Genomic DNA, 261,316 nt, shown 5'->3' on the forward strand with positions numbered 1-261,316 from the left:
TGAGGTTAGAATAGTGTGGGATATCTAACAAGATATGAGCTTAGTAGTGATATGGTGGCCAATAGCTTGCATGACCTTCTCATAAGCAAACTAGGGAAATACATCCTAGATGGAGCTACTATAAGGTGGGTGCATAATTGGTTGAAAAACAATTCTCAGACAGTAGTTATCAGTGGTTCATAATCAAGCTGGAAGGGCATATTGAGTGGAATCCTGCAGGGATCCGTTCTAGGACTGGTTCTGTGCAATATGTTCATCAATGATTTACATAATGGCATAAAGAGTATACTTATAAAGTTTGCTGACGATACCAAGCTGGGAGGGGTTGCAAGAGCTCTGGAGGATAGGATTAAAATTCAAAATGATCTGGACAAACTGGAAAAATAGTTTGAAGTAAATAGGATCAAATTCAATAAGGACAAATGCAAAGTACTCCACTTAGGAAGGAACAATCAGTTGCACACATACAAAATGGGAAATGACCGCCTAGGAAGGAGTACCGCAGAAAGGATCTGGGGGTCATAGTGGATCACAAGTTACATACGAGTCAACAGTGTAACACTGTTGCAAAAAAAAAACCCACATAATTCTGGGATGTATTAGCAGGAGTGTTATAAGCAAGACACAAGAAGTAATTCTTCCACTTTATTCCGTGCTGATTAGGCCTCAACTGGAGTATTGTGTCCACATTTCAAGAAAGATGTGAACAAACTGGAGAAAGTCCAGAGAAGAGAAACAAAAATGATTAAAGATCTAGAAAACATGACCTATGAGGGAAAATTGAAAAAACTGGGGTTGTTTAGTGTGGAGAAGAAAAGACAGAGGGGACATGATAAGAGTTTTCAAGTACATAAAAGGTTGTTACAAGGAGGAGGGAGAAAATTTGTTCTCTTTAACCTCTGAGGATAGGACAAGAAGCAATGGACTTACATTGCAGCAAGGGAGGTTTAGGTTGGACATTAGGAAAAACTTCCTAACTGTCAGGGTAGTTAAGCACTGGAATAAATTGCCTAGGGAGGTTGTGGAATCTCTATCACTGGACATTTTTAAGAACAGGTTAGAAAACACCTGTCAGGGATGGTCTAGATAATACTTAGTCCTAACATGAGTGCAGGGGACTCTCAAGGTCCCTGCCAGTCTTATGATTCTATCCCCAGACCCTCAATTACTAATGTCTACAGCTCTGTCCTGGGCTAGCTTTCAATTGTTTCTAGACCCCGGTATGGCACCATGCTCCCATGGCTTCCTCCCTGAAGACTCTTTGCCTTTGGTGGCCAGTCTCTGACTCCAGCTCTCCAGCTGAGTCACTCTTCACATTGGTCTCCTTCTGGGGGTGTATCAGAGTTCACAAATACTGACCCTCGTCAGAGGCTTCAGCCCCTTTCTCTGGGCCTGCTACACTCCCTTCTCTGACGTTAGGCCACTCTGCCTGTAGCCGGTGGTAGTGGGAGCCCAGAACCCCCCCACTACTCTGAGCCCCAACCCAGGGACCCTATGAATAGCCACTGCTACTGTTTCCTGGGCCACTTCCCAAGCAGCCCCTTCACCTTTGACCTTACCTCAGAGTTCTTCCAGCTTAAGTCCCAGCAACCAGCCAGGATCTCCTTCTTGCTGCATCTTCTTCGGCCAGCCAGGAGCACCACCCTTACTTCTCTAGCTCCAGGCAGCAACTAAAGTTTTCTAGTCCTGCAGACCCTTTTATATGAGCCTGCTAGGCCCAGATTGTATGCTTCCCTGAAGCCTCTGGATGCTCCCTTGCAGCTTCTTTCTATGCCGCCCAGAATACACACCTCTACTGCTCCCTTTTTGGGGCAGGGTGTGGTAGGCTCTAGCAGGGGACCTCGGGGCCTGGTACACCCTTGTCACACACACCATTCATGATTTTATAGACCTCTATCATATCCCCTCTTAGTTGTCTTTTTTCTAAGTTGAACAGCCCTAATCTTTTTAGTCTCTTCTTGTATGGAAGCCATTCCATACCCTGGATCATTTTTTGTTGCCCTTCTCTGAATCTTTTCCAGTTCCACTATATATTTTTTCAGATGGGGCCACCAGAAATGAACACAGTATTCAAGGTATAGGCACACCGTGGATTTATATAGTGGCATTATAATTTCTGTCTTATTTTCTATCCCTTTCCTAATAGTTCCTACCATTCTGTTAGCCTTTTTTTACCATTGCAGTGCCCTGAGCTGAAGTTTTCACTCCAGTGACTCTTTTTTCCAAACTCTAATTCCAATTAAGAGAGTTGAAAAGATTTTAAAAATATAGCAAATAATCATTTTTGTCAAGAGACAATGTTGATAAACAAAAAGTTGGTCCAATAAGTGTCCAAGATACCAGCCTGGGACTGTCTTCCCCAAAACTGCAGGGGGCCTTAATGTTTTGTTTTTACAAATAATCCCCACATTCTGAGTTTAGGACTAATCTGTTCTTCCTGGGAAAAGCTCATCCACACATAAAATAGTAAATTAACTTCCAAATTGCAATTCTTTCTAAACTGCACATTTACTGCCCAAGGAGTCACTGCATATGTGTCAATTAACTGAATGTTTGATACTCAGTGGGCTGTCACTATGCATTACAAATCTTAACAGTAATACTCAGTGCTGGACAACCCTTGGATCTTGGATGTAGGCCAGGGTTGTGAAACCCTGCAACACACCAAGCAGCAGTGTATTTGTAATTCTCAATAGCCAGTGTTTGTTTAATCAGATTAATAAGAAAAAAATTATAGCAATAGAGGATCAACCCAAACCAGATGAGGAAGAGAAATTACCTCTCTGTTATCTGCTCAATTTTAAACACTTTGCAATTGTCAGTTCAGGTCTTAGATCAACTTCAAGTTCCCATGAAAAATCAGACACATCACAAAAAAAATCAGTGTTGAATATAAAGAAAGGAAAAACTGAGAGGTAGCATCTCACTAACATGTCTGTTAAGACAACTGGCTTCTTCCCCAGTGCCTACAATATGTGTATATTTATTCATGAAAAAAAGTTACTCCCACCTCTGGATTTTCCTGTATGTCCATCTTCTCTGTCTCTGTGTTTTCGACTGTAAGCTTTTTGAGGTCAGAGACTGTCTATTTTTGTGTAGAATATAGTGTAGATCACACTTCTGGCACTAAATACTCTATTGAAGTTACAGTGTTGTCTGGTAAATTATTTCAACCAGTAACAATGTGTAATGGCAGTATTTCAGTTCCTAGTCAAGGAGATACTTTCCTTAATGTATCAATCCCTTACCCTCTCTTCTAGAATAGAAAATCTAGGCAAAGACACTAACAAATAAGGTTCCAAACAGCAGCTTTCCTCAAAATAAGTGGAGCTCAGCCCTGCACCGAGTGCCAACACAAGGACAAGGCACCACTTCAGTCCCACATAAGTCCCCAAAATATGACTTAAGTAGAACTGAAGCAGTGCCTAGGCCTTGGTGGGTGGCCCACAGCACAGGGTGAATTTCACTTATTATCAGCTTTGCCTGCTATGTTTATGAATAACTGCAGAATAAGAAACCAGTGTTACCTGTGGAGTAGTCTGCATGGCTTGCAGGATCCTGCTCTGCACAGATTAACTATGTTGGTCTCTCTGTAACCCAACAGGTGCCTGAGGGGTCCTTCTCTCTGATGGGAGGGGCTGTTGCTGCTTGTACAGGTCAGTTTCTGACCCCCTGGATTTCCTTTAGAAAATGAAAATAAAAAATCTGAAGTTAATTTGAGCTCAATATGAAAACAAGGCAGATTTGTCTGAGCTGCCTTAGCCTCATCTGCTGTGTCCGTCCCCCCCCCCCCCCCCCCAGTGAAATCCTACCCACACTGAATGCAGTGACAAAACTCCCATTGACTGTAACCGGCTCCGCATTTTACCCGGGTTTGTAAGAGCCCTGTAGCAGAGTCAGAGCTTCTCTCACAGCGACTGACACTTACCTGGTGGAAAGCAGCAGCAGCTGCCCCATTATTGATACAATGGGTGTCAGGCCGCCCCTGGCTCTAAAACCCAGGCAGCGATTGCGCTTCCCTGTCCTGCCCAACGTGTGAACGCACTGACTCCAGCCCTTGGACCCTCGCACCCTGCAGAGGGTGAAAGCAAGACCGGGGTCTCCCACTAGGACTGAGCCCGGTGCGGACGGAGTTTTCCACCGGGGACCCTTTGACTTGCCATCCACGGCGGGGTGACCAGGCCCGCGGGACTAGAAGCGACTAGTGCCGCCTCCCTCCGAGCTCTCTGGCGGTTCTCAGGACAGCGCCCACCTGGGCGTCACTGCGGGGAGGAGTCGGAGAGGAGTCACAGAGCGGAGCCGGCACAACCCGAGTTTGGACGCAGCTACAGCACCATGGACAGCCCCAGGTGGCTGCTGCTCGCCGCCGGCTGCTGGCTGCTGCTGCTGCCGCCCGGGGACTGGGGGCTGGAGACCAGGGCACTCCGCAGCTTTTACCCCCAGGAGCGCCCTCCATCCAGCGAGAAGGAGCTGGTGAGTGCCAGCACGAGGGGGCGGGCAGGGCTGACCGACATACCAAGACCAGCTTGGTAGGAGGCAGGAGGGGCTGGGGCCGGCAGCACCCGGTGGGGAGGGGTCGATGGGGTCCTGCCTGCTCCGAACCCACCAGAACCCTCTTGTGTTTTGCAGCTCGGGGCTTTGCAGGAGGCTCTGGAGAAGCTGCAGAAAAAGCGGATTCCACCCTGGGGCAAGAAACTGGGACAAGTGCCAGCGGTAAGGCTCCTTCAGACAATGTATTCTGTAGCCCCGAGCAGGTCAGCCTGTGCTCCCTTGAGCGCTTCTCCCTTGGCACCCTCCTTCTAGACTCAGGGAAGCCGGCACTCCGAGGGCGGTTCCTATCCTGAGTGCAGCTCTGCTGCTCTCTCCGCTTTCTTACAGCGAATTAGCTCACTTCCTATTACTGAAAGCAGACTTTGGGGCATGGCCACTGAACGCTCTTCTCATCCCCACAGCAGGGTCCTTCAGCACAAGAGTCAAACCATGGGGAAGAAAGGTTCTGGCGTCCACATATGATGAGTTCTAAATATCTAGATGACAAAGACAGATATTGGGGAGGGTGAATTGTGCTGAGGCCAAAGAGCGGAAAGGGGCATTTTCACCAACACTAAACTTGAGTCACTAAAGAAACTTTCTTGCCTTTCTACTCTGCTGCAGTGCGACGTGGGGGAGCTATGCGCCGTCAGAAAAGCCTCCCGAATTGGAAAGCTGTGCAACTGCCCCAGAGGCGCCACCTGCAACTTTTTCCTGCTGAAATGCTTGTAAACCTCAATACCTCCAGGAGCTAAGATAACAAAAGAAACCAAATCCTGTTGAACTGTGCTTGACACGCACTGCTTTGTCTTTGTTGTTGTGTTTTTTTCTATTTAGTCAATAATCTACCCATGTAAAATACTTATCTCCTTTGTAAAATATTTCTTCTCCCTCTGTATTTGTCCTCAGATTAGGAATGAAGACCACAGAGGTAAGGCTTCACAACACTTATTAAAGATCAAAACATAATAATTTAACTGAAAATTAAGATTTTTTTCATAGATCTTCATAGATTAATCCAAATATTTAACAGAATTAACTCAATGTAATCATGTAACGTAATAGGATGGCAACATACACTTACATACCAGTTATAATAGGGGGGCAGTAACAAATCCTATATTTACATTGCTTAGCACTTTCTATTATAATTTTTTCTTACAATTTTTGGAAGAGCTGTAGTGCCTCCATTATTTTCAGCAAGAACTTGAAACTTGGCAGGGGTGCTGTTAAAATGCATTAGGCTTATATACAACCATGCAGAGTTAGGGTTCCACAGGTAACTTTAATTCTGGTACACCTCTACCCCGATATAACGCAACCCAATATAACACGAATTCGGATATAACGTGGTAAAGCAGTGCTCCGGGGGGGCGGGGCTGTGCACTCCGGTGGATTAAAGCAAGTTCAATATAACACGGTTTCACCTATAATGCGGTAAGATTTGTTGACTCCCGAGGACAGCGTTATATCGAGGTAGAGGTGTATTTCCTAACTTTGGAGTGCTTGACTTTGCAACTTCAATACCATTCTTTTAATATAGGGTTGGTTTGTTAGTTTGGGTAAATTGTGTGTACTGAAATAGAAAAAAGATTTCAAACAAGAAAATTTGCAACTGGAAGCATATGAAGTGAAAATGAATATAAATTCACAGATTTTAAAGCTAGAAGAGAACATTATGACAATCTAGCCTGACCTCTTGCATAACACGGAGAATAGAATTTCACCAAGTCCTTCCCACATCAAGCCCATAACTTCTGGTAGAACTAAAGCATATGTTTTAGAGGAGCATCCAATTTGCCATAAATGCTTCAAGTGATTGAGAATCCATCCTGTTCCTAGGTAAATTGTTCCAATGGTTAATTATCCTCACTGTTAAAAGTTTGTGACTTATTTCTATTCTGAATTTCTCTAGTTTCAGTTTTCAACCATTTGATCTTGTTATGCCTTTGTCTGCCAAACTAAAGATCTGTCTAGGAAGGAGAGACTGTCTAGGAAGGAGTATGGCAGAAAGGGATTTAGGGGTTATAGTGGACCACAAGCTAAATATGAGTCATCAATGTGATGCTGTTGCAAAAAAAGCAAACATGATTCTGGGATGTATTAACAGGTGTGTTGTGAGCAAGACACGAGAAGTCATTCTTCCGCTCTACTCGGACATGCACTGCATCTGGGATCAGCAAGGACTGAGAATGCCATATGTGTTTTACTGAAGAATGCTATTGTGTGTTTGTTTCTGCTTGTGGGTAACTCTCATTTATATTTGAGATTTCTAGAGCAAAGATGTATCTTTTCACTAGACAAGATGGCCTTAGATCAACCATTAATCCACCAGCCTCTTTAGGGCTGAAGCTATCTTGATTTACAGTACAATCGTTATAATTTAATGTAGATGATATTTAAATTCAGGTTATAATTAAATCCCACCTTTGGGTGCACAAGTTATGGTGCAAGATAAAGCTCTTTATTCATAAACTACGTGAACACACATATGAACTTGGTAGGGGCATAAAACTCCACATAGTACAGTTTTATTGATCCAACATTGTAATATGACATCTATGTCAGTGATGAACAGCAAGTGCCAAGGCCCAATTCCCCAATCCTTACTTAGGCAAAATTACAACTTCAGTGGAAGTTTTGTCAGCATAAAGACATATGTTTTGCTTCCCTGATGTATGTAGCCTGATGGAATACTAGTGATGACTCCAGAATTATGTCTAAAATTGATTGTGTATGAGAGTTAGAGTGCTTTTATGTAACAATGATGTGCCATCCTAGGGCCCTATTCATCAGACTGGAATTAAGGCATACATTTTTAATGGTGAGAATAATTAAGCATTGGAACAATTTACCAAGGGTCATGGTGGATTCTCTATCTCTGACAATTGTTAAATCAGGATTGGATTTTTTTTTAAAAGCTGTGCTCTAGGAATTATTTTGGAGAAGTTATGTGATCACAATGGTCCCTTCTGGCCTTTGAACCAATGAATCTATGAACTTGTGTGTGTGTGTGTGTTTCTAATGGAGTCCTCTGGGGAATGGTTCTTGGCCCTAAGCTATTTAACATTTTTATCAGTGACCTGGAAGAAAACAGAAAATCATTAAATGATAAAATTTGCTGGTGACAGATATTGGGAGTGGTAAATAATTAAGAGGACTGGGCACTGATACAGAGTGATCTTGATGTCTTGGTAAGCTGGGCACAAGCAAACAATATGTGTTTTAATATGGCCAAAAGTAAAGCCATACATCAGAACATAAACTATTCTTACAGGATGGGGGACTCTAATCTGGCAAGATGTGACTTAAAAGAACTTTGGGGATTGTGATGCATAATCAGTTGAACATGAGCTCGCAATGTGATGCTGTAGCCAAAAGGGCTAATGTGATCCTTGGATATATAAATGGGAATATCAAGTAGGAGAAAAGAAGTTATATTACCTTTGTATTTGGCACTGGTGTAACTGCTACAGGAATAGTGTGTCCAGTTCTGGTGTACACAACATAAGAAGGAGGTTGATAACTTGGAAAGGATTCAGAGAAAGGCCACAAGAATGATTAAAGGACTGGAAAATACCCCTATAGTGAAAGAGTCAAGGAAATCAATCTATTTAGTTTAACAAAGAACAGGTTAATGGGTAACTTGAGCACAGTCTGTAAAATAACTACATGAGGAACAGAAATTTGATAATAAAGTGCTATTCAGTCTAGCAGAGAAAGGTGTAACAAGACCCAGTGGCTGGAGGTTGAACCTAGAAAAATAAAGACTAGAAATAAGGCAGAGTCAAGGTGGATGAGGTAATATATTTTATTGGACCAACTTCTGTTGGTGAAAGAGACTACTTTCAAGCTACAGAGCTCTTCCTTAGGTCAACAACACTAGAATTAAGGCACACATTTTTAACAGTGAGGGTGATTAACTATGAGAACAATTTACCAAGAATTGTGATGGCTTTTTCATCACAGTACATTTTAAAATCAAAATTGGATGCTTTTCTAGAAGATATCCTGTAGTTCAAACAGGAATTAATTCAGGGAACTCCTATGGCCTGTGTTATACAGGAGGTCAGATTAGATGATCACAGTGGTCCCTATGGATCAGTGTAGTCGCTAACAAAACCCAGGAGAGGCACTAGTGGTGGTCTGTTACAGATCACTAAGGCTAAGATTATGTCACGGAGGTTGCGGAAGTCATGGAATGTGTGACTTCCAGCGACTTCCATGACAATGGGGGCCCGCAGCTGACCAGCTGCTGCTGACAAAGGGAGACTCCGCAGCAGCCCAGCCCAGCCTCCGTGGGCAGCAGGGGATCCTCCTGTGGGGACCTCCCGCAAGTGACCAGCTACTGCTGTTGGCAGTGACCCCGAAGCTGCCCTAATGCCACCACTGGCAGGGGTCCCCACTGCAGGCAGGGCCCCCCAGCAGCTTTCAGATGCCGCTGCCAGAGGGACCCAGAGCTGGTCAGTGGCTGTGGGCAGGGGAGAGCCCCCTGAAGCTCCCAGCTGGCAGCGGCAGAGGGACCCCAGAGCTGCTCAGTGCTGGCAGGGGGCCCCCTGCAGCTCCCTGATCCCCCCCACAGGGCAGTGGGGGGACCCCTCCCAGCTACTGGTCAATGGAGTCCCTGCAGCTCCCAGCCACTGCAGAAGGGTGCAAGATGCTGGACCCTCCTCCCTCCACATTTTGTCAGGGATGTTTTTAGTAAAAGTCAGAGACAGGTCACGGCTTCCATGACTTTTTGTTTATTGCCCGTGACCTGTCCCTGATTTTTACTAAAAATATCCATGACAAAATCGTAGCCTTACAGATCACCAAATCAAATCAGAGAATTGGAGGAGTTATTCTTTATGCACCTGTATGTAATGTGTGGAAAGAAAAACTGTATTATGATGGGAAACTTTAATCTGGGAGACATATTCTGGAAGTCTCATGCAGCCAGTGGTAAAACAACATTGAAGTTTCTAAAAATTATAGATTATAATTTTCTATCACAATAGGCATTGCATCCAATATGGGGTAACTGTATTTTAGACCTCACTATGATGGATACAGATGAATTAATCACTGGACTGGAAGTTGGTGGTTGCCTAGGGACCAGTGATCATGAGCCGATTATATTCATTATGGGCAAGGAGAGGACAGTTCCAGCCAGTAATGAATACACATGATGCTTCAAAAGGACTAACTGCCCCCCAAACTGAGGAAAATTATACACAAAATTGATTGGGAGGAAAAATTTAGACAGAAAAATTTAAAGGAAAACTGGGGGTTTAAGAAGAGCTTACTGGATGGCCAAAGAGCTACAATTCCACAATCACAACAGAGGACAATTTGGCTAAAAGCTCATCCTGATTAAGAGGGGAAGTGAAGGCATCAATTAGAAATTTAAAAAAACCCTTCTATATAACAAATGGAAAACAGGTTAAGCAGATAGTAATCAGTATAAATTATAAGTAATGAAATGCAGAAAATAGAAGGAAGGTAAAGACAACAGGGAAAAATCCACGGCTGGCAGGGCTAAGGACAACCAAAAGATTTTTTTGAAGTATGACAGGAATAAAGAAAATCTTAATGGCATAAGGTCCGTTGTTAGATGAAAATGGTAAACTTGTCAATAATGATGCAGAAAAGGCGGAAGTGTTCCATAATTATTTCTGTTCTGTATTTGGAAAGAAGCAGGATGATGTACTCATATCACATGAGTATGATGAAGTACTTTTCATTTGTAACTAAGGAGGATGTTAAATAGCATCTAGTAGATAAATATTTTTAAATCCACAGGCCTGGATAATCTTCATCCAGATGTCCTAAAAGAGTTGGTTGAGGAGATATCTGATCTATTTGTGTTAATTTTTAATACACTTTGGAATAAGAATGCAAGAGTACAAATTATTGTGCCAATATTCAAAAGGAGAAACAGGATGAAAAGGGCAATTATAGGCTGGTTAGCTCATCATCAATCCCAGCCAAAATAATGGATAAGGTGATATAGGATTCAAAGTATAGGAAAATGATTAATGCCAATCAACATGGTTTTATGAAAAATAGGTCTTGTCCAACAAACTTGATTTCATTTTTTTAATGAGAGTACAAGTTTGGTTGATAGAGGTAACCCTATTGGTATATACTTAGACTTTTGTAAAGCACTTTTCTTAGCACCAAATGACATTACTTATTCCTACCCCCAACTGCGATGGAGCATGTTGTATACCGGGGTGGCCAACCTGAGCCTGAGAAGGAGCCAGAATTTACCAATGTACATTGCCAAAGAGCCACAGTAATACATCAGCAACCCCCCATCAGCTCCCCCACCCTGCTCCCAGGACCTCCCACCCACCGCCAGCTCTGCCAATCAGCGCCTCCCCCTCCCTTCCCGCACCTCCCGATCAGCTGTTTCGTGGTGTGCAGGAGGCTCGAGGGGGGCGGAGAGGAGCGAGGGCACTGCAGGCTCAGGGGAGGGAGCAGGAAGGGGTGGAGTGGGGGCAGGGCCTGTGGCAGAACCAGGGGTTGAGCAGTGAACACTCCTCAGCACATTGGAAAGATGGCACCTGTAGCTCCAGCCCCGGAGTCAGTGCCTATACAAGGAGCCACATATTAACTTCTGAAGAGGTGCATGTGGCTCCAGAGCCACAGGTTGGCCACCCCTGTTGTATACTGTTGCATCTAAAGGTTGCTAGATCTATGGTATACATTGATTAAGAAGTGATTTCAGACTAATCAGGATGAAATGGTGCTGTAAAATCCAAATTATTTTTACTAAGGAAGTACACTTTACCCTTCTGCTCAAGTACCAGCAGAAAGAACACAACAACAGCTGCCTGACACACAAGGTGAATCCTACTGCCTGTAATGCCTGGTAGGAACCACTTTCTGATACACTCAGTGTAAATCCCCATTGACTCACGTGTGTGCGTGGAAATTCTCATTGCATGATACACCATAGGGAGTACTGATTTGGGGTGTAGGATCCCCGACACTCCTGGCCAGTGTGGAATTTCACCAGCCCAGTGCTTACAGGAAATGAGGAATCTCCAAGGTCTGATACTCACAGATGGCGCACCACGAGGAAGCACAAGCAGGAGAGCACAAGAGGGGAGGACTCCGGTCTCAGACTGAGAAAGCGGGACAATCAGCGAGTTATCTTAAGTGTCTATACACAAATGCAAGAAGCCTGGGAAACAAGCAGGGAGAACTAGAAGTCCTGGCACAGTCAAGGAACTATAATGTGATTGGAATAACAGAGACTTGGTGGGATAATTCACATGACAGGAGTACTGTCATGGATGGATAGAAACTGTTCAGGAAGGACAGGCAGGGCAGAAAAGGTGGGGGAGTTGCATTCTATGTAAGAGAGGAGTATGACTGCTCAGATCTCCAGTATGAAACTGCAGAAAAAACTGAGAGTCTCTGGATTAAGTTTAGAAGTGTGAGCAACAAGGGTGATGTTGCGGTGGGAGTCTGCTATAGACCACCAGACCAGGGGGATGAAGTGGACGAGGCTTTCTTCTGGCAACTAACAGAAGTTACTAGATCGCAGGCCCTGGTTCTCATGGGAGACCATAATCACCCTGACATTTGCTGGGAGAGCAATACGGCGGTGCACAGACAATCCAAGAAGTTTTTGGAAAGTGTAGGGGACAATTTCCTGGTGCAAGTGTTGTAGGAACCAATTAGGGGCAGAGCTCTTCTTGACCTGCTGCTCACAAACTGGGAAGAATTATTAGGGGGAGCAAAAGTGGATGGGAACCTGAGAGGCAGTGACCATGAGATGGTTGAGTTCAGGATCCTGACACAAGGAAGAAAGGAGAGCAGCAGTATATGGACCCTGGACTTCAGAAAAGCAGACTTTGATTCCCTCAGGGAACTGATGGGCAGGATCCCCTGGGAGAATAACATGAGGGGCAATGGAGTCCAGGAGAGCTGGCTGTATTTTAAAGAATCCTTATTGAGGTTGCAGGAACAAACCATCCCAATGTGTAGAAAGAATAGTAAATATGGCAGGTGACCAGCTTGGCTTAACAGTGAAATCCTTGCTGACCTTAAACGCAAAAAAGAAGCTTACAAGAAGTGGAAGATTGGACAAATGACCAGGGAGGAGCATAAAAATATTGCTCAGGCATGCAGGAGTGAAATCAGGAAGGCCAAATCACACTTGGAGTTGCAGCTAGCAAGAGATGTTAAGAGTAACAAGAAGGGTTTCTTCAGGTATGGTAGCAACAAGAAGAAAGTCAAGGAAAGTGTGGGCCTCTTACTGAATGAGGGAGGCAACCTAGTGACAGAGGATGTGGAAAAAGCTAATTTACTCAATGCTTTTTTTGCCCCTGTCTTCAAGAACAAGGTCAACTCCCAGACTGCTACACTGGGCAGCACAGCATGGCGAGGAGGTGACCAGTCCTCTGTGGAGAAAGAAGTGGTTCGGGACTATTTAGAAAAGCTGGATGAGCACAAATCCATGGGGCTGGATGCGCTGTATCCGAGGGTGCTAAAGGAGTTGGTGGATGTGATTGCAGAGCCATTGGCCGTTATCTTTGAAAAATCATGGAGATCGGAGGAGGTCCCGGATGACTGGAAAAAGGCTAATGTAGTGCCCATCTTTAAAAAAGGGAAGAAGGAAGATCCAGGGAACTACAGGCCAGTCAGCCTCACCTCAGTCCCTGGAAAAATCATGGAATCAATTCTGAAGCACTTAGAGGAGAGGAAAGTGATCAGGAACAGGATTCACAAGGGCAAGTCATGCCTGACTAACCTAATTGCCTTCTATGATGAGATAACTGGGTCTGTGGATGAGGGGAAAGCAGTGGATGTGTTATTCCTTGACTTTAGCAAAGCTTTTTTGCCGGCAAGTTAAAGAAGTGTGGACTGGATGAATGGACTATAAGGTGGATAGAAAGCTGGCTAGATCATCAGGCTCAAAGGGTAGTGATCAATGGCTCCATGTCTAGTTGGCAGCCGGTTTCAAGCGGAGTGCCCCAAGGGTCGGTCCTGGGGCCGGTTTTGTTCAATATCTTCATTAATGATCTGGAGGATGGCGTGGACTGCACTCTCAGCAAGATGACACTAAACTGGAGGAGTGGTAGATACGCTGGAGGGTAGGGATAGGATACAGAGGGACCTAGACAAATTAGAGGATTGGGTCAAAAGAAACCTGATGAGGTTCAACAAGGACAAGTGCAGAGTCCTGCACTTAGGACGGAAGAATCCCATACACTGCTACAGACTAGGGACCGAGTGGCTAGGCAGCAGTTCTGCAGAAAAGGACCTAGGGGTTACAGTGGACGAGAAGCTGGATATGAGTCGACAGTGTGCCCTTGTTGCCAAGAAGGTTAAAGGCATTTTGGGCTGTATAAGTAGGGGCACTGCCAGCAGATCGAGGGACGTGATCATTCCCCTCTATTCGACAATGGTGAGGCCTCATCTGGAGTACTGTGTTGTTTTGGGCTCCACACTGCAAGAAGGATGTGGAAAAATTGGAAAGAGCAACAAAAATGATTAATTTCAGAGTAGCACCCGTGTTAGTCTGTATCTGCAAAAAGAACAGGAGTACTTGTGGCACCTTAGAGACTAACAAATTTATTTGAGCATAAGCTTTCGTGGGCTACAGCCCACTTCTTCGGATGCACAGTTCTTGGGAGACAGACCTGTCCTTGCTTACAGACAACCCCACAACTTGAAGCAAATATCACCAGCCACCACACACCACTGAACAAAAACACTGACCCAGGAACCTATCCTTGCAACAAAGCGCGATGCCAACTCTGTCCACATATCTATTCAAGTGACATCATCATAGGACCTAATCACATCAGCCATGCCATCAGGGGCTCGTTCACCTGCACATCTACCAATGTGATATATGCCATCATGTGCCAGCAATGCCCCTCTGCCATGTACATTGGCCAAACTGGACAGTCTCTACGCAAAAGAATACATGGACACAAATCTGACATCTGGAATCATAACATTCAAAAACCAGTAGGAGAACACTTTAACCTGTCTGGTCACTCAATAACAGACCTGAGGGTGGCAATTTTGCAACAGAAAACTTCAAAAACACTCCAACGAGAAACTGCTGAACTTGAATTGATATGCAAACTAGATACAATCAATTTAGGCTTGAATAGAGATTGGGAATGGCTGAGCCATTAAAAAAATAGAATCAATCACCCCATGTAAGTATTCTCACACTTCTTATCAAACTGTCTGTACTGAGCTATCTTGATTATCACTTCAAAAGTTTTTTTTTCTCTTACTTAATTGGCCTCTCAGACTTGGTAAGACAGCTCCCACCTTTTCATGCTCTCTGTATGTGTATATATAATTCCTCAATATATGTTCCCTTCTATGCATCCGAAGTAGTTGGCGGTAGCCCACGAAAGCTTATGCTCAAATAAATTTGTTAGTCTCTAAGGTGCCAAAAATGATTAGGGGGCTGGAGCACATGACTTATGAGGAGAGGCTGAGGGAACTGGGATTGTTTAGTCTGCAGAAGAGAAGAATGAGGGGGGATTTGATAGCTGCTTTCAACTACCTGAAAGGGGGTTCCAAAGAGGATGGATCTAGACTGTTCTCAGTGGTACCAGATGACAGAACAAGGAGTAATGGTCTCAAGTTGCAGTGTGGGAGGTTTAGGTTGGATATTAGGACAAACTTTTTCACTAGGAGGGTGGTGAAGCACTGGAATGGGTTACTGAGGGAAGTGGTGGAATCTCCTTCCTTAGAGGTTTTTAAGGTCAGGCTTGACAAAGCCCTGGTTGGGATGATTTAGTTGGGGTTGGTCCTGCTTTGAGCTGGGGGTTGGACTAGATGACCTCCTGAGGTCCCTCAGAACCCTGTTGGGAAGGGGTTCCTTCCCCCAAAGCCTTTTTTTGGCTGTTACAGCCTTCTCAGGAGTTTCCCAGTATCATCAAACCCAGCCATTCAAAGCTCTTGAGTCAACCCCCCCAAAATGATGAGATTTTAAAAACTACGATTTTTTAAAAATAAATTTGGTGTGTGTTTTATTTGCCTTCTGGTTTCTGTGCTGTTGGGGGCACCTGCTTCACATTTTGAAGCTTTTCCTGCAACCAGGAGGGCTAGAATGTTTTTTTTAAATGAAAGCTGAGATACTCACACAATCTTCAATGCCAGCAGCTGGAGCTTTAAGAACAGCCCCAAATATGACAAGACTTGTGACAAAATCTCAGGAGTTGGCCACACTGGTTCCCCTCTGGAGCTGCAGCTTCCTGGCTGCAGGAAGGGCAGATTTCTCTGGATTTCCAACAAATCGGTTCCATGCTAAGTAAAAAGAAAAGTCCTTTTCCCCCAGAGGATCCTCTCACCGGCAGGGTGGCCACGGAGGCGGTCAGGACAGTCCCCACACAGGCTCTGTCACTGTGGAGATCGCCCACAGGCCGGGGTCCTTCGAAGGGCGAGCGGGAGCCGAACGGCTGTTTCGCACGAGCCTCGGTCTGGAACTACACTTCCCAGTGGCCTTTGCGGGAGCAGCCTTTCCCTTCGGTCTGTGTGAGGCGTGAGACTACACTTCCCAGTGGCCTTTGTGGGAGCAGACCTTCCCCTTCGGTCTGTGTGAGGCGTGAGACTACACTTCCCAGTGGCCTTTGCGGGAGCAGCCTTTCCCTTCGGTCTGTGTGAGGCGTGAGACTACACTTCCCAGTGGCCTTTGTGGGAGCAGACCTTCCCCTTCGGTCTGTGTGAGGCGTGAGACTACACTTCCCAGTGGCCTTTGCGGGAGCAGCCTTTTCCTTCGGTATGTGTGAGGCGTGAGACTACACTTCCCAGTGGCCTTTGCGGGAGCAGCCTTTCCCTTCGGTCTGTGTGAGGCGTGAGACTACACTTCCCAGTGGCCTTTGTGGGAGCAGACCTTCCCCTTCGGTCTGTATGAGGCGTGAGACTACACTTCCCAGTGGCCTTTGTGGGAGCAGACTTCCCCTTCGGTCTGTGTGAGGCGTGAGACTACACTTCCCAGTGGCCTTTGCGGGAGCAGCCTTTTCCTTCGGTATGTGTGAGGCGTGAGACTACACTTCCCAGTGGCCTTTGTGGGAGCAGCCTTTTCCTTCGGTATGTGTGAGGCGTGAGACTACACTTCCCAGTGGCCTTTGCGGGAGCAGCCTTTCCCTTCGGTCTGTGTGAGGCGTGAGACTACACTTCCCAGTGGCCTTTGTGGGAGCAGACCTTTCCCTTCGGTCGGTGAGAGGAGTGGGACTACACTTCCCAGTGGCCTTTGTGGGAGCAGACTTCCCCTTCGGTCGGTGAGAGGAGCGGAACTACACTTCCCAGGGGGGTTGCGGAGCTCGCTGGGCGCGTGGAACCAGTCGGCGGCTGGTTTCAAGTCCCAGGATGATTCACGAGCTGCTCTTGGCGCTGAGCGGGTATCCCGGGGCCGCGTTCACCTGGAGCAAGAGGAGCGGCCTCCAGGTACCACCCGGACCGGGCCTCCGTCCCCCCATTACCCCGTGCTCAGGCCTTGCGCTCACCCGGCTTCTCTTCTCCGCAGGTGTCCCAGGAGCTGCCGTTCCTGCACCCCAGCGAGAGCAGCGTCCTCAATCGGCTCTGCCGCCTCGGCACCGACTACATTCGCTTCACCGAGTTCATCGAGCAGTACACGGGCCACGTGCAACAGCAGGTGCGGGCGGGCCGAGGGGCTGAGTTCTCCCTTCCCCTCCGGGCGCATGGAGAGCCCCCGGGGGAAGGCCGCGCTCCTTCTCCATCCCCTGAGCCCTCAGTGGCGTCAGGACTCAGCGCCCTGCGGGGTGTGTGTGTGTGGGGGGGGAGTGGCCCCTACCTCTCGCACCGGTCTGGATGTGCCTGTAATTAAACTCCATAATGCATTGATTATTGCGTATAAAATGTGAGGCCTACTCCAGAGGCTTATTAACTTGTTACCCTACTAGAAAATAGTCCTTCAGTTTGCTAATGTGCAATAAACAAACATATCACATTGTGTCTCCAGAAAGATCTGCCCAATGAGAAAGACAAAGCCCACTTCAGCACTTCCCTGAGCATCTGACCTCTCATTTGAAGTCAGTGGGTGGTGCTTGTACCAGGGCTGAATTAGGTCTTAAGCCTCCAAACTGAAAGGATAGAGAAACACTTATGGCTAAACTAATTTTTCAAAGCAAAATCTATTAACTAAACTGCCTCAGGATGGGACAATATTGCTATGAAAAAATAGACTTCAGAAAGGACAAAACTGCTTTCTCTCCACAAGACTTTCAAATTATCCATGGAAAAAGCTTTCCCAACTTTACTTACTCAGTAACTCATTATTGTACTATAGAACTACTTTCTGTAAGAAGCAATAGCTCCCACTCTGAAATTTATGCCACTATGTTTTTATTCTTTCCAGGCTAGGTTCACACTAAAAATAGCATTGTGAAACCCTTTCTAGTTGTATGTTAGACTTGTACATTCAGAGTAATGAAATTTCAGTAAACAATTAAAACACTTTTAGATAGTAATCTTAAAAATGTGTTCCTTCCTGCTATGGTTTAAATACCTCACTGCTCCGTTTAAGGAACAGAGTCCTGTGGCACCTTTAAGACTAACAGATGTATTGGAGCATAAGCTTTCGTGGGTGAATGCCCACTTCATCTACATGCATCCGACGAAGTGGGCATTCACCCACGAAAGCTTAAACTCCAATATATCTGTTAGTCTTAAAGGTGCCACAGGACTCTGTTGCTTTTTACAGATCCAGACTAACACAGCTACCCCTCTGATACCTGCTCCGTTTAAATAACTTATTTGGAAGTGTATAGAATGCGGAGGTAGAAAGAGCAAAGATGTGAAACCACAGGATGAGTGTGTTGGAGATGTGAGGTGAGGGGATGTGTAGCTCTCTGTCTTATGCAGTGGGTGACTCTTCCATAACCAGTTGAACTGTGAAGTCTGTAAGGTCCCTCTGAGGCACACTTGCTCTTCCCTTCAGTCAAGGTCACTCAGCATGCTTCTCTCTGCATTTGTGCATCAACCTAGCCAGCTCCCGAAGGCTGATTGTCTCCATGGAGCAGCTCAGTCTCGTTTAATGAAATGGATTAAAAGGCTTGCAAGCATAAATTTGGATAGAGCTGCAGAAATCTAATTAGAGGCCCTCTGTGCTCATTGAAGCCTTCGCTGCAATGGAACAAACGACCAGGGTGTAGAAATGAGAATGTCAGAACAAAGGGAATGAAAAAGGATATTAGAGGGGTAGGATTACTTTGCCTTGATAAAGCTTATTAACTTGCATCTTCATTCTAAACACCAGGGTCCCATTTCAGCCTTTGAGGTCCTAAAAAAAATTACTGGAGAAAGCTGACAGACAGTCTTGGAGGCTGCAGTCCTTTAGCCACACAATAGGTACAGCCCAGAAAATATGGTACAAACTTTCCTCCATATTTTCCTTTACCAGTGTATCTCAGTCTTGAACTGGATTAACTACCTACAGTGCTAAGAAAAGATTTCGGTCTTCATGGTCCATGCGGTCTTAATGTCAATAGACAGGTCATCAAGATACTCCTTTTCAACTAATTGATATGTGTAAAAGCCAGAAAAGACCATTGTGTCTCTAATCTGATTATTTACGTAACATGGATTATAGAATTTCACCCAGTGATTTCTGCATTGAGCTAGAGCAGATCTTTTTAGAAGTCCATGATGAAGAATTCACCATGTCCCTTGGTAATCTGTTTCAGTGGTGAATTACCCTTTCATTAAAACATTGCATTTCTTTTCCATTTTGAACTTTGACTTCGGCTTCTAGCCACTGGATCATGTATGCCTTGGTCCACTAGTTTAAAGAGCCCTCTAATATTAGTTGCCTTCTCCCTGTGTAGGTAACTATAGACTGATAGAGTTGTCTCTTAAGTATCTCTTTGATAAGCTACATATATCAAGTTTCTCTCTAGCCTTTAATAGTAAACCAGGGTTTCTAGACCACATCCTTTTTTTAAAGTGGATACCATAACAGGACACTCTACTGCAGTAGTGGGCTCACCCATGCCATGTATAGAGGCAATATTACCTCCTACTTCTGAACCTCATTCCTGTGTTAATACATCCCAGTATTGTTAGCCCTTTTTGCGACAGCATTGCATAGGGAGGTCGTGTGCAGTTGGTTATCTACAATGACCCTCCACATATTTTTCAGAGACACTGCTTTCCAGAATACAATCTCACATCTTTCCCACTTTAGCCAAATTAATTGGGAGGGGGGAGAGAGGGAAGAGGAGACTTATGGGGGAGAAACATACATATGCATGCCAAGTAGCCTTTTCTAGCAGGGAAGAGAGAAGAGCAAATGACTCATGAATCCACTACTGGCTTTACAATGCAAACCTAAATTTATCTGATAGGTGCTTAAATATTACCATGATGATTGTATAGAAAACCCTTAAATAGATCGAGGCAGGAGGCTATGTATGATGGCATTATATGGATACTTACGTATTCAAAACTGGACTCAAATCTCTTATTCTGGTTAAAAAAAGAAGCCTTAAAATAGATAACAATTTCTTGTTACCAACAGACTGTCTGGATTTGTAAAATAAGGATAATGCTCACTTATCCCACAGGGATGGCAAGGCTGTGTTACAGTTTGCAAAGTAGTTTGAGATTCACTTGTGAACAGTTCATGTCAGCACAAAGTAACAGTGAAATGTACCAATGGCCACTGTATTATGCAATCTTCTGTCTCAAGAGTTCCTTACTTGTATATCCAAATGGACTGAATACAATTCTGCTCCATCTTGGCCAGCTGACCCACCTCCAGATTAACAGCTGATTTTATTGGTACTTTCAGTGGTTGTTTAAGATGGACTTCACTATTTTTGTTATTTGGATTGGTGATCTAGTGGTGAACACCTCTATCCACTGTCACTTAGGCCTAGCTCCTGAAAGATATTTAGGAGCTGAAGGTTGAAATCAATGGGAGCTATGTGCCTAAATATCTCAGGGATCTGGGCCTTAGTTCCCAGTCCACTCATCAATGTACTGGGGCTAATTCAAAACTTACTGTTTGATTTTTAGGATCATCACCCTTCCCAGCAGAACCAATGTGGGTTACATGGGATTTACTTGCGGGCCTTCTGTACAGGGCTCGATTCAGTGCTGCAGCCCTACCGACAGGCGTTGCTTGACCTGGAGCAGGAGGTAAGGGAGAGAAAACTGGAAGAAGCTGTGCTCTATTCAATGTTATGAGCTGAAATACTGTGCGGTGGGAACTTGTCTCTTCAGTAACAAATAAGCTAACAAGAAGCAGCCAAAGATGAGATGGAATCTTTCATTTCCAGTGCGGGGGTGTCTTCCAAATTGCTGCTGTGAGGTTCCACTGTAACCCACTGGTCAGTATGTTACATGTCCCCCTCTATGACTGATCCACTATGTCAGATCCACAGAGAATGCAAGTGTTTGAGTCCTCAGATTCAGATCCTTATTCTCTAGGTCAAGCTGTAGAGAGTCATGCTTATAGCTCTGAAGGTCCTCGGTTAAATCTGTGTTGTGTCAGCCAAGTTGGTAGGCGTCACACCATCTCTTGGGTAGATTCACTTTGAGTCAATGCCCAGTGATTGCATGGGCTGCTCACTCTCATCATAAGTAACAGCCTGAAGGGGGATATGATTCAAAAGTTTTAGTTGAAAAAATCTATGAGAGTTAAAGTTATCAGGACTTCTGAGGGTACAGTTTTGCTATTTACCTTTTTCCACCAAGGTTTAGTGCTACCGATTAGAGGCTTATTTTGGTTTGTACTAACTTTTCTGTTGTGGTTGCAGTTCCTGGCTGACCCTCACCTCTCCATCTCCCACATTAACTACTCCCTGGATCAGGTATGTTGCATTTGTTGTCATCTTACTACTGGTATATACAGCATGTGCAAGGTTGCAGAGCTACCATTGTTACTAAAACTTCAATTTCTGATGTTTGTACGCTTAAATTCCAAGCCTTAAAGTTGTATTAATGTCATCTTTAGCTTTTAATATGGTGTAGTTATACTTGTAAGAAATAGATTTTCCTTTCCAATGTCCACCTTCATGCAAAATTGAAATAGCTGGTAGCATGTATCACACTTCAGAAATGTTAGGAAAGCTACAGTCTGCACTTGACTTTAAGCAGCTCTAGCTTTCAGATTACAAACCAATTTGTTTTCTTTAATGACCTTTTCACCACAGAGTGCAGCTGTTGGGCTCATGTGCCTACCTATGTGGCTATGGAACCTTTTTGACTAGATGTCAGCTGGGGAGGCACACATCATTGCCTTGTCAGGGATATAATAGCTCCCCCTTTAACCATCCAACAGTTTCTCTCTGCCTTCAAAAGTCCCATTTAGAGTTTAGCTGCATCATACAGGGAAGCCAGTGCAGCTCTTCCTATCCTCAAATTAGAGTCTCCTAAATTTATCATCTTGAGAGACTTCAGTACCCACTTAAACAGCACTTCTAGCACATTGGCACAACTCATGTCATCCATGACAACCTTACTAAGTGACCAGAGAATCTCGGGATAAGCGTCACCTCCACTGTTCAGTCTAGTTGTTGACGTTAAGGTAGAGTAACATCACCAGTATCCTGGTATAATCATCATCTCATCTCTGCAGAAGCCTTGGTCTCTCTTCCAGGGACATCCAGAACACTAAGTGGGGCCAGTGAGGTGATAGAGTGATAAACCACCACAACCAGCTGCTGTCCATACTAGCCCCTAAATGCCCCATCCCTACATATCGCTACTTAGAAGCCTATTTTTACATGTTGGTCCTTGCTTTGCAGTTCCAACTCCTCTTCCCCTCGGTGATGGTTGTGGTGGAGCAGATCAAGACCCAGAAGGTATAGTAAATGGGAGCTGGTTTCTCTATAGCAAAATCTGTTGTTCCCATCCATTCCCTTTAGTTAAAATTGCATGATGGTGTAAATGACACTAGATGTTTGACAGAGCTTGTAGGAGATAAGTAGATGGGGCTTCTCAGGAAACATTTGCTTTCCTTTTCAGAGTTTATATCTTCCTCCTGAAGACTGCATGGTTCAGGCCAGGGAAGGTTTTTGAGGATCAGCAAGAACGAGGCACTGGAGTGGTCAGAACCATCCATATGTGCTCCCTGTGTATGGGGCAGATTATCTATTTACTGGCGATGGATTGGTTTTTCACTATGTCAGTGAGGCACCTTGGACATTGCTCATTTGGTGTCACTTACATAAATAGATGGAGAGACTAAGGCAGAAAAATTGTATGGTGGAGGTAGCTCAGCAGCATGAAGCTCGTGCACTGATATCAAATTCCCTTATTTTCCCCTTTGTAATTTACAGAAGATGGGGGCGGAGGTGAGCTGGCAAGGCTGTAATTGCAGCTGGTGGGAATGGAAGGTTGTGCATTTCTGTGGTTGGGGAAAGAGATTCTGAGACAGGTTTGAATGGAGAAACAAAGGGAAAGGTTTGGAGCAAGGATGGAAGCAGATGAGTTTGGGGAGTGGGACTGCAGAGAGCCTTTGTCTTTGATCACATTTAATTCACAGTAGAAAAGTATGGAGCACATTTGCCACCTTTATTGTGTGTTGGTGACTGGGATTTCTTTTTCTTGAGTCTTATAAATCCCAAAGACAAGGCAGGAGAAGCAGGATTTCTGACTTCACAATCCATTAAATGTCCTCTAGCCAGTAACGGGGTTATGGGAGAACTTGTGTGTTGAAGTCCACAAGTCTGCTGGACCCTTATGTGGGGTGTGGGAGGAAGGTATATAAGAACATGTGAATGGCCATCCTGGGCCAGACCAAAGGTCCATCTAGCCCAGTATCCTGTCTTTCGACAATAGCCAATGCCAGGTGTCCCAGAGGCAATGAACAGAACAGGTAATCATCAAGTGATCCATCCCCTGTTGCCCATTCCCAGCTCCTGGCAAACAGAGGCTAGGGACACCATCCCTGCCCATCCTGGCTAATAGCCATTGATCGACCTATCCTCCATGAAATTATCTAGCTCTTTTTTGAACCCTGTTATAGTCTTGGCCTTCACAACATCCTCTGTCAAGGAGTTCCACAGGTTGATTGTGCAAAGCGTGAAAAAATACTTCCTTTTGTTTCTTTTAAACCTGCTGCCTATTAATTTCATTTGGTGACCCCTAGTTCTTGTGTTATGAGAAGGAGTAAATAACACTTCCTTATTTACTTTCTCCACACCAGTCATGATTTTATAGACCTCTCTCATATCCCCCCCGAGTCATCTCTTTTCCAAGCCGAAAAGTCCCAATCTTATTACTCTCTCCTCATATGGGAGCTGTTCCATTCCCCTAATCATTTTTTTGTCCTTTTCTGAACCTTTTCCAATTCCAATATATCTTTTTTTGAGATGGGGCAACCACATCTGCACGCAGTATTCAAGATGTGGGTGTACCATGGATTTATATAGAGACAATATGATATTTTCTGTCTTCATATCTATCTCTTTCTTAATGATTCCCAGTATTGTTTGCTTTTTTGACTGCTGCTGCACATTGAGTGGATGTTTTCAGAGAACTATCCACAATGACTCAAAGATCTCTTTCTTGAGTGGTAACAGCTAATTTAGTCCCCATCATTTTACATGTATAGTTGGGATTATGTTTTCCAATGTGCATTACTTTGCATTTATCAACATTGAATTTCATCTGCCATTTTGTTGCTCAGTCACCCAGTTTTGAGAGTCTTTTGTGTAACTTTTTACAGTCTGCCTGGGACTTAACTATCTTGAGTAGTTTTGTATCATCTGCAAATTTTACTACCTCACTGTTTACCTCTTATTCCAGATAATTTATGACGATGTTGAATAGGACTGGGCCCAGTACAGATCTCTGGGGGACACCACTATTTACCACTCTCCATTTTGAAAACTTGACCATTTATTCCTACCCTTTGTTTCCTATTTTTTAACCAATTACCAATCCATGAGAGGACCTTCCCTCTTATCCCATGACAGCTTACTTTGCTTAAGAGCCTTTGGTGAGGGACCTTGTAAAAGGCTTTCTGAAAATCTAAATACACTATATCCATTGGATCCCCTTTGTCTACATGCTTGTCGACCCCCTCAAAGAATTCTAGTAGATTGGTGAGGCATGATTTTCCTTTATAAAAACCATGTTGACTCTTCCCCAACAAATTACGTTCATCTATGTGTCTGACAATTTTGTTCTTTACTATAGTTTCAACCAGTGTGCCTGGTACTGAAGTCAGACTCACCCCCTATAATTGCCGGGGTTACCGCTGGAGCCCTTTTAAAAAATTGGCGTCATATTAGCTATCCTCCAGTCATTTGCTACAGAAGCTGATTTAAATGATAGGTTACAGCAATGGTTCTCAAACTTTTGTACTGGTGACCCCTTTCACATAGCAAGCCTCTGTGTGACCCCCCTTTTAACTTAAGAACACTTCTTTACATATTTAACCCCATTATAAATGCTGGAGGCAAAGTGAGGTTTGGGGTGGAGGCTGACAGCTCGTGACCCACCATGTAATAACCTTGTGACCCCCCTAAGGGGTCCCGACCCCCAGTTTGAGAACCCCTGGGTTACAGACTACAGTTAGTAGTCCTGCAATTTCACATTTGAGTTCCTTCAGAACTTTTGGGTGAATACCATCTGGTCCTGGTGACTTATTATTGTTTAGTTTATCAATTTGTTACAAAACCTCCTCTGACACCTCAGTCTGAGACAGTTCCTCAGATTTGTCATCTAAAGATAATGGCACAGGTTTGGGAATCACCCTTCTCATCCTCAACCGTGACGATCAATGCAAAGAATTCATTTAGTTTCTCCGCAATGGGCTTATCGTACTTGAGTGCTCCTTTAGCATCTCGATCATCCAGTGGCCCCACTGTTTGTTTAGCAGGCTTCCTGCTTCTGATGTAGTTAAACAAAATTTGCTATGACTTTTTGAGTCTTTGGCTAGCTATTCTTCAAATTCTTTTTTGGCCTTCCTAATTATATTTTTACACTTCATTTGCCAGAATTTATGCTCCTTTCTATTTTCCTCACTAAGATTTAACTTCCACTTTTTAAAGGATGCCTTTTTGCCTCTCACTGCTTCTCTTACTTTGTTGTTTAGCCACAGTGGCTCTTTTTTGGTTCTCTTCCTATGTTGTTTAATTTGGGGTATACATTTAAGTTGAGCCTCTATTATGGTGTCTTTAAAAAGTTTCCATGCAGATTGCAGGGATTTTACTTTTGGTGCTGTACCTTTTAGTTTCTGTTTAGTTAACCGCCTCATTTTTATGTAGTTTCCCTTTCTGAAATTAAATGCTACAGTGTTGAGTCACCGTGGTGTTTTCCCTGCTACGGGGATGTTAAATTTAATTATATTATGGTCACTATTACCAAGAGCTATATTCACCTCTTGGACCTGATCCTGTGCTCCACTTAGGACTAAATCAAGAATTGCCTCTCCTCTGGTGGGTTCCAGGACTAGCTGCTCCAAGAGGCAGTCATTTAAGGTGTCAAGAAACTTTGTTTCTGCATCCCGTCCTGAGGTGACCTGTACCCAGTCAATATGGGGATAGTTGAAATCCCTCATTATTATTGAGTTTTTTATGTTAATAGCCTCTTCATCTCCCTGAGCATTTCACAGTCACTAACACCATCCTGGTCAGGTGGTCGGTAATATATTCCTACTGCTATATCCTTATTATTCAAGCATGGAATTACTATCCATATTTCCCCTTCCTTCCAGTTCTCACTGGGACCCATTTCCCTTGCACCGTGCACCATTTCCCATATCATTGCAAAGCCTTCTTTGTACATTCAGCTGTAAATGTAGCATTTGAACATCTGAAACTTCGGTATAGAATCAAGTGAAGATTTCTCACTGCAAATCCAGTTTGACCACTTTGTTTCTTCTGCAGATTCATGGCTGTCAACTCCTGGAGACTGTCCATAAACACAGCTGTGGGGGGCTGCCCCCTGTGCGTAGTGCACTGGAAAAGTAAGGAGATTTACTAATACTACTAGGTTTCAGAGTAGCAGCCGTGTTAGTCTGTATCCGCAAAAAGAAGAACAGGAGTACTTGTGGCACCTTAGAGACTAACAAATTTATTAGAGCATAAGCTTTCGTGGACTACAGCCCACTTCTTCGGATGCATATAGAATGGAACATATATTGAGGAGATATATATACACACAGTTGACCTCTGGTCATTCAATGACAGACCTGCGGGTGGCTATATTACAACAAAAACTTCAAAAACAGACTCCAACGAGAGACTGCTGAGCTAGAATTGATATGCAAACTAGACACAATCAACTCCGGTTTGAATAAGGACTGGGAATGGCTGAGCCATTACAAACATTGATTCTATCTCCCCTTGTAAGTATGCTCACACTTCTTATCAAACTGTCTGTACTGGGCTATCTTGATTATCACTTCAAAAGTTTTTTTTCTCTTAATTAATTGGCCTCTCAGAGTTGGTAAGACAACTCCCACCTGTTTATGCTCTCTGTATGTGTGTGTATATATATCTCCTCAATATATGTTCCATTCTATATGCATCCGAAGAAGTGGGCTGTAGTCCACGAAAGCTTATGCTCTAATAAATTTGTTAGTCTCTAAGGTGCCACAAGTACTCCTGTTCTTCTTTTTACTAATACTACTGCTTGGCTATTATGCTCTTGTAACAGCTGGAGTTAGTGCCAAAATATCTTCTCTCTCTAGCTATAGCAATTAGAGATATGTCTAACAAGAGCCCTGTGCAGTCTGAAAGGCAGGAGTGAAATGCTGGGCTGACCGCCCTGAAGGCTCAAATCCTCTGTTTATGTACAGGATAAGTACAACATAGACAGCTGCAGTACAAGCTTCCTTCACACACTGAACTGCCAGTTATCTAGGGTGACCAGATGTCCCAATTTTATAGGGACAGTCCTGATTTTTAGGTCTTTTTCTTATATAGACTCCTATTACCCCCCCAACCCCATCCCGCTTTTTCACATTTGTTGTCTGGTCACCCTACACATTGTGAAAAGGCATGGCTGCACATAGAGAAGGAAGGCCAGGATAAGAGACGAATGGAAGACATGTTGTGATCAGCGCAATCTCACTGCTGAGCTTGAGGCATTTCCTACGGAAGATGGGAGTTTACTCTCCCTGGCCTCTCTGCTGAGACTGCCAACGAGGGACCAGTTGTGACTGGCTTAGGGATGGCTTTGTAAGTCTTTCTGTCTCCCACCCCCGCACTTTTCCCCTTACCTAATGCAATTTGTATGGAAGTTGCAATGGAAGAAGTTCCATTGTATCAGTTGACCCCCTGGAACATAGATTGAAGATTCAGACGTAGGGTGATTTGATTGGTTGAATATTACTAGAAATGGGCTCCCTTGGAGGAGGAAATTAGAGCACTGACTTTCAAGGTGCAGATCGTGGAGCTGCTAAGATGGCAGCTAAGTGAGTAGGAGCAGTGATAAACTAACATATTGGATACTGTAGTTTGATCCTACTTCCTGTGAGGGAGGTAAACAAACAGTACTTTAATGGCACACTCAAGGCCATTCACCTTCCTCCATGAACAAACTTCACTTGTTAGCACTTCAGCTCTCACCATGCGTATTTTGTTCTGATTGTTATATACACTGCCCTCTTTCACTTTCCATTATGCTTGGTCCCCAGGATCCTGGCTGTATGTCATGGAGTCATGTATAAGCAGCTCTCTGCCTGGATGCTGCATGGACTGCTCCTGGACCAACATGAAGAGTTCTTTGTTAAACAAGGCCCATCTTCTGGGAATGTCCCTGCCCAGCCTGAAGAAGAGGATGATGACCTGGGAATTGGGGGACTAACAGGAAAACAGTTGCGAGAGCTGCAGGACCTGGTGAGATTGCAGGTCAAAGCATGGCATTCTCAGAGCATTAGAGAATGTAGTCAGAAATCTGTCTTTTTCTGCTTCAGTGAAAGAGCCATGACTTAACGGGCATTAATGAGCCATGGTAGGATGACAAATCAATGAGATACTGTAATATGCAGCTACAAACTAGGCAAAAAGGACTGGTGAGGTCATAGAGGTGGGGGATATGGAATATTTTAAGCATTATGCCACACGTGTCAAACAAGAAAAGAAGCAGGAAAGTAAGAAAAGGAGAAAAGTTTAGCATGGATAAATGACTAAGTCCATGAGGTTCAGACTAAGCAGATATCCTTCAGAAAAGGGAGATTCAATTCTAGTGAAGCCATTAGAAAGGATCAAATTACAGCAAGTAAAGTGAGGAGGTGGGTGAGGTAATATCTTTTATTGGACCAACTTCAAGCTATACAGAGTTCTTCAGGTCTGGGAAAGGTACTTAGTTGTGACACTTTAGCACCTTCCTGAAGAAGGGCTCTGTATAAGCTCAAAAGCTTCTCACCAACAGAAGTTGGTCCAGTAAAAGTTATAACTTCACCCACCTTGTGTCTCTAATATCCTGGGACCAACACTGCATCACCTTGATAGATTGGTCCGTCAGCCCTCATATAGATTGCGCTGATCACAACACGTCTTCCATTCTTCTCTTATCCTGGCCTTCCTTCTCTGTGTGCGGCCATGCCTTTTCATAATAAAATCTTCCCATCTCTTTGGAGGTCGTTTGAGTGGTTGTTTCAGTTCCCGTGGGTGCCACTTGGCGACAGCTGCAGTCCATCAGTTGCCAGTGAGCCTCGCTATATACCCGGCCCATCACATTTTACTGTACCTGCTTTCAACAACAACGTCCTGCACTCCAGTCTGCTGTCTGATCACTTCATTGGGGACTTGGTCGCAGGTTGAAATCCCCAAAATTCTTTCCATCACCCTCTCCACGATAGACAGTTGTTGCTCCTCTATCTTTGTCAGTACCCAGGTTTCGTTGCTGTACAACATTGCCAGCAGTACTGTTGAGTTGAAGAGGTCAGAACATGTTGCCTTATTGATTTTTCCTTGGAGGACATCCTTGATAGAATTGAATGTGTGCCAACCAGTTTTCTTTCTTTGCGAGAGTTTGCCTTCCTGATTATGGCGCATGTTAATTTCTTGGCCCACATAAACATATAGCTCATCTTCTATTTGTTCTCCCTTGACGACTATTTGGGCTTTTGGCAAGGGATCAGACTGCATACATTTCATTTTAGAGTGGTCCTTTTGTGTTGAGTTCTCGCAGCATTTTCTGTAGTATGATGGTGTTTTCAGCAATTAACATGATATTGTCCGCGAATTTGAGGTGGTTTAACTGCTCTCCATTGATGCTAATTTCACCCTTCCAATTCATCTGCTTCATTACCATTTTGAGGTAGGCTGTGACGAATTTCGGTGAAATCGTGTCTCCTTGCTTCACACCTCTTTTGACTGGGATGCGAACAGGAGTGTTGAACAGCATTATATCCACGGTGCAGTAAGAGTTTGCTTCCTTTAGTAGTTTGAGTCGATGCCCTGCTCTAAAAGAGTTTTCAGCACTGCATTGATCTCTATGCTGTTGAACGCTTTTTCATAATTGTTGAAGGCAATGCATAAAGGGAATTTATATTCCCTTGAGCACTCCAATAGCTGGTTTATAGTGAAGATATGGTCTATTGTGCTCAAATTCCTTTGAAAACCTGCTGCTCTGTTGGCTGCTGTTCATCCAGATTCTGTGAGAGTTGGTTTGTTGTTATTTTGGTGAGCAGCTTGTAGACATGTGAGAGCAGACATATTAGAATCATAGAAGATTAGGGTTGGAAGAGACCTCAGGAGGTCATCTAGTCCAACCCCCTGCTCAAAGCAGGACCAATGCCAACTAAATCATCCCAGCCAGGGCTTTGTCAAGCCGGGCCTTAAAAACCTCTAAGAAAGGAGATTCCACCACCTCCCTAGGTAACCTATTCCAGTGCTTCACGACCCTTCTAGTGAAATAGTGTTTCCTATTATCCAACCTAGACCTCCCCCACTGCAACTTGAGACCGTTGCTCCTTGTTCTGTTATCTGCCATCACTGAGACAGCCTAGCTCCATCCTCTTTGGAACCCCCCTTCAAGTAGTTGGGCTGCTAACAAATCCGCCCTCACTCTTCTCTTCTGCAGACTAAACAAGCCCAGTTTCTCAACCTCTCCTCATAAGTCATGTGCCCCAGCCCCCTGATCATTTTTGTTGCTCTCTGCTGGACTGTCTCCAATTTATCCACATCCTTTCTGTAGTGTGGGGCCCCAAACTGGACGCAATACTCCAGATGTGGCCTCACCAGTGCCGAATAGAGGGGAATAGTCAAGAGGGGAATAATCACTTCCCTCGATCTGCTGGCAATGCTCCTACTAATGCAGCCCAATATGCCGTTAGCCTTCTTGGTAACAAGGGCACACTGCTGACTCATATCCAGCTTCTCATCCACTGTAATCTCCAGGTCCTTTTCTGCAGAACTGCTGCTTAGCCAGTCGGTCCCCAGCCTGTAGTGGTGCACGAGATTCTTCCGTCCTAAGTGCAGGACTCTGCACTTGTCCTTGTTGAATCTCATCAGATTTTTTTTGGCCCAATCCTCCAATTTGTTTAGGTCACTCTGGACCCACCCTCCAGTGTATCTACCTCTTCCCCCCAGCTTAGTGTCATCTGCGAACTTGCTGAGGGTGCAATCCATCCCATCATCCAGATCATTAATAAAGATATTGAACAAAACTGGCCCCAGGACCAATCCCAGGGGCACTCCGCTTGATACCAGCTGCCAACTAGACATCGAGTTGTTGATCACTACCCATTGAGCCTGACAATCTAGCCAGCATTCTATCCACCTTATAGTCCATTCATCCAATCCATACTTTAACTTGCTGTCAAGAATACTGTCGGAGACCATATCAAAAGCTTTGCTAAAGTCAAGATATATCACGTTCAATGCTTTTCCTGTATCCACAGAGCCAGTTATCGTATCATAGAAGGCAATCAGGTTGGTCAGGCATGACTTGCCCTTGGTGAATCCACGTTGACTGTTCCTGATCACCTTCCTCTCCTCCAAGTGCTTCAAAATGGTTTCCTTGAGGACCTGCTCCATGATTTTTCCGGGGACTGAGGTGAGGCTGACCGGTCTGTAGTTCCCCAGGTTCTCCTTCTTCCCTTTTTTAAAGATGGACGCTATATTTGCCTTTTTCCAATCGTCCGGGACCTCCCCTGATCACCATACGTTTTCAAAGATAATGGCCAATGGCTCTGCAATCACATCAGCCAATTCCCTCAGCACCCTCGGATGCATATTGGATGATAGTTCTTCAGATCTTCGTGATCACCTTTCTTGTACAGCAAAATGATGTTGGACTTTTTCCAGCAAGAGGTTATTTTTGCATTTCCAAGCAAGGCTAAACCTTTGAGCAAGGGTTTACCAGAGGTCTTGGCCTCTAGCTCTTATTTTGGTTTTAAGTCGGTCTTTTCCTGAAGCTTTTCCTTCCTTCGTTTGATAAACTGTATGCCAAACTTTGCTGATGAGGACTGGGAGTCTGCGCTCATTGGTCTCTTGAAGTGTTGGTAGCGTGACATTTATATGAGATTCGAACAGTTCGGTGTAGAAATCTTTGCAGACCGTTTCCATCCCTGTCTGTCAATTACTGCTTTTCTGTCCTTGTTCTTCAGCACCATTATTGTCAACCTGTTCAGCATCAGTTCCTTATCAGCAAAGTTCTTGTAGTCCTCATTGCAGTTATCTATGAGGCTCCAGTCTTCTTTGGAAATATTTACTTTCGAGATTGCTTCGTCGAATATTTTTGACTGCAGTTTCTGATTTGCCATCTGTAGCGCTTTCTTCTCCACCTTTTTTGTTGGCGTTGAGCCTCGCTCTGAGCAAGTGACGGTCACTACTGGTGTTGAATGATGGTACTACTGAAATGTCTTGTACGATGCGCCGCTGATCAATCAGAATATAGTCAATCTCGTTCTTATTCTTCGCATTGGGTGCGATCCATGTCCACCTCTTCTTAGCCTTCTTAAACCAGGTGTTATCAATGAACATTTCTTTAGTCTCCGCCAGAGTTGCCAGGCGCTCTCCTCATGGATTCCATTCACTGATGTCATACCTTCCAATGAATTTTTCGCCTTCTTTCCTCCTTCCGACCGTGGCGTTGAAGTCTCCCTTCACAATCGTATATATGGATTTTTGAGCGAGGGTTTCCTCAAGCTCCTGATAGAATTTTTCCACATCATCTTCACTTGTGCACAACACTGAATACAGTAAAGTGTACTATTATGCAGCCTCGCACAGTATGGCTGTTTGTCCTTCTGTAGCAGTTAGACCAGCAAGGTTTGAGTGTGGTACTGAATTCAAAGTAATGAACTTGGTCCTTTAGCTCAAACAGTAGAGGCCTCTGTTTTAAGATCCAGCATTCCCAGACTCCATTCAGATGGCCTGACTGGGGCATTGTTACCAAAGTATGGAGATTGCTTAGAGGCAGTAGCAGATTTAAAGTTCTAGTTGATCCAGCCACTAGTGGGAGACCAAACCACACTTAAGTCCATCTGTCTGTGTGAAAGCTACGCTAAGAGGGATTTTTAAGGGCAGATAGTCAAAGACAAAAATTATTTCAGTATATTCTACAGGAAGTCTGAGAGAATTGGTAAATCTGCACAATCTCGAGGCGGTGAAAGGGCTGTTAAGGAGAATAAAGACACTGCAGAGGAGCCTAATGATATCTTTTCCTCAGTCTTCACCATAGAGGACATTGGAGATTCCTGCCTGAGGGCTACTTTTTTCCAGTTAATAAAGATGAGGCACCCTCAGATTGAGGTATCAGCAGAGGAGGGAGGTACTAGAATGAACTGATAGATGAAGACTGCTCAGTCCTGCTGACTTGTTCTTAATTTAAGAGTGCTGGAGGGACTTGAGAACAGAGTGGCTGAACTGTTAACAAAAATATGCAAATACTTCCTGAAATCAGCTATTAAATTGGAGAACCAGAGACTAACAATTCAGCTCTTTAAAAATGGTACTGAGGTGATCCTTGGATTATGAACCAATGAACCTTACTCATCAGTACCAAGACAACTGATTGAAATACTGATTAGAGAGTTATGAAATATCTAGATTAACAGAAGGACAAAGTAGCACTGCTGTTAAGGAAAATCATGCATTTCTACTTTACAGAATTTCTGAATATGTTAACAGAATACTGGATAAAATAGAACCAGTTAATATAGCACTATATTTTCAAAAAGCCTTTCATATGCAGCTATCAAGAAAAGAAATTACTCAAGGGGTGAGAGGCTGCTGGCATAGATTAGAAACAGGCAAAAACACCAGTGGGATCAGTTAGACTTACCTGTATCTGAATAATATAGGGTGGGTTTGTCTTTTTTCCACTATATTTACATTGGTTTTCCTCTCTCTTGTTTTTTCGTCCCATGCACCTTTCTTTCTGTCTGTTCCCCCAATCCCTCTTTCTGCCTGGCCTTGTGTTTTCTACTGCTTCCACATTCATCTCCTTGGGGGTTGTGATAGCGCCTGATTGAGGAGGAGAACATGTTAGCACCATCTCTGAAACAGTTTTCTCTGCGAGTGGAAATGTTACCATCGTACATCCCTGTCCGGGTTGCTGAGAAAATCCTCTTTGTGGGAGAATCAGTACAGATGTTTGAGAATCAAAATGTGAACCTGACCAGAAAAGGTAGGAAACACCTGCCCTGTTGGCTTGTTTACTTGGCTTCTTGCCAGAACTTGGCTGCCCCATGATCTTTGTTCATTTTGATTAACTGCAGAGTACTTTCCAAAGAGTTGTATCATACATCTCTCAATACTATGATCTTTGGTTTGTCTGGATTCAGCTGAGAAGAGTTTTAAATAGTTGGTCCAACTCCAGTGCAAGAACCAGCACTTTCTTTGGACTTACAAGCCATGCTTTGAAGCCATGGAGGGTTGTACTCCCTCCCATTTAGCTCTTAAAGTTGTGGTTATCACAGCAGCCAAGAGTGTGTATTCAGGTATTTCTGGCTGACCCACCCTTCAGTGTTTCATAGAGAAAAGCTTGTCTATATCCACACCAAAGATCCTGCCAAAAGGATGCCCAAATTCCATCTCATCCAGTTCTCTAGTCTTCTCCTCTTCCCATCCCCAAATCTCACAACTTTCCAGCAGAAGGGACATGGCACAAGTTGGATATAAAGAGGCTTAGAGTAACTATCCATATCCAATCTTGTTAGTTATATAAATTCTGTTCTAATGCCTTATGGTGTAGAAACCTGTTCTATCAGACGAGGCAAGCTCTCAGAGCTGATGCAATGAATGCTTTCCTCTCTGAGACCTGCCACAGAGCTCCATTCACATTTTCACTCAGCCCTGCTCTCTCAGCTTTGGAGTCACGCACAGATACCAGTACAGGGACAGCAGTGGTCATGTGTCCATCCCCCACCCCGGACAAACGACTTCATAGCTATTAGGACTACATGCAAAAGTTTGTCAGACAATTGTTGGGGAGGCAATAGTTAGTGCAACTTAGCCCTTAAACTTTGTAGCACAGTTGAATTTGTGGATGCAGTAAAATCTGTGCACTATCAAAATCAACAGCTCCTTTGCTGGCAAACTTCCTGAATTCCTCCTTCCCGCCCCCCCCCCCCCCCACCTCACTTCAGTCTCCCTTAATATTTCCTCTTCACCGGAAATGGACCCCCACCAAGCATCCTTCTTGAGAGCCTCCCACCTTGGGTTCAGAGGTCTTTACGTGGCAATCCCACTGGGAGTGTACACTGTCACACCCCTTCACGGTATCTCCCTCGCTTATGCCCCTCTGTTCCAGCTGAACTATTCCTCAGCCAGTGAGTCAGCTGACACACACACTGGTTTGCCAGCACAAGAGTGTTTGCCACTAGCAGGGACAGTAATAGGTGGTGTGGAGCTGGTAGCTGAGGGGTGGTGAGGAGTGCAGCTACCACCTCTCCCTCAACTCCATCCAGCAGTCCATCCATGGATCACCAGCTGGTATTCCTGCTCTGATTATCCACCTGCTGTTCGTCAGAGTGAATACTAGCTGGTGAACCATCAGTGTCTCGCCAGCTGAGGTGTGGCGCAGCTGAAGCAGGGGGGGTTATTATTGGTGGGGCAGGGCACGTGAGAGAGCATGGGTGGGGGAGAAGGGGTGGTAGGATCAGAGTCCATTCCTGAGTAAGGAAGATTCTGTGGGGGGCCATTCCCAAAGAGGGCATGGTGTGGAGGGAGGAACAGAATGGGACTTGCAGCCAGCAAACTAAGGAGGTTTGCCAGCTGAGGCAGTTGTCCCTGCTGAGCCGGCCAAGATGAGCCTGCATCTGGGTTTTTTTTTTTTTTTTGGGGGGGGGGGGGGGGGCGGCAATGTAGACACAAAGGCAAACCTTAGACCAGGTGAGGGTGACTAGTGAGGATGCACTTGATAGTTGGTGCTTTATTCAGTGTTCTTGTGTAGACAAGGCCAAAGACCGTAAGAGAGAGGGGTTTGGTTTTTAGTTTAGTTGGTCAAAAAATCTGATCTGAGTCCTGGATTGGGATGGAACTAGCAGGAAACGTCATTGCTTGCAGAGTGACAGATGCTGTGCTATTGTGACAAGCAGCTCTGTAGGCTGTCTGGAAATGTTCCATTTACCAGATGGCCTAGAGCTGTAGGTAAGTAGTATTTGTTGTCCAATGAGTAAGCGACTTTGGGCATGAAGGGCTGGCACAATGTTCCTAGGCAATCCACACATACAACTTTCCTGGGCAAAGGTTGCTGAACAGTCTGTTAATAGCATACCTGGAAAGTGTCTTGCTTTTTCGTGCTGTTTTACTTGAGTCCAGATGCTCTTCTCTTTTCTGGGTAGGCTCCATCTTGAAAAACCAGGAAGACACTTTTGCTGCAGAGCTACACCGCCTCAAGCAGCAGCCACTCTTTAGTCTGGTGGACTTTGAGGCTGTGGTTGACTGGATTCGGAGCACGGTTGCTGAGGTAATCCCAACATGGGGGGTCCTGGGTCCACAACTCCTACCAGAGGCTTAAACACCTTGGAACCCTATGCCTCTCCCTTTGCAGCTTAGAAACACCACATGGACCAAGTCTTTGGAGAGCTCCTTGGTTCTAGAAGACAGGGTGTGTCAGAACCTGCAGAGCGAGTGAGCTTCTGGGGAAGGTGGGACACGGTAGAGCTCATGAGGTGAACAGGTGTGGAAGGAGCAGGCAGTGGAGCTGGAGACTTCACAGGGCTCCTGAGCTCCATGTTGTGTCAATGTTTAGTGAGACAAGGAAATTAATGGACAACTATTGCTTATTTGCTGTGGGAGGAAAAAAAGGAGTTAATGTGTCCACAGACTTCTAAAACTGTACTGAGAGGATAATGCTGGAGGATACGTTTGTTTATTGAATGTACATTATGATAGTGTACTCGTACATTTATTTACAAGATTATATGAAAAGTGAGTATTTGAACATTTACCTACCCTCCTTTATTTTTTCATTTCCATAGTTTTAAATACTTAGTTAAAATATACATATTAAGGAGAGTTACAGTCCAAAACACCCTAAGAAGCAACTTTAATGAAGTTTTGTCTGTTAATTATAAAACTTGTCAATAGAGCCCATATCAATGACCTCAAAGGAATAATGCTCGTCCTGCCCATTTACCCAAGCCATCCCCTGAGGGAAGTGAATTGGAATCAAGCAGTTCCTAGAAGGAGGGATGGAGTTGGTTTGGTAACAGAGTTTGATTTCATTACAATTTGTTATAACTACCTGTATTTGACTGATATTTAAGAAATCCTGGTTGCAGTTTGCTGCCAGAAGTAATCATGCTGGTGTGAGTTAGAGGGTTCATTAATTAGTAACATGGGCTGCCAGCAAACGGATGCTCCCTCTTCCTATTCTGCCCTAGTATTGGATGGATTCAGTTATATGTAGACTTTTTTTTTTTTTTTAAACTATGCTCATTATCGTGGTATTCTGAGTGTGGTAGCTAACGGGTTCAGTTAAGAACACTGAGTTTGGAGTGCTGGGTTCTGCTGAGCATGTTCTGGTTTCTCCTTAGCACCTATGGAAACTGATGGTAGAAGAATCAGATTTACTAGGACAACTAAAGGTAACCTAACTTTCTCTGAAAAAGCTGAAATTGAGAGATTTTTAAATGAGTTCTTTCCCATCCAATGTCAGCACTCATTTTCTGTGTTTGCCTCCATTGGACAAAGCTGTTTTTGCCTCCTATATTCTAAAAATGGGAGCACATGGCATGATCTTTCAGGGTCTATGATAGAATCAGAGAAACGTAGGGCTGGGAGGGAGCTCAAAGTCATCAAGCCCAGTCCCCTGCACTGAGGCAGGACCGAGTAAACCTAGATCATTCCTGACAGATATTTGTCTAACCCAGGAGTTCTCAAACTTCATTGCACCGTGATCCCCTTCTGACAACAAAAATTACTACATGACCCCGGGAGTGGGGGACTGAAGTCTGAGCCTCCCATCCAAGCCCCATGGCCCTTGCTGGGGGTCCAAAGCTGTAACTCAAGAGCTTCAGATTGGGGGGAGGGGGGGCTGTAACCTGAGCCCACCACCCAGAGCTGAAGCCCTTGGGCTTCAGCTTTGGCCACGAGCGGTGGGGCTCAGGCTTTGGCTTTAATCCTGGGCCACAGAAGTCTAATGCCAGCCCTGATGACCCCATTAAAACAGGGTCACGACCCACTCTGTAGTCCCAACCCACAGTTTGAGAATTGCTGATAACCTGTTCTTAAAAACCTCCAATGATGGGAATTCCACAACTTCCTTTTGAAGCCTGTTCCAGAATTTAACTACCGTTATGGTTAGAAGGATTTTCCTAATATTTAACCTAAATCTTCCTTGCTTCAGATTAAGGCCATTACTTCTTGTCCTACCTGCAATGGACATGAAGAACAATTGATCACCATCCTCTTTATAAACAGCCCCTCATGTATTTGAAGACTACACCTCCCACCACACCAAATCTTCTTTTCTCAAGACTAAACTTGCCCAGTTTTTTAATTTTTTTTAACCTTTCCTCACATCATGGACCGTGAAATCTGGTCTTTTGTGTGCTTTTACCCTATACTATACAGATTTCATGGGGGAAACCAGCATTTCTCAAATTGGGGGTCGTCCTGACCCAAAAGGGAGTTGTAGGAGAGTCACAAGATTTTAGGGGGGGTTGCGGTATTGCCATCCTTACTTCTGCACTGCCTTCAGAGCTGGGCGGCCAGAGAGTGGCGGCTGTTGGCTGGGTGCCCAGCTCTGAATGCAGTGCCTCTGCCAGCAGGCAATACCATACCATGGCATCCTTACTTCTATGCTGCTGCTGGCGACGGCTCCGCTTTCAGAGCTGGGCAGATGAACAGTGGCGGCTGCTGACTGATGGCCCAGCTCTGCAGGCAGCAGCACAGAAGTAAGGGTGGCAATCCCATACCATGCCACCCTCCTGTGGTGCTGCTGCTGGCAGTGGCTCTGCCTTCAGAACTGGGCTCCTGGCCAGCAGCAGAACAGAAGTAAGGGTAGCAGTACTGCAAACCTCTTTCCCCCCCCCCCCCCCCCTCTTTCTGGGGTAAGGAACCCTACAATTAGAATACTGTGAAATTTCAGATTTAAATAGCTGAAATAATGAAATTTATGATTTTTTTAATCCTATGACTGTGAAGTTGACCAAAATGGACTGTGAATTTGGTAGGGCTCTACTCATAGATCAGGTTTTCTAAACCTTTGATCATTTTTGTTGCTGTATTCTGGCCTCTCTCCAATTTTTCCACATTTTTCCTAAAGTGTGGCTCCCAGAACTGGACACTGTGCTCCAGGTGAGGCCTCACCAGGGCTGAGAAGAGCAGGACAATTATCTCCCATGTTTCACATACAACACACCCATTAATACACCCCAGAATATCAGCCTTTTTCACAACTGCATCACGTTGTTGATTCATATTCAGTTTGTGATCCACTATAACCCCAGATTCTTTTTAGCAATACTACCACCTAGCCAGTTATTCTCCATTTCATAGTTGTGCATTTGATTTTTCCTTCCTAAGTGCAGTACTACGCACTTGTCTTTATTGAATTTCATTTTGTTAATTTTAGACTAATTCTCTAATTTGTCATTGTTTTGGATTCTAATCCTGTCCTCCAAAGTGTCTGCACTCCCTCCCAGGTTGGTGTCATCAGCAACTTCTATAACCATACTCTCCACTCCATTATCCAAGTCATTAATGAAAATTGGAAGAGTTCCAGAACCAGGATTGAACCCTGTGGAACCCCAGTAAATATGTCCTTCCAGTTTGACAGCAAACCATTGATAACTACTTTGAGTATGATCTTTCAACCAGTTGTGCACTCACCTTATAGTAATTTTATCTAGACCACATTTCCGTACGAGTCATTCTCTAGGATTCACCAAGTGTGTGTGTGTGTTGCAATCTGCATCTTGGAGAGACACCACAGACCTTTGGGACATAAGACTGATTCTTCCCAAAACCAGAAATCCTGCTCTGGAGATTCAGGTTGTACAGCTGCTCTTTAAAATGGTACAAACTGCAGTCCAGTAATGAAAGCAGATACTATAAATCAGGAAAGGTAGGTAAGTGGGGGTTTTATAATTTCTGTTCAGTTCTTTAGAGTTTTGAATTTAAATATTTTTCTTCACAGATTATTAAGGATTTTTATCTATTGGGGAGAGGAGAATTGTTCCAGGCCTTCATAGACACTGCACAGCACATGTTAAAAACCCCACCCACAGCTGTAACGGAACATGGTGAGTAATCATTATTCAGTTGCCAAGACCTGCTCACTCTGCCCACTGTGGTAAGAGGACACCAGCCTGTGTGAGACTCATTCAGTTGTGTCCTGGTGCTTGTGCTCAAGTGTGAGACTCGAGCAATCACCAAGGATGAACCTGTATTTTCCCACTGCAGCATGCAGCTGTCTTAACATTGCTCTGGATAGTCTCCATGACATCAGAGCTAAGTAGATGTAGGTGGCAGTGTGCTGTAGAGAACAATCCTGCATTGTCCAAGGAGTAAGATCAACTAAATGGGATCTAAAAGGGCTTTTCCTTCTTCTCTTTTATATTGGTCATTTACCAAACAATTGCCTAGTAATTTGGTAAATTACTTTGCAAACACAGGCAGGTCATATCTTTGGATGAGTGCACTGGGAGAGAGAAGCTGCCATCTTGGCATATAGAAGCACCCCCTTTACTTCTTAGAGATGAGGACATGCAGGTTGCTGAACTAGAATGTAGAATGTCATACAGACTGGCCATCCCTTCATGACTCTGTCAAGTATCCCATGTGGTAGGGCAGGTCAGTGTTCCAAAGCTGAGGCAGGAAATCATTGAGAGGGATGGGAACTAGTTGCAATTTAGAACATTGCCTTTGAGTCCCAGCATGAGCTACTAAGGACTGAGTAGAATTCTCAGCCTCTGGCCCCCTAGCAACTCTGTGGTTGGTGTCAATTGTACCTTGATGCTCTCTTTGACATTCATGCTCTTTCCCTATCAGATGTCAATGTTGCGTTCCAGCAGTCTGCTCACAAGGTGTTGCTAGATGATGATAACCTCCTTCCTTTGCTCCACCTTACCATTGAGTATCATGGAAAGGAGCATAAAGGTATTGACTTGGGCCTGCTTGCTAAGGGTGGGGATAGTGGTGCTGGCCTGCTTCAGTCTCTCTCTTCATACTGCAGACTTTTAGGATTAAGAAATATTAACTCTGTGTGCTCCCTCTCCTCTTTTGCCTTCATGACTCAGAAGTTTCTCCCCCCTCTCCCACACCGCATTGTACCTTTGGATGCCCTGCCGCTGCTGCCTCTCATTCAGTCCTTCCCTCCTTTGTTTCTTACCAGGTATGTCTCCCCCCACTAAGAATCTATACATGGGTTATAGTTCAGCAACTCTATTCTTTTCCAGATGCTTCTCAGGCTCGTGAAGGGCCTTCCCGGGAGTTATCTCCCCGTGAAGCCCCCACATCTGGTTGGGCAGCTCTGGGGCTCTCTTATAAAGTGCAGTGGCCATTGCACATCCTCTTCACTCCTGCTGTCTTGGAGAAGTGAGTACCCGATTCTTGTCTGTTCATGTAGGCAGCCCACCTTGTAGGCATCAGCCATGCAGTGATTCTCTATCCTTCACACTGAATGAAGGAAAAAAGCTTCATTGCCTTTGTCTGCTTTCCAAATTATTCGGCATAACTTACTTACATTATGGCCACTTGTTGCTGATGTCATGGCGAGTGCGGTAAGGTACTGCTAGATTTACTTCTCCCTCAACAATCTGTCCATCTACAGCTCTACTCCTTCCTCCTCATGGTGAAACTCCTGCAGAGCACTAACAGAAAACCCCTGTAGCCTGATAGGTGTATCAATTGGTTGATAAGGGTTCGGTCTCCTGAGTGGCTACAGCATCAGGAAGGTTATTCCCACTATCATTAGAATGTGAGACCTGAGGAGCACATGAGAAACTATTGCAATTTATCACAAGTCTCTTTATTACAAATCCACTAAGCAGCTAAATAGTCTCACAAACACAGAAATACAACAGCAGATTGAGTGAAGTGTTTAACCCTGTAACTGGCATCAGATCTCCTGCTGGGGAACCCTGGAGTGTCAGTCATGATCTCCTCCTCCTCATCATCACCAGTGGGTTTCGTTGTGGCATCTCCCAAGGCACACAGGCTGAGATACAGCTTTTATAATGTGTAACGCTGATGCCCACTTGGGTTCAGACATATTTATGAAGGTTTCATCTATATTTTATCTGTTTCCATACCCCACTAAATTTGGGGTGCCCCATTTTCCATAGGTTAACTTTTTAGTTCCTTTTATACCTATTAACATTTACATTACTCGATCACTATCACAACTTGTGGTTGGCACTTTACTGACACCCTATGTCTGCAAACATCCCCCAAATACTCTAACCGGCTTTAACTGGTACATGGATATATATATATATATATATTTCCTAAATATCAGCAGTTAACACTGCTGTTCCTGTGACGGTTTCATCTTGTGACAGGGTGACTCAGGGGTAAGGCTGCATTTTAGTCACTGGTATTTTTAGTAAAAGTCACGGACAGTAAACAAAAATTCACATCCCTTGACCTGTCCATGACTTTTTTACTAAAAATACCAGTGAATAAAACTTGAGGTGGGGGGGAGCCTTCCCAGGGGCCCCATTGGTGCTGGGGGGAGGGTGTGGGGCAGTGGCACGTGGCCTGGGACTCCCGCTGGTGCTGGAGGGGAGTGGTTGGCGGGGATGGCAGGCTCCCTACCTAGCTCCATGCCTCTCCCCAGCAGCAGAGTTTGGGTGTAGGAGGGGACAGGGGACGGGTTGAGGTGGGCTCTGGGTGGCGCTTACCTGGGGGTTTCCCCAGAGGCAGCGACATCCCCCTCACTCAGCTGCTAGGCGGAGGCACTGCCCTTGCAGCTCCCATTGGCTGCGGTTCCCAGACAATGCGAGCTGTGAAGCCAGCGCCAAGCCTCTGCCTAGCAGCTGAGTGAGGGGGATGTTGCTGCTTCCAGGGAGCCCCCTCAAGTAAGCCCTGCCCAGAGCCCACTTCACCTTGTCCTGTGCCCCAACCCCCTGCCCCCTCCCACACCCAAACTCTGCTGCAGGGGGGTGGGGGGAGCAGTGGCCTGAGACTGCTCCAGCAGGGACCGATGCATCTAGTGCAGGGGCTGCCCCTGAGCCAGGCGCATTGGCCCCTGCAGAGGTCACGGAGGTCATGGAAAGTCACAGATTCCATGACTAATGTGACAAACCTGCAGCCTTACTCATCAGTTAGCTACTCATGTCAGTCTATTTCTAAGCCTGAGGCCTTGTTTGACTAAGCTAAATATCTTGCAGGCTTGAGGCCAGTAGGCTCTGGGTTACAACATTAAAAAATACTTACATTTCACCTCTGTATCCTCAATATACCTGATATTTTTTTATTCTTGGTTACACCCTGAGTTCAATGCCATTAAGGACAAAAAAACATTTCTATTTACAGGGCTGGGCCATGCCCCCACCTGTTCTGCATGTTGCTGTTCTGCTCTCCTCCTCCTTTATGTCTCGTGTCCATGTTCCAACCGTTGTCTGGTGTGGGACTTGGGCTCCAAGGAAGCCTTTCTTTTTTCTTGAGAGGTTGATATTTGTCTTGGCTGCAGATACAACGTTGTATTCAAATACTTGCTGAGTGTGCGGCGGGTCCAGGCTGAGCTGCAGCACTGCTGGGCTCTCCAGATGCAGCGCAAGCACCTGAAGTCCAACAGAACTGATGCAATCAAGTGGCGTCTGAGGGATCACATGGCCTTCCTTGTGGATAATCTTCAGTACTATCTGCAGGTGGGGGTGCAGAAGAGGATGTGGTGTGCCATTTAGGCAGATAAACAGGAAGAGGGAAATGGAGGGGAGGCACTGAGCAGGCGTCTAAATCCTCTACAGCAAGACTCCGATTATGCCACACAGTATCTTTTCCTGGGGAGTTTGCCTGCAGGTTGTAGGGGAGAAGGGTGGATAGGGTGGGGAGAACAAGGACTGAAAAGCACAAAGCAAGAGCTATTAATTGCTGGACTAGTGCCAGAGCAGAACTGCTGAGCTGAGGGACCAGGGACTATCTTAAAGCTTGTGCTCTCGTGAGCCAGCAGAGCAATAAGAGAATGCTATGCAGGAATTCCAGCTTTCCAGGGATACCTCGTGTTCATAGGTAGCCCAGGTGGTGTTTGATACTATCCTGCCTTTCCTTCAAATTCAGCTGCATCCTGAGTTTAGTGGTTGCTGTTTTGAGCATTGTTAGAAACAATGCTGTAAACCAGTAGTTTTCAACCTGTGGTCCATGAACCTCTGGGGGGTCTGCAGAAGATTCTTTACCACAAAATAGTGATTTTCAACCTGTCTGTGGAACTGTTGGTCCACAGACTGTTTAAGATTTCCCAAAGGGTCTGCACCTCCATTTGAAATTTTTAAGGGGTCTGCAAAGGATAAAAGTTTGAAAACCACTGCTCTAAACATCTGAGCTTGAAACTGCAGTTTTTAAAGGGTAAAAATTTAACTTCTGGTTGCCAGGATTTTGTGAGGCTATTGGCTGTTAAAATCACACTGGCACTGTGAAATGAAAGCGGAAGCATGAGGGGTGAACAAGACAGTGATAGAAGAAAACTGATTCAGAGGTGCAAAAAGCTCAGTTTTTTGTTGAATATTAACTATATAAAAAGTGTCACAAACCTTAAAAGAAAATGACTATTAAACTCTCCCCTCAAGTGATAGTTAAACTGAAAAAATATTTAACTTCCCCAACCTTGTAGCTGATATTTTCTCCAATTAGCTTAATTGGGCAGTCTTGGTGCCTCTTGCATGTGGACCCAGGGACTGCTAATGACAACAGTATGGGACTCAGGTTGGCTTCCAGAATTTGGGTGAGCGCTACAAAGGGGCAAATTAACTTTGTTTTGTGAAACTCTTGAAATGTTACATAATTAACTAAAAGATTGAAAAAATAAATTGCTAACCCTGCTTTAGAATCCAATATTTCATGGTTTGCCAGTAGGAAAAAAGTGGGTGAGAATTTAATTAAATATTTAACAGAATTTGAAAGGTGAGAGAACTTTAAACTAGTTTTTAGACATTTTGGGGCAGGGGGGGATGAGGGGGAGGGCAGAAAATGGCCCATTTTTGAGAAGCTCTACCAGTAAATAACAGATCCTAGATTAAGGTTCAGACAAAAGTGTTCAGACTTGTCTGGGGTAGGGCACTCCTGAGATTTTTCTAGCTCTTGCTTCAGGCAGGTTGAGGAGGCTAGGTGGAGATGGAATTGCTCCCAGCAGGTAAGGAAGAGTGGTACTAATGAGATTTCTGTACCTGCCTATCAGGTGGATGTGCTGGAGTCTCAGTTCTCACAGCTTCTGCTGCAGATAAACTCCACTCGGGATTTTGAGAGCATCCGGTTGGCTCATGATCACTTCTTAAGTAACCTGTTGGCTCAATCCTTCATCCTGCTCAAACCTGTAAGTAGATTTTGCTCTCTGGTTCTTTTCCACAAGATACCCTAGGGGTTTTATATTCCATTGTGAATAGATATGATATACCAATAACATTTCCCATATTCTTATAGATAAGGTCAGAAGGGACCACTGTGATCATCTGTGACTTCCTGTATAACTAATTCCTGTTTGAACTGAAGCATCTTTTAGAAAAACATCCAATTTTGATTTAAAAATTTCCAATGATGGAGAATCCACCACAATCCTTGATATGTTGTTCTAGTGGTCAATGATCCTCACTGTTAAGTTACCTTATTTCTAGTCTGAATTATCTAGCTTCAGCTTCCTGCAACTGGATCTTGTTATACCTTTGTCTGCTAGATTGAAGAGGCCATTATCAAAGTTTTTTTTGTCCTGTATACACCTCTACCCCGATATAACGCTGTCCTCGAGAGCCAAAAAAAATCTTACTACGTTATAGGTGAAACCACGTTATATCGAACTTGCTTTGATCCGCCAGAGTGTGCCCCCCCCCCCCCCCCCGGAGCACTGCTTTACCGCATTATATCCGAATTCGTGTTATATCGGGCCGCATTATATCAGGGTAGAGGTGTACTTATAGACTAATCAAGTCTCCCCATAACCGTCTGTTTGAGGAGCTAAATAGATTGAGCTCCTTCAGTCTTTCACTATAAGGCATATTTTTCAATCCTTTAACCTTTTTTAACGGCTCATCTCTGCACCCTCTCCACTTGGTCGATCTCCTTGAATTGTAGACACCAGAACTGGGCACAGTATTCCAGCAGCAGCTGCACCAGTGCCAAACACAGGGGTAACAACCTCTCTATGCCTACTCAATATTCCCTTGTTGAGTCATTCAATGATTGTATTAGCTGTTTTGGCCCCAGTGTAGCACAGAGAGCTCATGTTCAGCTGCTTATCCAACATGCTCCCCAAATCTTTTTCAGAATCACAGCTTCCCAGGGTAGTCTCTCCCATGGTGTAAGTAGGGCCTATGTTCTTTGTTCCTAGATGTCTACATTTGCATTTCACCATATTGAAATACTTATTTGCTTGCATCCAGCTTACCAAGATGTTCAGATCACTCTATCAGTGATCTGTCCTCTTCCTTATTTACCACTCCCCTAGTCTTTATCACCTACAAACTTTCAGTTTTTCTTTTAGGATGGTCACTTATAAAAATTGTTAAACAAGGTAGAGCTAAGAAATGATTCCTGCAGAGCTCCACTGGAAACACATCTGCTCGGTTATTATTCCCTGTTCAGTTACATTCTGAGACCTTGCAGTTAGCTAGTTTTTAATCCAAATGTTGTGTAGTACCAAGTCAGATGCCTTACAGAAGTAAAAGGTAACAGTGTTGATATAATATACTTAAATCAACCAAACCTGTTATCTCAAAAAACATACCAAATTAGTTTGACAGGATCTGTTTCCCATGAACCCATGTTTATTGGCACTAATTATATTACTCTCCTTTAATTATTTTTATTAAAGGAGTTCCATAACAATCATTCCATTATTTTGACCAGGATCAATATCAAGTCATCCCATTTACACTCTATAAATATTGGCACATTTACTTTCTTCCTGTCCTCTGGAACCTCACCAGTGTTCCAAGACTTACTGAAAATCAAAATTAATGGTCCAGAGAGCTCCTCAGCCCTCTTAACTTGCAATTATGTGTTTTTTAATCTGGACCTATTTATTTAAAAATGACTTAAAGCAGATACTAATATACTCCTGAGTTATTGTTAGAATGGAAAATATTTCATCACCATATGATATGATTACATCTGGCTTTTTCTCAAATATGGAATAGAAATATCCATATTGAACACTTCTGCTTTTTCTTCAGTGACAATTCTACCATTTCCATCTAGTAATGGAGCAAAAGACCATTTAGGATTTTTTGTCCTTCCTAATATACTTTTAGGTTCCTTTATTGTTCTAAGTGATGTCTACATTTGCATTTAGTGATTTAACTAAGTGATTGGGCAAGAAAATGGCAAATGAAATTTAATGTGGATAAATGTAAAGTAATGCACAGTGGTGAAAAAATAACCCCAACTATACATACAATATGATGGGGGCTAATTTAGCTACAACAAGTCAGAAAAAAGATCTTGGAGTCATCGTGGATAGTTCTCTGAAGATGTCCACGCAGTGTGCAGAGGCGGTCAAAAAAGCAAACAGGGATGTTAGGGATCATTAAAAAGGGGATAGATAATAAGACTGAGAATATATTATTGCCCTTATATAAATCAATGGTACGCCCACATCTTGAATACTGCATACAGATGTACTGGCACTAGAAAAGGTTCAGAAAAGGGTAATTAAAATGATTAGGGGTTTGGAACGGGTCCCATATGAGGAGAGATTAAAGAGGCTAGGACTCTTCAGCTTGGAAAAGAGGAGACTAAGGGGGGTTATGATAGAGGTATATAAAATCATGAGTGATGTGGAGAAAGTGGATAAGGAAAAGTTACTTATTTATTCCCATAATACAAGAACTAGGGGTCACCAAATGAAATTAATAGGCAGCAGGTTTAAAACTTATACAAGGAAGTTCTTCTTCACGCAGCGCAGAGTCAACTTGTGGAACTCCTTACCTGAGGAGGTTGTGAAGGCTAGGACTATAACAGCATTTAAAAGAGAACTGGATAAATTCATGGAGGTTAAGTCCATTAATGGCTATTAGCCAGAATGGGTAAGGAATGGTGTCCCTAGCCTCTGTTTGTCAGAGGATGGAGATGGATGGCAGGAGAGAGATCACTTGATCATTGCCTGTTGGTCCACTCCCTCTGGGGCACCTGGCATTGGCCACTGTCAGTAGACAGGATACTGGGCTAGATGGACTTTGGTCTGACCCGGTACGGCCGTTCTTATGTCCTTAACTCTGCTGGCCATATATTTCTTCTTGTGTTCTTTTGCTTCCCTTACCAATTTTCTACAACTCCTAGCTTCTACTTTATATTCATTTCTATCAACTTCCCTTTTTCCATTTGTAATTTTTTTATCACTGCTTTCACTTCCCCTCCAAGCCATGCTTTTTGGTGGTCGTTGTTTTTGGTTTTTTTAATCACTGGAGTCTTTTTTCCTCAATGGTGGGTTTTGGGGCATCTGGTAAAATGTTCTTATAGTTCAACTTATTCCCCCTTTTTTGTGCAAATTCTCTCAGCTGATGTCTCATAATTGTATCCAGGTTTGGGAAACTAGCTCTCTTAAACTGCCAAGTTATATATTACTGGTTTGGACTTCACATTTATTATGTGCAAATAGTATGAGCAAGTCGTCGTCATTTGCACTTATGCAACCACTAAATTTGATCAATTCCTCTATCTGTCAACATGAGGTCTAATATAGAATTCTCCTGTGTTGGATGCATCATTGCATGAGAGAGAAAATTGTCATCTATAATTTTTAGGAATTTCAAGGATATTTTAATACTGGTAGCATGAAACTTCCATCATGCTGCTAAGATTGAAGTCCTCCAGGGTAATGCAGCTAGGGTCATCCTGCTCCTTAATCTAATGTGGTGGTCTGCATCATATACCGACTAATACCACATCTTACGTTTTATCTGTAAGCATTCAATATCATTTGCTTCAGTTGTCAGTGACTTGGAAACAGGTGTTTCCATTTTTGACAGTGTGCCCTCTCCCCTACACTGTACTTCCTAAAGTGATTTTAACATTCCCATCATGCAAGTCTACTTGGTTTCAGTAATACCACATAGGTCTAATTTATGCTCATAAATGAACAATTCCAATTCCTCTTATTACCTGGGCTGCTAGCATGGGTGTATAGGAAATTAAACAATCTCTTCTCTTCATATCTGTGGTACTTTGAATAACTTTGTTCTCAACATCTTGATTTTATACAAAATGAGTGCTCAGGTGTCCAATCAAATTATCTACCAGCCAGTCAAATCCCACCTCCAGTTCACTGCTTCAATGTTTGTTTACCTAATGTCTGTCTGTCTAAACTTAACAGTCCAGCTGCTCACACCTAGTGACCTTAAACAGTAGGATGGGTCATTAAAATATTTGTCCATTCCTACAAGCAATGGACAGTGCAAGTACACTTTCTAGCACCTTGTATAGTCCAGTTTTAAACCTTTACAATGATAGGACCCCCATTACTTCCTTTCAGAGAGTATAAAAACATATCCCAGATGTGATCACCCCAAAGCCTCAGATAGGGAAACTGGCACCTTACTTCTTAGGACCTATTGCTTCCTTGTATGTAGCCCAAAATTGCAATAGCCTGTTTTGCTGCCATGTTATATTTCACACATTCCTATTATGGTATTCTAGGTTTCTCCCTGGCTTTTAGTATCTGGGTTTGATTGTATTTCTGTAGAGGTATTAACTGCTTTTCCCCCACAGCACTTAAGGCCAGATGGGACCTTAGATCATCTACCCTAACCTCTGACATATATTGGAGGCCACAAAATTTCACCCAGTTACCCTTCATTGAGCCTGCTAACTTTTCTGGAAAACTTGCTTTATTCAAATAAGCACCAGGCTGGATCTAAAGACAGCAAGAGAATGACAATCATTGTTTAAAAAAAATTATGCCTTCTTCCTAAGCTGAATTCTACAAAACTGGGTGACGGGGCAACAGAATGGCAGATGAAATTCAGTGTTGATAAATGCAAAGTAACAAACATTGGAAAACATAATCCCAACTATACATATAAAATGGAGTCTAAATTAGCTGTTACCACTCAAAAAAAAATAAATCTTGGTCATTGTGGATAGTTCTCTGAAAACATCCACTCAATGTGCAGCAGCAGTCAAAAAAGCAAACAATACTGGGAATCATTAAGAACGGGATAGATAGTAAGACAGAAAATATATTGCCTCTATATAAATCCATGGTACGCCCACATCTTGAATACTGCATGCAGATGTGGTCACCCCATCTCAAAAAAGATATATTGGAATTGGAAAAGGTTCAGAAAAGGGCAACAAAAATAATTAGGGGAATGGAACAGCTTCCGTATGAGGAGAGAGTAGTAAGATTGAGACTTTTCGGCTTGGAAAAGAGACGACTAAGGGGGCATAGAATAGAGGTCTATAAAATCATGACTGGTGTGGAGAAAGTAAATAAGTGTTATTTATTCCTTCTCATAACACAAGAACTAGAGGTCACCACATGAAATTAATAGGCAGCAGGTTTAAAACAAACAAAGGAAGCATTTTTTCCACACCGTGCACAATCAACCTGTGGAAGTCCTTGCCAGAGGATGTTGTGAAGACCAAGACTATAACAAGGTTCAAGAAAGAACTAGATAAGTTTATGGAGGATAGGTCCATTAATGGCTATTAGCCAGGATGATGTCCCTAGCCTCTGTTTGCCAGAATCTGGGAATGGGTGATGGGATGGATCACTTGATGATTATCTGTTCTGTTCATTCCCTCTGAAGCACCTGGCATTGGCCACTGTCGGAAAACTGGCTACATGGACCTTTGGTCCGACCCAGTCTGGCCGTTCTTATGTTCTTATTTTGCTTATTAATGCCCAAGTTTCTAGGCTCCCTTTTTCTCCTTTTCAGATCATTAGTCCTTGCTAGGTGACTCAGCAGGGAATCTTATATCTATCCCCCTAATATTTTTCTGTTATACACCCTAACAGATTGTAAAAAGTGAATTTTAAAAGTCAGTGTCCCTATTTACGCTGTTTTCTTTTTGTGTTTCTCTCACTTTGGATGAAAATCTTTCAGGCTCTTATTGCTACGTTTGTGTTTCAAACACCTGTAGTGGATCTTTGTTTAAAAATTGTTTTCGCTCGCATTTTAAATTGTGGCAGCATGTCTCATTTGTACAAAAATCTCAAATGTTAGGCTACATTTAAGCTGCGTCCCTTCAACTTTATTAGTATGATTTTAGATTATCAGCTTTCTAAATAAGAAAAGTGATTCAAAATATTCCATATTACAGCCCTGAAGTGTCCTAATTTTAAAAGAAGTTATTGTAGAAGTAGTGGGCTCCCTGTTCATGGCTTTAAGAAAAGGAAGGGGTGAGTTAAAGTGGAAGAAATTGAAATTTATAAAGATATTTGAGGGAGGGCAGCAAATGACACTATGCTACATTCCCCCTCCTCATAGGATATTGCTGCTGTTTTTAAATAGTCAGGTCAAGCAAGACCCAATGAACCAATGTGGGAAAATGCCCTCTCATTGGCTCTGTTTTTGGCATCTAATTTTAAAATTGCTTTGTTATGACTTACTCTCTCTGCAGGTTTTCCATTGCCTGAATGAAATCCTGGATCTCTGTCACAGTTTCTGTTCTCTGGTCAGTCAGAATTTGGGCCCATTGGATGAGCGTGGAGCTGCACAGCTGAGCATCCTGGTAAAGGTGAGTCTTTGTCCATCCAGGTCCTCTCCTCCTTTCTGCTGTGTGCATACATAGGACATGACAAACAGAGCTGATTTTGGATTTAGGCTTGACAATGACAGTTACATTTTTTTTTTTTTAACTGATTTAGTAGAACCAGTGCAAATCCCTATGTGGACACTTACTTAGGATTAAGAGTAGCCACCCTATGTCGATCAGGAATTTGTTTTAAGCTAAACTGAAATTAAAAAGTTTTAGTTAAACTGGGGCAACTCTTATGTAGGCAAGGCAGCACCCAGGCCCTACCCTTTGCTGTCTACAAAGAACGGATGAGTGCAGAGCTGCAGCCAGCAAGCTCAAGTCACCTGTGTTGAGCAAGCAAATACAAACTTGCAATAAACTTTATAAGATTGTGGTGTTGGAAAAAGCAGCTTGTGAGTCTCAAGGTCTGTACTTTCACCCTGTGAGATCAAGCACTAGAATGTCATGGGGGAATAGCTAGCTTACCTTCAGTGGAGATGGCACAGTGTCACTTTGCTGTCAAAGGCCACTTGTCTCTGGAAGGAAATGTCACTTTAGGGCCTTGAAAGATGGTTTTGGCAGCAGTGAGGGACAGAAAGCCACAGTAGCCGTAGCATCCTCTTGTTCTGGTCTTCTGTAATTTGCAGGGCTTCAGCCGTCAGTCCTCGCTCCTCTTCAAGATTCTCTCCAGCGTTCGCAACCACCAGATAAACTCTGACTTGGCTCAGCTGCTGCTCCGCCTGGACTACAACAAATACTACACCCAGGCTGGCGGGACCTTGGGCAGGTAGGAGTATGCAGCACTGAAGCCCGTAAGGGCATCAGGCTTGGTGGTAGCAGCAACTCTGCTTTCTGAGATTATTAAAACAAAGTGGATTAATTAATTCTTGGGGATTTTATTAAGAGGTTCTGTTGTGGGAGAACTTCCATCTGGGCCCAAAATTACTTATCAAAAGGCTCAAATGGGCATTACATGGACTAAAGTGCTGCCATGTGATGGGGCCAGTGGGTCTGAATTAGTGCCACTCACCATCGCTGCTTCTTCCTCACTGTTTGTACATTTACTTTGGGATCAATGTAAGCTACCTACCATCTGGTGTTCACTGATCACTGGAGCCATCTACCCACTTGCATGGAGGAAATTTCTTAGGGTATGCAATTAATGATGTCTCTTTCCTCCTCTCTTGCAGTTTTGGGGTTTGAGCACTGAGACCGGTTTTTCTGGCTGAGAACTAGTGCGCAGCAAGGACAACAACTGCTGCTGCAGTGAGTGTATTTTCCTGGCCAAAACATTCTCAATAGCTGTTTGATATCCTGGCAATAGCTGAATATAATCTCTCTTCTGGAAAAAACGAATGGGGAGAATGTCTCATGCAGTCAGTGCTCCTAGTGACTGCAGGGAGCCATTCCACTCATTGACTACACCAGTGAGCACACGCTCCTGTAGCATTTCTGTATCCCTGTTGTGCTTCATGCCTGGTGTCATTTTCTGAAGAGGAGGAAATACAAGGTCATGGAGCTCCTCTTACCTCTTCAGCCAAACTGTTAACCTTTGCCACTAGGGAAGCACAGAGAGAAGTATCCTACAAAATGCCTTTGTATGGTAAAAGGATCCAACTGTATGCATAGGGTTCAGTTTGTACAATAAATCATTTTGCAGTTGCCATGATCTCAGATTCAAACAAATCTGCAGATATGTCTGATGCAGCAGGGAGAAATCACAAGAATTGGATTGTAGGTGTACATTGCTGTAGTGCCAGATTAGGCAGCTAACAGTGTCTATACAGCCTAAGGTTTGTGCAAATGCACACTGGACTTTGTTTGAGCAACAGAGAGAAGTATGGGGTTATTGGTGCAAGCTCTTTCTTTCTGTGAAAAGAGAATTTTATCTTAACCCAAGGAGAGGTAAAGGCAGTGGTGTGGTTAGGTCTAAGCACACCTGTTCTCACTTTCAGGTGACAAACAAGAAGCAGGCAGCATTCTCTCCAGCAAATGTGAACAAACTTGTTCAACCAATCGCTCAGACAAACAAGAAGTAGGACTGAGTGGACTTGTAGACTAAAGTTTTACATTGTTTTATTTTTGAATGCAGGGGATTTTTTTGTATATAATTCTACATTTGTAAGTTTAACTTTCATGATAAAGAAATTGCACTACAGTACTTGTATTAGGTGAACTGAACATTTTTTACAGTGCAAATATTTAATCAAAAATAATATAAAGTGATCACTCTACACTTCATAGTCTGTGTTGTAACTGAAACCACTATATTTGAAAATGTAGAAAACATCTAAAAATATTAAATGGTATTCTATTATTGTTTAACAGTGTGATTAATCAAGATTAATTTTTTTAATCGCTTGACAGCCCTACAATTTACTCAACCTCTTTTGTACCTACAGCCTTCTGCCAGCTATGGACTATGAGGTCTTGATATGAGTGCAGCCGGCTAAGGCCTGTGTGTCACTGTGTGGTAACTGCTTGCTTGTGTGATGGGGGCCAGATGCTGTACTGTTCCTGCAGGGGAAAGGGCTTGCCTCATACCTGGAATCTTAAAAGTAGGGCTGTCAATCACACTTAACACCTGTGATTAACTGAAAACAAAATTAATGTGTTAATCACATACCTCTACCCAGAGAGGGAGGCATGGACAGGAGGTGGCTACAGCCCCAGTCCAGAGCCTATATTTGAAAATATAGAAAACATCCAAAAATATTTTAATAAATTGTATTCTATTTAACAGTGCAATTCAAACTGTGATTAATCAGGTTGTTGTTTTTTTGCCACCCCTACTTAAAAGATAACTTTAACCCTTCAAACACTGCTGCCTGTTCCAATTTTCTGCTCTGCCAACACAGATCAATAGTCCCCAGTGTCTATGTGCCTTCTCTGGTATCAGCCATGCCAGTCTGCACAGAGTCTAGTATACATGCTAGGAAACAGTAGCCAGAATGGTCACAGGAAGGCAGGCAAGATAGCACTTGCTCTACCCTGGAGTTCCATAATCACAGCAGTGCTAAGCACACCTTCACCCACTTTCATCTCAAATCCATCCTGTGAAGAGAGCTGCGCAGCAAGAGACATGCACATCCTAACCCGTGTGCACACACGGCAAGGGAGTACTCCGTGCCCCACACTAGACCTGGCACTTGGTTGTGGGGTGAATGCTCCCACAGTCAAATAGAGCAGTCAGTTCATTGGTCTGGACTTACTTAGGCTGAGATTTTAGACCTGGTAGCCACCTTTAAAGCAAGCAGGAGAGTGAAAAGGTGTTTAGCAAGGGGAAATTTAGCTGAAATCCACCATCTGCCCCTGAAAGGAGCCAAGTCACCGACTCATATGGGGGAGGGAGGGGGGGGGAGGAGAGAAAGTGTTACCACAAGAGATTCAACATTTATTTCATCATAAAAGTCCAGCAAATAAAACTATATACAGTGATCCATGCATGTGGCCAGTAACACAGAGACATTTAAAACCTGATTAAAAACACAGTCTTCACACCAGCAGGGAGGGCAGGACACAAGGTGGCATTAGCAGGGGCCACAGTCATGTTTATATTTTGGATGCTTGTTGTAGCCAACTCTCTCCCCAGCAATGAGGCTCTGAATAACCCACTCCTGTGACACAACAGGCAGCCGTAACGCTTCCGCACACTTCAGGACAGCAGCTGGGCAGGACGAGTCACTCACCACCACATCAAACACCCCCAAAGCAATATCTGCAGGGAGCAGGACACAGGCTATTGTCAGGGGGAAAAGAAAAGACTCCTCCCTCCTTGCAGTAAAGAGATGCACAGTCTCACTGGTCCAGCAGCCTTAATCAGAAAATTTTATGTCTTGTAAAGTTAAAAGTACTCCATATCGAGGCTCGAGCTCAGAGGGAGCCTCAAGTGCTGAAGATCAAAAAACAAGGCTGCCGTTTGGCAGATGAACAAGCAGCTGCTTGGTCCCACATCCTACATGAGCTCCATAGTTCATAGGTCACCCTTAATGGGACTGGAGGGAGAGGAGATTCACTGCCTGATAGACCCAGAAGGGAAGCAACTGCTGACCCAGTTTTCCCTTTCTAAAAGCACAGACTGGACCACCACCTGAACTTTTGCAGCATGCAATAGTTCACTCCCAAAATGGAGTCGGGGAAGAGCGGAGACGTCCCCATTTTATCCAGGCAGAGGGTTACCAGTTATCCTGCCCTATGTCTGCTATCCCATCACTGCTCTCACCTACAGCAGCCTAAGCCCCTCATCAAGACAATTCTAAACCATCTGAACTCCACACAAGACTGCACAGGCACTGAAATCCCAACTACTGAATATGAGATTCACACATGAGGCTCTCTGGCTGGTGGGTACCTTTGTTCTGGGCATTCGAGTAATGTTGTTTAACTGATGCTGCTCCCCCTGTCATGAGGATTTCTGACCAGAGCTCCAGGAAGTTCTGCTGTTGGTCTGATACCAGAAGAACCTTCAGGTTACCAAAGGGGTTCTCTCGGGGGTGCCTGGAAAGGGAACAAGAGGAGGGTGAAAGTGGCAGATCCCTACAGACTCAATACAGTAACTTAATTCTAGGGCCACTTACTCTGGTAGCCTGTCTGGTTAGTTAAATGACCCCTCACCACCCTTGTATCTGAATGCCTCACAAACATCAATAACTTTATCCTCCCAACAGCCCCTTTGAGGTAAGGAAGTATTAACCCCTTTTACAGATAGGGAAACGGAGGCACAGACACTGATTTGCTCAGTCACATGATGAATCTATGGCAGAGCTGGGAAATGAACACAGATCTCCCATGTTCCAAGCCATGCCTTAGCCACAAGGCCACTGTCCCTTCTCAGTGAGGACGGGGGGGTGGGTGAGGGTGAGAAAAGCTGTGGCTGGAGGGGATTGCTGAAACAAAGTATACTAGTGTTGTTCTCTTCTAATTTTTTAAGCTCTTTCTGGTAGCAAGGTGCCTGCAGCTGAAACCAATATCCTGGGTGCATTTTCATCAGAGTTGCATACAGAGGGATTGTCACTTCCCTGTTCAATTAAGAGGATAACTAAAATTAGAGATGCCACTGTTTATGAAGCCAAAATAGCAGGCCTCCTGCTGCCATATCTCATTGCAAGCCCACATTCCTGCATCCCAGATTTCTCCTGTCCACTGAGTATTTGGGAGTGTTGGGTTATTTCTGGCCCAGATGTATTAGTTGTGTTTTCCCCAAAGAATCTCCTCAGAAATATGAAGGAAATAATCTCTTTCTAGTTCCCTCTCCATTTTTTTGTCCTCTCAGTTTAGTATGCATTTGCTAGTGCAACTAACATGTTAACCTTTCCCTTACCAGATCATTAATATTTAATAAAATAGATACTGTTGTGCAACTCTGCTGCATCCACTACACAACCAAGCTCAAGGAATAGGATAACCTATCAGCTGCTTTACTCAAGTCCATAGCCAACAGCTGCTGCTTTCCTTAATAGACTACAATAGATCTGCTAGTTTTCATGGGCTAGGTAATCCATCCCCAAAAGCCCTTGTCCTAATGGAGCCCAGGATCACATGGTGCAGAGAATAATTTCTGTCCTATGGGTGGGGATAGTGTCTGCTATAGACACAGACCTTCCCAACTAGAGAACAAGGTTAGATAGCTCCAGCTGCTCTTCTCTTCCTTACTTCAGTTTTGCTTCTTGTTGTGTCCAGGGCTGAAGGCAGATTGTCACAGGAGATGGTCTGCTCACTGCACGACCCCAAAATATTGCTCCCACGCATTAGGGAGAAAACAGGGAGCTATGTTCCCCCCTCTATCTAGTTACTTATATGACTCCCATTATCACAGTAGTGTAGCACCTCCCAATCGCTAGTGTATTTATTGTCACAACAACCCTCTTACTTTAACCCTACCTATGCCTTCAGATCCTGGTTACTCAGTGCTTACCACTCCAGCAGCCTTTCCTCTTGGAGGCTGTAGCCAGCTGGGAGAAGATAATTACAGTAGTTTTGAAGTTGGTTAGCATGGCAACTGTCACGGACCCAGACATGAGATACACAGGGAATTCCACTGGCAAGGCACAGGAAGTACTTCCGGGTTCGGCAGTGCTGATCTGCAATCAGGAGACACTGATATGCCGCGTTACACTGGGGGGGGGAGGCAAAGAAACAAAGCATCAGAGCCTGGCACTACCGAGGCAGCAGGAAGAATCATTCCATAAAAACTCGGGGGGGAGGGGAGGGGAGGGGAGGGAAGAGTGCAACTAAGAGCCCTCAGGAGGCACAGAGGGCAGGAGGAGAGGTGTGCTGCTGCTCCCTGCAGGACTACACTCCACTAGCCATCCACTTAGGCATCGCACATGAAGTATATTCCCTCAGTCTTCTGTGATGTCAGGTGGTTAAGGTGACTTTGTCATCTGGCTAAACCTGAAAAGTCTACCCCTTCCAGGGTCCTAAAGTCCAAGAAATCTTCTGAGCTGAGCTATGGCCTCCTGGGCTTTTGTCAGTCTACCACTCCTCTCCTTAATATCATTGTTTCATCTGATAAGATGGCAGTAGGAGGGAACCTATGGCCCAACCTATTCAGTGGTTCCCAGCCCTGGGACCCCCTAAAGAGCTGGGCTTCCTGTCCCTGTAACCAAACAAAAAAAGGACTTGCACTCTTTCCCTGGGCCTCTTCCTACTCTACCAGCCTTCCTAGCTGGCCTCCTACCCTTTGAAGAACACTGATTCCTAGCAGTCCCTCTCAGCTTGGGTCTCCCAGCTTCCACCAGGTCCTCCTTCAACAGGAGCAACAGATCACCACTCTTCCTGGTGTGGTCTCTTCACCCTGCCTCTGTACTCCTTTAGCAACAGCATGCCTTCTGCCATACTGCAGCCCTCTTTGGCCTCTTCAGAAACAGTATGAGCAGACACCCGTTCACCAGTAGTCTGTGTCTTTCCCAGGACTCCTCTCTTTACACCCTCAGCAGGCCTGCTCCTAGTCACCTGACTCTTTGGCTTCGTATGGGGAGGAAGGCCAACTCTGGTGCAGCTGAGCCCTCAGCCCTCTTAAAGGGCCACCTCATGCTGTGATACAGGACTTAAAGATCTTCTAAACTCGAGGTGGAATCTTTTCCGGAAAGTCCAGAGAGCCATCAGAGTATCCAAATATTTGGAGATTTAACCTCAAGTTTCAAACGCTCAGGCTGGAAGCTGTCTGGATCTTTGTATTTCACTGGGCCTTTCATCGGGAGATTTTCCAAGAGAGGTAGCTCCCAAGGAGTTCAGACACTTTTGGGAGTCAAGGGATCCAGGAGTTTTAAGGCTAGCCGGGGGCTACTGGGAATTCCCTGACCCTCTCCAACATGATCTTCCTAGCAACTCTGGTGAGAAGAGGCAGAGGAATGAAGGTCAGATCAGCTGAATGAGGAATCATCTGTCCTCAAGGCTGTTGATTCCAGTGCCTGGAGCAGAAGAGATCCAATGTTTTGTTCTTGATGGAAGCAAACCTATTTATTTGTGGAAAGCCCCATTTGAGAAGCACTAGAGGGAGAATCTGTTGTTCAGTTCCCATTCTCCTGGGGAAAGAGTACAGTAGCTGAGCCAATTGACTTGGGTGTTGAACTTGCCCTTGACATAGGCTGTCCCGAGAGAGAATGGTTTCTTTTCTGCCCAAAGGAGGATTCTGGTGGCTTCTGCCTGCACAGAGGAACTGCAGGTCCTGTCTTGCCTGTTGATATAGACCACTGCTGCCTGTTGCCCGACTGTACTAAGGCAGCAGAGGTCAAGGGAGGGGAAAAGCGACTCAGGGCATTACTGATGGTTCTAAGCTCTGGTGGGGAGGGAGGCGCAGAGAAAGGAGGAGGACTGCCCACTTTATCTACGGGGTTGTGGCCTATTTCCCTTCATGAGGCAGAGCTATCTAGAGACGCTATGGATGGTGGCATAAAAGCAAAACACTCTGCAGGAATGGCTAACTAAATTAGTCTCCAGACCAGACAATTGTTATGATAATTTGTTTTATTGGTTTTAAATGTGTTGCCTTTCGATTTCCTTAGGTGTCATACAGACATCAAGGAGACAGATGGTGAATTTGAACTCCTCATCACATCCCCTCTTTGTCTCCTCTATAAACAGTCTGAATTTTTTCAATCTCTGTTCACAACAGTCTTTGAGCAGTCCACAACAATGCGCAGGTCTCCTCCAAGTTGATATAGTTAATTTAGAACCCAGTAAGGTGCAAGAGCAGTTTAATTTATTTCTTCCAATGTGAATTACCTTGCACTTGTCATCAGTGACTTTCATCTGCTTTTGATCAAGAGCATCAAATGCTGTGGGAAGCCCAAAAGAGGAAAAGAAAGGTGCATGGGCCCTATTCACAGACTTGGGCCCCACTCTATCATCCAACCCATCCCTCCCCACAAGATTTCCAGGCATTACACAAACATTGCTTACACCACCCATCACAACATGGTTCCAATTGCCCTGCTCTGTACTGCTCCAACCACTCTCCAGAGTAGTCATTCTCCCCTCACATAGTTTCAGCTCCTCACCATTTCTATAGGAATAAATTTTGGGCAATCTGACTGCACGTCCTCACCTGGGTTTCATTGAAGTCCTCCAGGATGTAGCCGGCTCCAGTTCGCAGCTGCAATGCTGTGTACTCTTTGTTGTAAGGAATTGAGAATTCTAGAACAGGAGAAGAGAGCTAGAAGCCTTGGCTACCTAAGCTATGCACAGCCCATGCCCTCAGCCCACAAGAGAGGAACAGACTGACCCCACAGAGATTCTAATATCAGGAACATATGGTGAGGACACAGAGCACCTCATGGAGATCCAGCAGAGAACAGAGTACACTGCTGGCCAAACTGGTCACTCAAGTAACCCATGACTCTGAACAGCTGCTTTTAAAATCAAAACATCAAGTTCATGCACATTAGCACTGTATCTGCCAAGGGTAAGTTCAAGCCTCTTGTTCCAGCTTTCAAGCCTTAAGTCACTCAGCCCCATCCTGTGTCTGAGAGAGACTCTGTTCCCATATCTCCTCCTGCAATCTGCCAGTAATGCCAGCCGCGACACCACCTTCATTTCCTTCACTGACTGAAGAGCCTGCGATCGTTACCATAATTCTCATCCTATGCCTCCCCTTCCCTGACATCATATCCTTCACTGTAGTCTAAGCTCCCTGAAGCAGAGACTGGGTCTGTGCTCATTTCTGTAAAGGGCCTAACACACAATGGTAAAGAATAGTAAAGAAGTGGGGACAACAAGAATTTGCATATATGCCTGAGTAGATACCACCCATCCCCTTTCCCTAAACCTACAGGATTCCACCTGGAAATACAATGGGGAAGATTCATCTCACCTTCCTCTTCCTCACTACTGCCTGCAGGACCATCTGATGGCTTCTGGTGAATAGCCAGTTTGTCACTGGGGGTTGCCATAGTGAGAAGGAAAGCATAGCCCAGAAAGAGGGTCTTGTTGTGGGGCAATGGCCCATGATGCTCCTCCAGCATCGAGGGATCTCCTGTGTGATCTCCACTTTCACAAGGGCTCACAAATTCACCTGCCCTCACAGCCCCTGTGGAGAGAAGGAACTGCTATGAAAGCCCCAGCATTGGGTCACCCAATGCAATGGCATCAGGGATAAATTCAGGCTGTTCTAGATGGCTCACCATGCTGGTACTTTTCCTTGGTGGATGCCACGTTGTGCTCCAGAATTTAAAAAAAAAAAAAAAGTTTCTAAGTCTCTTGCCCTCATGGTTGCAAAGAATCTTCAAAAGATAACTGGAGTGTATCTAGCACAATAGTGTCTGCTAGAGCGGGCAGACAGCCTGAAACAATGGCTCAGAAAATGGACAGCTGTCCCATTCATTTCCATGAGTGTTAATTCTGAAGTCTAATAATGTCAACAGAAAGGTCAATGTTAGGTATTTCAGTGCTGATCAAAACATACAAGAAAGGGGAGGGATGATCACATCCCTAACATCTGAACAATACTCTGCAAAGCACATCTTGGATGGGCAGAACTTGGGACAGCATTGCAGCTTATTTTTAATCCTTCCATCCAAGGTAAAAGCCTCTACATGTCCAGGGAGAAGCATAGCCTCAAACACAGAGGCCGTGGGTTCCACACATTTACTCAGGAGAAAGGGAAAAAATCTACTTTCACATGCAGGTAGAGAAGCCTGCAACCCCTGAGTTTGTTTAGAGCAGAACGGAAGGTTCTTACCAGGTTTCATTGCTGCAGACTTGCGTCCTCGTTTGGCTGGGGATCTCTCATCTTCGGAGGCAATTAGCTTCCTCTTCCCAGACAGCAGGCCTGGGGCAACACGCGGACTCTCCAGTCCTTTGCGAGTGGGTGTAGTGCTGCTGCTGGAAGTGCTGGGTGAGCCAAAGTTACTGCGCCGCTTCCGCTTCCCCTCCACCAGGTTATCTAAATCATGGTAAGCCAGTGGCCAGTCATCCATCTCCCACTCACCAAACCCACAAGCATCACCCATCCCAGAGTGATAGACAGCCTCATATGCAGAGCACACAGAGCTTTACACATCATCTCCTGGCCCAGGGGAGAGAATAAGCTTTCTTATATCTTGGGTCTTCGTTCACTCCCCATGAGACTCACTTTTCCTTACCTGCCTTCAGAGGGCTGACATGCCATCCCTTCATTGAGCTAAGGCAAGTACTACAGATGCCCCTGCAGCTCCCTCTCATCCAGTCACCTCCCCCTCTTGGCATCTGTTCCTTCTAGGTGAATCATACCTGTGCAGCAACCACACACAGTGCTGTTGGAGCAGCACTAGAAAGCAGAAGCAGCAGAAGCATGATCCATGCTTAATTAGGGCCTGTCCAGGGTCAGTTCCCACTGAATTCTTATAGATATCATGCAATGCCTCAAGGCTGCAAATAGACAAAATATGACTAGCAAAGTCAGTGTGTTGCCAGTAGAACCATAAGCTGACTTCACACCTGGAGTAACACATGGTTTGGATGCAGTTTGGGAAGCCCCCCAACAGTTCAATGCAGTCACTTCTTACCTAGGCTGATATCAGCTGCCTTGGTCAGAGGTGTGATTGGTTCATACGGACTCAGTCCAAACTGCTCCCGAAGCTTGTTTCCTTGTTCCAAGGACAGGATTACTGCCATACGCTTGTACCATTTCCTCTGGCCTTCCTTTTCAATACAGTAATACAGCTCTCCAGACTCCTTCCGGTGTCCCTTCACCACACCTGACAAGATAGCAAATTAGAACTGTTTACTGACAAGATCTTTGACTCTTCACACAACGCATAGTCAACCTGTGGAACTCCTTGCCAGAGGATGTTGTGAAGGCCAAGACCATAACAGATTTAAAAAAAGAACTAGATAAATTCATGAGGATAGGTCCCTCAATGGCTATTAGCCAGGATGGTGTCCCTGGCCTGTTTGCCAGAAGCTGGGAATTGGCGACGGGATGGATCACTTGATGATTCCCTGTTCTGTTCATTCCCTCTGGGGCACCTGGCACTGGCCACTGTTGGAAGACAGGAGACTGAGCTAAATGGACCTTTGGTCTGACCCAGTAGGGCCATTCTTATGTTATGTTCCTGACCCCACCCCACAGCCGGGCACCCACCTCCCGGCAGACAGCTCCTGCTGGATTCAGGGACCTAGACCAAGGCCACTGGCCTTTTTCAGAGCAGAGAGGAAGTGAGGAGTTGAGCTGCAGGAGCACAGCTGTTGTTACCTGCACTGAAATACTCGTCCTCAGAGAGCGCAGTCACCTCAGTTTCCAGTGGAATGGGATCGCAGAGTAAAATATCTTTGCCTAAGACATCACACTCGTATCCATCATCAAACAGCAGCTTGTACTTCCCTGCCCCAACATCCTGGGTGATTGTCCCAGAATAGAAGTAGGCATTTGAGGACCACTTGGCTACAACTCGCAGGCCCACAAAGCTGCTTCCAGAGGATAAGTCCGCACTGTCCGAGGGACCTGCCACCACCTGCAAGGGAATTTCCGGAGAGTCACTTCGGCGCAAAGTGCAAGGGCCAGCAGCATCAAATCTGTCCCCACCATCTGGTGGGCGAACCACAATGCGCACAAAGGGCTTCTCCTCTGGTGACGCTGTAGTCGAGATATCTTCCACCCCTAGCAGGCCACTCCCAGCTGCATCCCTGGGAAAGGTAGAGAAAAAAAGATGTGAGCTCCATGGGGAGCAGAGAAAGCAACTATTATGTATCAAAGGAAGATTTCCCAAGCTGGGTACTTGTATAACCACTCCTTTCTCCCCCACCAACCATGAACCAGCCACCTCTCTCTGCTCATCTCTGCAGTTCCCCACTGAGCCCCTTCTCACCCACTCCTCCCATCATATGCAGCCACCTGCTCCCTATTCACTATTTGCTCATTCAAAAAAAGAGACCCAGTTCCATCCTACTTTTCCAGGGTACCTTGTTCCAGTTGCTCGAGATGGCGGGCGGCCCCTTCTCCCTCGCCCACGGGGTGTAAGAGGTGCTTTCCCACCCTGTCGGATGCCAAGTGCTGGGTCTTCATCCTCCTCACATGCTGTTGCTCCTGTCTGACCGGCCCTGAGAGGGGACCCTGGCTGGCCAGCCCCTTTTCTAGGGCTAGGAATTAAGTGATATTATTTCACTGCCCTAGAAGAAGCCATCAGCAAATCCACTCCCTCCAAGTTTCTGTGTGTCCCCAATTTCTGGTGAGAAGTTTGCCTGACAGCCACCTTGCTGGCAGAGTTTCATGAAGCCTACAGGAAGCACTGCACCAAGGGGAGGCAAATCCAGTCCTTTCAGGAAGAAAGGAGGGGTTGGGAAAAATAAAGAAGAGAACAGAAGATTTTCCCCTTTCCATATATCAAATCAGATCCCTCCCAGGAAATGTATGCAATACTCCACCCCTTAGGACAGTCACCATCCACTTGTCTTCATGAGACTTAGCAGCTCACCCTCTCCCCAACCTAAGGTTGCCAACCCTCCAGGATTGGCCTGAAGTCTCCAGGAATTAATATTTAATTAAAGATTAATCTTTATGTCATGTGATGAAATCTCCAAGAATACATCCAACCAAAACTGGCAACCCTACTCTAACCCCACCCCCCAAGGAAGCACCTGCCTTTCTGTCCCCAAGGCATTATACGCACCTCAATTTTCCTAGGACTCCTCTACCACTGGGTAAGGCAAACTCTCCAGCTTCCATTCCGCTGACTTTCCCTTTGAAAGATCCAGCTCCCCTCCCTGAGCTACTGCCACCATGTGTAGCTGACATGCCACTACTGGCTCCACTAGATGTACGATGGAGACTCGAGACCTTGGATGAAAGGGAGCTGATATCACCAAGGTCCCCGGAGGTCAGTGACGAGCCCCCTGTTGTTCGGGAGGGGGAGATGTCTGTCTCACTCTCCTGGCAATCCACTATGGGCTCTTCAGTTTCCTGAAAAGGAGAGGTCAGTCTATGTGAGACAGAAGCTGTATGTCGATGGAGGGTGTCTAGTGGTCAGATAAGAGCTCTGAGAGAAGAGGGGATCATGTTCGTATCACATGAACCTCAATACATCAATCCAGCCCAAGAGTCTGGACAGATCCAAGAGAGGGAACCCTAACTCAGAAGGTGCTGGATGAGCTCCATGTGAGCGAGGAGAGGTAGTTCCCTTGTACAGTAACTGGAATTCTTTGAGATATTTGCTTCCTATGGAAGTTCCACATGAGGGCATACGTGCACCCAAACACACTCTTGCCTGGAGATTTTTTCATTAGCAGTACCTGCAGGTCCATGCCTGCACCGTATTCCTCTTCATGCTCCAGTACAGGGGCATATAGGGAGGAGCAGACCACACCACTCCACTTCCTTCTCAACCTCAGAGCATGGTAAACTTCCAAAGCAGAAGGAAAAGGAGGGTAGGTAGAGGAGCATCTATAGCGACAAAACATCTCAAAGCCTCCAGTTACTGTTCATGGTAAGTAACTTCTTCCTTCTTGGAGTTATTATCCTATGGGCACGCCACATGAGGCACTTCCTCAGCCACATCTCAATGCAAAGAAGGGTGCTGAGGAGGTAGATTCAGTTCAGAGGATAGAACAGCTTCACCAAAGGCTGCATCTGCTCTGGAGGCCTATACTAAGGCATAATGCTGTGAGAACATATTCATGGGGGATGAGTGGGCTGCCTTAATAATAATAATAATTAATGGAGATATCCCATCTCCTAGAACTGGAAGGGACCTTGAAAGGTCATCGAGTCCAGCCCCCTGCCTTCACTAGCAGGACCAAGTACTGATTTTGCCCTAGATCCCGAAGTGGCCCCCTCAAGGATTAAACTCACAACCCTGGGTTTAGCAGGCCAATGCTCAAACCACTGAGCTATCCCTCCCCCCAAATACGTTATAAATGTCCTTGATGAATACCTTCCTAAGGAGGGCTATGGAAGTTGATTGAGTTCTTCCTAAAGTCACTGCTCCTTCCAGAAGGGGTGTACACCAGAGGATGCATACCATGCCAGAATTTAGGTAGTCTCTGGGCGGAAATAAGAGTGAACCCTCATCCTCTCAGCAAAGGAGAGGAAGAGCCTGGGAGAAACCCTGGAGGATGTAGTCCTGTGTCGATAGAAGGTCAGAGCTCTAATTATATCCGAAGTATGGAGACTGGCTTCTTGCCTTAAAGAGTGAGGCTCGGGGTAAGAGACTGGTAGTTGGATGTCCTGAGGGATTTGGAACTCCAATGAAATGAGAATGGGGATGCAAAGTAACTTTGTTTGGGTAGAACCCTGTACAGTAGGCTAGGCATGAGGGCACCTACTTCCCCATCTCTCCTGGCTGAAGTGACTACCACAAGGAAGGAAGTCTTGAAGGACAGGTGGAGGAACGAACAGGTTCCCACGAGTCTGAAAGGAAGACTTAACACACTAAGCATGAAATTGAGGTGCCAGGATGAAGTAGGGTCCCAAATTGAAGGAAACAGGTTAAGGAGGGTTACCTCCTGGCAAACCAGGGTACAATCCAGACTAATGAGTAGCTGGGTCACCCTTGCCCTGTAACCTGGGTGCCCTTTACAATGCTTTGCTGCTGTAGTCTCCAACCTGGACTGCTCACAGCCTCCAGCATGGAAGTCTTACCAGCCTTGGTTATGCTGCAGGGTGACCCCCAGTCCCAGATTTTCTCCCAGAAAAGTATGGCCTGTACTGCCCAGCCCTCTCCTGAACAGTACAAATATGTTAAATCCATTATTCCTTTATGGGAGTAATAGGCACACAACTTATTACACCAAATGGAGTTACCCAGACAGTTCAACTTGAACATACTAGATTAGATAAAAAGTTTATTAACTACAAAGAGAGATTTTAAAGGAGCACAAGTAATAAGGTGTAAAAGTAAAAAACATTAAAAATAAAATGCTTACTGGTGCCTAACTTAAAATATATTAGAGAGATTGAAAACAATGTTGCGTGATCTGTTGATTGTATATTCGTTCTATTGATTATTTAAGAATCCCTAATTAACCACTTTGTGGTTGGCAGGATTTCATTCCAAGATCAGGCCCAAATTTATTAGAATTACTATTAATCTGGGAAGCCCAATGTCCACAGGAGCATCACACACTGAGGAAAAACCTTTCGCGGTTGCAATAGTTTTATTAACAGGTCGTAAAATCACAAACACTTCAATCCAGAGATAACATAAAATGAACATCTGAGCATCCATCTACTCACACCATCCCTTGCAGTAACCCATTGTTAGTCATTATCTCCTTCATCACCATCATCAGGTGTCATCCTGGTGTCTCCCAAGGCCCGTAGGCCAGGATATAGCTTTTATAACTGGTTATGCTGATGCCCATGATGCCTAATGCATATTCATTAGAGGGTTCAGATCCATTTCACTATTTGAACTTTCACATCCCACAAATGTTGGGAGTGCCCTTTTCCCATAAGTGACTAGGCCTTTTACAAAAAGAAGAACAGGAGTACTTGTGGCACCTTAGAGACTAACAAATTTATTAGAGCATAAGCTTTCGTGGACTACAGCCCACTTCTTCGGATGCCTTTTACCGCAAGCTTATTAGCATATATGTTAATTAGTTACCATGGCATTCTTACGGTTGGACTTCTGCTTATGTTCCTATCTTAAAATCTCTCAAGCTGTCATCAACAAGTATATCTTATGGTTACCAATCAGCAGTTTAGTCATTACAGCGTTCTATCTTCTGATAAGAATGGCCATACTGGGTCAGACAGAAGGTCCATCTAGCCCAGTATCCGGTCTTTCAAGAGTGGCCAATGCCAGGTGCTTCAGAGGGAATGAACAGAACAGGTAATCATCGAGTTATCCATCCCTGTCGCCCATTCCCAGCTTCTGATCAAGAGTTACTCTTGGTTAGCTGCTTGTGCTAAGGCTTTTTAGGCCTTGATTAGTTTAGCTAAACTATTGTTTTGCAGGCCTTGAGGTTTGTAGACACATTGCATTACTGTCTTAACTTATACCTATGTCTTACCTAGCAAATACATATACCTATAGGCTACAAGAACATTAAGTAATTGCTTCTGATATTCTAAACGTGCCCCTTTTGGACAAATCCGTTCAAACAGTAATAACCACATTCTTAAAAATGCCTTAAAGACAAGAGCATCCTTGGAAGTGTGATAAATGTGTTAGGTACTAAAGGACTGAATTGATTATCATAAGTTAATGTAATAAGAAATATTGGTAATCTCCATTGTTTCTTGGTGTAATTGCTGAGCCTCAACTCTACAGTCTGAGATAATGGCTTGAAAGACTTTATTGTGTGTATAGCACACACCCAGAACAGTGGTTATGTCTACACTTGAGTTCTGAACTGTTGATTGTATACTAACGTGGTTCTGGGTGAACTAATAAATTGTTTGTTGAAGAATAAGCAAGTGTCCTGATTTAAGACATTTTTCAAGTTAAAAGTTGACTTGAAAAGAACCTAGCATTAAAAAAAATTAGTAAGCGAACAGTCCCTGGACTAAATAAAAAGGGACTATCCTAAAATATTCCATTCTACATTGGCTATAAAAACACTTATCCAATTGGCAAACCTAGTTTGTTAGATTTCAGCTTTAAATTTAAGAGGCACCTTGGCAAGTTCATAAAAATTTATCCCTTTTCATGCTTACATCAATTACGTCAGTGAAGGATCCAAAACAAAAATCTAAGGTACTTTCTGAGAGTCAGGTGAATAGAGATGTGAAAGTACGTGTCCTGAAGGTCAAGAGCTGAGAGTCTAAGAGAAGCAAGGAGGGTATTATAGCAGTAGATAGGGTAACCATAGTAAATCTGAAACTTTGAATGAAGATATTGAGAATTCAAAGGTCGAGGATTAACCCCCAACACCCTTTCTTCTTTGGAACCAGAAAGTAGAGGGGATAGAAGCCTCTTCCTTTGAATTCTGAGGGTACGTCCTCCCCAGACCCAAGATGTATTAAGGAGTTCACTTCCTGTTCCAGAAGATTCAAGAGCGGTCCCTGAAAAGCGACAGGGAAGTGGGGGGTAGGCAGAGACTGGAACCAAATGGAATATGCCTGGGCTTACTAACCTTAGGCCAGTGGGTCCTTAAGATACTCCATCCAGTTTTCCAGAAAAAAGAAGAAAGGTTCCCAACAGGGTGAGGAAAGTAGGAGCTGTAGGAGGTTCCGTAGGGCTCCAGACACTCGCTGCACCTCCCTCCAAAACCCAGTTCTGATGCATGTCAGATGGAGCAAGACGGAGCTGATGATCGATGCCTGTGGAATCTCCTCCTGTGCAGGAACTCAGACATGCGCTACTGTGACTGGCATTTGCAGTTGCAATAAGGCTGCTGTCTCTGTTGTTGCTTTCTCTGCAACATGAGAATATAAGAGGTCCAATGACTGAAGAATCGCCCTAGTGTCCCTATGACTGTGGAGCGCTTCATCCATAATACTGGCAAACAGATCAGCCCCCTTGAACAGGAGGGCCTCTGTGGCAATTTGCACCTACTGTAGGATCCCAGATGAAGGCAAGAAGGATGGTTCACAACAGCAGTGGATGCCATGGTCTTTCCACCATATCCAAGGCATCCAGAGCAGCTTGGAGGAAGGTCCTGGCCATCAGTGGTCCTTCTGCCATCAAGGTTCTCAGTTCCTCCTGCTGGTCCTGTGGCAAGCGGTCTATCTTTGTCTCCCCAAAGAAGAAAGTCATACTTTGAGAGCAAAGCTTGATAAATCCGCCACCCTCATTTGGAGGCAGGTAGAGGAATAGATCTCGCAGCCAAAGAGATCCAATCTTTTCAAATCCTTCTCTCAAGGGGCATTTTTAGAAGCTCTTTGGATTTCTACTGAATCACCTGGACCACCAGGAAGTCAGAGGTCAGGCATTGAAAGAAATACCCAAATCCCTTTGCAGGGTCCTGCTATTTTCTGTCCACTTTCTTTGAGGTAGGTGGGATGGAAGTCAGAATATGTCAGATCACCTTAGCAGGCTCAAGGAGACCCTCATTAATGGACACTGCTATCATGCCCGTTGTTGCTGTGTGTTCAACAGTTTGTGTTGTTTCTCCTGAATGTCCAGCTCTTGTTTTCCAAAACCACCTCAAGAGGATCACCAAGAGGTTATTTACCTTTACAGTAACTGAAATTCTTTGACATGTTTTGTTCTTAAAGGTGCTCCACTAACTGTGTACACATATCCCCTTTCAGTCAGATTTTTGGTACCAATGCCCATGGGGTCTGCACTTGCATCCTGTATATCCTCGTGCTCTGATCCGAGGACATATATGGAGCTCTCTCAATTACAAAATTTGACATAGCAAGGACTCCAAAATAGAGGAAACGGAGAGAAAAGTGGAGTGCCCATTGAGACAAAACATCCAGAAGAACAGCAGTTACTCTACCAGGTAAGTACCCACTCCTTCTTCGAGTATTTGTCCCTGTGGGTGCTCCATATTAGGTGGCTCCCGAGCAGTGTCCCAGTAATGGATGTGGGTGCTGAGGAAAGATCTAGTACAGATCGGAGAACAGCTGCACCCAAGGCTGCATCTGTCCTGGAAGCATGCACAATAGCATGGTGCTGAGAAAAAGGGTGCACCAAAAACAGTTACTCACCTTTGTAACTGTTCTTCGAGATGTGTTGCTCATATCGATTCCAATTAGGTGTGCGCACGCCGTGTGCACGATCATGGGAGAAATTTTCTACCCTAGCAATACCCGGTGGGTTGGCTGTGGAGCCCCCTGGAGTGGCGCCTTCATGGCGCTGGATATATACCCCAGCTGACCCAGTGCCCCCTCAGTTCCTTCTTGCCGGCTACTCCGACAGTGGGGACGGGGGGCGGGTTTGGAATGGATATGAGCAACACATCTCGAAGAACAACAGTTACAAAGGTGAGTAACCGTTTTTTCTTCTTCGAGTGCTTGCTCATATCGATTCCAATTAGGTGACTACCAAGCCTTACCTAGGCAGTGGGGTCGGAGTGAGACATCGCTGCGTGCAAAACCGCTGATCCGAATGCAGCATCATCTCTGGATTGCTGTACCAGTGCATAGTGAGTGGCGAAGGTGTGGACCGATGACCAAACCGCAGCTCTACAAATGTCCTGGATCGGGACTCGAGCCAGGAAGGCAGTCGAGGAGGCTTGAGCCCTCGTGGAGTGGGCGGTGAGGCGCGGCGTCGGGACACCGGCCAGGTCGTAGCAAGCACGAATGCAGGACGTGATCCAGGAGGAGAGACATTGTGAGGAGACCGGTAAGCCTTTCATCCGGTCAGCCATTGCAACGAAGAGTTGTGTCGTCTTCCTAAACGGCTTTGTACGCTCAAGATAGAAAGCCAGGGCCCTGCGTACATCCAAGGAATGCATACACTGGTCTTGATGGGTGGTGTGCGGCTTAGGATGGAAGACCGGGAGAAATATATCCTGGTTCACATGAAAAGGTGAAACTACCTTGGGAAGAAAGGCAGGGTGGGGGCGAAGCTGCACCTTGTCTTTATGGAAAACTGTGTATGGAGGCTCAGACGTAAGCACCCTGATTTCAGAAACACGCCTTGCTGAAGTGATGGCTACCAGGAAGGCTGTCTTCCAAGATAGGTACAGGAGTGAGCAGGTAGCCAATGGGTCGAACGGGGGCCCGGTGAGCTTGGAGAGAACCAGGTTAAGATCCCATGCCGGAATGGGTTGGCGTTGCTGTGGATATGTCCGGTCTAAGCCCTTGAGGAATCTAACGACCACCGGGTTAGAGAAGACCGAGGAAGCGAGTTCTCCTGGGTGGAACGCCGATATAGCGGCCAGGTGAACCCTGATTGAAGATATCGCTAAGCCCTGCTGTTTCAGGGATAGGAGATATTCGAGGATAAAAGGAATTGACGCCTGCAAGGGGGGCGTAGCCCGCTGCGCGCACCAACAGGAGAACCGTTTCCACCTGGCTAAGTAAGTGGTCCGTGTAGAGGGCTTTCTACTTCCCAGCAGAATCTGCTGCACGGGATGTGAGCATTGTAGCTCTGTCCGATTTAGCCATGGAGCATCCACGCTGTGAGGTGGAGCGATTGCAGGTTGGGGTGACAGGGTCGGCCGTGGTCCTGAGAGATCAGGTCTGGGCACAAGGGAAGCGTGATCGGAGTTTGAACCGATAGCTCCAGAAGCGTGGTGTACCAGTGCTGTCTTGGCCAAGCTGGAGCGACTAGAATGGGACGTGCCTCGTCTCTGCGTAGCTTGAGCAGTACCCTGTGGACCAGTGGGAATGGAGGAAAAGCGTAGAACAGCTGGTCTTTCCATGTCAGAAGGAAAGCGTCCGACAGGGAGCCCGGAGATCGCCCTTGGAGGGAGTAGAACAAGTGGCACTTCCTGTTGGCTCGAGATGCGAACAGGTCAACCTGGGGAAATCCCCACCTCTGGAAGATGGAATAGATGATGTCTGGGCGAATCGACCCCTCGTGCGTCTGGAAGGATCTGCTGAGACGGTCAGCCAGAGAGTTCTGGACTCCAGGGAGGAACGATGCCATGAGATGTATCGAGTGGGCAATGCAGAACTCCCACAGGCGAATGGCCTCTTGGCATAGGGGAGACGACCAGGCTCCTCCTTGCTTGTTGATGTAGAACATGGCCGTGGTGTTGTCTGTGAGGACTAACACACAGCGGCCATGTAGGAGACCGAGAAATGCCTGACAGGCTAGGCGCACCGCCATCAGCTCTCGAACACTGATGTGCAGAGCTAGTTGGATGTGGTCCACAGGCCTTGGATATGGTGCTCCCCAAGGTGAGCGCCCCAACCTAGAGATGAGGCGTCGGTGACCAAGTGCGGGGAGGGTTGTGGGGCGTGAAACGGCACTCCTGCACAAACCACCTTGTGATCCAGCCACCAGGTGAGAGAGGTCAAGACCGAGTTCAGAATCCGTGACCACCATGTTCAGGCTGTCCCGAGAAGGGCGGTACACCGAGGACACCCAGGCCTGAAGTTGACGAAGCCGAAGTCTGGCATGCCTGATTACGTAAGTACAAGAGGCCATGTGACCCAACAGACCGAGGCACGTCCTTACGGTGGTAATCGGGAATGCCTGCAGACCGTGGATGATGTTCGCGATGGTGCGAAACAGAGTGTCTGGCAGAAAAGCTCGGGCGAGTGTAGAGTCTAAGACTTCCCTGATAAACTCTATTCTCTGGATAGGCTCCAGAGTGGACTTCTCTTTGTTGAGTAGAATGCTTAACTCATGGAATGTTTGTAGTATTATCTGGACATGCGCCCGAACTTGCTCCCTGGTGCGGCCGTGGACCAGCCAGTTGTCTAGATACAGGAACACCTGTATCCTTTGTCGCCGAAGGTATGCTGCCACGACGGCCATACATTTGGTGAACACTCTCGGAGCCGCGGACAGTCCGAAGGGAAGGACGGCAAATTGGTAGTGTACCTTCTTTACTACAAAACGAAGGAAGCGCCTGTGAGGGGGGTAGATCGCTATATGAAAATATGCGTCCTTCATGTCAAGGGCGGCGTACCAGTCCCCAGGATCCAGGGAAGGGATGATGGTCCCCAAGGAGACCATGCGGAACTTCAACTTTACTATGAATTTGTTGAGCCCGTGCAAGTCTAAAATGGGTCGCAGACCCCCTTTTGGTTTGGGGGATCAGGAAGTAGCGGGAGTAAAACCCCTTGCCCCTTAACTCTGGGGGAACCTCCTCTATGGCCCCCATAGAGAGGAGCCCAAAAACCTCCTGTATAAGGAGATGCTCGTGAGAAGGGTCCCTGAAGAGGGACGGGGAGGGAGGTTGGAGGGGGGGGGAAAACGAAGAAAACTGGAGAGCGTATCCCCTCTCCACCGTGCGAAGGACCCAACAGTCTGAAGTTATAAGGGACCAAGCACGGTGGAAATGGGAGAGGCGATCACGAAAGAAAGGAAATGGATCCTGGGTAGTGGCTGGTGCGCCGTCCTCGGGCGCAGCTTCAAAAGTTTTGTCTAGGTCCAGAAGGTGGCCTAAGAGGGCCTTGGCTCTGACCGGGTTGGGGTCCGGTCGACCTCCGTCTACCACCTCGTCCCTGCCTTCTGGGAAAGTCCTGTCTCGGACGAGGAGGAAGAGGGTAGAACCGTTGTGGCTATGGCCTAAAGGGCCTGCGTTGAGCTCCTGGGACATGCATCCCCAGGGAGCACATGATGGTTCTCGAGTCTTTGAGGCTCTGTAACCTAGAGTCCGTCTTGTCCGAGAACAAGCCTTGGCCCTCGAACGGCAGATCCTGCAGGGTCTGCTGTAGCCCCGGCGGTAACCCCGAAACCTGGAGCCAGGAGACACGTCGTATGGCTATCCCAGACGCTAGAGTCTGCAATGTTGAGGGAGGCCGGTAAGGAGGTTCTAGCCACCTTTTTGCCCTCCTCCACCAGGACCCCGAACTCCTCCCTCGAGCCTTGGGGGACCAACTCTTTAAATTTCTCCATGGAATTCCAAGAGTTATAATTGTACCGACTTAAGAGCGCCTGTTGGTTTGCGGCTCTGAGCTGCAGACCCCCCGCCGAATAAACCTTGCGTCCAAACAAATCAAAGCGCCTAGCGTCCTTTGATTTGGGCGCTGCCACCTGCTGGCCATGGCACTCTCTGGCGTTCACTGATGAGACTACCAGTGAACACAGTTGGGGATGTGTGTAGAGGTACTCAGTCTTTAGAGGGAACAAAGTACTTCCTCTCTACCCCTCTGGCAGTGGGAGGGATGGAGGCCGGGGTTTTGCCATATGGACGTAGTGTTAGTCTGAATTGTACGGATAATGGGCAATGCCACCCAGGTTGGGGCATCAGATGAAAGGATGCTCACCACCGGGTCATCCACCTCCACTATCTCCTCGGCCTGTAGGTCCATATTTCGTGCCACCCTACGTAACAAGTCTTGGTGGGCACGGAGATCTATAGGAGGTGGGCCTGAGAGTGTTGTACCCGCCACTCCCTCATCTGGGGAAGATGAGGACGACGCCTCAGAGGGTAAAGGATCTCTGTGCGGGTCCGGCTCCAAGGGACTTGGAGGTGCAGGATCCCCTGCACCAGGGTCTGCTGCCTGTGTGGGCATCGGCGCCAGAGCCTCCATGCCCCCGGGGGAGGACGGGAGATGATGGCCTCAGGAACCCTGGGCTCAGAGTGAGTCGAGCGAGAGGCCGCTGGTGGAGCCCCTTGAGCCTGGTGATACGCCCAAGAGGTCCAGAAAGACCAATGCGCAGGGTCTTGTCGAAGGCTTTCTGCCCCCTCCTACCAATGACCCAAGTCGTCTGCAGGTTGACCCTGAGCAGGGTACGCTGAACGGGAAGCCCCTTCAGATGAGTGAGACGCCAATCTCGAGGCCCAGGGCGGTGCCAAGCGTGGTTGTAGGAATTCGTCGTGGTACGGTGCCGAGCGGTGCCGATCCATCGGCGAGCGGTCTCTCCACAGTGCCGGTGAACGGTACCGTGATCGAGAACGGTGCCGATGTCCCTGTCGGTACCGGGATCCGGATCTGGACCGGGACGACGAAGACCATCTGTAAACTCGGTGCCGGGAGTGACTTCACGAATGGGAGCGGCACTCATACCGGTGCTGAGAACTGCACCTGGACTCCGACCGGTACCGATGCTCGGGTCGATGCCGAGAAGACGACCGGTGCCGGGAGGTAGATCTGTCCTGCGAGTACATCTCGGCGCCGAGATGGAGATCGGTGCCGGGACTGCGAGTGGTATCGAGACCTGCTCTGAGACCGGGATCGGTGCCGCGAGTCCACGCCCAGAGATGGCGGGCGTATCAGGGTCGGCTTGCCCCTGGACTGTACCATACGAAGGGCATGCGGTGCCGCGGGTTGAGAAGGCGCCGGCTCTGTGAGGGCGATGAGGTCTCTCGCCGTGGCAAACGTCTCCGGTGTAGAGGGGAGACAGGGCTCCACCACCTAGCGGGGCGGTGAGCCAGTCCGCACCGGACTCAACGGCTCTACACCCGGTGCCGGAGTCAATGGTGCTGATGACACTTGCACCCTCTGGCGTTCGGAAGCTGGGCGCGGCTCTACCACTGGTGCGGGGGGAGCCGGTGCCTGTTGGACGGCAGCGTCCTGAGTCTTGTGAGGCCTCTTATGTCCCGGACATAGGGACTGGCGCCGAGGGGCTTGCAGCGGACGCAGTGCCAAGGGAGGATGGTGCCGTGCCGCCTTTTCCGCGTCTGCTCGCGGTGCAGCGCCGAGGTGCCTGGTGCCGAAGGCTGGCGCGCCGCAGGAGGATCTGGGCTAAGTGCCGCCTCCATGAGGAGCTGCTTCAGCCTGAAGTCCCGCTCCTTTTTCGTCCTTGGCCTGAAAACCTTGCAAATCTTGCACTTGTCCGTTTGGTGAGACTCCCCTAAGCACTTCAGACAAGAGTCATGGGGGTCTCCCGTTGGCATAGGCCTAGCACATGTCACGCATGGCTTAAAGCCGGGAGCCTTGGGCATGAGCCCCGCTGTGCGCCAGGAGGGGAAAAAAAGGGGGAATAAAATCCCCCTTAACCCCCGCTAACTATGAAAAACTATTTATAACTACTCTTCAAACTATTAACAACAACTACTAATCTAAAGAACACAATTAACAACTATCTACAAGAGGTAACGGGTAATAGCTAGGGAGAGTGGAGAACAGCTATGCTGCGCTCCACACTTCCAATGACCGTCACGGGCGGTAAGAAGGAACTGAGGGGGCACTGGGTCGGCTGGGGTATATATCCAGCGCCATGAAGGCGCCACTCCAGGGGGCTCCACAGCCGACCCACCGGGTGTTGCTAGGGTAGAAAATTTCTCCGACGATCGTGCACACAGCGCGCGCACCTAATTGGAATCGATGTGAGCAAGCATTCGAAGAAGAATGACCAGGCATCAGCTTTTCAAATGTCTGCAATGGTCATGTTCTAAAGCAGGGCAACAGATGTGAATTGTGCCTAGTGGAATGGGCAGTCTCACAGAAGACACTCCTCCTCCATCAGATTCAGGAGTAGATTTGATGGTTATTAGCATATATGTTAATTAGTATATTAATTTGGGGGGAGGCAAGTGACAACTCCCTACCTGGTTGGACAGATCAGTGGTCTCCAAAGTGGGGTGTGCACACACCAGGGGTGTGTGCAAGAGGATCCTTCAGGGTGCACGGCAGGAGTGCCACCAGAGGAGCACCGCTTCCCTTCCCCTCCCTCGGGGGTTCGGCTGGGAGTCCGAGCGGCTTTTGGGGGGGGGGGTTGGGGGGAGCTTCGACAGTTTGGCCGGGAGCAGGGGGTGCGTGCTCAAAAATTTTTTACTGACGGGGTGCACGATCAAAAAAAGTTTGGAGACCACTGGGATAGATTCCGAAGAGAGGTAACTGATCCCAGCCCTCACTATGGCCAGTAGGAGGAGTCAACAGGTGGTAATAGGAGTCTGAGTGACTGACTCAAGTGAGGTGGTGGCTGGTCCCAGCACTGTGGGGTTCTCCTGGGAAATGGATAAGGGCGGTACAGGAATAGTTCTTCCGATGGGTCTGAATCTCCCGAGGAGGAAAAAGCCGACTTGGGTTCCAGTGTTGGTACTGTCAGTGCTGTTGGAGAGGTGTAAACTCTGTGTGTGTGTGCGCTCCGTCCTTCACGGAAGGTCTCTTGCAGGAGATATAAGCTCCCTAGAAACGGAGGGTCCTGATGGAGGGTGGATTCTGGAAGTGACCTCGAGAGATCATCTAGTCCATTCCCCAACACTCATGGCAGGACTAAGTATTATCTAGACCATCCCTGACAGGTGTTTGTCTAACCTGCTCTTAAAAATCTCCAATGATGGAGATTCCACAATCTCCCAAGGCAATTTATTCCAGTGCTTAACCACCTTGACAGTTAGAAAGTTTTTCCTAATGTCCAACCTAAATGGCCCTTGCTGCAATATAAGCCCATTGCTTCTTGTCCTATCTTCAGAGAACATAAGAATATAAGAATAGCCCTACTGGGTCAGACCAAAGGTCCATCTAGCCCAATATCCTGTCTTCCAACAGTGGCCAGTGCCAGGTGCCCCAGAGGAAATGAACAGAACAGGTAACCCATCTCATCGCTCATGGGCCTGCTAAACCCAGGGTTGTGAGTTCAATCCTTGAGGGGGCCACTTAGGGATCTGGGGCAAAATCAGTACTCGGTCCTGCTAGTGAAGGAAGGGGGCTGGACTCGATGACTTTTCAAGATCCCTTCCAGTTCTAGGAGACCGGGTTCAAAAAAAAAATTAAAATAAAAAAAAAATTAATGGAGATATCCTATTATAGCCTTGGCCTTCACAACATCCTTTGGCAAGGAGTTCCACAGGTTGATTGTGCATAGTGTGAAAAAATACTTCCTTTTATTTGTTTTAAACCTGCTGCCTATTAATTTCATTTGGTGACCCCTAGTTCTTGTGTTATGAGAAGTAGTAAACACTTCCTTATCTACTTTCTCTACACCAGTCATGATTTTATAGACCTCAATCACATCTCCCCTTAGCCATCTCTTTTCTAAGATGAAAAGTCCCAGTCTTATTACTCTCTCCTCATACGGAAGCCGTTCCATACCCCCTAATCATTTTTGTTACCCTTTTCCAATTCCAATATATCTTTTTTTGATATGGGGCGACCACATCTGCACACAGTATTCAAGATGTGGGTATACCATGGATTTATCTAGAGGAAACATGATATTTTCTGTCCTATTATCTATCCCTTTCTTAATTATTCCCAGCATTCTGTTTGCTTTTTTGACTGCCGCTGCACATTGAGTGGATGTTTTCAGAGAACTATCCACAATGATTCCAAGATCTCTTTCTTGAGTGGTAACAACTAATTTAGACACCATCATTTTATATGTATAGTTAGAATTATGCTTTCCAATGTGCATTACTTTGCATTTATCATTACATTTAATCTGCCATTTTGTTGACCAGTCACTCAGTTTTGAGAGATCCTGGGTCTTAACTATCTTTAGTAATTTTGTATCATCTGCACATTTTGCCACCTCACTGTTTACCCCCTTTTCCAGATCATTTATGAATGTTGAATAGGACTGGTCCCAGAACAGACCCTTGGGGGACACCACTATTTACCTCTCTCCACTCTGAAAACTGACTATTTATACCTACCCTTTGTTTCCTATCTTTTAACCAGTTACCAATCCATGAGAGGACCTTCCCTCTTATCCCGTGGCAGCTTACTTTGCATAAGAGTCTTTGGTGAAGGACCTTGTCAAAGGCTTTCTGAAAATCTAAGTGCACTATATCCACTGGATCCCCTTGGTCCACATACTTGTTGACCCCCTCAAAGAATTCTAGTAGATTGGTGAGGCATGATTTCCCTTTACAAAAACCATGTTGACTTTTCCTCAACAAATTATGTTCATCTATGTGTCTGACAATAGTCTTCTTTATTATAGTTTCAACCAGTTTGCCCGGAACTGAAGTCAGGCTTACAGGCCTGTAGTTGCTGGGATCACCTCTGGAGCCCTTCTTAAAAATTGGCGTCACATTAGCTATCTTCCAGTCATCTGGTAGAGAAGCTGATTTAATTGACAGGTTACAGACTACAGTTAGTACTGCAATTTTACATTTGAATTCCTTCAGAACTCTTGGGTGAATACCATCAGGTCCTGTAACTTATTGCTGTTTAATTTATCAATTTGTTCCCAAAACACCTCTAATGATACCTCAATTTGGGACAGTTCCTCAGATGTGTCACCTAAAAAGAATGGCTCAGGTTTGGGAATCTCCCTCACATCCTCAGCTGTGAAGATCAATGCAAAGAATTCATTTAGTTTCTCCGCAATGGGCTTATCGTCCTTGAGTGCTCCTTTAGCATCTCGATTGTCCAGTAGCCCCACTGGTTGATTATCAGGCTTCCTGCTTCTGATGTACTTAACAAAAAATTGCTATTACTTTTTGAGTCTTTGGCTAACTTTCTCAAATTCTTTTTTGGCCTTCCTAATTGTATTTTTACATTTCATTTGCCAGAATTTATGCTCCTTTCTATTTTCCTCACTAGGATTTAACTTCCACTTTTCAAAGGATGTCTTTTTGCCTCTCACTGCTTCTTTTACTTTGTTGTTTAACCACGGTGGCTCTTTTTTGGTTCTTACTATGTTTTTTACATTTAAGTTGAGCCTCTATTATGGTGTCTTTACAAAGTTTCCATGCAGCTTGCAGAGATTTCACTTTTGGCACTGTACCCTTTAATTTCTGTTTAACCTCCTAATTTTTGTGTAGTTCCCCTTTCTGAAATTAAATGCTACAGTGTTGGGCCGCTGTGGCCTTTTTCCTGCCACAGAGATATTACATTTAATTATATTATGGTCGCTATTACCAAGAGGTCCAGCTATATTCACCTTTTGGACCAGATCCTGTGCTCCAATTAGGACTAAATTAAGAATTGTCTCTCCTCTGGTGGGTTCCAGGACCAGCTGCTCCTGGAAGTAGTCATTTAAGGTGTCAAGAAACTTTATCCCTGCATCCCGTCCTGAGATGACATGTACACAGTCAATATGGGGATAAATGAAATCCCCCCATTATTATTATTACTGAGTTTTTTATTGTAATAGCCTCTCTAATCTCTCTGAGCATTTCACAGTACTTTGCATTTGTCCTTATTGAATTTCATATTTACTTCAGACCATTTCTCCAGTTTGTCCAGATAATTTTGAATTTTAATCCTATCCTCCAAAACAATTACAACCCCTCCCTGCTTGGTATCACCCACAAACTTTATAAGTGTACTCTCTAGGCCATCACCTAAATAACTGATGAAGATATTGAACAGAACCAGACTCAGAACTGATCCCTGTGGGACTCCACTCGATATACCCTTCCAGCTTGACTGCAAACCACTGATAACGACTCTCTGGGAATGGTTTTCCAACCAGTTATGCACCCATCATGCAGACAGTTAGTGCACGGTACACTGGATCACTGCAGATTTCACACCCCAGCTTACCATGCATTAACTCACCATTTAGACATGTCCTAATTTTCAGTCAGTCACTTTCCAAACCACCGTTCTTCAGACGGGCCGAAGGTTCCTCATTCTCAGCAACAGCAGAGTCCCAGGGATGGTTGCAATTTAAATCTAACCTGCCAGTTGTCTGCATACCAAAAAGGCACACTATTTCTTAATGCAGGTGTATGCTCACACAGTAGTAGTAGTAAGTAATCTCTCATTTATATAGGATCATATATCTGTATAAGGGCTCAACTTATTTTGTAAGATATAAGAACATGGATCTCAGCCTGAAAGCATAAGATGTTTTAATGCCCCAAGCTACGTTCCCACTAAGGTGCGCGCCTACGCAGGAGGCCACCAAGGGCCGCACAGGTGTGCACCCTGCACTCAGGAGCATAGGGAAACGTAGGGGGTGGTGATGGGGGAGCTTGGGGCGTGCAGGGCTGCAGTCCCAGGGCTGCTGCAGCCAGGGAGAGAGACGCTCTCCCCCAGCTCAGGTGCTGCTGCGGGAAGAAAGGGCTGGAGGGAGTCCTCTCTCCCTGCCGCAGCCCTGGGCAGCCTGCACCCCAGCCCCACATCCCCGGGCCTACCACAGAGCCTGCACCCCAACCCTCTGCCCCAGTCCGGAGCCCCTTCCCACACCCTGAACCCTTCATCCCCAGCCCCACCCCACAGCCCACACCCCCCATTCCCAAGTCCTGAGCCCCCTCCCACACTCCAAACTCCTTGGCCCCATCCCTGCCACACATCACCTCCATATTGGTGCACATAACAAAATTCATTCCACACATGGATGGGAAAAATTAGAGAGAACATTGAAGGGAATGTTTTTGAGACTCTTCTGATAGGCAAAGTATTCAAGGCGGTTTCTACTGATTCCTTGGTCTCCCAGAAGGAGAGTTAGCTCAAAAATGAATATAATGCAGCACTACGTTACACAGTTTTGTTAAATCACTAAAGATTGTTGTTCCCTGTTGGAATTTTTACCCCTCTGAAACTCTCAATGTTATGAAGGCCAAAACTACAACTGGGTTCAAAAAATAATTACGTATGTTCCTGGAGGATAGGTCCCGGAATGGCTATTAGCCAAGATGATCAGGGATGTAACCCCATGCTCTGGGTGTCCCTAGTCTGACTACAAGAAGCTGGGATTAGATGACAAGGGATGGATTACTCGATAATTGCCCTGTTCTGTTTATTCCCTCTGGGGCACCTAGTATTGGTGACTGTTGGAAGACAGAATACTAGGCTAAATGGACCATTGGTCTGACCCAGTATGGCTGTTCTTAAACCATCTTTTTCTGCAGAAGGCAAGTGAGGCCCCTTCCATCACCTCACACCTGTCCATTACCGGCCTAGTCAAAGGAAGGAGAGAAATAGATATTACTTCAGCGTAGTGTAATATGGTCACCACACAAGAAACGTGGTATCAACACAAGGAAGCAGCTTTTCATTTAAACACGGTGTGATTCTTAATGAAAGATATTCAATCTGATAGGGGTGAGCAAAGATCAGTGCCAGAGCATGGGAGCCTGTTAAGTTAACTCTGCTGTTTCTTGTGGCCACATAAATATCAGCAGCCAAGGTCCCTGCTCATTTGGATTTAATCTGTCCTCCTGCAAACAGATCACTACTTTCACCCCTGAAATTGGATTTACCTCAATCACCTTCCGCTCTACCTCAGCACCATCTACATAGTAAACATCTGTGATGATACGTGTGACAACTGTGCGCACTTCACGGATGGTTCGCATGTGGCGATGCTGGACGCGGCCTCGGGGTGGCTGGGGCAGGTTAAACTCCTCCTCTCCCTGCAATGACAAAATAAACTAATAAATATGAAAGCAAGCCACCCCACTGCACAAACATTTTTGTTGTGCAATTCTGTGAACACCATGGTACCAGGAGACAACATTCAACAAGTTGTTTTAACACCAGACTCTGATCAAATGGAGAATTTCTGCCACGATTCCACACACAGGCTTCTCCACAACATTCTTGATTCTGGGCTGCCTCAGGATTGTTGTGCAGAAGCCTTCATAAGTTGTTCAAGGTAACAGAAGCCCAATTCAGCCTGTTACATAATACTCGCAGCTGGAAGCCCGTGCTGTTGCACAAGTAAGGCAGTTGGGTCAAGTAATCCACTATCCATGCAGTGTCCCTCATTTCACATATAAAAGTGCAAAGAATGCCCATTCACATAAGTGGGGGGAGGGATAGCTCAGTGGTTTGAGCATTGGCCTGCTAAACCCAGGGTTGTGAGTTCAATCCTTGAGGGGGCCACTTGGGGATCTGGGGCAAAATCAGTACTTGGTCCTGCTTGTGAAGGCGGGGGGCTGGACTTGATGACCTTTCAGGGTCCCTTCCAGTTCTAGGAGATGGGATATCTCCATTAATTTATTTTATTTATTTATTTTATTTTAAATATGTTGAGGGAAACAACATTAAATACTTCAACGCTTTGGTTGACAGTTTGGCATAATCAGGTCTCAGACATAACCAAAAGTCCATCAGACTGTACTGATTGAAAAATCAAATTTCAAAAAGAGGTGTCACACGAAAGATCCACAAGGCTATTTTCTTCAGATGAAATTAAACTTTTGGTGGTGTTAACATCTAACATTGAATGGATCCCTGATCCAATTGTTACCAAAATCGGGAAGAGGAAAATAATCCCTGAAGTTGTTCTTCAAAGCCTGCAAATGTTCAATGAGAATGTTTTGTATTTCATCACAGATTTTCTTCTGACATTTCAATAAAATCGTTCAGCATTGGAAATGATTCATACACACAGTTCTGAAGACAATTTGACCATAAAGTCCAATTTTTTAATCAGCACTTCTGTTTTGTCTTCAACTTTAAATACAGGTTACAGCTACCCCTGGTAGGCTCAAATTTAGTCCATTCAAATAGGTGAAAGTACGCTACCATAGCTAACCACGAAAAAAATCATTGAAATGCTCACACAGTTGAAAGGTCTATGAAAAAATATTCATATATTTCATCAGGCAACTCAAACAAGCGGTTGAGTACTTTCCCACGAGCCAACCAACGCACTTCTGAATGTAAAAAAGCTGTTTATGATCACTACCCATGTCATCGCAAAGGGCATTAAAGATGCAGGAATTTAGTGGATGAGCTTTAATAAAGTTGACCACTTTCACCACCTCATCCAGCGTTGTCTTCAGTTTTCCTGCCATTTTTCTGACAGCTAATGATTTTCGAGTATACAGTAATGATTCCACGTAACTATAGGTATGAGATCCTTAACACGTGCAACGAGTCCACTGTACTTTCCTGACATTGCACGAGACTCATCAGTACGGATTCCTACCATTTTGACCATTTGATTTCATTTGTTATTATGAAATCATCCAGACCATTAAACACAGCTTCAGAGGTAGTATGTGTTGGTAAAATCGGTGTTAATTTTACTGTCAAATTTGTATCAAATGAATGCCAGCAAATTAGCATTGCCAGAAACATCTGTACTTTCATCCAGTTGCAGTGAATAGTATTGACTTTTGCATACTCTTGTAATTAACTGCTCTTTAATATTCAGACATATCTTCTATTCCACAGGTGACAGTGTTGTTGGATAGTGAGATCAAATTTAAATCTTTTGCAGCTTGATCCCCAGCATTGCACTGGTCATTGCTTTTGCAGCAGACAGAATTGGTTCCTGTGCAATAGTGTGAGGTTTACCTGCCTTTGCTATTAGTAGGGATACTTAAAAAGGCTGTGTTTGCTTCTTATCATCAATTTCTGGCTTGCACATAGTTTTCGCTGCTTGTTTTGGAAAAATTCGAAAGATTGGTTCATGTGTTGCTTATATTTAGTTTCTAGATGCTGGCGAAATTTGGCTGGTTTCATGCATTCGTTTGATAATAATTCATAGCAGAGAACACATTGTGCTTTGTCAGTCTTCAGAATCTGCACTTGTAAATCCAAAAATAAGTATTCGTCACAGTACTTACGTATTTTGCATTTTAGTTCACGTTTGAATAGTTTCACTCTAGCATGATGCACCTTCACTTGAGTCACCATTATTTTTACGTTTTAACCAGCGAACCATAATTAATTATTGGCACGTATAATAATGCCAGAAAGTGTATAAAAACAGAAAACACATGTATATTACGACACCACAAAGCAAGGGTAAGAACATGAGCTTCAACGCCCAGGTGCTGGCTTCTAATTTTCCCCAGGAGCGCTCAACCCCAACTCAGCCCCAGGCCCCGCCCCCACTCCACCCCACCCCCCCAGGGCCCCACCCCCATCCCACCTCTTTCTGCCTCTTACTCCACGCGTTCCCCATCCCCATTCCTCTCCCTCCCAGCGCCTCCTGTTGATCAGCAGGGCTGGTGGCCCTGGACATGACTCGCGGACCCCCTGGAGTACCCTCGCAGACCCCAGTTCGAGAAACACTGGTCTAGGACACTTGGCAAGTCATAGATACATGCCTTACTTTAGCTGAAAGCCTGTGGTGTCACACTGGTGTAATCTGTAAAATCAAAATGGCTGAAAACTTAAAAACGGAACTGTCACAAAGTGAATCCCAGTGCTGATTGAACCTAGTGACATTCTGAACAAAAAGAACTCTCAGCCATGCTCCTAGCAGTTTCCTTTGTTTCACACTGAATCACTCATTCTACAGTTCAGAGTGACCCACAGAAGGACAACCCTGAAATCTTATTATATAGTGTAAGTCAGCAAAGTTGAAGACAAATATTGGTATTAACTAGCCTGCTTAAATTAAAAGAACTGAGGTAAGGGGTCTTCAAGCACCCTGGTAAAGTCACAAGTTGGCACGGCACAGGCTGAAAGATTCTAGAAACGGGAAGAAGTTAAAATCACCAATATGTTTATTGGTTAAAGTTGGGAATGAAGTTGCCTTCCGTTTCTGGACATTGTTTATTGGGGGTGTGGGTGGGGGGGAAATCACTGAAGGGCACAGCAGTTTGCGGGGACTGGAAGAAGCGAGCTTCACCATCATCACTGCTGCTGCCCACACCACTTGCTGGTAGAGTTGGATTAACTGATTTTTCAGTAAAATCAGAACAAATTCAGCTTCAGAAAAGAAAGTGAGCATCTTCCCTCCCCTCCACCTTTATCCCTGTGGCTAGGGCACTTGCCTGGGATGTGGGAGACCCAGGTCTGAATCCCCATTCTGGAGCAGGGACTTGAACTCAGATCTTCTCCCTCCCAGGTGAGCATCCTAATAGTCAAGCTGTCGCCTATTCGGAAATGGGTTGCTCTCAATTGCTCCTGTTGAAACTTTTCCACTTTGTATAAATACTTAAATATTCATGGGACCAAAGAGATAGAGAATGATGGGTGATTAAGGCACTCACCTGGGAGGTAGGAGATGTGGGTTCAACTCTTCTTTGCCTGATTCAAAGGAGGGATCTGACCTCATCTCCTACCCCCAAGGTGAGTGCCTTAAATCATCGGATCCTGAAAGATGTCCTGACCACACCAAGTCAGAAAGGGGAAAACCTACATGACACTAACAGCTTCAGCTACCTTCTTAATAAGACATCTAGGATGCAAATCAGAGTTTCCTGCTGTGGCCCACTCAGTCACATCATCTCCCCATTTCACTTCATTTCTCTTATCTCTCTCTTTCTGTCTTACACGGTCAAGACAAATCTACTCTTGCAACACTGCTGCAAGCTGCATGACCAGAAAGGCAAGCTAAAAAGCAATGTCTTAAACAGCTTGATGCTGGTAAAAGTTTGCCCAGTCTTGGAAAGGTGGATACAACTGTGTGACAAGTCTATACTTTCCCAGCAGTTTGACTGTGACAGCAGAAGAAAGCATCAGATAGAAGTGCTCTCTTTGCTAATCTTTCCCTTTTGTGTGAGTTTGTCTTGTTTCATTTTACAAAGAAATAGGATCAGACTTCAACAGCAACAAGACCTCAAGACCATCCAAATTAACTTTTTCTTTTCCTCCAAACAGTCAATTGTTAAAATGAAAGCCCTACATAATTCTTTATGTTTCAATAGCTTTAGCTGTTTTCCTTCTTCTGTGTGTTTAATAAAAAGGTTTTTAATGGCAATTGTTATGAGAGGAAACCAATGATAACTTGATACAAAATCCCAAACCACAAAACTGTAATGTTAAAGTAAGATTTAACATCTTAACACTTGTTGGACATGAGATGCCCCCTTATCAAAATATTACCAACCAGTGCTCTGAAAACAGAGCAGAATATGTAAAAAGCCTTAGGAAACAGGAGCTCTCTTCCCATAGTGTTTCCAGTCCAATACACCCCTTGCCCCTTGGACAAGAAGCTAGGTGATTAAACGGGAACATCCAGATCATATTCAGCTTCTCCTTGAAGTAGTCCAATGGCAAGGGTGCCACAGAACTGGAGTAAATGGAAGGAGCCAAAGCTGGATGTGATGGAACCTATGAAAATACCCAATTGTGTCAATTCACTCTGCATAAGTTTATCAAGGAATCTTCTTGCCTAATAGTCATATCCAGGGCCCTGTGTCTCCTTCTGATTTGGAGTTTGCCAGAGAATCCACCAATTGCTTTCATTTAAAACCACCACATATTTTCTAGCGCTTATGGTTGTGAAGAAACCTTCAGAATGTGAACCCAATGCAGTGGTCTTCTCAAGTCTGCACACTTCTTTACAAGAGTTCTGAGGCTTTGGTCAGTCCATTCCACTCCTCTCACTGGGTTCATCTCAGGAGGAAAATTTAATAGAACACCATTTTAAAGCTATTTCTTTCCAGGAACACGCTTATCCGTGGCTATTGGATGATGTCACAGTGATAAGGGCTGGTTGCGTGCAGAAGACTAAGAGTTCAAACCCCTTCCCTCAAGAAGTTACTTCCAGCCCTGCCCAGCAGAGAGAGGGAAAGAGGAAATGTATTACCTTACCTGTATTCTGGGTACAAAAAAGCAACAGTCACCTGCCATACACCTCCCCAGGTGACAGATGCCCAACATTCCACTACACAGCTCTCCCCACCCACTGAGACTACTTCTCCACTGCAGTTTTGGTACATTCAAAATTTAGGGCTGAGGATGCAAAGTAAAACCACCATAAGGAACTGTACTGACTGGAGTATTATTTTCATATCTAATGCAGTAAAGACTTCAATTTCAGAACCTAGGGGCTGAAACTACATAAAAGCGACCCGAGCTCTTGCTCATTCTCACCTGGCTGGGCAGAGACTCAGTGTCATCTCCAGGGGCATTCGCAAGCTTCTCTCCACTCTCCTCAGTTTGGACCTTGGCATCTTGCTGGCCAGGTCTTTGCCCAGCCATGCTTGTTCCCACTTCTACCTGACTGCTCACTCCTGTCATGGTCTGTGTTGCTGCTGACACAGCTGCTGGGGCCAAAACAGAACCTTCTGTAGTTTGGACCTCTTTGTTACTGGTGCCAGCCCACAACTGCTGGCCTTTATCCCTCTCATGGGTTGCCAGAGCCTTACTCAGCTTCTCCTGTGTGCTCTTCCCTTCCTTTTCCAGATCCCTTTCAATATCAACTTCCATAGCCTCTCCCTCTTTTGCATGGGATGGCTGATGTTTGGAGTCCTGCTCTGCAGGCTGAGAAACTTTAATTTCCCCACAAGGGATGTGCTTCTGACGCTGTTGCCAAGCTTCAGGATTGTCATGCAGCTCCTCCTCCTCCTGTGTGCTTGGGAAACTGAACAGGTTCCCCCTGCAAACCAATCACATACAGATCAATATTAAGATGATGTTCAAAGCAATAGGTGCCCAAGCACCCACCACACGCAAGCAGGACTCCCCATGGCTTTTTATAGGATGTTCATTTAATAATCTGTTGGGAGTGCATAAGAATCACTTAGTTTTATGCACTGGGAACAGATTAACTGGTGACTCTACTACAGCCTTCCAGTAGCTAAACACAGCAGTGTTCCTATAAGTGCCAATGTTCCTTTGAAATGTCAGCACCTCCAAAGTGACCCAACCAGTGGCAAAGATGACACTTAGCACAAACTAAAGCATTAACTAAAGTGTGTTTTGCTCCAGGTATCCGATACCAATTAGACACAGCCCTACTGGTAGTTATCCCATCTTCAGGAACCATCACACTTTACTGTACCATTCCTTTGGTGTTACGGTGGCTAATGACAATGAGAAATGTAACTGGGAGATGGTGTAGAGGAGCAAACACTAATGTTTTCTGAAGTTTTGACTAGACTTTATCTACCTTTTGCTGACTGGCCATTTGCGCCAACCTACTCCCACACTGATTCTCAGTCTCTTCACCTCAGCCCCACTCTACAGATACCCCTCATGCATTCCTTCTCTCCCTCTTTTCTCCTGCTCTAACCCGGTCACCTCATTCCCTTTCCTTGTATTTCCATTTGGCTAAACCCCCACCAAAAGAGGGGGGAGGGAAGAGATAGTGAAACAAGCATGGCATTTGCTAGTATCTCTTATCCATTTCCCCTACCTTTTGTCTGTCTTGTCTAGATAGACAATCTTCTCAGGGCAGGGACTACCTCCTGCTCTGTGTTTGTATAGCGTCTAGTACTATGGGGCCTCAATCCTGGTAAGTCCATAGGCACTACCATAACAAACATGATTAATAATACTGTACACAATGTATGTATGTTAATCTGCTGTATGTGAGAGCCCATACCCCTGTAATCTTACTCCCCAATCAACAGATGTCAAGCAAGATGCAAGAGTGAAAAGCTTCTGGATGCTAGTGGCTTACATAGTTATACTGCATTGTCTTCTAACAGCTACCAGTAAGCACCTCTATAACCCTTTCATTTTAATTTGGTGATAGCCAGCTGCATTGTAAGGAAAAAAATGACTTGGAAAGAACAAGAAACAATAGCTGATATGGTAACAAATAAGACCATGCCATTTTTGGCAGGATAAGCAATGGGCAAGGAGGCAATAGCCCTTGTATGGGCAGCTTCTGAATGACCCCACCTACAACACTGTCTTCGGCTCTGGGCATCTCAGCCAGCTGCAACAGCAGCACTCCTCGGGTCAAACTTCAAAGCTAGAGAGCACAGCTTGATTATTACATGATACACACCTACCTGTCATATTATTGATTACATGCACACAGTGCCCCCCATCTTTCTCTAGAGGTCACCCCAGAATCAATACACAGCACAGGGCTCCTAAACGGACATGGGACCTCACTACAGGGCCAAACAAAAATAAAATGCAAAGCTCTATACCTAAATGGAGAAGCAGGAAGATCATGACCTCTGGCCTCATCCTCTCGTCGGACTTCACAGACACGACTAAACACAGACAGTGTCTTCTGTGAGCTAGTTGTACAGATTAAAGAAACAGGTCACAATCACAGGAACTAGGAAAGTACTGTCATTGGAAAGGAGAAATGTCTAAAATCACTAGAACCAACCAGAGACTGGCCTTTAGGCTTATTAATTTGTTGTGCCATAAATCAGCAAAGCAGTTGGAGTTGGTCAGAGCTCTCCAGGGTCAAGAGACAACTCACAATTGTAAAAAGTTGTTTCCTACTTCCTTTGTCTCAGGCCCCTTCTTGCCAACCAGGAGAAACTCAGTAGCTTGAGACAGTGCAGTAAGCATGATGTCAGCATTACACTGGCTTTCGAGAAATTACAGTATCACTGTCCAGTACTTCCTCGCTGCCACTAGGTGGTGATATTAGATAATTTGCACCTTACATTTTTAATATCCTCCTCTTCCCAGTGTGAGCTGATAACAGCTTTCATGACACAGCAAAAAATACCTGAGATGACAAGCTCGCATCACACTTGAGAGGTCAAACTCACCACACAGCTAGAAAGCTTCCCCACTCTCAGAAAAATGAGTGATGGCAATGCTCACACAAAGCATGCAATTCTGTGGCAAAGGTCTCTTAATAGCACTTATTTCAGGATTTCCTCCCTGCCCCAAACTATCAGAATCTGTCACAACCAAATCCTGGTGGGCCACCATTTTAGCCCCTCCACTCTTGCCAGGGCCTCGTGGGGCCAAGGAAGGCAGGAAGTTAGCAGGAAGCCCCCGGGCCAGAATAAAATGGCAGGTGGGGGCACCTGAACCAAGGCAAGAGCCCTGCACCAGAAGCTTCAGTGCAGGTGCCAAAGAGTTAAGGCAGAAGCAGTGGCTGAGCCAGCTCCATGCTGCTGGGTCTCATTTTCATTTATTTTTCCTGCTGTTGGTAGATTATCATTTCTCTCATTACCAAGAACTTTGCATTCAACCGCTTTGCTTGGCAACAAGCATCAGTTACCTGGCAACAGCCCCAGCAACAGCAGAGGATCCATTTTTCCTTTCACTGGCTGCAGGCTCTGAAAGAGATGGGGGAGGGGAGAAAGAATCCTGTTAGCATCACAACTGAACAGCCTCCCTGCGCCCATGAGCTCTGCAGTTAGAGGGGTTGAGCAACAGGAGAGAAGATAGCTATGAAACCATCCCATCCCCCCAGCTTCTCACTGCAACCCCCAGCCTGTATGAATACTTAAGTATATTACATAGATTGAGCATAAGAGCAGCATTCAGATACTGAAGTTACACTTTTCTCAAGATAACCGACTGGGATCACATCTCCTAATTGCCCCCCAACTCTGCTGAAACACACAAACCTAGCTCCCTGCCCTAGGAACGTCTCTCTCCACCTGGAAGTGCCTCTGCTTCACTGCAATAGCAATGAGACACGAGCTCACCTCCCCCATCCAAGTGGGTCTCTACACCCCTCTCAGCTGCAAGACACACTATTTTCTTAGAAGTTACTGTGCAAGGGAACTAAAAAAAGGATTCCTGTGAGAGGCGGCCAGCAGCTCTCCAAATGAAGCTAATTCCAAGCCCTTGTCAAGTGACTGGCATTGGGTGGGGTATCCCAGGGTGAGGAGACAGTCAGAACCTACATATTCCCCAGTTTTCCATTCCCTTACTTTCCAGACTGAAGGGCAGACTCCCCTCACTCTCCTCGCTCACAGGGGTAGCAAGGCTCATTCGAAGACAGAGTTTTCCATCAGCCTCAAGAGCTGCACCAGAATCCCCCTTTTCACACTCTTCCAACACATCTGCTGATGCCATAGCGCTCTCCACAGTGACATCATTGGTCCCAATACTGCCCTCTGCTGTGACATCGCTGGTTACTATGGTTCTATTTGGGCAGCTGCCATCCACTAAAATGAGGAAGGAAAGAAGGCACAAAATACAAAAGTGAAAATGGCCAGCGTAGTCTTTGCTGCATTGGGTTCAGCTCCCCGTGGGTGCCTAGAAGTGGTGCCAATTGTATGCTTCAGTGGCAAATAGCATAGCAGTGGACATTCCTATCAGGCTGCCCTTAAGAATGTCTCAGGGATTCAGTTCTGTAGTGGTGACAACAGCCTTAGTCAAAGGCCAACTAGTTCCATCATCCACTACAGACACCACTATAGAAGTCAACTGCTAAGTCAGACATCACTTAGGATGCTGCCTGAAGAGGCAAAAACAGTATACATAGGAGATAATCTTGCCTTAGCAAAAGGGAAAGATTTGGACTAAGAGGGCCTTTTGAGTCCTATTGTCAGGAGCCTATGACACACCCACCTGTGGTACAATAGAGACTACATATAAAGGGGGAAATGTTTGGTTGGATGAGTGAGTGACCAGGGTCAGAGTACCAATGGGAAATTGTGACAGGTGAACATGCCCTGCTCACAGCACAGGGCCAGCCAATGCCAGCTCCTAAATTAGGTTTAAGGCTTTAATCAAGATCTGTATCAAGACTCAAGTCAGCTTCCAAATCTGCTCCAATTTCAAAACGAGGCCATTCTATTCAAACTCACCAATAGGAGTGCTGTGTCTTCTGGGTCCCATTTTAAGCTGCCCAATAAGAGACGGGGTCACACTGGTCAAGGGCTGAATGACATCACCTTCCTTTGGCAAAGTGAAATGAAACAGCGTTCCTTAAAGAGAGACGCAGAATTAGTGATCTGCAGGAGAGGTCTGTACCTGAATATTTGTGGAGAGCACTGGAGATCACTAGGGATGGGGAAGAGTTCACCCTCCTTCTGCAGTAAATAAGTTACTGATCTCAAACCGATCACTCCACTGAATAGCTTTTCTGAATCTAAGGTCTTCACAACTCATGTCTTTCTACCCTACAAATCTGTCATCCCAGAAAGAATTCCCCAGTGGGAGACTTGGGCCACTACCATAGCTTCAGGAGAGATTAATTATGCAAATGTAGGTAGTGGTTTTGTAATGTGTAGAAAGGAGTGTTATGTTCAAGGTATGCCCAGCACTAACAGATAAAAGGGTGGAAGAAGAGAGGGCAGGAATGCAGATTACGACTGAAGTGCATTGGAAGAGCTGTGTGGGAATGAAGGAGAAGCTTGAAATAATACTCTGAAGATAAAGCACTATTTTGAACAAGTGCAGAAAGCTTTACAAATCTTAAACTTACATAACAGCTGGCTGCCCTCTACAGAGGTCTAAACACATTTCTGAGAAGTGACAGCTTGGCATTTAAAAGAGTTAGAGAGCACAGCCACAAAAGTTTCCCTGGATAGAGAAATCTGAGGGAAATAAACTGAGAAAAAAAAACATTGTTGAAAAATGACCAACTAATTTTATATTATTTAGGATTTTCAACTACAAGGCATAGCTTGCTAGGGATGGGGAAGTACCAGAAACAATGCATATTTGATGGCAATTGAATAATTTAAGGCTGTCACGGCATAAGGGGTTGCTACCATAGAATCTGATGTCACTGTGTCGCAGAACAAATGGAGCCCTGATGACCTGGCTTTCAGGAGTGGAATGACACGATAATCCCCTGAACGGTAAGTCTCTTTTCTCAAATAAAAGTTATTTAGTTTTTTAAAAATAAATGTTTAAGTCACATTTAGATTCAGAAAAGCTATTCAAACCTTCTTGCAAACTGAACTGAGTGCAGCAAGGCTAATGAAGCATAAGAAATTCAAGAAAGTTATTGTTCCATTACTAAGAGTTCTTCATATTTGACTTTTATACTCAACAACTATAAAAAAGTTGTTAAAATGCTTTGAGAAGAATTAAGGATGGTTGATTAAGGCCTTGTCTACACGACACAGTTTTGTCAGCAAAAGGCAGCTTTTGTCGATAAAACAATGGAGGTATACACACTACAATGCTCCTCCCAGCGACAAAACTCTCCTGCTTTGCCGACAAATTAAAACCAATTTAGATCGACAAAGCATCAGTGCAGACACTGCATCCGTTACACTGCTGTAACTGGCCTCCAGGAGGCATCCCACAATGCGGCACCGTGACTGCTCTGCTCACTGTTTTGAACTCCGCTACCCTGCACCCAGCTACACAAGTATGTACCCCTCCCCTTTCAAAGCCCCAGGAAGTTTTGAACCTTCTCAGCTTGGACAGTTCACATAGCTACTTCCCAGCTGAGCATGCTGCCTCCCAGCAGCACACACACTCCTGCCTGTACTACAAGGGAGGGTGCATCTCCTGGGTCTGTGGGGAAAGGAGGCTGTGGGAGAACTCTGAAGGAATCACAACATTAACATGGAATCCTGCTCTCCCCTGCCCTAGGATCACAGCAGCAGGCAGGACGGACAGATTGCTGCAAGCGGGAGGGGACGGGGAAAGAGACCCCTGATGTGCTGTGCAGAGCCAAGGAGGGAGGTGGGGACTGATGTCAGGCTGCAGTCCCCGTTTCCTTCCACCCCCCTTGGGCGCCGTGGTGGGAGGACAGGTGGACACCAGCTGTCTGTGCACCAGTTTCTGGCTCAGGATTGGTTGCTTCTGGCTGCTGTCTGAACTTAAAGAGAGCGTGCCACACTCTCCCGCAACACACACATTCTCCCACACACACTAACACAGGAAGTCCACAAAAGTGTGTTAGCGTTCAGCAATGTCAGTTGAGAATATTACCGAGTGCTACTTTAAAAAGTGACTTGCAATGTGTTACTTTTCAGACACACACAGCAATCATTACATGGTTCCTAGCATGGTGCAAAATAACAATGCCAGGCTCGGCATACTACAACACCACACGTTACTGTGGCACAGTGTTAATATGCTCCTTGAAGGCATCCCCCAGCCAAACACCCATCCTTATAGCCTTGTGTTCATAATGCACAGCACAATATTGAACACAGTGCAGGATCCAGGCTTTCTGACAGATGGCTGGCTCGCAGGTTACCAGGGCAATTGAAAAGCGGCAGGCAACCTAGTAGGATGGCCATGGAACGATGGGATTGAGAAACCATCACGTGATGCTGTACCTGCCCCCATAAGGCATTGCAACCCCTCAAAAGCACCCTGTGGCCAGTTGCACAGTGGGATAGCTAACCACGGTGCACTGCTCTCTGTGTTGATGCAAGAGCTGCTAGTGCGGATGTGTTCCACCGACACAAGATGACACTGAACAACTCACTGATACACTCCCACCAACAACACAAGAAGAACTACTCCACATGGACTCCTGCTGAGGGTCAAAATGACAGTCTGGACCTATACATAAAATGCTTCCGCCGACATGCACAGGCAGATATTGTGGAAAAACAACATTGCTTGCCTCATAACGTAAGTCGTGCAGAACGCAATGCCATCCATAGCCTCAGAAACAACCCTGACATTATAATCAAAGAGGGTGATAAAGGAGGTGCTGTTGTCATCATGAACAGGTCTGACTACCAAAAGGAGGCTGCCAGACAACTCTCCAATACCCAATTCTACAGGCCACTTTCCTCAGATCCCACTGAGGAATACACTAAGAAACTGCACCATCTACTCAGGACACTCCCTACACTAACACAGGAACAAATCAACATAGAATAACCCCAACCGGGGTTCTAAGGGTATCTACTACCCAAGATCCACAAACCTGGAAATCCTGGACGCCCCATCATCTCTGGAATTGGCACTCTCACTGAACGATTGTCCGGATATGTGGACTCTCTACTCAGACCCTATGCCACCAGCACTCCCAGCTATCTCCGTGACACCGATTTCCTGAGAAAATTACAATGCATTGGTGATCTTCCAGAAAACATCATCCTAGCTACCATGTATGTGGAGGCTCTCTACACAAACATCCCACACACGGATAGAATACAAGCTGTCAGGAACAGTATCCCCGATGATGACACAGCAAAACTGGTTGCTGAGCTCTGTGACTTTATCCTCACGCACAATTATTCCAAATTTGGTGATAATATATACCTCCAGACCAGTGGCACTGCTATGGGAACCCGCATGGCCTCACAATATGCCAACATTTTTATGGCTGACCTGGAACACTTCCTCAGCTCTCGTCCACTCACGCCCCTTCTCTACCTACGCTACATTGACGACATCTTCATCATCTGGACCCATGGGAAGGAGACTCTGGAAGAATTCCATCATGATTTCAACAGCTTCCACCCCATCATCAACCTCAGCGTGGACCAATCTACACAGGAGGTTCACTTCCTAGACACCACGGTACAAATAAGTGACGGTCACATTAACAGCACCCTATACCGAAAACCCTCCAACCGCTATGCCTACCTTCATGCCTCCAGCTTCCATCCCAGACACACCACACAATCCATCGTCTACAGCCAAGCGCTGAGGTACAACCACATTTGCTCCAACCCCTCAGACAGAGACCAACACCTACAAGATCTTCACCAAGCACTCTCAAAACTGACATGAGGAAATAAGGAAACAAATCAACAGAGCCAGAAGTGTACCCAGACACCTCCTACTGCAAGACAAGCCCAAGAAAGAAACCAACAGAACTCCACTGGCCATCGCCTACAGTCCTCAGCTTAAACCGCTCCAACACATCATCAGCGATCTACAACCCATCCTGGACAATGATCCCTCACTTTCACAGACCTTGGGAGGCAGGCCAATCCTCACCCACAGGCAACCCGGCAACCTTAAGCATATTCTCACTAGCAACCACACACCGCACCATAGTAACTCTAATTCAGGAACCAATCCATGCAACAAACCTCGATGCCAGCTCTGCCCACATATCTACACCAGCGACACCATCACAGGACCTAACCAGACCAGCTACAATATCACCAGTTCATTCACCTGGACGTGCACCAATGTTATATAAGCCATCATGTACCAGCAATGCCCCTCTGCTATGTACATTGGCCAAACTGGACAGTCCCTATGTAAAAGGATAAATGAACACAAGCCAGATATTAGGAATGGCAATATACAAAAACCTGTAGGAGAACACTTCAACCTCCCTGGACGCACAATCGCAGATTTAAAGGTAGCCATCCTACAGCAAAAAAACTTCAGGGTCACACTTCAAAGAGAAACTGCTGAGCTTCAGTTCATTTGCAAATTTGACACATCAGCTCAGGATTAAACAAAGACTGTGAATGGCTAGCCAACTACAAAAGCAGTTTCTCCTCCTTTGGTGTTCACATCTCAACTGCTAGAAGAGGGCCTCATCCTCCCTGATTGAACTAACCTCGTTATCTCTAGACTGATTCTTGCCTGCATATTTATACCTGCCTCTGGAAATTTCCATTACATGCGTCTGACGAAGTGGGTACTCACCCACGAAAGCTTATGCTCTAACACATTTGTTAGTCTATAAGGTGCCACAGGACTCTGATGCTTTTTACAGATCCAGACTAACACTGCCACCCCTCTGATACTGTTCTGTAATGTTATTCTCCAAGATGTGTTGCACATGTCCAGTCCACTCAAGGTGTGCACACCCAATGTGTCAGCTGAGATTTTTCCTTTAGCAGTACCCATCAGAGCAGTGCATAGCCCTCCGCTTCCTCCTAGTGCTGCACGATGGTATAAAGGGTGGAGCTTTCCCCAACCCTGCTTAGTTTCCTCTTACCAGACAGACTCCAGTATAGAGGGGAAGGAGGGGGGTCGTGGAACGGACATGCACAGCACATCTCAAAGAACAACGGTTACAGATCAAGTTAGTAACCTTTTTTTCTACAATTGATTGCACATGTCCATTCCATTTCAGGGGACTCAAAAGCAGTTCAATCTGGAGGTGGGATCGGAGTCTACCTAAATAATGATTGAAGGACCTCCAAATTTGGCATTGTCTCTAGCCTGTTGAGAGACGGCACAATGAGATGCAAAAGAATATACTGATGACCAAGTTGCAGCTCTAAAAACATCCTGTATAGGTATTTGAGCTAGAAATGTTACAGAAGATGCTTGTGATCTCATTGAGGGCAGTCTCACTCTGGTTAGTGTAGTTACACTGGCAACGTTGTAACACAAACATATGCAGGAGGAAATCTAACACGAGATTCGTTGAGATGAGACTGGATCTTATCCGTGACTATCACGAACTGTTGTGAAGATGATCTAAACGATTTAGTCCTGTCCAAGTGAAAAGCTAACACTTTCCTGACATCCTACGTGTTAAGTCCCTCCTCATCCTTATGAGTCTGAGGCTTAGGAAAGGAAGTTGGTAAGTATGCTACTGATTGATTGAGAAGTGAGAAACCAGTCTGACAGTAAATCATTGATAACTACTCTTAGTATGGTCTTCCAACCAGTTGTGCACCCACCTTATGGTAATTTCATCTAAATCATATTTCCCTAGTTTGCTCATAAGAACATCATATGGGACTGCATCAAAAGCTTACTAAAATCCAGATATATCATGTCTACTGCTCCCCACATCCACTTCTATCCCCTTAAACAGATTAAAAGATGGCTAACTGGTAGGTCTCAAAATGTAATTGCAAACTAGGAATCATCAAACGGGTGTGTTTCTAGTGAGGTCACATAAGGATCAGTTCTTGGTCCTATGTTATTTAACATTTTATCATAAAACAAGAACCAGGGTCATCTAATGAAATTAATAGGCAGCCAGTTTAAAACAAACTTAAGGAAGTACTTCTTCACACAATGCAGAGTCAACCTGTGGAACTCATTGCCAGGGAATGTTGTGAAGGCCAAAAATATAACTGGGTTCAAAAAAGAATTAGAGAAGTTAATGGGAGACAAATTCAGACTGGAAATAACATGTACATTTTTAACAACGAAGGTAATTAACTATTGAAACAGTTTACCAAGGGCCATGGGGGATTCTCCATCACTGAAAATTTTCAAAAATCAAGACTATGTTTTTCTAAAAGATCTGTTCTAGGAATTATTTTGGGGAAGTTCCGTCGCCTTGTTATCCAGGTAGTCAGACTAGAGGATCACAACAGTCCCTTCTGGCCTTGGAATCTATGAATTTCCATATTCTACCCCCAATCGAATATCCACAGACATAACACTTCTCCATGTCTCTATTCCATCTCACTAAATAATGTGCTTATGATCTTCATCATACTTTCAAACTCCAGAAGTCTCTTCTCATTCACTGGATTGTTCCATCCTATTATGTGGTCATGTTTTTCAAACTTTTCACCAAGTTTGGTATTGAAGACACACACAAGTAATGTTCAGTGATTTCATTTCATCCAAACTTCCCTCGAACACTTGGACTTACAGCTTCTGTTCAGGCACAAGGAAGTCTGCCACTTCGGGGATGCCTACACTGCAATTAAAAACCAGTGGCTGGCGCATACCAGCTGGCTTGGGCTAGCAGAGCTTGGGCTAAAGGGATGTTTAACTGTGACACAGATGTTTGGGCTCGGATTGCAGTCCAAAGTCTGAGACCCTACCACTTTGCAGAATCTTAGAGCCTGGGCTGCAGCCCGAGTCCACAACGCAATTAAACAGCCCCTTAGCCAGAGTCCTGCTAGCCTCAGTCAGTTGGCACTGGCCAGGCACGTTTTTAATTGCAGTGTAGGTATACCTTTCCTTGACCTTTCCAAGGAGGGTCACATATTCTCAGTAGTTAGTGTTCCATGTCACAATAACTGAGGAAAAGGGGAGAGAGCCAAAAAGAATATAAAAGAAGTTGGAAAAGCTCTCGGGTAGAAGTTAAAGATGCCATAAAAGGCAACCAAAAAAAAAAAAGGAAGGAAAATGTACATAAGTAATTTATTAGAGAACAGCAACAAAATTGATTAAGGGGCTAAACAGACTGACTAGGAAAGATTCAAAGAAATTAGTATATCTTGGCCAATTGAAGATTGATGGAGGAAGTGAGAGAGAAGAGAAAGATATAAAGCTATTCAAGTCTTTGGAAAACAAAGAGGGAGTGGCACGATTTAGAGTAGTGAGCAGTTATGGGCTGAAGTTAAGCAAGGGAAATTTAAGCTGAATGTCTTAAAAGACACAAGATGGGTGAAGTAATATCTTTCATTGGACCAACTTATAACCTCACCTACATTGTCTCTCTAATACCCTGGGACCACCCTGGCTACAACATAGGAAAATTTGACAGTGAGATTACTACTTTATGTGTAATATATATAATATATATATATATTTTTTTTAAGAGCAGACCTAAAAAGACTAATCACCTGAACAAACAATGCAGAACAAGCTTTAGGGGACAATCCTGCAGGGGCCACTCATCCCCAGGGGATGGAATTTATCTAGTCCAATATCATTGGTCCAGGTCCCAGACTGCCCTATCTGAATTTGCCAGATGATTCACCAACATATACCTTCCTGCTGAGCAGTTAATTTAGCTCAACAGAATTATGCCACATTGTAAGATCTGCCATGATCACAGCAATATACATATTGCTATAATGGATGAGCCTACAAAGCACATAGTGGCTCATCTACCCAGAAAATCATTGTGAAGGTTTTTAGAATCATGAACTCAATCATGAAATGATCGCTTTCACCCAAGATGCCTTGCACCTTCAAATTCTCAACCAGTTTGACCCTACATGTCAGAATGAAATCAAGAATAGCCTCTTCTCTAGTTGTTTTCTCCATGTTCTGGAATAAAAAGTTGTCTCCAATGTTTTCCAAGAACTTGTTGGATAATCTGTGCTCTGCTGTATTATTTTCCCAACTGATATTTGTGTAGTTCAAGTCCCCGACCACCATCAAGTCCTGTGCTTTGGATGATTTTGTGTTAGTTTAAAAAAAAAAAAAAATCCACCACCTTTGTCTATTCTTCTTCTTAGTTAGGTGGTCTATAGTAAACCCCATGACATCACTCTTGGTTTTTTACCCCTTTTATCCTTACCCAGAGACATTCAACAGGTCTGCCTCCCATTTCTATCTTGACTAGGTAGATAGCCAGTCTGAAAAATAGAGATGAGGGTGGGGAGTAATAGGCACCTGTATAAGACAAAGCCCCAAATACTGTCACTGTCCCTATAAAATCAGGACATCTGGTTAATATTCCAGTCATGTGAATTATCCCATAAAGTCTCTGATAACAATTATATTATAATTGTGATTATTCATTAGTATTTCTAGTTCTTCCTGTTTATTATTTATACTGTTTATTCAATGCATAGACATCTAAGACGTTCATCAGTATTCCCTTCCATATTCCCTTGTCTTGCCTTTGTTCCTGCTATCATTGCCTATGTTCTCCTGGGATTGTGACTCTTCTCCCAGGTATCCATGTTCTGGACTTACTTGTGGGCTTTTGTGTTCTGCCCCCATCAAACCTATTTTAAAGCCTGCCTCACTTGGTTAGCCAGCCTGTATCCAAAGATACCCTGGCACTTCTTTGATAGGTGGACCCCGTTTCTGCTCAGCAGTCCTTCTCAGAACAGAATCCCGTGGTGGAGGAAGCTGCAGCCCTCCTGGTAACACCATCCACGTATTCACCAGCAGAATGTGTCTGTCCCTGCCCAGACCCCTACCCTTGATCAGAAGGTTTGATGAGATCTTCACCTGAACCCCCAAATCCTTCTCCCTCACTCCCAGCACACTGTAGTCAACTTCTGATCTGCTCAGGATCATACTTCGCAGTATCATTAGTGCCCACGTGGATGAATCTTAGAACCACAGGTCTAGAAGGGACCGCAAGAATCATCTAGTCTAACCCCCAGCCAAGATACAAGATTTGTTGAGTCTAAACCACCCAAGACAGATGGCTATTCAGCCTCTTTTTGAAAACCTCCAACGAAGGAGCTTCCACGACTTCTCTAGACAGTTTGTTCTGTTCTCACTGTTAGGAAGTTTTTCCTGAGATTTAATCTAAAACTGCTATAGTTTGAACCCATTGCCTTTTGTCCTGCCTGTGGAAAGAGAAAAAACAGGTTTTTCTCCATTGTGTTTATGGCAGCCTTTCAGGTATTTGAAGACCACTATCATGTCCCGCCCTTAATCTCCTCTTTTCCAAATTAAAGATACCCAGGTCTTTCAGACTTTGCTCATATGGCCTGCATTCCATCCCTTTGGCCATCTTTGTCACTCGCCTCTGGATCTTTTCCAGTTTCTCTACATCATTTCTATACATCGGTGACCATAACTGGACACAGTACTCCAGCTGAGGCCTAACCAGCAACAAGTAGAGCGATATTATCATTTCCTGTGACTTGCATACTAGGTCTATTTTAATGCAACCCAAAATTGCATTTGCTTTTTTTGCAACAGCATTGTATTGCTGACTCATGTCAAGGTTGTGATCCACCACAACTCCCAGATCCTTCTCAGCAGTGCTGCTGCCAAACCAGTTGTCCCCCATTCTGTATTTGTGCATTTGTTTTTTCTTCCCTAAGTGTAGCACCTTATATTTGTCTTTGTTGAATTTCATTTTGTCGTCTATAGCCCAGTTCTCCAATTTTATCAAGATCCCTCTGAATTTTAGCTCTATACTCCAAAGTCCTCTCCAGTTGGATTGCTTCCTTAACCTTGCAGGTCTCCATATACATATTTTCAATGAGTTTCTGATGTGCATGGATGCTCTTGAGCTTGGCCACCTCCTCCTGTGGCTCTTCCATCTGCTGCCTGAGAGATTCTACCACTAGGCACCTGCCACACTGCATGCTCTGGCTAGCCTGGCTTTCTATGATGGGGAAATAAAGGTCACAGCCTCTGCAAATCCACACCAAGACTTGGGTAGAGGCATCCATGGTCAGGTTCTCTGTCTGAATACAAAAAGAACAGGAGTACTTGTGGCACCTTAGAGACTAACACATTTATAATTTGTTATGCTCTAATAAATGTGTTAGTCTCTAAGGTGCCACAGGTACTCCTGTTCTTTTTGCGGATACAGACTAACACGGCTGCTGCTCTGAAACCTGTCTGAACACAGTTGCAGATGGAGGAGCCAGGAGCAGTGTTGGTATTGGTGATACAGCCTTTCCAAACCATGGTGATTCCATTATCTCTCTCCTACAAGCCCCCCTTCACTGCCTAGTCTTAGTGGGAGCTTCATCTACCTCAAAGTTACTCTTTTCTTCCCAACAAGAAAAGAAACTCAACATGAAAATGCAAAGAGACTACTATGAAAGCAATAGAGAGAGGCCTGGAGATATGATTGCTCTCTATAAATACATCAGAGGGATAAATACCAGGGAGGAAGAGGGAGTTATTTAAGTTAAGCATCAAGGTGGACACAAGAACAAATGGCTATAAATTGACCATCCACAATATTAAGCTCGAAATTAGATGAAGGTTTCTAACCATCAGAGGAGGCAAATTCTGGAACAGCCTTCCAAGGGTAGCAGTGGGGGTAAAAATCCTAACTGGCTTCAAGACTGAGCTTGATAAGTTTATGGAGGGGATGGTATGATGGGATTGCCTACGATGGCATGTGGCCCATCGGCAACTGCCAGTAGCAAAAATCCCCAAAGGCTGGAGATGGGACACTGGATGGGGAGGGCTCTGAGTTATTACAGAGAATTCTTTCCCAGGTATCTGCCTGGTGGATCTTGCCCACAAGCTCAAGGTCTAACTGATTGCCATATTTGGGGTTGGGAAGGAATTTTCCCCCAGGTCAGATTGGCTGAGACCCTGGGGTTTTTCACCTTCTCTAGCATGGGTCACTTGCAGGTTTAAACTAGTGTAAATGGTGAATTCTCTGTAACTTGAAGTCTTTAAATCATCATTTGAGGACTTCAGTAACTCAGCCAGAGGTTAGGGGTTTATTTCAGGCGTGGGTGAGGTTCTCCTGCATACTGCAGGTCAAAGGTCAGACTAGGTGATCGTGATGGTCCCTTCTGACATTAAAGTCTATGAGACTCCCACAGGAGTCCCCTCCCTTCCGTGCTTAATTTTTTCACTAGGAACAAAAGCACTAAGTCTTAAAAATCCTTGAGCATTTGCCAGTGTGAGAGTGTTCTGTGTTTTCAAGGTTGTGTGGCAACAGAATCCCAGAATAATACAGTGAGGGAGTGGTTAGGAAAGAAGGAAATGGGAACCCGCAGAAGTTACCTTAGTGTTGAGGATGGTATCAGCAGAACCAAGAGGAGAAAAAAAATGCACGTTATGCAAATAGTATCAAGTCCTGGAGCAGCTCTACACTTAGATACCACTGCAACACAATATGCCCCTTAGATAGCATGGGATTAGCCCTACTGGGGAAGCTTTGAGAATTACACAAACCTGTTCCTCTGCTTTACAAACACACATTACAGAGAGACAGCAGAACTACTACATTAAATCACTTACCACTGGATAGACAGGGGGATTGCTCAGTTGCCCTCTCCTCTTCCTGCTCCAGATTACTTGTTTTAAATGGTTTTTCAGGCATATCCGCTGCCTTCTCCAAGGTCATCAGAAGTGGCTGCTGGCTCTCCTGCGGTGTTGCTGGCACTTCATCCCCTCTCTCTAAAGGAGCTGGAGGTGGCTGCTCATCCTTCTGAACTTGCTTCAATTCCAGGTCACCTTCAGCTTGACTCCTGTTCCCTTGACTGCCTGGACACTTTTTGGCACATGATGCTAATTCCTGCTGTTGCAATGACTCTCCCACAAAAGGCTGAGGGGGAACTTCACTGAGCTTTGGCACATCTTCTGGAGCAGCCTTCAGGGACAGATCCTTCATGCTTTTAACTTCAGTGACCACATTAAAATCTTTAGATGTTTCTTTTTTCCTGGTCTCTAGATCCATCTGTACCAACCCATGGCTCAGGTCACATAGTTTTTCTGAGTTTTTGCCAAAAGCCTCACTGGATTCCACTTCCATCACTTCCTGGCCTTCATGTTCCTGCGTTTCCCTTAGAAGAATCAGCCCCTGGGACAGAGTTAGAGGGTCAAAGGATCCCTCTTCATTTAGCTGCTTCTCTTCTGCCTGCCTTTCTCCTCTTTGTTCCTCACACAGAGTCCCAGGGACTGCTTCAAACTCAGACGCCTCTCCTGATAACTTTTCCTTGATCTCAGTCAATGCTTCTTGACCCAGAGTGTGTGATGAAGTCTCAGACTGAACAGACAGAGTTGCAGCTGTCTGGCTTCCAGAATCACATGTGAGATCAATGCAAGCCATCTGTGCTACAGACCCTTCTGCTGCTACACCTTCAGCAACAGGACAAATGGTAGGTTCTCCTGTAGCCCACACAGCCTCTCTTTTCAGCTTTTCACAGTTCTCACTGAGCGGGGCTTGGCTATCCTCACTCAGCCTTAGTTGCATGCTGTAACTTTCTGTGGAATAGGGTTTCAGCTCTGAAGCTTGCAGTGTAGAATCCATCTCAGTCTGTGTGTTTTCACTGTCTTGGTTGGTTTTCAGAGAGCTTGTGTTGCCTTCTGTCCTAATGGGCTGACTGCATTCACTTGCAGAGAGTACTAGCTTACAGGACAATTCAGGATCTCCTGTGGGGATCTTTGGCAGAGCCTCTGTGGTTTCAGAGACATCTGCTGGCAAACATGAACCCGGTAAAACTCCACCCTTCTCTTCTCCACTAGGCTTCTCCTCCAGACTCTGAGTTGAAATAAAAATATCCTAAAAAGGATAAAAAGAGAAGAAAAATTAAGAACTCTATAGTTCACATTCTTCTAGCCAGCCTACATGCTTGGCATCTGATCCATCCATTAGGCACCCAAACAGCACACAAGCAGCCCCATCTCCTAGTAAGGGACCTGGGTTCAGGGACACAGAAAATTCATCCAGAAACTCAAGTTTTAAGGGAACTATTTTCCACTTCTCTGAGCAATAACTGCCCTCCTGCTGTGAAGGCACGTAACCATCATTCATCATCATCATCTCAAAAGAAATGAGTGTGTAGTCAGAGGTGCGATCATTGATATCTCTTTGATCTCACATGACCCCACCCCAGCATAAACACAGGGAAGGAAGAAAGGTGGTATGTTGCCAGCTGGGCGCTAGGAAGCTATGTTCTATTAAGTTTTTCTACGGCACAAACCAGCCACAATATCAGAGCACCAAAGTCACCTTTTCCTCAGGAAGAGAGGTTATTAACTGGTGTGTCCTGGTTAAATTCTCCCAATAGAACCTTAACCCCCCCACCCCCACCATCACTTGCTCTTAGGTGGATGAAAATAAGTCTTGTCATAAAGAAGCCCCAGATGAGTCCACAATTCAAAAAGGGTAGCTCACTTCCTGTAGCAAAAGGTGCAAGACCAAAATGACATTAGACAGGAAATTCTTAAAGGAAAACTGCAATGATTAGTTATAGCCCTTAAAAGACTATGTTTTAAATGCAGTACTACAAAATATCAGTGCTTCACTCTCCATAATAAAGACAGGTCTCTCACAGCCCCCATTTTACTGACATATCCCAGCAGAAGACTAGCCCAAGGATGTAGTTTGAGACATAGGATATGCAAATCAGAAAGAGACTTCCAAAGACATTGTAAAGAGAATGTCACGTGTTTCCTAGGACAGACTAAAAAAACAGGCACCAAGAATAAATCAGATAAGAGTCTCTTAAATCACATTGCAGTTTTCTTATAAGAATACAATGGTACACGGTGGGTGTAACAGAATACCATAGAATAACTAGTGGGGATCAGGAAGATCTCTACAGCCAAGCAGGAGAACCCCACACCTCAGGGTACAGAGAATGAGCCAGAAACCAATCCCCTACAATCAACCATGTACCAAAACTTAAGGGAACATGGTACAGGAAGAAACTGAGGGGAGAAATTCCACTTCAATACCCACATGGGAAAACTCTGGTTGTGATGGTATAGGGAAGGATCCAGGAACAAAGGCTGGGGCGCTTTGGGATACAGGAGTTGAAACCTGTGGTAGTACATGCGGTCCTGGTGGGAGAGGTGGATTGCCAACCTCTACTGGCTCATCTCCTCTCTGCTTCTCCTGTAGAAGGTCTCCTCCTTCTGCTGGAGCAGATATATCCATCTGCTCATCTGATTTGAAAGAGGGAAATTAAAAAGTTAATTATAGCTGCAAGCAACACCTTAAAATTAAGATTGCCTAACATATTCCATTAAAAGATCCTGGTTTTTAGTTGCTGATAGCTTTGCAAAACTAACAGTTTGGGTTGACATTTTTCATGAGGCATCTGCCTCAAGCTGAATTATTTTGGGAAGAATCAACAAAAATGGTTCAGCCATTTCCTAGGACCAGGCTAGGAAACAATATGTTTTGCCCATGTAAAAAAAATTCATGCAACCATTTTGTTAGAGAAATTCTAGCACATCTCTGTTTTGAATAAGGGACTTGAGATTTGCCAGAGGGTTTGACCTGGTGTCAGGGATGTGCCTTTTGCCATCCCTGCGAAAATAAACCTAAATGTACCCATGTTATAACCCCGGGGGGGAGGAGGGGGGAGGGGACAACAGGGACACAATCTGTTTGCACATGCTCAGTAAAGGTTTGTAGAGTCTGGCAGCATTATTCTCCCACACTGAGCATGCTCCATCCCCACCCAGCTCCTAAATGTCAACTGAACCATGCATGCACCATACCACGGAGCAACTGAGCACATTCCATTTCAGGGCTGTGCAGGATTTTTCCTGCAATGGCTCCTCCCAGTGACTGGGGTCTGCTATGGCACTGGGCACCAAAACAGGGCAGGGGGGAAAAGTGTCTTCAGTGTTCTCTCGAATTTCAAGCCAAAAGGCACCGTTATGACCATCTACTCTGACCTCTGGTATAACACAGGCCAGAGAATTGCACTCAGTGATTCTTGCATCCAGCCCGTAACTTCTGGTTGGGCAGCAGCAGATCTTTTAGAAAAGAGACAGCCAATCTTGATCTAAAGACTCCAAGTGCAGGAGAACCCACCACAGCCCTGGGGAAATTGTTCCAAGGGTTAATTACAGTACAAATAGAAAAAAAATCTGAATTTATCTAGCTTCAGTTTCCAGCCACAGGATTTTAAGATCTATTGTAGGTCTTTTATGGTCCCCATTATCAGAACATCCAAGCACCTAAAAGTTTTAATGTAATTATTCTCCCACACAGCTGTTGTGCAGTAAGGAAATGTTATCCCCATGTCACATATGGAGAACTGAGGTAGAGAGACACTAAGGGTAAAATTTTCAAAGATCTCCAAGTGCCATTTTCAAAAGGACTTAGAAGTCTAAATCTTACTGAGTCAACAGGCTTTAGGCTCCTACATGCCTATGCCATTTTCAAAAGTGACAGGCTTTTTTTTTTTAATTTTACCCAACATGACTTGCTCAGAGCAGAGAATAAACCCAGATCCCCCAAGTCCTAGGCTAGCACCATGACTGTTAGATCATCCTTCTTTTCAGTGTCTTCTATTAGCATCCAGGCAGCACTGAGGAAAAAAGCAGGAAGCAATGAAAAAACGTGAAGGAGAGGGGGCAAAGAAACAGGGATAGATAGATCCAACCATTAGAGAACATTTCCCTCCAGGGCCTGGAAATGAACCCAGGATTCCAGAGTCAAGACATTCTTCTGCTGTCAAACAAATAGCCATGAACTCACCAGCAAAACACGTGTTCTCCCCCTGCCAGTGGATTGTCTACATGGAGGATAACAGCCTACTGCTGTTACCAGTTAGTTATTCAGTTAGCTCAAGTTGTAGAGATCTGTGTTGTGGAACTAAAGGTCCCAACACTGCTGACAACCTATAAGGGGATCAATATTTATCTATATGATTGAATTTGTGCATTTTTCAGTTGTCTGGCTTTAAAAAAAAACCACCACCCCCCTTGGGAAATTGCATTAAAAATGTTTAGGGCCCTACCAAATTCACAGCCATGAAAAACACATCACGGACCATGAAATCTGGTCTTTTACCCTATACTATAGGGATTTCACGGGAGGAGACCAGTGTTTATCAAATTGGGGGTCTGGACCCAAAAGGGAGTTGCAGGGGGAGGGTCACAAGGTTATTTGGGGGCGGGAAGGGTGTATTGGCACCCTTACTTCTGCACTGACTTCAGAGCTGGGCAGCCAGAGAGTGGCAGCTGTTGGCCGGGCGCCCAGCTATGAAGGCAGTGCCCCACCAGCAGCAGCGCAGAAATAAGGGTGGCAATACCACATCATGCCACCCACCCTTATTTCTGCGCTACTGCTGATGGCAGCTCTGGCTTCAGAGCTAGGCTACCGACCAGCAGCCGCTGCTCTCCAGCTGCTCAGCTCGGAGGGCAGCACTGCCAGCAGCAGCAGCGCAGAAGTAAGGATAGCAGTACCGTAACCTCCCCTACAATAACCTTGTGACACAAAACTCCTTTTTGGGTCAGGACCCCTTCAATTACAACACTGTGAAATTTCAGATTTAAATAGCTGAACTCATAAAATTTATGATTTTTAAAACCCAAGGACCATGAAATTGACCAAAATGGACCGTGGATTTGGTAGGGCCCTAAAAAAAATCTTAAAAGAACACTAAGGTAGCAAAGTCATGTACTGAGAAGTTAGGAAGTGTAAGTTTAAGGTTGCCTTTGCAACCTTAAACTTACTTACACTTCCTAACTTCTAAGTACATGACTTTGCAACCTTAATTCAGCCCCCTTCTGTGGATCCATGATGATAATACAGACTTTAAATCCCATTTTTTCATAGGACCCGTCTTCTTCAGTGCACAGGCAGGATGGTGCTTAGGGAATGAAACAGGGTTGTGTAACAAATGAGGATGTTTTCTGTAGGATCCCTGCTTCTTTGGAAGGTGAACAAAGGGGACTGCAGGAAGAACAAAGACTGTCTCATGGTATGATGGCATATACAAACCATACACTGGGCAACAAGGGGTTCAGGAGCTGCTCTGAGCTCAGCACAGACTGGAGAAGAAGTTAAAAGGAGCAGAACAGCTCGCCTGTGGGCAGGCCAGGGGAGAGGACCTACACCTTGCAGCTCCTGAGGGAAGGCAGGATATCTCCCATGCACAGCTGCGTGAAGGTTCCTCCCCGAGGGAAGAGAGGACCTACTTTTCATAAACTCTGACAGGGAGGCATTTCCCTCTCTCACATACTAACCCAGTTTGTGTGTATTGATTCTGTGTTTTGTTTATAGACTGCCCCTGACGGGGAGAGACTTAGAACTGAACTGGCCAGAGGTCCAAGGCATGACAGGAAGCAGCTGATGCCCCAAAAAGGAGAAAGCTGCCATGCCCAGACACAAGGAGGTGCCATGCAGTGAGCTGACCCCCTTCACGCTTTCCTGTACAGACTGAACTGTGGACAACAGAGGAATGATAGGAAGTGGCCCAGGGAAGGCAGCCTTAAGGCACTCCTGGGCATCAGACCCTTTTATTGCCCTTACAGAGCCCTGGGCTGGAGTGGGAAGGCCCAGCTCCCCTACCAAAAACCCCTCTGCAGATCAAAGGGCCTAAACCCCTGATTACTAGGCAATGCTCCCCACGTATGAAGACCACCACAAATGGTTAAGGCATTTGAATGTCATCCTAGAGAACTGGATTCTACTTCTGCCTTTTCCACAAAGCTCCTATGAGATCCTGAGCAAATCACTTAAATCAATCCTTTCACCAGTGGTCACTAGTAGTGTGGTTCTAATTTTCTGGGAGCCTACCTTGAGACACCTGGGGCCACATTTGCGGAAATGCTGAGCTTTTCAACTGTAAGTGAAGTCCAAGGGATTCTGTGCTTTGAACATGAAAGTTGCTAAAAAATGCTAAGTACTATTTTAAAAAATAAAAATAAAAAAAAAATCAAGCTTTAGGCGTCTCAAGCTGGGCACTCAGAATTAGTGAACACTTGATAACTTTGGCTTTAATGTCACTTTCTTGGTTCTTCATCTGTAAAATAGGGATAATACCACCTGACCTTGCATGGGTGCAGGTAAGAGAATCATCTGAAAATAATGTCTGAAGCCCTCAGATGCTACAATGAATATACCATAGCAACAGGGTTTGGATAGTGTATGTTTTAATAAGGCCTGGAGTCACATTTTGAACAAGAAGGATAAGAAAAATATCGAACAGTTACCCATTCATTGAGCACTGTCCTTTCCGTGTACTGAATGAGGCAGGGGTCCTGTGGAAACCAGTAGTATGTGATTATAAAATTGAAGACGGTATTATAATGCACAAGGGGTCTGAATTAAGGTATAGTGATTCTTTAATTTAGGTGTCGGCTCCCCACCCCTCCAATGCAATATATTTATACATAAGAGAAGAGGGATTCCTGCTGCCCTGCAGTACCTATCCTGTAACATGAATGCCTTGCCTCCAAGGGAGCACAACGGCAACTGACCCTCAGCATCCAATGTTCAGTGCATCCCCACCTTACCAAGAGAAGGGGGAAACTAGCTGATGATGCCATACTCTTCATGTGCTATCTACCTTCTCCCAAAGGTACAGGGAGAGCCACTGTGGGAATGGCCAATCGCATGTGCACTTAAGAAATCAATCAAGTTTGAAGACTCTGGGGGGAAGGGCTGTGCAGGAGGAGAAGGAGAGGCGCTTGTTACTCAGATTGCAATATGGAAATGATTCTAAGCGGTGTTTAAAGGAAGCTACACACACAGGCTGGAGGAGTATGTATAGGGAAAAGCCAAAACCAGATCAGTATTCACAGAAGTTTTACCTTTTGTTTCTTCCTGTTCTGTGGGACTGCTGGGGATGATAAGAGGGTGGGATCCAAAGGCACCAGGAGAAGGAGTAATTAGGCCTGAAGAATAACTGCAGAGAGAAAAAAAATAAAGTCAAGTCACAGGTCAGTTAATGCTTTAGTTATTTCTCTTACTCCACAAGAGTAGCTCCAGCTTTTAACAACAGGAGCCTGGTTCACCAGCTAAGACAACCAAGCCAATGAGCTTAAATCCCTCAAATGACTGTAAAGGGGTACAGGCAGGGGACCCGCAGCTCAGCTTCCATGTAGCAACAGTCTACAGATCACAACATGAAGTCCAAAAGCAGGGAGACTCCTACTTATTCAGACTGCAGTTAAAATAACTTGACGACAGATATGGAAACAAGCATTGTACTGACATATAGAAACAAAAACAAACGGTCAAGAATGGAAGAGACATCTAATTCAGTATCTTGTCTCAGATAACTGCTAATATTGGATACTTCTGAGGAAAGTGCAAGGAACTCTGGGGTAGAAAGTTATGCAATAACTTCCTCTCTGGGCAGGTTTCTTCCTGAGTGCAGGAAGTTAATGGTTGACTTAAGCTCTGTAGCATGTTCCCTTATTTATTCTCTCAGGTCCTTATATGCTCCCCATTATCAAAGTACCTGAATGCCTCACAATGTTTAATGAATTTACCCTCACAGTACCCCACAGCCGTAGGGAAATGCTGTTACCCCGTTGTACAGATGGGGAACAGACAGACAGGCTAAGTGAGTTGCCCAAGGCCATACATACGATTGCACTGAAGAAGTCAGAGTTTCACAGATTAGTATCAGAGGGGTAGCCGTGTTAGTCTGAATCTGTAAAAAGCAACAGAGGGTCCTGTGGCACCTTTGAGACTAACAGAAGTATTGGGAGCATAAGCTTTCGTGGTTAAGAACCTCACTTCTTCAGAGGCCTCTGAAGAAGTGAGGTTCTTAACCACGAAAGCTTATGCTCCCAATACTTCTGTTAGTCTCAAAGGTGCCACAGGACCCTCTGTTGCTTTTCACAGATTAGTTATACATTGTACAAAACTTTCCTCTCAGCAGCTTTAAACTGCTATCTTTGAGTTTAACTATATCCGCGTGTTTTTTCTATTATGAGAAGAGATAAATGGGAATCATTCATACCATTTATTGTTTTGTATCCTTCTAACACATGAGGATGGAGTACCAGTTCTGAACTGTAGCCCAGGAAAAGGTGATAGTGGTGTGCAGGGGAAAGAAAAAAGCCATATTGGAGATAGCCAGGGATGGAATTTGAAGAGAGGATGTAAGCAGTCTGTTCAATGAATTTAGACATGAAGGGGAGAAAAGAGATGGGGCAATAGCTGCAGAACTACATGGGGGTCAATGGTGGGGAGATTTGTTTGTTTTAAAGGTGGGAGAGACTAAAGCATGCTTGTACAGTAGAAGAGGAGAGAGACAGGTTAATAAGGACAAAGGGTGCAGAGAAGAATGGATGAACGGGAGATTAGGACCTGGGTGGGGTTACGAGGGTAGGCTGAAGGGTTAGAGACCACCACCAGAGGATGAAAAGCTCTTGTTTCAGTGATGGGGCAATGGGGAAAGTGGTGGGGAGGAAGGGAAGGCTGAGAAGTCTAATTTTGGCAGTTTTGTCGGGGGGGGAAGGGGGGGGAAGAGAATCAGTAAGCTCCAGTGTAGAGAGTGAAGTGGGGCTGGGGAAGGTTTGAGAAAGGAGTCAAAGGTGGTGAACCAGTGAATGGGACTGCACACACAGGAATCTGGAGTGGAGAAGCAGAGGGCTTGGCTAGGATGGTAGCATAACTGAAGGAGGAGAGAGAGAACTGTAGTGGAGAAAGTGAGCATGGTCACAGAACTACTGCCAGATGTTCTGCTGTGCGAATGTGGCAGTGGAGGATGCAGATGATGGGGAAGAGCTAGGGTGGGCCTTCTGATGGGAGAGAGGGGCAAAGGAGTCAAGGGTGGAGGGGAGTGTAGAATGCAGAGAATCGACAACCATGGGCGGCAGGCAAGAGGCAGATATCCTATCTTCAGAGAGGCCAGGTGATTGACAGAGTGGGGGACTCAGTGATGAAGAGATTAGTGCTTGGTGAAGATGTGAATGGCTATCCTAGGGAATGGGAGGATTGATCCAGGTTCGCAGGTCAAAATAAGTGATCTGTTCTTTTACCAGAAGAGTTAGCTTTGTATCATCAGAGAACTTTGTCTGACCACAGTCAACTTTAGTACCAGTCAACTTCCCCCAATTTCTCCTAATTTAAACAATACACCTCCACCCTAGCCACAGAAAATTAACAAGGTGTTTCTGCATCAGAAGTATGGCTCCTCTGAATAAAATGGAGCCATTTCCTTTTGTGTAGGCTCTCCTTTCCCCAAATAGTTCCTCACTGCCTAACAAGTTTTAAACCCTCTTCTTTACATCACCATCTTCTCAGCCATAGGTGGACACTCTGAAGTATCAACGTTCAGTCAGCTTTGCACTGAAGTTTATTTCAGAGACAGCTAGCAAGGAGATCCTGAAGTGTGCATGGAGCCGAGGACACCTTCCCCAAGAAAGCTATTGGGAGTTCAGGAGAACTGATACAAGGTAAAAATAATTAGCTTAAATTTTTAGTTATCGCTTTGGAGGCCAAGACTGAACAGATTTTACAACTCCTCTACAGCCTGCAACTTGGCATAACCTGAATAGAACCAAAAGGCAAAAGGAGTATAATTCTCACCCAAGCAGCACGAAGTCCCCACTCATCTAACAGAAAACCCGGTAAGGTCCCCTATTCTCCTTGAGGAAGGCTGAAAGGTTACTAATGAGCCCAGTGTCTTCCCCCCAACGGAAACCCGCGTGAAAAGCCAGAATTATACCTTATTAGCTATTAAGCTTCAAAGACTTCAGTTTGCAGAAAACCACAATTACAATTTAATCCATGTTGGAAGATTTAACCCCACCTGCTCTGCTGGGCTGTTTGTCTCAGTGACTCATCCCATGCAGGACAAGTGCATATTAGAGGTGTTGGTTGTGTGTTGTGGGGTTGTGTTTTGTTTTTTGCTTACGTGGAAAGACTCTCCTGACCAAGGGACCCCTGCCCAGAGAGATGCAGGAGGTGCAGAGTGCCAGCAGGGGTGCATGCCACGGAACCTCCCACTTCCACCCTGGTTATGGTACAGTCACTCTCTGAAGCTATTTGGAGCAAGAGGAAACAGACTGGATTATTATAAAGCAAGTTATAATAAAATAATAATACTAATATATGGAGATATACTTATCTCATTGAACTGGAAGGGACCCCGAAGGGTCATTGAGTCCACCCCCTGCCTTCACTAGCAGGACCAAGTACTGATTTTGCCCCAGATCCTTAAGTGGCCCCCTCAAGGATTGAACTCACAACCCTAGGTTTAGCAGGCCAATGCTCAAACCACTGAGCTATCCCTCCACCCCTCACTTCTGCAAAGTTACCTCCCAGTTTGACAAAGACCAATATTCTCAGTGACACAAAAAGGGATTTTGGAACCACAGGTCCAAGGCACATGAAATGCAAGCGTCATATGGCTAAGAGGTAAAAGGCTCGTTACTGGCTGGCAAAAGTGGCCTGCTCTCATATACTGGATTATAAATGTTTACATTAAAGAACGTAGGAAAAAATTCTCAATGGTTCCAATACCAGTTCAGCCAAATCAATGCTAGAACTGGTGGGAGCACTAGTGTAGACAAGGCTCTGGCAACAACAAAGAAGAAAAAACTTACTGCTTTTACCCTTTTCATTAGGGTAAGTAGATTTTACATCCAGAAGGTTTAACAATGTTTTAGCAGTTTAACTAAGGCTGTTTAAAAATCACACCTTTTAGTTAAACCAGTGCAATTTTGTTTTGACCAGGCCTTTAAACCATGATCAAGTCACCTTTTTAACCTTCTTTTCAATAAGCCAAGTAGAATGTCTTAAGTCTCTCATGGTAAGCCATGTTTTACAGACCTCAATTCATTTTTGTGACTCTTTTCTGAAACCCCTCCAATTCTTCAATATCCCTTTGTCGTGTGGATACAAGAAGGGGACACAATATTCCAGTATGGGCTCACCAGTGCTAAATATATATGACAACCTCCCTATTCCTCCTCTATATATCCTTGTTCACACAGCCAAGTATTGCTAAACTTACTGAAAAGCAAGTCTAACTGAAATATGGTTAAAATGATTCTGGTTGCTGGAGCCTTTACACTAGCACTTGTACCAATTAGAATACCAGTTCAGCTGAACTAATAGGAATTTGGGGGATAAGTTTCCCCAACATGGACAAGGCTTAAAATATGTGCCCATACTTTTTCTGGTGTCACATAAAAGGATTAGCAGTTTTACTGCCATGCCTTTTTTTGGGGGGAAGAGGGGAGTGCAGGGAAAAGGGAGGAATGCTCAAACAACCCATTTTAATGGCATTATTATGATTCACTTCAGAACAACGAGAGAACATTTGAACGCTCCTCACACAGGAGAAGGCTGTGTTTTGCTTTCCAAAGTACTTTCACATGAACAGAAACATTAGTTTAATCAAACACACTCAAAGCATTCTGCCAACTGTAACCTGCTTCCCTGTAAGTTGCTGTCAAAGGGCACATCTGCGCAGTAATATCCCTTAAAAAGTCCACACAGTCGAGATATTTAAACATTTCGCCATCTGGGATCTAGTTTAAATCCTGCATAAAGTCTTTCAAAACAGAAGTAAAACCTACGAAGTCTTTATCCCAATTTCAGCTAGGTCCGCCCCCTCCTCTGAGGATCTGTTATCTTGTTACAGTTCAATATTTTTGTCCCAAATCCAAGCTGGACATAGCCCTTCCCACTGAGGGTCTGTCTTCTTGCTTTCCCAGCACCTCTTGCCTAGAGTTTGACCTTCTCCACCAGACTTCCCCTCTGATGACTTCCCCCTGCTGACTCGGGACCTCACAGGAGCTTTCTTACTCCTACAGTGTCTACAGGCAGCTGCAGATAACCACCCTTATAAGCCCCAGGTGCCTTCCCTCAAGTCCAGTGGGGCAGCCTATAATCAGTCCAGTTGCGCTGGACCCCACTTCCTTTTAAAGGGGCCAGTCACCCTGTGACAGATGCACAGCCCCCAGCTAAAAAACAGAACAGTGACTGCTCCCTTGGGATGGATACTTTGGCATTAGTTGGTCTGTTTTTACCTGTTGTGTGGCTCTGGGAAAACATATCTTCCTGAGTTGACAAAATCTCTGACTCCTGCAGACAAGGATCAGGTCTCTTCTCAGCGGGCAACCCACTTTCAAGCGTGTTGCAGACAGACATTTGTATCCTGCTGATCTCTTTGTGTTGTTGTGGAATTCTGGGAGAGCTAGACATAACCTCTGACCTGGGAAATTCAATTTATAGTAGTATTGCAGAACTATCATGAATATTTACCAGCCCCGGTACAAAAATCTAGTCACTTGTCCTCACCACAATGATAGCAGGAACAAATACAACATTTTTACCCATGTCAAAATACACCTGCCCAGTGTTAATATGGGGTGGGAGTAAGTAGAATTTAAAGCGGAGTTAAACACTTTATAATAAAAAGTAAACTCAAGGTTCGGATTTCAGCTCATTACATAAGTTGCAAAAACAGGTTTTAAATAGAATTTTAAAACATTACTTATTAGGGCTGTCGATTAATTGCAGTTAACTCATGCGATTAACTCAAAAAAATTAATCGCGATTAATCACAGTTTTAATCGCACTATTAAACAATAGAATACCAATTGAAATTTATTAAATATTTTGGATGTTTTTCTACATTTTCAAAAATATTGATATCAATTACAACACATAATACAAAGCGTACACCACCGTTACACTACACCAATACAAAGTGGCCACCATTCCAGGGGACATGCTTCCATGCTGATGACACTGGTTAAAAAAAATTGTGACTGAACTCCTTGGGGGAGAATTGTACGTCTCCTGCTCTGTGTTTTAGCTGCATTCTGCCATATATTTCATGTTATAGCAGTCTCGGATGATGACTCACCATGTTGTTCGTTTTAAGAACACTTTCACTGCAGATTTGACAAACGCAAAGAAGGAGGTACCAATGTGAGATTTCTAAAGACAGCTACAGCACTTGACCCAAGATTTAAGAATCTGAAGTGCCTTCCAAAATCTGAGAGGGACAGGCTGTGGAGCATGCTTTCAAAAGTCTTAAAAGAGCAACACTCCGGTGCAGAAACTACAGAACCTGAACCACCAAAAAAGAAAATCAACCTTCTGCTGGTGACATCTGATTCAGATGATAAAAATGAACATGCATCCGTCTGCACTGCTTTGGATTGTTATCGAGCAGAACCCGTCATCAGCATGGACGCATGTCCTCTGGAATGGTGGTTGAAGCACGAAGGGACATAAGAATCTTAAGTGCATCTTGTTCAGCCAGTTGCTCAGACAAACAAGTAGTAGGACTGTAGGCGCTAAAGTTTTACATTGCACTCAAAAACAAAACAGTTATGTAACAACACAAAAAAAAAAATCTATATTTGTAAGTTCTGCTTTCACAATAAAGAGATTGCACTACGGTACTTGTATTAGGTGAATTGAAAAATACTATTTATTTTATTTTTACAGTGCAAATATTTATAATAAAAATATAAAGTGAGCACGGTACACTTTGTATTCTGTTTGTAATTGAAATCAATATATTTAGAAAAAGTGGAAAACATCCAAAAATATTTATATAAATGGTATTCTATTATTGTTTAATCAATTCATTTATTAATCTTTTTAATCGAGCGATTAGTTTTTTTAATTACTTGACAGCCCTATTACTTATTGAACAGGAAGCCACTATCATGAAAATTGGACAATGCAGTGGAACCTAAAGAATATGCTTTGCCAGTTAACAGTGAAATTGGAGAGTTTCACCGTTGCAAGTTTTATAATTAAGAGTTATTAATAAACAACTTTTTTGGTTAAACAAAATTATAAAACTTTCAACAGTGAAACTCTCCAATACCCAACAGAGTATCATTAACAAACACCCGAGAGACCACAGCCCATTTCCTGAAAACAGGGACAGTGACATGGGTTTCAAAATGTCCTTTAATAAATATGTTGCTTTCTAAAGTTAAAAATGAGACACTAGTATTTTCTTCTAGCCTATTGCATTGCCACATAAAAAAATAAAAGTCATATGACCATTTCCACCCCACCCCCTTCCCAGCCAGGAAAGGATGGGAGCTCTCCTCAGCCCCCATTACTGGGCCATTTCAGCAACTTACACTGTAGGAAATTCTCAGGCAGTGTGACAGGGCACTGAGCAGGAACTGCTGAGCCAGCCCTCTGTCACTCCATCTGTCATCTCCCTTAATTGGAGCTGGTTAGACCACCTAGCCCTAATTGGGGAAGCAGAGATAGCTGCTGCCTAATTAGGGTGGGGCTGTATAAAAGCCTGGGGGGGGAGGGGACGACAGGAAGAAAGGGAAAAGGCAGGTAGTGGAAGCAGGGAGGTAGCTCTCCCCTCCTTTCTGCCTGCAGACAATAAAGGGCTACTTAGAGGGTGAAAAGGTGGTGAGAGCACAGCCTGTAAATAAACTGCATGGGTGGTTATTGAACACAGGGTCTCTTGGTCTTTATTAGCCCAACAGGGACAGGAGCCAAGAGGGCCCTGCAGCACTTCGTTACAAGCAGTAATACTTGTTGTTTTCTCAGCTTTCCTCCTTCTGCATGCCCCCACCCAAGGTGCCTACAGAGAGGGCAGTTGTTTTACCTTCCAGACTTCTCTTGCTGGCCCGGTACACCAGTGTAACTTTCTCCAGTGGACAGAGCTTCACTCCTAACTATGTGCAGCTCTAGCAGGAGACACAGAAAACAGTTACTCAATTTAAATAATCTGTGCTAACAAGTATCAATGAGTGTGCTTGGCACTTCATATTACACAGATCCCAACACAACCCTGTCATAAATTTACAATCTAATCTAGAAGGTCCATTGATAGAGAAAGCAAGAAAGGGATTGTGAGGTCTGTAGCAAAAAATAGATTCAGTGTCAGATTTTCTGGATTGTTAGAAGCTAGCTAAGAAAAGAGGTGCCCCTAGAAAGAGACAGATGTTGACACTTGGGCAACAACACAACAGTGAAGGAACAAGACCAAAGGAAACAGGAAGGCAGAATTCCCCTTCTCAAGCTTTGGGTAGCTTTAATATCCTTCCTACTCTTGCACTTCCTATCAGAGGAAACATGCCACCTACAACTCAAAAGGATGCAGAGAGAAATTTACCATCTAAGGAAAAGGTCTCTATGAACAAGACCATTTACATACCCTCATTAGGGTCATTCCTCATGGGATTAGAACAGGTAGGGACAGTGCCTGCTGGCTGAAGCTGGTGCCCTCTGCCCTCTTCACTCAATGTTGAGTCTCCCTCGAAGTCCTGGCTTTGTGAGAGTTCCAGAGCTCCAAAACCCAACTGCGATGTGCCAGAATCTAGCACCAAACATCCATAAAGAAAAAAATAATGTATGTACAAATTGCCATTAGAATTGACCCCCATTGCACACTGAAACAAAATAGTTAGCTAGCTCACAGACACCTTCCCAGAGAGAGGACCCATTAAAGTGCCTACTATAACTCTGAGCTACTACCCACTGAGACAGAAAAACTCAGCTGCTCTCAGTAGTCTACAAAAGCTGCACAGCCCCTCTTTAATAATTAAAATAAACCAATAATATAATAGGTACTGTGATGTTGTGCAGTCTATATGGTTTTATAAAAATATGACAAGTGAATATAATGTAACTAGGATATGCTTCATGCAAAAGGTCTCTTGTAAGGTATCACTACAAAGCTTATAATCTACTGTGTGATCATCCTATTTGTATAAATGTACCACTCTTGTATCTAAAACTAGAAATATGAAATATAACTCTGAGGGCCTATTGTAATTATGCAAAGTGTGGGCCATTAATGGTGGTTTGGAATCTTGATGACTCCCATTAACCAGGACCATTGTCTGTAGATGGCTGTGTTTTACCTGTGAGTCTTGCTCAATGTGCGTGCTGGAAAGTAATTTGGGGCAAGTAATTCAGACTCTGGGTCTTTGTTGCAGCAGACGGGAGTGTCTGTCTCAGCAAGACAGGGGGCTGGAGTCCTGAGCTGGCAGTGAAAACAGGGACAGAAGTAGTCTTAGCACATCAGGTGGCAGCTCCCAAGGGGGTTTCTGTGATCCAACCCGTCACAGGTTGAATGACTGACATTAAAAAGCCCTCATTTGCCAACAAGTTACCAAACAACGGAAATAACTGTGGTAATTCAGCCTCCAAGTGTAGCACTTGTGGGTAAACGCTAACATTTAATGACAGCCATCACATTAAGTATCCTTTATTGCTAGCATAACAAACTTTTAGAAAAACCCAACTATATTCTAATGATCTGGCTACTTCCATGCCCTCCTAAGCCCCTTCCTGTCCTGAAGACCTTAGCCAGTGCAAGGATAAGAACTACTCCACTGACATTTGAGAGGGTGTATGGGTGGGTAGAAAACTCATGGTTTTCAAACACAGGGCACACGATCAGTATTGATTTCTAAAGCCCCCAAAGTATTTGGGGATGAGCTCTCTAAGCAAATTGTTGATTTTTTAACAGTTGCTTCATATTATCTTAATCTGATGGGAAACAGTGAACCTGCTGAAGGGGAAAATTATATAAATGCACACACATGCTAATGGAGCTCCAAGCAGATTTTAATGCTCTGAGGAAGTCACTGAAGAGTCTAGAGCAGAATTACCTTCAGCACCCGGCAAGTGGGTAGTGCAGTGTGAGGCATCTTCACCTGTTTCCTCAGCAGCAGCTGCTACTATCCCAGGAACCCTGCAGTGGAGAGAAGAGATGATCTGGACAGTTAGAAATATAGCACACTGGGGTTTTTTTCAGGCTGTTTTCTTAAGTTTATTTTTGTTCACACATGGGTCCCTCAGCATCTTAAAAAAAAAAAAAAAAGAAAAAAAAAGAAATCGCTGTCCCCTGAATTCAGGGCTGTTCCTCAGTACATCTGAACCATCCCAGAGGATCTCTCAGAGTTCCAGGAAATGTGCTAAATTTCACAAATAGGATTTTCTGCTGCATTCTGAATTGATTCGCTATTGTACTGTTACACATCAGTTAACCCCAGCGGCAGTGGCGTTCCAGCCTATGCCACCACATAAGGGGGAAGGTCACTAAAATAATCCCTCTAAGACAAACAGAAATGGAGATGGGGGTGGAGGCAAGGGCAAGGAATATTCTATCCACCTGTTGTTCTTGGTAGGCTGAGGCAATCGATCAATAACTTGGCTGAGTGAACCAGTTGTGTCCAGATGGGTAGAACTGTCCGTGGACTCTGAAAACATAATAGACCATTAGAATGGAAGAGAGGCAAACTTCTGGCTATAGGGACGGACATTGAGGAGCGAGGAAGTCAGCAGCGCTCTGACAATAACAGCTCACTGTTATACTTGCTTAGCCCACTCACCCCTTCCATGGTCACATGCCTTGATACTCAGCTCTTCACAATGATTCCCAAAGCCCTGGTACCATCCTCTCCAAAGCCAGCAACCCCCAAATGTCATCAACACAAGCATTGCTCTAAAATTCATTCTCCTGCAACCGGAGAATGTTAACTTCTCAGAGATAAATAAAAGGTAAAAGTTACTTGTACTCCCTCACCTGTGAGCGGCTTTTCCTCATGGCCTCTGTCTTCTCCTCCTCCACCAGCAGCCAGTTTGCTACCCTGAGGACTGGTCATTATCTCCTGTAAAACACATGTACCTGATTTCTGCATCTCCCATTCTTCATTAGACACCTGGAGAGAATTCAGCCTAAATTGAGCTTACTTCTCCCACACAGCCCAAGCAAACTACATATCAACACACATCTACATAGAAACTTGTATTTCACTTCCTTCCTACCTCCCTCAAAGGAACTTTCACTCACCAGTACTGGGCTCTGGCAGTTGGGAAGAGGTAGGGCTAGCAGCCTGAGGCAGCCATGAGCAGTGTCCTCTATCACTGCACTCTCTGGCTGGGAGTCCTCAACTATCAAGCAGGGAGTGTCCTGCTGAGAGAAGCCTAAATCTAGCTGGCTCTGGCTGGGGTCCATCCACTGCCCTAAAGAGAGAAGACAAAGGGGTCAATGCAGCTAGAACTTGCTGCAGGTACTGTGGAAGTTATTCTGATTCCCTCTGGTGCCTAGGCAGATACAGGAGATGGATACTAGCACATGAAGGAACCCACCCAAACTAGAGCTTCGAGCTCTCACATCCCTCCTCGGGTAGCACCGGTGGCCAATCCCACACCTCCCCCCCTCCCATCCGGCATCATACTCCCTGCACGCATGACATCTCCCCCGTCCCCTCTGACGGCTCCCACCTCCCCTCGGGGACTGCACGGCTAGGAGGGACTAGAGCCCCGGGAACAACCGGGCCCTGGGTTTGGGCCCGCACACGGCTGTCCCTCACGAGCGGCCCGGCTCACACGCCCACTCCCGGAGGGAGACCGGAGAGCCAGGGTGACCAATCAGGACGGGGTAATCAGGCCCTGTATCAAACAAAGCCCCTAACAGCGGGGCGGCCCCAGGAACCAGGGCACGTCTGGGCGCCCCGCCCCCCAAGGAGGGCCGCGTTTGGCTGGGCCCCGCCGCTTGCCTGCTTCCCGCGGCTGCTCATGCTTCAGCCTCGCTGATGGGCGCCGCTGCCGCAGCACGTCCCGCCCCACGCACGGCTGCGTGGTTACCACAACAACGCAGAGCTTCCTCCCCGCCCCCTCCGGCTCCAGAGGCAGAGACTGGAGCAGGCCGGCCGGAGCTGGGGGCGGGCACAGTCACAGGCCCGGGGCGGCTGCCGAGGAAGAGAGGCGAGGCCGCCCGCGGTGCGCGCTCCCAGGGAGCGGCTTGGCCCTGCGTCCCGCAAGCCCCGGGCCAGGTGTCGTACAGGAAACTGCTCCCTGTAGCAATGGGCGACTTGGAGTGTACTGAGCATGCGCACATGAACTGAGCATGCTCAGTAACATCTGCTGAAGCCACTGCCCTTCCCCCTGCCCTTGTTCGCGGTAAGAGTCTGCGGCCCAAAGGGGACAAATCCGAGGCGGGGGATGGCCAGGATCTGAGCAGGGGATGAAAACCGACTGAGGGGGTCAAGCAGCTAGAAGCAGAGATGGAGTTAAGCCCAGGGGTGAGGTGCTGCCAGAGGGTGGCGCTCTGGCTGAGGGTAAAACCCCCGCACAAGGGGGTAATAGTGACCCTGGTGGACTGAGACACCAGTGTTTGGCAAAAAAATAGGCCAGGGAGCAGAGGGTTTTTTGGCATAGTCACACAAACTGAGCATGCTCAGTAAAATCTGCTGAAGCCACTGCCCTTCACCCTGCCCTTGTTAGCGGTAAGAGTCTGGTGGCTGCTTTTTAGAGATTACAAAAGGGCAAAGGGGACACATCAGAGGCGGGGGATGGCCAGGATCTGAGCAGGGGATGAAAACTGACTGAGGGGGTCAAGCAGCTAGAAGCAGAGATGGAGTTAAGCCCAGGGGGTGAGGTGCTGCCAGAGGGTAGCGCTCTGGCTGAGGGTAAAACCCCAGCACAAGGAGGGTAGGGGGGGTAACAATTACCCTGGTTGTGATGACACAAAAAGCGTCCTCTCAGAATTCCCTACTGTGGGTGCACTGAGCATGCACATCCCTTGGCCCATGCCGCTTCCCACTGCCCCCATTGGCCCGAGACGGCGAACCGCGGCCAGTGGGGGCCGCGATCAGCCGAACCTGCCGCGTCAGCAGGTAAATAAACTGGCCCGGCCCGCTAGGGTGCTTACCCTGGCGAGTCACGTGCCGAACGTTACCGACCCCTGGTCTACAGGACCTTAGTGTAAAATTTGCTTTAAAAATATTTCATTAGTGAGCTGGTGAATAGGGTGACCAGATGTCCCGATTTTATAGGGACAGTCCCAATATTTGGGGCTTTGTCTTATATAGGCACCTATTACCCCCCACCCCGTCCCGATTTTTCACACTTGCTGTCTGGTCACCTTACTGGTGAAGCTTATAAAATCACATCTCTAAAAAATCCTTGCATAGATTTTTAGATGCACAATCATCTTTAGCCTTAAATGCTTGGATCTTCAGACATATGGTTTTTTAAATAAATTCTTCAAAAGACCCCCCTTATCTAAAATACACATTTTAATTACTATAGTAAAAAAACTTTTACTTCCAAAGTCTTCCTGTCCTTTCTGTCCATCCATTTCTCTCTTCACCCCCTCTCCCCTCTCCCCCCCCCCCCCCCAATTGAAAGAAGCAACAGCCCTTTGCTTCCAGATAGCTGGACAAAGAGTTTCCCTTTCTTTACTTCTGACTATCTGATGAACTAGTTTTAAGCAAATTCAGTACCTTAGTACGATATAAAATCCTTTGTTATGCCTAAAATCTTTGGAAACATATTTTTTAAAGTTGGTGAAATTTCATAAACATGTGTATTGTTATGGAGATATCACACAGTAAATTAGTGTTCCCTTTTTTTAAAAGCAATGAACATTGTTATGAACACACTAAACCTTTTGTGACTGATTAATTTAAAATAAAGTCTGTTTCAGTGAGTTAAATATGTAGTAATCTGGAATGATTACTTTCTGAAGGCTTAAGAGTACATTTAAAATATAAAATCAGCTTAGAAATACTGATTAAGAAAATGTAAAACAGAGAAGAGCTGCATCATGTATTCCATAATATTTAATGTTGTATTCAGCAAGACAGCTGACTCACCCTTACTACAAAGTTTTTGCAAATAAATGTCTGACAAACTTCAGGGCATATCAAAAAACCTGTGACTGATATTTTTTATTCCCAAGTTTAGTGCTTTTAATTAGGTACCTTCTGCATGTCCATTCTGCATGAGGGAGAAGGTACAGGGGTTTCTGCGGGGAACTGTGACTCTACGCCACCATGAGGCGGGCCAGGCACCTTATTATTCTTTCTGCCTTGTCCCTCTGACCCTGCCCCCGCCAGGCTGCAAGCTCAGGCTGCCGTCGGGCATAGAGGCACCAGTTTAATATTACTGCATAGGTCCCCATAAATCCTAAGGACGGCCCTGGGGGCGCCAAAAAGCAGTGCCCTGGCTCGGCAGGGAGGAGCCGCCTTCCGGAGGCACCGGAGAGCCAGAGCGTCAGCGGTGAGCCCTAGCCATGGAGGAGCCGGCGCGGCACAGGATGGCAGGAGCCCTGCAAAGGCAGCGGCGCCGCTAGCGGGGAGCAGCCGCACCCCCCACCCCTCCTGCCTAGGCTGCAGCCTGGCGCCTCCCCCTCCGGGGGGGGGGCTCCTGCAGGCTGCAGCAGATGCATGTGGGCAGAGGCCCCCGTGCGCCCCCCAGCTCCCTCCTTGCCACGCTCAGGCTCTGCGGCTCCCAGGCATGTGAGTCTTTGCCTTAATGATACTCTGACACAATACTTTCCAGATCTGTTCAATGCTGTGGAACCGCCAGTATTCCCTTTTATCAATTCTGAAAAGCAACAGATTTAATTTCACTGAGTGCCCTCTTTTTCTGCTATTGTGGGAAGGAGATGAATTAGACCACTTAAGTTCTCAAAGGGTTAAGTGTTCATAGGCCTTGTGCTAACCCTCTGCACAGGGGCAAATTTTCCCTAGTAAAATCTTTATGCAACTCTGTAGTGTTGTCTACACTATGCAAATTACTCACTGATGATGACAGATGTCAACAATGGGTTCTGAACACTGTTCAACTGCAAGGCCCTGTCTATATTACTAGATCATGTTAGCAAAATATTCAGCACTACCAAGTTCAGCCACATCAGTGGGAGCTCTAGGGTAAATACAACTCCAGTGGCTTCCAGCCTTTTCAGTGCTGTGTCAGTTAAAGCACAATTTAGCACAATTAATTGACTTGGTGCTAAAAATGCCAAAAGCACTGAAAATTAATCTGCCAAGAGTCCCAAGTCTAGGTAAGGAAAAAAAGTAGTCAGCATCATTTCTGGTAGTGTAGTTAAAACTTTAACCTTGGTCTCTCTTTGTTATTTGTATTCCCATAGGACCTAGGAGCCCTAGTAATGGATTATTGTGCCAGGTATCAGGTGCCTGCCACAATTTTTCCTTTTCTACACCTGCAGTTGAACTAGTGTTGAACAGTTTAAGTGTTCTCATTGCAGACATTAATAGTCAATAATGGATAATTTTCATAGTCCAGGCAAAGCTTATGAGTATGACCTCTCCAGGAGCTTGTACAAGACAAGATTGTGGTGGTGTCCAGCCAAATAGCACCAGATTATGATATTTCTGAAAAAAACAAAGCTCAGGAATTTCACTGGAAAATGGTGGGGTATGGGGGAGCTGTCAGGAGAATGCTAGAGCTCCATCATTAAACACTCAAGTAAGCAACCTTAACTCTGCCATTACTATAGAGCAGTCTAATTACATGATCATAACTATTTCTCAAATACTCTTTTTCCTATATGCTTGTAAGGTGCATCTTGTGTGGTGTGTAGTAAGTAAAGCAAGAGCCCTTCCATCATTCACTGTGCAAATAGTTAGGTGTGTTTCATGACTGACTGATAGTAGCAATTTTCCAGTGCTGCTACTGGCCTCCCCTGCTTCACTGCATCAGATTGCTGGGTCTTGTCTTTATTTTCAAGGCCCTGCAGGACTGTGTTCCTCCTCACTCAGGCAGCCTCACTTGTTATGATGTCACTTCACCTTGTCAGTAATGCCAGTCTAGATGCCCTTTTTACCCATATTTTTCCACACTTCCCTCTATGCTTGGAGTGCCCTCCTTGAGCTGAACCACAACCCTTTCCTGAAGACCCAATTCTTCTATTGGAGAAGTTTCTGTCTAAAATTTCCATTTTTAATTTCAATATTATTTACTACAGAAACCATGAACTAAGTATCCATATGATCTTATAAACTCTCCCTCCTGTCTGATTTGTTACATCCTATATCCCTCATGTATTGTTTCTGAGTTTTGTTTGTAAGCTCTTTGGAGGCAACAATCAAAGTTTATCTGCATCAGGATATGCTCAGCACTCTTTAAGGTATTGTAAAACAACAATAATATACACGTAAGGGTGTAGGAAAGTGTTTGATATGTTCTGTCTGAGAACCAGTACATGAGTATGTAATTAAAGACATTGTAATAATTTATATGTGAAGGGGGCAGAGTTAAAGGTTCACCTTAAGCACTCATATTTAGTGAATCTGAAAGTTAACTGAACCTTAAAGTTGGATTAACAATCTTTTGTATTTAATCTAATATTTCATTTTTCTAAAAAGTTAACTTTCTAGTTTTTTCTCTTATAAAGAAAGAGGTTTTATTTCTTCACTATAGAAGTTAATGAGCTGCTGCCCTAAGATTCAGCTTAAAGCCTGTCTCCAGCCAAACAATACTCAGCCCTCCCCGTTCCTATTTGTCTCCAAGGGACCACTGTCCATGCTGTATAGTGATAACATTTCAAATTAAAAAAAAAAAAAAAACACTCAGCAGAAGACAACGCACAAAACACTGGTCAATATATCACCGTCAGTCTATAAAGTGACTTCTCTGGAAATTGCACCAAAGATTTAGGGTGGGATCTGGCCAGGTTTATTTTTGCCCTCTTTTCTTAGGCCTGGTCTACACTATGAGTTTAATTTGAATTTAGCAGCGTTAAATAGAATTAACCCTGCAACCGTCCACACAACGAAGCCATTTATTTCGAAATAAAGGGCTCTTAAAATCGATTTCTGTCAAGGAGCTCAGACAAGCCTATCAGAAAACAAAGGAGGCAAACGGTCGCTCCGGGTCAGAGCCGCAGACATGCCGCTTCTACGCTGAGCTGCATGCAATTTTAGAGGGGGCCGCCACCACTACCCCACCTCTGACCGTGGATTCCGAGGCGGGGGTAATCTTATCAGCCACACCTGAAGATTCTGCGGATGGGGAAGAGGAGGAGGAGGACGAGCTTGCGGAGAGCACACAGCACTCCGTTCTCCCCAACAGCCAGGATCTTTTTCTCAGCCTGACTGAAGTACCCTCCCAAGCCAGTACCCAAGACCATGACCCCATGGAAGGGACCTCAGGTGAGTTTACCTTTTAAAATATAAAACATGGTTTAAAAGCAAGCGTTTTTTAATTATTAATTTGCCCTGAGGACTTGGGATGCATTCGCGGCCAGTACAGCTACTGGAAAAGTCTGTTAACATGTCTGGGGATAGAGCGGAAATCCTCCAGGGACATCTCCATGAAGCTCTCCTGGAGGTACTCCAAAAGCCTTTGCAGAAGGTTTCTGGGAAGTGCATCCTTATTCCGTCCTCCAAGGTAGGACACTTGACCACGCCATGCTGGTAGCAAGTAATCTGGTATCATTGCCTGACAAAGCCTGGCAGCGTATGTTCCTGGTGTTTGCTGGCATTCAAGCAACATCGTTCTTTATCTCACTGTGTAATCCTCAGGAGACTGATATCGCTCATGGTAACCTGGTTGAAATACGGGAATTTAATTAAGGAGACAGAGGTGGCCGTTCCTACTGGGCTGTTTGCCTGTGGCAGAAAAGAAATCCTTCCCTGCAGTTAGCCAAGGGGGGGGGGGGAGAATTGGTGCTGAGCTTTTCGCCTTTGGCAAGCAGGGATCTTCCCTGATACCAGCCACGCGGTGGGGGGAGGGGTACAGCGATCATCCCAGATAATTCAGGGAGGGGGAGGGTTAGTTTGTTTTTTGCTGCTGAACGTTAACAGGAAAACCGCAGCAGTCAATGGGCTTTGCTTGGTATGTGGGAAAGGAGAGCGCAGAAGCCGAAAGACAATGGCTTACCATGGCCGCATGCAAGCCAAATTCTGTTGCCCGGACCTGCGTCTGTGATCTCTAACACCAAAGCCACAGGCACTCAATATTAAGATGAAAAATGCGACCTTGTACTGAAATCACATGTGCTATGTAATGTGAATAGTGTTGTTCACCATGAAAGAGTATAAGCATTGTTCTGTAAAATGTATCATTTTAAAAACTTCTCTCCTTTTTTCATCCCTCCAGCAGCTGCAAATTTTTCAAGCCTCCCTCCTCCGGCCCGAAGGCTATCTCAGATAAGGCGGCGGAGAAAGAGGACGCGAGATGAGATGTTCTCGGAAATAATGGAATGCACCCACAATGAAAGAGCTCATTTGAATGAGTGGAAGGACATGGTATCTAAGTACAGGAAAGATGCCAGTGAACGTGAGGTCATGAGGGACGCTCGAGATGAGAGGTGGCAGGCTGCAACGCTGGGGCTGCTGCGTGATCAAACGGACATGCTCTGGCGTCTGGTGGAGCTTCAGGAACGGCAGCAGGATAACAGAGTGCCACTGCAACTGCTGTATACCTTCCTCCCCCCTCACCATGTTCCATAGCCTCTTCACCCACACGTGTAAGAACGCGGGGGGGAGGCTCCATGCACCCTCCCACTCCACCCCAGTGGACAGCCCAACTAAAAGGCTGTCATTATATTGAATTTTTTCAGTGGCCTTTTACTTCCCTCCTATCCTCCTCCTAAACCTCACGCAGGTTACCTTGTCGGTTCTCTCCCTATGTTTATAATCAATTAATAAAGAATACATGATTTTTAAATGATAGTGACTTTATTTCCTTTAAAAGCAAGCTGTGATTTAAGGGGGGAGGATGGTTTGCTTACAGGGAATGAGTCAATCAAGGGGGCTGGTTTTCAACAAACAGAACTTTCACACCGCAGCCTGGCCAGTCATGAAACTGGTTTTCAAAGCTTCTCTGATGCACAGTGCTTCCTGGTGTGATCTTCTAATCGCCCTGGTGTCTGGCTGCGCATAATGAGCAGACAGGCGATTTGCCTCAGCCTCCCACCCCACCATAAAGGTCTCCCCCTTACCCTCACAGAGATTGTGGAGCACACAGCAAGCAGCAATAACAATGGGGATATTGGTTTGGCTGAGGTCTGACCGAGTCAGTAACGAGCACCAGCGATCTTTTAAATGGCCAAATGCACATTCTACCACCATTCTGCACTTGCTCAGCCTGTAGTTGAACAGCTCCTGACTTGTGTCCAGGCTGCCTGTGTATGGCGTCATAAGCCATGGCATTAAGGGGTAGGCTGGGTCCCCAAGGATAACTATAGGCATTTCAACATCCCCAACGGTTATTTTCTGGTCCGGAAAGTAAGTCCCTTGCTGCAGCCGTTTAAACAGAATAGTGTTCCTGAAGACGCGAGCGTCATGAACCCTTCCCGGCCAGCCCACGTTGATGTTGGTGAAACGTCCCTTGTGATCCACAAGTGCTTGCAGCACCATTGAAAAGTACCCCTTGTGGTTTATGTACTGGGTACGCTGGTGCTCCGGTGCCAAGATAGGGATATGGGTTCCATCTATCGCCCCACCACAGTTAGGGAATCCCATTGCAGCAAAGCCATCCACTATGACCTGCACATTTCCCAGAGTCATTACCTTCGTAGCAGCAGCTCAGTGATTGCTTTGGCTACTTGCATCACAGCAGCCCCCACAGTAGATTTGCCCACTCCAAATTGATTCCCGACTGACCAGTAGCTGTCTGGTGTTGCAAGCTTCCACAGGGCTATCGCCACTCGCTTCTCAACTGTGAGGGCTGCTCTCATCTTGGTATTCTGGCGCTTCAGGGCAGGGTAAAGCAAGTCACAAAGTTCCATGAAAGTGCCCTTACGCATGCGAAAGTTTCGCAGCCACTGGGAATCGTCCCACACCTTCAACACTATGCAGTCCCACCAGTCTGTGCTTGTTTCCCGGGCCCAGAATCAGCGTTCCACGGCTATAACCTGCTCCATTAACAGCATGATCTCCAAAGCACCGGGGCCCGCGGTTTGATAGAATTCCATATCCATGTCCTCATCACTCTCGCCGCCGCGCTGTCATAGCCTACTCCGCGCCGCCTGGTTTTGCAGGTTCTGGTTCAGCATAAACTGCACGATAACGCACGAGGTGTTGACAATGTTCATGACTGCTGTCTTGAGCTGAGCGGGCTCCATGCTTGCCGTGGTATGGCGTCTGCACTGTTCACAAGCACAATATTTTTTAGATTATTCCCAGAATCATAAAAATTCTACATGTATGAGTATATACTGGCCCCTAGAGGGTGCCCTGATGTCAATGTGTTTTCCTCGGAGAATGTTGTATTCCAGGGGCTGGGAATGACACTTTCCCACCCAGCTCTATTCTTATTCAAATAAGAATAACCCATAAGTAGCTACCACTTTTTTAAATAGTTCTTTAAAGTTGAATTGAAATGCTTTTCAAAATAAATAAATTCTCCAGGGCATACAAAAACATGTAAGATCTGACAACATTACAGAGTGCTGGACTTGCTTTACAGTTACAAATAAATTCATTCAAAAGTAAACAAAGGTTTTTACCTGCTGAGATCTGAGTTAAGGGTTTTGTGTTTCTCCTTCAAGAATTGCTGGTATCACCAAACCTAAAGCAACAGAGCAGAAAGTAGCCTTCCTTCTAGTGCTTTAGATCAGTGGCTCTCAACCTTTCTAGATTCCTATACCCCTTTCAGGAGTCTGAATTGTCTTGAGTACCCCCAAGTTTCACCTCACCTAAAATTTACTTGATTACAAAATCAGACATAAAAATACAAGTGTCACAGCACACTATTACTGAAAAATTGCTTACTTTCTAATTTTTACCATATAATTATAAAATAAATCAAATGGAGTAGAAATATTGTACTTACATTTCAGTGTATAGTACATAGAGCAGTATAAACAAGTCATTGTCTGTATTAAACTGTAGTTTGTGCTGACTTTGCTAGTGCTTTTTATGTAGCCTATTGTAAAACTAGGCAAATATCTAGATGAGTTGATGTACCCCCCGGAAGACCTCTGCATACCCCCAGGGTTACGTGTACCACTTGGTTGAGAACCACTGCTTTAGATGTCAGTGATGCCATCAACTCCTGCAGGAGAAACACAGATTCCAGAAGCCAGTTCCTGAAAGGAAAGTAAAACAGGAAAATTTTTAAATATTATTATAAAATATTCTCATTTATAATTTTTAAAGCCACTAATTTTTGGTCTAAATTATTACTTTAATCAGATTTTGTATATATTTAAAGGGCTGTTTAGTTTGCCTTTAATTAAGTTGAATTACAGTGGAATCAAGCTACCATACTTACAAGAATATGATCAGCTTACCAATAGTTAATGAACTCTGTCAAATGCTATGCTGCTCTTGAAACTGTGGAATACCAAGAGGAGGTTGGAGTTGATAGCATATGTAATGCAAGCCAATTCACTTTTGTGTAGTGTCCTTCATACAAAAGATTTTTTTAAATGTAGGTCTGTATTACTGCAGCATATGTAGATCCATAAATATGACAAATAGATTAATAAACACATGTTTATCATACATGCAAAAGACAGATTAATGCAACCTAGTCAGATTTTCATCACACAAACATTAGGAAATTCAGAATTCTCAACAGTTTAGCTTTCCTGTTGGACATATTACCATAGGGTCTTTTATTATACAATCAAAACATCTACAGTAATACAAAATGCTATGTATGTGCATCTAAGGTTGTAAGTTAAATAGAAATAAATTTATTTGGACAGTCTTACTGGAGAAGAATTAACAATATTCATCTTACAAGCCTACAAGTCAGCAACCATGATGAGGATAGTCATTCCTAATGGTCACAGCTGGACTCAGGAGTCCAGTATGAAGTTGGAACAAGACCAGAGTGAGAGCAAAGCTAGAGCAGGCTAAGGTTTGGCACATCCACTGCTATTCTCAGACAGGAGCAAGTTCACAGCTCTCAAGTAACATTCATCAGGGTGAGCTGCTCTGCTGTGCCGCCTGTGAGGCTTATATACCTACCCTAAAAGTCACCAGACCATCTCCTGGGTTGTGGATTGGCTGGTGCCTAGCACAGGAATGACTTATTAGTGTACATGGCTTAATCAGGCTCTAGTTCAGGGATGACTCATCACCTTACAGCTGCAGTAAGACAAAATGAAAGGAAGATAACAACAGCAAGTATTTTGCAACTTTAACTCTAGCAGTTGCTAACAGCCCCCACTTGCTCAAAGGAACTGCACTTTCCTCCATATGCCTAGCAGCGTGTGCAGATACTTTGAGCAGGTGGGCTGTTAGCAACAATTAGAGTAAAGGTTGCAGAATACTTGGTTATAATCTTCCATTTTTGCATATTAATAGTTTTCCAATGCATTCACCTTTGGATCAAATATTTTCTATGCTTGTTTTCTGCCTGAAGGTGAATTGTTTATTTTAACATAAATTACATTGTTTCAACCATTTTTAATTGTGGAAAAATGAACAAATAGTTTTCTTGCATTAAAAATTTCAAGCCGTAGAATCTCTTTCCATGTTTCCAAGTTGAAACTTTGCCTGGATATAGTCCTCTGAGGATTAGTGCTTTTGCTTAGTTTGAAAAATAATTGTTTTTATTTTACAAAGCTAAGAGACTTTGAAAATTGTATACTGAGAACATGCAGTAGCTTGGGGGGCGGGGGGGGGAAGGGGTTGTTAAGAGGTATGTGCTTAGGTCTTAACACTGATGGAAACTAAGTGTGTTCAGGATCTCACAGGAGACACTGAGCATCTCACAGGGCCTTTTATAAGAGAGTAGTGGAGAGGGAAGAGGTGCCCTGACAAATCACCTAAGATAGTGGTCCCCAACCTTTTTTGTCTGGCACCACGGAGGACCATGGCAGCGGACGAGCATCCGCCGAAATGCCACCAACAAGCGGCAACATTAATAGGTGTCACCGTCGAAATGCCACCGAGAAGCAGCGTCATCCAGAGGCGACGTCGCTGGATGACGCTGCTTCTCGACGGCATTTTGGCGGATGCTCGTCTGCTGGCCAGTACGCGGGTCCACTTAGACACCCCGGCAGGCGCCATGGTGCCCGCGGGCACCGCGTTGGGGACCCCTGACCTAAGAGGTCGGTGAGGAGCAGTGGGTGGTTTGTCAGAACAGAGAGCCTTTCCTCTTTGCGTCTCTCTCCACAGACCCTTCCCAACCTCATCCAAGAAACCCCAGTATAAATGGCAGCACAGCTCCAACCATTTCTACTGGGAAATGCTGTCAAAGTTAAATAATATTATCAAATTTAATCATTTTCAGCATCAAAACCTAAAGCTGTTCTGCTGGTTACTAGGATGGCAATCAGGGTTCAGTCTCATCATATGACTGCCTACAAATTTGGGGGAGACCTGATGATTCTTCTTTAACACTGTAAACATTTTGCCACTAAAAACCCTTCAAGTTTAGAAGGAACTCTACTTCCTGAGCCTTTGATTCCTAGTAATCCTGTGCACTTTAAAACAAAGTTAGCCCTGTAGACACAGATTCTGATGGAAAGTTCTCGCTCTTTACAAGTTCCCCTGGACTTTCTACTTTAAACGTTTCTTGCATAGATTCATAGATTTCAAGGCCAGAAGTGACCATTATGATAATCTAGTCTAACCGCCTCTATAACACAGGCCATAGAACTTCCCCAAAATAATTTCTATATCATAGCTTTCAGAAAAACATCCAATCTTGATTTAAAAGCATTATGCAGTTCGCCACTTCTACAAAAGAAAGTGGACGTACACCAGCTTTTGTAACCTGAGCAGATTTCCTGAGCACTTCAAACAAAACACACTGTTTTAGGTAAAATATAGAACAGATTTATTAACTACAGAAAGATAGATTTTAAGTGATTATAAGTAGCAAGCATACAGATAAAAGTTGGTTACCTAAGAAACAAAACTAAATTCACAGTCTGAATTCTACAATCTAAATGGGATTTGAATTAAGCAGTGTCTCACCCTGACAGATGGTATAAACAGGTTGCAGATCTTCAATATACAGGCTGGAACTGCCTCCCAGCCTGGGATGACCCTCCCCGGTTCAAAGTCTTTGTCCTCCAGATGTGTTTCCAGGTGTTCAGTTATGGGGGGAGTGACCGTCTTTTACAGTTTCTTTCAAATTGCAGGAAAGATCTATGCTTGTGAGGTGGAGTCCACCCTCATTGGTCAAGCAGTCTCCATTGTCTACGTGTTCTCTCTGAGAAGTCTTCTGGGATGGCTGTGGGGAAAGTGAATTTCCTTTAATGGGTGATCAGTACATCTGATTACTCCATTGTTGTACCTGAAAGGCTGCTTGTGGGTGTTCCCAATCTCACAACATATTTCAGTAACACACACATAGCAATACTTCATAACGTCACATATAATCCAACATGTTATTAATGTTCAACAAATCAAGACTTTAAAAATGATATCTCACAAGGCATACTTTGTATAAAACGTAATTATATGACAATGGTGAATATGGCAGTTTCAGGGTGCCACTTGGAGGTACAGAATGTCGCTCCCTTGCCTATAGATTAAGTTAATCCAGTTGTAACCTGGAGCAAAACAACAGGATTATGGGCTAGGGTGTAAATTAGGTGACTGAACAGCAGATGAAGAAAGAGAACATTAAAATATAGAGTACAACATCCATTCTTCAGTGAAAAGATATCTCTGTCTGGAAACTACTTCCTGTTCTGAGTTTGATATCTAAGATAAACAGAGAAATTTGCTCTGTTTTCATGTTCACCCAACAACACACTGAGCAAGACTAGAGGAGATGACAAGACATGACACCTGCTTTACTTTACTTTCCCTTCATGAAGGTGAAATCATAAGAGCTTTACATCTCGTCCAGTAATCCCCTCCCTAAAGGTCTTGTAGAAGTCAGAACATTTACAGTCCTGGTTACAAATTAGCTGATTTGCACTGTATCACCACTTCGCTGTCAGACTGTCTCATCTCTGCTCAGTCCAGAACCTATCTTTTCCCTTGTTTGGCTTTTGCTCTGTCTTTTTCTCTCCTGCATTTGTGAAGACTTCACAACTAAAACTCCCATCCAAGCCTTAATCATCTCCTGTCTTGACTAGTGCATCCTCCTCCTTGGCTTTCCTGACACCAACATAACCCTTTTTCAATCAACACAAAATACATCTGGAAAGAACAACTTCCTTGGCTGTTACTCTGACCATATAACCCCTCAACTCCACCTATGAATCCACCTGCTGACTTCTTGCCCTGGCTCTAGAAATTGTGAAGTCAAGAAGAAGAATTCATCATAATCATATCATCATGTTCCTATTACAACTCTGGCATTTAAGAATGTTCCAGTATTGCAGGCTTGGATGGCAGATCATTCTCATACACATTTTTGTAAGGATGAAGTTGTCCTAAAATATCATGCCAAATTCTTGCCTATGATGTTCATGGATTTTTATTTAAATCAGACCATTTATGGAACCAGTCACATGGTGGAGAAAATATTGCATACTGAAGTAACTTTTGTCCTCCAAATATGTTGCCTCCATAGATTCACACTAATCTTCCCTCTTCCCCTTCAACCTGGAGATGTAAAGGATATACCCACGGTTAGAGAGAAGCTAAGTGACAATTTGGGGTGAACCTTTTATACAGTGTGCCCTAGAATCCTGGAACAGAGCAGCGGCCATCCACACACACACTGTGATAAAGTCAGTTTGCCCCGGTCAGTGTCAGGTAATCTGTTCCTTAGTTTCCTCTCACACACTGGACTAATCAAAAATCCTTCCCTTCTAAGGTGAACAAATGTTCCGAATAAAAGAAAAATGCATAGTTCTTCACCCCCTCCTACAGGGGTTCTCCTACTCTTGTAAGAGGAATCAAACCATCCTTCATCCTCTAGTTGGTATCATGAAGAGGTCCCTTGCCCTGGAACCCTAAATCATACAGTAGCTGTGTGCCCTAACCCCAAAACTGCCCTGCTTCATTGCTTTCCTGGGCTTCTTCCCACAATGCATCTTGGTTTAGACCTTCTCCCTGGCCTTTCCCCGCAAGTCCTCTTCCAAACCCCTCAAAGCTCCTTTTCCAGTCTTGTTCTCCAAAAGGCCCCATAACTGATCTTATCTAGACCCATAGTTCTTGAGAACTTTCACCAATCAGTTACTAGCACTCCTCTTTTCAGTTCTACCTCACTGGAGAGACCCACACCAGATCTTGCTTTGTCCCTTGTGTTTTTCCTTCTGAAAGAAAGGCTGCTTCTTACTCAGTTCTGCCCGCTTACTCAGCAAACCTTACTTCCTACCTGCCGTGACATGACCCCCGGCTCTACAGTTCTCAGAATGCCTACTCTTCAAGGGCCAGACGATATGCTAGATCAAAGCTTACCCTTAAATAGAAGCCTGTGACACTCATCCAGTTGCTTTGAAATGGGTTCCTTTGGGCAAGTGATCTCACCATGGAGATCTATCAAGGCCATGCAGTTGGAGAACAAAAGTCACATTAGTAATTAACTTCTCCTTAAAGATCACTCTCCTTATAGTGTGTATGGTAACACCCATTGTTTCAGGGTGTGTGGGTGTGGGTGTGTGTGTCTTCCTACTGTATTTTCCACTATATGCATCCGAAGAAGTGTAGCCCACGAAAGCTTATGCTCAAATAAATTTGTTAGTCTCTAAGGTGCCACAAGCACTCCTTTCTTTTTCTTAGACATTTAACAGTTGCTATCACTGGTATTATCTTATTTTACTTGGTTAAACGTTTTAACATTTTTAGATGCTCTCGTAGGTCTCCAGTTCCCAAGAGGACTTTATTCATATGGACATTTCTCCTTTCCTCTTTTGGCTAGGGAGGATGGACATTTAATGAACTTGATTGGTTTGATTGATTATTCTGTAGCAGTAGGTCCTGGGCTAGAGGACTGGAAAATTGAAATATTGGGTATTACTTCTGTTCTGGCACATTCAAGAATCCTTTTATTATGATTTGAGGCTATTTGCTTTATTCCCTTTTCATGACTACTGCTAACCATAAATATCTCACTGTTATCTTGCACTCCCACTATCTATTGTATTCACCTGTTGTCTCCCATCATATGTTTTGATTGTAAAAGCCTTTTTAGGGCAGGGATCATATTTTCATTACAGGTGTATAACAGTCCCTAGCATAGTGGGCCACTGATTCCTGACTGGGGCTGCTAGGTGCTACCGCAATACAAACAAATACATAATAATATAATAGCAATAAATATCATATAGTAAAAAAATCTTTGGGGCAGATCCTCAGATAATTTAGATTGTCATAGCTTCTTTGAAGTAAAAAATTTGGACAGCAATTGCTATGCAGATTCTATTATATGCATATTCATACTAGAAAGCATCAGTTATTCCATCTGTGTGCTGCAGAAAGGGCATTGTCCATTTTAAAGCAGTCTCATTTGTAAGCATAAGCTATCTTTCCTAGAAGTTCTAGTCTCTGTGGAACGGCACCATGACTGGGCACTGTTTTTAGTCTTCACTCCAGTTTGTATGTCTCCTGTTCCTTTTTTCCCCTCTGGTAGGAAGCCAGCTGGAGGAGCCTCTCTGCACTGCAGTGAAAAGCTGCAGTTCTAGAGAGCTGAGATGTCAAAAAATAATCCTCAAGTATTAAGATGAATCATCTGAAAACAAAAGGTACTTGGATCATGTGGTCTGAAAATCTCTGAAAACCTTTGATCACAGTGACTCTCTTTAGTGATGTACAGTCCCACTTTCAAGGTAGAATCACTTACATTTGTCTATCTGCAAGTTTCTCTCTCTTTATTTACATATTTACTTGTCTCAGTGCAACCACTTGAGACAAGCTGAACTTGATGCAGTCTGGCAAATTACAGCACAGAAAAATAAATTCAATCCTTTGCTTCACTGACTCCTTTTGTTTATAAGGCTCATTTCCCATAAAGTGCATAGACTGTGGTTTCATAGAAATTTTTAGATAGAAAAGAGCTATCACATCACGTTGAGTTCATCTCCTGGAGACTAATACAGATTATTAAAGATCTTAGTGTGGAAAATAACTAACCTATTAACTCCTCAGCAACTGCAACCTAAATCATTTGGAAACACAGCAGAGAAAATTATTCTGTTTTTTTGTTTGTTTGTTTTCAGATTATGTTGCTGTTAGTGTTTCATGACACAATAGATAGCAAGACTCGCATGCACTTGCCAAAATGCTGACTCTTCCTTCCAAACTCTCAGTTTTCTCTTATGTCCTCCGTGTTGACGTGGCAGATTATAAGAAAAAATTCCACTGAAAGCAAAGACATGGATTTATCTGTTATGCTTCTCAAGCAGTAACTTCTCTCAACAGGAATCTTGCAGACTACAGGAACTGACACTTTTAGGGAACACTGCTGATTATTACTTAAATTGGTTTTACAATCATAGACTCAGACTCTTCTTTCACTAAGCTGCATTAACACAGGCCAAATATCTGCTCTTTTGTTAGAAGAGCACAAGTACTGTAAGCCTTTATCATCATCCATACACTCTGTATCCTAAAATAGCCATTGGTGGACTTTCCCTTACACAACATGCCAAGGGCTGATGCCCGGAGCTTGGGCTATTTGATGATCTCTCTCATACATTGTATGCAAGTACTCCAATGACAACATGGCTAGCTTGAATGCATTGTCGATCATATACATAGATTCAGAGTGGTAGCCATGTTAGTCTGTATCAGCAAGAACAAGGATGAGTCCTTGTGGCACCTTAGAGACTAACACATTTATTTGGGCCTAAGCTTTTGTGGGCTAGAGCCCACTTCATCAGATGCATGGAGTGGCACATACAGTAGCTAAGCAGGTATAAATACACAGCCCATGAAAAGATGGGGGTTGCCTCACCGAGGGAGGGGTCAGTGCTAACAAGACCAATTCAATGAGGGTGGACGTGTCTCCTTTCCAACAGTGCACAGGGCACATCCACTGCCCCAGCCCACACAGAACACTCCCTTTGGGGCCGCTCCTGGCGGTGGAGCGGCGCAGCGCCCGCCCCACACACCGGCAACGAGCCGCCCGGCGCTGCCATGACCCGCCCACGGCTCCCCGCTCCCGCCGCGGCCCTTGCTCTAGAGACCCGGCGAACGGGCCCGCCAGGCACCCCAGCCGCAGGGAGGGGGCGGGGCAGCGCGGAACTGACCCTCTCAGCAGTCCCCCCGCCTGCCTCTGAGCACGTGAGGAGAGGAGCTCACGTGAAGCCAAAGGAAGGGGAGGGGTGGTATAGGCAAGGGTGGAGCCAGTGAGATCACGAGACCCCGCCCCCTACTGCTCGTCCGCAATATCTCTGGCTCACGTGTCCACCCCAGCCAATCACCGTGGGACCGATGGCTCTTTAAGAGCCGCGCGCCAGTCACCTGCTTCGCGCTGCAGTAGCGGCTAGAGGTTTCCATGGAGATCATTGACGGGGCGGTTGCCATGGATACAGCAGCGCCCGGGCTGTCTGGCGGGCGCCGCGGCTGGGAGCTACGGAGGCACGCGCTGCTGATCGTGATCGGGGAGATCGGGACAGAGGCGGAGCGCGGGGCGCTGCGGGGCGCCCTGCAGCGGGGTGAGCAGTGGGCGCCGCAGCGCGCGGCACTTTCCCCCCCGCCCGGTGCAGTGACGGCGGCTCCGACCGGGAGAGAAGCGCGGGGCTGCCTGGGGCTGGTGCTGCAGGAACTGTCCAGCCCCGCCCGGGGCGCGTCAACGTGCCGCACTGTCACGCCGCGAGTGGCAGGGGCTGGGCTCCACCGCCAGCCCTGCCCGGCTCCTTACCCCGTCCCCCAGGCTAGCCCTGAGCCCCCGTTCTTCTCCCGGCTTCTTACCCCACCCCTCACTGCCCCCTGGATTCCTTCTCCCCCATCCCCCCGGCTCCTTACCCCGTCCCCCAGGCTAGCCCTGAACCCCCGTTCCTCTCCCGGCTCCTTACCCCACCCCTCACCAGCCCCTGGATTCCTTCTCCCCCCATCCCCTCACCGCCCCCTGGATTCCTTCCCCCCCATCCCCCCGGCTCCTTACCCCACCCCTCACCGCCCCCTGGATTCCTCCCCCCCCATCCCCTCACCGCCCCCTGGATTCCTTCCCCTCATCCCCCTGGCTTCTTACCCCACCCCTCACCGCCCCCTGGATTCCTCCCCCCCCATCCCCTCACCGCCACCTGGATTCCTTCCCCCCCCATCCCCCCGGCTCCTTACCCCGTCCCTCACCGCCCCCTGGATTCCTTCTCCCCCATCCCCATGGCTCCTTACCCCGTCCCTCACCGCCCCCTGGATTCCTCCCCCCCCATCCCCTCACCGCCCCCTGGATTCCTTCCCCCCCATCCCCCCGGCTCCTTACCCCGTCCCCCAGGCTAGCCCTGAGCCCCCGTTCCTCTCCCGGCTTCTTACCCCACCCCTCACCGCCCCCTGGATTCCTTCTCCCCCATCCCCCAGGCTAGCCCTGAGCCCCCGTTCCTCTCCCGGCTTCTTACCCCACCCCTCACCGCCCCCTGGATTCCTTCTCCCCCATCCCCCCGGCTCCTTACCCCACCCCTCAGGCTAGCCCTGAGCCCCCGTTCCTCTCCCGGCTTCTTACCCATCCCCTCACCGCCCCCTGGATTCCTCCCCCCCCATCCCCTCACCGCCCCCTGGATTCCTTCTCCCCCATCCCCCCGGCTCCTTACCCCATCCCTCACCGGCCCCTGGATTCCTTCTCCCCCATCCCCCCGGCTCCTTACCCCGTCCCTCACCGGCCCCTGGATTCCTTCTCCCCCATCCCCCCGGCTCCTTACCCCGTCCCTCACCGCCCCCTAGATTCCATCCCCCCCCCATCCCCTCACCGCCCCCTGGATTCCTTCCCCCCGGCTCCTTACCCCACCCCTCACCGCCCCCTGGATTCCTTCCGCCCCCATCCCCCCGGCTTCTTACCCCACCCCTCACCGCCCCCTGGAAGGACTATCGCCCTCCCTCTGCCCGGCGCCTCGCCGCAGCCCTGGATTCCTTCTCCCCCCATCTCCCCTGGCTTCTTACCCTGCCCCTCAGGCTAGTCCTGAACCCCTGTTCCTCTCCTGACTTCTTACCCCACCCCTCACTGCCCCCTGGATGGACCTTCTCCCTCCCCCCAGCTCCTTACCCCATCCCTCAGGCCAGCCCTGAACCCCCCCTTCCTCTCCCAACTTCTTACCCCACCCCTCACCGCCCCCTGGATGGACCTTCCCCCTCCCCTGGCTTCTTATCTCCCCTGACCCCTCACCACAGCCCTGGATTCCTTTCCCCCCCATCCTCCCCGGCTTCTTACCCTGCCCCTCACTGCAGGCCTGAACCCCCCTTCCTCTCACGACTTCTTACTCCACCCCTCACCTCCCTCTGTATTCCTTTTCCCCCTTCCCCAACTTCTTACCCCGCCCGGCGCCTCACCGCAGCCCTGGATTCCTTCTCCCCCATCCGCCCCCCACGGCTTCTTACCCTTCCCCTCAGGCTAGCCCTGGATTCCTTCTCCCCTCATCCCCTGGCTTCTTACTCTGCTCCTCACCCCAGTCCTGAACCCGCTATGTCCGTCCCCCCTCTTGTTATCCTGCCCCTCACTGCAGGCCTAGACCTCCTACCCCCCCAGCTTCTGTCTCAGCCCGAGGCTCTTCCCATCCCCTCCCTGCCCCATCCTGGGGCATGCTGAGGGCTGGTGCCTCAAGCAGGGTTTCTACCCTTTGCCCCTGCCCCTATTTCAGGGCAGCCCAGGTGGCTGAGGAAGTCGTGAGGTTTCCTTCTCCCCAGCAGTTGTGGGGTGTAGGGAGCAGTACAAATCCATCAGTGTCAGGTTATGTATACTGGCAAAAATGCTGTTGTTATGATGTTTGTGTTCATTGATCTGGGGCTTGTGGAACAAGCTGGGGGTCATGGGTGTGTGGAGTGGGGACATGTAAAGGACCTCAACTTAAGGCAGGGGTGGGCAAACGTTTTGGCCCGAGGGCCAGATCGGGAAATAGAAATTGTATGGAGGGCCATGAATGCTCGCAAAATTGGCGTGGGGATGCGGGAGGGGGTGCAGGCTCAGGGGTGGAGCTTGGGATGAGAGCTTTGGGGTGCAGGAGGGTGCTCCGGGCTGGGATCGAGGGGTTTGGAGAGCGGCAGGGATCAGGGCTGGAGCAGGGAGTTGGGACGTGGGGAGAGGCTCAGAGGTGCAGGCTCCGAGCGGCACTTACCTCAAGCAGCTCCTGGAAGCAGTGGCATGTCCCTTCTCCGGCTCCTATGCAGAGGTGCAGCCAGGCGGCTCTGCATGCTACTCCATCCGCAGGCACCACCCCTGCAGCTCCCATTGGAGCACATAGGAGCCAGAGCGGGTCCGTTCCGTGGTTTCTGGGAGCTGCGTGGTGCAGCCCCCGACTCTGTGCCCCAGTTGGAGCGCCGTAGCGAGGCCAAGCAGTGTGGTGCGGCCCCCAACCCAGCGCCCCAGCTGGAGCGGGACCAAGCCGTGTGGTGCGGCCCCCGACCCAGCTGGAGCAGGGCCAAGCTCCGTGGTGTGGCCCCAGACCCTGCACCCCGGCCGGAGCACCGGAGCGGGGCTGGGCTGCGTGGTTTGCCGTACTTTGCCCACTCCTGCTCTAAGGAGTCTTGGAATTAGCTGGACCTGGGGCTATCCTCAGACAGCCCAGGCTCCCTGACACTATTTACTAATAAACTTATCTGTGTCTGTAAACAGGATCTAGGGTAAAGAGCTCTGTGAGCCTGACACACATCCCCCTCTATGTGGTATTCACTGACCTCCAAGCACAGGTTAGTAACTTGGGGTGAGGGGTGCCAGGTGAGTGCTTTGGTAAGGTTACCTAGGGGAAGGAGAAGCTCCACTCACTCATCCTTACATAAGAGACTTCAGCTCCTTAATCAGATAAAGCTTCTTATGGTCTTTACCGTATAACGACATGAAACTCTTAGGCCTGGAGGGGAATGTGTACAGGGAACATATCCCACATAAAACAGTAGCAGTGCCAGCCAGAAGCAAGTGCCAAATGCAATCTCTCTGCTTTTGTGCATGAAAGCAACTGGATTGATTACATTCCCCCTTGGCCTTGTGTGTCTGGCACACAGTCCCCGATCTGATCAGCAGCATGGGGCAATGATTAGACTGAAGATACATTAGGGCTTTTCAATCCCTCCTTCCTGAAGAAAGGAACATCTTATTGACAATGGCAAAGTCTTTATGTGAGACAAGGTGGAGGGTGAGGTAATATCTTTTATTGGACCAACTTCTGTTGGTGAAAGCGACAAGCTTTTGAGCTACACAGAGCTCTTCTTCAGGTCTGGAAAAGGCACTCAGAGGTGGAACAGACTGTTTAGCATAAGTAGTTAACACATACCTAAGGGACTATTCAAGGTGAAGTGGCCCATTAACACCCCTGTAGTTATAGGACAAAAACGGAGGTTAGTGGGTTACAGATTTCTATGTAAAAGAATAAATGGACACAAATCGGACATCAGGAATGGTAACATACAAAAGCCAGTAGGAAAACACTTCAATCTTCCTGGACATTCCATAACAGATTTAAAAGTCGCCATACTTGAACAAAAAAACTTCAGAAACAGACTTCAAAGAGAAACTTCAGAACTAAAATTCATTTGCAAATTTAACATCATTAATTTGGGTTTGAATAGGGACTGGGAGTGGCTGGCTCACTACAAAAGCAGCTTTGCCTCTCCTGGAATTGACACCTCCTCATCAATTATGGGGAGTGGACTACATCCACTCTGATCGAATTGGCCCTGTCAACACTGGTTCTCCACTTGTGAGGTAACTCCCTTCTCTTCATGTGTCAGTATATAATGCCTACATTTGTAATTTTCACTCCATGCATCTGAAGAAGTGGTTTTTTACCCACGAAAGCTTGTGCTCAAATAAATCTGTTAGTCTTTAAGGGCCACCAGATTCCTTGTTGTTTTTGGGTTACAGATTGTTGTAATGGCCATAAATCCAGTGTCTTAAGACCATGATTTTTAGTGTTTGACAAAGTTATGAATTTAAGCTCACACGTTTGCCTTGTGAAGGTATATTGCAGGTGTTCGGTGGGTTTTGCATCTGTTGCTCCTACGGACATATCTCCACTGCTAGAATGATCAATGATCCCCACAACACATGTTTCATGATCCATGGGTCTTATACATACCTGTCACAACATGTGGTGTGCCTCATCCGGTGCTTTAAATGCCCCCAATAAAAACTATGTGGGTGAAATCAGATAGTCGCTACATATTCGAATGAACTCACACAGAAAAATGATAAAAGACAAAAACACCTTATCACTGTCCTGTGGTGGAACATTATTCACAAAGTGTTCACTCTATATCTGACCTTTCAGTCGTCATCCTCAAATGAAACCTGCACATTTTCAAAAGATGAGTCTGTGAGCTTAAATTCATAACTTTGCTAGACGGAATATGTGTTTACTTTTGCTAAACAATCTGTTCCACCTTATATTTAGCTGTGACACTCTGTGTATGTCTCTACTGCAATGTAAGACCAGGGTTAGTGGGACTCGAGTCAGCTAACCCATATTAGGGAACCCTGGGTTTGAGCATCTACACTGTATTTTTAACCCTAGGTTAAGAATTTTCTGACCCATGCTTGAACCTAGGGCTCTGGTGTCCACACAGCAGTATGCAGACCCAAGTCAAAGTAACCATATCCCAGAGTCCCTAGTACTCTCCCACCACCCCTGCCTGAAATGTGGCCTCTCTAGCCCTAGGAACATGGTACAGTGGGAAAACTTTATGGCCCACCCTGCACATTACCAGGAAGCAGCTCACTTTGCAAAAGGCTTGATTGGTTCACTCTCCATTGCAAACCCAAGGGGCTTCTCTGATAGCATACTTGCAGATGTGTGATCAGAACAGAATGGGTTAATGCTGACGTGACCTGCTGCCTTTGGAGGGGAGGGAGGTGGAAGGGGGAGAGGGGCTTCCATTTTCAATAGAGTGGATTGCAGATTGTTGTGACAGAGAGCTTCTGGCAAACAGAGGCTAGGGACACTATCCCTGCCCATCCTGGCTAATAGCCATTGATGGATCTATCCTCCATGAACTTACCTAGTTCTTTTTTGAACCTTGTTATAGTCTTAGCCTTCACTACATCCTCTGGCAAGGAGTTCCTCAGGCTGACTGTGCGTTGTGTGAAAAAAATACTTCCTTTTGTTTGTTTTAAACCTGCTGCCTATTAATTTCATGTGGTGACCCCTAGTTCTTGTGTTATGAGAAGAAGTAAATAATACTTCCTTATTTACTTCACACCAGTCCTGATTTTACAGACCTCCATCATATCTCCCCTTAGTTGTCTCTTTTCCAAGCTGAAAAGTCCCAAACTTATTAATCTCTCCTCATATGGAAGCTGTTCCATACTCCTAATCATTTTTGTTGCCCTTTTCTGAACCTTTTCCAATTCCAATATATCTTTTTTGAGATGGGGTGACCACATCTGCACACAATATTCAAGATGTGGGTGTACCATGGATTTATATAGAGGCAATATGATATTTTTCTGTCTTATTATCTATCCCTTTCTGAATCATTCCCAACATTCTGTTCGCTTTTTTGACTGCCGCTGCACATTGAGTGGATGTTTTCAGAGAGCTATCCACAATGACTCCAAGATCTCTCTCTTGAGTGGTAACAGCTAATTTAGACCTCATCATTTTATATGTATAGTTGGGATTATGTTTTCCAATGTGCATTACTTTGCATTTATTAACATTGAATTTCATCTGCCATTTTGTTGCCCAGTCACCCAGGTTTGTGAGGTCCCTTTGTAATTCTTCACAGTCTGCTTTGGACTTAACTATTTTGAGTAGTTTTGTATCATCTGCAAGTTTTGCCACCTCACTGTTTACCCCTTTTTCCAGATCATTTATAAATATGTTGAATAGGACTGGGCCCAGTACAGACCTCTGGGGGACACCACTATTTACCTCTCTCCATTCTGAAAACTGACCATTTATTCCTACCCTTTGTTTCCTATCTTTTAACCTATTATCAATCCATGAGAGGACCTTCCCTCTTATCCCATGACTGTTTACTTTGCTTAAGAGCCTTTGGTGAGGGACCTTATCAAAGACTTTCTGAAAATCTAAGTACACTATATCCACTGGATCCCCCTTGTCCACATGCGTGTTGACCCCCTCAAAGAATTCTAGTAGATTGGTGAGGTATGATTTCCCTTTACAAAAACCATGTTGACTCTTCTCCAACAAATTATGTTCATCTATATGTCTCATAATTCTGTTTTTTTCTATAGTTTCAACCAGTTTGTCCAGTACTGAAGACCGGCTTACTAGCCTGTAACTGCCGGGATCACCTCTGGAGCCCTTTTTAAAAATTGGCGTCACATTAGCTATCCTCCAGTCATTTGGTACAGAAACTGATTTAAATGATAGGTTACAAACCACAGTTAGTAGTTCTGCAATTTCACACTTGAGTTCCTTCAGAACCCTTGGGTAGGATCTAATGAGAAATAGTCAATTGAAAGAGAATCCCATTCATTTACATCATGTAATGGCAGACAGCTAAAAAGTGACAATTTTTTAAAGTGCTTATATACAAATGCTAGAAATCTAAATAATAAGATGGGTGAACTAGAATGCCTCCTATTAAATGAGGATATTGACATAATAGGCATCACAGAAACTTGGTGGAGTGAGGATAATCAATGGAACACAGTAATACCAGGTACAAAATATATCGGAAGGACAGAACATGTTGTGCTGGTGGGGGAGTGTCACTATATGTGAAAGAAAGCATAGAATCAAATTAAGTAAAAATCTTAAATGAACCAAACTGTACCATAGAATCTCTATAAATAGTAATAGAGCACGGGCAGTCAACAAAAGTTCATGTCCCGTGACCTGTCCATGACTTTTACTATATACCCCTAACTAAAACTTGGGCGGGGGCTGCAGGTGCTTGGGGGAGGGGGAGCTGTGGTGCTTGGCCCAGGACCCCTGCTGGTGCTGGGGAGGAGGGATGGGCTGCAGGACGCAGCCCTGGACCTCTGCTGGGGGGTGGGGATTGGTGGGGCTGCCAGGGGCTTCCTACCCGGCTCCATGTGTCCCTGCAGCTCCTAGGCAGTGAAGGAGCCAGGGGACACCATGTGCTGCTCCCGGTCCCGCCATAAATGCTGGTTGCGCAGCTCCCATTGTCTGGGAACCACAGCCAATGGGAGCTGTGGGGGTGGGGCCTGTGGGCACGGGCAGCACGTGGAGCCCCCTGGTGCCTGGCCCCTTCTCTGCCTAGGAGCTGCAGGGCCATGCCAATGGGAGCTGGGGAGCTCCCCATCCCAAGGTAAGCACCCCCAGCACCTGCCAACCCCCTGCCTCTAGTTCTGAGCCCCCTCCCACAACCCCGAACTGCTGCTGCTGGCCAGGGGCTGTCTGGCTCGGGCAGCCCCTGAGCCAGCACCGGCTGCAGAGGTAACGGAAAGTTACGGAATCCGAGACTTTCTGTGACAGCCTTGCAGCCTTACCCATAGCTTGAGGGTCACATAGATGTGATATCACACATTGAGAAAGGTGATACAGCTTGTCGGGTCAGAGTGTACAGGGTGCCTTGTGATAGTGAATCAGTCTGCTGAACAGAGGAGTGTTTATCAGGAATTGCATTTTATCAGTTAGGAGACACTGAGTAAAACATCTCTTAATTGGCAACAGAATGTTGTTGTCCCCTGAAAGCCCTTTGTACAGTTTTTGTTTGTTTGACACAGTAAGGAGTTTAGAATGCAGATCCAAACCAGATTGACTTTGGACTTCTCAGCGGCACCAAGACTGAAAGCTAGGTTGGTGCAAAGTGTTAGTTTACTCTACAGTGTGATTGGGATGTAGGATGTTCTTTGAGGGTAGAATAATTAATAAATCTTTATTCTTATTTTGTTATTTTATTATGGGTATCCCTAAACTGAGGTGTTGTCATACAGAGAGGAAGACTTTGAGGACTTGCCTCATGAACACCACCAAAGTCTTGCCCTGTGTGACTTCGAAGGTGTGCAGAGTCACTTACAGAATGTGACTACTAATCTCGTATGCTTTTCCCTTAGTGTGGTCCAGGAGAACACACAAATTAGACTAGAATTAAGCACAAACATATTGTTCTCGATACTAAGCATTATCCTGCTTCAGTGGCAGCATGGAGACTTGAACAGTGGCTGTTTTGACATGCTATGAAGCAGAGTCTGATCAGAAGGTCACGTTTCTATTATAATTTGATTCGTCCAGTTTGAAGAATATCTCAAGGGAGTGAAGCTGGTATTAAAAGGAAATGTCAAATTTTATAAGCTAATTAACCAAGCAGGAAGTCATAGAATCATAGAATATCAGAGTTGGAAGGGACCTCAAGAGGTCATCTAGTCCAACCCCCTGCTCAAAGCAGGACCAATTCCCAGCTACATCATCCCAGCCAGGGCTTTGTCAAGCCGGGCCTTAAAAACCTCCAAGGAAGGAGACTCCACCACCTCCCTAGGTAACGCATTCCAGTGTTTCACCACCCTCCTAGTGAAATAGTTTTTCCTGATATCCAACCTGGACCTCCCCCACTGCAACTTGAGACCATTGCTCCTTGTTCTGTCATCTGCCACCACTGAGAACAGCCGAGCTCCATCCTCTTTGGAACCCCCCCTTCAGGTAGTTGAAGGCTGCTATCAAATCCCCCCTCATTCTTCTCTTCTGGAGACTAAACAATCCCAGTTCCCTCAGCCTCTCCTCATAAGTCATGTGCTCCAGACCCCTAATCATTTTTGTTGCCCTCCGCTGGACTCTTTCCAATTTTTCCACATCCTTCTTGTAGTGTGGGGCCCAAAACTGGACACAGTATTCCAGATGAGGCCTCACCAATGTCGAATAAAGGGGAACGATCACGTCCCTCGATCTGCTGGCAATGCCTCTACTTATACAGCCCAAAATGCCGTTAGCCTTCTTGGCAACAAGAGCACACTGTTGACTCATATCCAGCTTCTCGTCCACTGTCACCCCAAGTCCTTTTCTGCAGAACTGCTACCTAGCCATTCGGTCCCTAGTCTGTAGCAGTGCATGGGATTCTTCCGTCCTAAGTGCAGGACTCTGCACTTGTCCTTGTTGAACCTCATCAGGTTTTTTTTGGCCCAATCCTCTAATTTGTCTAGGTCCCTCTGTATCCGATCCCTACCCTCTAGTGTATCTACCACGCCTCCTAGTTTAGTGTCATCTGCAAACTTGCTGAGAGTGCAGTCCACACCATCCTCCAGATCATTAATAAAGATATTAAACAAAACCGGCCCCAGGACCGACCCTTGGGGCACTCCGCTTGAAACCGGCTGCCAACTAGACATGGAGCCATTGATCACAACCCGTTGAGCCCGACGATCTAGCCAGCTTTCTATCCACCTTACAGTCCATTCATCCAGCCCATACTTCTTTAACTTGGCGGCAAGAATACTGTGGGAGACCGTATCAAAAGCTTTGCTAAAGTCAGACAGTTTGCAAGGGCATGAGGAATGGGATATGAGAAATTGTACCGCAAATCACATGGAACTGTACCCATGCTGTACATGCTACAGCAACATCCTCAGAGAATATGACCAGTTAGGAAACCTCAGGATGGTACATTGCACACACTTGCGTAAGGAGAAGGGGGCCCGGAATCTGGTAAAGCAATGGTCTGGGCCTTCTGCAATGGACTGAGCATTTGAGGTGGTGGTCATTGGTAAGATGAGGGATGATTTTAAAAACTAAACTGAATGACTTCCAAACTGCACAGAGGAAAAACTTGAGAATTAGCTGAAATACTGAATGAGAAGCCCCCTCTCCCCTTTTAAAAGAGGATCTCTCTTCTTTGCATTGTGGAGAAAGTAACAACCAGTGCTCCAGAACAGCCCTTCTGGTTGCTGCAGCCAGGACATGATGTGTCCTGCAGAGTGCCACCTCACCCCCCTTCTGTCCCCTCCAGATTGGATTGCTATTCAGCTCCATCTCATCAACACTGCAGAGGTATTAAAGAGCCCTTGTGTTGGGCACATGTATTAAATCACGGCTTGCTTATCCAGGCCATTTTTATAAAAAGGGGAACAGATCTTCCCTCAGTCTGTTCCCTTCCTGAATTGCAGATCTCTTATTTCTTGGCCTGTGTTTGTTATTTGGGGGTGGGGACATAAAGGCGCAGGAACAATTGATATCCTGTGGTGCTGCTAAAATTGATGATGGGTTTTTCTGATATTTTGAGAGCATCTTGAGCACCATTAGTTTGTCATACGTTCTGCAGTGCGGTCTGTCAGCTGATTGCTGCACCATTCCTTTGCAGTGTGTGCTGTGACACAGACAAGTTAAGAAAAAATTTGTCCACAGTTATTCTAAACAATCGGTGCCTTTGAAATTATATGTGTGTCGTTTGTGTGTGTGGTGGGGCAAATTATTAACCCCATTTTGGTGATGTGCTGAGGGCTGGGGCTGAACTTTGTAATTGCATCTTGTATTCTGGAAGCAGCTCTGATATTTGAGTTTGCATCCTCAGTGGCCACTATGTTACATTCAGTTGATGGTTGTCTCCTGAATCAAGGTATAGTGCTGGAGAACAAGAACTGATTGCTGCAGTCAACTGGATCGGTACCTCTGCTCCTCCAGGGATTGGCAATCGACTCCTTTTAGGGTGGAGAGAGGTGTGGAGCTAAAAAAAATTTTTTCTTGCTTTTTTGACCCCTCTGTCTTTAATGCACCATCACACTGAGATGGTGGCAAAGATGTAGGAAGGATACACGTAATGAGTACTGATAAAGTTTAGAACCTTAGTTTAGCTATTACATATTTGATTTGTATAACACCCTGCCACTGGCTTTAAGCTGCTGCTGGCTTGCTGGAGGCAGCAGCGAATGAGAGGTGAGGAGGAGTTATCATATGTACCAACAATTTGATTATCATGACACCCTAGCGTGGCAAGGTGCCATCTGGGAGTGGCTGCTCCTTGTTGGAACATGAAGATGAATTACCTGTAGCACTGTATGGTGCAACCCAGAAGGTGAACCTCTTCCTCACCAAGGTCTGAAGATGACACCATCTGGTCTGGGAACAGAGTCTACTCGCTGCTGGGAGATGAAGGGGATTATTTTGCAAAGATTACATAGATTAAAGAGCAAACTCAAAAGATCTGAAGGTGATCCATGGCTTTGGAAGAGTGATTTTGTAAAGGAAGTTGAGGGGGGTGATCTGTACTGTGACTCAGAGGGGTACACATGTTATAAGAACTGTCACACCAGAACAGATCAATACTCAAAATAGTCCAGTATCCCATCTCTGCCAACAGCCAATGCTGAACACTTCAGAAGATGTAAAACTCCCACAGTGCATTTGCCTGATTATGCAATGGTGTATTTGGTTTAGTCACTGTTTGTGGAACCTCACTAAAATGAAAACTCATTTACTACCTTGTCCTGCCCCATAACCTAGGGGCAGATTTGTAAAGGAACAAATGGGAATTGGCTGCCTAACCATCCCTTGTCTTTTAAAATGTTCACCATGGGTCATAAATATGGGCTTCTGAAATAGCATAGATAGGCATTAGTTTCATATAATCACCTGGCTGACTTTTATTGACACCTCCATCGTATCCATTCCTGGTTTTGGAATTAATGGAAAAAGGACTTAATTCTACTTTTCTTGTTGGACAGGAATTCGCTCATGGAACATTCATCTTCCCTCTTGTGACCTGAATCAGCAACTGAGACTCTTTGTAAGTCAGCATCTTGCTCAGTTTTCTTCAGAGTTCAAAGGTCAGTTTCCTTTTATCTATATTCATTTTTTTTGCCTTTTTGTTGGAGTTTGAAGTTGGTGAATAGAGGATGGAAATGAAATTTGTAACGATTTTATCACTTAGAAAACAACCATGTTCTTCCTGTGAGTTGCTTCTTCAGGTTTGAGTAGACATTAACATGAACACTGAAGGTGGAAACAATAGACATAAATATATATCAGTGCAAAGGAATTTAATCTAAAACTGCTGGTCTAATTGTTGGTGAGGGTGGAGGGCTTGTAGAGGGACTAGAGACATGCAAATAGGCTTTTAAACAGAGTGCCCAGATAAATAATTTAAGGCATTGTTGTTTGTTCCTTCTTACAGCACAATACAATGTTATTTTTTACAAACTGCTTATTCTCAGATCTCTTTATAGAGCAGGGGTGGGCAAACTTTTTGGCCCAATGGCCACATCGGGGTTACAAAACAGTATGGAGGGCTGGGTAGGGAAGGCTGTGCCTCCCCAAACAGCCTGTCCTTCGCCCCCTATCCACCCCCTCCCACTTCCCGCCTCCTGACTGCCCCCTCAGAACCTCTGGCCCATCCACCTCCCCCCGCGCCGTCCCCTGACCGCCCCCTCCTGGGACCCCACCCCCTATCCAACGCCCCCCCCAGCCCTTTCAGAATGTGGCCCTGTGAACATGGGCGGAGGACTCAGGAGGCGCAAGGGCAGCCTTGCAGCTGGAGAGAAGCGGTGGTTTCTCCATTAAAGCGCTGCTTCTCTCCGGCTGGCTGCGCAGCTGCCTGGTGCTCCTCCTGAGTCCTTCAGCTGCGTTCGCAGCGCTCCTGCCGCCCGCACCTCCTGCCTGATCCCCTGAGGCTGGGGGTGAGCCTCCCTCCCTGCTCTCCCCTGCCCCAGGGTGCGCTGGTGCTGAGCTGCCCGGTGGCGCAGTGAGGTGAGGCTGCAGGGGAGGGGGAACAGCAGGGGAGGGGCCGGGAGCTAGCCTCCCCAGCTGGGAGCTCGGGCCGGGCAGGACGGTCCTGTAGGCCAGATGTGGCCTGCGGGCAGTACTTTGCCCACCTCTATTATAGAGGCAATTAATAGTTAGAAACTCTAAATTCCCCACTCATGGGAGTGTTGCCAGAAGTAATCACCTTGTTGGTGGGGGTGGGGGCGGGGGCCTGAGGAAGACTAATCAAATGTTTGTTTACCTGAATAGTAATTGGCATTTCTTTCCTAAAGGAAAGATGATGAGTAGGTACTTGATATATTAAATACCATTGACATCTTTGAAACAGTGCCTTATCACCATGCATGTAGAACTGACCTCTGTTCCCAGGCTAATTGTCACACTGTTAAATTCCTCAAAATTTATATACATATTAAATATAGGTCATATCAGACATATGGGCACAGACTGTCACTGTGAGCTATGCCTGCAAGATGTTTTTATATCAACATATTACACCTTGTCAGATTCCTCTTTTTAGGTGTTTGTGTGTAATTGAAGGAAGGTGCTGTTTTCCTAATGGTCAGGATATTTAACTGGAAAGCAGAGACCTAGGTTCTATTTCTGGATCTGCCATTGACTTACTATGTGAGCCTGTGACTCAGTTTCTTTACCTATAAAATAAGGATAGTAAGAATGATTCATTTTTGTAAAGCAGTGGGATATCTGTGGAGTTAAAGCTCTGAGTATTACTATGTACACACTTGATTAATTTCTCTCCCGAAGTGTGGTGCCAAGAGCTGGACACAGTACTCCAGTTGAGTGAGGCTTTGTCGGTACCGAGTAGAGTGGAGGAATTACTTCTCATGTCTTGCTTACACCACTCCTGCTAATAGATCCCAGAATGATGTTCGCTTTTTTAGTAACGGTGTTACATTATTGACTCATATTTAGTTTGTGATCTACTATAACCCCAAGGTCTTTTTCTGCAGTACTTCTTCCTAGGCAGTCTTTTCCCATTTTGTATGTGTGCAATTGATTGTTTCTTCCTAAGTGTAGTCCTTTGCATTTTCCTTTTATTGAATTTCATCCTATTTATTTCAGACCATTTCTCCAGTTTGTCAAGATCATTTTGAATTCTAATCATGGGGAGGGATAGCTCAGTGGTATGAGCATTGGCCTGCTAAACCCAGGGTTGTGAGTTCAATCCTTGAGGGGGCCACTTAGGGATCTGGGGCAAAAATCAATACTTGGTCATGCTAGTGAAGGCAGGGGGCTGGACTCGATGACCTTTCAGGGTCCCTTCCAGTTCTACGAGATAGGTATATCTCCATATATTATCCTTGAGGGGGCCATTTAGGGATCTGGGGCAAAAATCTGTCTGGGGATTATTGGTCATGCTTTGAGCAGGGGGTTGGACTAGATGGCCTCCTGAGGTCCCTTCCAACCCTGATATTCTATGATTTTAAAGTGCTTGAAACCCCTCCCAGCTTGATATTGTCCGCAAACTTTATAAGTGTATTCTCTATGCCATTATCCAAATAATTTATGAAGATAGTGAATAGAATCAGACCCGATACAGAACCTTGTGGGACCCCACTCAATATGCCCTTCCAGCTTGACTAGATAAAGATTTGACCACAATGATCTATGTGTTTGTCACCTCCAGATTAGATTTCTGTGACTTACTGAACGTAGATGCAATACCAAGGCTTCATCTTGTGTAGATTATAGCAGCCCAGTTTAATGAGATGAGCCTCCTTGAGTACATTATCATTATCATTACCTCTGTAGAGGCTCTGGTTCCCACTTCACTTACTAGTTCAAGGCCCTGGTCCTAATCTACAAAGCCATCAAATGGTAAAGACCCAGCTACTCTATTAAATTCCTTTATTATTATTTGTATTGCTGTAGTACTATGAGGTGCCAAGTAGGACTGGGGCTCAGCTGTACTGAGCGCATACAAACATGTAGGAAAACATAGTCCAGCAATCAGATTTCCATTCATGACCTGCAAAAACAGTCGTTCCTCTGGAATAATGTAGTGTATGCAGCAAGCGATAAAGCATTCTCTAAACACATTTAAAAAAAAAAATCAATCTGTCCCAAGCAAAGCTTCCCAAAGCCAGGGAATGGAGAAGATCAGGAGATTCCATGGAGTCTGCTATGGACCTCTCCACGGAGACCTGATTTACCTGGAAAGTGCTTAGGCATTACAATGATGAGCACTATAGAAAATCCTAAAATAGATTCCTGTATCCTGTTCGCACTTATGCCACTGAAACTCTCATTCTTGAATGAGTAATTGAGTTCCTCCATATTTCCAATTTGTCCACCTGTAAAATATCTGGTCTCTTATTATAAACTAATGGATTAACTACTTGAGATCCTCTGAAGGGAACTAAAGAAAGATGATTTTATTTGTTTTGTATTATTGCTTAGAGACCCCCCACCTCATTTGATAGGCACTGCACAGACAGAGTGTAAGACACTCCCTTCCCCAATCTTAGTTTAGGACAAGATGTAACAGGTTGGTAAAACAAACGAGGGCTGGGGAAGGATGGGGTATCAGTAATACACATTCTTTTGCATAGACTAAGTGTGCACACTTCACTGGTGTAACAAGCAGATCAGTAGCAGGAATCTTGTCTCTCTACCTGCATATAAATATGAAGTGTTATGTTTGAATTATGCTGTTACTTTGACAGATGCTTGAGGTTTAAACCAAGCATCCGAGAACAAAGGCCTGTCTCCTTAAGAGACTGGCTTGTGGTTATGGGTGGGATTTATTATTTTTAAATGTAATATTGGAAACTGAAATCCCACTTCTGTGAATAGAATAGTAATTATCTCCAGGAGCCTACACTGCCATGCCAGTCCACAGCCCTAAAATAGGATCTAGACTAAAGTTACTGAGAGACCCCCCTCTGGCTTCTTCCTATGTATGTGCACGATCTGTTCCTATAATAGCAAGGTGTGACGTTATTGACATAAATTGGGACCATATAGATCATTGTTGCAACCAAGGTCCTGTAGTGGCACCCAAATCTTGTATAAAGGGGGTCAAATGGGGTGTCTAGGACAAGGTTATGGTTTACTGGTTATGATTATGCTGTCTATATGTGTGTATCAGTTTTGTAGTCGAAGTTATGAATATTGGCTCTATACTGTCTGTATGGCAAACTTATGCTATGCTTCTGGGTGACATCCCAGACAAGCTGAGATTAGCTCTGCCTAGCCTGCTTGATGGCCCATTAAGGACCATCAGCTATACAATGGACCCATTGAGAAAAGGCAGATACGCCTTGTACCTCAGCAAAGTATGCAGGGACTGGCCCATGTGACTCCAGACTCCATGTTGCTGTAATTTTCCACAGTAAGAACAAAGAGGTGTTCTTACACCTGGAAAAGACTTTTCAAGGCTGATGCCTGATCTCCATCTGGTCTTCAATCCTGCTTCTTACCTCTGGAGGAACTTTGCTACAAGCTGAAGCTTTGAACAAAGGACTGAGGACCCATCCCAGCGCGGGATGTATTCCAGAGACTTGATTTGAACCTGCAGTTTATTCCATCGCTGCTGCAAGCCTGAACCAAGAACTTTGCCATTACTGTATGTAATTGATTCCATTTAACCAATTCTACCTCTCATCTCTATCTTTTTCCTTTTATGAATAAACCTTTAGATTTTAGATTCTAAAGGATTGGCAACAGCGTGATTTGTGGGTAAGATCTAATTTGTATATTGACCTGGGTCTGGGGCTTGGTCCTTTGGGATCAGGAGAACCTTTTTTTCTTTTACTGGGGTATTGGTTTTCATAACCATTTGTCCCCATAACGAGTGGTACTGGTGGTAATACTGGGAAACTGGAGTATCTAAGGAGATTGCTTGTGAGACTTGCAGTTAGCCAGTGGGGTGAGACTGAAGTCCTCTTAGTCTGGCTGGTTTGGTTTGCCTTAGAGGTGGAAAAAACCCCAGCCTTGGGCTGTAACTGCCCTATTTGAGCAATTTGTCCTGAGTTGGCACTCTCAGTTGGGTTCCGCCAGAACCGCATTGTCACACAAGGTATTAGTAGCATTGGGCTGCTGGAGGAGCTTACATGATGATTCCCTGTCCGCTCATCATGATGGGAGAGATGCTGCTAGAGATAATTTAATATTCAGAAATTCTCACTCAAGATGCTTGAGTCTTTCTGGTAAAATTGTGGGGAGGATGTGATGGGCTGAGGCTAGCCAGAGTATTGCCTCCATTTTTAGGGCCACTGTTTCCATTTCCTAAGTGCCTCTGCCATAGTGCCTCAGCTGAGCCGTGGTCATGGTACCACCTTAAGAGCAGTGTGCTCTGTTTCTCCCAATGAATCCAACTTCCCCTCCAGCTGCTACACGCTCCAGCATGGCTTCACTGTTTACTCTGCATGTCCTCGGAGTCCCTTTTCCCTTCCTCTGTCTGAAACACATATAAGGCTGTTGCTGGAGTGAGCAAGATGCATTATGACACTGAATTCAGACCACTCAGAAGTTGAATCTCTCATCATTTGTGGTGGGTGAAGTTTCCTTGTTTCAGTACCATCAATCCCTTTGCTGCCAGTAATGCAGTCTAGTTCTCTGTCCTGTCAGAGATGAATGGTGGATCTGTTGATGCAGGGTATAGTGGAATGTAATGTGGACATATGATGTGGAGTACTATTCTGGTGCTGCAGCTCAAGACCTTGTATAAATGGTTAAACTTTCCCATATGTACTGATATATCTATACCAGTGTAACCCTCATGTGGATCCTTCTATTTCAATGTTCAGAGGGCCTTTTTTTGGTTTAGAAAATGTTGCTTTGGAAGGTGTTTAATGTAAAACAAAAAAGGTCAGTGTTATACCAGAATTAGAGTGTCTACCCAAAGGGTTATACCGGAATAACAATATCTGTTTAAATCCACATTTTGGCATATACCAGCACAACTTTGCAAATCCACTAAGTCCAGCAGCACCATCTGTTACTCCAGATTGACTCTCCCATGAGCCAGGGGAGTAAGTATGGCTCCTGCATGCCTGGGGAATGGTGACTATGTAACTGTGTTGACAAGTCTCTCACTTTGCAGGTTTACTTATTGTCTGGGAGCCTGTGCAGGCATTTTGTGTAGCTTCAAACAGAAAGTCAGTGCCTTTGACCATGCAACAGCTTCAGAGGCCCCCGGGGCACTCCCAGCCTGCAAGAAGAGGGGGAATGGATGGATAGTGTGATGGGTTTTTTGAGTGGAGGGAAGGGGAGGGCTGTAACTCCAGCAAAGCTGTAGCAGTCTCACTACCTCATCCTCTCTTGCAGACAAGAATTAGCTCATTAAACTGTTGAAAATTCTGCTCCTGATCCCAAACAATCTGAGAATTAACAACAATAGGGTCTAACTCCCTGCTCAGCCTCTCTGCTTTTCCTTGCAACCTCTTTCCCATCCTCTGTCTCAGACTATGTAGATTGAGCTCCTCAGGGCAGCAACTTGCTCTTCATACTGAGTGCATAAATAATACAAAGAACAAACAATGGATTTGAGACTTCCAAGCTGCAGCACATTGAGCTCTCTTTCTGCCTCAGCTTTGTTGCCGTGCTGCTGGCATTGGGATAGATGTGCTATGAGAGCCAGACAAGGCCAGCTGAGTCCCTGCCCACACCTGCCTGGACATTCTTACCTGAGATCTCAGACCTGCTGCGGCACTTTGCCTTTCTCAGGCAGAAAGGGCGTGTTTTGCTGCCATCTATTGGCTGAGGTTGGGGTGCAGGCAGTACTGCTTTGTGTGATATGTCCAAAGTGTCTGCTTAATTTTTTAGCTGTCAGAGGACTCACCAAGAGTTTATAGCAGGGGTTCTCAAACTGGAGGTCGGGACCCCTCAGGGGGTTGTGACGTCATTACATGGGGGGTCGCGAGCTGTCAACTTCCACCCCAAACCCCGCTTGCCTCCAACATTTATAATGGTGTTAAATATATTAAAAAGGGTGTTTTTTAAAAAGGTTCGGTTTTGGGACCCATTTTATTTAATCTATTTATAACTGACCTCGGAACCGATTGCAGGAGTGGGCTGATAAAGTTTTCGGATGATACGAAGGTGGGAGGCGTTGCAAATTCGGAGGAGGATAGGGATATTCTGCAGGGAGACTTGAATGAGCTTGTGAATTGGAGTGTCAGAAATAGGATGAAGTTTAATAGTGAAAAGTGTAAGGTGATGCACTTGGGGATGACTAATAACAATTTTAGTTACAAGTTGGGGACGCATTGGTTAGAAGTAACGGAAGAGGAGAAGGTCCTAGGGGTCCTTGTAGACCGCAGGATGACTATGAGTCGACAATGTGACGTGGCGGTGAAAAAAGCCAATGCGGTCTTGGGATGCATTAGGCGAGGTATATCTAGTAGGGATAAGGAGGTGCTGCTTCCGTTGTATAAGGCGCTGGTGAGACCTCATTTGGAGTACTGTGTGCAGTTCTGGTCTCCCATGTTTAAAAAAGATGAACTCAAACTGGAACGGGTGCAGAGAAGGGCGACTAGGATGATTAGAGGAATGGAAAACCTGTCGTATGAAAGGAGATTAGAGGAGCTTGGGTTGTTTAGTCTGACAAAACGAAGGCTGAGGGGGGATATGATTGCTATCTTTAAATATATCAGAGGGGTAAATACAAGGGAGGGAGAGGAATTATTCCAGCTTAGTACTAATGTGGACACGAGAACGAATGGATATAAACTGGCCGTAGGGAAGTTCAGGCTTGAAATTAGACGAAGGTTTCTGACCGTCAGAGGGGTGAAATATTGGAACGCCCTTCCGAGGGAAACGGTGGGGGCGACGGACCTGTCTGGTTTTAAGATTAAGCTAGATAATTTTATGGAGGGAATGGTTTAATGGTAAAACATAGTAGCCGAGGAATACCAAGCAATGGTGGGTAAATAATATAATGGCTAACAGAGGTCAGGCTAGAGACTCTTGCCCAAATGCTCGGGGTCTTACTGATCGCCATATTTGGGGTCGGGAAGGAATTTTCCTCCAGGGTAGATTGGCTGAGCCTCTGGAGGTTTTTCGCTTTCCTCCGCAGCATGGGGCAGGGATCGCTAGCAGGAGGGTCTCTGCCAATTGAAGTCACTAAAACACAGGATTGGGGACTTCAACAGCAGAGTCCAGGGAAGGGGTTGGGACGGTTTTGTGGCCTGCAGCATGCAGGGGTTCAGACCAGATGATCATAATGGTCCCTTCTGACCTTAAAGTCTATGAGTCTGAGTTTAATTTATTAGGGGGGGGGTCACACTCAGAGGCTTATGATGTGAAAGGGGACGCCAGTAAAAAAGTTTGAGACCCACTGGTTTATAGAATCTCAGGCTATGTCTACACTACAGTTTATGCCTGCATATCTTATGTTGCTCAGGGGTGTGAGAACCCCCCCCCCCCCCCCAAGCGACATAAGTTACACAGACATAAGCGCCAGTGTGGATAGTGCTATGTAGGCGGGAGAGCTTCAGCCAACATAGCTACTGTCGTGCACAGGGGCTGAAGTAGTTAAGTCAACATGAGAGTTTTTTCCTGTCAGCTTAGAGTGGCTACATTAGAGAGCTTAATGTGGGGAGGTGGTAGAGACCCCAGAGCATGACTGATTCCATTCAGTGATGAGGGCATCCCTTGAAATAAAACAGGAGGTAATTGTCCCACTCGACTTGGCACTGGTGAGGCTTCAGCTGGAGTACCATATCCAGTTCTTGGTGCCACACTTTAGAAAAGATGTGGACAGACTAGAGAGAGTCCAAAGGAGAGCAACAAAAATGATAAAAGGTTTAGAAAACCTGATCAATGAAGAAAGGTTAAAAAACTTGGCATGTTTAGCCTTGAGAAGAGACGAGACCCAGTCACAGTCTTCTAATCCGTGAAGGGCTGTTATAAAGAGGATTGTGATCAATTGTTCTCCATGTCCACTGGAGGTAGCACAAGAAGTAATGGGCTTAATCTGCAGCCAGGGAGTTTAGATATTAGGAAAAACTTTATAACTGTAAGGATAGATAAGGAGTGGAACAGGCTTCCAAGGGAGGCTGTGAAGTTCCCATCATTTGACGTTTTGAAGAAAATGTTAGACAAGCAGTTGCCAGGGCTGGTCTAAGTGTACTTGGTTTTGCCTGAGCGCAGGGGGCTGGACTTGATGACTTCTTGAGGTCCATTCCAGTCCTACATTTCTATGATTTTATGATTTCTATTATTCTTGCTGTACCCCTTTGTCTCTGCATGTATCAGATTTATAGTTGTGTTTTCAGTCTTGGGAGAGGGAAATGGATTTTATTTTGGCTCATATATCATCCGAAGACTTGTTAAAGGTGATTGGAAAAATGAGTTACTGCCCTTTTCTTCCTCTTTACTGTGCATGGAGAAGGCCTGAAAGGGCTATTTGTTTTTCAGAAAAAGATTTCTTTGTTTCTTGTTTACATTAAAAATTCAATTATTGTCTATCCTGTTATTCTTGGAAGACACTGGAATAATGGAGAACTCTTAGCGTTATTACATTAGTGATACTTATAATTAAACCTCATTACCAGTGGGGAAATTACGTTTATTCAGACTGTTCAAAACTTATTTTTTAAAAGTTTTGCTAATATCTATTTTCTTCAAATGCCTAAAAAGCAATTCGGGGAGAGGATTTTGTACCCCCTATCTCTTCCATCTGAGAAAGTCCCCAGTCAACATCAGTGAGGATTGTCAGCAAAACCTGTTTTGGTCCATGTTTTAAAAAGAATGTTGGAAAAATTGAAGAGGGTGCAGAGAAAAGCCACAAATGATTGAAGGACTTGAAGAAATGCCTTACTGTGAGAGACTCAAAGAGCTTGATCTGTTTAGACTATCAACATGAAGAATCAGATGTGAATTGATTACCATGGTACCTTCAAAGGGAGGGAGATAATCTAGCAGAGATTCATAACCACATTGTTTTTCCTGACATTTCCTCCTCATAATCCTCTGTGCTAAGCAATGCTCTTTTTAGAGAGGAAGGATAACCCAGTGGTTAGGGCACTGGTGTAGGACTCTGGAGCCGTGGCTTCAGTTTCCTATTTTGTCACAGACTTCCTGTGGGATCCTGGGTATATCACTTAGTCTCTATGCCTCAGTTCCCTTTCTGCACAATGAGGATAATAGCACTGCCCTTCCTCATGGGGGTTTGTGAGGATAAATACTGCCTCCATTCAGTGTTAGCTGGATCTTGACCCCTCGCTAATCTCTCCAAGTGACAAGCCTCTTGATTTCACCTGCCCTGAGGTGGAATCTTGTGATTCTCCCACTCCCAGATTGGGTCCCTGAGTTATAGATCCCACCTGTACCCACCGTGATTACTCAGTAAGCCCGACTGGTTCAGTCTTTCCCAGCAATTTCTGCCTCTCTCCCCCCTTTGCTTCAGGGCCTGTGTTTTTTGTCCACCCTCATGTTCTCTGTTTCAGTTTCCCACCTGGATTTCCTCTTCCCATGTGAAAACACAGCATAGTGTGAGGTACACTTCAAAAGCAAATGACACCTGCATTCATAGGCACCAACTCTGTGAGTGCTCCAGGGCTCAAGCACCCACAGAAAAAACACCACCAGTCACAGTGGGTCCATGGAAGGCCAACAGTGGGTCCATGGAAGGCCAAATCACACTTGGAGTTGCAGCTAGCAAGAGATATTAAGAGTAACAAGAATGGTTTCTTCAGGTATATTAGCAACAAGAAGAAGGTCAAGGAAAGTGTGGGCCCCTTACTGTGAGGGAGGCAACCTAGTGACAGAGGATGTGGAAAAAGCTAATGTAATCAATCCTTTTTTTGCCTCTGTCTTCACGAACAAGGTCAGCTCCCAGACTACTGCACTGGGCAGCACAGCATGGGGAGGAGGTAACCAGCTCTCTGGTTCGGGACTATTTAGAAAACCTGGACGAGCACAAGTCCATGGGGTCGGATGCGCTGCATCCCAGGGTGCTAAAGGAGTTGGCGGATGTGATTGCAGAGCCATTGGCCATTATCTTTGAAAACTCATGGCAATCGGGGGAGGCCCCAGATGACTGGAAAAAGTTTAATGTAGTGCCGATCTTTAAAAAAGGGAATAAGGAGGATCCGGGGAATTACAGGCCAGTCAGCCTCACCTCAGTCCCTGGAAAAATCATGGAGAAGGTCCTCAAGGAATCAATTCTGAAGCACTTAGAGGAGAGGAAAGTGACCAGGAACAGTCAGCATGGATTCACCAAGGACAAGTCATGCCTGACTAACCTAATTCTATGACAAGATAACTGGGTCTGTGGATGAAGTGAAAGCAGTGGATGTGTTATTCCTTGACTCTAGCAAAGCTTTTGATACGGTCTCCCACAGTATTCTTGCCGGCAAGTTAAAGAAGTATGGGCTGGATGAATGGAGTATAAGGTGGATAGAAAGCTGGCTAGATCGTCGGGCTCAACGAGTAGTGATCAATGGCTCCATGCCTAGTTGGCAGCCGGTATCAAGCGGAGTGCCCCAAGGGTCGGTCCTGGGGCCGGTTTTGTTCAGTGTCTTCATTAATGATCTGGAGGATGGCGTGGACTGTACCCTCAGCAAGTTTGCAGATGACACTAAACTGGGAGGAGTGGTTGATAGGCTGGAGGGTAGGGATAGGATACAGAGGGACCTAGACTAATTAGAGGATTGGGCCAAAAGAAATCTGATTAGGTTCAACAAGGACAAGTGCAGAGTCCTGCACTTAGGATGGAAGAATCCCATGCACTGCTACAGACTAGGGACCGAATGACTAGGCAGCAGTTCTGCAGAAAAGGACCTAGGGGTGACAGTGGACGAGAAGCTGGATATGAGTCAACAGTGTGCCCTTGTTGCCAAGAAGGCTAACGGCATTTTGGGCTGTATAAGTAGGAGCACTGCCAGCAGATCGAGGGACATGATCATTCCCCCCTATTTGGCATTGGTGAGGCCTCATCTGGAGTACTGTCCAGTTTTCGGTCCCACACTACAAGGAGGATATGGAAAAATTGGAAAGAGTCCAGCGGAGGGCAACAAAAATGATTAGGGGTCTGGAGCACATGACTTATGAGGAGAGGCTGAGGAAACTGGGATTGTTTAGTCTGTAGAAGAGAAGAATGAGGGGGGATTTGATAGGTGCTTTCAACTACCTGAAAGGGGGTTCCAAAGAGGATGGATCTAGACTGTTCTCAGTGGTACCTGATGACAGAACAAGGAGTAATGGTCTCAAGTTGCAGTGGGGGAGGTTTAGGTTGGATATTAGGAAAAACTTTTTCACTAGGAGGGTGGTGAACCACTGGAATGGGTTTCCTAGGGAGGTGGTGGAATCTCCTTCCTTAAAGGTTTTTAAGGTCAGGCTTGACAGAGCCCTGGCTGGGATGATTTAGTTGGTGATTGGTCCTGCTTTGAGCAGGGGGTTGGACTAGATGATCTCCTGAGGTCCCTTCCAACCCTGATATTCTATGATTCTATGAATCTATGGCCCTGGGACTGGCCGCCGATCAGCTGTTCGATGGGGTCCTGGGGCCGGCTGCCAATCAGCTGTTTGATAGGGTCTCTTGGGCTGGCTGCGGATCAGCTGTTCTGCGGGGCCCTGGAGCTGCGAACGGCTGGCGGGAGGTTCTTGGGGGGGGGGTGTGTGACGTTATTGATATAATCTGGGACCATATAGAACATGGTTGCAACCAAAGTCCTGTAGTGGCACCAAATCTTGTAAAAGGGGGTCAAATGAAGTGTCTAAGACAAGATTATGGTTTACTGGTTATGATTATGCTGTCTATATGTGTGTATCAATTTTGTAGTTAAAGTTATAAATATTGGCTCTAAACTGTCTGTATTTCAAACTTATGCTATGCTTCTGGGAGACATCCCAGACAAGTTGGTGTTAGCTCTGCCTAGCCTGCTTGATGGCCCATTAAGGACCATCAGCTATACAATTGACCCATGGAGAGAAGGCAGATACGCCTTGTAACTCAGCAAAGTATGCAGGAACTTGCCCATGTGACTCCAGACTCCTGTAATTTTGCTGTAATTTTCCACAGGAAGAACAAAGAGGTGTTCTTACACCTAAAAAAGACTATAAAAGGCTGATGCCTCGTTTCCATCTTGTCTTCAATCCTGCTTCTTATCTCTGGAGGGACTTTGCTACAAACTGAAGCTTTAAACCAGGGGTCGGCAACGTTTGGCACGCGGCTCGCCAGGGTAAGCACCCTAGCGGGCCAGGCCAGTTTATTTACCTGCTGATGCGGCGGGTTCGGCCGATCGCAGCCCCCACTGGCCGCGGTTCGCCGTCCCGGGCCAATGGGGGCGGTGCGAAGCCGCGGCCAGCACATCTCTCGCCTGCGCCGCTTCTCGACGCCCCCATTGGCCCGGGACGGCGAACCGTGGCGAGTGGGGGCCGCGATCGGCCGAACCCACCGCGTCAGCAGGTAAATAAACTGGCCCGGCCCGCCAAGGTGCTTACCCTGGCGAGCCGCGTGCCAAACGTTGCCAACCCCAGCTTTAAACAAAGGACTGAGGATGTACCCAGCTGGGGATGTACTCCAGAGACTTGATTTGAACCTGCAGTTTATTCTATCACTGCTACCAAGAACTTTGCCATTACTGTATGTAATTGATTTCATTTAACCAATTCTAGCTCTCATCTATATTTTTTCCTTTTATGAATAAATCTTTAGATTTTAGATTCTAAAGGATTGGCAACAGCGTGATTTGTGGGTAAGATCTGATTTGTATATTAACCTGGGTCTGGGGCTTGGTCCTTTGGGATCGAGAGAACCTTTTTTCTTTTACTGGGGTATTGGTTTTCATAACCATTTGTCCCCCTAATAAGTGGCACTGGTGGTGATACTGGGAAACTGGAGTGTCTAAGGGAATTGCTTGTGTGACTTGTGGTTAGCCAGTGGGGTGAGACCAAAGTCCTCTTTGTCTGGCTGGTTTGGTTTGCCTTAGAGGTGGAAAAGCCCCAGCCTTGGGCTGTAACTGCCCTGTTTTAAGCAATTAATCCTGAATTGGCACTCTCAGTTGGGTCCCGCCAGAACCAGCATCGTTACGGGGTGGGGTTGGAGAGGAGCGAGCAGCAGGCGGGGAGGGCCTCGAAGGAAGGCTGGAGTGGAGGTGGGAAGAGGTGGAGCACTCACTGAGCAAAAGAAAAGTCAGCACCTGTGCCTGCATTTGATTGGGTCATCTGAGATTGTTAGCTTTCTGGCTTACATGCGGTTAGCTCCTGTTGGAATTAACTCCCTACGTGATTACAACACTATGCTGGACATATAATATTCATAAAATATTACAGGCAGCTCCCACTGCCTGTAATATTTTATTCCCCTTCAGAAATACATTTGAGATTGAGGTGGTTGAATATTGTGATAATGGGGACTGTATAAGTACATTACATCAGTGGTTCTCAAAGCCGGTCTGCCGCTTGTTCAGGGAAAGCCCTTGGCGGGCCAGGCCGGTTTGTTTACCTGCCGCGTCTGCAGGTTCGGCCGATTGCAGCTCCCACAGGCCGCGGTTCGCCGCTCCAGGCCAATGGGGGCTGCGGGAAGGCGGCCAGCACATCCCTCGGCCCCCATTGGCCTGGAGTGGCAAACCGTGGCCAGTGGGAGCCACGATCGGCCGAACCTGCGGACGTGGCAGGTAAACAAACTGGCCTGGCCCGCCAGGGGCTTTTCCTGAGCAAGGCTCTGAGAACCACTGCCTTAGATAACTCCTACAGTAGAGGTCTGCGAAGGGAAGACATGCAGAAAACAAGCACTACTTCTACTAAGTAACCCCTTTCTTTAATTAAGATGCAAGCTTTGATGCCCTATCATCTTCTGCCATAACATTGTCTTCTGTCACACTGCCCCTACATGTGAATGCTCTCCCAGATTTGATCTGCTAGACCACCACCTTCCACCTCAGTCAGATCCCTCCTCAGTTCTGCCAGAGATGAAGCGAAAATTAATTATTTTTTCTTTATTTTTAAGAAAAGTAAAATTCTTAATGGAAGCACAATGCTGTACTCATGGCTAAGTTGACTATCTGGTTGTATTACTGTAACTCTTTCCCTTTTGCGTCACTTCCCTCCTTGGCCCATCATGAGCAATCTGGGGTAGCGTTTATGACAGGAAAGATGGCTATAGCTGTTTGGAGGAGCACAGAGGTCCTGGTGAGTGGGGCCTCTATGCCTCTGGTGAGACGTGCTCCCTGCTGGCTGGAACCCTGCTAACCAGCACAAGACAGAGGAGCCTGCAGCAGCTCAGGGGAGCCTGTTCGTTCATTAAAGCTCCCAGCACACTTCTGGAATCTGACACAGACAGTTTTATAGACGTTAGAGACAGAAAAGGTCTATTATTTAGGTCAGCCGCTTGTCCATCCCTACTACTCTAGCTGGGCCGAACTCTCCTTAAGGTATTCACTAGTGCTGTGTCCAGTCCAGTGCTGAGTTTTTGAAATGACAAAGCTTTCACCACTTCTCTAGGGGAGACTAAACACCAAACAGCTAGTTAGCTCTTTGCTGAACTTCATACCCTTATGCCTAGTTTCTACTCCCTTGTGCCTCCCTAAATAATTTGTCTCTCTCCTTGGTGTCTGAAGGGCAGACATCCATTATCATTCTCCTGGACTGCTCTGCAGTATTCAACGCTGTTGACTGAGGTACTGCTGTCCTGCCTGAGAGAGGTGGCAGAGTCCAGGGGAACATACTAAAACCATTTTAATTCGTGGAGGGATGTAGCCAAAAGGACCACTCTTTCTCCTGTCTTATTCAGCATCGACATGCAGCCTCCAGATAAACTGGTGAGAGACTGTGCAATAAAGAGCCAACAATATGCAGATGCCACATGCCTCTATTTATCTTTCACTACATGCCAATGGTTCACTATCACCAAGATGGCTCAGTGCTTGGATGAGATCAGCTCATGGCTGAAGAAGCTGAAACCTAGCCACAAGTCTGTGATGCTGGTGGCAGAGGAAAACACTGTGAGGAATTTGCAGCTGTGGTGCAGTCTCCTTTGGTTGAAGATGTCCGTTCAGGGCTACTGCACCTGATTTCCCCAGTGTGGATCATCAAGGGCACCCACTCTCAGGCTTCCAACTCCCCAGCTGTTGCTTTTGCTGGATGGGAGATCGGTGTGTCTCTCCCTTTTGACTGGGGTATTTCCAGGCTGCACAGTTCCCTGCTGTCACCATGTTATTCACCACAGGCAGGTTGCCCAAGGATACAGTGTAATAGCTACAGCTGTTAGGTGCCACACCGCACTTCCTATGCAAGCCTATTTTATTCTTAAGGTAAAAGTACTACTGAAAAAAATACCTTAAAACAATAGAAGAACCTATACACATGCTAATAAGCTTACCAGAGAATCCCGCAACCCTAACATTGGCTCTGACAGGAGCAGTCATTCAGCACCCCATCTAATGGGTTTCCTTTGTGGTCACAATTCATCACAACTTCAGCTCAGAAAAGAACACTCATACCATGTTTAGTCCACCCTTTATACAGTTGAGGGGTCTTTGAACTGGAGTTTCCAGGAGCAGGAATGGGTCATTTGTATTCCCTTCACCCCCAAGGAAATCCACTTTACATGCACTGTCCCCAAAGTCCTTTGAAGTTCCTAGAAAAGTTATACAGTCCTACAATAACACACAAACAATTGCATTTTCAATACAATGTACTCCAAAAGTATTAACCTTTATTCAATAAAGTTTATCTTAATTCCATAAGGTTTGTCCAGAATATTACATTGCTTGGATAAGATCAGCCCATGGATGAAGAACAGCTTGCTGAAGCTGAAATGGAGCCAGATGGGGGTGATGCTGGTTACAGAGAAAAGCCCTGTGCAGAGTTTGCTACTGTAGTGCAGTCTCCTCTGGTTGAAGGCACACACCCACAATTGGTAAATTCAGTCCGTAATTTAAGAGAATGCTGAGCTCTTACATAGCAACATCTGCCAGCAGCATTCTGTACTGTCTCTGGTTGGGTAGGGCACTCTGTCCCATCCTGGTGAACAATGACCTGGCCTGATTTATACACACATTCATCCCCTCTCATCTGGACTACAAGAATGTGATACACCTGGGCATGAAGCCATCTCCTTGTACTAGATGGCTTCTTCTACTACAGAACTCTGCAGCACATCTCCTTAGCAACACTGGCTACCACAAGCGCATCAGACCTGTCCTCTCTCTGCATTAGCTTCCCAAAGAATAGTGAGTTATGGTCAAAATCTTGCTTGTTATCATAAAGGCACTCAACATACGTAAAAGAGCCTGAAGCTCCAAGATGAAGACAGAGATCAACACTCAACACTCTGATCTTCTGGCCTAATAGAGTCATCACTGCAAGCATAAACTAATCCATGGAAGAGACAGCTTTCTCAGAGGCCAGTCCAAGACTGTGGAATGAGCTCCTACAGGAACGAAGGATCACCACAAACCTCAGTCCTTTATCCCAAGTCCAAGTGCATTTCTTTGAGCTGTCTTCTGTCATATAAACACAGAGCAGCATGGACATATAATTTACTAAAGAAAAAGAAAATACTTGAACAAAAGATTTTATTATATATACACAGCTTTCCTCCTGGGGAGAGGGTGAGAGAGAGAATTAACTGTACATGACAAGTGCTAGTCACGTTGTTTCATGCATTCCTGGAAGGTACTTATACTACTGTGAGGAATGTGGTATAAATACCTGTCTGGAATATTCTAGAACAGTGGTCGGCAACCTTTGGCACGCGGCTCGCCAGGGTAAGCACACTTGTCAGTGGAGTGGATTATTCCAAACTATGTATCCCCAAAGGATATGTTCCAGTCCATTAGGTTCTTCTCTGCTTTGTGATCATTGCAGTCTGTAAATTCACCAGTAGCATTGCAACAGTCAGAATTTTGCCCTGCAAAGCTATTACTCTGATTTTTAAAACCAAACAGTGTGGTTGCATTTTGCTGGCTGTTTATGGGACCCAGAATCTTGAAGTACAAATTTGTGGATCCCAAAGGCAAAGTGGATTTGCACTAAATAACCTAGAACAGCCTTTGAATCCTTCCTGGGATGTCAAAGAGAATGCAGCAGGAAAAACCTTTTTTCTTCACTTTGTATTTTTTTTTTAACTATAAATAAATGTATTCAAATGCTAAAGTCCAATAACACAGAGCCATAGGACTCCAGGCTTCAGAATCCAACTTCTAAGTGCTCTTGGGGTATGTCTACACTGCAATGTAAGTCCAAAGTCAGTGGGACTCGAGTCAATGAACCATGGGTTTGAGAAACCAGGGCTTTTATTAGCTGGGAGTTATCAGGAATATCAAGTTTAATCTGCCCTGTTCTCGATGTAAAATCTTTTGGATGACACAGAGATTTTGACTGAGAACTTTCTCAGCTCTTTAATAAAGAGGCAGAGTGTTCTGAATCTAAAACACACTGCTTTTCTCCTTAGTGGTTTCCCTGATGTCATAAATCTACTAGCGCTTCAGTCATCAATAGACTCTTCCAGGAAAAAACACAGTAGATGAGCCCTGAATTTCTTATGTTAAAAAATAAAAGGGGAAAAAAGTCTTATACCTTTCAGGCCTACTGTATCTGTAATAAAGAAGGGGAAAAGGGCATAAACTCAGTCCCCCCACCCCCATGCAGATGGCCTCTTCCCAGCTGCCCTACCCTCTGCCACACTGAAATTGTTCTAATCTGATCCCATCTCTGGCTTTTGGTTGCCTCCCTGTAGATGGGCAGTGGGATGTAAGAGTTGGTTGCTGCTAGTCATAGAATGAGCTTTCACTGGCCTGTGGGTGGAGGGGAATGGCCTAGATGTGCAGATCTGATTTCAGCATGTGAGATTCATGTTGGTATTAATGGGAATTTGCAGGTAAACCTGCAGCAGACAGTTCAATTCCCATCCAGGGAAGTCTCCTGAGAACACTGTTCTAAAGATGGGACTCAGGTTTACTTGCAGTTTTATTCATAGTTCATGGAGATAAATAATTCAACACAAATTATTGATTTTATGTCCATTTGTTCTTAGTTCCTGATTTCATCTGAGCTCCATCTTTGCAAGGAAAGTGTGAGCTGCAGCAGTGAGCTAATGTTACTGCAGGGCACAAGAAGGGAAGGGAACAGTCTCCCTGACAATGAACTTTGGCACCCAGAAAATGTATATATGTATGTATGTATGTATGTTGAACTCATGTCTTTGCCAGTTCTAACTCAGTAGGCACCGCTAGGGAGAACTGATCTGTAACTGATTAAGATGATTTACAATTTATCTGACCCCTGTTTGTGGGACCTGTACTTTATCCTTCCATAATGGAAATGTACCTGGAAAGAACAGCACTCTGGAAGCTATGGTTGCCTCCCTGCAGCCACTTTGTGGCTGAGACTGCTGATAACTTCTTTAGAAGTTATTGAAAATGGTCTCTGTAGCTACTCTCTTTTTCACAGGTTCTTTTAATCGCCTTCAAACTTCTGTCTGTTCTGAGAGCAGCATTCACAAAATGCAGGGTGCTGCTAGGATCCATGTGAAAACTGTGTGATAAGTTCAGTGATGTGGGCTCTGCAGTTTGAGAGGATATCAATAAACTATTCAACTCTGAGAATACAAGAGAAAGTGTCCACAGTGACTGAAACTCACAGGCATTGCAGACATGGCCATTTCAAGCACTGTTATACTGAGGAGAGGATGGGAGGAAGACAGCAAGATATTGGTCAAAATCAGAACATTTTGTACACAGGTGAAACCCTGTGCCTTATATAACTGATTTGCCTAGATCACTCAGCCGCAGAAAGAGCAGTATCTTCAGAGTATTCAGGTTTCAGAGTAGCAGCCGTGTTAGTCTGTATCCGCAAAAAGAACAGGAGTACTTGTGGCACCTTAGAGACTAACAAATTTATTAGAGCATAAGCTTTCGTGGGCTACAGCCCACTTCTTCGGATGCATATAGAATGGAAAATATATTAAGGAGTGTGACAGACCTAGACCAGTGGGGTACAGAAGTCTGGTAGAGGGCAAGTATACTGGTCACTGGATGAGTAGTTTTCTGTTCCCTGAGTGACCAGAGCAGGGGCTGCACTAGAGTAATCAGGAACCTGCTAGAATCAATTAAGGCAGGCTAATCAGGTTACCTGGGTTTTAAAAAGGAGCTCACTTCAGTTTGTGGTGTGAGTGTGAGGAGCCGGGAGCAAGAGGTGCCAGGAGCTGAGAATGAGAGGGTGTGCTGCTGGAGGACTGAGGAGCAGAAGCGTTATCCGACACCAGGAGGAAGGTCCTGTGGTGAGAATAAGGAAGGTGTTTGGAGGAGGCCATGGGGAAGTAGCCCAGGGAGTTGTAGCTGTCATACAGCTGTTACAGGAGGCACTATAGACAGCTGCAGTCCACAGGGCCCTGGGCTGGAACTTGGAGTAGAGGGCGGGCCCGGGTTCCCCCCAAACCTCCCAATTGACCTGGACTGTGGGCTCTTCCAGAGGGCAAGGTCTCTGGGCTGTTCCCCAACCCACATGGTGAATCTCTGAGGCAAGAAAATCCGCCAATAAGCGCAGGACCCACCAAGATAGAGGAGGAACTTTGTCACACTGGTGTCAGGAGTGGGATCTTGGGGTGCACAGCGCGGCGGAAGAAGGAGTGTGATTTAAAAAAAAAGCCTTTTTTTTTTTTTTTTTCATCACAATGGATGATGTAGTGCGGGCACTGACACAAGCTATGGCGGCCCAGCAGGAGGCTACCTGTGTCCAGGCAGCCGCCCAACAGGAGGCAGTGTGGCTGCAGCAAGAGACTAATCGCCTGCTGATGGACCAGGCTGCTCAAGACTGAGCTATGTTGCGGGAACTGGTAAACCAGGTAAAGTCCCTTACAGAGCTGAATCGCGGCCATGATGGGACGCGGCTTATACGGGCCAGCCATTGACTGCAGAAAATGACACAGGAGGATGAGGTAGAGGCATACCTTCTGGCCTTTGAGAGGACAGCCCTATGGGAGGCCTGGCCTCGAGATCAGTGGTCTAGCATCCTTGCTCCATTCCTATGTGGCGAGGCCCAGAAGGCCTACCATGATCTGCCTGAAGAGGCTGCGGCAGACTACCCCCAGCTGAAAGCAGAGATCCTGGCCAGATCTGGGGTAATGACAGAAGTGCGGGCCCAGCAGTATCATGGGTGGAGGTACCAGGAAGACAAAACCCCGTGGTCCCAATTGTATGACCTCATCCATCTCTCACGAAAGTGGTTGCAAACAGAGTCCCGGAGTCCGGAAGAGATACTAGTGGTTCTGGTCATCGACCGATACATGAGGGGACTACCACCAGACCGTCATGCCTGGGTAAGCCAGAACGAACCCTCCACCTATGACGAGGTTGTCGCCCTGGTAGAGAGGCGAAGGACAGTGAGGGAGCTGACCTGACCAGTTAAGGAAGAGGCACCCCGGGTTACACTAGCAGCACCAAGCCCTGAAGTTCAGGTGACTGGGCCACCAGGAGGGCCCAGGTGGAAAAAGAGAGAGACTGAAGGCCCATCAGAGTCCACAAAGAGTCGGAGCACTGAGGGAGAAGAGGATTGTGATGTTAGACTGCCCAAACCAAGAGACCGGGGAATCCCTAGAGCTCCATACAGATGTTATGCCTGCGGGGAGTGGGGACACATAGTTGCACAGTGTCCCAAAGCTGAGGAGCCTATGCAGTGTAACCTGGGGAACTGGGCAGATCCATGCTCCCTAATCCACCTTGTGGGGGTCTCACTAACCCCACATATGAATACCAGACCAGTGAAACTAAATTGGGTAGGGACCACGGCACTGGTTGATTCGGGGAGTGCTATCACGCTTATCTCAGGAAAGCTTGTGAAGCGTAGTCAGCTGCTACAGGCTAAACGTACAGGGATAACATGTGTCCATGGGACAGTTAGTTACTACCCCACCATCCCAGTAAAAATCGAGATCCAAGGGAACACTACTGAGGTAGCAGCAGGTGTAGTCCCTAAACTCCCATACCCGGTGCTCATAGGGAGGGACTTCCCAGGGTTTAGAAACTTACTCCCAGTAGGGGGATTGGAGAAAGATGGGAACCCTAAAAATTGGTGAGGCATCCACAGCAGAGTGTCAACCCCCAATCTTCTCTGAAATATCCCCAGATTTGTTCTCCACTCCCAGACAGGGTAGAAAGACAAAAAAGGAAAGAAGGGCAGCTAAGGCCTTGGGAACCCGAATACTGACCCAAAGCCAGAGGGTCGCTCTTGTAGGTAGGCAGACCCGCGCAGCTGAAAAGGAGGCCATGCAGGAGGGAGAAGCACCTGAGTCTGACCCCCACCCTAATGCTTCTGAACCAGTAGAGGCAACAGAGACTGGGCCCCTAGATCTTGGGCAGATTAGCCCCGGGAGAGGAAATTTTGGATGGGACCAGGCAGAAGACCCAAGGTATGACAACATTAGGAAGGAGGTGACTGAAATAGATGGGATCCCCATGGAAGGGAAAACCCAGGGACCAGGACCCTACTTCGTAATGAAGAAGGATCTCTTATACCGGGTTGCACCAGTACAGGGGCAGAAGGTACAGCAGATCCTAGTACCTCAAAAACACCAGAATGCTGTATTAAGTCTTGCTCATAGTCATCTTTTTGGGGGGCATTTGGGGGTAGAGAAGACCCTGGCACGAGTCCTACGACAGTTCTTCTGGCCCGGAGTACATGAAGAAGTGCGGAGGTACTGTGCCTCCTGCCCGGAGTGTCAGCTGCACAGTCCCCGTCCCCACTTCAGGGCACCTTTAGTACCCCTTCCCATCATAGAGGTCCTCTTCAAGCGAATAGCCATGGACCTAGTGGGACCCCTGGAGAAGACGGCTCGGGGCCACCAATATATACTTGTTGTTTTGGACTATGCTACTCGCTACCCAGAAGCCGTCCCCCTACGGAACACGGCCTCTAAAACTATAGCCAAAGAGCTGGTGGGGATCTTTGCCTGAATGGGGCTACCGAAGGAGATATTAACTGACCAAGGAACCCCATTTATGTCGAAGCTAATGAAGGACCTCTGTACGCTTCTCCATATACATACCCTGAGAACTTCGGTCTACCATCTGCAGACTGATGGGTTGCTAGAAAGGTTTAACCGAACCCTCAAGGCTATGATAAGGAAGGTGGTAAGTCAGGATGGGAAGGATTGGGACACCCTACTACCCTACCTTATGTTTGCTATCGGGGAGGTACCTCAGGCCTCAACTGGGTTTTCCCCCTTTGAGTTATTATACGGGTGTCACCCCCGTGGCATACTAGATATCGCCAAAGAGATCTGGGAAGAGGAACCCAATGAGGGGAGAAATATAATAGTGCATGTAATGCAGATGCGAGACCGGATAGCCCGGGTTACCCCTATTGTACGCAGGGCCGGCTCTGGCTTTTTTGCCGCCCCAGGCAAAAAAGCCTCCTGCCGCCCCCCGAGCCCGGCCGGGGCCCTGCTCTCCCCGACCGGCCAGAGCGCCGGGAGGAGGGCGGAGAGCCCGGCCGCGGCCCTGCTCTCCCTGGCCAGCCGGAGCGCCAGGGGAGGGCGGCGAGCCCGCTGCAGCTCCGCTCTCCCCGACCGGCCAGAGCGCCGGGAGGAGGGCGGAGAGCCCAGCCGGGGCCCCGCTCTCCCCGGTTGAGCGCCGCCCCCCTCCAGGTGCTGCCCCAAGCACATGCTTGGAGGGCTGGTGCCTGGAGCCGGCCCTGATTGTACAGGAACATTTGGAGAAGGCACAGGAGGCCCAGCGAACCCATTACAATCGCCAGGCAAAAGTGCGACAGTTCCAACCAGGGGATCGGGTTATGGTGTTGGTACCCACGGCAGAAAGCAAGCTTCTGGCCCAATGGCAGGGGCCCTATGAGGTGGTTGAACTGTGGGGGAAGTAACCTACAAGGTGCGGCAGCCAGGACGCAGAAAACAAGAACAGATTTATCATGTTAACCTTCTGAAACCCTGGCATGCACAAGAGGCATGCACAACGGTCCAAAAAGACCTAACCCTGGAAAACAAGCCTTCCAAACAGGTGAGAGTGTCTCCCGATTTAACACCAGACCAGAAGAATTAGGTGTCTGAAATGATCTTCCGGAACCAAGATGTGTTCTCGACAAAACCGGGTCGAACAACCAAGACATATCACCACATTGTAACGAACCCTGGGGCCAGAGTAACAATGACGCCCCTATCGGGTGCCAGCGGCAAAAAGGGAGGAAATAAAAGCAGAAGTAAAATAAATGCTGGAGTTGGGGATCATCGAAGAATCCCACAGTCAGTGGTCCAGCCCAATCATGCTGGTGCCCAAACCTGATGGCACCACAAGATTTTGCAACGACTTCCGGCGACTAAACGAAGTATCCCAGTTCGACGCGTACCCCATACCTCGCATAGATGAGCTAGTGGGCCGTCTGGGTAATGCCCGGTACTTGACTACCCTAGACTTGACAAAGGGGTATTGGCAGATTCCCCTTGCAGAAGACGCAAAAGAAAAGACTGCGTTGTCTACACCAGATGGTCTTTTTCAATATACTCTCCTCCCTTTTGGACTACGTGGGGCCCCAGCTACCTTCCAGCGCCTCATGGACAAGCTATTACGCCCGCATAACAGTTATGCTGCTGCCTACTTGGACGATGTGGTCATTCATACCCCAGACTGGGAAACCCACCTGGAGAAGGTGGAGGCAGTCCTCGATACCTTCAGGCGAGCTGGCCTTACAGCAAACCCTGCCAAGTGCGCTGTAGCGTTTACAGAGGCCAAATATCTTGGCTACATTGTGGGAAAAGGTCTGGAAAAACCCCAAGTGAACAAGTTAGAGACCATCCAAAATTGGCCCTGACCAAGTCGCAAGAAACAAGTCCGGGCGTTCCTAGGTGTGGTGGGGTATTACCGACGATTTATCCCCCACTTTGCCACAAGGGCAAGCCCCCTGACAGACCTAGTGAAAGCCCATGGACCTGATCTGGTGAGATGGTCTGATGCAGCAGAGGAAGCATTCACAGACCTACGGACTGCCCTCTGCAGTAACCCCGTACTGATAGCCCCTAATTTCACCAAGGAGTTTATCCTGCAGACGGATGCATCGGAAGTAGGGTTGGGGGCCGTTCTATCACAGATGGTCGGGGAGGAGGAACACCCAATTCTATACCTCAGTTGGAAACTCCTTCCAAGGGAACAAAAATATGCAGTGGTGGAGAGAGAATGCCTCGCTGTAAAATGGGCCATGGAAACATTGCGCTACTACCTGCTCGGGCGCAGATTTGTCCTCATGACCGACCATGCCCCTCTTCAATGGATGCAGCGGAACAAGGAGAAGAACACAAGGGTGACCAGATGGTTCTTATCCATCCAACCTTTCCAGTTCCGTGTGCAACACAGAGCAGGGAGCCGTCATGGCAACACCGATGGCTTGTCACGTGTGCACTGTCTGGCGTCCCAAGCTGCCCAACCCCTTGGCGTTGAGCAGGGGGGAGGGATATGTGACAGACCCAGACCAGTGGGGTACAGGAGTCTGGTAGAGGGCAAATATACTGGTCACTGGATGAGTAGTTTTCTGTTCCCTGAGTGATCAGAGCAGGGGCTGCACTAGAGTAATCAGGAACCTGCTAGAACCAGTTAAGGCAGGCAGGCTAATTAGGACACCTAGAGCCAATTAAGAAGAAGCTACTAGAATCAATTAAGGCAGGCTAATCAGGGCACCTGGGTTTTAAAAGGAGCTCACTTCAGTTTGTGGTGCAAGTGTGAGGAGCTGGGAGCAAGAGGCGCAAGGAGCTGAGAGTGAGAGGGTGTGCTGCTGGACGACTGAGGAGCACAAGCATTATCAGACACCAGGAGGAAGGTCCTGTGGTGAGAATAAGGAAGGTGTTTGGAGGAGGCCATGGGGAAGTAGCCCAGGGAGTTGTAGCTGTCATGCAGCTGTTACAGGAGGCACATAGACAGCTGCAGTCCACAGGGCCCTGGGCTGGAACCCGGAGTAGAGGGCGGGCCCGGGTTCCCCCCAAACCTCCCAATTGACCTGGACTGTGCCTTCTTCCAGAGGGGAAGATCTCTGGGCTGTTCCCCAACCCACATGGTGAATCTCTGAGGCAAGAAAATCCGTCAATAAGCGCAGGACCCACCAAGATAGAGGAGGAACTTTGTCACAGGAGATATATATACACACATACAGAGAGCATGAACAGGTGGGAGTTGTCTTACCAACTCTGAGAGGCCAATTAAGTAAGAGGAAAAAAAAATTTTGAAGTGATAATCAAGATAGCCCAGTACAGACAGTTTGATAAGAAGTGTGACAATACTTACAAGGGGAGATAGATTCAATGTTTGTAATGGCTCAGTCATTCCCAGTCCTTATTCAATCCTAAATTGACTGTGTCTAATTTGCATATCAATTCCAGCTTAGCAGTCTCTCGTTGGAGTCTGTTTTTGAAGCTTTTCTGTTGTAAAATAGCCACCCGCAGGTCTGTCATTGAATGACCAGACAGGTTAAAGTGTTCTCCCACTGGTTTTTGAGTATTATGATTCCTGATGTCAGATTTGTGTCCATTAATTCTTTTGCGTAGAGACTGTCCGGTTTGGCCAATGTACATGGCAGAGGGGCATTGCTGGCACATGATGGCATATATCACATTGGTAGATATGCAGGTGAATGAGCCCCTGATGGTATGGCTGATGTGATTAGGTCCTATAATGATGTCACTTGAATAGATATGTGGACAGAGTTGGCATCGGTCTTTGTTGCAAGGATAGGTTCCTGGGTCAGTGTTTTTGTTCAGTGATGTGTGGTTGCTGGTGAGTATTTGCTTCAGGTTGGGGGGTTGTCTGTAAGCGAGGACAGGTCTGTCTCCAAAGTCACCTCCTACAAGACAGGCCCAACAAAGAAAATAACAGAACACCACTAGCTGTCACCTTCAGCCCCCAACTAAAACTTCTCCAGCACATCATCAAAGATATACAACCTATCCTGCATATCTACCAATGTGAAATTCCTATTACTAGTCTCACCATGTGGTGCTTTCCTTTAATTTCCCTTTTCTTGTTCCTTCCTGTCTTTCACTCATTGCTAATATTTGCTGCACTTCTCCAGCTTTGCTTCATAATCCTCTTTATCCTCTTCCATTGAGACTTCTTAGAAGTCGTCTGCCTCCATTTTCCCTAAAGCTTTTATGAGTTGCTTAGTTAAATTAGGATCACCATCTTTAAAACCTTCTGTTCTGGGACAAAAGTTGGACCAGTATATTGGCACAGAAAATTGGGTTTGGGGGATTATTTAAGATAGCAGCTGAAGGGAAGTTAATGACAGGTGCTGATGATCACATGGGTCAGACAAAGACACTTCTAGTAACTCCTTATCTGGGAAAAGATAAGAACAGAAATTACAGCTGGAGTAGGGCCTGCTTGAGATCACATTGGTAAATCTGGAGAAAGTAAGAGGGTATCAGTTTATGGAGTTTAAAAGTAGGTACATAGCTAAAAGTTAAAATGTTATGAATCTGCATACTGATGTGAGAAGCTTAAAAGCCAAAATAGGTAAACTAGAATGCCTGGCTATAAGGAGGAGCTTGGTGTGATGGAACAGCAAATCAGTGTGACACTGTAGTAGCTGGCTGAGCACTATTTGGAGAAGACAGAATAGGTTGTAGAGGACAGATGATAGGCAGGCCAAAGAGACAACTAAGTCTGAAAAAATTATACTAATGGATGACTTCAGCTATCTGCATATAAATGGGTCAACTGTCACAACGAAACCAAGTTTCCAAGCAATTTCTCAACAGTTTAAACAGTTGCTTCTTGGGAGAGCTAGTGTCAGAGCAACCATGAAGAGAGGCTGGTCTCAGTTTAATCCTAAGTAAGAGGAATTCATATGGCCTTTTGGGGTTCAACCCCGGCCAGTGAGAGAGGTTGTGTCACCCTGCGCTTTACAACCCTGGATGTCTTAAATGCTCTGCTGCTGTGACTCACAGCCCGGACACCAACAGCCAGCAGACAAACATGCAGTTCCCCAAACATCTGTATGCTGTGCAGTGCTTGTTCAGCTCTCTGACTCCAACAGCCTGCCTATAACACAACAGCCCCATCCTGGTCTCCATCAGTCTTAGTTACTGCTTGCAAGCTAACTCCAATACACACTCCCAAATTTCCCTAAAGTCATCTGCTGTGAAGTGTCCTGCCCTCTCCTGGAAACTCAGAGAAGTAATAAGGTGCATTGCTCCTTTAAAGAGAGAAAAGCACAATTAATTAATTAAGCTGGAGTTAACATCACTTCAATTCAAACACAGCACTGGGTTGGTTTAGATTAAAAGTAAAATGAGTTTAATCAACAAGAGTGAGGTGTTAAGTGAGTTCAGGTACAGGCGATAAAGACAAAAATGGTTTCAAATAAAAGTAAAAATATGCTTTCTAATGGCTAAGGCTTAACGAGTTACAGCCTTGGCTCAAGGTAGCTTTCTTACCAGTCTTTCCAGCACTGGCTGACTTTCCCTCAGTCAGGACCTTCCACAGATGTACAAGGTTCTGGTTTCCCTTGTCTTCCTAAGTGAAAGATGCCAAAATGGCTCTCTGTTTCCCCTTATATTTCTCAGGGTTCATGGACTTTGTTTCAAGGGGCAGGATGAACTTGGGCTGTTCCTTCCATGCTGATTTGTATGTAAATGAATCTTCCATCGTTTTGATTCGACAATGCTCCTTTCTCTCTTGTCTGGGAGAAAATCTGTTTCTTCCTTTATAGAGGAAAGCATAATATCAATAAGTATCCATAATTTCTCAGATAGTGTCAATGCATGCTTTTCACAATGATACTAATTATTAGTGTGTCACAGGCTTTCATAAAATATGTTATTGATACTCATTTATAATGCAGTAATATTATATACAAGCAGGTGATTCAGTTGCTTATCATTTAAGGTTCAGACCACTGCAAGAGGCTGTCTCCCCCACTCACTAAGTTGATGGCTTTGTTTACTTTTTATGCAAATATACCTTCATTGTCTCTGCCTGACAACCAGGCTGGTCAGACAATCAGATTAAGGAATGTGTATTTAAGGCAAACTGGACCTATGCATTGCTTACCAAACACATTTTCAGAACATAATTCTAGCACATATCCATAACTGGACACACAACCTGAAAAAGAGCTCTGTGTAGCTTGAAAGCTTGTCTCTCTCACCAACAGAAGTTGGTCTAATAAAAGATATTACCTCACCCACCTTATCTCTCTGTACACATCCCATGCATACATCACACAAGAATATTAATGATCAGTGAGTTGTTAGTTTTCCAATGATCTGTTACATGCCACCATTTGGGTATATATCATGACAACAGTGTGTTAAGTGTAGTATGTCAGGCCTGACAAGAGTTGCTGACAGAGTAGTGAAACACCCATGGACCTCTGTGTCACAGTTGGTTCAACACCTAATTATAGCTGAGCCACAAAGAAATAGATGGCATGATATAATTAAGTTCAACAGTTCCTTGAGGTAGAAATGTCCCAAAAATGTGCACAGTGCCACAACACTTTAGATAGAAGTTTTAAAAAACGTGGAACCTCATCAAAAGTGAAGGAATTAAAATCATTAGACAACATGGAGAATGCCTAAGCAACCATACAAGGTCTCAGAAGACATGGGTATCCCTAAAGAAGAAAGGGAACAGAAGGGGGTGATGGTGGAGGGGAATAAAATGGTTAAATGGAAAGGTTCAGGAAGTTATTCAAGACAAACAGGTATCCTTCAGAAAACCCGAATAAAGCCAATAAAATGGAGCAAAAATGACAGAAGGTAAAATGTAAGATGGAAATTACGGGAGCTAAGAGGGATTGTAAGAGCCTAATACATAAAAACAATAAGGAATTCTTTCAGTATCTGAGACGGAGGGCATGTATGAGAGAATAAAGCCTACTGGAAGAAAAGAAGGGAGCTGTGCAGTATCTGCGTACAGCGAAACAGGGATTCCCTGTGTAATGCACCTTGCCTGGTGCATCTGGCAGCCCTGCCTGTGTTTCCACAGCCCAGATGCATTGTCACACATCCAGCTGGGCTGCAGGGACAACTGCAGTTGCTGTTATGGACCGCCAGAGGTTGTTGTGGCAGCTGCTCTGCCAGGCAGCCATGTGGCCTCACTTCCCTCCTCCCTGGCCGGATCACAGCAGGAAGGACCAGATGGTAGCAGTGGCAACAGCCACAAGGGAAAAGGTGAGGGGTCCAGTACCGGTGCCAGTCTCCCTAGCACCCTCCCTTCCTCCCAGACAGCCTTCCGTCCATAGCTAACTACCAGCCACCAGCTCTCAGCTTCCTCTGCACCCAGCTACCCGCAAACAGCACTCACCTAATCTAGCACCGCACACACTCTTCAGCAGTTCCAGTCTCTGTCATCCTCAGATACCTTCTAGGACTCTCCTATCCACCTCCAGACCCCCGCACACCATCCAGCACCCACCCGACCACAACTTCCGATGCCCTCTGGAACTTACCTACACATGTTGCCTGGCATCTCCCCAGGACTCCATCCTCCTGGCCCCACCACACCTGCCATGATCTGTGCAGCTCTGTATCCTGCCCCTGCCGTTGCTTGGGGCAGGGTGTGTTGAGGGTAAGCTGAAGTTTAGGGTCTTATACAAATAATTTGCCAATATGACTAGAGAATCACATGCTTTGTTGCTCTATAGCAGGGGTAGGCAACCTATGGCACGCGTGCCGAAGGCGGCACGCGAGCTGATTTTCAGTGACACTCACACCTGGGTCCTGGCCACCGGTCCGGGGGGCTCTGGATTTTAATTTAATTTTAAATGAAGCTTCTTAAACATTTTTAAAACCTCATTTGCTTTACATACAACAATAGTTTAGTTATATATTATAGACTTATAGAAAGAGACCTTCTAAAAACGTTAAAATGTATTACTGGCATGCGAAACCTTAAATCAGAGTGAATAAATGAAGACTCAGCACACCACTTCTGAAAAGTTGCTGACTCCTGCTCTATAGGCTACGCTCATTGCTTACACCAGGGCACCTCCAATCTCTCCATTCTCCCCCAAGCTCCCTGTGTGCTACCCTCTCTCCATTTTAGGGAATCCCTGCAGCCCCCCACCTCCTCCTGCATGCTGGAGGCTCTGTGTAGCCTCCCATTTCCCCTCCCTCACGCCAGAGGCTCTGTATCTCTCTTTTTTTGTACAATCTAAAGGGTCGCACACTTCGTTGCTTATATAAGATGAGCTGTAGTTCCCTGTGTCTTCCTCACACTCCTCTCTAGGTCACTGCTTCCACAACCCACCACCACACCCTTTTTCTCTCCCACATTCCTCTGGGGCCCTGCTTTCTTCCTACTCCACTCTCATCCCCCATCCAGGTCCCTGCTTCTCTACCCACACACTCCCCACTCTGGGTCCCTGGTTCTCCCCCTCCCCCCACAACTAAGAGAGCATTAGAAAGAGGGTTTTTAGAGGGGAAGCAGGGACCAAGGGGAGAAAGTGGGGACCCAAGAGAGGAGTGTGGGAGAATGTTGCTGGGATAAGCAGCAGCACCCCAGAGCAGGGAGGGAGGGAGTGGAGGAGGGAGAGCAGCGAAAGGGGGGAACCAGGTACTCAGAATGGAGGGTGGGGAGCAGTGGAAGGTGAAAGCCAGAACTCAAAGAGGAGTGTGCCGTACACTCCATTTGATGGCATTTCTCGGACTGTTTGTCTGTCTGCCTGTCTTTGAAGGTCCCCCAAATGGCTTTTATAATTTTCTAATTTTCACCAAAATCAATAGGATTGTGCCCACTGATGCCTAGAACGTTCTCTGAAATTTTGGAAGTGATTGGCTGCTGTGTTCAAAAGTTACTACATTACATCCAGACCAACAGGCAGGCAGACCGTCACAGAAATGCCATCAAATGGAGTGTAGGGCCTCACTTAGCTTTGCCAAATATGGGTTCATTATATAACGTGCATTAAATCTCACATAGAGCTTAACAAAACTTGGCAGCTGTGGTGAAATTACAAGGGCAGGGCGATGAAGGAGCACTTTGGTCAGAGTAATGCAATGCTGCCAGCTCTCATGATGTTTTTGTGGTGGTGGGATTTTGGCCAGGGCTGAAGCCATTCTGGCGGTGACCAGTGACACAAGAAGCTCCAGTCCTCTGGCAAATTTGAGCCCTCTGATTGAGTTCCCGCCCCACTTGCCTGCCTCCTGGTGCAGAATAACCAATCAGAACTATGGCAGGCAGAGTTGCCTTCCCCCTTCCCATAGCAACCTAAAGCCATTCTCACAAGGGGGTGGGGGAAGAGTGGAGGAGGGAGCAAAGAGCCTAGCAGCTCAGGTGGGCTCTGCCCCATCCTCCCTTCCCCTCCCCTCCCCTACTGTGAGCAATGAGGATAGGACTTGCTTCTCCCCTCTCCTTGCAGCACTTGGCCTGGCAAGAGGCAGGTGAGGGGGGAAGAGCTGCCCACTCCAGCCTTGGAGAGGTGGGTGAAGAACCTCAGTAAGAGCAGAGATGTGCACTGAAGGAGGGCTGAACTGATAGGGGGCAGAATTAACGGGGCTGGGGACTGAGTTAATGAGGTTACTGAATTGATGGGGGTGAGGGTTGAACAGTTGTGAGGGGGGCTGGTTTGGGGGGCGGAATTAATTGCTGGGCAGGGGTGAGAGCTCCTGAAACAGGGACCAAAACTGCTGGCCCCAGCACGGACCTGCCATGGCTGGGAGAGGCGCTCCTCCCCACCAGTCCCAGCGTGGACCTGCCGTGGTAGGGAGAGGCGCCCCTCCCCGCTCACCCCAGCGCAGACCTGCCCCAGACTTGCCGTGGATGGGGGAGAGGACCCCGGACCCAGCGAGAGGAGCCCCTCCCTCGATCCAGCATTGCCCCGCTGGAGCCTCTCCTCCAGCCCCAAGCTACTGCGACAAGAGAGGGCTAGGGGCAGCCTGCATCCCAAACTCCTCATTCCTGTCCCCACCTCAGAGCCTGCACCCCCCTGCACGCCAACCCTCTTCTCCAGCCCTGAACCCCCTGCCGCACTGAGAACCTCTTGGCCCCATCCCTGCCATATGAATTTTGTTATGTGCATCAATATGAAGGTGATGTGTCACATATCACATCCATATTGGTGCACATAAAATCCATTCTGCAGATGAACGTTCAAATTTAGAGGGAACACTGACACACACACACACACACACAATTGGTAAGGGGGAGGTCAAAAATAAAAAAACAAAACCCCCACAATATATTCTTTGTATGAAATGATTTTCCAGGTCAATCTCATGATTTTGGCGGTGTGACTCATGACTTTTGCTCTCCTGAGGTTTGTGGTACTGGTAATGGTACAGTACTAAGGTTAATGGGTGCAGAGGCACTTGGTGGGGAAGGATGTTGAGAGTACAAGGAGACTCATGAAGCCATAGTCCATCACCCAGGGAGTAAGAGGGAGCATATGGGAGGTTTCTCAGGCTGGACTTTGGCACCAACAGAGTCAATAGGGAGCATGTAGAAGCACTCAAGGTTGGGCTCTGGCACCAAGAAGGCTAATGAATGAGCCCACTGATGTCCTTGGTACCTGGGGGGTTAACGAATGAGGAGCCAGTGGAAGTGCTGGGGTCAGACTCTGGCACTGAGCGAGTTATCGAATGAGGAACATGTGATGCTGCTGGGGTTGGGCTCTGGCACGCAGGGGATTAAAGAATGAGGAACATGTGGAGGTGCTGGGTGCAGGCTCTGGCATCCCAGGGGTTAACGAATGAGGAACATGTGGTGGTGCTGGGGTCGGGTTCTGGCACCGATGGGGTTAACAAATGAGGAACATGTGGTGGTGCTGGGGTCGAGTTCTGGCACCCAGGGTTTGTTTAGTTTTTTATTAAGGTTTTATTATTTTTTACTTTTCAATGCAAACATCACAATACAAAAAGAAAACGAAAAATGAAAATTGTTAACTTAAAATGACTGTGATGGGGTGTACTTGCCCCGCACTGGACAAGGAGGGATTAACCCTGTACTCTGGGCAGAGGAAGCGATGCCCCCTCGCCCCTACTGGGCATGCTCTACCTGGATCATCAGTATAAAAGGGAGCAGCCCAGCTCAGTCAGGGCTGACCGCCGAAGAGAGAACGGACATTGCAGGTTCCCGCCTGGGAGCTGCTGAAGCCCAAGATCACGGAGGCCAAGTCCTCCGAGACCCAGACAGATAGTCAGCTTCCTACAGATATCCAGGAGACCTCAGAACCACCTGGAGCTTCATGGACGACCTGTGGACCATGCCCCTGGAAGACACAGTAGGAAGTTGTCTGGGGGACTAACCATTGGATCAGGAACTAAGTCAGCATGTTTCAGTTGGATCCCTGCTGGTCTAGTGACAAGTACACTCACCACTGATAAGGCCTTGGGCTGCGACCCGGTGGAGTAGGGAGTGCCCAGTCCCCCTACCCTGGTCGCCACCACCCCCGGGTGATGGCCCATCCCCCTCTGGTCATCAAACTGCTCAGCCCTGCAAGAGAGGACAGCGACATTGACTTGGGCCACTAGGCCACACCAATGAGGGCAGCCATATTGACTCTGGCTATTGGGCCGCGCAGTCCTGCTAAGGAGGGCAGCCGTATTGAGTCTGGCCTCTAGACCACACCGCCCTGCAAGGAAGGGCAATCATATTGACTCTGGCCACTAGGCTGAACCACCCCAAGGCCAAGGATGGTCAGGTGGACTCAGCGTTGGTGCTATAACGCTCCTTCTCCCACCCCAAAGGGGGACGGGATGCCCCACGACAATGACCATCTGTGACATACAGCATAGCATTAGCATACATGTGCAAAAAAACATTTTAACAATCATAATATTAAACTATACAGTTAATGGGGGGACAACACAGACATGGCAGGGAGGGGAAGAGTGAAAGCAGAAGGAAAAAGAAGTGGGTGAAGAGTCAAGGAGGGAGAAGGGGAAGCAGCAGGAGATCTAGACCTGTCAGTGGGCCTTCGGGAACTCAGTCTAATGTTTGTAAAAATGCAGCCTGGATATCTTTAAATTTACATAGTTAATCCCTGGAGAGGACAATGACCCTTTCGATGGCTGGCTGCGAGGCCAGGGAGATCAGAACACCATTGTTCTATTTTGTGCATTGATTTACTTTCCTAACTCTGTAAAATCATTCACTTCATGATCACAGCTTCTCTCAGGAACCATTAACGCTGTGCAGATGAGAGGCCCCGTTTCATCGGTAAATATCCTAATGTAGTTCTCTACCGATGTTTGATTGCTAAAGCCCCAAATCATTTTAATTCTAGTGTCAACTGCTTTCCACAGCTGTTTAACTGGAGGATATTTCTACAACATTTGCAGGAGTATGCCCTTATCTTTGCCACAGTGTCAGCTTCTATCTGAAGGAAGAGCTTATGGTCTTATGTTAAGAGCTTTAATTTTATGTAGCCTGTGCAGTGTCTAGTACATTCTAAATACTTTCTGTTGTTGTTGAATTAAATGTTAACATACGTCTATAGAAGCAAGTTTTGCATTGTGCAATACAATTGACCATTGTGGAGCTTTTTAAAAGACAATCTAGCACTTTATCTCTTTTTTTTTTTAAATCTCATTCCTCTGAAGCATCAGGGATAACCATGGCTAAGATGGGACATTGGACAGGGAGGGTCAGGGCTCTGAGGTGGTACCAAGCATTGTCTCTCTCTCAGGTGCCTGGCTGGCTGGCTCTTTCTCATATGCTCAGGGTCTAACTAATCACCATATATTGGACTAGGCAGGATTTTTTCCTCAGGTCAGATTGGTAGTGACCTTGGGAGATTTTCACCTTCCTCTGAAGCAGGGACGGCTCCAGGCACCAGCTTGGCAAGCTGGTGCTTGGGGCGGCCACTCCGGACAGGGGCGGCAGGTCCAGCCATTCGGCGGCAATTCGGTGGACGGTCCCTCACTCCCGCTAGGAGCGAAGGACCTTCCGCCGAATTGCCGCCGCAGATCGCGATCACGGCTTTTTTTATTTGTGTGTGTGTGTGTGTGTGTGTGTGTGTGTGTGTGTCTGCTTGGGGAGGCCAAAACCCTGGAGCCGGCCCTGCTCTGAAGTGTATGGGTGCAGGTCACTTGCCAAGATCATCTGGTATATCTCAATCATCTCCCTGCCTTTGTGGGGACTCTTAACATTGGTGCACCTCAGTCTCTCCGATTCTCTGCCTGTGGCTGATAACAGCCTAGTCTCCTGGGTTATAATGCTTTGGTCTGATTTCAGGTGTTGAGTTTAGTGTGTGGGTGCTGGGTGGTGTTGATGGTCTGTGATATACAGGAGGTCAGACAGGTTGATCTGGTGGTCACTTCTGACCCTAAACTCTATGACTCTGATTTGAGGATTTAGTGATCACTTCAGAAATTAGAGACCTTTTCCATCAGAAAAGCATATATGTAGATATATGGGTCTGGGAAGTTTGTGGAGCTTCTCTACTGTTCTGTACTTCAGGGATGTCAGGTAGTCTCAGGGTGTTGGGCCAAAGTAATAGGTCAGGAAAGGTTTTAGCAGTATATATTGCAATATTGCTGTAGCTTATACTGCTGTAACACCTCGAATGAACCATTCCCCCATCACCAACCAATTGAGAGAGGACTCTAACTCTTTCTGTTCATTCCCTCCATATGTTTGGTGGGTTGCCAATCTGTAAATCACTATTACCCCATGTAGTGGCTTTTATATGGTGTGAAGAGTGAAAGTGGAATCTGTTGGTCAAAATGGTCCATACTCTCCTGGTGGCCATTACAGAGGGCATTTTCTTTTTCTCTGTAGGGTAGGATAAGGATCCCAACAGGAGGATTGATTTAATTCATTTTCTTTTAATCCCCATCCATAAGGGATATTGTTGTTTATGTGTTGCAAACTGAGACCTGGACATGAGACAGACAACATAATAGTTATGAAGGTCTGGGAGTCTGAAGCTACTGCCAATGGGGAGGAGCTGAAGCTTCCTCCAAGATAGTCTGGGGTGTTGTGCTAGGCCCCATAAACAAGTCTTGATAATCCTATTAAATCTTTAAAAATAGAATGGTGAGATGATGACAGGAAGCCCACTCAAAATGTATAAACATCTAGGTAAAACATTAATCTGAACTGGATTAACCCCCCTGCTTCCCCCCGCTCAGTGAATGTGCTTGCCGTTGATTGGTGTTTTCTGCCAGCTAAATTCATTTTTTCAGTTTTTTTAAGGTTTCTTGCTATTTGTATCCCCAAGTATGTAACTGCCTCTGACTGCCTATGAAAATTCCACTGGGAGAAAGCCCAGCTAAAAGGCAGCCAGGCAATCTAAAGTCGTTCTAACTTTTCCCAGTTAATGCTACAGCCTGAAAGTGAGCCAAGGTATTGGATTAACGCAAGAAGGGCAGGGATTGTGATTTCAAGGTTCATTATAAACAGAAGGGAATCAGCATATACCATCTAATGGTACTCCAGTGGGCCAATCTTAATACCCGAATATTTGGATGAGAACCTGTAGTGATCTTCATGGGCTCTAGGGCCAGATCAAACAGAAGAAGGGACAGTGGACAACCCTATATGGTACCTCAGAGAAGGTTAAATGAGCGTGAAATTATGTCATTGGTTAAGATTAGAGATGTGGGGTCCTTATATAGAAGTTTAACCCATCATCTAAAAACAGGCCTGAAACCAGGCTCTGGAGGGTCTATAGCATGTACTCCCCGTTCATGTGATCAAAGGCCTCTTCTTCATCCAAGGCAGAAGTGCTTAGGGGTCAGGGTCCTCATACTGTACGATTATTAGAGCTGCTCACTGTCTTTAGTTATCTGAGCCATGTCGGACTTTAATAAACCCCACCTGGCTGGGATGGATGATATTGTGTCTGGCAGCCAAAATATTGGCCAATATTTTAAATGCTAATTAAGGAGATTTCTGTATAGTTTGGGCATGACATGAGGCCCCGTCCCAATTTGGGAATAACTGAAATACAGGCTCTCCTCCAAGTGTGGGGCGGGTACTTTCCTCCATTGAACAAGGTGGCAACTTGCCTGCAGGGACTCAGAAACATGTTTATAAAATAAGCTGGGAAAGTGTCTGGGCAAGGAGCCTTACCCAATTGCATGGATTTCAAGGCATGGGCAAGCTCTGATGTTGCTAATGAGGTATCAGAGCTCTCCTCTTGGGCAACAGATAGTTGGTGCACCCAGGGCATTAATGAACGAGGAATATGTGGCCATTTGTAGAGTTGGGCTCTGGCACCTAAGGGGTTAACAGGATGGCTGGAGGTGCCTGGGGCCAGGCTTGGTACCCAGGGGGTTAACAGGATGGTGTGGAGGTGCCTGGGGCCAGGCTTGGTACCGAGGAGGGTTAACAGGATGGCTGGAGGTGCCTGGGGCCAGGCTTGGTACCGAGGAGGGTTAACAGGATGGTGTGGAGGTGCCTGGGGCCAGGCTTGGTACCGAGGAGGGTTAACAGGATGGCTGGAGGTGCCTGGGGCCAGGCTTGGTACCGAGGAGGGTTAACAGGATGGCTGGAGGTGCCTGGGGCCAGGCTTGGTACCGAGGAGGGTTAACAGGATGGTGTGGAGGTGCCTGGGGCCAGGCTTGGTACCGAGGAGGGTTAACAGGATGGTGTGGAGGTGCCTGGGGCCAGGCTTGGTACCGAGGAGGGTTAACAGGATGGTGTGGAGGTGCCTGGGGCCAGGGGTGGGTGGGTGAGAGAGAGAGAGAGAGGGAGAGAGAGAGAGGACTGTCCCAGAGAGGGTTAAGTCTGCCTGGCGCATTGTTGAATGGGTGTCAGAGAGAGAGGCTGGCCAGCTCCTCCCCCGATTTGCATTGACATAGCAGCTGCCTTCTGCAGCCCGTTGGTGTCTGTGACTCTGCCGGCATCCTGAGCAGCGGCTGCTACTTCCAGGGGCTGCTCATCCCAGGACCCTATGGTACGTGCAGACTCCCCTTTCCCATCCTGGGCACTCAGCCTGGTGTGAATGGGTGTTCGAGGGCGACTGAGAGTTAATGGAGACCTCCAGCCAGTGGGGTGGGGAGGGGGCGGGCAGGCAGGATCGAGACAGCCAGAATTGGCCTCATTCTTGGGGTGACACTGCTTATCTCCCAGCTGGATTGCTTAAGGGTTGGAGGTACCAAAACGACTCAGTTTGGGTAGGGGTTCCTTCCATCTGGAGGTGCTCACAGGAAATCTGGATAATATGTGGCACATGGAGATCCACCCTGTCTACTGCCCCAGCTCTGCCGTGTCTGATCCCCAAGGGATGGGATTGGCTGGGTTTCACCCTGCTGTGGCTGAGGAGTGGTTGGGAGATCTGCCATCACCCTTCCTGGGGGACCTTTGCAGTGATTCCTGGCAGATGAATTTCTCTATTTGATCTGCTGAAATAAGGCAGGGGATGCTGCATGGAGTCTGGGCAGAAAACGACAGTGACAAGAGGGTAAGGTGGCTGCAGGCCGAGCTAGTTTTTCTATGAGGACCCCGCCCCTTGCCAGCTGCTCTTGTCCCAAGTGCCCCAGGGACAGAGAGACTCTGGATTCTCTGGCTGCTCAGCTGTTCTCTGCACTTGCCTCTCTGGTTCAGACATATCTCAGGATGGATAATACAGGGTAGGACCCAGGGAAAAATACTGAGTGCCAGGAACCTGGAGTGTGCTGCAGCATCAGAACTTGTGCCAGCACTGCCTTGCCTGAGGGTAGTGTGCTGGTCCCTCTACCTGGGGGCGGCATGGCGTCTCAGGCACTCCCTTGGGCAAGAGTTGGTGACTGAGGTGTCGTCTGTATGGTGCTGATGCTGGAATGAGGCTAATGCTAATGAGGAAGGGGGTGGGGGTGGGGGTGTTAAGATGGAATGCAATGCTGTTAATAGATTGGAAAGGGGTACTGGGAGCCCCCTTTGCTCTCTCTCTCTCTCTCACACACACACACACACACACAGCAGTATCCTCGCATTAACTAAAGTCTGGCTTGGAGCTATTCAACACTTCATTCTTCCACTACAGGAAGCCAGAAAGCATCCAAACTCTTCCAGTGTGTGGGGGAGGAAAAGGGGAAGCTGCCTGTGAAATGTATGAGTGATGCAGCCTTTCCAGGGCACCAGACAGAGGAATGAAGTGGTTGGGCGTGTGGAGTTGATGTTCCTGTCCTGGGGGTGTGTGTCCTGCCAGCTCTGTATCCAGGCTAATGACAGTGTTCAGATTTTCAGTTCCTTGGACATGAAAAGAGAGTGAAGCACTTGTGTCCTCCCAGCCTTTGTCCTTGTTAGTCCCCTGCCCCTGCTGTGCCTTCCGTTTAGCACAGACACTGCACTGGATGAGCCCCTCCCTTTGCATGCAGCTCCTGTCCTGGATTCCCAAGGTTACAGGGCGGGGGCGACCCGCTGTCCCATCAGCAAAGTGGAGGGCTCAAGTTTCACAGGGCACGTCCAAAGCTGACTGACCATCACCAGCTAATATATTATTAAGGTATTAAACCCTGTGAACGCTACTGTTAAGAATGTGTCAGTTAAACTATTTTTAAATACAAGCTTTTCTCCTAGTTTAGACAGAACCAGAGGGCAAGGGGCAGGTGCAGGCTTGGCTCCATGAGCACTGGCCAGAGGCTGCTGTTGTGGGGTTAGTGTAAAGAGGGAGATGCAAACCCTGCTGAACAGTGATGGAGCAATTGAAAGTCTGGTGAAGTCAACAAAAGACTTCTTAATTAAGTGGGGGAGGGGAGCCAGGGCGAGGGGCTGGGATTGATCAGGCTGGGACTGGAGTGGGAGGGGAGCGGGGAAGAAGGGAGGGAGTTAGACACATTTATCACACAGCGAGGAGGCTGGAGGGGAGGAGTTTGGCTGCTGCACACTCACTCACACGCATACACACACACACGTATACTGCGGCAAATTCTGCAGCTGGTGCCTGCTGGCTTCTGACTGCAGAAAAGACAAGCTTTCTGGTTCAAACACTCTGATCTCAGGGACAGGCTTTATCCCACTCCCAAACAGCATTGATCCCACTGGGAAAAGCCCCCCAGGCCAGGCATCATTCCAGGCAGACCAGGGTCCCATCTTCTGTCCGCAGGGCCTGATGGGTTAGGGGGGTCCCTCTTGCTGCAAGGAGACTGGTGCTGCTCCCCTTCTTCCCCCACTGCCCCATGGTTGCAGTTCAGCTGAATGTTCCTCCTCTCACATAGACGTTATTACACGTAGGCAGAGCTCCTTTCATCCGCCCCTTGGGAGATGAGTAGGCACTCCTGTGCCCCATTTAGTCTGTGTGGGCACAGAAAGATGCATGGGTTTGGAGTTGTTCCTTCCCAGGCCAAAGCATCCATGAGAAGAATTTCCTGAGGTGAAGCATCAGAGCACAGCCCCATTTGCTGCTCCTCCCCATGTCAGTGCCATGAGCACAGCATTGACCAGGGAGCTGTATCCTTAGCAGGTGTGGGGGGATGGGGTATGTATAACAATTCAAGCACAGGGGCTATGCGTGGTGAATGGCCAGTACAGGCAGGTAAAAGCAAGGGAGGGGATGTGCACCAGGACTGCAGCTGTGGCTGGTCTAGTGGGATTGGAGTGGGCATGGTGGATATTGGCCTAAGGGCTCTGGACAGTGGGTGGTGCATGGGAGGCATATGCAGAATTCAGCTGAGGGATTTTTCAGGCACATTAACTCCTGTAGGAGACTGTCTTGTGTTCTTTGCGCACAGTCTTCCTCTTAGTGAGCTGCCAGGGTCGCTGTGCCTCACAAAAGGAAGGGGAAACTGTTGAGTAAAGAAAAAAGTGATGTGTCTGTCTGGAAACAGATTATGAAAACAACAGGGGGAATCTGCCTGCAGCCCTTGGCTGGTGGATGGTCTGTGTTACTGTGTGCCTGCCTTTGAATGGTCCATAGGATTATTAGTGTGGGGAAGTGTCTGTGTGGCCTCCGCCAGTGGGTATTTCATAAGGACTGAGTAGCGAGGTGAGAGGCTGCCTGGGGATGCTCATGGGGATTGGACCTGTTGTCTGATGGCCTGTGAGCCAGGGGATGGGGCAGCAGTTGGGAACCCCCTTGGCCACTGGGCAGTTTGTGTGGACTCAGCAGATGAGGGAGAGAAAAGAGCGAGTTGAATCACTGCAAGTGTTTCTGGGGAGGGTTTGTTGGGATCGGAAAGGAGGGTTCTTTTCTCTTCCAAAGATAGTTTCAAAATTCATTAGACAAAAATGTGCAGTTGATTTGATTCCTCTGTCATGCCCTGAATTCCAGCACAGGCTGTGTGGCTGTTGGGAGGAAACCCTGGGGGAGGCACCAAGATACTTTGATTCTAATTCCCAGTTTGTGTCCAGTTTCTCTCTGCATCCCCTTTGAGCTGCTGATTGAATTCTCGGCATTCCTCCCACAAACACACATGCTTTCCTTCTGAGTGGAGTCTACGTCCTCTCGAACACACTTCTTCTTTAACTCATTAATGTATAGTGGCTGTGCTCCTGCTGGGAATGCCTCATTCCCCCCAAAGTGTCTTGTGGCTCCAGACTAAAGTCAGAACGTTTGCTCTCTGAGCCCAGCTCTTCAACAACCTTTGTGTATATCCTGGGCCTGAGTACCCCAACTCCTCTGCAGTCAGTGAGAGCCGCAGATACTTAGTACCTCTGAAACTGGCCTTTAAAACTTGCTGGGCCCATCTTTCAAATAGGGATTTTCCAAAGCATCTAAGGGCAGGTCTACACTAACCCCCCAATTTGAACTAAGGTACGCAACTTCAGCTACGTGAATAACGTAGCTGAAGTTCGAAGTACCTTAGTTCGAACCTACCTCAGTCCAGACGCGGCAGGCAGGCTCCCCCATCGACTTCACGGTACTCCTCTCGCCGAGCTGGAGTACCGCAGTCGATGGCGAGCACTTCCGGGTTCGACTTATCTCGTCCAGACAAGACGCGATAAGTCGAACCCAGAAGTTCGATTTGCTTGCCGCCGAACTACCGGGTAGTGTAGACCTACCCTTAGTGACTTAGGGGAGCACAAGTCCCTCTGACTTTCAGTGGGCCATGTGCTCCTAACTCACTTTGGTGACCCACTAACATCAGAGGCCTGTCTCTGGCCTTTGAGTGCCTCGGATGGAAGGTGCTGGAGAAGGACCTTGGATGATTATTGTTACTAAAGCGTGAGGCATTTCTGCTGTCTTCTGTCAGCACTAACTGGAGTACAGAATAAAGCCCAGTGCTGGAGGAGAAGACGAGCCAGTGTAAAGGGCTTTTGGGAAGCCTGAGTCTATCTGCTAACTCCAGTTACCTGAGATGTGGGCTCTTGTTAGTTAAATGCTTCAAGGTTTTGGTTTAACAAATTGTTTTTATTGAAGATATTCATCTAGCACAAACTAGTCTGTCTTATGGCCACTTTTCTTCTGAGAAGGAGAGGGGTCCGGTTCATCATTAGGGTGGACATTAACAGTATTAAATAAAGAGACACCCCACCCCATGCAGTAACACACACTTCACAAGCTGAATTCTGATCTCAGGACAGTACGGTTTCTCCGAAGCTGCCATTAGTGATGCACAATGAGTTTGCAGTTTCTAGTACATTTCCTTGAGCAGCCGGTTCCTGTATCTAGGCACTAGTGCCCCCAGGGAAGTTCTTGCTATTCTTTTCAAGGCAGAGATCCAGTTTGTGGAGGCTTATGTCTGTTTATCATAATGTACCATACGTACAAATAGATCATACCAATTAGATATTGCCTTGCTTTTTGGCAAGTCCAGGTCATTTGCTTTTTCTAATGGTTTTGATAATTCCTAAAAAGATTTTTGCCTAAATTCCCTTTTCACCTGCCCTTTCTGAACTTTCTTTCATGCATCCTGATCCAAGTGCCTCACCCCTGTTTGTAACAGATGGGATCCAACACAGAATCTTAGATGATTAAAAACTAGAACAGAATAGCCCTTAGCATCTTTATTTTTGTATGTTGCTTGACTGGTGTCTGAGACTTTCAGAAGACACTTGTGATACCAATCTCTGAAAGGAGAAGCGGGAGAGAAGCCAATAATTACAGGCTGGTCAGCTGTGTTCCTGGAGGCCTCCTGAAATGGCTTCTTATGGATAAACTTGGATAGAAATGGGAGTTCTGCCCAGAGCTTATGAGAAAAAGATCAATTCAAACAACTGATTGCAATCTTTGGAGGAAGAACACAGAATATAGGTGATAGCTAGATCAGTGGTTTACGTTCACCTGGAGCCTTTTGCAAGATACACATAGGTGGATATCAAATGAGATTACAGATATAGGCATCAGCAGTAAGACAATGAGATGGCTGGAGAGTTGATAGGCAGGAAGTGCGGTGTACAATCAAATGGCAGTGAGTCCTCATGCAGAGGAGTAATAAGTGGGGACCCCTTGCCCAGGGCTGGGACCTAATGCAATTTATAACACATTTAAGAGACGTTGAAAGTAGAACTAGTTGTGAGGTCTGGATATTTACAAGCAATACAGAGTTCAGATGGAGACTTCACCCCATGCAGGAAGATTTGGAGAGGTTTGGGGAAATGGGCGCACACAAATGGATTATGATTTCGGGATCAGGAAATGTGAAGTTAGGTATCCAGGGAAATTCACCTAGATGGCAGAATCTTCATTCAGAGAAGAGGAGGATGACGGTGGAGCAATTCCATGAGGTTTGGGAGTTCAGGTCACAGTGTATGGCTGCAGTATGGTACTGTACCTCTATCTAAAGCAGTGACTCTCCCCGGGGGGTCTGCCCTAGGGGGTGAAGCATCTGTCAGCCTCTAAGCAGTGATGCTTCCCTGCCACTTTTAGTCCAGTCCAGGTCTTGCTGAATGATTCTAGAGCAGGGGTTCTCAAACTGTGGGTCAGGACCCCATTTTAATGGGGTCACCAGGACTGTGTTAGACTTGCTGGGCCATGGGGCTGAAGGTGAAGCCCAAGCCTCATCACTTGGTGCCGAAACCCAAGCCCCACCGCCCGGGGCCAAAGCCAAAACCCGGGGGCTTCAGCCCTGGGTGGCAGCACTCAGGTTACAGGCTCCCCACCTGGGGCTGAAGCTCTTGGACTTTGGCTTCCCCGCTCTGGGGTGGTGGGGCTTGGGCTTTGGCTTTGCCTTCCCCTCCCCTGAGCTGGCGGGGCTCGGGTGGGCTCAAGCTTTGGTTCCCCCCTCCTGGGATCATGTAGAAATTTTTGTCAGAAGGGGGTCACGGTGCAATAAAGTTTAGAACTCCTGTTCTAGAGGCATTTTTACCACCTAACTAAAAAACAAACCCAATAGAATCCTAAACCCTCTTTTTCCCTTGTGTGGCTCTCTTCAGGTTCTGATAGTGGGCCCACCGCAATGGTGTCTGAGCACTATGGTAGCTGGGCTCCATGTGGCTGGCTGTCAGACATTTATGTTGTGCCCAATACCATGCTACTCTGTCGTGCCTGCTCAGGGTTGCTCCTTGTCATGTGTTTCTTTGGTGTAAATTCCCCCATAGTCAAATCTGGGGATGACATCAAACTTGGAGGAAGAAACAGCCTATTGCCACCTGGTTTCCACTCACCTAATCTGTCTGGGACACAATAGGGGAGGACAGATTATGGGGCACCATTGTTCCAGCAGCATCTGCAACATGTGGTGTCAGCAATTTGTTAGTCTCTAAGGTGCCACAAGGACGTCTCGTTGTTTTTTCAGTGCAGGTGAGAGGATCTAAGATCAGGGCTAGATTTGAGTGCTGACTAATGTGGTGGGGGGAGCCAGCATGTTCAGAGAGGATGAGGAAAGTGAGTCCACCTGTTGTGAAGGGAGGGCTGGCATAGCTCAGTATGAGGCAAGGGGATGTATATGTAGAGCCCTGCACGGATACAAAATTTGTATTTGCATCCGATCCGTGATCCGCAAACATGGTCCGTGGATGTCCACAGATGTAAACGGATATCCGCAGATTTGCAGGGCTCTAGCTATAAAATTTGGATCCACATCCATCCACGATCCACAAACATGGTCCATAGATATCCACAGATATAAAGTGGATATCTGAAGGTTTGCAGAGCTGTATGTATATGCCTGATGAAAGGCATAGACTTAGGTGCATTGTCCCCACTGTGATGCATGGGGGAGGGTGAACCCAGTGCTATGCGGGCTTGAGGGAGCACCTCTGGTTCTCTCCGGCTGACACATTTTCAATACTGAACACAGAATAACAAGGCATTTGCTAATAGAATGGACATGGGTGACCCAAGTGCTATGCACATGTATATAACCTTGTAGACATAGGTGAAAGGGTGCCTTGCACATCAGGCTGTAAATCAAACCCCAGGAATCTAGACCATGCAGGGTGGCACCCAAAATCCAAGCATGCAAAGTTGGAAGAAATGACAGAGGCAGAGGATAGGCATAACGAGTGGGGTACCGCAGGGGTCTGTTTTGGGACCGGCGCTGTTCAATATCTTCATCAACGACTTAGATATTGGCATAGAAAGTACGCTTATTAAGTTTGCGGATGATACCAAACTGGGAGGGATTGCAACTGCTTTGGAGGACAGGGTCAAAATTCAAAATGATCTGGACAAATTGGAGAAATGGGCTGAGGTAAACAGGATGAAGTTTAACAAAGACAAATGCAAAGTGCTCCACTTAGGAAGGAAAAATCAGTTTCACACATACAGAATGGGAAGAGACTGTCTAGGAAGGAGTATGGCAGAAAGGGATCTAGGGGTTATAGTGGACCACAAGCTAAATATGAGTCAACAGTGTGATGCTGTTGCAAAAAAAAGCAAACATGATTCTGGGATGTATTAACAGGTGTGTTGTGAGCAAGACACGAGAAGTCATTCTTCCGCTCTACTCTGCTCTGGTTAGGCCTCAGCTGGAGTATTGTGTCCAGTTCTGGGCACCGCATTTTAAAAAAGATGTGGAGAAATTGGAAAGGGTCCAGAGAAGAGCAACAAGAATGATTAAAGGTCTTGAGAACATGACCTATGAAGGAAGGCTGAAAGAATTGGGTTTGTTTGGTTTGGAAAAGAGAAGACTGAGAGGGGACATGATAGCAGTTTTCAGGTATCTAAAAGGGTGTCATAAGGAGGAGGGAGAAAACTTGTTCACCTTAGCCTCTAAGGATAGAACCAGAAGCAATGGGTTTAAACTGCAGCAAGGGAGGTCTAGGTTGGACATTAGGAAAAAGTTCCTAACTGTCAGGGTGGTTAAACACTGGAATAAATTGCCTAGGGAGGTTGTGGAATCTCCATCTCTTGAGATATTTAAGAGTAGGTTAGATAAATGTCTATCAGGGATGGTCTAGATGGTATTTGGTCCTGCCATGCGGTGACCTCTCGAGGTCCCTTCCAGTCCTAGAATCTATGAATCTATGATAGCTGGTGTCAAGTCAGAGGCTGGTAACTGAGGGAAGTGGGCCCTCATGTTTCTCTTTCCTTCTGCCATGGTTAGTTTATTGGCTTCATTTTAGATGTGGATGACATTCTGCATTGTGCATTCTGCAGAGTTCCCAGAATGCAGCAGGATGAGAGGCTTGGAGATAAGAAAAGCTAGTGAGGAGGGAGCAGTATGAGGAAGTATTAACATCCATGAGTGGGAATGAGTCTTGGGGCATCTGAACAGACTCCAAAATGCATTAAGCAACAAGAGGGTTCCTAGGGAGCCTTTGCCAAAAATATGCCACCTGAAATTTGCAAACTGGAGGGAAACTTGGGGTGATTTCCCTGCTTCTGATAACACTGCTCTACAGCCAAAATGCTTCTGAAATAAATGTAGTCAAACTTTACTAATTCTGGGTCACTGAGAACGAAAATGATGCTTAAAATTGTTGATTGGCTCTAGTTTTCAAGATATGCTATTGGGTCAGTATATACGACCCTTGACTTGGGAATGGCGGAGGATAAGTGAGTTATAAAGGGAAGGGATCTCAATTTAAACCAGAAATGACTAAAATACATCTTTGACTGGATCTATGAATAAATCTATGACTGGGTTTGGACAGTACTTGCTTTTTAGGCAAAACAATGAATGATGCAATCTGAAGCTGGTATTGCGTCATAGATTATATGAATTGCATCATGTTATTCCTAGAAGTCATAGATGATGCAATCATAACGAAGCTTACATCACTCTGCTGAACAAATTGCCCTATATCAGCTCTAGAAATCATACAGTGTCGTGCTCTTTTATTTGTCAGTGTTTGATTTTGCAAAGGGACACATTTCTGTTTACCCAGTGAGCAGAGATGCCTCGTACTTGTGTGAACAGTGCAGATAACTTCTGCTATGTTTGTGGTGAAGTGACTTTTGCATCACAAAAGCGCAGTATAACCACTATGGTTAAGAAAGCCTATCACCTTTATTTTGGCTGCAAAATTGGAGATCAGGACAAGAGGTGGGCCCCACCAGAGCCGGCTCTGGCTTTTTTGCCGCCCTAGGCAAAAAAGCCACCCGCCGCTCCCCCCCCCCTCCCCCAGCGCGGCAGGGGAGGGTGCCGAGCCCAGCTGCGGGCCCGCAATCCCTGACCGGCCGGAGCGCCGGGGGGAGGGCGGAGAGCCCCCGGCGGCCAGAGCACCGGGAGGAGGGCGGAGAGCCTGGCCGGGACTCTCCACTCTCCCCGGCGGCCAGAGCACAGGGGGGAGGGTGGAGAGCCCCTGGCGGCCAGAGCGCCGGGGGGAGGGCGGCAAGCCCGGCCGGGTCCCCCTGGTCTCCCCGACCGGCTGGAGTACGGGGGGGGAGGGCAGCGAGCCCGCTGCGGCTCCGCTCTCCCCGGCGGCGGGAACGCCACGGGGAGGGCGGCGAGCCCAGTTGCGGCCCCGCTCTCGGGCTGGAGCGCCCCGCCGTGCCACCCCCCTCCAGGCACTGCCCCAAGCAGATGCTTGGTGGGCTGGTGCCTGGAGCTGGCCCTGGCCCCACACATATGCTGCAACACTTGTGCAACAAATCTTCACCAGTGGTTGAACAGGAAAAGGAAATCTTTGCCTTTTGCAGTGCCAATGATTTGGAGAGAGCCAACAGATCATACCAGCAATTGTTACTTCTGCATGGTGCCTCCAGTTGGGAAAGGTGTGTCAAAGAAGAAAAAGTGGACTGTGCATTATCCAAACATTCCATCAGCTATACGCCCAGTACCCCACGGAGAAGGACTGCCGGTTCCTGCTGCACCATCATTTCCACTTGAGTCAGACGAGGAAGAGGAAGAGGATGAAACTTCTGGTCCTGAACCATCAATGTCACAGGACCCACATTTTCTCCCATCCTCCTCCTCTGAACCACACCTCATAACACAAGGTGAACTGAATGACCTTGTCAGGGATTTGGAGCTACCCAAGAGTAAGGCAGAGCTGTTGGGCTCCAGACCACAGCAGTGGAATCTCCTGGCACGTGATGTTAGGGTTTCCATGTTCCGTGACCGTCAAAAGGATCTTGTCCCATTCTTCTTCATGGAAGGTGATCTTGTAGCCTGCAACAACATCGATGGTGTGATGGCAGTCCTCAACATCGTTCACGATCCAGATGAGTGGAGACTGTTCATTGATTCATCGAAGATGAGTCTTAAAGCTGTTTTACTGCATAATGGCAATGTTTTGCCATCAATTCCAGTTGGTCATGCAGTCCATAGGAAGGAAACCTATGACAACATGAAACAGCTTTTGAGGTGCATAAACTATGACCAACATCAGTGGCAGCTTTGTGGCGATTTGAAGGTTGTTGCTCTCTTGCTTGGTCTGCAGACTGGATACACAAAGTACTGCTGTTTTCTCTGCGAATGGGATAGTCGTGCAAGAGATTGCCATTACATCAAGAAAGATTGGCCACTCCGACAGTCATTGGAGCCTGGGAGGAAAAGTGTTCAGCATCCACCACTTGTTGAATCAAGGAAGATTTTGTTACCACCCTTACACATCAAGCTGGGTCTGATGAAGAACTTTGTCAAGGCCATTGACAAAACACAAGCAGCTTTCAAGTACCTCTGTGGAAAATTTCCAAGGTTAAGTGAAGCTAAGATAAAGGAAGGTGTCTTTGTTGGTCCTCAGATTCGTGAACTTCTTCGAGGTGATGCATTTGACCATGCACTGCGTGGCAAGGAAAAGATGGCATGGAAAGCCTTCCAGTTAGTGGCAATACATTTTCTCGGAAACAACAAGGCAGACAACTACAGGTTGTTGGTGGAAAACCTCCTCAAGGCATACAAAAGCCTTGGTTGCAACATGTCACTAAAGATACATTTTTTGCACTCTCATCTAGATTTTTTTCCACCGAACTGCGGAGCAGTGAGCGACGAGCACGACGAGCGATTTCACCAGGACATTGCAACAATGGAGAAACGCTATCAGGGCAAATGGAGCCCATCAATGCTTGCAGACTATTGCTGGACAGTGACAAGAGATGCTCCATTTAATTAATACAAGAGACAAGCCAAGAAGCGCCGAGTAGACACTGAATAGGACTAAACTATGCACATAATAGTTTTTTGCCTTTTGTTTCATAATAAATTTTATTTATATAAACCTTTTGCTGATTTTTAAAGTGTTACATAAACAGGACAGGTGAAATATTATCATGTAAAGCAGCCATAAACACATGAAAAGACCTAGGTTTACAATTTATGATTAAAACTCTACTATCTACACAATATACATAGACATAAAATGTAAAAACTTAAATATCTTAGAAACAGTAGCCAATCAGTTGTTTTAATTGTCATATTTGAATTCAGCACATCAAAATACATAATAAATAGTACATTTTATCTCTGAAGCAGACGACTTCTCAAAAATTGTAGACCAATGTAATCATCCCCTCCATTGATACAGCTAAATCCTTCCTGCAAGAGAGAGCTTATATGTGAGGATCATAACCATACTGTTGAAGAGCACAGTAAAGCACCAGATTTCATCAGGGGACAGGTACCTGTATTTTAAAAAAAAGATCCCTAGGGGCGGGACACTTATTGGTCATTCTACAAGCTTCTCACCCCACCTTACACTTCAGATGAAACAAGATGGATCCTGAGTTGTACCATCAAAACACTCAGGAGCAAAATGTAATATTCCCAGCCAAGTACATCTTTATCAAGAAATGTTGCACAGTTGTGTTGCAGCATTTCTTGGTTCTGCTGATAAGAAAGTGTCATTGCTTAAATGCAAAAACAATGAATTATTTCATTTGCCTACTGTAACCTGGCACATGGAATTTATTTCAGGATTAAGAGCGATATTTTTGTGGGATCCCCTTGTTAAGATATTGGCAACACATCGTGGATACAATTCCACTGAAAAGGAACAATATAAGGAGCTAGCAATGGCCAGTATGATCCCCTCAGGGTCAGTAAACACCTATCATGGGACTGGAGGAGTAGGAGGCAACCAGACAAGGCAGAGTCTCATGGAAAAGATGATGGTTGCAACAGACACAGCTAATGCTGCCACAGGGAGGAAGGGTGTGAGAGGATTTTAACAAGCACCAGAAGGGTGGGGAATGAGGCGAAAAGGCTGGCTCATTAATAAAAGGGAGATTAAAACAGTTGTTCTCAAATGGCTGAGTCATTGAATTGCTTTTTTAAAATGGTCTATAACAAAAAAGTGAGACAGACTAGTCAAACAGCATGAGAGAGAGGGAGATGGGGTCTCACCACTCCATAAAGCTTGAATCGATCGGGGGTCCCAGGTGGTGGTGGTAGCTGAGGGTCTGGAGTGCTGGAGTCAGGCAGAGCTCCCAGCACGATCAGTCAGAAGAAGATGAAGTCCCAATGGAACTGATGCAGATTTTGGATCCAGGCATCAGAGCACTTACTTGAGCATAGGTTGGAGTTTTTGTAGAGAAACAACAATGCTTCAAGGGAGAACACTAGATTTGTTTATGTGTAAACAAGGGAATATACCAAAGTTGTTTTGTTCAGGCTAGACCATGGGAGCTGATCATTCCTGGCTTTGGGCGGTGTTCCTTGGAGGGTGCTCACAATGCAATTAGGGAGTTTCACTATTTTGAATTCCATTGAAGGATTTATTACTAGAATTGGTCTGATAACTGCTGAGCTGGGTGTGTGCAGGTGTGGGTTCATTAACATCTGGAGCAGAGATCCCCCATCATGCAATGCTTCCCTACTTTTCTGGTCCCAGAGTTCCATGCGGTTATTGCCTTGGAATCTCTGTTCTCCATTCTGTATGCTAATGGAGATGCCTCCTTGTCCCATCTTCCATGCAGCTGGGGGAGTTTCCTTAATCCTGTCATCCTTATCCCAGGGGTTTAGGTGTGTCTCCCACGGCCTTTTTATTGCTTTTTGTAAATCTTTCTTCTGATGCAGATTTGGTTCAAGCAGAGGCTGGGAGTGTTGGTGGTGGGGAGGTCTTTCATGAGTCAGACAGGCTGGGTACTGCGCCCTGGTTCCCCAAGAACACAGAGCTGCTAGGTAACAATGTCATCTCTTCTCGCTTCTTTTTTCTCTGTGACATTCCTACATGCCACCTCTCTAGACTCACTGTGTACAGTGCTACTGCCCATTTTCTCATTGGACAAAGCACTACCACCTAGCCTGAGTTTAGGAAAGCATTGACTTTAGTGGGACTTTAGCACACACTTAATGCTTTCCTGCACTAGGGTCAGAATATGTCATCTCTCTGCTTGTATGTTGTATCCTGTTTTCCCACCATTTGTCTTGTTTTTTAGACTCTAAGCTTTTTGGGTTAGGATCTGTTTCTGATCACATTAAGGGGCTCTGATCCTGACTGGGACCTCTAGGCACCACCACAATAGAAATACTTAACAGTCATCATCATCATTAAAGCTCTGCAAAGTACCATGCACATAATAATATCCCCATGTTTAAACACCAGTGACTCTTTATTCATTTCTGGATCCAGGTCAAAATTGCCCTCATTTTAGAACCCTCCATAGTCTTGTTCCTACACATTTCAGAGACTATCTTTGCTGCATTTCTCTGCTCATCTAGCATTGTGATTTAGCATTAAGTCCCAAGCAGACTGCAAAGAGCTACAAAAGGATCTCACAAAACTGGGTGACTGGGCAACAAAATGGCAAATGAAATTCAGTGTTGATAAATGCAAAGTAATGTACACTGGAAAACATAATCCCAACTATACATATAAAATGATGGGGTCTAAATTAGCTGTTACACTTAAGAAAGAGATCTTGGAGTCATTATGGATAGTTCTCTGAAAACGTCCACTCAATGTGCAGCCACAGTCAAAAAAGCGAACAGAAGGTTGGGAATCATTAGGAAAGGGATAGATGATAAGACAGAAAATATCATATTGCCTCTATATAAATCCATGGTACACCCACATCTTGAATACTGCGTGCAGATGTGGTCGCACCATCTCAAAAAAGATATATTGGAATTGGAAAAGGTTCAGAAAAGGGCAACAAAAATTATTAGGGTTATTGAACAACTTCCATATGAAGAGAGATTAATAAGACTGGGAATTTTCAGCTTGGAAAAGAGATGACTAAGGGGGAATATGATAGAGGTCTATAAAATCATGACTGGTGTGGAGAAAGTGAATAAGGAAGTGTTATTTACTCCTCATAACACAAGAACTAGCGGTCAGCAAATGAAATTAATAGGCAGGAGGTTTAAAACAAACAAAAGGAAGTCTTTTTTCACATGACGCACAGTCAACCTGTGGACCTTCTTGCCAGAGGATGTTGTGAAGGCCAAGACTATAACAGAGTTCAAAAAAGAACTAGATAATTTCATGGAGGATAGGTCCATCAATGGCTACCAGCCAGGATGGGCAGGATGGTGTCCTTAGCCTCTGTTTGCCAGAAGCTGGGAATGGGCGACAGGGGATGAATCCCTTGATGATTACCTGTTCTGTTCATTCCATCTGGGGCACCTGGCATTGGCCACTGTCGGTAGACAGGCTACTGGGCTAGATGGACCTTTGGTCTGACCCATATGGCTGTTCTTATGTTCTCATTGACCTCTGGCCTATCCCATCACTGTTAGTATGACAGCCTTGCCCATTGACTCTTATCATAGAATCACAGACTATCAGGGTTGGAAGAGACCTCAGGAGGTCAGCTAGTCCAACCCCCTGCTCAAAGCAGGACCAATCCCCAACTAAATCATCCCAGCCAGGGCTTTGTCAAGCCCGACCTTAAAAACCTTTAAGGAAGGAGATTCCACCACCTCCCTAGGTAACCCATTCCAGTGCTTCACCACCCTCTAGTGAAAAAGTTTTTCCTAATATCCAACCTAAACCTCCCCCACTGCAACTTGAGACCATTACTCCTTGTTCTGTCATCTGGTATCACTGAGAACAGTCTAGATCCATCCTCTTTGGAACCCCCTTTCAGGTAGTTGAAAGCAGCTAACAAATCCCCCCCCCCCATTCTTCTCTTCTGCAGACTAAATAATCCCAGCTCCCTCAGCCTCTCCTCATAAGTCACGTGCTCCAGCCCCCTACTCATTTTTGTTGCCCTCCGCTGGACTCTTTCCAATTTTTCCACATCCTTCTTGTAGTGTGGGACCCAAAACAGGACACAGTACTCCAGGTGAGGTCTCACCAATGCCGAATAGAGGGGAATGATCACATCCCTCGATCTGCTGGCAATGCTCCTACTTATACAGCCCAAAATGCCGTTAGCCTTCTTGGCAACAAGGGCACATGTGTTGACTCATATTCAGCTTCTCGTCCACTGTAACCCCTAGGTCCTTTTCTGCAGAACTGCTGCCTAGCCACTTGGTCCCTAGTCTGTAGCAGTGCATGGGATTCTTCCATCCTAAGTGCAGGATTCTGCACTTGTCCTTGTTGAACCTCATCAGATTTCTTTTGGCCCAATCCTCTAATTTGTCCAGGTTCCTCTGTATCCTATCCCCACCCTCCAGCATATCTACCACTCCTCCCAATTTAGTGTCATCTGCAAACTTGCTGAGGATGCAATCCATGCCATCCTCCAGATCATTAATGAAGATATTGAACAAAACTGGCCCCAGGACCGACCCTTGGGGCACTCCGCTTGATACTGGATGCCAACGAGACATGGAACCATTGATCACTACCTGTTGAGCCCGATGATCTAGTCAGCTTTCTCTTCACTTTATAGTCCATTCATCCAGCCCATAGTTCTTTGACTTGCTGTCAAGAATACTGTGGGAGATCGTATCAAAAGCTTTGCTAAAGTCAAAGAATAACACATCCACTGCTTGCAGCTGCCAAATAACCCCAGTACATTTGGGCCTCATGTGCTGGGGCATAATGTCCTGGGACAAAGGTGATGTGCTGCTTTCTCTGTGGGTCTAGCCACCTCAATCCCAGAAGAGCAACAAAACTGAAAGGGAAGATCAAAAGAGTTTCTGATATGTATCATCTGGCCAGACACTGAGAAGAGTGTGAAAAACACATTCAAGTTTAGAGAGGAGGGAAAATCCAAGCAGGAAGAAGAATTATTTGGGGAGGTCCAAGACATGTAAACTCTGGGAATGGGTTGAAATTAATCAAAGGAAACTTTAGGGTTTCCAGAAATACAGCTGACAGTGAAAGGGATCCAGATGGAAGACCATTAAATTTTACATTTCCCTATCTGTAAAAATTGGTCTGTTTTGTCTATTTAGACTGTGAGCAATTTGGGGCAGGGTGTGCCTGTGTCCGTGACCCCAGGGAAGAGTATTGAGTCCCATCACTTGAAAAACTGGGACTGAAGCTTGGAGAACAAACTGAAGTGAACAATCATGCCCTGCACCAGTAGGGGTTGAGCTAGATGTATCCTTGTAGTGCTCTTCCACCTCTCTCTCATCCCTCAACCTGTGTGGGCTCTGAGCACCTGAGTTTCTTCAAGAGAAAAGATGGGAGAGGCTGCTGCAAACCTCTCCAAAAGCCACAGAGTGAGAAGTATGTATTGAAGAAAGCAACAGGTTCTGAATACTGCGCAAAAGAGCAACCACCACACATGTTCCTCTTCACTTTCTGTTCCAAAATTTGTTGTGTTGCTGTGGGTTGTTAAACAGCTGCTGTGCCCTCCCCGAGAAGTAGCTGCAGTTCAGAGAGAGAGAGAGAGAGAGAGAGAGAGTGTGTGTGTGTGTGTGTGTGTACACATGCGCGCACACACACCTTGGGATGCTTCCTGATGACTGCTTATATCTGTACCATGCCTTTCACCACAGTGTCAGTGAGATATAACATTTATCTCCAATGCTGATGGTGCAGCCAATACGGGCGTCACATTGTCTTGGAATCTGAATTCATTATGTTGCTGATACCCTTGGGGAGTTTGGGTCACCACCTCCTAGAGTTAAGGGAACTAGAAACCAGGAAACTGGCCTGATTTCCAGTTTGGGAGTGGGGAATAGAGTTCGGGATATGGGCGTGAGCCTTCTCCACACAGACAGATTCCTCGGAGAGGAGATAGAGATGGAGAATGGGATAGCAGCCAATGCTGGGGCTCAAGCCAGCACTGTGCAGACTCCCATTTTTCTTCAAAAGGTCAAATGACAGTCAGATGTTACTGTTTGTTTTCTCTCTGATGTCTGAGCAGTGGCAGAGTTATGCTGCTTGCACAGGGCCAGGCTGCTTCGCACAGACATGCCACTCACCAGCTAGCTGCTGCTGCCAAAAAACAGATAGCACAGTTCTGTTTAAGATGGAATTTGCCTGCCAAGGATCTCGCCTTTCTGGACTCCACTACAACCCCTCAGCAGGCCTGTGGCACAGCCCCTCCTCCCCTCAGACCCACTACAACCCCCATAGCTGGCTCAATGCTCAGCCCCTCCCCTCTCAGACCCATTACAACCCCCCCCAGTAGGCCTGCCTGTCTGGGTTCTTTTCACAGGCCTGCTGATGCCCCTCACTTGTGACTTTGAGCACCCCTAATGCCTGGCAGTATGGCTCTGTCATGAGTGCATGTCTGGCCCCCATTACTGCATCATCTGAGCACTCCACAATTGTTAATGTAGTTACCCCTCTGCTGAAGGGCAGGGCTCTTCCCCCATTGTACAGATGGGAACCAACACAGACAAGCTAAGTGACTTGCCCAAGTCACATAGGCAGTCTGTGGCAATTGAACCTGGATCTCCCAAGGCCAGGCTAGTCAGTCACTGGGCCATCCTCCCTCTTAGCTCTAGAAATTCAGAGTCCCACCAAGTTAGGGAGCAACCTCTCTAGCATGGGTGGGGCCCTCTGCCCCAGTGCAGAGCCACCCTTTCCATCAGCACAGGGCCCCCATAATGGGCTAGGGAAGAGCTTGTCCTGATGCTAGGTATGCAGCCTCCCCTCTGGCAGTGCTACCCCATCTGTGGCTGACAGCCGATCCTTGGGCTTTCTTTAATGCTCCCAGTAATGAGTCGACCTTGCACGAAGAGAGGGAAAGGTGTGTGTAACATATGGGATAAAAGCAGGAACCTTCCTCAATATTTTTATTTTACTCTGTGCAAAACCTTTATCCTAGCCTTTATAATGACTCTCTCCAGGGGCTGCTTCCTTCTCTTTGCATTACAGTGCCAGAGTGGGAATTAATATGCTGTTCTTCCTCTGAACAGACCCGTTTTGGGACTGAAATCTTTTTTTCTGTGGCACTGAGGAACTAGTTGGAGATTTCTCAGCGTCCTTATAAAAGAGCCAGTTACCATCTCAGAGGGATGATGTCATTTAAGAATGAAGTAGATGGAAGCCTTTCAGCTTGCAGAAGACCATGCTAAATTATGCAAATATATGCACCCAGTGATCACTCATGCAAAGCCGGGGCTGTCTTCAAAGGTGGCCTTTTGTTTATACAGATTCAGAAAGGCCTTGAGTCCTGTAATGTGTGGCTCAGCTCCATGCTGAAGTGGGGAGAAGGCTGAGCAGCTGCAGAGGTTCAGGGCCTCACTGCAGGAAGAGCTTTTTGAGGAGAAACTCTAGGAGAGGAGCAGATGTGGGGAAGGCTATCACAGCGGCTCCATCTTGTGAGAGATTGGGGAGTCAGCGGAAGAGTGTATCTGCATTTCCGTGCATCATGTGTCTGGGAGGTCCCCTGGTGTCACATGACCAGCATGTAAATGTTTTGTAATCTCAAGTCAATATGTGACAGAAGTTTGTTTGTTTTTTAAATTTTAAAGAGACAGTATGTCCTAATGAGACCAAATATCTGTAGGGTGACAGCAAGGGGGTGTGTGTGTGTGTGTGTGTGTGTGCGCGCGCGCGGTGGAGGAGAGACATGGGTTCTGACGGTGCAGGAGGGGAATAGTTCAAATCTAACCATCCATACAAAATATGTGTACTACATGCTTGTGTACTGCAGACAATCCCAGCATTACTTACATCCCAAACTACTTTGTGCAGCAGGCGTTAAAAATTCAGCTCTGCTGTGTCTTCATGTAAGCTAAGAACTTGCTCAGTGTAGATAGAAGATCAGATGCTTCCAAGGTATAAATACAATCCTTCTAGCAGCAGACAACAGCAGAGCTCAAGTGCAATGGGGGAGGGGGGGGCTTGGAATATGGAACTGAACTGGGAACATGAGGGGAGCAAGAAAAATCTCCAGTAAGTAACTAGGAAACCTTAACTGTCCTTTCTTCCTTCAGGGACAAAATAAAATCATACTTATAGCAAATCTGCCGTGTGGTCTCTGGCTTGCCCAGTGCCATGTGAAAAGGTGCTGTGCTGTAGGGAGCAGGTGGGTGACTCAGTAGAAGGCATTCTCCCATTTGAGTCAGCATTGACCCTAATGCACTAGCACAATGCTAGGGGGCACCAGACTATAGTGAGTGGTGTGGGTGACTCACAAGGTGGTCTCTCCCTTCTGATGCAGCACTATTCCCCAGTGTGGTACTAGGGAACCCTGTGCTGCAGGGAGTGGGGTGATAACTCAGTAAGGGGTGCTTTCCCCTCAGTCAGTGCTGACCCCAGTGACCCAGCCTGGTGCCAGGGGTACCTGGCCAGCTGCAGGAAAGAATATGGATATGTCAGTACGGGCACACTTTCCATGGAGTCGCTGCTGTCTCCAGTGCAGTGCTGGGGAAGTTTGTGGCACCAGGAACAGTGTGGGTCACTTAGTAGAGGTGAGTTCACCTCTGAGTCAGTATTCACCCCTGGTCCCCAGTCTGGTGCTGGGAGATGGTGTGCTGCTGGAAGTTGCTGGGTTTTAGCTAAATCAAAGCTGAGGTCCTCATCATTTGTAGTCATTAAAGATCCAGTGTCACTTTTGTGAGAGTCAGGATATTGAGGTCATGGTATGGCAGTAACTGCAGCAAATTTTCCCTTGTAGTGTCAGCTGGAGAAGTTCATCTTCACTTTACCGTCTATACACTGTTTTGTAGTGCCAGTGGCTGCTGAATTCAACCCAAGAGGCTGCTGCAGTATAGGGGAAAGGATCCCTTTACAGTTAATCTGTAAAACTTCTTGAGACCCTTCAGGATTGAAGCTACAACTAGAATTACCTTCTGGTACAATCACTGAAAGCGGGGTGACTCAGCACATAATTCATGGAAAGAAACTGCCCTTCTCTGGTGCTGCTCCTCCAACAAGACTAAATCAGAAGAATTGTGTACCTGTATACATAAACCTTCGTCGGCACATATTATATATAGCCCTTTATATGGGGTGGGAGGCAAAGTATTGTCATGAATCAAAAACTATCTCAGAGCTAGGAAGGAGAATAGAAATAAATGGTCAAATTTCATCATGGCAAAAGATGACCAATGGGGACTTCAAGATTCAACATTAGGTACAGTGTTGTTAAATCTATTAATGCTCTGGCAAAGGGCATGCACAGTGAGCTATCAAAATTTACAGGTGACACAATGTTATTTAGATCCAGAGAACGGTGTTAGGAACTTCAGAGAGACCTAGCCAAGTTGGGGGAATGGGCAGTATGGTGACAGACGAAGTTAAAAATCAATAAATGTGAAGTAATTCACATTGGGAGGGTGGGGGAAATGAACTTCTAACGCACCTTACAGAGTTTTATATTAACTGTATCAGTTCAAGAGAGGGACCTGGGCATCACTGTAGACAGCTCTATGAGGACCTGCTAAGTGTGCAGCTGCAGTCAGAAGAGCAAACAAGATGTTAGGATGCATAAGAAACAAGATGGAGAATAATGCAGAGACTCTTATAATGCCCTTATGTACCTTTATGGACTGGCCTCACCTGGATACTGAGTTCAGTTCTGGTCACACAATCTCAAAAAGGATGTAACAGAATTTGAGGAGGTTCAGAAAAGGGCTACAAGAATGATAACGGGCCTGGAGAAACTCTTATGAAGAGTGGCTAAAATGATTGTGATTTGTTTACTTTGTCCAGGACACCAATAAAAGGGACATGATAAAAAATCTAAAATAAAGAATGGTTTAGAGAACGGAGATCAGGAGCTTCTCATCTCCTGATCTCATAACACAAGAACAAGGGGAAACTCATTGACATTGAAAGGTGGGGAATTTAAAACCACTAAAAGGAAATGCTATTTCATACAACGTGTAATTAGACATTGGACCTCACTGCCACATGATAATAGTAATAATAATAATTAATGGAGATATCCCATCTCCTAGAACTGGAAGGGACCTTGAAAGGTCATTGAGTCCAGCCCCCTGCCTTCACTAGCAGGACCAAGTACTGATTTTGCCCTAGATCCCCAAGTGGCCCCCCCAAGGATTGAACTCACAACCCTGGGTTTAGCAGGCCAATGCTCAAACCACTGAGCTATCCCTCCCCCCAATGATATTGTTGAGGACAAAAATTTAGCAAGAGTCGAGGAGGGGATGGATTAGGCAGTGTAGCCTATGGAATAGAGTGCTGGACTGGGATTTAGGAGACCTGCAGTCTATTCCTAACTCTCCCACTGGCCTGCTGGGTGATGGACAAATCACTTCAGCTCTCCGAGTTTGACTTTTCCCATCTGTGAAATGGGGACAGTGATATTGATCTGCTTTGTAAAACGCTTTGAGATATATTGACGGAAAGTGCTATATAAGAGCTAGGTGATATTATTATTTCTATTAATAACAGGACCATCCAGAGTTGTCATAATTAATGCGAAGAACGAGAGTATTGAGAAGGAGACAAACCTCCTGTTTCAGGGCTAAAGTCAATCTCCACTATTAGGGGTTAGAATGAGACCTTCAGAAAGTAGACTGTCCCACATCTGCTATTGTGGGGTTCTTGCACCTTGCTTTAGGCACCTGGTGGTGCTGGCTGATGCCCGAGATAGGATATTGGACTTGGTGGACCAAAGGTCTAACCCAGTGTGGTAATTCCTATGTATGACTGCACAGATCCTGTGATGATTATGGTAATACAGAACATACATGGAAGGTGCAAAGTGAATATTAAGACTCATATGCAATTGGAATTTTAACCTTAATGTTTCATAATATGCAGGGGACAGGTTTGCATCTAATCTATAGTGTTTGTGAGTATCCTTTGACAGGGCCTAAAGAGCCCAAAGCCACGATGGTGATGCTACTCTAATAATCGGTTCATTAATAATATTCTCCAGGTGACTGAGGTTGTGGCTCTCACCAGACTGAGACTGTTGTTCTGTGTACTGTAAACTCTTGACAGTGGGAGCCAGGCAGAGTAAGGGCCAACTGCGATCACAGTGGGATCTTCCAGGCGTATCTCTTCCTTTCACCAGAGCACTCCTGTGGGACAAAGTACTGTGGGATTCATTCCATTAGCATAAATGACTCTTTCTGTAACCTCAGTTACTCGATTCTCTATTTCTGATTTAAATAATTTTCGACAGTAATAGTAAAGAACCCACCCCCCACCTGTGCATTTGAACCCTTTGCCTGTGCAGAAGAGGCCTGGGGAACTGGCTTCTTCTGAACAGACTCTACAGAGGGAGCTCTCTGTAGTGGGCCCTTCAGGTATGAGACCGACACACTCATATTCAAAGAGTCTTTGGGGTAACCTATATTTCCCTGAGCTGCCTTGGCCTTGGACCCACCAGGGATGTAGATCTCAGGAAAGATCAAGAGGGAAAGGCTATGGATCCCAGTAGGTATTGTCAGTCTACAGCTTCTGAGGCTCATTTTCTACACTGGCTGCTCAATATGGGTATTAATTTTCTAGGCCAGGCTCCCCACTTTGGATATTGCTCTCCTTGGTGTTTTGATCCATCACCTCCTGGGCTCTGGGCCTTCAGAGAACAGGCAGACTGACTTTCTTCACCAGTCAGCATCTCACTTGGATATTTTGTTAGGATCTGCAGCTTCTGAGAGGGCCAACATGGGACGATGACATACTCTTCTGTGGCCTTTATTTGCAGAATTCCTAATTACAGGCAGCTGTGGGTTTCTGCTCTGCTTGGACTACAGCAAACTCCTGGTCACAGTATAACCCCAAAGGTGAGAAGTCAGAGTTTCTTGACACTGTTAGGGATGCAAGGTGGGTGAGGTAATAGATTTTATTGGGCCTACTTCTGTTGGTCAGAGAGACAAGCTTTCAAGCCACAGCGAGGTCTTCCTCAGGATCTGAAACACACAAGTTTCTTCTCTTGGTCCTATGATGTCACAGTTTTGCTGGAGGATCTAGACCCAATTTTAATTTTAGTTTTGTGTTTTCTACATTTTTTCTTTTAGAACCGTTGTTTCTGAAGTTGACTGAGGTTTGCCCTTCGGTTTGAGATAGTGCTGAAACTGACCTGGTTCTATTCCTCTCCAGGAATCCTTCTCATGACAGATTGGTATGGGATGAGGTCCAATCTCTTTTGGAAATGGAGACTATATAATTGGTGCTGGTGCAAGAAGCCTACTGCCTCTCAGAGCAGTGTAGTCCACACTTCAAGTCTCACTATTGGGCCAGGATTATTACCTTTCAGGATGTATATTTCCGTATCAGCATGAGGCAGAAGCACAGGCAGAGCAGAGGGGACTCTCGGTCAGTGCAGAGTAATAGGCGTAAGGCTAGCGGCAGCCCCAAGTGTATTTGCTGAACAGCCGTCTGTAGCAAGATACCAACCATCATCATCAGGGCCTGCAGATGTCATTGTATTTGGCGACTGGCTTCTAACATCCTGAATGTATCAGGACATGATTCATGTTCTAAAGATCATTTGTTCTCTGTTCAGCACACTTAGGTTAGAGTGAACGTAGGAAAATTGATCTTAGTGCCTATAAAAGGGCCCTCTTCTCTGAGGCCCCACTCCTGCTCGCTCTCCCCCACCCTCCCTTTCACTGGGCTGGGGCAGGGGGTTGGGGTGTGTGTGGGGGGGGTGAGGGCTCTGGCTGGGGGTGCGGGCTTTGGGGTGGGGCCAGGGATAAGCGGTTTAGAGTGCAGGAGAAGGCTCCAGGCTGGGGCAGGGGGTTGGGGTACAGTGTCCCGGAAGCGCTTACCGCAGCTCCCAGGAAGCAGCTGCCAGATCCCTGCAGCCCCTAGACGCATGGGCGGCCAGGGAGGCTCCATGTGCTGCCCTCGCCCCTGCAGATCCCATTGGTTGCAGTTCCTGGCCAATAGGCGCTGTGGAGCTGGCCCTCCGGGTGGGGGCAGCACACAGAGCCTCCATGGCTGCCTATGCGTCTAGGGGCTGCAGGGACCTGGCGGCCGCTTCCAGAAGCCACGTGGAGCTAGGGCAGGCAGGGAGCCTGCCTTAGCCCTGGGCCCCCGCTGTGCTGCCGACCAGACTTTTAATGAAAACCGGACGCCTGGCAACCCGACCCTTGGAAGAAGTGGTTTCAAATTCTAAGAGATAGTCTCTAAGACCATGTCTCAAGGTAGAGGCTCATCTTGTATTGCACAGGGAGCTTGCACTACTTGTGAACTGATTGGGACTGAGGGCTGTCTGGGTTGGTTTATACTCTTCTTCCTCTGATCCGAAGGAAGGCAGTGGAAGTTCTCATAGGACAACATTCTGTGATGATGATTTATCTGAAAAGAATGGGAGATCATAGTCTCTCTGTCAACAAGCAACATATCTCTGGGGCTAGTGCACCCATAACAGGGTAATGCTTTCAACTTGCATTTTGGCTGGAAGGAAGAACACCCCAGCAGATATGAAGCACAAGATGCAATCAACATGAGTGGGCTACAAGAACCCTGTAATGAATTTTATTTTATTGGGTCAAATGGAGTGACTTGGATCTCTTTGCTCTGAGTCAGAATACATGTCTCATGTTGTACTCTAGGTTCCCAGTTTGATGTTAAGTGAGTATATTGCACCGGGGATATGAATAAGAACATAAGAACGGCCATACTAGGTTAGACCAAAGGTCCATCTAGCCCAGTATCCTGTCTTCCGACAGTGGCCAGTGCCACGTGCCCCAGAGTGAATGAATAGAACAGGTAATCATCTAGTGATCCATCCCCTGTCGCCCATTCCCAGCTTCTGGCAAACAGAGGCTAGGGACACCATCCCTGCCCATCCTGGCTAATAGCCATTGATGGTCCTATCCTCCATGAACGTATCTAATTCTTTTTTGAATACTGTCTGTCATTCCTCACATCTCTCTTTCTTATTGCTAGTTCTCCAGAACTTTTGGCAGGAACTCAGCAGAGTGATTCTGGCTGCTCCAGTTGCTGATCAGGTGCAATTCTATTAGCCCCAGTTGCACTTGGTGCTTCTCCTGAGCATGGATCTCTTGCCTCTACACTCAGATCAGAAAACTATTCATCTGAGAGCATGGTTACAGGGCTGTTAAAAGGGGATCCTTGTATTTCTCTGGGAAAGGCTCTTCTGTACTTGTAGAATCATGTCTGTGAAATAGAAATGATGTAAGCATTCAAGAGCCTCTAGAGACGATTCCAGTCTCTTGTGCCTTTACCAGTCATTTTAGAATGTTCTTTCTCCTAGATGGATTGGAATTTCTCCTGTCTGCCATCTTTGCTTCCATATGCCTGTGCAGAGGGTCTGTCTCTTGTCATCCTTTCCAAGACAGTATATAGCTTTCTTTGATAGGATAACGAGTCTTGTGGATAAGGGAGAAGCTGTGCATGTGGATATGGTATACCTAGACTTTAGTAAGGCATTTGATACGGTCTCACATGATATTCTTATCGATAAACTAGGCAAATACAATTTAGATGGGGCTACTATAAGGTGGGTGCATAACTGGCTGGATAACCGTACTCAGAGAGTTGTTATTAATGGTTCCCAATCCTGCTAGAAAGGCATAACGAGTGGGGTCCTGCAGGGGTCTGTTTTGGGACCGGCTCTGTTCAATATCTTCATTAACGACTTAGATATTGGCATAGAAAGTACGCTTATTAAGTTTGCGGATGATACCAAACTGGGAGGGATTGGAACTGCTTTTGGAGGACAGGATCATAATTCAAAATGATCTGGACAAATTGGAGAAATGGTCTGAGTTAAACAGAATGAAGTTTAACAGAGACCAATGCAAAGTGCTCCACTTAGGAAGAAAAAATCAGTTTCACACTTACAGAATGGGAAGAGACTGTATAGGAAGGAGTACGGCAGAAAGGGATCTAGGGGTTATAGTGGACCACAAGCTAAATATGAGTCAACAGTGTGATGCTGTTGCAAAAAAAGCAAACATGATTCTGGGATGTATTAACAAGTGTGTTGTGAGCAAGACACGAGAAGTCATTCTTCCGCTCTACTCTGCTCTGGTTAGGCCTCAGCTGGAGTATTGTGTCCAGTTCTGGGCACCGCATTTCAAGAAAGATGTGGAGAAATTGGAAAGGGTCCAGAGAAGAGCAACAAGAATGATTAAAGGTCTTGAAAACATGACCTATGAAGGAAGGCTGAAAGAATTGGGTTTGTTTAGTTTGGAAAAGAGAAGACTGAGAGGGGACATGATAGCAGTTTTCAGGTATCTAAAAGGGTGTCATAAGGAGGAGGGAGAAAACTTGTTCACCTTAGCCTCTAAGGATAGAACAAGAAGCAATGGGCTTAAACTGCAGCAAGGGAGGTCTAGGTTGGACATTAGGAAAAAGTTCCTAACTGTCAGGGTGGTTAAACACTGGAATAAATTGCCTAGGGAGGTTGTGGAATCTCCATCTCTGGAGATATTTAAGAGTAGGTTAGATAAATGTCTATCAGGGATGGTCTAGACAGTATTTGGTCCTGCCATGCGGGCAGGGGACTGGACTCGATGACCTCTCGAGGTCCCTTCCAGTCCTAGAATCTATATTAAAGGGCCAGTGAATGTGTTTATTCAACATCATGACCCATGAATCTATGAGATGGAAATCTTGGTTCCCTCAATGCTTATCCTGTCTTTTGAGTCAATCTGCCATTGAGGCCAAGAACTTAACAGGACTCCAAGAAGGGTCGGTCAGTTAGATGAATAACAAGGATAATCAGAGCTATAACAGTAATGATTTTAAAAAAAGCTTTGGAAGGGCTGTAACTGCTGCTGCTCCTGGGCCGCAAGTGGACCTAACTCATAGCAGTAGGAGTAAAGTGTCCCTGGGGCAGACTACCCCAGAACTGCCTGCTGCAGGATTTCTTCCTTTGAAGCAGCTGATCTTGGCTAAAGTCAGCAACAGGACACGTGGCTAGATGGTCCATTGGTTTGATGCAATCGGAGAACTGTGTTCTTGGATAATGGTCCCTATGTGTATTCGCATGCGCCCCATGGGCCTGAGTCCAGAAGATTTTTGCTAGCAGTGTCCACTGGTCCATACCTGTGTCCCACTTCTCATCACGTTCCAAACTGAGAGTATAAGGGGCAGCATGTACCGACTGCCTCTCCGGTTCCTTTCTGCCAACCATGGTCTGAGACAGCACTTCTTCAGTGTCTGTAGTGTTTGCTAGCTTCCGCTGCATCAAACTGTAAATAGTTCTTAGATAATAGTTTTAGATAGTTTTTAGCAGTTGGGGCCAAGATCCCAGGATTCAAGAGCTGAATTTCCTGGGGTCTTCTCAGTCAACGACGACCATGTCAAATTCCTCTGCTGCTTCAGGGAAGCTCACAGCCCCTCAAAGTGCAGCATTTGCTGTTCTTTCCCAAGCCAAACCTGTCAAGCCTGTGAGTACAGGCTTCAGAAATTCTTAATAGCTTATGTTATGAAGCCCCAGTCTGATCCTGGTCCATCAGACCCACCCTCCTCCCCCCCCCCCAGTACATTCTGCAGAGAAACTGAGTAGTGCCCCTCCAAGCACAGTGATCTCTGGCTCCTGGGCTGATAGGAGTAGAACTAAGAACTTCAAAAAAAGGGGCAAGAGATGGATAGGAAACACTCTCCCAAGAAGTGAGTGAAATCCCCCTCCATGTCCTCATCCAAGAAGAAGACCTCTTTGCCGACACCTTCCAAGTCAGGTGAGACATCGCATGTCAGGAGCTCACAAAGAACGTGGTACTAATCTCCTGGCTCTGAAGAGCAACAGCATCCCAAAACCAGTGTTATCTGCAGGAGCGGGACTGTCCCAAATACAGTGAGAGAGAAATGAAAGTGGACAGTTCCCACACTGATGGCACCATCACACCATGGTAAGGAGTTGTTGGTATCAAAGACCATAGTCATTGGTGCTTGCCCTCCCCTTGCGTCTGGGGATAGATACACTGCTTCTGAGGGCACTGCTAGCTTCTCAGGCCTGGAATCCCTGATTCTCTTATGGGAGATCTCCACACCAGCTGTCCAGCGCATGGGGGGAAGGGAGAGTCACTCACGAGATCCTGGGTACCAACAGCACTCCCCACGGAGTCGGAAGTTTCTCTTTGTGGTGGCCATCACTTCAGCCAGAAGAGTAGGTGAGTTTGGAGGCTCCTATGACTAATCTACTTTACATGATCTTTCGTAGGGATTCCTAGTGATTATTCCTGAAATTCACCCTCACAGTGACCTTGGAATGCCATTTAAATTAGACTATTTGCTTACTTGTCTTCTTCACAAAGCTGCATGCCTCTGCTGAGGATAGCAAGCTGTTCTCTCTAGATGTGCAAGGATTGGCATTCTACCTGCAAAAGACCCTTTCAGAAATAGCCTAGATTATTTGTGTCCTTCGCAAAATGTCAGAGGGGGTGCCCGCTCTCCTTCCCCTTTGCTGGCTCTCCAAGGGTTATTAGCAGTCTAAAGATACTAGAGGAGCGTATGGTCCATGCTGGCCCTTATGCCTTGGGTTTGGAGCCCAAGGAGGAATGGGTGCAAGTACAGACCAATGGAACTGCTAACAAGAATCTTCCAGTCTTAGGTGCATGGAGCACATGGGCACCAGCAGTGAAATAGAGCTAGAGTCTACATATCTCAAAGAACTCCAGATAACACCTAATTTAACCTTGGTAAATCACACTGAGTTACAGCGGATGAGGGAAATTAATCCTGCCTGCTAACTTCAGCATGTGCTCTGCCCCACTCTGGAACAAATTGGCTAGGGAGGTTGTGGGTTCTCTGTCATTGAAGATTTTTAAGAGCAGGTTAGACAAACACCTGTCAGAGATGGGCTAGATAATACTTAGTCCTGCCTCAGTGTGGTGGGTCAGGACTAGCTGCTCTATCAAGCTCCCTTCTCGTCTTACATTCTATGATTCTAAGTCAGACTGTGAGTCAGAAAACTTCCTGAGAATGACAAAAAATTCTCCTCAAGGACTGCATTGTCCCCAGTGAAGGGCAAGCACAGTTGAGTCAGTTCCCATTAGTTAGCTCTCAGAGCCCCATAGCAACCACAACTTGGCTACCTTCCCAAGCTACATCTCCCTGGCAACTGCACTGAAACTAGATAACAACATGAGTGGGCAGGTGAGGCCCCAGTGCCGGCTGGCATTTTATGAGCATAGGGGAGAGCCCACACAGGCTACAGTGTTGGGCTCTGGGGTGGCAACCTGTGCTGGGCCAGACCAAGGCTGGTTTGTTTTTGTGTGGAAAGGGCATGACCCTGGCCTGTTAGAAGCTGAGAGTTAAACTACACCCTTGAACATGACATGAGGCCTTGGAACCAAGGGGAAGGGGAAAGTCTGCAGCAAAGTGACACACTAGGGGCGGAGCTGTTGGCAAAACCCCATCAGGCTTTTTCCTCCCTTCTATTCCCCTTGTCTCTCCCTAGGCCAAAGGACCCTTCATCACCGGACTGAGACTCTGGAGACAGTGATCCTGGTAAATCCCAATGTGGACAGCATCGTTTCTGAGGTAAGGACCAAGAACGGCCTCTTGCAATGGGATGACACCGGCATTTTCTCCACATCAGCTGTTCTGCCTATGCTGACCCAAGCGCAGCCAAAGCATTAGCTCATTAATAGAGCATTTCCCACCCTTCGTGAGCAGTTTTCCCAGACTTGGTGTGCAGCCAGCAGAATTATTTCCAGGCTGTGTGCCCGGTGTGCTTACCCAGCAGGAAGATCCATGCTGCACCCATTGCCATATGTTCCAGGTTATTTCTAGATAAAGGAACACCTGCCAGTGCCATGCCACACCTTAACCCTGTGGAAGAATGCTAATTCCTGGGAACTGCCTAATTTCTAGAGCCTTTGTGAGCCTTCCACCAGGAAGGAGGGAGGGCTTCAGCCAGTGAGAGACGGTGGAGCTGGATGGGATTCCTGAATGGAGCAAGCTTTGTCAACACCCTGCTGCTGGAAACTTCTCCTTATCCCTGGCCTCTATTGATTCTTGTCCCAAAGAGAGGCTGAGGATTGGGAGCAAGGGTATGCAGCTGCTTTGGAGGTGGGGTTTGCAAAAGGGCTTCAGGAACATGTGTACTTAACTCCCTTGTGCTTTTTTGAAAAGCCCAGCCTGGCTTGGAGCTGGGTGAGGCAGGCAGCAGAGGCATCTTTGAGTGCTTCTGTCTCTGCAAGCAACCAGCCTTTATATAGAAAAGCCCTGCTTTGACCAGCTGCTTGGGCCTGAACTCTTAGCATGACTTAGCCATATTACTGCTCTAGACCAGAGACTAGACTCTCTGGATTCTGTCACTGGTTGAGACTGTGGAACTGATGAGAAACCCAGAGAACCATAGAACTCCAAACCTGAGCATTGACAACTTTCTGTCTTACGGTAACAGGTCCGATCGCTGGTATGTGATTCATCTGCCCACAAACTATTGCTCCTGTGTGGTCAGAGCTCAGACCAAGAAGGAGACCTGATCCTGCAAACTGGGACCTTCACTTATCAGAAATTTGCTGAGATAATTGCAGATCCAGAGGTGAGTATGAATAATCATCCAGGGATTCACCTCCAGCTGGCAGAGACCAGGGGGCCTGGGCTCCATTTCCAGCGCACAGGTGCCCTGGCATGCTGGTCAGAAGCTTGGCTCTCGATTCTCCTAGTTCTTGAACTAAATTACTATAGGGTGTTGGGCAAGTCACTGGTCAAAATTTTCCAAAGTGACTAGTGATTTGGGGGTGCTTTAATTTTTGGGTGCCCAGTTTACGACATCTTCTGATTTCCAGAAGTCAGGTGATCTGACTTTTCTGAAAATCAGGTCCCTTTAAGGTATCTCAGCTTGGGCACTCAAATATTGAAGCCACCACAATCATGTGCCACCTTAGAAAATGTGGCCCTCTTCCTTAGTTTTACTGTTTATCCAGCGAATGTAATATATATATATATAAGGTTTCAGAGTAGCAGCCGTGTTAGTCTGTATCCGCAAAAAGAAGAACAGGAGGACTTGTGGCACCTTAGAGACTAACAAATTTATTAGAGCATCTGAAGAAGTGGGCTGTAGTCCACGAAAGCTTATGCTCTAATAAATTTGTTAGTCTCTAAGGTGCCACAAGTCCTCCTGTTCTTCTTTTTATATATATATATATATACACACACACACACACACACACACACACACTCTACAGTTTGGGAGAGTTAATTAGTGTGCGTATAAAGCTTTGAGATCTTTGGATAATTAGAAATGCAATGTAGTATTTATTTAGCTGTATTCTAGTTCCTCTCTAAAAAATTCTCATTGCCACTCAGATACACTATTGTGTGTCTTTGACGGTTTCAAGCCCTACTCCAGATGTCTCTGGTCTGGTTGCAATATTCACTAAGCACTAGGGCCCACATTTTCAAAATTGTATGCACACGATTTGAATGTGCATTTGTGGTAGTGAGACATTCAGCTAACTGGCTAGGATGGTAGGTTGACCGCCTGGACACAATCGCTGTAATTGCATGTATAGGCCTGGAAATCTGGATTTCAGAGTTTATTTTTCTCAATATATTCTCTTGATTTTCTCAACTTGACTATTTGCTTCCATTCCTTCATGGGGCCCAATTGTCAAGACATCAGCTAAGTAAGGTCTCTTTCAGCAAAAGCACCCCATGCAAAATATTATCACTAACTTTCATAAAATGTAAGCTGTTTAATTTTTAATATGACTTTAGTCAATATATTTGCATATCTGCATAGTTCTAAGGACTCCTGAAACAGATATTAACTCTCATCTCTATATTTTTAATCAGATGATAGATCCCCACACTTGCCAAATCAGCAATGGGGTCCCAGCCTTTTAAAATCTGGGTCAGGAGAGACAATGAATCTGAGTAGAAAAGAAAATCCCAGAGTCAAGGAACAAAAGTTTCAATAACTAGGAAACTGGGAAATTACTCGAAGAAGAAGATGGGATAATGGCCAGCCAGTGAGAGTTGATAGGAAACCATGAGAGTGTGCTTTGGAAAGAGTGGGGCTGAGGGAGAGGATTCCCAGACCAATAGGAAACAGTTGCTTTTACACACCCCATGATTAGGGGCAGATTGTGCCCTTGTTGGCAGGGGGGAGAGGACAAGGAGGCCCCTCCCTTTGTGTCTCTGCTCTGCATGAGAGCCAGTCAGACTTGCAGTCCTGGCATTAAGGAAGCAAAAGAGCTCATCCTGGCTAGCCCCCCCCCCCCGTAGCATTAGGCTTTGAAAGAGAGAGAGCAAGGCCCGGGCTCTGGCTCACACCTCACATTGGCCAAAGTTGGCCCAACAGCTGCATTCTCAGGGGCCTGCTAGAGGCATTGTGCCTGTCTGAAGGAGTGATGCAGCTCGGCATTGCCCTCTGTCATGGCCTCTTTTGTAATATGTCAGTGGAGTCCTTAATGGTCCCACATTAATCGTTGCTTTAAAAAAAATTAAATGCTGCAATGTCTCACTACTGTGTCTGACTGTGATTGTCCTTGTCTGTCTCAATAGGTTGCCCAGCTTCTCAGCAACACTGATCCAGATAACAAGGCCTCCCTCACTGTGTCCTGTTTGGGAGAGGGAGACTGGAGCAACCTTGGACATCCCCAGTTCCAGCAGCTTATTAATCTGAAACTGAACCCTGACCCAGTTCTGCCTGAGATGGATGGGGTCTCTGAGTTTGCAGAGTACGTCTCTGAGACTGTGGATGTGCCAACTCCATTTGATCTTCTGGAACCTCCCACTTCTGGAGGCTTTCTGAAACTGTCTAAGCCCTGCTGCTACATATTCCCCGGTGGGAGAGGGGACTCTGCTCTGTTTGCTGTCAATGGATTTAACATCCTAGTGGATGGTGGCTCGGAGAGGAAATCCTGCTTTTGGAAGCTGGTCAGGCATCTGGACAGAATTGACTCCATTCTCCTGACCCACATTGGGGCAGACAACCTGCCTGGCATTAATGGGCTTCTGCAGAGGAAGATTGCTGAGCAGGATGAGGAGCAGTCTCAGGGCTCCACCAACTACAGTGACTGGATGAAGAACCTCATCTCTCCAGAACTTGGGGTTGTTTTTTTTAATGTTCCTGAAAAGCTTAAGATGCCTGAATCATCCATGAAAGTCAAGAGAAGCATTGAAGAGGCTTGCCTGACATTGCAGTACCTGAATAAACTCGGCATTAAATCAGAGCCCCTCTACAGGGTGGTGAGCAACACCATCGAGCCCATTACTCTGTTCCACAAGATGGGGGTTGGTAAGTTGGACATGTACATTCTGAATCCTGTCAAGGACAGTAAGGAGATGCAGTTTCTAATGCAGAAATGGGCTGGGAATAGCAAAGCAAAGACAGGCATCATTCTAGCAAATGGGAAAGAAGGTGAGATTTCTGTCCCCTATCTGACCTCCATCACAGCCCTGGTGGTTTGGCTGCCAGCAAGCCCAACAGAAAAAATAGTAAGAGTTTTGTTTCCTGGAAATGCTCCACAAAATAAAATATTGGAAGGTCTTGAGAAGCTCAAGCATCTGGATTTTCTGAGGTACCCAGTAGCTACTCAGAAGGATATGTCTTCTGGCCTACCTCCACCTTCTCTGAAGCCGACCAAGATTAAACAGCGAACTGACAGCAAAGAGAGTCTGAAATCTTCCCCCAAGCCAGTTGCAACAAAGCAGGCTAGAAAAGAAGAGGCAAGTGAGGATGGGGCTAAGGAGATAAAGCCAGAGATAGTAAAGGAGGCCAGAACTGAGAAAAAAGTGAAAGAACATACTGAGAAAATTCCTGAGAAACCTGCTAAACCTGAAAAGATAAAGACAGAATCAAGTGATGCCCTCAAAGCTGAGAAAAGGAAACTAACCAAAGACAAGATTGGCAAGAAGCACCTCAAAGAGAAAGTGTCTAAACTGGATGAGAAGAAGGACAAAGAAAAGAAAGAGATTAAGAAAGAGAGAAAGGACTTTAAAAAAGATGATGGAAAGAAAGAAGAAAAAAAAGATTCAAAGAAAGAAGCCAAACCAGACTTGAAAAGAATTTCTAAACCAGACTTAAAACCGTTTACCCCAGAAGTGAGGAAAACATTATACAAGGCAAAAGTTCCAGGTAGAATCAAAACTGAGAAAACCCGAGTCAAAGCTGAAAAGGAAGCACCTTTGGAACAGAAGATGTCACCAGTGCAGAAGAGACCTGTACAGCAAGAGCCAGGAATGGCTGACATGGCTAAGCAGAGATTAGTCCTGTCTTCACCAGAGGACCTGACCAAGGACTTTGAGGAGCTGAATCATGAAGAGAAGGTGGAGCTGCAGGTGGCTCAGGAAATGACTGATATTGAAGCAAGTGATGCAGTCATGAGAGGACCTGAAACTGAAGGAAAGAGGGTCCCTGTGATGACTGCTCAGGGTCACCTTGGTGAAGCTCTAATTTTGGAAGAGAACATTGTGATGAAGGTGACTCCTCTAGATTCCCCAGATGAGAGAATCATCACTATTGATAGGGAAGGAGAGTTGTCAAGTGAGGAAAAGCCAGTCCATCAGCTGGAGGTGAGAGCAGGACAGGATGAAACATGTGAGGATGAAGGAGCAGCCCTGGAGGAACCTCTTGAGATGGGAGAGTTTGCAGAAAAAGCTGAAAGAAAGGAGGAAGCCAAGCTACTACCAGAGGTTCACAAAGATGAGAGAGGGCAGGTACCAACACACACAGAAGCAGCAGCAAGAGAAGCTCAGACCACAGAACTCAAAGCGAAGGAAGAAGAGCAGAAAATATCTTTGGACAGAAAGCAGAGGGAAGGAGAAATGAAGACTTGTGAAAAGTACATTGAGGGGATAGATACAGGTGAGGAAAGTGAGAAGGAAAAGAGAGAGGATGTGATAGAAAAGGCAGAACTGGAAGAAACAGAAGAACAATACACAGAGGAAAAGGACGTGAAGACTAAAGAGTTCTATCAGCTACACCAGGATGAGGAGAAGGGCACAAAATTCACTGCTAAAGAAAAGAAAAGAGAGTTCAGTGAGGAAATCGGTGAGAAAAGTAAGTTACTTGAAAAGGAGGTAACTAAGGAGGAGTCCTATCTGAGAAGTGCACCTGTGCCCCCAGGCGCCACAGCAGAACACATTTCATACATCCAGGATGAAACCATCCCTGGCTACTCAGAGACCGAACAGACCATTTCTGATGAGGAAATACATGACGAACCGGAAGAGAGGATCCCACACTTGAAGTATGATGTTAGTGCATATGATATTTCTGTGCCTGATCACCCAGGCTCTTTTGAAGCAGTACATGGTATCCAAGCCACCTCCACTACTGATATTGCTGCCAAGGGCTACATCAGCCAAGAATCTGAAATCCTTGTGTATCCTACAAGCATTGTAGCAGCCCCACTGGCTGAAGAGGAGCATGTGTCCTCTGCCACGTCTGTTACAGAATGTGACAAGCTTTCCTCTTTTGCCACTTCAGTAGCAGAAGATCAGTCTGTTGCATCCATAACAGCTCCACAAACAGAAGAGACTGGCAAAAGCTCGTTACTTCTGGACACAGTAAACAGCATACCCTCCTCTCGGACCGAAGCCACCCAAGGCCTAGACTATGTGCCCTCTGCTGGCACAATCTCTCCAACATCCTCCTTAGAGGAGGACAAATGCTTTAAATCTCCACCTTCTGAAGACTTCCAGGCGTTAGCAGAAGGAGAGAGAAAATTCAAAGCTCATAAGAAGGGCCTGCAAGAAGAGGCGGAAGAGGAGGAAGAAGAGGAAGAAGAAGATGAGACTCCAAATATTGAGATGCCTGAGAAACTCAGAGGGCATTATGGTGCCCAGCTGTTTACTCAACAAGGGCACCTGGCTGATGTTTTAATTGAATCCCGCACAGAAGCGTCCATGTTGCTATTATCCACAGAGGAAACACAGCTTTCCCAGGTAGACTCCAGTTCTGGAGAAGCTGAGGAACGATGCATAAGTCCTGATGATAGCACAGTCAAGATGGCATCTCCAACACAATCTGGCCCCACTAGTGCTGGACACACACCTTTCCATCAGTCCCCTGTGGAAGAGAAACTGGAAACTGTAGAAGCGGAGTTATTTGAAAATGCTTCTGTAAAGAAAGGCAAAGGACAAACTTCTGGTGTAGAAAAAGGAGCAGAGAGCGAATTTGAACCACTTAAAAAAGCTGAGGCACCTGTGGCTAACGATATCCCTGAAAAAGAATTGCCTTCTGTTATACAGGAGAAGCCTGGCTTAGCTAGCAAAGTGCTACTGCCTATGGAGTCCATGTTTCCCAGAAATGAAAAGCAGGAACTGCCCATTGGAAAGGAACAGCTGCTACACATTTCTTATCACAAACAGGAAACCATTGAAATTAGTGAAAAGGATGATTCCAAACTGTACATTCCCAGCACTGACATTATTTCAAAGCCAGAAAAGGAGGCGGAGTTTAAAGAAACTGAAGTGACGCAAGACGTTTCACTAGAATTTGCAAAATACACAGCTAAAGAGCCAGTTTCTACCAAAGAAATATCTCCCAAAAATGCTGAGGTTCCACAACAAAGCCAACTTGAAAGTGATAAATCTTCACAAATTTCCATTAAAGAAATATCTCCAGATGATTCCAAATCACTTTCTTTTGGAGAAGAAAGTCTTTGTAAAGAACAATCTTCAGATATTTCCATTAGAGAAGCTTCTCCAGAAGAAGAGAAACCACTATATTTCACAGGCCAGACCTTAGAAAAAGAAAAATCTACTCACATTTTCATTAAAGACATTTCTCCAGAAGACACCAAATCAATTTCTTTCACTGAAGAGAGTCCTGGTAAGGAAACATCTCCAGACATTTTCATTAAAGGAACTTCTCCAGAAGACACCAAGTCTCTTACTTTTACAGAAAAGAGCCCTGATAAAGAAACATTTCTAGCCACATCCACTAATGAATTCTCCCCAGAAGCGGTCATACCCCTGCATTTCATGCAGCAGAGCCCAGCTACAAGTGAAAAATCAATGGAAACTCCTGCCAAAGATATCATTAAAGAAAAACCAAAATTCCCTCTTTGCCCAGAACACAGCCCAACTAAAGATATGCTACCCACAGACATTTCTTCTGCGGAAATATCTCCAGAAGATACCAGATTGTTTTCTTTAACCGAAATGAGCCTGGCCAGGGAAAAAGCTTTAGAAATGTGCTTTCAAGAAACTTTTCCAGATGTGAAGTTCTTACACTTCACAGAATCCAGACGAATTCAGGATAAAGAGTCCTCAGACATTTGCTCTGAAGATGTCAAATCTTGTGATTTCATGGAAGAGACACAAACTAAAGAAGAAAAATCTCCAGAAATGGAAGATATTTATATGAAAAATCTAAATTATGAGAAGAAAGTGTGGTTTCCAGAGGAGATGGAAGAGAGAAGAAGTAAGGAAAGCCAACAGAAGTATGATAAGGAAAGAGAGAGCACTTTTTTGGATGAGGTTCAGGAATATGAAAAAAAATCTTCTCTTACCGTAACAGAAGAGGAAAAGATTATACATTCTATGGCATATGAAGGTTATGCCTCGGAAACAGTGGAGAAGAAAACTTCAGACTCTGAATATGGCTATTTCCAGGAAGAAAATGCCCCCACGCAGGCAGGCTATCTGCCTAAGAAGGAAGATTATCTTTGTCATGGTGAAGACAAGCCTGTACCTCAAGAAACAGAAGCTGGACATTTCAAAGTAGATTCCGCAGAAGCACAAGAATTTGCACTGCGGGAGGACAAAGGACTTTCACTGGAAGCAAATAAAATGGAAATAGCCCCTACTGAGATCACCTCTTCTGAAAAATCAGAAGTAGTTAGAGCAACCCCATCTTCTCAGCATGTCTGTATAGAAGAAAAACAGGTCAAACCATCAAGTGCAGCAAAAGGAAGGGAAGAATCGTTGTTCCCATCTAAACAAGATTACTCCTACTTGGATCATGAGGAGAAAGCAGTCCTGGATCTATATGCTAAATCATTAGACCGAGCTCTGCCTGCATCATCTAGTGCTCTAGAAAAGGAGGTGGACACAAGTATACGAGAACTAGAAAAACATTTCATGACAGACCAAAGCAAACCAGTTTTGCAGGCTGAAGTTCTGCAGGGGGCCACAGTGGAGCTATCAGATGCTGATGCTTTGAACCAAGAAACATCAGACTCTAAATACATGCTAGACATAGAGCAGAATGCTGAAAGCAAATCCACTGAGGCTCATGATGATCCTAGAGGAAGCAAAGAGCAGAGTGCATCAGCATTTGCTCTTCTGTACTCTACAAGCCCAGCAGAATATGAATATGTAGCAGCTTCCCAAAAAGACAGTGATGCAGCGTCCGAGGACAGCATGCACTCTTTTTCAGGACCATATCATCCCAAAAGCAGCAGTGACATCATAGGCCATTCTGAGGACATGGGTTCTTTCAGCCAAGTGGAATATCATTCAGAGTCTTGCACTCGGACCTCTTCCAGTCCTTCTGAGAAAGAGGTCTGTGCATCCATAGGAGATGACTATGCTAAACAGCTAGAGCAGGAAGAAAGGGAACCAACTCCCTACCCTGATGAGAGGACTTTCCAGTATGCTGACATCTATGAACAGGTAGTTGTGTCTGGAGTTGGGCTTCCAAGCCTTATCCTGAAGGATGTGGACAACCTAGGTCACCCTGATAAGGAAAAGCTGGAGCCTACATTTGTGGCCTCTAGGACAGAGAAAGTATCTGTGTCTCAGAAACAGCTACTTTATCACATCTCTGCAAAAGAAGAAGAGTCCTGCCTCTACACCTCTGCTGAAAAGGAGCTGTCATCCCCAACTTCCCCCAAAGATAAAGTGGATTCTTCCTTTGCGTACACAGACATCCATGAAAGATATTCACCCCTGGCAGAGTCAGATAAGCATGGGATGCCCAGTGACTTGAGATTCAAGGAAATGCAGGAAGGACAGAATGGGCTGAGCTCATCAACTGCCACACCAAAAGAACCATACTTGACCCTGCCTCCTTCCTCTCCTGGAAGCAGTGGGTGCACTCCTCCTACACACACCATAGATGCATTTTATCAAGAAAAAAGAGCTCCTTACATTGAAGCTGCTCATCCAGATGAAAACATAATTTCTATCAGCCAGGAGCAGAGGTCTCTGTCACCAATAGAGCCTCAGCCCAAAGACTTGTACTACGAGAAAGCAGGACGGGGAGAAGAGAGCACCAGTGACTCAGAGTTAGAAAAAGGTGCAAAGGAGAAATCTGAAAAGGAGTCCAAATTGCCCAGCCCTCCCCAAGCACCAGAAAAAGTCAGTGAGGAGGAAGTGTATGCAGACATTTCAGTAATGGAGATGGCCCAGGTATCAGAGCTGCTTCACCAGGACAAGCACCAAGAGTCTCATTTGTCAACATCAATTGCCTCCTCCCCTTGTGATCCAATGCAGAAAGAGGAACTTGGAGTTGAGAAAACTGAAACAGCAACAGTTATAGAGGCAGGTACTGCTGGCTACAGTACCCTGACAGATACATGCAGAGATGTTTGGGCATCAGAAATGTCCTATTCAAGCCAAATTTCTTTGCAACAGGGAAAAGATGCTGAAAAGTCCCCAAAGGAAGCACCCTTTCTAGTAACAGATTATCACCGTGCAGAGATTGCTTCTGAGGGCTATGACAAAGACAAAGATATTTGCTTAAAGTCTACTGCTAAGTATGTGAAAGAGGAACATCAAAAGGGTCTGGCACTGCAAAGTAAAGAAATGGATTTCTCTTCATCTGGGTTTGAATTTTCCTCTCTAGAAAAACATGAGCCATCCATTGTGTTTAGACATGAGATATCCTCATCAGGCCACTTAGGGGACAAATCTCTTACTTTAAAATTTCCTGATGCTTTGCCCTCAGACCAGGGGAAGAAAGATGAGTACCTGGAGGTTTCTAAAAAAGATACCAGTGTAGATTCATCTTCCCTTAGCTTTTCACCACTGAGCCCATATAAAGAAGACAAGTTGTTCTCTGGGACTATGGAAAGAGAAGTTGCATCCCAACAGCGGGCAAAAGATGACTGTCCCAGACTCTCTGAGGATGCCTCACCTGAAGCCACTACCCCTGTGAGACACACGACAGCAGAAAGCTTCTACTCCCACATGCTTTCTACATACGCAGGAGCAGAGCCAGACACCAGGAGCCTGTGGGATGTGTCTCCATTGATTCCAGCTGATTCTGTCAAAACATATCCAGCTGAAACTGAAGGGTTTGTGTCTGCTGAGAACCGTGGTTCTGCATTCACATGTGATGTGGATAACACGCTGCCATGCAGAACTGAGTGCCGAAGTACACTGATGTCACCACTGTCCACAGAAAAACAAAAGCAAAGTTGTGCAGCCAGCCCAGAACAACACTCATCTGTCACTGAAATGCTTATGGCAGTAACTTCACTTCCTGATGTATTGACATCATTTCCTCCTCATCAGCAAGAAGCAGCAGCCACAGCCAATGGCCCAACAGAAGTGAGCACAAGTCCGCAAGCTTTCCGAAGTGTGCAGAGTACAGCAGAGGTGAAAGATGAGAAAGCATTTCCTGATTCTGAGTGGACTGTGTCACCATCCTTGGGGGAAGAGGATATGGCTAGGCAGAGCCGGCCTTCTTCACTGATGTCCCCTGAGCATACCTTTCAACCCTTTTTTCCAGAGGCACAAAGGGGAGGAAGAACTGAGGACCACGGAGATGCTTCCCATGAGGGAGAGCCATGTTTAGGAGCCAGCTCTGACAATAGGCAGAAGTTCTCTTCCTGTGAATATAAACAGAGGAAGGGTGAGCTGTCTCCATCATTCATCAACCCAAGTCCTCATGACCTCTCTGAAGACAGTGACCTCTCACAGGATGAAGGTCATCCTTCAGTGAAGGGGAGGCCACACCACACTACTGGTCCACACCACACTACTGGTAGCCATGTACAAGCCATGATGGTAGAGGAAACCCCTCCCACATCAGTGAGTGACTCTGGAACCTCCCAGTCTGACTCTGATGTCCCTCCAGAGACAGAGGAATGTCCATCCATCACAGCCGATGCTGTCATGGACTCAGATGAAGATGCAGATTTCCTCCCAGTAGACAAAGCTGTGGGTACTTCGCATCATGGCAGCACAAGGTCTAGCCATGATCCGCAACCTGTTCCAATGATAGATCCCCATCCTCATCCCCCTCATCCAGATGTCTGCATGGTAGACCCTGAAATGCTAGTAAATGAGGAAAATGTGAGCAGAACTGACAAAATATCCAAAAAGGATCTGAAAGAAAAGAGCAAAGGAGTGAGGAAGCCTTTGAGTAAACCCAAATCAACATCGCCTGCCCGGAAACTAGATGTCAAAGGGAAGCGGTCTCCCACGCCTGTGAAACAGCCATTAGACAGGTCTCCAAAATCTACCACTGCAAAAAAAGAGCGAGATGGAGGAGAGAAGCAGTCAAAACCACGTACCCAATTAGTGCAGCCCTCTCACATAGAAGAGAAGGATGAGTTATCCCGGAGCAGTCACAGCAACCCAGGCAAGACTCTTGTTAATGGCATCAAAACAAACCCTGGTAAGAAATCCCTCCCCAAAGGAGAATTCTCTTTTGCTTAAACAATAAGCAAAGCACTAACTAAAATGTACGCATTTGCTGCACCATTCACGGCACTGAGTGGCAGTTAATGGGCACTTCCTAGCAAGTCAGAGTGAGTTTGCAAGTGCTGAGGGATTGTGATAGGCAATGATTAAAAAAAAAAAATGCAGGGAAAGTCAGTAGCAATGAAGCCAAACATCTGGTAATTTAAACCCTTTATGTTTAGATTCTGTTATACACACAGGGAGTATGTTCCCCACAGGGTGATCAGTAGTTGGAATTCTCTGGTCTCAGAGGGACTAGCAGAACCCACCTTACTACAATATTAACAGTGGGATAAGACACCTAACTATGGTGGCTGTTACTACATTCTCCAGGGTTGAACTGATCATGACACTAGGAGTTCATTTGGGTGCAGAGATGTTGCCTTCCCTCTATAACTATGAACAGAGACTAGATAGGAGTATCTGCCACAATTCCTGAAATTACAGGGGGGAGCTGAGTAGTATAGGACCTTGGTCATCCTGGCGTCTCCTCCCGCAGTGGAAGATGTCAGATTGACTGACAGTCTTGGAGACTGAAATCCTCTCTGTATCCCCGGAAGAGGTGCAATGTAGAGGCAAGCTTCCCCCACACACTACTCCCTGCCACTGTGTCTCAGTCCTGCTCGGAGGAGCCAGTTTAAGCAATTGAGAGGGAAATTTAGTCTCCATGGTCCACGCAGCCCTTGGGCACTCTGCTAAGAGTGCTATCATGGAGGCCAACTGTTATTAGTTGTATTAGGGTAGTGCCCAGGAGCCCCTGTCATGGACCAGGATCCCAGCACGCTAGTTGCTGTACAAAACACAGAACATGTAGATGGTCCCTGCCCCAAAGCGCTTACAATTTAAGTATAAAACAAGCAACATCCGCTGGATACAAACAGATGGGGGGAGGGGTCCAAGGAAACAAACATTATTGGTCACCATGATGGACAGTGGTCTCAGTACACCAGCGGCCAAACCACTGTCAAGATTTTTGTAGAAATCCTGGCACAGGAGAGTTTTGAGGGGGCATTTGAAGGTAGCTCATGGGGCAATTTTATGGCTGTTTATGGCTAGTGCCTCCCAAGCATGAGGGGCAGCAAGGGAGGAAGCATAAAGATGTTTGCAAATTTAACGAGTGGGTGATGGCGGCTGGCATCCTGGACCCATTGGAGGCAGGAGTCAACATCTTGCTAGCGAATAAGCACTGCTAGGTAGGGCGGGGCTACGCCATAAAGGGCCTTAGCTTATGTTTGACGCAATAGAGACGGGAGCCAATGGAAGGAATCCAAAGAGAGGGGTGACGCGGGAAACGTGACAGACTAAGGAAGAGGGCTCTGCAGTGGCAGGCTGAATGGCTGTGAGTGGGACAAGAGTTATTTAATCATCACCAGCGAGAGGGAGGCACAGTAATCGTGACAGAAGATAAGCATCTGGACGACAGTTGTTAGTTGTGTGACTAGATAAGGCTGTAGCTCAGTGATGTTATAGAGAAAGAATCCGCAAATTTGAGACCTAGCCTGAATGTGAGGTCCTGGAGCGATGACATCCAAACATGATGCCCAGGTTATGAACCTGCGTGACAGGCAGGATCGTGGTGGTGTCCTCAGTGATTGAGATAGGAGGTAGCAGGAAGGGTTTGGGGTGGAAGATTGGGAGCTCTGTTTTAGCCATGTTGCGCTTGAACTGATGGCTAGACATCCCCAAGAGATGTCAGGTCACAGGCTGAGATTTTAGAATGGCCAAATAGAGACAGGTCAGGAATAGAGGTGGCTCTGTGAGTCATCCACATAGGGATCAGAGTTGAAGTTGTATAAGCAGATGAGATTATCCAGAGATAAGGCGTAGAGGGAGAAGGGAAGGGCACCAAGCACAGAGCCTTGTGGAACACCAACGGAAAACTGGAGCGGGGGCTGAGGCGGCTCCTCTGAAGGACATGGTAAAGGAGCAATTAGAGAACTAGGAGAGGACAGAGTCACAGAAGCCAAGGGAGGACAAGCTGTCAAGAAGAGCCTGGTTATGGTGTTGACGGCAGCTGACAGATGATGGTGGATGAGGATGGAGCGCTGGGTCTGAGCTGTGACTGGGCAGAGAGCATTAGAGGCTCTGCCAAAAGTGTTTTAGTGGCATGCAGGGAGTGGAAACTGGATTGGAAAGCATCTGAGCTGGAATTGGAGGGGAGGTGCTATAACCAGTGCATTTGTAAAAATACAAAAACAGCCATATTGCGTCAGCCCAATGGTCCATCTAGCCCCATATCCTGTCGTCCAACAATGGCCAGTGCCAGGTGCTTCAGTGAGAATAAACAGAACAGGGCAATTTATTGAGTGATCCACCCCTGTCGTCCAGTCCCAGCTTCGGGTAGTCAGAGGTTCAATGAGCTGAAGGGGGGCGGGAAGGGAGATAGGGTGGCAGCTGGAGAGGCCGGTTGAGTCAGGATTAGGGTTTTTGTTTTTCAAGGTGGGAGAGACTAAAGCATGTTTGTATTGTGAGGGGAAAAGAGCCAGAGGAGCGTAAGGGAGGGAGGTGTGTGGGGATCAGGAGATAAGGTGGGCTGGAATCACTGGGGCAAATGAGGTTAGACAAGGAGAGCAAGAGAGAAACGTGATGGGGAGAAGGAGGAAAGACTTGTAGGAGGGGAGGGGGAAGATCAGGCAAACGAAGGGGAGGGGATAAGGTTATGTCAGGTGGCTTTGGAGATATGGACACTTGCCCACTAGAAGGTGTAATGAGCCACCAGGCCATCAAATGCCTAGCCAAGAGTGATGTCAGCCAGCTTCACATGTGCAGGCTAGAAGGGACAGATTCTGTACCCACTGTACATTCCCTGAGCTATTTGTCTCTTGTTAATGCTGGTGTTTAGCCTGGCTGCTGCCATGAATTGGCTATGGAAAGAAAATGAGGAGTACAGATTATACTGTATGTGGGGAGGGCAAATGGGGGCAGAGGTTTTTGTTTTTTTTATTGTGCCTCTTCATTTCTTTCTTCCCTTTCAGACTTTTTTTTTTTAAATTGACAGAACAGTTCATGTATCAGCCCAAATACCACAGGAACTTTAGAGTTAAAGGCCTAAGAGACATATGGAAGAAAGTGTGTGTGTGTGTGTGTGTGTGTGTGTGTGTGTAAATACATGCACATGCTGTATTCACATACTTGTGTGTACTCACATATTTCCTAGTGTCTACATAGATGATACTGCCTGTGTATAGGTCTACAATGTGTGTTTGTTTGCACATAGTTTGCAGTGTGCATTTGACTATGTGTCTGTACTAGTATGGGCATGGCTGTGTGAATGCATGTATTCACATATCTCCATGTTCAGGTCCTTGTCTAAATGTGTGTATGACTCTATGCCTCTGCGCTCGGGAACATCTCTCACCCAATGACTGAAGGATGCAGAAATGATGACGGGAAATGCTGAAGGAGCAGCAATATTGATGAGGAACGTGAGCCAGTCATCAGAAAGAACTGCTAGGACTCATTAAGAGCCAGGCAGGAGTTCCCGGAGATGTTACTGTAGATTCCGAGGGCTGTCAGATAAAGGACATCAGGACATATTGCTATAGCCAAGATAGGTTAAGAAACCGAAACTGGGGCTATTTAACCAGATAGTGACTGGGCTAATGACTCTGCCAAAGCTAATAAAGGGGAATTTGGTTTCCTTCTGCAGCAAAGGCCATGCTGGACTTGATCCTAAAGCTGCTCAGTCAGGCACTAAAGAATTGCAGACCTTTCCCTTTCTCACCCAGTTTCTGTGCTACTGCTGGGACAGACCATCCACTTTTGTTTCCTCGCAGTAGCAGAGAGAAGGAGCCAACCCAGACCCTTTAACTTAGTCTCTGCAGCTGCAGGAAATCTTCCTGCATTCCAGATGCTTCAGGGTTTTGTTAGCCCCTGATTTCTCTTTTCCAAAGTTTCCAGTAGCCCCAAAAGCAGTCTCTCTGTGCTCCCTGGACCCCCTGTCTATGTGGACCTGGCCTACATCCCCAACCACTGCAGTGGGAAGAACACAGACCTGGAGTTCTTCAAGCGGGTCCGAGCTTCATACTATGTTGTGAGTGGCAATGATCCAGTCAATGGGGAGCCCAGCCGTGCGGTACTGGATGCACTTCTGGAAGGAAAGTCTCAGTGGGGTGAGAACTTGCAGGTAAGTGACTTAAATCCCCAGGAATGTGTGATGTTCATTCTATCATGGAATTCTAGGGAGAATGTGCCTATTATAATACTGATCCACAGTGGTATCAGGGACAGGGTCACCCACCCCACTTCCCGCCCTGGCAGTGTTGAAATCACATTTCTAAAGCTGTTCTGATAACTTTTAAACCATCAACAACTATTCCTTATAATACCCACCTTTCCCTACAAGGTTTCAGTGAGAGCCTGGGTAGTGCCTGTTCCTACAGGCAGGGCTAGAGCAGAGCGTGCATTTGTCCAAACTGCTTTGCTAGATACCACATCCTCAAATGCCAGGGCTTTTGAGCTGACATGTTCTGCACCTGGGTAGGGTGACACACAGGCTGGGTGGCACTTTCCGGTCATTCCACAGCCATTACTGGAGCCCTTGTGAACACAGATTTGCTGCTATTGCCCAACTCATTCTCCAGCACAGCTTCTCCCCACCCTCATTTAACTTTCTGGTCTCCTTTGTCTTAATATTATTTATGTTGTGGCAGTGCCTGTGCCTCAACAGGCCGGGACCCCCGTGGGCTGGATGCTGCACAGAGAGATGGTACAGAGCCGTTATAATTTAAAAGACAATTATGGAAAAACCAGCAGGCAAGGCCATGAGGACAGAGTAACGGTTATAGGATTGTGTGGGCACGATTTGTTGGTGCACTAAACCAGAGAGTAGCAGTGCTGTCAGTTTTCTCTTTTGTCTTTTCCAGGTGACACTGATTCCAACACATGACACTGAGGTGACACGAGAATGGTACCAACAAACCCATGAGAAACAGCAGGAGCTGAACATCATGGTGCTAGCAAGCAGCAGCACTGTAGTGATGCAGGATGAATCCTTCCCAGCCTGCAAAATTGAGTTCTGAATCTCCCAGCCACACCTGGCTCTCATCCCTCGATGCTGTCCACCACCATGCAGCACTCAGACAGAGATACCATCTCATCACAGTCCAGTTCTTCTCTTCTGGTTTAGTCTATATGTGGTTCCCATTTGCCAGGAGATCCAGGACTCATCCAGCTCAACACTGGATGCTTTGAAAGAGGAGCCAGGGGGTCTCTAAGATTCTATGCTGAACTGAGAGGTCATGCAAGGAGCAGTACCAGGCCAGGGCCAGCTTCTCTTTCCCTGGTTTATTTTGCTGCCTGTATAGTCGCTGTAGAATAATTTGGCTGCCTTGATGCTGCGAGCACTTGCTCTCCTACCCTTGCCCTGGTTGCACTGCCACTTGGCTTGTAGCCCCATGAAATGTTTCCTTTGGCCTGTAGCTCTGCTGCTGCATGAAGATAGTTGTGATGGTCACAGTGTGGGAGAGAGACTGAAATAGAGGAAAAGGGGAGTGAGAGAGGAGCGAAGGGATTCTGGTGTCAGTATTCTGAAATAACCTGACAAAAAGAGAAGGCCATTCCTCCAGCTCTCAGAACATGAGGCATGCTAGGAAAAGAGAACTGGACTCCAACTACACATTGCTGCGTTTGTCTAATTCCAGAGGCTTCTGCCCTGAGTTGTTGGAAACCCATTGCTAGGTTACCCATTCATCTTTTTTGCCATGGTTGAGGAGCTGTGATGAAGAATAATTTGGCTTGGTGGAGCGTTGGCTTGTCATTCTTAGCTACAAAGAGCACATTCCTAATCTGCTAACCTCAGCTTCGCACTTGTAAAGTGATTAACATTGTACTTCTGAGCATCAGCAGTGTGACTGCAGGAGTCATCGAGGGACTGTCACATGAACAGTCCCAGTCAGAAGGGTATCCAAACGCACAACCCCCAACTCACCTAAACAGAAGGGCTCAAGACAACGCTGGCCGCTGCTGGTCCAGGATTTGCCTAAGAACTGTTGTGTCCTATGAACCAAAGGCTTTCTAGAGGGGGAAGAGGAGGGATATGGAACTGAGGCAGCAGGGATGCAGGCAAGGAAGCACACTGTAGACAGTTCTGACAGCAGTGGAGAGGCAATTCGTTGCATTGGTCTGATCACTGTGCAGCTTATCAGTGTCCTGACAGGACGGTAATCTCCCTGCCTACATGTGGGAGCCCTGACTCCTCAGTGGTACAGTCAGGCAGCTTGCTGCTCACAAGTGAGGGTGTCAAGAAGCTGGGGAAATGAGGAGACTGCTTTGGGGGGGGCTAGAGACCCCTCCAGAAACCCTTTTGAAATATTATCTTAATGGTTTCTCCAGTGTTACTTCCCTGCTGCTGTGAAAGGAACATGAGTGCGCCCTTTCGAGCACAGAATGGGCCAGCACGGCGAGCAATTATCTGGGTCTTGCTCTCTCATAGCCATCGTAACAGATTCTTGCTATTATGGCATGGGCGCTCCATTGCTGCTGAGTAATAAATTACAGCATTATATAAGCTATGGGGGAAAAGCCCTTTCAGGCTCCAGGCTCAGCTCATGCGATCATGAAGGGCCGTAAACGTGAGGCGGTGGAAGTGGCTGCTCAAGCACTAGTGCTCAGCTGCTCTGTCACCGCTCGGTCTTTGCAGAGCCAAGGCAGGCTGCTCATGGCACCAGGGAGGATTTTTTTAGCAAGACAGAGACACGAGGCAGTTGGGGGTGGGGCTATAAAATAAAACGGCTGTGATGAAAGTCTTGGCCCACAGCCCAAAACATGTGTTGTGTCAGTGCCAGTACTTGGCATTGGGCCCAGCTCTGGGGGGGGGGGAGGGGCTCGAGGGGCCCAGGTCCTTATGCCGTGCTTGGCAGGGACATGCTAATCTGTGCCACTAGCTAACTAGCAGTTCCCGGGCAGCTGGTGTAGAGAAAATGCTGCCTGAAAAACCTGCTGCTAGAGGACTAAAATGGGATTTCTATGGAAATGATTTATTTTGCCATCTAATTTATATATTTATTTTTGGTGTTAAGCTGCATTTTGTATGGAGTTAATATTTTAATTTATACATGTTAACATGGCGCCATGTGCTTTTGTGGGCTCTCATTGTGAATACTCAGATGCTGCAATTTAAAGAACAGAAAGACCATAGAGAAATGAACAAATCTCACTGGCAGCCGCAGGGGTCTCCACACAGGCTACAAAGCAGGGTCGATGTATCTAAAGCCCAGCACCTGCAGGGGAAAGGAGCTGAGGCCGAATGGCACAGCTGGCCCTTTAGCTACAGCCCTTGTTTTGAGTGTTAGATTCTTGCTTGGGGACTTATTAAATTCCTGCATTGTATTTTCTTGGGTTTTTTTAAACTAGTTGGTCCAAAGTGTGTCTGTCAGGAGAATAAATGTTATTCTCTGTAAACTGATTGAGTCAGTATGTATGAATGTCAGCTATGACAGCCAATCACAGGCAGGCAGTGCTACAGATCCAACCTGTTTTTCCATTGGCCTCTTTTCTGTCTTTGCGCTTTTCACTTTAGGTCATTCAAGAAGTCAGTTCGCCCAGTTTACCTGTGCTTGGCTGTCAGCCACTCCTGGTGCCTGGAGGCCTAGCACACTCAGCGCTGGGTTTTAAGAGGGAACAAATCGTGCATGCTCAGCTACTGAAGCCATTTCCTCAGCAGAGTGTCTAGGCAGAACAAGTTAATGCACTAACTTTAGATAGACCCGCATATGAATGTGTCTCATTCTTAAACTTGAAGCAATTCTGACTAATAAGAGAGACAGTGGGGCTTTAGGGGCACCTGCCTTCACCAGGAAGGAAGAGCAACTGGGAGAGTATGTTCCAGTTGAACATATCTGCCCACCCCAGGACACGCTCCTGGTCGCTGCAGCCGTGCCCTCCAGCAGCTTTACCCCAGTGCTCACTCTCTTCCCTGCCCTGAGCCTCTTTCACACCTTTTTGAAGAGTTTTGTAGCAGTGTGTGCTGTCTCCAGCTTCTCTCGCCTTCCTCAAAATTTATGGGAAAATACCTTTTTAAAAAACCCACCACCTTTATAACAGGGCCAAGTTCCGCCTTCCCCAGCAAATGGCTGCAGGCCTGAGGCTGTTAGCCTATGGGACACTGGCCAACCCAGAGGTACCATGACACTACAGTAGAGAAACATTTAAACTCCGCTTTTGCTTGTTTCTGCATGTGGACGACAATGTGTAATATTCCCGTATGTAATAGGTACAAAATATTATTTTAAAATTATAAGAAAAAAGTGAACGTTTTAACTGTATCGAGCTGGCAAGTTGTGCTCCTAGCTTCTCTCTGTGCTGAATGTTGTAAAAACAGAGCACCCAGGTTCTTTTCTTCTGCCTCATGTTACTATTTGACCTTAGTTCCTTGATTTTAGTTCCTTTTCCCCACGTTCATGTGCAACACTCTGTAACTAACTGCTGTAAAGGGAGGAGCTTGACACAATAATAAAGCCACATTAGTTGCAAAAAATAACGTCTTGGGCTTTTGTAAACTGTTCCATTTCAGTTTGTCCAACTGTTTCTGCCAACTGGGCAGTTCCATACATCTCAAGCATATGGGCACCAGGAGACGGGGGGCATAACTTGTGTGAAGTTCTGCACCCTCCCTCCCCCCATTATACACCCATGACCTCCCTGACCATTGGCCCCCTACAAAAAATTGATGCAGCACACATTAAATGGATTAAAAGCTAACTAAATTATAGATCTCACAATGTAATTGTAAATAGAAAGTTATGGAGCTGGTGTGTTTTTAGTGGTGTCCTGCAGAGATTGGTTCTTGGCCCTATGCTATTTAACATTTTGATCAGTGACCTGGAAGAAAACATGAAATCATTCCTGACAAAGTTTGCAGATGACACAAAAATTGGGGTAAATAAAGATGAAGACAGGTCACTGATACAGAGTGATCTGGATCACTTGGTAAGCTAGGTAGAAGCAAACAATATGTGTTTTAATACAGCTAGCATTCCTATACATTTAGAAACAAAGAATGTGGGACACACTTAGAGGGACTCAATCCTTGGAAGCCGTAATTCTACAAAAGACTATGGGGTCATGGTTGCTAAGAAGCAGAACATGAATTCCCAGCACGACACTGGCCAAAAGGGCTAATATCATCCCTGGATGCGTAACTAGGGGAATCATGAATGGGGCAGAGTGGTTATTTTACCTCTGTATTTGGCACTGGTATGGCTGTTGCAGGAATCCTGTGTTGATTTCTGGTACCCAGAGGACAGGAAGGATGTTGATAAATTAGAGTTCAGAGAAGAGCCATGAAACTGATTAAAGGATCAGAAAAGTGCCCTATAGACATGGACTCAAGGAGCTCAATCCATTCAGTTTAACAAAGAGGAGACAGCTAAGGGGGTGACTTGATTACAATCTGTACGTACTTACCTGGGGAACAAAGATTTGATAATGGGCTCGTCCATCTAGCAGAGAAAGTATAACAAGATCCAGGGCTGGCTCCAGGGTTTTTGCTGCCCCAAGCAGCAAAAAGAAAAAAAAGAAAGAAAGAAAGAAAAAAAAGCCGTGATCGCGATCTGCTCTACTGCCGCCACTTCAGTCTTCGGCAGCAATTCGGCGGCTGGTCCTTCGCTCCAAGAGGGAGCAAGGGACCCGCCGTGGAAGACGCGGACCTGCCGCCCCTCTCGGTTGGCCACCCCAAGCACCTGCTTGCTGGGCTGGTGCCTGGAGCCAGCCCTGACAAGATCCAATGGCTGGAAATTGAAGCTAGACAAATTCAGACTGGAAATAAAACATACATTTTTAACAGGGAGGGTAATTAACCGTTGGAACAATTTACCAAGGTTGTGGTGGATTCTTCATCACTGGCCGTTTTTGAAGCAAGGCCGGATGCTTTAGCTCTGTGCTGGGGATGATTGTAGGGATGTCCATTGGCCTGTGTTACACAGGAGCTCAGACATCACAATGGTCCCTGCTGGCTTTGGAATCTATAACTCTTTCCCACTATGAAAAAATGAGTTTCGAAGACCCAGCCCTTCCCCTCTGGGAAACATTCTTCATGCTACCAGCTGCTGAAACCTCCTCCCTCCCTCCCCCTCGTGACAATCCTAGTGAACCCCCCCCCCACACACACACACACACACAGATGACAGACACTCCAGCTTAGTGTCCAGACTCTCCCCCACTGGTACTGAACTGTTTGTGGCGCTTCCCTGCCCACATCAACACAAGACTCTACAGATTCTAGCGCTGAATGAGACCAACCTTGCCAAGTGCCCCTCTGTGGAGAGGAGCGCATTCACTCAAGCCTCAGGAGACCCAGAAACACATGTTGTCTCTCCGATGTCAGATGTGAAGTTTATCACTCAAATTCCTTGGATAACTGGTGGCATTTTTGAATACTATGGGAAGCACAAAAACTAGCAGAGAATGAGGAAGCGACTTGGTTCAAGAATCAGGGTGTGAAAGTAAATGCAGGTGGGTCCATTCAGGATCTCCTTCAGGCAGCAAATTGCTTATAGCAGCTGTGTGAGGCTGAAGGGAAGGCCATATACTATGGACAAAACATCTAGAAGAACTACAGTTACTGCAAGGTAACCTTTCTTCTTCAAGTCTTTGTGTGGCGCTCACCCCCCTCATAATTCCCAAATTAGTAGAAGAAAAGTCTGAATGGCTAAACAGGGATCGCAGAACTTGTCACCTGACCTAGTTGCCAAATCTAGAGTGTAATTTTTGGTAGTGGTATGGGTGGAGCTGCTCTACAGTTGTCTGATGCAGGAATGTTTCTTAACCATGATGAAGACATTTCCTGGGCTCTAGTTGAATGGGCCCTGATACCTGAGGGAAGGGACATAACTGATAGTGGAAGAGAGTGGATCCAAGTCAGGTTGCATATTTAGTGAATAGGAATGGATTGTTGTAGAGAGGCAGAGGATTAGGTCTTTCTGCCTAAGAGGTCAAGTCTTTTAGGCTCTTTATTCTGTCTATTTGGATTTCCCCTGTACTACAGATAGCAGTAGGAAGCAAGGAAGTACTCAAATCATTTTTGAGAGTCTTGGTATATCAGCTTTGCTCATTTACTTACTGGAGATAGAGACGCTGCAATCTGCCTTGGGAGTCTTCCATCCTTGGCATTGCCAACCTGCCTAGGGTCAGAATGAAGAATGTCAAATAATGTATCTGCTTCTCCTGCATTACAGGTAATTCCATGTCCAGAGTGTCCGCTGTCCTTCCCAGCAACTGCTGACAGAACTTAAGTCATCAGGATAGGGTACTGCAACAGAAGTCATGCAATGAGGACAATAGATCCTTATGTGTAGATGGCTGGAAGGGGTTAAGAGAGATCTTTTGTGGGTTTTGGAGAAATAGTCCTCTTCCGCCTGAGCCTTGACCACCTCCTCAGGTTTCTTCTTGTTCCCTAGGGCGATTTACATCACAGGGTGGCCTAGTCAGGGAAAAATTTCCAAACTTCATGTGTGCCCACATGTGGAATACACAGAGGGACCAATGCTTGAAGAAGAACTATGGGGTGATCAAGAAATAGCAGCTTGTGGAGGGCAAAGGAGGAGCACCTCCCGCCCCTCCCAGAAGAAGGCCCAAGGTACTGTCAGTTAGAACTTGGGAGTCACGTCTGGCCAGAGGGAAGCCACAGCATTTAAGTTAACTGCATGAGAACCCTGCTCTGAGGCCGCTCAGGCTCCTGGAAACAGCTGACGCTGTGCATGTGCACAGGCTTAATAAAGGAATTAACATAACCAGTCCCCCATTCACGGTCACTAGCTACCCTTCCCCATAACACCTTTCTGGCTAATTTAATTCCACTTTTAATTTAAAAATGTATGTAGCAGAGAACTGGCACCTGAAATATTTTGAGGTCCCATCTGTAGCTGACTGGCTCTCTTAGCACCTGTCCATTAATGTGACTGGCTCCAGGCCAAATATGTTGTGTCTCAACCAGGAACTACATTGACTTGGGCCCAGATCCTCAAAAGGTCTTTGTATGTCTAACCCACACTGAAATCAATGGAAGATAGAGGCCTAAATAATCTTTAAGGCTCTGGCCTTGGTGACTTTGGCTACTTGCTGGCTCTGACGTGGCCGCTCTGTTCCTTGAACAATGACATTTTCACCTCTCTCATGGCGTCTGTTAGTTCAAAATACGATTGTGGCTTTGTTAGGTGAGGGCAGGGCCTATAGACTCATACTGAATTGCAGCTAGCACTGTCCTTTCCCAGGAGTCCTGTTTGCCTTTTGTCAGTCTTGCCTCTGGTTCTGCGTGTCTGTCATACTAAAAAATTGTTACTCTTCTTCTTAACAGCTGCCCTGCAGCAACAGACCCCATCAGTTACCATTGGGGGCTTAACAAATGCCCTGCTCTTCCACCATCCTAAACTCCCAGCAATAAAAGCCTCACCCCCAACTGCCCATCAGTTTCCCCGCTTCCTGCCCAAACCATTCCTCCCCTCTGGCGGGTTCAGAGCTAGAAGAGTTGGCAAGCTGGCATTCTTTAAAAGAATTTCTCCAGATCCTTTGGTTTCCTCTGCAATGGCAAATAGGGAAAAAAGTCAAGGTGCAGGATTTCTTACCCTGACATCTGTATGACCAAAAATGTGGTGCCAGAGGGTGACCCTGGGTTTTTCCCTATGGAGAAGTTCTCTAATCCATCATAGAAGGATCCAGTCACAGGGTGCTGAGATGCTCTTCTGGTCTGAATCTAGCTGCAGCAACTATTTCATTCACCCCGAGAGACGATCGTTGCATATGAGTAGAGCATTCAGGTTCTCTAAGGAATTACAGATCTCCTTGGATCCACTTGCTTTTATATCTGTGAAGAACAATAAGCACAGGCAAACAAACAGACGTAGGTCCTCTGCATCAGTTACAAACTCAGTTGCAGTCTGGTTCCAATTCTGCCTCAGTGCAGACAGCCACGGTGGGGCCTATGGGTCCAAAAGCTGATCGATAGGAAGAGACCCCGACTACCCTCACCAGTCAGCTGGATATTTTGCTTGGGGCAGCAGCTTCTGAAAGGGCCAATCTGGGAGAAAGGGTCACAGAAGAGTCTGCCTAATTGTCAGAAGTGCTGATTACTGGCAGGGGTGGGTCTCCGCTCCCACCGCCCCTATTTGGAGCACAGCCCAGACGGTCAGATGTTGGTGTTCTCCTACACATTAGGCCTCTGCTGTATGAACCGTATGCCTAGATAGTCACTGTCCAAGGCAGGCCTGCGACCAGCAGACAGCAGGCCTGACAGTGGCTGGGGTCCATCCTGTCTCAACATTCCCTCCATTTCCACTAGGGCCTCAGTGAGGCCTGACTGATGTAATGAATTCACCAGAGTCCGCCTGTGTCTCCTAGGACGTGCCGGCTCCTCTGCTAGGTTGTTTTTCCTTTTGCCTTAAACAAAGGCTCTGCTGAAAGCGGGCACTGTTCTGTCTCCCCCATAGAGCGTGCTCTGTCACGGGACAGCTGGCTGTGGGCAGTAGCACCCTGAGCCCCTGGTGAACAATGACTGCTCTTAGGCAGGAGCTGTGTGCTTGTCATGCTAATGAACCCGCCGCCTCTGCATGGCGGCTCTGCTTCCTTATGGTGCTGTAGCACAGTGACACAGACTGGCAGAGGGGCTGTGACCCACTGTATCCGCAGTGCTGCCAGCTGCCATGTTCACTAGGAGGCAGGATCGCTGCTCTAGGAAACACAATCACCCACATGGAAAGGGCAAACCGCTCTCTCAGACAGGGCTGGATTTCCAGTTAGGCACATGCCAAGGGGCGCCGGCGTCTGCATTTTTTTAGAACAAACACGAAGGTCACCTGTAGGCGGGGGGGAGTGGCTCTGAAGATGCTGTGCCTAGGGGCATGTAAGGTGTAAATCCCGCCCTGCTCTCAGACGCGCTTGCAGACAGGTGCTTGGCTTCCCTGGTCCTGATGTTGCTTTCCCTGCACTGCAGTCTCAAAGTGAGAGGTTCTTCCTCAATGCTTGTGCTGCCCCGCATGAAATGCTGCACTAGGCCCCTCATTTGCATGTTAATAACGCCAGGGTTACCAGCATGGCAGGGAGAACTGTGGTGCAGAAGTTGTTCAGAACACGTATGGGGGAGCTATCCCCCATGTCTCCCTCTTACTTCCTACTTCATTCAAATATCCAGTCGAAAATTGCTTTCAGAGCCCTCTGTGGTTGGAGTATGCGTAACAGCACCACAGGCAATCTTGTTATGGGCAGACGTTCTGACATCCCGCGCTGGCTTCACGGCACTGGAAGAGGAAATGCAGGGCCTGTAGGCTCAGCTTAGCTAGAGGGTAATGTATCACATCACAAGCAGTCGCTATTCTAATTCCAGACAAAAACACAGGGCTTGTCTATACACAAACTTGCACCAGTTTAATTACCCTGGTTTAGTTAAACTAGTGCAAACCCCTGTGTGGACACATTTATCTCAGTTTAAAACGGGTTACAGTGGTTTAGCTTGCTCTGGATGTACAATGTAAGGTACAGGAGCAAGCTAAATGACTAAAATACAGGAGTAAGTTGGTTTAAGAGAGTCCACCCACAGATTGAATTAAGTCTTTGTAAAATCATGCCTGTACTTAGACCAGGACAGCGGTGTGTGGACCAGAGCTCTGTGGCAGTTGCAAAACCATAACAATGACGTCAAAAGTAATTGATAAGAATGCTGGAATTTTTTAAAAGGCCAGGTGTGTCTAAACTGAGATAAAGCCTCCAATGTGTGAGAATGGGCTTGCATCTATCACACCTAACTGCAGCTCAGGAGGTCAACATCCACTTCTGGCTCTGCCTCCCTCTGTCACCTTGGTAAAGTTACTTCATCTCTCTGGGCCTCCACTTCCCACCCAACAAATGGAGATAACAGTGCCCTGTCTCATAGAGGTTTTCTGAAGCAACATTAATGCATGGTTATAAGGTGCTTTGAGCTATTCTCCTGGAACAGAGGCACCGGAGGAGTGCAATGGGGAAATGCAGAGTTAAGTACCTCAAGTGACCTTAACTCTGCCCCCAAACCTGCCACCTCATGCACCCTCCTAGCAGATTGCAGCCTATGAACTGCATGCTGAAGGCATGTGTATGCTGCTTAATTATTGGCAATGAGCCATAATACACTGACCTCAGCAGCTCTCCTGTGAGCAATGAGTGAGGCCTCAGCCTTGCAGATGATGAGGAACTCAATGTACAGGGGACACCTGGAATGTTGTGGGTGGAGAAGCTGCAGGGGGAGGGAGAAGTGTAGTGGTATTTCACTCAGTGACAGTGCTGCACAGAGGCAGCAGGAGGGCTGGGTGAGGCATAGACAATGCAGAGAGCAAGATATGAAAATGTGAGGGCTTCCTTGTTATAGGCACAAGCTGGAATTGAGGCGGCCTTTGGTGTGTATATGAAGGGTGAGAGGCTCCTCCAATGAGGGAGGGTTGGGGAGTCTGTTGGGGTAAGTGGCCTGTGTGAAGTGGATGAAGGTTGTGTATGGTAGAGTACAGGAGTATAAGGCTCCATCATCTCCCCCATTCTAGTCAACATATGCACAGAACTGCTGGGGCGAGCATGACAAACAGCCGCAAGGTTCAGCTTTGTACCAAGGCAGAGTGCACTATCTCCTAGCTCTCCCAGTGCCTGAGGGAGATTAGTCCCTGGATGCAAAGCACACATCTTCCGGAAATGTTGGCTTCTCCCAGTTCTCTACTCGCTCCTTCAGCCTGCCCTTCAGAGGGTCCTACTCACGCCCTCATCAGTGCTCTGTGGGGGTCCCACCGGGCTCTGTCCTTGCTCCTCTTCTCTGTCCCCTCTATGCCTGATCTCGGGCCAAGCTCATCCACAAGCAGACATTTAACCCTCTCTATGCTGACCACTCTCAGATCCACCTCTCTACTCCAGCCCTGCCAAGCTGGAGCATTGAATTCGCTCCCAGCCTCTGCCACAGAGTTCCTGTGTGATGCTAGCAAGTAACTTAAACCAAACTTTCACAGGTGGCCACAATTGTATGTTCCTTATTTTCTGGATACACTGATCTAAGCAGGGATCTGGAGTGTTTTAATGAGTACAAAGCCTGATCAGTTTTTGAATTAACTAGGTCCATCAAAGGGCAAATCTTCAACGGGCGTCTGAACCTCTTTAGGTAAACCAGATACAGACGAGGCCCTCCTCCTTGCCACCAGTTGCTATAGATTGTACCCTTGGTGTCCCCTGCATCTAAAGCTGCCTGCAGGGATGTGTTGGCAACTGCTTGTCCTGCTGAGCAAATGGACTTAACTCCTCCTTGTGTTCTCCTGGGCGTTCATCCACAAGCTCCACTTCCTTGTCCCACTGTGATACTGATACTTGGCTAACGTAGCCTGATGATTTGCTATCCTGGCTTGCAGGCTACTAGAGGAGTATTTTTTTTCCCCCCTTTGGTAAAAAAAAAATCTAATCTTTTTTTCAGAGGTCGGTTCTTTGCCCTTTAGGGCAGACTTTGTAAACTGCTTAGATTGCTCAATGCCTGCAGTGATTACTAACAAGGTGAGTATCAGAATACTCCAAACCCTCAGATGGAACCTGATATCTCCAATCCATGCATTTCAACGAAGCAGAGAGCGTGGCTGAGGGAGACCATAAATCATTAGCAAGGTTTAAGATTCCCTTCTTCAGTGGCAAAGTTTCACAGCTCTGAGGAGATAGTTACAGAATCTCAAAAAAATGTATAAGCCTTCTCTTGAACCCTCTCAAGAAGAATTTAAAGGATTTCTACCATCTTTTAAACAATTCTTGAAATCCTCAACAGTAGCAGGGACAGATGAAATCACTGCTTCATCGGGGGAGGGCGGCGGTTGATGGAAAGCATGGAGGTGCTAATGGGGTCCTCCTGACGCTCCATATCCTTCCTTCACTCAGCAGTTGCTCCTCTGGGGTGATCTCCTGTCCAGGAAGAGTGAGAGGGCATTTGAGGTTTAGGCACTGGAGATTTATTTCTGGCTTCTGAAGGAAGAAATGGAAACTGGCTCTGGAATGGAGTTTGTGGTGTCCACACAGCCAGTATGGCCAAGTTTGAAAGCCATAGGAGTCTGGCATATTGGGCCAAAGAGGAGGCATCTATGAAGCATGTGGAGTTTCGGGTACATGATCTCTGCAGAAGGGAAGAATTTCATCTATGCCCTTCCCCATCCCTAGATCGGTTGGGTAGGAAGGGTGCTGGTCTAGAAGGATTCCTGCTAGAAGTGGCTGCAAATGAGGAAAAACCCACCAGTGGAGAAGCAGTGCCTGGAGCCACTGAGACTTGAGTGGGAATCATGGATTTCTTCTCTCAGGTGGATGAAGTGAGCTCTTCATCACTGGTACCCAAGACTGGGGTACTGGAGATGATTTTGAAATCATAGCAGAAGCAGACACATTGGGAAGAGAAGACTCCAGGTGACTCAGTCCTGGGGGGGTAGAAAACGCCCCCTTAGGTGTCGTCAGTACTGGAGATCAGTGTTCTGTGGAGAGTGGTCCCAGGTGAGTCACCACCAAAGAAACTCTCGAAGTGCTGTCGGGGAGGCACTCTAGGCAGTTCAGTGTTGCTGCTCTTTGGATGGTGCTGCATTAGTCCCAAGGTCAATGACATGGTGCTGTCTTTGCTAGCGCTGACTTAACCAAGTCTCTGGCTTGCTGACTCTTAGCAGTCTCTTGCCCTATACTGGGAAAGGGGATGGTGCTGAGAGGCAAACTGAGCTATGCGCTGCTCTCCTGCAGGCGGCAAGGGTAACTGACTGCCAGCAGGGTGTGTGGCACAGTCTTTGCACTCCTGGAGGAGGAGTGAGCACACTCTGCCGCTCCAGAGCCTGGAGTGCCTTCCCTAGCTGCGTCCCAGGAGCACTGGAAGCATATTTTGCAGGAAAAAGGCAGGAACTTTTGTCTGGCACATCATCAGATGCTCCTGTCAGACTGCTCCATGAGGTAAAGATTTAGTGCTGACTCTAGGGTGACCAGACAGCAAGTGTGAAAAATCGGGACAGGGGGTGGGGCGTAATAGGAGCCTATATAAGAAAAAGCCCCAAATATCAGGATTGTCCCGATTGGTCACCCAAGCTGACTCTCTGGCCTTCTGTGTGCGTTTGCTAAAAGATTTGGAGATAGAGGAGATATGACTCTCCCCAAACAGTAAAGGCCCTTCAGATGTTCATCCCACAGGGAAATTACCCTTCCATGGGAGAGAAAGGTCTTTAAACCTGGGGACATGGGATCAGCCATGAAGCTGAACATCCGGGATCAGCTCTCTCTTAGATTTTTGGGGATTTTTGCTTGTTAAACCAACAGGCTAAGACCAGAAACAGTAACATGCAATACCTGTTGTAACCACAACTAGTAACAAACGCTCTCTAGTGACTACAGGGACACTGAAGTTGTTCTGACTTGCTGCCAAGGGTGGTAAGAAGGAACTGAGTGGTGGCTGGGGAACCTCTGCCCTTTACCCTCTTGGGAGTGGGAGTGCAAGGGTGTGCAGAATACAGGCCTGGCCCCCTAATAGACACTGCTGGTAAAAACATTCCAAACTCCCGCATGTAGGGCACATGTGCACCATGATCAAGTCTCTCCACTTGTGGTTCCCAAAGCAGTCACCACCCTGCCCAGATCACAGCTGCAGCCTCAAAGCCTTTGGAGAGAGCTGGGGTAACATCCAGTTTGAGCTTGAGGAACCAGAGATGTGGCTTTGGCAGATTTAATGAACACACGTTAGCTCCCTCTAGAGCAGGGGTCGGCAACCTTTCAGAAGTGGTGTGCCGAGTCTTCATTTATTCACTTTAATTTAAGGTTTCACATGTCGGTAATACATTTTAACATTTTTAGAAGGTCTCTCTCTATAAGTCTATATTATGTAACTAAACTATTGTTGTATGTAAAGTAAACAAGGTTTTTAAATGAAGCTTCTTAAACATTTTGAAATCTAATTAAAATGCTGATCTTACGCCGCCAGCCTGCTCAGCCCGCTTCCAGCCTGGGGTTCTGTTCACCTAGGCCGGCAGCGGGCTGAGCGGGGCCTGCGGCCGGGACGCCAGCTGGCAAGGGTCCGGCAGCCTGGACCCCAGACCTGGGGGTGGGGTTCAGGGGTCAGGGCAGAGGGCTGGAGGTGTGTGGGGGTGCAGGGCAGAAGGCTGGGTGTGGGGGGGTTCAGGGCAGAGGGCTGGGGTGCTCAGTTCATGGGGGTGCTCCCAGCCCCCTGCCCTGAGCGGCTCATGGCAGGGGGCTGGAAGGGATATGCCCCGTTCCACCCCCTTCCCCAAGGCCCCGTCCCTACCTCTCTCTGCCTCCTCTAAGGAGCAGCGAGCACGCTGCCACTCGTCCCCCTCGCAAGGGCCATCAGCTGATCGGCGCAGGGAAGGAGAGGAGGAGGGGCAGGAAAGCACCACGCTGGGGGAAGAAGCGGGGGAGGGGGGAAGCTTGGCTGCTGCAGGACTAAACTTCTGCCTCCTGCCCCTGCAGGGGAGAGCGATGGGCGGGGGGGCTGAGTGGGGCTGGGACCGCCCCACCGCTCTCCCCTGTGGGGGCAGGAGGCAGAAGTTTAGTCCTGCGGCAGCCAAGCTTCCTCCCCCCGCTTCTTCCCCCAGTGTGGTGCTTTCCTGCCCCTCCTCCTCCTCCTCCTCTCACCGGGCAGGCAGCAACGTGCCACTCAAAATCAGCTCGTGTGCCGTGTTTGGCACGCGTGCCATAGGTTGCCGACCCCTGCTCTAGAGCTTCTCAGTAGCTGTTTAAAGGGCTATTATCTACCAGGGCCTCCTTTTGCTCCCTGCTCTGTGCACGTTTTTCCTGCCCCTTTTTTCTGAGGGGGCAGCAAATAGGCTAGAAGGGAATGGGCCAGCTCCTCCCATTGCCCCTAGAAGGCCCCTCTTAGTGCAGGGGATACAGCTACTACTGCAAAGGGGAGAAAAAATGCATTTATGACAGTTTGTCACACTCACAAAAACAGTTGCACAATAATGAGATATGTATTCTAGCACTTGCCTTTGAATTTCCATGATTCCCTGAGAGCTGAGGGCTTTCCTGGGAGAGGAAAAAAAATACACCTTTTCTTTGAAAGGCGGAAAAACCCCTTTCCTAGTGGCTTGATCCATCAGAAAGCAGTCGAGATGTACCAAGCCCAATTATTTTCCCACTGCGGCTCCCCATTACCACGTGCTCTTTCCCCAAGCTGTAGAGAGCACTTGGCTCCACCTCCTGCATCTGGCATTCCAGACACCTGGCGTCACAGGTGAAACAACTCAGCTTTTAATGGTCTCCAGCCTCAACTCCATCCTGTTCTGCACCAGGGCAGGAAATCCTCTTGCCACTGATTTTCGAAGTGGTTTCTCAGGACACAGCTTGTCCAATTTTTAAAGGATTTTGACAAATTGTCAGAGGTTCAGCAAAATGACAAGACTTCTCCAAGGTCTGGAAAACGTGTCTTACAATGAGAGACTAAGAGAGCTCAGTCTATTTAGTTTAGCTAAGAGAAAGCCAAGAGGTGACTTGAGGTAAGTGGGGAAATGGGATCCTGGGAGGAAGCACAAGCAGGAGAGTGCAAGAGGGGAGGACTCCTGTCTCATGCTGAGAAAGAGGGACGATCGATGAGTTATCTTAAGTGCCTATACACAAATGCAAGAAGCCTGGGAAACAAGCAGGGAGAACTGGAAGTCCTGGCACAGTCAGGGAACTATGATGTGATTGGAATAACAGAGACTTGGTGGGATAACTCACATGACTGGAGTACTGTCATGGATGGATATAAACTGTTCAGGAAGGACAGGCAGGGCAGAAAAGGTGGGGGAGTTGCGTTGTATGTAAGAGAGGAGTATGACTGCTCAGAGCTCCGGTATGAAACTGCAGAAAAACCTGAGAGTCTCTGGATAAAGTTGAGAAGTGTGAGCAACAAGGGTGATGTCGTGGTTGGAGTCTGCTATAGACCACCAGACCAGGGGGATGAGGTGGACGAGGCTTTCTTCTGGCAACTAGCAGAAATTGCTAGATCGCAGGCCCTGGTTCTCATGGGAGACTTTAATCACCCTGATATCTGCTGGGAGAGCAATACAGCGGTGCACAGGCAATCCAGGAAATTTTTGGATAGTGTAGGGGACAATTTCCTGGTGCAAGTGCTGGAGGAACCAACTAGGGGCAAAGCTTTTCTTGACCTGCTACTCACAAACAGAGAAGAACTAGTAGGGGAAGCAAAAGTGGATGGGAACCTGGGAGGCAGTGACCATGAGATGGTCGAGTTCAGGATCCTGACACAAGGAAGAAAGGAGAGCAGCAGAATATGGACCCTGGACTTCAGAAAAGCAGACTTTGACTCCCTCAGGAAACAGATGGGCAGGATCCCCTGGGAGAATAACATGAAGGGCAAAGGGGTCCAGGAGAGCTGGCTGTATTTTAAAGAATCCTTATTGAGGTTGCAGGAACAAACCATCCCGATGTGTAGAAAGAATAGTAAATATGGCAGGCGACCAGCTTGGCTAAACAGTGAAATCCTTGCTGATCTTAAACGCAAAAAAGAAGCTTACAAGAAGTGGAAGATTGGACAAATGACCAGGGAGGAGTATAAAAATATTGCTCAGGCGTGCAGGAGTGAAATCAGGAAAGCCAAATCACACTTGGAGTTGCAGTTAGCAAGAGATGTTAAGAGTAACAAGAAGGGTTTCTTCAGGTATGTTAGCAACAAGAAGAAAATCAAGGAAAGTGTGGGCCCCTTACTGAATGAGGGAGGCAACCTAGTGACCGAGGATGTGGAAAAAGCTAATGTACTCAATGATTTTTTTGCCTCTGTCTTCACGAACAAGGTCAGCTCCCAGACTGCTGCACTGGGCAGTACAGCATGGGGAGAAGGTGACCAACCCTCTGTGGAGAAAGAAGTGGTTCGGGACTATTTAGAAAAACTGGACGTGCACAAGTCCATGGGGCCGGATGCGCTGCATCCGAGGGTGCTAAAGGAGTTGGCGGGTGAGATTGCAGAGCCATTAGCCATTATTTTTGAAAACTCATGGCGATCGGGGGAGGTCCCAGATGACTGGAAAAAGGCTAATGTAGTGCCCATCTTTAAAAAAGGGAAGAAGGAGGATCCGGGGAACTACAGGCCAGTCAGCCTCACCTCAGTCCCTGGAAAAATCATGGAGCAGGTCCTCAAGGAATCAATTATGAAACATTTAGAGGAGAGGAAAGTGATCAGGAACAGTCAGCATGGATTCACGAAGGGGAAGTCGTGCCTGACTAACCTAATTGCCTTCTATGATGAGATAACTGGCTCTGTGGATGAGGGGAAAGCAGTGGATGTGTTATTCCTTGACTTTAGCAAAGCTTTTGATACGGTCTCCCACAGTATTCTTGCCGCCAAGTTAAAGAAGTATGGGCTGGATGAATGGACTGTAAGGTGGATAGAAAGCTGGCTAGATCGTCGGGCTCAACGGGTTGTGATCAATGGCTCCATGTCTAGTTGGCAGCCGGTTTCAAGCGGAGTGCCCCAAGGGTCGGTCCTGGGGCCGGTTTTGTTTAATATCTTTATTAATGATCTGGAGGATGGTGTGGACTGCACTCTCAGCAAGTTTGCAGATGACACTAAACTAGGAGGCGTGGTAGATACACTAGAGGGTAGGGATCGGATACAGAGGGACCTAGACAAATTAGAAGATTGGGCCGAAAAAAACCTGATGAGGTTCAACAAGGACAAGTGCAGAGTCCTGCACTTAGGACGGAAGAATCCCATGCACTGCTACAGACTAGGGACCGAATGGCTAGGTAGCAGTTCTGCAGAAAAGGACCTAGGGGTCACAGTGGACGAGAAGCTGGATATGAGTCAACAGTGTGCTCTTGTTGCCAAGAAGGCTAACGGCATTTTGGGCTGTATAAGTAGGGGCATTGCCAGCAGATTGAGGGACGTGATCGTTCCCCTTTATTCGACATTGGTGAGGCCTCATCTGGAATACTGTGTCCAGTTTTGGGCCCCACACTACAAGAAGGATGTGGAAAAATTGGAAAGAGTCCAGTGGAGGGCAACAAAAATGATTAGGGGTCTGGAGCACATGACTTATGAGGAGAGGCTGAGGGAACTGGGATTGTTTAGTCTCCAGAAGAGAAGAATGAGGGGGGATTTGATAGCAGCCTTCAACTACCTGAAGGGGGGTTCCAAAGAGGATGGAGCTCGGCTGTTCTCAGTGGTGGCAGACGACAGAACAAGGAGCAATGGTCTCAAGTTGCAGTGGGGGAGGTCCAGGTTGGATATCAGGAAAAACTATTTCACTAGGAGGGTGGTGAAACACTGGAATGCGTTACCTAGGGAGGTGGTGGAGTCTCCTTCCTTGGAGGTTTTTAAGGCCCGGCTTGACAAAGCCCTGGCTGGGATGATTTAGTTGGGAATTGGTCCTGCTTTGGGGGGGTTGGACTAGATGACCTCTTGAGGTCCCTTCCAACTCTGATATTCTATGATTCTATGACTTGGTCACAGTCTCTTGGCTAGTACCAACATGGGGAAGAGAATTCAGATAGCAGAGGGCTCCTTAATCTAGTAAAGGCAAAATGAGATCCACTGGCTGGAAGCTGAAACTTTGACAAACTGGTTAAAATGTGCCCATTACTTCTATCCAGACACTGTATTTTATACCTTTGTGTCAATAAACACTCCACCCTATCCCCCATCTTTGGCGACTCTCTTTCTTTGCCTCTGTCCCCATCCCTTACCAGCTGCTCCATGGCCCCACCCCAGCTGCTGGTCTCCTTCACAAGTTTTCTGCCTTTTAATTTCCCCGAGGAGGAAGGGTTGGAACTGGGGATGCCCTACACCAGTCTGTACTTCCTGGGATAGAAGGGAGGTTACTGGGAGATCAGCAACTGATGCTTTGGGCAGCCTCCAGCTCGTTTTGCAAAGCAGCAGCCCAAGAGCCGGCCTTTAAAGCCTTGCTATCAATGCACCTCATACCAGCCACAGCTTCTGTGCCAGGCGGCTTGGCTGCTTATTGGGCAGCACTGCATGGGAGACGGACTTTGAACCCGCAGGCGGCATGTGTGCAATGACTCACAAGGAAGCAGCCCACTTTCCTGGGATGTTAAGGACACTCACTTGGGGGATTCAGTGTGTTAGCACCTTGAGCACTTTCCCAGCACATCTGCTCCATTCAACCTGCTCTCTGGGAGCTACCTCATACTGTGCAACCCAGCTGTTACATGGGGCTGCTGCCCACCCACGGGCTGGTGAGGAGCCTGAGGACTGCAACTCACTGGGACAAAGTAAAGCCAGTTGTAGCTGCCTGGGGGCGGCCAGTGGAGACTCTCCCTCCCTCCCACTGGTAGGCTATTATAAAATGATGTCAGCTGGGCAGTGGACTGCACTTTGGCCACCTCCACTACACAGGTACAGAGCAAGAGCTGGACAAGTAGAACCCAGTCAGACTGGAAACCCAGCTGGCCTCTGTCACCCTGGCATGGGCACAGCTAGCCCCTCTGTGCTGTGGTGTGTACAGCTCCCCACACAGCCTGTCACAGTGCAACTGCTGCGGAGATTTTCCTGGAGCAGCATGAGCGGGTAGAGATGAAGAGCTGGTGCAGGCTGAGCTGCTGTCTTATGCCCTGCAGGCACAGTTGCTCAGTCCTGGCTGAGGTCCTATTCCTCTCAGTGTGATGAGATGCACAGATCTCACCCTGCCCCAGCAACAGGAGAAAGGAAAACAATTAGAGAGAAACATCTCCTGCTGCCTGGAGAGGTCTGGTTGCCACAGTAACAAAGGTGACGCCAGCAGATGATGCTTATTGACCTCGAAGAGAAGCTAGAAAGTGCAGCAGGTGGGGGAAAAGGCAGCCCCCTCCCCCTTGGCTGAAAACATAGGGAGAGGTGCTGGAGGCGAGACCCCCAACCTCTCCCAGCATTTGAGGCCTAGAGATCTTGTGAATCTGGGCAGAACTGTGAAGGGTGAGAGTGTATTCCAAAATCCAACACATGCCTCACAAACAAAGCAATTGAGCTAGTCTTCCCTGCCATGGCCACACTCCCTCCCAGAGCGCCTTCTAGGGGCTGATGGACAACAGACGGCGAGGAGGAGAAATGCTGAGCTAGCAGCACTTCTGGCTGGACAGTTCTGGGCCAGAGCAGTCCAGCAACCCCTGTAGTTAATAGGAGCAGGGGATGTTCTGGAGCCATCGTCTAGATCTTTAAAATCCTAGTTCATAGCAAGGGACAGTGAAGAGTTGGCTCCACCCCGAGGAAGGAAGCGGTATAAAGCAAGCAGGGCTTCACTCCAGTGCCAGGAAGGGGGATGCTCCTTCCAGAGCCCAGCAGTGGAGTGCTGCTGTGGGCCAGTTGCATGCAGAGCCCCTGTCTGAGCACACTGGCCCAGAAAAGCCCTGCCAAGGGGAGGGGCTGGATGTCCAGGAGCCAGAGCACAGCATTCAAGCCAGCTGCAATTCCAATCTAAATATTCAGGGGATGAGGGAAAAGCAGTTCAAGAGAGCTGGCAGTTTTTCAGAGAGACATTATTAAGGGCACAAAAGCAAACTATCCCACTGTGAAGAAAAGATAGGAAGTATGGCAAGAGACCGCCCTAGCTTACCCAGGAGATCTTCAATGATCTAAAACTCAAAAAGAAGAACAGGAGTACTTGTGGCACCTTAGAGACTAACAGATTTATTAGAGCATAAGCTTTCGTGGACTACAGCCCACTTCTTCGGATGCATATAGAATGGAACAAGTACTCCTGTTCTTCTTTTTGCGGATACAGACTAACACGGCTGCTACTCTAAAACTCAAAAGAGAGTCCTACAAAAAGTGGAAACTAGGTCAAATTACAAAGGATGAACATAAACAAATTACACAAGTCTGTAGGGACAAAATTGAAAGGCCAAAGCACAAAATGAGATGAAACTAGCTAGAGACATCATGGGTAGCAAGAAAACATACTACAAATACATTAGAAGCAAGAGGAAGACCAAGGACAGGGTAGGCCCGTTACCCAATGAGGAGGGAAAAACAATAACAGAAAATGTGGAAATGGCAGAAGTGGTAAATGTTTCAAAGTGTTGAGTAGTGATTGGACATCTAACACAGTGAATACCTGCAAAAATTAGTTAGGATCAGAGGCTAAAATATGGAAGAACAAGTTAAAAATTACTTAGGTGAGTTAGAGGTCTTCGACTTGGCAGGGCCTGATTAAATACAAGAGCTGACTGAGGAGATATCTGAGCCATTAGTGATTAGCTTCGAAAAGTCACGGAAGACAGGATAGATTCCAGAGGACTGGAAAATGGCAAATATAGTGCTCATCTATAAAAAGGGAATAAGGACAGCCCGGGGAATTACAGACCAGCCAGCTTAATTTCAGCACCCAGAAAGATAATGGAACAAATAATTAAGCAATAAATTTGCAAACACCTAGATGATAAGGTAATAATTAATAGTCAGCATACATTTGTCAAGAACTAATCATGTCAAAGCAACCTAATAGCTTTCTTTAACAGGGTAACAAGCCTTGTGGATGGGGGGGAAGCAGTACATGTGGTATATCTTGACTTTAGTAAGGCTTTGATACTGGATTGCATGACCTTCTCATAAACAAACTAGGGAAATACAACCTAGATAGAGTCACGAAGTGGGTGCAAAACTGGTTGGAAAACTGTACCCAGAGAGTAGTTATCAGTGGTTCACAGTCAAGCTGGAAGGGTCCCACAGGGATCAGTTCTGGGGCCAATTCTGTTCAATATCTTCATCAGTGATTTAGATAATGGCATAGAGAGTACACATATAAAGTTTGCGGACAATACCAAGCTGGGAGGAGTTGTAAGTGCTTTAGAGGATAGGATTAAAATTCAAAATGATCTGGACAAACTGGAGAAATGGTCTGAAGTAAATAGGATGAAATTCAATATGGACAAATGCAAAGTACTCCTCTTAGGAAGGAAAAAATCAGTTGCACACATACAAAATGGGAAAGAACTACCTAGGAAGGAGTACAGCAGAAAGGGATTTGGGGGTCATAGTGGATCACAAGCTAGGTATGAGTCTACAGTGTAACACTGTTGCAAAAAAAAAAAAACAAAAACAAAAAAAAAAAAAAAACAGCAAAGATCATTCTGGGATGTTTTAGTAGGAGTGCTGTAAGCAAGACAGGAGAAGTAATTATTTTGCTCTACTCCATGCTGATTAGGCCTCAACTGAAGTATTGTGTCCAGATCTGTGCACCATATTTCAGGAAAGATGTGGACAAATTGGAGAAAGTCCAGAGAAGAGCAACAAAAATGATTAACGGTCTAGAAAACATGATCTCTGAGAGAAGCTTGAAACAATGGGGTTTGTTTAGTCTGGAGAAGAGACGGCTGAGAGGGGACATAATTTTCAAGTACATAAAATGTTGTTACAAGGAGGAGGGGAAAAAATGTTCT

At 46.2% G+C, this 261,316-nt stretch overlaps 4 protein-coding genes and 1 long non-coding RNA gene across 30 annotated transcripts; 3 read left to right on the forward strand and 2 right to left on the reverse strand.

Annotated features, from left to right (window-relative positions):
* Positions 1-4,248: 4,248 nt before the first annotated feature.
* On the forward strand, positions 4,249-7,660 carry LOC101949855 (cocaine- and amphetamine-regulated transcript protein-like). Its single transcript, XM_005300628.4, has 3 exons — positions 4,249-4,473; positions 4,630-4,713; positions 5,155-7,660. The coding sequence occupies exons 1-3, from the start codon at positions 4,336-4,338 to the stop codon at positions 5,260-5,262; spliced, it is 330 nt and encodes a 109-aa protein (XP_005300685.1). The 5' UTR covers positions 4,249-4,335; the 3' UTR covers positions 5,263-7,660.
* Positions 7,661-16,732: 9,072 nt separating this feature from the next.
* Positions 16,733-54,745, forward strand: TUBGCP4 (tubulin gamma complex component 4). Of its 7 annotated transcripts, none has more exons than XR_256316.5 (19): positions 16,733-16,944; positions 17,024-17,152; positions 20,536-20,658; positions 21,279-21,332; positions 22,269-22,325; positions 26,361-26,440; positions 28,115-28,316; positions 33,894-34,059; positions 36,218-36,342; positions 37,415-37,465; positions 40,021-40,126; positions 40,875-40,982; positions 41,282-41,420; positions 43,519-43,696; positions 45,220-45,354; positions 51,597-51,713; positions 52,361-52,500; positions 52,904-52,979; positions 54,116-54,745. XR_256316.5 is itself a non-coding variant. In XM_008170483.4 (18 exons), the coding sequence occupies exons 1-18, from the start codon at positions 16,867-16,869 to the stop codon at positions 52,914-52,916; spliced, it is 2,001 nt and encodes a 666-aa protein (XP_008168705.1). In that variant the 5' UTR covers positions 16,740-16,866; the 3' UTR covers positions 52,917-54,038. The 7 variants fall into 7 exon arrangements, 3 of the variants coding, with proteins under 3 accessions (XP_008168705.1, XP_042712430.1, XP_065415135.1); XR_010590900.1 differs by lacking the exon at positions 54,116-54,745 and adding an exon at positions 53,669-54,038 and having other exon boundaries at positions 16,740-16,944; XR_010590902.1 differs by lacking the exon at positions 22,269-22,325 and having other exon boundaries at positions 16,740-16,944; positions 54,116-54,473.
* A 341-nt stretch (positions 54,746-55,086) lies between these two features.
* Positions 55,087-123,656, reverse strand: TP53BP1 (tumor protein p53 binding protein 1). 16 transcript variants are annotated; one of them, XR_010590897.1, is made up of 29 exons: positions 123,067-123,087; positions 122,679-122,851; positions 122,412-122,547; positions 121,998-122,085; positions 121,495-121,577; positions 120,033-120,194; positions 119,481-119,562; positions 116,908-117,092; positions 114,786-114,912; positions 111,724-111,818; positions 106,907-107,112; positions 104,461-105,724; positions 92,820-92,939; positions 91,938-92,174; positions 91,277-91,334; positions 90,234-90,326; positions 88,222-88,726; positions 82,698-82,850; positions 64,802-65,091; positions 64,095-64,271; positions 63,388-63,818; positions 62,699-62,890; positions 61,894-62,097; positions 61,337-61,373; positions 61,027-61,242; positions 60,262-60,350; positions 57,628-57,827; positions 56,065-56,210; positions 55,087-55,431 (listed from the first exon to the last, which is right to left on the reverse strand). XR_010590897.1 is itself a non-coding variant. In XM_065559042.1 (28 exons), exons 2-28 carry the CDS (start codon positions 122,841-122,843, stop codon positions 55,244-55,246), a joined length of 5,892 nt encoding a protein of 1,963 aa, XP_065415114.1. In that variant the 5' UTR covers positions 122,844-122,851; positions 123,388-123,656; the 3' UTR covers positions 55,087-55,243. The 16 variants fall into 16 exon arrangements, 13 of the variants coding, with proteins under 13 accessions (XP_065415114.1, XP_042712423.1, XP_065415117.1 ...); XR_010590895.1 differs by having other exon boundaries at positions 61,337-61,560; XR_010590896.1 differs by having other exon boundaries at positions 55,087-55,452; positions 61,337-61,560.
* A 6,645-nt stretch (positions 123,657-130,301) lies between these two features.
* On the reverse strand, positions 130,302-135,781 carry LOC103306253 (uncharacterized). Its single transcript, XR_010590903.1, has 4 exons — positions 135,523-135,781; positions 132,879-133,032; positions 132,093-132,674; positions 130,302-131,732 (listed from the first exon to the last, which is right to left on the reverse strand). It is a non-coding gene; the product is annotated as an uncharacterized LOC103306253 (long non-coding RNA).
* Positions 135,782-140,583: 4,802 nt separating this feature from the next.
* On the forward strand, positions 140,584-242,468 carry MAP1A (microtubule associated protein 1A). 5 transcript variants are annotated; one of them, XM_005300633.3, is made up of 7 exons: positions 140,584-141,107; positions 153,176-153,277; positions 221,853-221,935; positions 222,804-222,944; positions 224,912-233,927; positions 237,886-238,118; positions 238,858-242,468. In XM_005300633.3, the coding sequence occupies exons 1-7, from the start codon at positions 140,948-140,950 to the stop codon at positions 239,011-239,013; spliced, it is 9,891 nt and encodes a 3,296-aa protein (XP_005300690.2). In that variant the 5' UTR covers positions 140,584-140,947; the 3' UTR covers positions 239,014-242,468. The 5 variants fall into 5 exon arrangements, with proteins under 5 accessions (XP_005300690.2, XP_065415112.1, XP_005300692.2 ...); XM_065559040.1 differs by lacking the exon at positions 140,584-141,107 and adding an exon at positions 152,045-152,170; XM_005300635.5 differs by lacking the exons at positions 140,584-141,107; positions 153,176-153,277 and adding an exon at positions 191,803-191,966.
* The last annotated feature ends 18,848 nt before the right edge of the window (positions 242,469-261,316 follow it).

The sequence above is a fragment of the Chrysemys picta genome, chromosome 10 (assembly GCF_011386835.1).
Source record: "Chrysemys picta bellii isolate R12L10 chromosome 10, ASM1138683v2, whole genome shotgun sequence".
NCBI lineage: Eukaryota > Metazoa > Chordata > Testudines > Emydidae > Chrysemys > Chrysemys picta.

Excerpts from the sequence above, each read along its gene's own strand:
- TP53BP1 (XM_042856487.2), bottom strand. Across the intron at positions 63,819-64,094 it reads TCTCGAGCAACTGGAACAAG|GGATGCAGCTGGGAGTGGCC; the intron begins GTACCCTGGAAA and ends TACCTTTCCCAG. Across the intron at positions 61,243-61,893 it reads GTCTGCAGCAATGAAACCTG|GGGCTGTGAGGGCAGGTGAA; the intron begins GTAAGAACCTTC and ends TTCTCTCCACAG.
- LOC101949855 (XM_005300628.4), top strand. The coding sequence starts at position 4,336 with ATGGACAGCCCCAGGTGGCTGCTGCTCGCCGCCGGCTGCTGGCTGCTG. Across the intron at positions 4,474-4,629 it reads CATCCAGCGAGAAGGAGCTG|CTCGGGGCTTTGCAGGAGGC; the intron begins GTGAGTGCCAGC and ends TGTGTTTTGCAG. Across the intron at positions 4,714-5,154 it reads AACTGGGACAAGTGCCAGCG|TGCGACGTGGGGGAGCTATG; the intron begins GTAAGGCTCCTT and ends ACTCTGCTGCAG.
- MAP1A (XM_042856497.2), top strand. The coding sequence starts at position 220,284 with ATGGCACCATCACACCATGGTAAGGAGTTGTTGGTATCAAAGACCATA. Across the intron at positions 220,564-221,852 it reads CACTTCAGCCAGAAGAGTAG|GCCAAAGGACCCTTCATCAC; the intron begins GTGAGTTTGGAG and ends GTCTCTCCCTAG. Across the intron at positions 233,928-237,885 it reads TGGCATCAAAACAAACCCTG|TTTCCAGTAGCCCCAAAAGC; the intron begins GTAAGAAATCCC and ends TCTTTTCCAAAG.
- TUBGCP4 (XM_008170483.4), top strand. The coding sequence starts at position 16,867 with ATGATTCACGAGCTGCTCTTGGCGCTGAGCGGGTATCCCGGGGCCGCG. Across the intron at positions 20,659-21,278 it reads TGCTTGACCTGGAGCAGGAG|TTCCTGGCTGACCCTCACCT; the intron begins GTAAGGGAGAGA and ends TTGTGGTTGCAG. Across the intron at positions 40,983-41,281 it reads TCATGGAAAGGAGCATAAAG|ATGCTTCTCAGGCTCGTGAA; the intron begins GTATTGACTTGG and ends ATTCTTTTCCAG.